General features: G+C 46.3%; 1 protein-coding gene across 1 annotated transcript; it reads left to right on the top strand.

Moving 5' to 3' along the window:
• The first annotated feature begins 72,897 nt into the window (after positions 1–72,897).
• On the top strand, positions 72,898–287,057 carry CADPS (calcium dependent secretion activator). The gene is given in 30 exon segments (XM_068408648.1): positions 72,898–73,040; positions 73,042–73,273; positions 116,706–116,819; positions 121,250–121,582; positions 149,994–150,074; positions 154,348–154,584; positions 156,878–156,999; positions 173,798–173,909; positions 178,147–178,286; positions 180,117–180,183; positions 188,456–188,564; positions 189,672–189,884; positions 201,016–201,152; positions 206,492–206,679; positions 216,917–217,018; positions 217,952–218,015; positions 218,774–218,897; positions 222,246–222,263; positions 231,644–231,750; positions 232,991–232,999; positions 237,566–237,722; positions 238,721–238,862; positions 248,830–248,985; positions 251,716–251,863; positions 257,349–257,423; positions 258,471–258,554; positions 263,179–263,211; positions 266,308–266,415; positions 284,980–285,084; positions 286,809–287,057. Coding segments are annotated over 30 exon segments (3,840 nt in total). The 3' UTR covers positions 286,989–287,057.
• Positions 287,058–288,358: the final 1,301 nt, after the last annotated feature.

The raw sequence follows: 288,358 nt of genomic DNA, 5'->3' as shown, positions 1-288,358 counted from the left end.
TTTGCAGAAGCAAAAAAGAAAAGCAGAGTTGCCATCCTCTCAGAGCACAACGCAGACATGCTGAGAAGGAGCGTGTACTTCTCTGGTGCTCAGCAGGAGTTAAGTGTGTTCGAGGTCCATGTCAAAATCTACCTCCCCTTGCACAGTGAGAGCCAAGTGCCCGATGCCCTGGCTCTCCAGGTCCAGCAAGAAGGAGAGGGAGGGAGGTACCCATCACCTCCTCACCCTGCTGCTGGCAGCATCGCCTGGGGACCTGATGTCCGAGGACACCAAAAGCTGCAGAGCTGCCTTCTGCCTGCTCGGGGCAGAAATCCCGGAGAGCCTCTATGGGAGAGAGATCGCTCTGAGACAAGCACAGAGGAAACAACATTAATTTAAACAGAAAATTAAATTAAACAGAAAATTTGAAATGAGGGAGATTGTTGGCTGTCTCACCAGGAAATTACTGTCCCTTAATGTAGTTAAGTAGCCAGGCCCCAGGGCAGTGGGGCGGATCATCCTGGGTGCCCAGAGCACAAGGAGGTTTGTAAAGGGGGTGCTGAGGATGGGTCCAAGCACTTGTGAAGGGGTAATGTAAGCAGGCACATTTGGACAGTGAACTATTGAATGCTTAGGGGTGGCAGACACCTCCAAACCATCAGATCTGCCTCCTTCTGTTCATTTGCTGGAGACTGGTGGGAGAGGGCTGATGTTCCAGCATCAGCAGGTGACAGTCCCTGCACAGCCCCAGAGGCCCTGATGTATGCAGTCCCCTCTGTCCTGGGGCAGAGTTGGCATCTCCCCACAACCCTCCTCGAGCCTGGATGCAGTCAGGGTTGTTTCTGAGCCTCGAGGAGAGGCTTCAGACACATCTAAAATTGGGATGGCTTCCCCTCTGCAAACATGTCTCAGCAGTGCCCGGTCCTCACTGTCTTTGCAATCAGGTCCCCTCCCTGGAGCCTGCTCAGACTGGCACTTTCAGGGTGATCGGCCGGTGGTCAATGAGTGCACCTTCTCCTGTGTCATCTCTCCAGAGAAGGGGCTGCACAAAGAGCTTTTCTCAGCCCAGAAAGGGAAGGAGCTAGCACAAGGCAGCACTTTGCACTAGCGCTTTGCCAGGTTCATCCTCCTTCATCTCCCCATGGGCGGGAAGCGACACCAAACCCAAATCTCATACTGACCCTCTCTGCAGGTGAGGGTCCCTCCGACTCTCCAGCTCTTCAGCAGTTTTAGCTTTGAAATGACACAATGGAGCATGGCTGCTGCAAGAAAAGCTCTTTCCTCACTCCTTCCTGGGAAGACGGAAAAAGTTGAAGGCAATAGAGAGAGGGCATGATAAAGGGCCCTGAGTGGAAATAACCAAAAAGAGAAATAAATGGGTGTCCTGGTTTGGCCTAAACCAGGACAATTTTTCTTTCAGTTATTTTTACTTTCAGCTAAGTCCCTTCTAAGTAACTGCACTTTCTGAAAGTAACTGCATGTTTTGCAGAGTGTCTGCTTCCAGGACTGATAATGTTCGAAGTTTGTAGTTATCACTGAGGCACCGGTAGGGATGTTATGCAGAAAGGCCCTTGCTGTACTTATTCTTAGAGAAACCAAGGTCACTGCTAAATTCCTCACTGTTTACGAGTGAAGAGACGAAGGGGAGTCGCACCTGCAGGGAGGAGCGGACAGGGCAGGTGACCCAAAATCAACCAACGAAGGTATTCCATCCCATACACATCATTCTCAGTATAAAGCGGAGGGATCATGAGGGTCTCGGCCTGCTGGTTTTTTTGGGAGGCCTTTACCTGCTTGGGCTGCTTCTGCTGCTTCGGGCTGCTTCTGTGGCTTGAGCCTTTGGCCAGTGTCCAAGGAGGACTCTGTCTGTTTTCCCGCTGCCCCCGATCCCAATCCGGGCATCCCTGAATCCAGCTCTTGACCGTCGCTGGGCCCAGCCTGGGCCTTCCCGGGGCCTGCCCTGCAGTGCTGGGGGTGACGTGGCCGACATCGGGGGAGCTCGATCTTGGGTTTGTATATATTTGATTATTCCAACATTATTATTATACTCTTTTTCATTATTATAGTTTATTAAAACTGTTTTAACTTTCCAACCTGTAAGTCTCTCCCTTTTCCCTTTCCCTTCGAGGAGGGGGAGGGTTAACAGAGAGCGTCTGCCACAGGTTTAATAGCCAGCCCGGCTTTAAACCGTGACAGTGGGTATAAAAAAGGAGATAGATTTGTTCATCCAATCTCACAGCACAGCCTGAGCTCAGAAATTCTCCAAGGACAGACTGGATTATGATAACCCTCAGGAACATGGAATAAAGTGTATAATTGAAAACAGCATCATCTTCATCACAGTTAGAGAACAGAGCAAAGTTAACTCAGCTGGTAAAAATATCAGCTAAAATATCTCCTCCTTTTCATCCGTAGGTCGATGTTTAATGCATAATTCCTATTAGAAATGGCAGGTAAGTTGGAAAAGGTCTTCTGGCAGGTTCCAAGCTTTCTATAACATTTGAACATTTTTCACCAGTTTAGAGCTGTGTTCATATTTATGCTAATAATTCCTCTTAAATACCAATTTAAACACAAATTCCTGAAGCTGAAATCGGTTAGATATTTCTGTAGATGAGTGCTGAAGATCTGAGAACTCGCATCGCACTTGTTGTAGTATGAGAAATAGCAGCAACATAATAATACTCACTGCTTAGTAAACATAATGAAAATGAGCAGAGACCATTGAATACTTAATACAGCTCCTCTGGAAGTGTTAAAGACTGCCTTAAAACTGTGGGTAAGGAGGTGAGGGCTTGGCAGCTTCTTTTAAACGAGGTAAAACAGAAGATGTTAAATTATGCATTTCAAGATCCAGATAAGTCAGTGAAAACATCTTCAAAAAAAACCTTAATTGTCAAGATTCCCTGTTTGCTGCCTTCTGCCTATACGCAGACAAAATACATCTTCATCCCAGCCTTATGTTTGGTGGAAATTTGGATTTATCATACCTTTTGCTGAGTTCATGTTGGAAGGCAATTAGTGAAAGAGCTTGAGCAGAGGCCATCAATATTGCTCTGCTTGATTAAAAAACCCATCTGGAGCTGGCAGTGAAGTAGCCTGCTATTGGCAGGGGTTATTTAGTGCATCACTGTTCCTCTGCAAAACTCTGCGTTTCATCCCTTACCACAGGGTGAGATCCCTGTGGGCGGAAACCTGGGAGATGGTTTAAAAAGTGAATATGAAATGGTGTGAGACAGTGACACTTGTCAAAGAGATCAGCCCTAGAGGCTGCTGGCTCCCTGGATTTTGGTACAACAGATCCAAACCAGAGGCTTCAGCACCAACTGGGGTTTAGCTCATCGTTTACTCCTTTATCTGCTTATCATGATGATCAAGGGTGAAGTACGTGCATCTCCTGTGTTGCAACCCCAGCGGTCTAAGGATGTAAACAGGATAAGACCTGTGGGGAGAGGTAACAGCCTGGTTTACGTCATCTCTAATAGCTGGAAAAAGGGGCAACACGAGCTCTCTTTCAGCTCTGAAATCCTACCAATGTAGGGCTGTGTGGGCTGAGCACTGCAAAGAGAACAAAGAAAGGTAGAAACAAAACCTACCTTAAATGAGCCTTTATTCCCACGTTGTTCCTTTAGTGGGTCCAGTTTGTCTTTGGAGCTAAATCTTCAACCCAGAAGAAAGGGCTGCAGGTCTGAAAGCATGCCTTCTTGTTCCTGCTGGACCAGCTGCTCCAGTAAAAGTGTTCCCTCTCTTTACTGGCTTTCTCTTCATCACAGTTTTGCATGTATGCAGAAATCAGTCTAAAATCTCTTGCCTCATTCCTCTCAATGGGAATTTCATACCTGGTCAAAGGGAAGTTGAGTCATGCATGAGGCACATGGGAATTCCTTGCTTATGGCTAGAGAACAGAGGCACAGACTGGCCAGGAGTTTTGCTCAGCGTTATGTACTGGGACTAGGGCAAGGCTGGGAATTGAATGTATTTTCCCAGATCCTACCATTGGGATTTATGCACACCATCCTCAAGTGGATTGTAGCTCTCACTAGTAATTTGGTATGTTGTATGTTCATCCCCTCTGGTCTCTCTTCTTCCTGTTGTAGCTGTGGAAGAAAAGCCACAGTGAAACTTCCCTGGATGCAATTTGTAACACCAGTTTATGAGCATGACATGAGACTGGGGGATCACTTGAGCTCTACGTTTCCCAGCCAAAGCAGGTAGTGTAGATGTGGTGGTGGTCAGCATTTTAAAAGGTCAGTCAAGAGCCAAAGGTCTATTTCTCCTGTCAAGGGGCTATTAGTGACTGAGGAGGTCTATAGTTGAGGAGAAGGAGGAAAAAAGGGGGAAAATGAGATGAAGTAAAGAAGTTGGACACAGTGGAAGCAGTCTCGTCAGTACTGGTTTTAGATACATTTCCCATTTTCATTCAAAACAATGGTTTCCAAAGAAAGCTGCTCCCAGGAGTGGAGCCCTTTAAAGCTGAAATGCTTTATCTTGGGTGAATCACTGAGTCATTAACAAAGGAAACCAGCTTGATTGCTTATTTTTAAACCTGCTTTTCTCAGACTCCTCTGGAAGTGGAATTTCACAGCTCCGGCAGCCCAGCCTTTGCTCTCTTCCTGCAGCCACCTGCCTAGCAGAGCTGTGGAGCAGCACCTCGATCACCTTCCTCTGCTCAGACGCTCAAAGGCCTGCATTACCATTCACAGCAATATATGGGCTATTTTTCACCAGTGCTAGGCCATTATTAAGTCCTTTCCAGCTCGAGGCTGGTACATTTTCTTTCAAGGTTCAGAACGTGAAGATAAAGAACTGTGGAAAAACCCTCCTTCAATCACTGCTGGGACAAAACCCTTGGATTTGTTCAAATACTTGGACACAGATTTAGCTCTGGCATAACAGGGCATGGCTGCTGTTCAAGTCACTCTGTTTGGATGCAGGATGCTATCAGTCCTAACGACTTCAGGCTCAACTCTGCTTCTTTCATTGGCCAGTGGGGTGGAACTGGAAGGACAGATGTGTCTGCTGTGTGTTATTAGTTGTCGCAGTCCTTCCCTCTATTATTACCTGTACATTAATGTGATTTTTAATGGGCAGTATTTTAATGTGCATAATACTTCAGACTGTCCTGTAAACCTGTCGGAGACTGCAAGAGCTGAGAGAGTGTCCTGCAAATTAAAGAGACTATTTTCTTTCCAGGACATCTCTAACTGACCATAAGCCACTTCCTGCTCACTTTCTATGTCCCTTGGCCATTTTAAGCTCAAATATCTTAATAAAGGCTTGGGATTTCAGGTAATTCTTGTGTGCAGCAGAAGTGAAAGTCCTTGAGATGTCCTGGCACAAATGCTGGTCCCCGTGCCCAGCGCCAGAAGGGATTCTGTCTCCAGCTATCGCTTCTTTGTGAATGTGATGGAACATGGTGTTGTGTCGTTGCAAGAATGCTCTTCTCAAATGCAATTTTTAGTTTTATTCATCTCTCAATCTATAGCACAGGGAGCCATAAAGGGTCATGCTGCAGCTTGGAGCTTGTGCCCAGAGGAAGAGTATCACTGTCATCCTTCTGCTATCACCCTTCTCCTTAGTGTTTATTTTCACTAAGCGTTGATAAAGAGAAAAGAATCCCAGTGCCACAGAACAACTGACTTTACAGAGCACCTTGGTCTTGTAAAGAAGCAGGAGAAGCAGATGTAGAGCCTGATACGCAGTGACTGCACTTCTGTGTTCCTGTATTTGTGTGCTGGTTTGGATTGGACCTTCGGCTGTGTTGGGAGAGGAGTTAAATGCTTCCACGTTGTGAAACCTGCAGAGGTGGGATGGCTCAGCCAGACACGCTGGTGTGGAAATCAAAGCCTGATCCCACGAGACCGTCTCCTCAGGAAGGGAGTGGAACACATGCACTGCAAGGGCCGTTTAATAACAGATCTGAGATGACAGTGCAGGATGTCATGTGGAGGGATCTTCTGCACTGGAGAATCATGGAAAGAGAACTGGCTAAGCTTTTTCCCCACCATCTGTTATTAAAGCATCTCAGTTTTGCCAAGATCCTTCAGTTATCTGCAGAAGCCTCCTCACAGTGCTGCTTTTCTCCCCTTGAGGGTGCCGAGGATCCTGCAGGGCTTAAAATCTGTCTGGACCCTTCCACTTTTGCTCAAGATCATTCAAAAAATGCTACAATAAGAGCTTTTTACCAAGCCAGGGCATTAGTCTTGCCGCTCAAGGACACTGAAACACAGCACGTCCTGTGTCACAGGTGAGGGCACTCAGATGCTGAGGGAATGCAAAACATGATTTAAAAAAAATAGATTTGAGTGAACATTTTAACTGGAAATATTACCTGGAAAATAAACATTTGTTCTTCACCTTTAATCAATTTTTAAAGGAATAAAAGAACCCCCAGGTCATTGGGTCCTGTACATCCCATGTTGGTTTGTGAGCTCAGATGTCAAATCATTTCCCTGGATCAGATGTCACCTTGCCTGGCAATGCTATGGTGAAACAAAACAGCTGAAGGAAGGATGTTATTGTTAGACCATATTCATGTAATTTTTAGCCCTAGATAGAAATAAGTCTGTTGTTATTTTTTACCTTTGTGGGTCAGGCCAAGTTCATCCCACGTAGGAAGACCGTTACAGGCAAATCTATTAAAAATTATTTTCACCTGAAGATTAGCACTTTAAGACACAGATAATCAATATGTTAGAGGTTGGGAGAATCAGGGAGCATACTGTTAATAGAAATTGAACTCTTCCTTCAAACTACCAGAAAGGAAGTACCTGGGTAATTTTCCCCCAAAATTTCCTATGATCCCATCAGCTCCCACTTTCATTTTTCCTTAGTTTTCATTGACTCTTTCCATGCTTTTCATTAGCGACAGGTGTTCCACCCTTCACAGACCCCACCAGAGTTTGTTAACAGACACTGAGGTACAAACATGCAGAAATGCAGAACATGTAAAGTGCATCACAAAACCTCTCTGGATCAGACTCTCGCCAGTGGTTTCAGTGGAGCGATGCCACCTCCCACCAGACAGGAATATGACGCTGCGTAACTTTTTCTTCTCCTAAGAAAATACACCTAAATAACACTGTAATGCAATAAGGTTGAATGCTAGAATATGCAAAAAAGGGAAAATTACTGAAACCCAAGTGGACTGGTTGCCAGGATGGTATTACAGAGCTAGCAATGGAAACAGCTTCATTGAGTATACTTATGACCAAAATCAACTGAAAGGCATTGGTCACGCTGGATTTTAATTAGTCTAATGGCCATGCCTAAAATGCAGTCAGATTTATCAACTAGAAATTCCTTTAGCTGTCCTTATTTTGTGAAGCACTAATGCTAGAAGACCATTCCAAAAAAAAAAGACATTACTCATACAGTATATGTCATTTAAATATAGAAATTTCTTCAGGTCTCAACTACACAGAAATTAGTAAGATAATTTCAGAAATATTATTTGACAAATTTATTTTTATTAAAATATTTTTTTTCAAGATCAACAAGCTGCTTAGGCCATATTGCACTTGCAGAAGTGAGGGCATCCTTTTTCCAAACCCCTGGGAACATTCCCAGGACTATTTGCAGGGAGAGTGAACTTGCCTTTTCCTTTCAAGGGTCATTGACTTTGTCTCATTTTCTTTATTTGTTTATTTTATAAGGCACAGTTCCTCCCTCTAGCTCTATTGATGTTTATTATTTTCAAATCAATGTGGTATCTATCCATACCACCCATACTGATAACAAAAATTTTTATTCCTTAATACAATAAGGTTTTTTCTCTACCAGGTTACCTTTTTGCTTGTGTTACATGTCAATCATAGTCAGGGAGATGTGATAGAAAGTGCCATAAATTAATGAAGAGCACTAACCAGATTCAGTTCTGGGTGAAGGCCCCCAAATGCCACCTTTAGACTAGATGCTGGTGCTGGGGCTTGGCAAGATGCTCTGCATTTGAAGACCTCATCTAGCATGGCTTCAGCAGCTGAACCTGTGCACGTGGCAATCGCTGGGGACACTGGTCAGGTTTTCAGCTCTGAAGAAAATCCTGAGATTTGTTTTCATTCCAAATGGAAAAAAAAAACAAAACCCAGAATTTTCCTGCAAACATATTTTTTGTTTTTATTTGTTTTGGGAACATGGGAGTGTTTCTTTTCACTACTGCTGGATCCTGTAGTTCTGATACAGCACTAACTTTTATTTCAATACCATGAGAACAGCTATAGTCTAGTACTTAATCTATTATTACACTTAATATTCTACTATATCAAAGTCCAGGTGAAAGAGCTTCGAGCTATTATGAAACAAAGTATTGTGACACAATAAAGAAATGAGTAAGTCAAAATGATTCACTTCAGATTTCAAAAACTTCATCCAAAGCCACTCTTTAAAAGAGTGGTTCTAAGGCAGAAACCCACTACTTTGGAAATGTTGTTTATTAGCTTGTTATATATTAGCATAAAATCACAGCCTTCTTTTGCAAGTACAGCCTAGAGGAAGGGAGCTGCATTTCCCAAACTCTTTGGCTGTGTAATGGAGGTGAGATGACTTGGAAAATAATAATGAGGTTTAATCTAATTGAAAAGACTTTCTTTACCTTTGGAAAGGTTCAGGTCCCAGCTCAGCCGATGACCTTCAAGATCTATGGTGGAAAGTCCAACAGCACTGGCGATCATTACATAAATTATCCTCCTTGAATGCAGAATAATCACTGCAGTTAATACAGTTCACTAGTTAAATTTACTTTATTGTATTTCACACAGCCCTATTTACACTTTAAGACCCAATTTGTTCCTGTCTATTAGAATACATATAGATTTTTCTCAGTTTTAGCATGCTGCAGAGCCTCTTGCAGGAGTATTTGCATCTGAGAGCAAGCCCAGCTGCCCTGGAAGATATTCTGTATGGCTGGACCTGAAGGACTGAATTTTATAGTAGCTAATAAAAGCCAGAACAACATGAAAAATGGCATGTAAAGAGCCAGCAGCCAGTCTAGGCACTGATGGTTCATTTTCTAAGCATTTGTGTAAGGGATTCATTAAACATTTCAATATTCCAGAGGAGGATAAGGGGTGATTCCCAGGTTTTGAACTCCTAAAAGTGATGCAGTGCTGTGAACAGGGGTGCATTAAAAGACAGTGACTTTCAAGATGTAATTTGGGGGAGCGCTTTCATATGCTGTGCCTGTTCACTGTCATTAATTATTAACATTGCCCTCAAATGAGAGATTTTGGAACTGAAACATATTAAAAAATTCAAGGTTTTTAATCCCAAATCAGTTCAAAACAGAAGTAATTTTTTAGAAATAAATAAGTAAACTTAGCCTAAATCTTATCCAAATTCTTAAAGCCAAGACTACATTTTCTCCAATAAATAGCATATAATTTACTTCTATTCTCATTTTGTTCCCAGTCAACTTGACGATTAAATGTTTGGAAATACCATTAAGATCGTCAAGGAACAGCATCCACCTATGACAGATTCTTTTGACGTAATAAAGATGGGGAAGCAAAAACACTGAGATACTGTCCCCGCCTACAGAGAGTTTGTTGATTGCCAGTGAAACACGGAAACCATTGCCATGCTTCCTTCCCGGTTTTGCTAGAATTTTAGCATTTTGCATGCAGCAAAGGTTATTTTTTGGATAATGATCTTACTCGTTGAAATAACTATTTAAATCTCTGTACAAGGTGCTTTTCAGAGGGATAAAACTATGAATGTGAAACTTCCAGCTGAAAAGAACTGGAGGGAAATAAAATAGGGGAAAAGATGGCATTTTGTCCATTTTAAAAATACAAAGTTTTTGGAAATGTAAAGCGTCTTGTCTCAACGCTTTCAAGCTGCTATCAGACTCTTCATTTGAAACAATAGCTTTTTTTTCTTTTAAAATTTGACCCGAATTTTTAATGAAAGAAAATCATTAAACTGTTTACTGTGAACCAGAGCTTTTAATTCCAAACCAAATAAAAAGTTTCAGGTGTACTCAAACATTTTTTTTTCTTTAATTGTTTCATCTAATGGTTATTATTCTCATTTTGGTTAAACCTGAATTACTTTGCCCATGGGAAGAAGAATGCATTAGTCTCCCATTTCCACCTGCAGGGTTTCAGAGAGGGCACATGGCAATTGCACTTGCCCTATGAGGGAAAAGATGTGACAACGATTTAAAACTAGAGATCTGCCTGAGAATAACAGAGACAACAGACCACATTGCAGCAAACATTACTAGTCCCTCCACTTTTCTTTTATTAGCTGTTTAATCCTGTGACTATTAGTAGCGGTGCAATGACATCTCTTTTTTAATTCCTTAATTTTCAGCAGCTAAGGTTCCTCGAGGTACCCTTGGGACTGGGGCTGTGTTGGACCTGTGCCCCTTCCCTGGCAGTCCTTTACACCGGGTCCTGGTGTCCGGCCAGCCCCACGCCATGGATGCTCGCTAAGTCAAGTTGGGCAGAAGTCGTCATGCACCATGCAAAGGTAGAAATAATAGGTGAAATACAGATATTGGGATATATGTAACTGATTGACATTTATATATCAGCATATGGCACCAAGTTCTTCTTTAGAATATAATAACAGCCTCACTTGACTATACTGGAAGAGATACTTGCATACTTAAGGGCAGTATTCAGCAACACATCACAGTTTCTATGGAAATACATGTTTTTATTTGCTTGGTATCCAAAATATAATGGCAGACATTTCAAAAGCCACACCAGAGGCTTGGTACTATATATGGCACCATGACTACATAATCCCATGCCCTGTGGAAAGCTTTGTTGTGTGATATAAGGGTTCACTGGTGTTCACCAGTTAATTTGGCTTCAGGGAAGCACAGAAGACTAACGAGCCCCTGGATAGCTGAATGCTTACAGTTGGTATTACACGGCTGTTCCTTTTCCTAAAATGTAAAGATTTACATTTGTACATAAATTCTACTCAAAATTGGCTTGCAATATTGCTAATAAAACATGATGATCCTTGCCACAAGTTATCTACAATTTTAACATGATAAGATATGGAAAATGAGAAAAAAAAGTGAGGAAGAAAGATGACCAGAAAAAAAGAGAAGAGACAATGATGTTTTATCTGATAAACAAATTTCATGGTCAAGTTATCCATGGATATTGCACCTCAGGAAAAAACTTATTGTTGTGTGCAACTCAGATCTCTGTATAGAGTGACATTGGCAATGACCAAGGCAAAATTCCTTTTGAAATCCACAGCACTAACATGGATTTAAAATAATCCTGTTGCAATGCACAAAAGATGGCAATTCATTTCCAGCATCAGCAAAGCAACTCAGCTTGCTAGAGTGTATAAAAACATCTGTGTGGGGACAACCCGCAGAAGCTACTTTGGTAAATGAAAATGGAACTGAAAAAAAAGAAATATTCTCGCCATAAAAATAAATCCCATGTGGGAAGCTGCATTGACAGAAAAAAACAAAATTGTCACAGATGACTCTTCCGCACTATCAACGCTAAAAAACACTTGAAAAGAGGAAACCTCAGCTCAGCTCCTGACTCTTCTCTGGAAATAGCAACAGTAAATTTTAATCTCAGTGCTGATTGCATGGGAGAAAGCAAAAATAAGAACTCTTCTCGAAGCTGTTAGAAAACTTGGAAAAGCAACAAGGTTTCGTCATCAGTTCTAGACTTTCTACCTCCATCAGCGTGCAGGTTAGACCCTGAGAGCTGCCACTTCTGCTGAGCTGCCTATTCCTAGGGACAGACCAAGAAATAAGGGTGACGATAACCTCTGTGATGTGCCCCAAGCAGGACTGAACCTTGAATGTCCCATCTGAGCTGGAAAAGCGAATTCGACATGGAAAAATTGGCAACTTTTCATTCATAGACATTGCAAGCGAAATTATTAGGTGACTTTGATTGATAGTCAAAATTGCACTCCACATTTTTTACTGGTTTTGGGGGGGATTGATCATTTCACACAACCTGATACTGCGAGCAGACTCATTACCTTGTTTGAAACACTGTTGGTTGCAGGGCAACAGGTTGTCCCAGGGCTTGCCATGGCATCCTTCCCAAAGAAGACAGTTTCACAAATATCATGCCAAATATTTTTAGGGTTTCCCTTCCTATCAGCTGTCAGTTACATCACACCACCGTGTGTTACAGTTCGAAGCAGGAGTGGCCCATGCGTCCCCTTCTCTCCCACCCATGTAAAGCAGCCCCCTGTGGCACTGCCTAAAACATAGCAACTTGCTGCAAAAATCATTCTGAATATCAAGTAACTCTGAGAAAAATCCCTTCCCAGATGAGAGAAAAAAGCAAAAAAGAGAAGGGGTTTGGATAACCTCAGGGGGTCTTGTGTGGGCTTTCTCACACCCATCGCTGCGATGGAGAGTGTTCCCATACCAGTCTTGATCCTGCAAATTTCTGCTACAGTTCTGGGGATGAACTACTCACATGATTGAGAACATGTGAAAGTTTTAAAAATAAATCCCTGTGTACGTGTGCTGATAACACTTAAAATATGTCCCCAGAGCTTTACCTGGACAAAGTCTGAACAAGGCACCATGTGGTAACAAGGTAATGACCACTCTGGTCTCCATTTCTGCATCCTTAGTCTGTGTGACCAGCCGTGTCCAGAATACAGCAGCGTGCATCAGGCCCCAGTACTACAAAGCTTCCGAGAACATTTCACTCTAAGCAGACACTTAAATCTTACATTAGTATCAGCGGGACATAGACAGCTGCTTAAACACTTTATTGAACAGGAATAGACTTAAGCAGGCACTTACATGCTTTGCTCCATCAAGACATAAACTAGCTCTGAAACAAATCGATGAATTTTCCCTTTCTATATGCACATGCATAAAACATGCACCCGAGCTGAACGCTAAATCAGAGTATACTTTCTCCCCTGGTCTAAGTAAATTCTTGTTTGCTCCAGACTCAGTTCCTGCCACATATTTTTCATTTCGGCTCTACTAACAGGCACAGCAGGCACAGCTTCGGTGTTTTTAACGAAGTTATTCTGATGGGCACAATGGATCACATTCAGCATGCGGCACATAGAGAAATAGGTATGGAGGGCCCATTAACAATGACAATGCCAGTTTGCCATAGCAAGTCTAATAAAATAACACAGGTGGAGAAATTAGAATCATTAATCTGTCTCTAGATCCAGACTTTTACCAATCTGAAAAGGAAGGTCTCCGAATTATGAAATTTTCAGAAGTGCACCTAGCTAATAACAATAAATTAGCTCTTCCCCACCTGCTTTTCAGCCCAGCTGTCTGATGGGTATACACAGAGGCACCTACTAGCTTTGCTGTGGCTGAGGCTTTGTCAGCATTACCATTATTAAATCCTGTTTTCAGAGTTTTATAACTTGCCTGTGAAAATTTACTCCAGGCTCAGAGTTGACATTTAAAGTGTCAGCTAAGAAGAGATTAATTCTTGAAGTGTGTTTTTGAATGTGTATGGCTGTTTTTTTTTAAAGTTGCATGGAAATAAAGGGAATTGGAAGTTGACAGGTTGGGATGATTTTCCAAGTAATATTTTCAGCCCCCTGGGGAATCTTCTAGTTTTGTTTTTATTTAAGGCATAGACTTTGTTCTCACTCCCCAAGGGCTTGACCAAAACCAGCTCATTCACTTCAGATGAGCCATTCTGGGGGAGTAGAAACTGACCTGACATGCCAGATTTCAAGAGGGAATCACTCCACATGCGCTGTTAGCTTAATCTTCTTACCCAGCAAAGCCCATGCAGAGGATGCTCCATGCAACTAGCAGGGATCATATGGCTCCAGTACATACTGCCCACCTCCATCCATGGCAGGAGGGAGATGAGAGCCCTATGGGCAGCAGAAGGCAGGTCAAAGCCACCCAGAAGGTTTGTATCAGGCATCTGCATTCTCACAAGGACAGAGGAGCAAAGAGCACCTATGTGCAAACCAGTCTCCTTGCACTGGCGGCGTGAGCAGCCTCCGCTCCCAACCTGAGACCTAACCCTGTTAAGCACGTGTGTGAATACTGCTTACCATGGTTGTCAGGTCCCTGGCTGCACTTTTGCTCTCCCAAAAGTGTAAAATCAAGGGTCTCAAATACAATTGCTTACAAAGTGCCAGCAATTAATATTTCTGATGTCTGCAGGAAGGACCTTTAAGCATCCAGTTGATCCTACGTGCTCTAAGAGGACTTTTTCCTGTACATCGCTAACAAAGCCCAGGTGGTCAGACACTGCTCCTGCTGCCACAAGTGGTTTATATATTGGTGCCCTTAAATCAAGGAGAAGGATCCTCTGCAAACTGTGCAGCTTCATAAGACCTTGATGCTGATGCAGCACCTCAGTGAGACACTGGGACACTGCTCCTAGTGACTGCAGCAAGACCAAGGTTTCATCCCTCCCTTGCTCACTGATACCATCCTCTGTCTTTCGCTGTCCTTGTGATGCAGCCTGGACTCTCGTGATATGCTTGCTGGGTGTATATCTGCATTCCAAAATTACCTTCCTGTCTCAAATTCTTCTCTAATAGTTCTCCTTGATGTGAATTTAAATACACCCTGTAGCTGCTCTTTATGAGAAGCCCCCTTGCCTCCCAGACTAGTGTACTCATTGTGTGTCTTAGAGTTGCTCAGGAAGGAACTAATTTAGCCAAGGCCAATCTAAATGACAAACTAAGTTTTTCTCTAGTGGGCATTTAAACTTTTAAAAAAGCAGAATGATTGTAAAGACAGTTTAGAGCCAAGCGTCTGGCAGGCGTTGTGTTTGTCACTAGGGAGACAAGGGCCATCAATCTAACTAAATTGCTGTGTCTATATGAAATACTTGGCAGTAATCAGGCAGTGGAAAAAAACAGAAAACAAGCACAAATTGTAGGCTTTGCACCCCTCAGCCTTGCAGGAGCGAAAATGAGAAATTTCTTGTTGAGCCTTTCCCTCTGCCATTTTGGGCTGGGCACTGCTGGTACAGTCTGACCCTTGCTGGCCACCCCGGCAGCAGCGGGAGCCTGCACGGAGGCAAGGAGCATCGCTCCCGACCAGCAGCTGCAAGAGAGCCAGGAGGGACCTTTCCAGAGCCTGCCAGGGACGGCATTGCTTGGTAGAGCTTCCTGCCCTAACGAATGGGGAGACAAGGGCAATGCAGGAGGCAGGACTGAGGAGCTGATCCAGGTTTCCCAAGCTGCAGCCACAAATAACTCCCCAACTGCGTGTCTTCAAGGTCCTGGGAAATCAGCAGCTCTCTTCTCCCTCTTCCAAGTGATCCTTCTTTGTGAAACATGCTGGACCAAACCGCCAGCTGTTTCCAGCCAAAGTAACTTCAGCGATGCTCCTCTCCTGCCCGTCCTTGGCAGAGGCTCAGGAACGCTTGCACACGATGGTGAGCATGGTGTGCTCACAAGTCATGCGATGATTGTGAGCGTTAGGCGTTTAAATGCCCCTGCCTGATAACAGAAACACCCCTCTTCCCCAAACAGTGCTATCGTCAGCCTGATTAAACCCGCTGTTTTACATTTGCCCAATACCTCCCTCTGCCAAGCTGGGCTGGGTGAGTGGACCAGCTCACAGCAGATGTTTTTGCAAAATGCCCCTGTGCTGGGGAGCAGGCACCCAGGGCACCCAGGCACCCTTTGGCCACACCAGAGACAGTCACACACTTTGGCAAAGCCTGTTTGTAACAAGGTTTTCCTACGTCCCTTTCAGTAATTCAGTGCTAGACTATTTTGCAATGGCAATGTACTCACTCTGTTCCTATTTACTGCTCAGCCAGCTCCCAGCAGGGCCAGAGCAGTCCTGTCTCTGATGCGGAGTGGCTGTGGAGTCCTGTGGGAGTCTGCTATGCTGAGTCGCCCTCCAAATTAGGTTTTATTGATGGCTTGTGGAGTAAGGTTCCTGACTGCTTTTGCCTCCTATTCCCTTGCATTGCTGAATATTAGAACTCAATTTCATTTCAGGCAAGCTTGCTCAGCTTCTGCACATTTGCTTTCTCTTTTCTCCTTGTCCCAAGTACTCAGGGTGATTAGATTAGGATTGCTTTGAGTATTATTCAGAGAAACCCAGTCTTTGTCCAGCCTCCTGCTGTATGTCCCATCCCTATCCTCTCCCTCAAACTGCCAATCTGATTTGTAAAGTGATATCAATAGTTTCCTCATACCATTTTTGTCTTACTTTGTAAATCATATTCCCTTTGTGGCACACTGTCAAGCGCTTCCCTGAAATCATGATAGATGATGTCCTCTACCACATACTTATCTAGCAATGCCCCAATGTACTCAGAGAATTCAAACACATTTGTCAGGCAGAAGCCTTCCCGCATGAATGTACCAGTCACTCAGAAAGTCCTGGTGATATCTGCTCCAATCTTGGAGGGCATCAATTCTGCTGCAGATTTGCTCTGGTTTTGGTGTCTGTTATGTATCATTTAATGGGGCTCCATTCTTCAGATGGTGAGGAAACAAACCAGGAGAGATTCTTGGAGGGCCAGAATTCTTTAAAAAAGAAAATAAGGACAAACCCCCAGGTGCCAAATGCTGCTTTTCCTGTTCCCAGCAGAGACAAATTACCATTCCTCTCACCCCAACTGTCCTTTTCATCTAGAAGACTAGTATGTGAACATCTCACCAGCTTTAGTGGCAATGTGTTCCGCAGAAAAGTGTGCAACTGCTGCAATCAGGAAATGTCAGCAATTCATTGTGGAAAGGCACATCTTTGGGTGGACAAGGCCCCTGCAGTGCTCTGGGATGGACCTCAGCCCCTCTGGATGTCCTGATGCCAAGGAGCCCCATAGGAGACCAGCAGGGAAGTGGTTAAGAAAAAGCATCTCCAAGATGACAAGCAGCAGAGCTGGAAAACCTCAAAAGCCCTGCAATATGTAGGCTGGCATATGTTGGCTCCTCATATGGTTGGTTAGGTTACACTGTGAGTGATGATGCATTTGCATGTAGAAGTCATTGTAGACATTAGAAGTGCCATCTGTATCCTCATGTGACAACCGTCCCTTGTCAGAGCCCATCCCACATGTACTTCCTGAAACTACCCATGTCACTTATGTAGTTGCTGCTCCCTGGAAACACTTACCCTAACTGTTCTGGAAATCTGAGCAGAAATTTAGTCCTGCAGTGTTTTTCTGCTCCTTTTCACTCTTAGAGGATGGAGATTTGACCCACTTGCAAATATCATAATTTGGATCCAGTATATTGCAAATCTTGAAGTATATTAAAAAATAACTTCCAGTGCCCCATTTCCTATCTGCCAGGCCCACTTTCATTTCATCAGCAGGTGGATTTAGTTGATTAGGTAGAACGAGGTCAAAGAAAATCAAAGCAGCATAGTCAGTGCAGCTTCCTTGGAGACCTCCGCTGATGCTTAGTAGGAGACAGGATTGCACCAATTCCTCCAGAGAGGGGAATTGCAGCGACTTCCCTCCCAGCTGTGGGAGCAGGGCGCAGATATCTTGACTGAGGGATCTGTCCTCCAGGACGGCTTCTGGTGTTATACAGTTTCCTCAGCACCTCTCAGTGCAGGCTGTGCCTGCGGATAGATTGACCCCCTGGATATTCCTGAAGGACAAAAGATGGAAGGTTTGGTGCTTCACCTGTCTGATCAGTCCCGTTGTCTACTGCGAGCACAAGGCAGAAAAGACATATGGCAGTGCAGACCACACCGACTGCCTGTCACACCCAGGATTATTTTTATTTGAAAATACTGGCTGTCCACCCAGCTGGAAAAGGTGTGCTGCCAGCATCCATGGTGCTTATGGAAACTTCCCAAAGAAGCTCTCAGCATGCAGCTCAGCATGCCCGAAAGAGTATCAGACACATAGATCAGGTATACGTGGGACATGCCCAACCTGCAAGTTACCTATTTTTTTTTTATGTGTGTTTTGCCTGGAAGTCATTGCCCAAAAAAATGAAGACAAAAATAAGATGTGGCCTGGATTGGCTACACTAAGCCTAAAGGGAATTCCAGACCAAACCTGCCCTTGGTCTTGGTACCGATAACTGCTCCAAGGTCAGGGCCGAAAGGTAAGGCTGGCTTGTGAATGCAAAACCACCTGACGTTCTTTGATCATCACTGAATATTCCTTAGTGAGAGCTGTAAGGAGCAAAAAAGGAAAGTGCTTTCCCAGAGCGCTTCTCTGTGAACCCCCATGTGGGGCTCATGTGGGGACCAGCCCAAGGACAGCATCCCATGGGTGGGACACGGATGGATGCTCTGGCTCTGCTCCCTGCCAGCTCTCTCAGGAAGGCAGTTGAGCCCCCGCAGCTCAGACACTGCTGCTTGCTGCCCCCTGAAGTACTGCCTTCTCCTTGTGCTTCGCAGACAGACAAGGTGGGCGCAAATTAATGTATGGAACGGGTAGTTTCACATAGCTTCTGGGAGCAGTTGGTTTGGGAACAGAAGATTATTTTAATGACAGATTACAAATTGAATTTTAATGGCAAACAAATGGTGAGCTTTGTCACTGCATCAGCAGTCTCACAAACAGGTTCTTGACCCTATAAATAAATGCTGGTTGATCCTCTGCATTAAACCAGCTAATCACCGAGAAGCAACTCTGCATTTTATGCCCCTGCCCCATAGATATGCCCATTTTGGTGCACCATCTCCGTGGTGCATCTGGATGGATGTCACACTCCTGTGATGGACAGGGTATCCTCGGATCAGTGCATGTATCACTTAAGCTCTCGTCAAGTGACAGAAGCAATAAGAGCAATTAAACAAAGAGGTCTAATGGGAATTTTCATATTCTCTCTTCTAAATGATGATGGATGTCAGCAAAGGATATGTAGAAGATAATATTTGAATGAGCTCCCTATGCTGTGTCTATCATTATGAACAGTTTTGAGTTCGTGGAAAGTTTATGTCCTGGTTTCATGGGAGTAAAATTTATAGAATCACTTTTCTGTTACATTTTGTTTCAGTGTGTGGCCAGCTGTGGGATGGTGATCAAGGCCATTAGCAGTAAGCCAGGGCAGCTGCCCCAGGCTGGCCCACAGGTGTGTTCTATAACATCAATGTCAGGTTCACTATAAATGGGAAAGCTGCTGGGGAGGGGTGGGGCTTTTTGTTCTGTTCTTTCATCCTTGTCTTTGCCTTCCATGGAGCAACTTGTCACCACTCTGTGAGGTAAGCATAATTTTCTGTCTTTTTTTTATTAGTATTGATATTGGTTTCATTATTTTATTCAATCTGTTTAAATTTTAACCCACAAGTCTCCCTCCTTTTCCCAATTCCCTTTCTTTGTCAGGGAGGGGATATTGGGTGATAGAACAACTGCTTATTGTTTAGCCCTGGGTGCGGGCTGAACAGAGACAGTTTATGTGATGTAAATAACCACAGTACTTAGTGGGACCAATCAACAAGACCAAATATGTCTCCAACTTTTAATTAGTTGCAGTGAGAAGGTTTCATCTTCTCATCTTTCCATGTCTGACTGATTTCCTTTCCCCTGGTATCTGGCTCCGGTATTTACAACACAGGGAAAAGCAATATTAGGAAACAGTTTCATTACCTGTGTCCAGTGCAATACCAAGACTGGATTTTCAAAAGTACTTGTTGGCTCAGGTGGGCTCTTACTGAAATCATTTGGGTGTAGGGTTTTAAAATTGGACAGTTTTTACATAGAAAGTTATTTACGTCATCCTTGCCAAAAGACATTTGCTTCCATAAATTTGTGAAAGCTTACAAAACATCTTTTTATTTTAAGTCAGAGTTTGTAGCATGCGAAGTGATGTTATTCCACCTCTGGATCAAAGGCCTGAATAGACATCTTGGTGACATTGCAGTTACTGTCATCTCATTCTAGTGACCTTGTGAAAATCAAATGTAAAACTCCCTCTTTCCTCTAAGAAAAATTCTAGTTGGTGATTTTCTGATGGCTGAGAAACAACATAGTAAGGAGAAAAGCAAAGATGAGAACAAAAACCATGGACTCTAACAGAAGAAGATGGTGTGAAGTGACAAACGAAGTGTTTGACAGAACTGCAATGCACACCAGAAAGGTCATTATATGAGGAATTAGCCCACTTAAAGTCAATCGGATGGAAGAATCCCAAATTCCTATGGCTGAGTTTGGGGGTAGGGTAGCTTACATGAGCCTGTGAAGCTGCATATCGCCTTAATGACTGTATTTGTTCAGTAGAAATCTCAAGAGACTTGCTGAGGAGAGCTAATAAATTGCACCAAGACGTGTATAACTTAGCCATGTGTCAGATCAAAACAAAATGCAGCTTGGTTTTTATTTGCCCTTATCTTCACTTCAGTGATTCATCAAAAACCATCTAGACAGCTACAAAATATGAAACTTTAAACAATTTTTGCTGTCACTGCTGCCTTTAGCATAGAAAATTTAAAGCAAAGGTTAGTAATTCAGATGTGGTCAATGGCCTGCCTGGTACATAGTGCAGGGACCACCATATGCTGAGGTTCCCTGAGACAAGGTGTTTCCACTGGGACCTTTTTCCATTTCAGAAAAATACATCAAAGGTCATCATGCACAGGATTTGGGAGATCAAGGATAAGTCTGTCTGTCCAAGCCTAGGTGCCTAAAATACCTCTCATCTGGGGTTGTGGTCTGGGATGCTAGAGTGGGAGTCAGCATACATGAAAGAGCAATTTTTTCCAAGTGAAAAAAAAAAGGAGAAATAATGCTAAAGAAATAAATCCTAGATGAAGTTAACATTTTGGAAATAGCAGATTTCACTCAACATTGTCAGTCTCCTCTTTCATTCTTCTTCTCAGGACAATTACCATTCAACACCAAGCAAAGCTGTCATCCTTAATCTCCCAGCTCACTGTTTCCAAGTGTTCATCTCAGCCTACCGCCTCATCCCTCTTTCCATGTGGCTCCAAGCCATCAACAAGAAGTTTTCAACCAACTTCAGTGGTTTTCCATCACTTCCTTCATTGCTTATTGAACTCCAAAGCCTCCCCTACCCCCCTACAATTTTTCATTCAGGGAAACAATTTCTTCTGAAATGACTCACTCTGCAAATAACTTATTTGGTTTCTGCCATCCTGACTCAGCCATGCCACTGCAGTATGGCAATCACCAGCCCCTGGCAGGTAGTGATGGAGGGGTTTGTGCCACCTTCCCTGTGGTCCTTGAGATGGCTCTGGGCCTGCAATGTGAAGGGTGTTGCAGGCAGACCAGGGAACTCATCCCTCTTGCATGTCGCCAGAGTGTATTCTTCCTCAAGTACTTCTGTCCTTGTGACATATTATGACAATTTTATGCTGAATAGCAAGTGCACCAAGTTTAATATCCATTGAACAGCTCATAAAAATTTAAACAAAGTCATGAGCTGGTGGTGGGGCAGCTGTGGCTGGATTTAATACCTCAGCCCAAGAAAGCTGATTTGTAATTATCTGTCTAAAACACCCATATGGCTGGGTTTTCTACAGCAGCTGAACGTGCCACTGTTTCTGACATCTGCTCAGAGCACCTCTAACTCCTTGTTTTGGGCTGGCACCCCCATGTCATGAAAGCTGCTCCCAGCCCGCTGATGCTGAGAAAACCTCCTCAAGCCAATTTAAATCACTGAGACTAATGGGAAGCCAGCGCTGCCAGCGGAGAGCTGCAGGGAGACGCTGCTCAGTGGCAATGCCATTTCTGTCCTTTGCTGTGCTCAGGAGTGGGAAGCCAGGACACAGCTGGGGTGGCAGAGGCAGCAACCGCAGCAGGGACAGCCAGGGCTGCAGCGGGTGCACGGAGGCTGCCCCTGACTGATGGCCCTTCTGCAGCATCCTGAGGCCAATGCATGTCTGGTTGATCATCTGCTCTCCAGCAGAGACCAGATCCAGCCCCTAAGTAAACGCGACTAGCACTCAGGCACAGCTCTCGCTGCCTTATGGGAAACCAGCTCCTCTTAAAGCTGACATCTAGCCTCAGAGGCTTCAAGGCAGCAAAAAATCTTCTGAATCCATTTTAGCAAGTAATACTAGTCATATAGAAGGATATATTTTTAAAATTTCTTGGGTTTTTGTGCAAGGTCATGCTGTAGGTGTGTGCTTGGTGTGCTATAGTTATGTGCATTGTCTGCTGCAGGTGTGTGCCTGCTCATCATCTTTTAGGCCATCTCCTTGTAATCCCCTGGTAGTTCATGGTGGCAGGAGCAGTCTGTTCTCAGGGAAAGGCTCTTCCTGAGCTCCAAGCTGTGTCAGAGCAGGGATGGCGTGTGGGAGAAGTTCCCTTGAGACATGGACCTGTAAAACAGACGATGTTGGTTTTGCTGGCTCTGCAACTATCCGTGTTGATCAGTCACTATGCCTAGAGGATTGGAAAGGCAGACACACACACACACACACACACACACACACACACACACGTATCAGCTCAAAATGTCTCTTATCCGACAAAATCTGAGATGTACTACTAGTGTGATATAATAAGAGGAGGAAAGTGCTGAGGGCTGAAGGGGAAGGCAAGTTGGCCAAAAAAAATGTCATTTTCTTCTTCTCCTCTTTGACCCTGAGCAAGTCACTTGCTCTTTTGGCCTCCTCATCTGTACTATGGGGATGATATTTATTTAACAGCATTACCTTTAGCACCAGAGGGAAGGTGAATGGAAGATGTCCTAAAAACCCTATTTGATTTCTAGCAACTGTGAGGAAATGGTGGGTTTTTAGCTTTCCAGTTCTTGCAGAGATTTAAGAAGGAAAAAGCCAAGAGTTTGAAGAGGAACTCAGCTCAGCTTCCAGGGCTATAAGGAAACTTTTCTGCAGCCTATGAGGAGGTGAGCCTTGGAGGACTTCAACCCCAAATGCAGTGCTGTTTCTTTAATTTTTTTTTATGGGAAGTGCAATGATGTTACTTTTTCCAGATATTAGGAAGAGGCACTATATGGGCAAACAGAGAAGAGGAACATTTTCTGCAAGACCTCTCTGTAACAATACACCCTCTCAAGCTCTTTGGAAATCATCCAGGTCTCTCTCACCTTCATTTGCTTCACTACGTGAACCAAGGGGCTGTGAGGGGCTGTGCCTGCAGTGGGGGATGCCAAAGCACAGAGCAGAGCCGTACAGGGCTTGCTCTGCTCCCAGGCCTCTCCTCTCTCATCAGGACAGCTCGGAGGGTGTTATGGGCAGAACAGCAGAAGCAGCCCTGGGTTCCCCGAGCCCTGGTCCCAAAAGTAAACCTCCATCCCATTAGGGGAATTAATCCAGGAAATTGCCATTCCTATGCATTCCCCACTTCTGTTTTTCAGTTGCTCATGAGAAACACTCCATGGTCATACCTAAAATCTCAAAGGACATAGCTAACAAATTGGTTTTTTGACAGAGTAATGGGCTGGTCTTTAAGGTCTTAGTGATATTAAATGTGTTAACAGCAATATTCATAAAAGCCTTTAATCCCCCTTCACCTTGTGACATAAATCATAAGCACCTTTATGATAGGTCCTACTTCCTTTGTCTTTGGAAAGCACCAAAAAAATTTTAACAAGAACATGACTAATCATTTGCTAGTCACTTACCTCTTGACAAATTCCTAGTGACACTGCAAGAGTTATACACATTTGTGCCCCATGAATATCCCTGCTAAATAAGTCTTCTAAAGAATTATATTTCATTTTTATGAATGTATTATATAAGATTTGCATAGGGGAATAAAAACACATTCCTAACCGTCCATGAAGCAAGGAAGTTCAGTTGCAAATGTGCCACGTGGAAGAGAACACGGGAGGACAATGAAAAGAAGAAAGGAATTGCTCAAAGAGTCTGTTTTGCCTACTTATGTCTTCACAAGCTTCAGAAAACCGAGTCTGGTTTGACAGCAAGATATCTAAAGGAATATGGATGCTTAAATGACATGGATTTCAGGGGGATTTGAGTAGCTAAGGGCACAGGGAGCCCATGTCCCAAAGTGCACAGAGACCCCCTTGCACATCTGTGTGCACATGTGGCAGCACAGCCCCGTGGGTGTGCCCTGTCTGGCTGAGGGTCTGGCGGTGCCCCCTGAGCTCCCGGGCAGATGTGTCTTCTTGCTCCCGGGGCTCATGGGCTGCACAGCCCTGCAAGCAATGTGCGACTGCCACGGTGAGATGCATGAAGAACCATCGCAGACCTGTCCACCTTTTCACAAGCAAAAGTTGCAATCACAAAAGGTTATTTGTCTCATCCACCAAACAAATTTCATATCAAATCATCTTTGCCTGAGAAGGGCAAGGAGGAATAACATTTATTCTTTTGCTTTTGATGAGGGGAGACCACTGATTCCCTTAGGGTAACTTGCATCAGCAAAAAGGAGAGATGTCCAGTTGTTGATTCATTAATTTTTGTGTCATTTTTCCTATGTTAAACAGAATGTTTTCTTTGGAAGCTCTACTCTTTTTATACTGAATAATAGCTTAGCAGCACTGCATTCTTCCAAGGAAAGTGATATTGACAGCTCTATTTTAAGACTCAGACCAACAGGCTGGTAGGAGGCTATGAGCAAGGAAAACCTTTGTGGGGAAGTCAAACCACTGAGATGTACATTGCACTACTTGAACATGTCAGCTGGAATCAGAGAAGCCCAGGATTTTGGAGGGGTATTAATTAGATAGTCAATAATATTCTTTATGTTTTATGAAAACTACTATTTTAGTCTAACTTTGCAAGTGTGGTATTCTTTGCATGATGGTATGACAGGGAAGGAATGGCAGAGGGCAAACAAATTATTTTTTGTTTCTAATTAAACAAAAAGAAAGGCATGGGTCACTCAGAGTCCTGTATGCAGCTGGTACAAGCCCCATTGGTCACAACTTGACAGAGCGCACTTGGGGTCTTAGAACAAAAGAGAGTTGCTGTCACCCATGGGAGAAAGATCCTTACAGACCATTTCTGGACAATTCCACATGTATTTACAAAGATTCTGTAAATGTTCAGTTTTATTTCTAAATGTAGTGTTTGCATCTTGTACTCAAAGTTCCTTTAAATCTGACTGCAGAACTGAATACTTGCTGTGCATAATGACTTTGACTGCTTCCACCATGAAGCAAGGGTAAGTATCAGGAGCACTATTAAACAAAATTGTTTCCAGAATTGCTAGTTTAAATTTGTGATAAGCTACCAGAGCTGAAAAGATCATTTAAAAGAAACACACACACCTGACTTTTGCCAAGTCAGGTAATGAAATGAAAATTTTAAGAAGGGCAGCGTTCCCAAGGAGGGGTAGAAAAGAGTTCAGACCTTGCCTACAACTTAGGAAAGGAGGGAGGATGAAGGTGATGTTTCTCCACTGTTACACTGGAGAATACACCACTGCGATTGGGGTATAAAAGCTCTTTTAATGGAGCACTAATAAGATGGTCTGTAAAACTTCATGAAGAGCAGGATGATGGTGGTGGTGCCACTGCCTGGAGGCAGTGCTGGAGGTCGGTCGGAGATCCCTCAAACCCTGGAATTCAGAACTGGCCTCGCTCTGTCCTGCTGGCATTTAATCTTCTAGGTCCCCAACTGCTGCCCCATCCATTACTGCATCACCCGTCAACCAAACAGCCCGTGATGGCCACCAGCCGTCCTGCCTCCTGGCCTTTCTGCCTTTTTCTGCTGAAGCTGCAGTGGGCATTTCATCCCTGGGAATATTATGTCAGCTGAGTTATTCCCCAAGTTACCACAGGAAAGGTCAGCCGTGAACCAGCTCTCCCCCAGCACGGTCGCGGGATCTCTTGATCAAGTGCAGTACACTGCACATCATACACAGCGGCCAGTCACTTTGGGGTTATTTGCTGCCAAATGGCCGTGGTCTTGCAACTCAATTTAAAATAGGTTAAAAATTCATGTGTCCGCAGATGCTAAATGAGACAAACGATACAGATTTGACATGCCTGCGTGTTCCTGGCAGCGGCCTTTCTCTGTCAGATAGTGCTCATGGTGTCTCCAGCCACAAACCTTTTCATGCTTGCAGAAGTGTGGGTGGCAGTAGGTACATTTTGTTAATTTTTAATATATCCAAATTTTTATTTATGTTGCTTCTGGTGTTATCTTTTGCTAGCCAGCATGTCACAAGTGAAGAGATGGCACAGGCCAAATATTCTTCTTTAATGGGATGTGTGTGCTGCTGGATGAAATTCTGCTGTTCATATGATCAGTCTGGACATGCATTGCTCTTACAACTGACCACGCTTGGACACCCACGGAGCAGGTGAGAGAACAAGCAGAGACAGGGGCCGCTGTGATTTTGCCAATGTTCAGTTTTGGTTCCATCCCATTTCTCTGATGTTCAGTATCAAACCTTTCCCAATGAACATTTCATTTCGGTTGCTGTTTCTGCAACGTGCCTTTTGTTCCTCTCCTTCCATTTTCCCAGAAATCCTGCCCTCTTGTTTTTATCTGGAAGTGGATATTTTGGACATTGGTACATGAACATTACGGGCAGCACCCAGATCTCCCAGGTCCCATCCTTGCCTCATCCGAAGATCAGGCCAGTGCAAGCCCAGGCCCCCTCCCACCGCAGGGACCCCTCCTGCAGCTTGGCTCATAGCCTGAAGCATCCAGTTGGTTTGGGAAAGTAATTCTCCCCATTTCCAACCTAACTCTGATTGATTTTGAGTTTCTTCTACCACCAGTTAATAACATAAATCCAAAGATGTCTTCTCGTGGAAAGTAGTAAGAAAAGTTTGTAAAGCTTAGAGAAATAAACATCTGTTTAAGTAACTACAGACAGATTTCTCCTAAAATAAGGTCTCATAAGTGCTTGTTGGAAGCTCATTAGAGCCATTCCAGGCCATGCCAACTCCCACTGCTGTCAGGGAATGTCTTTTGGTGGACTTGAACAGGCACCAGAGACTCACATTGCTGCTGTTTGCATACTCAAATACAACGATACAAATATTGCCCAAGCAACAGCAAGGACAAACCTGCTCTGAGCAATACAGTGAATGGGAGCGGGGTTTCCATTTTCCCATTTTCTGTTCTGGGGGAGGCAGGGTTATGGCCAGGCTGACAAGGTGCTCGGAGCCATTCGGTGATTGGGGAGTTCACAAAGTTTTTTTGAAAATAATCAATTTTAAGCAATTCCTTTGGCGCTTTGCATCCCAAGTTAGTAAGAAAGGACGCTTGCCTGCCGCTGTGGCAGTCGAACCGATCACTTGCTCTCATTTTGGTTATGAAAAAGCCGGGTCAGAGAACTTGAGCTTGGGAACAGCAAGTATTGCCAAGTCATTCTGCTGTCTCTAGATCTCTCCTCCCCTTGCATGCAGTATTTTTTAAAAGCGGGGATTACAGGGTAGTTCTAGAGCTAATTCAAATAATTATTGAAATGCACATCAAGACAAGTTGATGATCAAAGTGGAACAAGTGCAGTCATATAAAGGGAGCATCTAAATGCAGTATGATAAGGGCAGTTATCCCCGACCTATTTAAAGTTTCTGGCCTTGGGCAGCAAAGCTTCAGAAGAAATGAAATGCATAACAATACCCAAATGAGATTCACCTCTGCGATGTTAAATATGCTTCAGAGCTGGAATTATATTTATTTTAATTCTAGTATAATCACATTATCTCAAGTGTATAGTATATTGAAAAGAAAAAACACCCCACCAACTTTATTATACATCCCAGCAGCGCATGTTAGGATAAAATCTACATATAAATAGATATGAATTATTGCATTACTGATCTTTCTCTGAATTTTATCTTTTCTACCTTACTCTTGAGACACAACAACTTGTGAATATCTTGCATTTCCTGGATAGCCCTGAAGATTAACACCCCAGTTCAGATGAAAGGAAAAAATAAGTAGAAGGATAATGTAAAATTCAGCCCAACAGTGTGAATGCTCTGGATCTGAGAGTCTGCAAGTGGGGCTTCTGCCTCTCCCAGCAGCTGTGGCATCCTCAGAACTGGCAATACAACAAGCAGCACAGTGACCTTTCCATGCAAAGAGTTAGAGGGATATTTTTAAAAACTGATGTCTAAATGTTAGATCTTAAACTGCTGCGTAGGCATCTGAATGCTAAATAATAATAAAGGATGCAAACAGCAATAAGCAGAGCAGATTTTCCCCAGCTGACTGATTACAGCCCCAAAGATCAGCGCATGTAAATACTGTATACTCATCGCTGTAGATATTTTAGCATGTGGCTACGTGATTATCAGAGGTCCATGGCTCCAGTCTAAATGTCAAACAGATCTGGGGCATTTGTACATCATCCACAATGCATAAGTCAAGGTCCTTAAAGTGACGGTGCTTAAAATATATATTCAGTATAAACTAAAGGGTAGTTTGCATGCATGCTATGTTGTGTTATACCCTCTGCTTGGGACCCTGGCACATCACACCTTACCCCACAGCTTCTGAGATACAGTAACTGCTGGTGTGCTCTTAGCTCAAAGAAGATGTGAGATAAAAAGGCATTATTGTAACCTCTGTGAAAGAGGTCTAACACTGACTCACCAAAACTGTATTTTAAATTACACGTTTTTGGAAGTCTTGTCATGCTCCAGCTAAGTGCCCCAAAACAGAGCAGGCACTTACTCAGAACTGGATAATCCGCAATATTAAATAAGATTTAGGGAAATCACCTCCCCACGGGCTGCACTGTACTCATCCCACTGATGACGAAGAGCTCACAGCAGCAGAATGACGTCTGCTCCCGGCGCTGAGTTTCTGATCCGGCTACGTCCCTCGGCGGGGCATGGATGAGTTGCTCCCTGTTTCACCAATGGAATGGGCATTTCTTTACGCACAGGTGATGCTCAGACAACTGGGTATATTTACTCGCCTCTTCACTCCTGGCTCAGCATGGGGCTTGAGACACACAGTGAGAGAAGCTTTTTTTCTTTGTAGACGTCCTACTGGCCAGTGTAGGAGAAATCTTGTTTGAGTTTTCATATCTGATTTTCCAAATTTCAGATTCAAGTTAGAGCTGAGCATGAATTACGTGTTTTGATTATACACATATTCTCTGGAAATAGTAGGTCTTCACAAATGAAACTGTTCATGGGAATGGACTAATTTTGCTAGATTCCTTAGCTCAAAAATAGAGGAAAAAGTCTCTGAAAATGTCCAAATGTTTTGGCAGTGATGTTTATCATGTAGTGCACAATCCTGCTCTTCATCTTCCAAGTGATATTAATGTCAACTGTGAAGCTAGTTATAGAGATAAAAATGTTACTAATGGTTGATATGGAGATGGAGTGCTTTCAATAATCTAAATTAATAACCAAAATAGTTTGCCTAGTTTCACCCTCAATTGTGTCCAGATTTTGACATTTAGTCCCAAGGTTTGCAATTATATATATATAAAAAAAAAGATAAAAATTTATGTAAATATATAAAAATATATATCTATATATTTATTTTTATATGTTATATATAAATATATATAAATTTATATATAAATATATAAATATATGGTTTTATATATATATGCGTGTGCTTGTGTGCATGCATGTGTGTGTAAACATATATATATATATATATAAAAAAGTGCTTGTTGAGCAGATGCAGTCTCCTGAAGAAACACCTGGATGCACATCAGGATCCTGCTACCATGTCCACATCTTACAGGGCGCAGCTTTAAAGACAAGGTGACAATTGCCACTGTGCACCCCCATGGAGCTGCTCCTGTTCGGAGTAGAAGGGAGGTGGGCTCCAGGCTGGGACTGGCACACACAGCTCCCAGACATTTAACACCGAGCAGACAGTCGCTGGGGTATGTGCAGGAAATAAAATGGTGCTGAAACAATGCATTTGTGTTAAATAAAAATGCCAGCACTTAATGAGCCTCATCTTCTTCTGTGAGATAGGAGCGGAGGAACAGGAGCAGTGTGTTTATCATGCTGAAGGCATTGCAGGCTTTGACAGGAATGGAAATGAGAGGAAGGGAGGAAAAAGGATGGAGGTAGGGGAACAATATTCAGAACAAGGAACAGCTTGCCAGCTTTCTCCGAGGGTAGCAGAGGAAGAGAGAGATTTTCATTAATGGATAACTGGCATCCCTCTACTTTTCAATTTTAACAAACCTTCTAATGATAATTACAGACTTTCCGTATTTATAGAGACCCAGTGTGTGTGTAGACAATGGCGTCATCTACCAACTCCTTTCTTCTGCCGCTATACAAATTCAGCCATTATCTTTCATGCCCTTCATTAAAATATGAAAGGAGATAAGCAATATATAGCTATGTCATTTCCCAGTAGTAAGAGGGGAGGATCAGAATTAACTCTGGCTAAGGAGAGCCAAAAGAAAATCCAAAGAAAGAGTTCGAAAGAAAGGTAGGCAGAGCTGTGCTCGCACAAATTCCTGCTGTCAGCACTGGCTAATGCTTACAGGAATGATCAAAGGTGGAAAAAAAATGAGAGCAGACTATAAAACCACAAGGTTAATGCTCCAGAGGAGGAGACACACGGCCCACAGGAGTCTCGTCTGCACTGGCCATGCCCAGCCAGGCAGAATGCCCATATAATCCTCTTCCTTGGTGGTCTTCAAAAAAACAAACACCTTGGTGGGATAAAAATCTGGATATTTTAAACCTCCTCTACTCCACAGAATTAGACAAGTGCCTCCTGTTTGGATTTATGGAGTAAGAAGGGCCACAAATTCCAGATTTCAGCCCAAAGGGCCATAGCAGATAACACACATAGCACTCGCCTGAGCCAAAGCATGCTTTGGAGAAGTGCACGTTTCTGGTTGTATCTAAACTAATTTTGAATTTTCATTAAAAGAGAATTAAAAAACCACTTTTTCCCCCCATTCTTATATAATTTCCTTTAGTGACTTGCTATTGGTGAGATTAAAAAAAAAGCTTAAGAAAACTGATTTTAAGGAATTTCTCCCAACAACTGGCATCCTCATGTGCTTTCAGATGCCACAGTCTCACAAAATTCGTAAGATTCATAGAGCAAAAGGTCTTATGCCTGAAATGTCTGTCAGTCTTGTATCTCTGCCACCATATCAGAAAATTTTCTGTGGATCCTGTACATTCTCTCCAAAGCTCAGGCTCCTGGCTGCTTCAGGGTTGTAAACCAGAGCAGTCATCATTAAAAGACACTTTAATATTGGCTGTAATTTTTATACTGCAAAAAGCATTTGGATAATCAATTTGCATTAAAATAAGTCATCCAAAATATGGCACCTGCATCCTCGGAGCTGTATGGGATATTCACTGCAGCTGATGAGTACTGCGACGAACATGTCTGGGGAGGTCATCCCTATTCTTGGCTACCCTAAGGGCCCACTGGCATTTTTCGTGTGCTTTTATTTTTTTACTGTCCTGTTACAAAACCATAACCCCCTCTTTGCTCCACCCAGCCAGAGCACATCTTCGTGTCCTCCCATTTCTGTTTACCTAAAGCAGTTTCCGCCCTTTCCAAAGCATAAATCATGGTCCTGGGGAGAAGGCACACAAAAAAAGTCACCACTGCATTTGAAACATCGAATACTTTTCTTACTTTGTAAAATCTGTGAAAATAAAGGGAAATAGTTTACCATCAGCTTTCTATGTGCTTATAGACCCTCTATAGTATTTTTCAGTAGCAGGGAAGGCTCAGAGGCATTTTCTCTGAGCCTTCTGTATAAATTCATACAGTTGACTTCCTATAGCATTGAAATTGCTTTTCTAGCTCTGAAGTGTAAATATTTTCATGTTCCATGACTGATCCTAGCCATGTATGGCTGTTTCTTTCGGAGTGCTGAATATTTATTGCTGGTACCTTGGGAAGAAGATGCAGCGAGTGATGAGAATAACCCCTTTGCTGGGGGGAGAATGGGAGCCAGAGGGAAAACTGCTCTGTTTTGCTGAAGAGCCTCTAGATTCTGATGGCAATAAATCCACTGCAGCAGAGACGAGGCAGAGCCTCGCATCCTCCAAAAGTGCTCTAGAGGTTGCTTTGAAGTCAGTCATCGTGTGCCACTCTCCAGTGACATCGTTTGTCACCTAGATAACAAGGTTATCTAATGATAGTGCTTTTATTGATGTTTCTAATGGTCACAGAAGAGGACATTTGGTGGCAATTCTTCAAGAATCGGTTAAAAATAGCAACAGTGCTACAAGGGTAAGCAAGAAGGCTGTAAGGGACCTTACAGGGAATTGCTAATCCACGGCTGCAGTTTCATTTCTCAGGCTTTGGTGACTGAAATGTTCCCTTCTCGTGACTTTATAAACACCATCACAGTGAAAGACTTGATGTTCAATTTAAGGAAGTTATGGGACAAGGGGAAACCTACGCTTTAGAAATGACAGTGTATTTTCTCCTTTCTGCAAAATCATAAGCACTTCCAGAATAATTTTTCTGTTAAATTTTGCCTTTCTCAAAAGCGATGAGTGCTTCCAAGCTAGCTGGCATTTCCATTTTCATTTAGCGTTTGTCCACTTTGTCATTCTTTGGTTTGCATTTTAATAACATTACCAGAGGAGGCTATTTAAAATGAAAACTAACTCATGTTCTTTCTTCTCTAGGATAAAAGCATTAAAGGAACCCGAGCACAAAAAGTGAATGTGTTATTAGGGGTTGACATTTCTGAGCAGTGAATAATGATCATTGTGGCTGTGGCTTACTGTTGTCAGAGGAAAGCCATAGTTCACTACTGCCATAGTCCAAAATTTCATGACCCCATGGAGCACTCTGCAAATGTGTATTGCTGTTTGTTGTCTTGTCCATAGGGTGAAGGGGTGCCTTCATTTGCTCCTTGGCTTCCTCCACCCCTGCGATGGCACCTGTGGCAGATATGGAGCAGAGCACTGTGGGGAAGCTGGACACCAGATGCAAAGGCAGGTATGCCTGTTCGAATGCCCAGTTCATGTTACAATTATTGCTTGATGACTTTGTTTTATACTAATTTAAAAACGTGAAACACTATGTGTTCTGTAGTGGTTTTGTACAGTGATGCACTGCAGTACCCTGGACTCGGAGCAGAGGTCTGGATAACAGGGAATTGCCTAATGTGGAGTGAATATAAATGCTCACATGGCCCAAAAAAAGCAGAACTTTTTTCAAGGGCATGAATATGTCACAGTGAAACACTGCTCCTGAGACTGCTGGGGCAAGCAGAGGCAAAAGCAGTTATTTCCCTCTCTGTGTTGCTGGTCTGACTCTGAAAAACCTCAGGCATGAGATTTCAGCCTTTGCTTTCCGCTTCCTCCATGCCAGCCACAAGAGCCCTTGGGCAGCAGGCTGGATGCCGTGGCTCTAGCAAACCCTGCCAGCTCCCCGGCAGCACCGCTCGTCTCCTCCGGTGGGGCTGGGGGGCTTAGCCCCAGGAGCTCCACACACCATCGCCCTCTCGGCTGCCTCAGCCCTGCCAAAAATAACATTTCGTCTCAGAAAAGCAGCAATGAGTGACATTTCCTCCGGTAATGAGACCCACTGCAGGATGAAAAACACCCTTCATCCTCCCTATCCCCTGCATCATTATTTTTAATTGCTAAATGATTTCATTTTTTCCTATATATTTTTCTTCCTTTGCTCCTTTGTGCCTGGCGCCGGGCTGTTGAACTGTAATGTTACACAACCATCGCCCACCGTCTGCCTCGGGGAGGCTCACCGTAACCCAGATGTGTCACATGAAAGGAGAAGTTGGGCTTATGACAGTCGGAAATGCTTTTGCCTACTTCTTAAAAAAAACCCTTCCCAGCTTCAGCCTAATAGTAGAGCTCAGAGTAATCCCTGAGCAGGGCTCTGAGTTGCTGAATGAAAAGGATGCTTGTTGCTCTTTTATGTTGCTTTTCAAACAGGATTTGGGTAATTAGGAAGAAAGTTGAAAACTACAGCGCTTGGAAGACTGAAGCATCACACACACCCCCCCCAGTGCCAGTCACCAGGACTTGATCAGTTAAATTGCTCCAAGTCATTGATCTAAACTGATTTTGGTTGGGCTCTCCCCACAAAGTCCCTATCAAAACACCCGCAGGGCTAAGTCCATCTTTTCCCATGCAAGGGAGAGCTCTGCTTATGCCACTGAGTACAGCAACCCATGCCTGTGTCCAAAGCAAACTAGAAATAATACTAAGACAATACTAGTAATTCTGACATGTATATCCCAAGGCGTTTGGCGATTCAGGCATTAGAGATGTAGTACAATGAATGATCCAGGAAGAAATAATCCTTGAAGTGTAATGTGTAAGTAGAAGAAACATCAGAATAAATTGCCACAAGAGTGAATAAAATTAAAAGTCAGACCCAAACTTATTTGAAATCAATGAGTCTTCTCACTGACTCAGTGAATAGGTTTTGAATCAGACTGTAAATGAACCTCTGTGGCAATCTTGATGGATATCAAAAAGAAGTCTGCTAATGAGAATATTAGAAGAAAAATAAATCCAAGTTGAAAATATCTTCCTGTGATTAATGCCTCTGTATAATGCCACTGTATAATGCAAGCGAGTATTTTTGCTGTTTAGTAAGTCTTTGGCATAGTTAAAGGTACAGAAGACTTTTAAGGAATTTATATTATGACCAGTTCCAGCTCCGCATCTCACTGTAAGTTATTTCTCACCCTAAATAATGACTTCTGATCCTGTTAGCCCAGGAGTATGGACAGTCCATACCCTTAGGGCAGATCTCCTTAAAAAGTAAATAAAACCCAAATAAGGTCTGTCTCTATTATGTGGAAGGGAAATTTGTGCATGCACAACAAAACCTCCTCGTTTAAATGACCATGCATCGTACTATAATTCAGGTCATATTCAGGTCTGTTAGCTGGTGACATTTGCAGTGCAGATGATAAGAATGACTGGCAATTATTTCTTTTCCATAATTGGATTACCAGCAAATATATTCTTTCGGCTTCTTGTTTTCTGATATCATAATCAGTAGTGTCACTGGGAATTTGCATGCACAGAAACACTTTCATCTCCATTCAGTTTCTTGAACAGAAAAAATTCCTTGAGCTTCTCAAGCTGCCAGTAAGCAGGAGATCTTTAGATGTGGCCTCCAATTTATTCCCCTGCAAAAAGTAATTCGCAGTCTTATTGCTCCCTCTGTTTCCTAAGGATCAAGGCAAGGATGCCAGAGCTGACAGGGAGAGAGGAAAGCCCTGAAGCCACCAGGCACAAAAGTGAAGCACACATTATGCCTGTGGTCTGACATCTTGCAAGCATCCGTCTTTCAGTCCATTATGAAATTCTTCCACTTCACTTTACTCTCAGGAACAGGGAACATGGAGCACATGTCAAAAATGGATGAGAACTTGATTTCCACCATGGCATGGGATTCCAGGGGCAACCCTACAGGCCTGTGATTTTAACAGATACTTTGGGGAGGTGAGATGACCCTCCCTCAAGCTTTTCAGCCTCTGGCTTGGCACTTGGCTACTCCAACAAGAGAAAGAAAAAATACCAGTGTATAAAATGTGCCTGTCAGTAACATTTATATTCCTAGAAGAGGGTTTCAAGAAGAATTTGAGAGTAAATTGGCTGGAATCATCCTCAAATTCTGTGGTATTGGCACACACTATGACATGTCATAGCTGACCTGACCCACAGGTACTGAAGCCTCTCCAGAGCTTTGCCATTCATTTCAGAATGAGGATGATGAGAAGCAAAGCAGGATGAGTCCCACTCCCTCGCCACAGCCCTGACTCATGCACTTGGCTCCCTCAGCCAGGATGGAGAGGTGCTGCACAAAGAGTATGGCTTTTTACATGGAATTTAGTCTTTGATTTAGCTGGAGGCAAGAGAGGTTTTGACATTCCTGGGCTAGGGTCTTTTCGTGGGACACGGGGTGAGTGTTCAACACGAGGCTCTGATGCATGGTCAAGTCAGCCAGGCTCCGCAGGGTATGGCACATCAGCCCTCCACACAGGCTTCATCTGAGGCAATTTACCTCCCATTTTCAGAGGGCTGAGGGGGTCTGTGTGAACACCGACAGGAACCCATGTCACCTGCTGTAATCGAGTGCCTCTGGCAGCGAGAGGCTGGTGCTGGTGGTCCCAGCAAGACCAAAGACGGGCGAGATGGTAACTCATCGGGAAGGCAGGATGCCTGTGAGCACCGGCGCTGCAAGGGGCTCTCCAACCACTGCACCACATCTAGGACTCAGTCCAGGATCTCCAGGAATCAGAAAAACAGCCAGACATGTTTGTGAAACGTTATCTGACACTCCCTGGCAATAATTCAGCAGTGTCCCCTTCACTCTGCACCATCACTTCTGAAGGACTCTCTTTTTACTCCTTGAAAAGCTAGAAAACTGCATTTCATCATGTCACTAGGGAGTTCAAGGAAAGCTGGTGTATTAATTAGACTTCCCTGCAGTTTAATCAATCATTGCTCCAGGCTTGGGATGGAAATATGGCAATTAATCTTTTTTCCCCTTCTTTTATTTCATCAAAAGATAACGATTTGAGTATAGCTTGTTAGCAGGAGAATAATCTTGCACTCAATTACCACAATTATTACCTTTATTTATGGCTTTACAATGTACCCCGCAAGTGAGTGCACAGTCTGTACAACAAAACAAGCAGTGTGATTAGGCCAGCTAAGGAAGGGCTGGGATCAAATATCAACTTTAATTCTAGTCTTATAACCAAAGCTATGTGAGTGAAGGGAGAAGACAGTGCCATTTGACTTTAACACTGAGACAATTCATGACTTATTGCAGTCTCATCGAGTCTACTTATTGGTTTTTTTAAATCAGAGTAGTGTTAAACAAAAACCTTTGTCCAGCAAAAAATGAGGAAAGACCCCAAGCCACACGGTGAGATATTGGCTAATGCATATACTTAATCACCATTCTTGCAACTTCAGCCCTGTGGGAAGCCCTTTACGTCCATATGGATTTCATGGGGGGTTTTTACATTCTTCATTCCCATTTTCTCTGGGGAGCTGCTGTTGGGCAATCTTCTCCACAACGGTCATAAGGACTGCTGCGTCTGGAGTGCTCTGGGAAGGGCTAAAGACTGTGGTAAAGTTTTACATGTCTCCTTAACTTATGGAGAAGAGAGGAGCTCGGCTGGCCCCACGCCAGCTCTGCCGTACGCCAAGGCCGTGATGGATCTGCAGCCACACGCAAAGTTCAGTAGCTAGTTTATTCGTGCTGCCATGCTAATGCATTGTCTTGACACCACCACAATATGCTTGAAATTACTTCTATGGAAAAAGCAGAGTGACTGATAATTCCAAGGAGGAATTATTTTAGGTTTGGCACCTTCAGTCTATGCAATTTCCAGCTGCTCAGCAGATTAATATTTTGCATTTTAACCTCTACATCCATCTTGAGATACCATTGTATCCAAAAGAAAATGCTTTGAAAGAAATTGCAGATCTACGGTGGGTGAAAGACTTTAAATAATGTAAAGATCTTAAAGAAAAGAGTTCATTATGTAGGTTTAAAACTGTTCATTTATTTGTAACCAGGCCCTTAAAGAAAAATCTGTCAAAGTACACCCAAATATATCACTTCCTGAGTAGCCCTAACAGTGGAGGGGTTTTGTTTCAATATTGCATCAAGAAAGCAATCTCGAGCAACCAATGAAGCATTTTTTGCAACAAGATTCCTAAGTACTCTCAACAAATTGAAATTAGAAAAGGAAAACTACTGATGAAAAATGAGAAATATAAGTATTGTAATGCATAATTCGTATTTGCTTTTACTTTTTGAGGCATTGGTTATGTCTGGGATAAACAGCATATTTCAGCTATTTATTTACAACGTAAACATTTACAAACTGGAAGCCTATGAATCAGGCTGTTGTTACTGCTTTGTCTTTAACATCTGATTACTTGAAGTGATGTTTTGCTCTAGGTATGAAGCAAAGCTGAGGTCTGTATTCTACCAGTCTGCCTGTTCATCCGCCTGCTCTCAGCCTTCACTGGAGCACCCATTTCTTTTGTAGGAAAAGGTCCAACTCACCCTACATCTCTGGAAGCTGTGACAAAATTGCTGTAATGTGAGTATTTCCCTGGTGGCCCTGTGCCCTTGTCCACATACAGTTCGGTGAGTTTGGGGCCACATCAAGGGATGTGCGGTCACTGGCTTATAACACATCTATTCAGTCTAATACAACTTTGTGTTAAAGACACCAAAAAATGGGTCAGAACCTGTTTCCTGCCATGAATTTCTGAAAGTGTCTGGTCTGGCAAAATGTCAGAACTTGGATACAGGTAACAGATGCTGAGAATGGTGAATAAATGTGGTGATCCTGCCGCAGCGTGCAGGATTTGGGACAGACCCAAGGCTGGGGTAGGTCAGGCAGTGGCCTCGGTGGCCCCACGCTCCCCAGGGAGCACAGCTCCGAAAGCTCCCAGCTCTAGAGACAGCACAGGTTGGGTTCTAATAGTTTGTAATTTATTTCTAATTTTGTTACCACAAGAATCCATTAGTTGTGCGTTAGGTTACCGGATATCTTTGCAATACTGTCATTTATTAGGTACTTCTCTGGATTAATATTTATTGTTATTGCTGTGTTTATTATCATTCTAACGGTTATTGATACTGTTGTGCTTATTTTGTGTAGCATGAACTTTAGCATATTAGCATCTGGGGTTGGACTAGGCAAGGTCTAGCATGAAACAACTGTGAGCTGCAGGTTTTTCAAATGCTGCCTGCCCCGTGCTTTGCCTTTCAGGGTCTCAGTGCGGGGATGAGAAAGTCCTGCCCTAAGGTCAGCTCGTGGCAGCTAGGATGTGGCCATCAGGAGGCACCGAGAGGGATTTCCCTCTGCTGCAATCTCTGCCCAGGGTCCACAGAGAAAAGTATCTAATTCTGCATGGATGCTGAGCCCCAGGGTGGCTAAAGGGCATCCTCAGACTATCCCTGGATCAGGCTCCTTTGAAAGAGCTCGCCAGCATTTAGCTAGTTCAGCAGCCAAAATGCAGCGCAGAGATGGCCATTCGTGGTTGCATTATTCAGAGCAACCCTATTCCCACCTGCCCATGGACAACTGAACTGCAATACATCGCACCCGGGTTGCTGATCAATTAGCTCCCCATAATTGATTCTTGGCTCTTCTCCTTAGTGCTGTTTCAGCCAAACCTGCTGCAGAGCCCAAGATGCTGAAATAAATGAAGTCTGGCCGCTGACGTGGTGGCGTGTCGCAGCTCGGCGGCCACAGCTGGGAACAGACCCCGCTGAACAGGACTTCTACCTTTTTTTTACTTTCACTTACTCAGCAAGAGGAAAGGTTATCAGCCTTGGCTCGGCCCTGCACTCCTCGTTGTCTGCAGCCATGGCTCAGCCCAATTTCTGAGCATCCCCAGCTGCCAGCGAATTCCAGCTCGAGCAGGGTCAGTGCCTGAGACAGAAGCAGGGACCAAGTTACGATGGGGGTGAGCACATGGGTGCCTCACCCAGGGTGCACCCCGTGACCGGCCACAACACACAGGGTGCCCAGCAACAGTGATGGAGAACAGGTTTAGGAAACAGGTTAAAGCGTTCAACATGTTTGTTTATGTCTTAGGCTACAAGGTCCCTCACTTGTGTGTGGCTTTTTCTGTATCTAGAGTTAGCTTAAATTATGAGATCTCGTTCTGAGCTTGGCACTTTTATCTGACATCTTATTGCAAGATTTTGCTGGTTTTTCCCTGTAAGAAGGAACATCACCTAGGAATCCTCCACTGTGGATCCCAGATTAATTGCAACGGCTATTGCTACATCCTAACTAACAGCAAACTAAGCCATGAGCCCACCACGTCAGTATCTCACTTAAATACCACTTTTGTCAGTCCTGCTTGAGGCTTGCCTTGACTGGTTTGGATTTTTTTTTGGTATAAAAAAAATATCAACAATAGGGAAATCCCAGAAAAAAACATATGAAGTCAATTCATCGAGGAGATGTTAAGTCCATAACAGCAACTTTCTGCCTTAACTATTCCCTAATGTGGAAGGCTTGTGTCTTCTGATATATCCTGATGTCAGCTATCAAGGCAACACACTACAGAAAATTCCTTGTTACCTTGTATGTCTGTATCTTATAAAAATTTAGAAATATCTGTATTCTTAATTGTCCTACAGGAAAAGTTGAGAGGATGATATTTAATAAACACTGAGTCCTTATTACAACCCATCAACATCAAGGAAAGTCCTGCCTGCAAGAGGAAAGGATGAAATCACTCCCTAGTCTTAAATTACAAAAAATGTGTTTGATAACTTTTTACTACAATGGTTTTCTGGTATTCACTGCTATAAATCATCTTGACAGTGTCGCTCAAACTTATTGAAAGCTAGGTCAAGCAAATCATATTCAACTAGCAAATTAAATTTCCTTATGAGGAGATTGACAGAACTGAGCTCTGCCAGAGCTTGCTTTTGTGCTCTTTGCTGGCTTCTTTGGATGGCCACGGGCTGTCAACTGGGGGAGCAGTCACCAGACACTTCGGTGGGTTTTTCTTTTTATTTTTTTCCACAATGATGCATAAGATAAAAAAAAACTTGAAAAACTTCAGGTCAGAACATGAGGTGGGAGTCCTCACCTTTCTAGCACAGTCACTGTTCAGGCAAAATGTTCTGTTTTCCTTGGTTTTATGACTAAAGCAAACAAAACGTTGAGATACTAGCCTATCTCATTCCCAGTATGAACAACCTCTTTAGAGAGTTTATGGATTTCCATGAGCTGTGAGTTTCACAGGAGGTTTAATGTTCTTCTATGCATTTTTCAAAAGCTGTAATTTAAAAATTTTGAAGAACAAATGCCCAGTACTGTGTAATTATGAGACCAAGTGACCTGGGTCTCCCAGCCTATACCCCCAACCCCAGCTGCACGTCCTGAGGATGCCACTGGAGAAGATTACTCTTAAATGACACAGGGCTTCACAACGTGGTATTTCCTGAATGCTTTTCTGGCAGTGAGATAAGGACAGGGCTGACAAGCACGTGGCTGGTCTTTGGCAGCATCCTTGCCTCTTGGGAAGAGGTCAGTGCCTTATCCACGCTTCTGCTCCTGGACCATTGTTTTCTGCCCCTTGCAGACTCAGGCACGTGCTAGCGAGGTTGGTTATCTAGGGCTTATGCTCAGACATGTGTGCCATTTGTACTGTATTTGTATCTTCCCTGGGATCGATACAGGGAAGAATAAATAGATCTGTCAGTTAATTTCAGAGTGGAAAACATTTTGTTCCAGCATCTTTACTTCCTTAAGGCGGTTGGAATGGTGAAGGTATATTATTTTTTTACTCAGTGCTTGGGGTTACAAGACAAATTAAAATAACAGTGTGTTCCAAATGAGATTGCAATATATGTACTGGGTTTCTTTCGTCTGGCTTCTTTGACTGGGATATTAAATTGAATTGACTAGTCACATACTTCACAGGGCAGTGAATTATTCAAAGGAAAGCTTGAATTACAGTTAATTTAGCCTCCTGCAAACCCCAGTTAAACTGTCGTTTTCATGGGCTGTGACTCAGGGTCTGGAGAGCTGCAGCTTTGGATCTTCTGCGCTGGATGTCTACAATGTTCAGCGCTTGGGGGTCTGGGGCTTCTGCAGGGACGAGCACCTGATGCGCAGCTGAGATGGGATATTCCCAAAGGGCGTACAACGGAGGGTTAGCCTGCCTCGCAGAAGGATGCAGATACTGGGTCTGGCTAGAGTTTAGCTGAATAAAATGTCCCAAATAATATCTTGTGTACTAACATGCTCTCAGTGCTTGCAGAAGTAATGAGAACTGGAGTTAAAAGTAGCAGATGCTCAGCTCTGCTGAAAATTAAAGAGACTTTATCCTCCGCCCAGACAGTCCAGTGCAAAACAGCTCCTTGCTGTAGCAGAGACAGATTTCAGTCTTTTTAGAGAAGGCCAAACCATTCCTGCTCCGCACTTGATACATCCCACTCCAGCTTTCCCCTGCACCGTTGGTGTTGCTAGACCCTCCGTTTCTGTTGTGTACATAAGAAAGCAAAAAATAAAGCAGTCGATTTTTGCAGCTCCAATTTTAGCAGTCTTTTCACAGTTACTATTGTGCCAGAATTCCACATGACACAAAGAAATGTAGTAGGTCAGCAGCTTGAAAATAAAGTCTAATTTTATATTTAGGGAAGTTATATAAGCGTTTGCTAATTAAGAAAAGTGTTTGCCTATCATTCGCCCAGAAGAGAAAAACACACACGGTACTTGAAAGGTCCCTTAAAGTTAAAACTCAAATTGCTCAGAATTGCCCTTTCCATAAAAGATTTCTAAGAAATTTTCACAGGCCACATCAATATTTAAAAATAAAATCAAGTGTTGTGTTTGAAAACATAGTGAGAAATGTGTTGGGTTTTAAGTAGCACGAGATGATAATATTAGCACCTCTGCTAACAAAATCTCTGAAGCACTTGAAAGGACCCAATTAAATTAACAGGGACTTTTTGTTTTCTGCTTTTCATGCTGTAAAAGTAATTTGGCTGTCCCTGGCTGGTGATTTCAATGGAGCTGAACCAGTAACCAATTTGCCAGCAAGAGAGAGGCAGTAAAAATTTTAAAAGGCCTCCGGTTTTCACTCTACATGAATAATTAGTGGAATTGCTTTTGGAAAATAAGCTAAATTCTGTGATGCATCTTCAGTCAATGGGGAAAACACTGTTCATGACAGCAACATATCTGCTCCTGGCTGGAGGGGGGAGTACCAGACTTTACGTTTCTCAGCGTGGCAGGATTGGAAAGATGTGAGTCAGAAATCTCCTTTTCCTCATGAGAGATCAACCCAGGCAGAGCGAGAGGGACGATCGCAGGATGATGGAGCAGAGTAAGCAGGGAACTGCACTTGTGTACACAGTGGTGGTGCGGATGCTGTGGCAAGCAGCAGTTGTCATTACACTTAATAGTAAAAGTGAATGTATAGATTATAAAGAACCAGCTGCTAGTTTATGAATGATTAATCAATCAATTTTACAGACTGCCAGAGTATAACAACTTAAAAACTTCTTTAAAATCACAGTTAATAGTTACCTATATTGCATCCTATTGATGGGCTTTAACAACCATCGATACCACACGCTCGTTGCCTGGCTGTGCTTTCAGCTACAGGATTTACCTTTGAGCTACAGGGTAAGTAACATTCCCAGTGAGACAGCTTTCATCCGATATTACTATCTGCTTTAACTGGAGATCTTCATTAGCTTTCTGCTCATCACAAAATATTGGCGGAGGTTGCTGAACACTTTCTTTTGAAATGGCCCTGCTGAAGCAGCACAGGTTGCCATTCTAGTTCAATAATTTTTGTTGCTTGCAGTCTTGGCTGAGCAAACACATTGCTCTCCTCCTCCGGTTGTACCACCGCTATCGTTAGGGACTTCCAAACCCTTGCACCACTACTGACAAATCTGGCCACCTTCACATGTTTTATAGGCTTTTTTCTTTCCTCGAGGTTTCTGGGTTCACTTAATTAATCATCTTTGTTCCAGTTCATTCTGCTTGATAATTAAGTCCATTTATTCTAACCAGCTTTCTTCAAACACGGAGAATTCGTACACATGAAGGATACCTCTCAGCAGTGAGGAAAAGAAGCCGCTGAGTGCTTTGGCCACATTACCAGAAGTGAAAAATGTCACTTTTGATTGGCTTGCAGATACCCTTTGGGAGTCATCAACTATGTAAGAACTGTTAAAATAGTGAACAAAATTCTTTTCAGACCTTCATTTTGACTAACTCAAATCTTTTGTTTAGGTGAGTTTACTAGAAGTAACTGACATTATTATTATACCTTCACTTTCTTCAGAGAAAAAAACTACCTTTCCCAGAGCATTCTGAATTTTCTCATCCCTCCAGTCTGCTTGGCCTTTTCTTCTCCAAGAGATCCTCAGTCTCTGCCACCTTATGTCTGTGGAGCTGATTTCCCCTCCCAGAGCTTGGTGGTCACAAACCTATCTATCTGCCTTCCTGAGGCTAATTCTGAAAATGAAATTTTCACAACAAACTGCTCACAATAAACAAACCTCAGTATCTAAAAGGATATCACTGTTAACTCTCTCCTGTTGCCCTGTTACCGCTATCAGAGTCCAACTACAATTTTATGGGGACCCTTCTCTAATGCAACTCTTCTCTATGTTTTAACTGGCTGGAGAGAGCTTTAAAATGAGTATGAGCTATAGCTAATCCTCCCCTAAGGTCTCCAGCCCTACTGCGGCACTCCTCATTTGAATGCACCCTGCGTCCATCACTTAATTTCCTAACCAGATGAAGCACAATGGTTTCTGGCCCGCCTGGCTCTGGAGCTCTCATTACAATAGCAGCCTGGGTATTAAAAAAAGACAAATACCTCTGAGATCCTTGTCAGTCTAATACGTTCTTACTAGAACTAATAAAACACACATAGTTTAATAGATGAAGACTTACTCATTCTCTGAAAAATATCTTGGTGGGAGTGATGATGAAACTATTCACATTCTCTCATTTTGTGCTTAGCGTTATTTGTGTAGCTATGAATCACCTCCGCCGCTGAACAGGGGCCGGGGAACGCCGGTAAGGCTCCTGCAGGCAAAGACTTCAACTGAATTTGTAGAAGGTTCTCTGTGGTTTATGGTTTTCTGGGAAGTATTTGTATTGCTGTCGTTTTTACTGATGCTGAGTACGTGGGGAACTTGAGCGACAACAGGCATCATATCAGGTCTGCGAAAGTGAACTTTAATCCATGCTTCCCACTGATGACAAAAAGAATTTATGAAGAAGACCTCTGATTTATAGTGAGCAATTCTGTCCTTGGGAAAGTGGAGAATTAATAATACTCAGAGCAATTACACAGATTTAAACCAGTGGTGATATAAATCAATGGACAGGGCTGCATATTCTGAAGACACCCTGCCTGTTCCGCCTGCAGCAGTAAAGAGGGGGAGATGTGAAGGGCAAGAGCAGGTCAGATAGCTTCCAGCTAGCAGCCACAGCTAAATCTAGTAGGGTTTGTGAATCAGAGCAGGTTTGTGACTTAAACCCTACAGGAATACCACCAGCAGCTGGGCTGTGGAAAGTGAGTCTGCATTCCTCATCCCTTGCCCTGCGTAGCCTGGCAGATTAGCCTACAATTAGGACTAAGATGTGTCCTAAGACGTGACATCAGCCCGTGATGGGGAAAAGAAGCAGGCTAGGAAGTAACTCAAATATTTTCTTCTGCAAATCATCTTTCTTTTTTCCAAAAAATTTTTTATTTCCTCCTTGACATTTTCCCTCTTTTCTCCCTCCCTTCCTTCCTTCCTTTTTCCTGTTTTAATATTGTTCATTAAATACATATAAAATCCTGCTCTTCATAAATGACTTAACGCATCTTCATACAATTGTAACATTTTTTTAACCTTGAAGATGAAGAGTTCATGTTCTGTGCCTTGTAGTGCTTTATAATGACAAGCTGGCTCTGTGAATCTGTGGGCCATAGAGTAAAACTGAAGTAAAACCCCCTTGTAATCAGGAAATTACACCCAGTGAAAGGATCATTGTTTAGCAGCCGTTAAGTAAATTACACATTATAGTTTGTGGGTTTTCTGTAGAACAGGTTAGCTTCCAGGATCCCCATGCACACAGGGAATGCCAGCAGGCACACAAAGCAGGGTGCCACGGTGCCAGCCTAACGACACAGCAGGGATGTGTTTTTGCTGGGTGTTAATTAGGGAGCGTGAGGCCAGCCCCGCCATGCTGAGCTCCAGGACACGCCACAGACACACCACGCTTGGTGCCGCTGCGTTACAGTGATGACGTGGTAGAGGAACAAGCACTTTGCTCCAATCCAGCTGTGCGCAGAGAGGCTTTGGCTTTGTGAGAAGCCAGAAGGAAGCTGGTCTGCTCTCCCAGCAGCGCTCAGCCCCAGCTCCCAGCGCACTGTGCACCTCATGGATTGTCCTTCACCCTCTCAAGCCTGATCCATCAGACCTCGGGAGCACAGTCTTGCCTGTAGTGAGATGCAGAGTATGTCCAGACACTGTGAGGACAAGTGCCCCGTGTTGGGCACCGGCCACTCCTCAGTTGGAGCACATGGGAGGATAGAAGGGACATAGAAGAGGACACCTGCAGCCCTTTAGGGAAGCTAAGTTTACATTCAGGTATTTTAATAATAAAAATATTTTATTATGCAATATGCTTAAATTTTGATTTATGAAGCTCTTGCTTCATAAATCTCATCACTACATTTTCATCTCATCACTTCTTTTACCTCTTTCATAATTCAGGCTTTCATCTCACACTCCTCCAGGAAATGTTTGTTTTTAAAACAGGGAAAACTCTTTATAAAGAATTCTGCCTCCACGTCTCTGACTCTTACCTGTAACTGATATAAATTAGGTATAATTAGACATTAAAAAGTCAACACATTAAGCTTCTTAATTAATTATGATTTGCCTATTGAGTTAATGTCCTTGTAAATTATTCTGGAGGAGATGTGATTGCCTTTTCCAGACATAATTGCGTTGTTTATCCTATAGAGGCTTTCCATAGTGTTCTGTAAATCCAAAGGTACTTGTTAATTGTAATAACGGCCCATGCACAAAGCAGTCATTTGCATTGTCCTTTTCTGCTCACAGTTTCCAGATCCACAGGCAATTTATAAAATCCCACAAACTGTCCATTTACATCTCATATTTTTTTTCTCTAAAAATCTAACTACAAATATCTTAAAATCAGGTATGTAGACTTCTGTATCATATGCCATAACTAATACCCTTTGTATCTCACATTTTTAGATGCAGTATCTAGGCTCCCATGTTTTCATAACTCAGGCCATAGGCTAGATAAGTTATATTACAGCTACCTGTAGATGTCTAAAAGCAGTGCTACTGAATTGTAAGCTATTTCCCAAGGCCACGGGAAATAAACAGGCCTGATTATATCCTTCCAGGGGACAGCAACATTCCCTGTGAGCATACACACATCACTCATCTATGAAGACTACTAATTAACAGGGCACATATTGCTGCTACCTGATACTGCACAGGGTTTTGCAATGAGTGATTAACTTTAAATAGCTTGATAATCAACTACAAATTAGAAATGGGTGAGACTGGGATGTTGTAATCATTAAAAGATCAGGCAGCCTCCCTTTCTAGTCCATTTGCTAGAGACAGGTGCCCTGGTGGTCTTCTCCTGTGGCTGACCATGCTATGCTCACAGGAGGGTGGGTCAAGGAACAGGCCAAGGAGACAGCACTCAAGAAGGCATGAGGGAACTGTCTCTGTCCATTATGAATCCCCATTTGGTGTTCTCCGTCTCCCCATGCTGGGCTGCAGAAACTGCATATCTATCATGGCTCACATAGGAGTGGGTTCCTTTGCCAAGCTACCGAGAGATTCATTCTCCCAACTCTTGAGAGGTGGATTTGGTTCGCTCCTGAAGGCCAGCAACTGTCAGGTGTGTGCACCACCATGGTCTGGGACCATGCAGGGCCTGATGGCAGGGCTCCTGGTGCTGCTTAGTGGGAGGCTCTGCTCCAACCCAGTTGCTTTTTCCACATGGGAATTCACATACAGTTGGGTTGAACACTAGGGAGTACATTTGCTTTAATCACGCTGTTCAGATGTCTTTGTTTGGTGGGTCTTTGAATACCTCTTGGGGAAGGAAGCTCCCACCTGTACTTGCCTTGCTGAATCAGGTGGTGGAGGCAAATTCAGGTGATTGCTTTCCCATAAACTAGGCTCCACCTCAAAAGCAGGGCATGATGGTAGTATCATAGCATTGATCTGGTGGAGTGGAAGGGCTGTAGTAATATCTGTTAGCATTTGAGGTTCTCTCTGCATTCTTTGTTATGCTTTTTGTTTCTCTTTTGTTCTTTTAAGAATACATGGTTCTGTGATGAGAAACTACAAAATTTCTCATTGAAATTCTATTTATTCCACCTTTTACCCTCCCCATTTCCAAGACTGGGCAGGTCTGCTGAACCCTTTGCTTCTTCCAGCTGATCTCTTCTGCCTCTCCAGTGCTGCCTTAGCAGGAAAATCCTCCTCCTCACATCCTCCTCCTCTTTTCTTGCAATGTTCAGAAACCGTAGTCGTGGGCAGAAGGACTCACTGTGCTGAGGTTCATGGGCACTTTCTGTAGTCTGAGTTGTTTCTGAAACTAATTAGCTCATCAGCTCTTCTTGAGAAGATTTGTTAAGTGCCTGCTTCAATAAAACAAACAGCAAAAGATTTGAACTTTTAGAGAGATGTCAAATTGAGGTTCAAGCTCAGGTAACTCCCCTCCTGCAGTTTGGCAACCCCCCACTGCTGCAGATCAGCACTTCTTCTGGTACCTGCCTTGTCTCAAATTGCTGTGTAAGACATGCAAATGTTATTTGCCTTTCTGCTGTCAGCTCTTTTCTCCACATCATTTACTACTTCAAATAACGCTTTGAAAAAGGAACTCTGATGTATGTTTTCAGATGAAAAATGACAATCCTTGGGTAACCCATTTGAGCACACTGACAGGAAAGCTGTAATTTCAGGATGGCATCTTTCCCTCTACAGTCATGAGATTTATTGCAGATGAATGGAACAACTGAGAAGTAATTTCTTAGTCACAAGTTTCAATAGATATGCAAGGAAATGCGTTGATAGTCCATCGAGGAGCTACATTAGACATAATTTGTGCAAGTGCTCTCGTAGCAGTGTATCATCTACCTTCCTCGTAGCACAAAATGATACCTTCACAAGTGTTTTTTTTCCAGAAAATCTCAATTAGTTATTTTTATTTTGTTTTGGTTTTGTAAGATCTATTTGTTTTACTTTTTAAGTTAAACTACTGTGTTCAGAAGCAGGTTTTTAGGCTGTGTGTATCTACATGCCTTTAGGTACAACTATAGACACCCCTGTGCAAAGGAGAGAATGCGATTTCTGCTGTGTTTCTGCAGCAGGGCATTCAGGGGAAATCAGAGAACTGGAAATAAAGCCTAAACATGGAAAGTCATCATGAGCATAGGTGTGCACATGAGGGCTGTTGTGCAGCAAAACCAACCAGCAGCAAGTGTGGTGGCAGATCTCCATTTGACCTTGAGGATTTCCCTAATTTTTCATCTGCCCCTAAGTCCTTTCAAATAAATGGAAAGAAGCCTTTGACAAAGAAGTTGTGCCCAAAGCCTACGCAGCTTTTTGGCTGTTTAAAAAGATAGATTGTCTCTTAAGAGGCCATGATTAACCAGGTGATTTTATTGAAGAGCTGATTGTCATAGAGAGAAAACTCTGGCACACAGGACACAATGGAAGTGCTGGCAGCCTGTGAACGTGGTGCCATTTATGCCAGAGTTACGATAAACACTCTGAAAAGCACTTCCAGTTACTTTAAATTACTTTATTCTCTGCATCCCGAACTCTGATCACTTGCAAATTGAAGTGCTCTTAAAAACTTTAAGTAGTCCATTAATTTTAAATTGCTCTGAACTGTACAAGCCCAGAAACCCAAAGCACTCTTGAAAATCTGAAGCGCTACAATTACTTTGAGTCACTCCAAAAAACGTGGGTTCAAAATCCATTTCATGTGTTTATTTTTTCACGTTCATATTTCCCCTTGCAGTGCAACAAACAGAGAAGAGACACAACATCTTCAGCCCACTAAGAAAAAAAACATCATTTGAAGAACAAGTCTTCACCCAAATTGTTCAAATATAAAAGGAGCAACTTTGAAAAAATTCAGTAATACACAAGGATTGCCAGAAAACGTGTGTGCCTTCACACACTCAAATGCAGGCAGACATATGCTATGTTGTTTCCCTGTTACTGATGACTTCATTAAATTCTTGAAGAGGCTGGTGCTGCTTCCTTGTGCCTGTCAGCAGCACCCTGGGCTGGCTGTTCCACCGGTGCAATATCTGATTGCAAAGCTCCTCGGGGGCTGCTGGGCACTACCCGCTGCCTGTGAGCATAGAAACCTTTCTGATTACTGCCTGGATTGACAATAATCTTCATCACTGAAAAACAGCACTGAGATTCTGATAAATATTTCAATAAACCCTATATGAAAATGAAGGCAGGGTTGATAAGAGCCTGAAGTTATTGGCAGGATATGTTGCCTCACTGACTTCAGCACTGCTATTCCCACACACAAGTGTCTGCCTGGTAGTTTTACTGAGAGACTTGTGATGTGATGGTATAACTCTAATGTTTCCCACTCTTGGCTATTGCACAATCCTAACACACCACTGGCACAGCCTCCTGCTGAGGCTGAGATACTTTATCTCCATTCCCATTGCATCCCTGACGAGGGAGCCCAGTCAGCTTGAGCCCCCAGACTGACACCGAGCTGCTCTGGGTTAATGTTGCCGTAGCTCCCACCAAATCCTGGTGCTTAGGCTGTGTCTGGGCCAGATCACCCCAGCACTCACACCCATCACCAGGGTGATCCCCACAAATGTTCAGACTCAACTGAGCGTATGTATTTCTATGCATTTCTTTATGTTATGAACCTTTTATACTGTTGATCAAATATGTAAAATATTGTCTTTCCTTACACATTTCCTGCTCTGCTCTCAGAATCGGAACAAAACTGTGGTTTACTGGATCCTGCCTGACTTCTGCGCAGGTTTCCTCTTCTCAGCATCTTCTACTGGAGACAAAGGACACAGCGTGTGGTACTGACAGTCTCTGAGTGTCGGCCACCAGCCATGACAGGCAGGTTTTGGATTCAGTGAGCAAAATGTCACCCCATTTAATTGCAATGTTGCTATGGACAAGGCACTTAAATGTAAATGAGCTCCAAAGAACATCTGTGACAGGTTCCTGACATATGCTGTGAGCCTCTTCCTGCAAGTGGGGGAATACAGGAAGCTGAATGAGGAGATGGATGCAGTTCCATCCTGCCTGGCTTCGTGTCCATGGCTGGACTGCATAAAAACCAGGGCAGGGGACTTGCTTTTTTGATGCAGATTTTCTGAAGTCACAAAACAAAAAGGAAACCTTCAGAACACCAAACCAGGCTTTCACATCCCAGTGAACCCAGTGCCACCTCCAACCCACCTGGTACCAGATATGTGGGTAGAGTTTTTTCTGCAAAGTGTATTCCCCACCTCCATGGCCAGGGCACTTGGGCATGGGGTAGAGAAGGGCAGAGGGCATCTTGAGACCAGCTTTGGTTTGCTGCTTTGGAGAAGGAGGAGGAGTGGAAGGTGCTCTCCTGTTGTTACCGGAAAATAGTGACGAAGAAAACTCTCTAAATCAAATGATAGTTTGGAAAGCCGACACTGGTTTATTGCAGCACTGGGTGCATGGGGGATCTCTCCTCCTAACGTGCACACCTAGGGACAAAAGCACACTCATTATATACATTATAGAAAAATGAATATTCATACGATTCCAAGAAAAGCCTATCTATTCCAAGAAACCTTATGCATATGTTAATATATTATGTAATTGTCCTTGCACATGTGTACTAAATTGGGGATGGGGTCTTGGGTGGGCTCTGGGGCTCTCTAATGGTCGTAATCTCCCGTAGTTGTGCTGTCTGCTGTATGACCCCACTTCTGCGCAAGCGTGGTTGCTGCCTTTCCGTTGACACATGCATGTGGTTCCAAGGAGAAGATATTGTTCCGATTCTTACAGGATTTATCCCTTCTCCTGGCGTAAGGGCTATGAATCAAGTCATTTAAGACACTACAAAGATGTTGCTCGCAGTCTTGTTTATCTTTGGCCCTTCTTTGTAATTAGTGAGGAATTTAACAGAGACCTTGGATTCTCTGAGACTAAGCGCAAGCAAGAATTAGTGACGACTATAACACTGTGTTATCAGTCCCAGAAGCAAACCCTGTCTTCAAAACATGCAGTTAGCTTCAGAACGTACTGTTATTTTAGCTGAAAGGAAAATTGCTGAAAGGAAAGTTGATTCTGTCTAAAGGTTACACAGAGCAGGCCTTTTAGGGCCTACTTCGAGGCTTACTTTTATTAAACCGTCTGGTATCACTGTGACACTTGTAGTCACAGGGGGTAATAAAATGAGCTTGCATTAACTGAAGTACTGGAGAAGGCAAGCTCAAAGGTGGATGTGATGCCTTGCGCTCCTGTGTTTCCTGCTCACGCCGCCCTCACCCATTCACTCAGCAGTGGGAGGCAGCAGTGCTGCCCTCCCCAGGGAACATGGCATTGCAGGAGGGCGTGGGGCCCTGCTCTCCTCTCGGCCCCAGGTGCTGAGACTCCTCACCTCACTTGGCTTCTAGATCATGGAAGCTGAAGCAACACTTGTTCATGTACAAATGCTCAGCAGCAGAAAGCTTTCCACAAGAGAGAAGAGCAGCATCGAAAGCAGAAGTTAGTTTTGAGATGAGAACCTCAAGAGATTGGCCAGTGCACGGGGCTGGCTGCTGGGCTGGCTGGGAACTATATATATCTCTTATTACTTACGTATCAGGCCACCCCCAGACCAGAGCTGGGACTCTGTTTGAGACTCTCTGCTGTTCATATTGGGCCCCTGGGCTGGTCCAGCAGAGCAGAGCCAGGTGTTTTCCGCCATCCCTGGGGGAGCCATGAGCTCCCCCACAAACTCCTGCTTCATTAGCGCAGCAAGGGCGATGTTCAGGAGGATCCCGCGGACGAGCTGCTTTCAGCTAATGTCTAATCAAAAGGAAACACCCTTTTGGCAAGGCGTGGGAGGCGCAGCACAGCACTGTGCTTCACTGGGGACAAGTCGCACTGTGATCTTCAGCTGCTGGAGGAGACTTAGGGATGACTAACATGTAATAAAGCAGCACACCAGGTTTGGCCCCCTGGTAAAGTCTTTGATTTCAGTGGCAGCCACTGACAGATGAAACTAGGAAATGCTTCACGTGTTCAGATAAAGCCCTCTGAATACTATCATAAATAGAAACTTAAAATAGACTTCTCCTTGCAAAGACAATGAGATATAATAGCTGTGCAGGAAAGCTTTTGGGGATCTCTAAGTCATTTGTTTTGCGTTTGTTTTCCCAGAATTTTTTAAAGTAATATTTCTCACAAAATAAATAATTCAACATCTTTTAAAAATATAAATAAAATCTCTGATCATTACTTCCAAGAAACAGTATCAAATATTTAGGTTTTCCTCCTTTCTATAGTAACTATTTCTGTCACAGGACTGTGGCCTCCCGTGTGGCTGAGCAGTGCGATGCTTTCATCTCCAGTCAAAACAACCATCAAATACTTTTGCAACCCTCCCTGTCATGGGGAAGTCTGCTGTTTAAAGCTCTCTCTACTTTTAGGCTCCGATCTCTCTGCTATGTTCAGCCAGGGAAAAAAAAATATTTAGCAATTGGAAAAGCAATTTTCCATCTCTCCAGGGAGATTTTCACTTTGGGAGCTCAGCACCCTCGGTTGCCTTTGGCAAGCCCTAGTTCCACAAATACATCAAGGTCTGACTTGGAGCCCATGTGCCTTGCAGTGTCGCCATGACTGTATCAGGGGGAGGATGCGCTGTCAGAGGACTCATTGCTGGGGCACCCTGCATGGGACGTCCCGTAGCCAGGAGGTTTGCTCGGAGGGACTAGTGGCACGAGGAGCACAGCACATTCCCAGTGGGTAAAAACAAAGGCAGCCGGGTTGGTACAACTTTTTGATCGTTACTCCCTCCTTATTAATGCCATGTAATCAGTCAGTCCACAAGTGATTAATAATGGCTCTAATTGCCTTTCTTCTCCACTGTCCTGCTGGCAGATGCATCTGCACAGACCTGCCTTTACCAAAATCCACACGTATGCTCCAAGACCGTCAGCGTGTCTCTTCTGCAGGGGTCTCATCCCCTTGCTGCCCAGCTCTGTGCTGGCACCCTGTTTTCTTTCAGAGCTCTATGTTGATGCTAAGGACTGATTTGGTTTATTTGTCAGTGACGGTACAGGTTGATTTATTCCTTAATTTAATTTTAATTAACAGGCCCTCACCCCAAAAGGCTATTTGCTGGTATGAAAGCTGTGTGTATGCATTAGAAATGCAATAAACACCTGCACTTGAGCATTTTTGCTCCCAAAAGAAGCAACCAAGTGAAGATGGGTTAGTTTCCTGCGCAGCACTCGGCAGCACAAGAAGGCAGAAAGCACGAGCAATGCAGCTGTGGTGTGGTACCGCAGCCACCGCAGTGAGATGGCCTCCCAGCTTGGCTAGGGATCGAGATGCAGCAGCTCCAGCGCTGCTTCTCTGCAATGGGAAGGACCAGCACTGCTGCTTTTCCTACTGAATTTAAATCTAAGGAGTCCAGCAGACATTATGGGGTGATTTAATCTGCCAGAGCTCAAATGCTCGTTCTGGCCACCCCAGCAAATCAGGTTAAAATTGGGCATCTCAAAGCTGCTGCCTGACACATGAACGTAGCAGACCACCTCGGGTATTTTGGTGTGGCTTTGAAGAGTAGCAAAAAGACAGGGGAGAAAAAGGCTGAGGAAGACTTTTAAACTATGATTAACATGTTCAAGCCAAGAAACAGCTTGCCGACATCACCTCAGTTATATGAGGGGTGATCTTCTGCCTTCAGGATAGGTCTGTGACATCCAGACCTTCACGAGAACTGAGCTCAGGATACTTGTTTTTTACCAGCTCTTCACAGCTCTCAACAGCTGAAAAGATTTGAAGAAATACATGAAGACATGGATCCAGAGGGTACTTTGTAAATATTTTGTGTTCCCAAAGGAGCGATGTGCCATGTTGGTGTGGAGAGCAGGCTGTTCACCTTGTCCGTACCAGCAGTGTATCACCAGGTGAACTGCAGCTGAGCTTTGGGTGCCCAGCTCCCCCAGCAAGGATCTGCAGTTAGTGATCCAAAGGCCATGCAAAATGAGCTGCTTGGATGCAAATGCATCCTAAAGCACTTTAGCCATCATCAGCTACTAGAAAGAAAATTAACCCCAATTCCATCATTACTGCATGGAAGCCAAATGACTGAAAAATCATTACATGTGCCAGCTCTTAAGTGATGTGTGATGAGGTGCTTCAGCAGTTGATCATGGAAGAGATGAAACCACTCTATGAAACAGAGCGGAAGGGGGAAGACAGAAGAATCTGCCTACACCAAACTGAGCCCTCTCCAAGAGATGAGACACTGGTTTTGTTGCACTGAAGGAACCGCTGAAAAAGAAAACCAGAGATCTCGGTTCAAGACGTAGAGTCCTGATAGCAGTGGCTGCAATCTCCAGCTGTGCCATCGCTCTAACAAAACATCCTGGTTTTCACTGCAAAGCCTGATGAAAACATTTCTACTGCGAGCGGATCCACCTCAGCACTTAGGACCCTGCTGCAGAGGCCAGCTGCCCTCCCGCTGCACAGTGTTTTAGAAGCTATTGTATCAGGATCCCCTCCCTGTATTATCCCTTTAACCATTTTAAACCTAATTACCAATCCTCAGACCGAAATCTCTCTCTCAAAGGCCATTCTCCAGGGCACAGCTCCACCACATCCCCATTCTTGCCAAGCACAAGTGCCACAATCTCTCTCAGTGCATGACCTTACCTACAGCTAAAAGAAAATGTGTGTGGTTTCATCACATTCAGCTAAGCAGGAGATCTGCCCCTGCATCAGGGACCTCTTCTCTTCACTGCTGGCCCCAGCACGAGTCAGCGACCAGCCAGATCTGACAGGATTTCATGTGTTTTTTTCCAGATAACCAGTAAAACACTGCTTGGCTCAGGACCACAGAGTGCTTTCTGTGGAGAACCCACTTGAAACATGCCCACATCAACTGGTCTTTGACAGGTAATTCTTTTAGCTTGTATTTAATTCACTTTGTGTGCTATGTTGATTTTGTACTGAACTGGCTTCTTGAACATTACATTGTGGGATACCAAGTCAAATATTTTACAGAAGCTTAAATCAACACTATTTCCTTTATTAAGCTAAATTGTAATCTCATTATAAGAAAAAATCCAGTTAGTTTTAGAAGATCTATTCCTCATCAGCTCCTGTTGATGGGCATTAATGATATTATCCCTTCCTATTTTTTAATTTCTGCAGTTGTTTCTCATTGTCTGGGATCCATTATCTCCCCAGGATCCAAGCTCAGCAGGCCTATCAAGATCCGAATCATTCAACTTTCCCTTCAATAGCAGCTTTTCTTCTCCTGCTGTAATTTTGCCAATACTCCGTGATCTCTGCAAAAACAGCATTAGCAGTCCAGAAAAACCAGTAAGTTCTCTTCAAAATACTTCTATGCCAATTGTTTAGACTGCTGATTTGAAGATGCTCAGCTGTCGGAACTGTTGCTTGCTACCCCCTGAACTTCTGCTGTTATGCAAATTGTTGTATCATCATCATCTGATGGGAATGCATCATTTGTGGTTGTTTTTCTCCCCAGGTTCAGAACAGGAATATTTGTTCATTAAAAACATTTGCCTTTCTGCATAATTATTGCCATTTCTTTAATTTCAATTTGGTAACAGTCCAAAGACATTGTTTGGCTTATCTTCATCCCTAATATATTTTAAAGACTTTTTCTTACTGCTCTTTTCTCTGTAGCTGCAGCCTCTCTCTTGTATTCTTTCCCTTCCCTTATCTAATTTATCCAGTTTCTAATTTCCAAATTACACTAATCACAACTTTCCCCTTTTCTGTTTGTTTTCTATTTAGATGCAAACATTGCTCCTTTCATAGTTTCTCTGAGACTCGTCCGATTTCTGTAACCATCTCAGGGATCCGTTGCTAGCGGAGGGACTGGGGCTTTCAGAGGCTTTGGTTGCAGTAGCCTACACAGGTATTTCTGTATTTTCTGAGTTCTGTTTCACAGGATTTGCGTTTTGCTCAGAGTGTTTAAAAGAAATTGCATCAATTTTCTTCACACTGCGCAGTCTGAATCTTAAAAAAATAGTAGTTTGGGGTATGAATAAATGGAGAATAACATGTTGTATTCCTGAGAAGTTTTAGCCTTCCAGGATATGGCTACCCACTTTGATAACTGCTTGTTCCACACAGGAGCCAAATAAGTAGTTATCCACTAATTTATGTCACTAAACTGTAATTATTTTCTAGGAACACTCTTGTGCAAGGCTCTGTATAAATACAAACTATAAAAATAGCCCCCGTGCTAGGAATTGCAGTTCAAATGGCATAGAAAGTAGTGCCATATGAATGAACATAGGATCACGGTGGGCCTTATCTATCCATAGTTAGCCATCAGGTCAGGTTGATATTAGATAAAACACAATCACTTCACAAGTATCGACTCTGCTCACAGTAAAATTATTATAGAAAGTCACATATTTACTTCAGGAAAAAAAAACCCAGAGCCTGTGTTAAGTTTACTTTAGCACTAAATACAAAAAAGCATTCTATTAAAGCAGAGCCTTGCTAGCATCTTCCTCTTCTTGTACGCCAGTCCATGCATTTCCCAAGCATTGATCTTCTCGGGAATGTTGCTCTTCTCTATTTACACCAAAACCTTTCATATGGCCAACCATAGCTTGCTCTGCAGACAGTAGTGTTGAGTGTGCTCTCTGCAGTGACCGATTGCCAGGTGAAGGGATGCTCACAGTACGCCAGGGTCAGGGAAGAAGCCACATTGCCAAAGCACATGGCAGTATGTGCACCTGCAGCATTAAGGTCCTTCCCAACAGGCTCTTATAGGAAGACATTTGTTGGACATTTTGCATTCTCAAGATGATATCTGGATCTAAAATCTTCTTCTCTAAAGGGAAGAAGTAACTGAACAGCATCTCCAGGAGCCCACTCACAACGATGACCTCTACGTACACAGCAAAATTGATTAAATGTACACTTACTTCCCTGCAGCTTCAGCAAGGCCAGTAGGTCAATCACATTAATATCAGATATTCTGTTTTATTGGAGATTTCTTGCAGAAATAAATGTCAGCGTGGCTGCAGTCCAGAAATGTAAAGATTCACTGGAGAAGTCAAACATAAATAGATCACATCTTGCGGTTTGACAAAGCTTTTTCCATTGATATTTCTCCCTAGGCACCTCAAGCTATGGATGCAATATAGGATGTGCTCTGTGATTAGGAGAAATGTTTTGTCAGATAAAGTGTCTTAGCACAACACAGAAGCAAGTGAAATGCAGTGACTTTTGGGATGCAATACATCTCCCCTGACACTGGAGACATTATTATAAACATCTCTGTCTCCATTAGTGGCATGGGCTCCTTTCATAGCTAAGGAGACAAATCAAGACTGCTAAGGCAGGAGCTATCAGACACATTTAAGACACGTATCATAAAAGGAGATGGACCATAGTCTGAAAGTGCCTGTTGTGCTGCGGTCTCTGTGAAAGATGGTCCTTGTTCGTAAGGAACCAGCAGTTTCAGTGATAGATGGCTGGGAGGGTGCTTTGCAGCAGAGCTAATGTGACGGTTGTGGCCCATCAGCCCTTCCATTCTTTCTTCTTTTGCAGACTCCTGTCTGCAGTTCAGTCTTCTGCTTCCTCCATCGCTTCCCTGCCCTGAAACAGCCCCTGTGCTGTGATCAGTGTCACTCCAGTTTTGCCATCATGAGCATGTGGGCTGGAGACCTGGAAGCAGGAGAGCTTGGAGATTTCTGCTCTGCTTTATTGCCCCAAAACAGCCCGTGAGCTCAGCTTCCATACTGGCTGCAAAACCCAAAACCTCCAGGAGATTTTGGAGTTTTCAGAGTGGTATATTAAGGACACACCACACATTCAAACGCATAACTTCAAATACCATGGTGTTATAGAATAAGGTGGAAATTAAAGGGAAAGAAAAGGTGAGTGCTTCAGTGGTCCTGTCCTCTCCTGCCCCAGAATTGCACATGCAGTGTGACACTGAGTCTGTGCAACCCATCAAAAAACTCAAGTACCTGTTGACACCAGTGAAATGACTAAGACACGAAGCTACTAGCACAGGGGTGTTTGTATGACTGGCAACTGCTCACTAAATTTCATGTTTTGTTCACTCATATTCATCCTTGTCAGGTTAAATTAGGTTTCAAAATGTTTTAAATATGTTGGACAAATTCAGTATATCATTAAGGGAAGATTCATTATCTACGTAGCATTATTAAACTTATACCCTTTTTAGCACCAGTTTTTTGTAAGTTAATTACCCAAAGCTTTTCTGCACCAAGAACACTAATGAAACTTCTAACGGGCTGCAATCAAGCAATTTTTTGTTAATATAGAGAAGTGCTTGGATTTATGTTCAAAGGCGAAAAATGAAGACTAGTGCCAGATCTTTGAAGAATATATGTTGTATTTGCATTTTCAGAGGCTGGCTCATTCCTTGATTACTTGATTGCTCTTACAGATGGGGTGAATATGGCTGTACAAAGGCAGCGGCTTGCCAAGGCCCCCGCAGTACCCGTAAATCACAGGCAGCTGCTATTGCTTTTTTTTTCCCTGCAGGTCTCAGAAATGTTTGTGGTCTCAGCTGTTTCCATGAGTGGTCGAGTGCCACGTTGCCATTTTGAGCATTGTCCTGTGTCCAGTCCCGAGCAGCTAAGCTGGCTGGCAAGGCACGGCCAGGCGAGGCACGGCCAGCTGCGTTCAGGGGAATTTGTGGGCAAAAAGAGAAAATATTAAAAGATGCAGGCAAAAATAGAGAAATTACAAGAAAAATGTCCCAGCACTGTTCTTGGGCCAGAGCAAAGCAGAAATGGGAGAAGCTGTCAGAGTAGAGTACAAGACAACAAGTGTTTCAAAAAGAAAATTAACAACAAAGACCATAAATATCAGCACTACGGGGAATGTATTGCAGTTCCCTGTGAGGGAAATGGTGGCTCCCACCTTTGTCATGGCCACCTGGAGAGTGCCAGCATTGACATGCTCACCCCATCTCCCAACATGCTGCACATCCCAGTGGGCACCGATCCCCTGTGCATCAGCCCAAAAGCGGGGTGCGGGAGCACATGTAACAGTAAATCTCCATAAACACTGGGAATGGTGAAGTTTTGGAGTCTTCCCTCAAAAAACACCCTCCCATGGGGTGTCAGGAAGGGCTTCTCGGGAAGCTTGGTGCTCCCTGCCCTCTCTGTCTGTCGGGACGATGCTCTGCTGATGGGACCAGGAGCAGCAGCTCCTCGGCCGTGAATTACCATGGGTAATTAGATAGCAAGAGGCAGTCCGCTTATGGATGCTGTGATATATGCTCTGAGAGGGCCTCATACACTACAGCAATATTTACCTAGTCACCCACTTTCTATTTCAGAGGGAAAAAGGGCAGCAAACATCAAGGAAACTGGCCTTGTGAGAGCTTTCTCTCTCACACATCTACAACTAAGACTTTTAAGAGATGAGGGACAGTAGGAAGGCAAGAAATAAACATGACACATTTACTGGTTTATATATTTTCAGAGAGAGCCACATGCTACCTCAAATGTAGGGAAAATTATACAAAAGAAAGGTGTATTTGCAGTGCTGTAGTGCTTCATATAAAACAGTGGAAGGAAGCCAGGCAAGCATTCAAGGATCAGTCTTGAGCTGAGCATCTGTGGTACCTCAGTATAATTTATTGCCTCTTAAGAGGTGGCTTGACCGGAGCCTACACAAGTCTATGCAGAGGGAGTATATGATGCTGCCTAACAGAAAATGGTGCAATGAAATGCAAGCCAAACCCAGACAAAAAGCTGAAAAGATGGCACAAACTGTTTGATAGAGGCAATATTTAATAAGCCTATATAGACATGCCAGAGTCCCCCACACTGCAGGGCTTTGAATCAGGACTGGGGATCCTGAACGAAGGCACTGCTGAAGTGCAGATGTTCAATCAGTTCAATTACTGGGGGAGATTCAGGTTTGGAAGCTGCAGGCAGCCTTGAAAATCCATTGTCATCACTTCTGGCCAAAACCCATTGACTGTATCCTTCAATTTCAGCCCAGGCAGTGTCATCGCAGGGCAGGGAAGGTTGGGCATCTTCGTCCCCCTCCGCAGGGAGGTGTCCCTGCCTACCTTCCCCTGCTTTGCTGATCACACAGGAGCAGGTACAAGCCTGGTACCTCCTATGTAATGGTGGAGCAGCCCTCTGGGGCTCATCCTTACCGTCTGTGATGATGGATACACTCCTGCACTTGCAGGATGGCACCGAACGGAGGTGGGATCCTGCAGGGAAAAGGCACAGCAGAAAGCCTGCTCAGGGACAGCTTCCCTGGGTGACACAAGTGCTGTCTCCTGCTGTGACTGGGGAGTCTGCAGGCAGTTTTTTGTAGTTATGATTGTTCCCAGTGAAGAGCTCCTTACCTCCCTCTGCCCTTCAAGCTGCAGGGTTTAGCTGATATTACCCTTTTCCCAGCTGTTTGAAATCCAGCAAGCAATGCTGCTTTGCTTCTCCCCTATGCCATTGCTGGCCTCCTTGGGGGTATTTTGGCTGTTTTCCCATCTGAAGATGTGTTTGGAAACCTGGATGAGTCCAGGGAGCAAATTGCCTCTTTCCTTCTCATCACAAATACCACTAGAGTTATTGAGCTTGGTAGTTATTTCCATCTCCACGTACTCGTGGTAAAACACTGCCCTGCCCTCGGCAGGAGTGCCAGCCCTCCTGTGGCTGGTCCTCATTAGCATGAGCTGGTGCTTGTGGTTTTCACATTGTGTTGTTGCCAGCCCTGCTTCCACAAATGCTCACAGAGGCTAGCTGGCCCTCGGCGTGCTGGCAGGGCACCGAGCAGAGGCTGCTGTGCACACAGCAGACATGGCATGGGCAGCACTGTGAGTGTACAGCACGGCACACGTACCACACGGTGTGTGCACAACATAGTGCAATATGCAGCATGCAGTATAACGGTATACGTAAAGCATGGTGCACGTACAGCACGATGCACAGACAGCACCGAGTACGTACAGCACAGTGCATGTATGGCACAGTGCCCAAGATCGCAAGCCTCCATCAGGTCCCTCTGGAGCCTGGTGGGGTGACAACTGAGGGGCTCTGAAGGAGCTGAACTCCCCAGCAGATGCAGTCCTGATGGCTCTGACAGAGCCAGGCTGCCCTGGGCAGCTGGGTGTCTCTCCACCTCGCTCCCAGCCCATCCGAGGACCACGTTACCTTCTTCATCCTTAGCCCCCAGTCTCACCGTAATGACATGGGGCTGACTGGAGCTGTTTTCTTCTACCCACGCAGCCCGAAGAGCTGCCAGGGAGGCATATAGACTTGGTCCCTCTGCTCTACACACAGTAAAACGACTGCAGTAAATCAGCTTGCCAAAGATTATGCCAGTGAGGCCAATAAAGCAACGAGTGTTCAAACAGTGTTTCAGCCCTGCTCTTCAAAACCTGTTGTTTAGAAGAAAAAAAGCTCTGTCTTGATCAGCACAATCCTGTCAGAGAAATGAAGCCTGGCTCTGCAAAACTGCTCAAGTTTAGGACTTGTTCTAAAGATGTGTGATTGACTGATACACGGGGGCAAAGAGGGTCCAGGTGGAGAAGCTCCCACCAAGGCTGACGGGGAGCTGGTGGGTGTCCTGGAAACCCAGTGCCTGTGTGGCTGCAAGCTGGGATGCCCTTGTACCCACAGCATGTGCAGCCCTTGAGGCAATGCCAGATGGGGAGAGACGCATTAGCCCTGGGAGATCAGGGTTGCTGTCCCTGTTTGATACCAGGGCTTTGCTGGTGTCACAGAGAAGCTGCTGCAAACCGCCTGCTGAAATAGGATTTTTCTGGAGGACGAGCCATGCCTTGGCTGAGGGTGGTGGTAGAAGTAACTCAGCAAGTCTGCAATCTAAATAATTATGTACTATGACACTGATTACCTGTTGCAGCTTGACTTGCTGTTAAACAGGATCTTTTCTGTTTCTGTGTAATATCTCTGCCAATGGTGGTCAGTTCAGAGCATTGCCCAAGATCAAGGCAGTAAGATGCTCCTGTGAATCACAGAAACCACGATACAGGAGAATTATTTTTATTAAGCGATCTGATCATTCTTATAATTGATTTAAAATTTAAAACTAGTAGCGTCTTAGGAACATTACAAAGAACACAATCTTTTTAAGTAATAGGCTGAGGCAGTTCTATAGCAATTTTACAGCTATATTATCCTCTTAACCACCACTTACATATAGAAATATCCGTTTTTGTGTATATATATACAGTGCTTGATACCACGCCAGGATCAAGTTCCTTAGTGAAGGAGAAAATTTTGCATCTAACCTGAAAGATACTGCTTGCAACGAAAATACTTGGGGTGTAATGGGAAATGCGAATGCTGCACAAACACTTGGAAGAGATCCAAACTGACACTTTTAAAACCTACATCAAACCTCCCTGTTCTGTTGCTGCTGCTGTGTGATATCATGTACAGAGATGTCAAATTGCTTAGAAGGCTGAAATCTGTGCAACTCAGCACCTTTCCCATCAGAAAATTAGAGAATCAAAGTGTAATCAAACTATTAGAGGAGGTTTCCATGGTGTAAAGAGGCATATTTCTCTGCATTAATACGCTTTTAAGGGACAAATTCACCCAGCAGTTGCTTTACCAGCTTGTGAAATGTGCAGCATGAGCACAGCCAACACACACAGCGGTACAGACCCAGACCTCTCGCTGCTCAGGAAAATCGCATTCTCTGTGCAAACTTCAGGAGCTTTATCAGTGTATAATTTTACCAGGGCTGTATTTGGACTGTATTCCTCTGCAAGCCTGGATCAGCTGCATCTCATTTGGGTGAGCACATCCCCGACTCAGGGTGGGTGGTTGCAAAAGGGTATTTTATAAGACAGAGCTTTCTTGTTTGCTTGGCCTCGAAAGGCTGGCTGCCTGGAGCAAATGGAGAGGAAAAAGCCAAGCATTGCTCTTCACTGACTTTCCAAAGTTGACCCAAGTCCCCTGAACACAGTAGCCCCCACCAGTGAAACCACAGCTACGGGCTTCTTCGGATTTACATTATAATGCCCTGAGGCTGCGTTTCTAACTCATCCATAAAAACGTGCTTGTAGCTGAGACATTGAACTATCTAGGTGACTCAAAGCGAAAGGCTTGAAGCCGAGTTTCTTTTTTTTTGTTTGGTCCAGCTGAAGTCTTCATTTTGTCGTCAAACGTGGCAAGGGATTGGCTAAAAGCAGCTTTCAACGTCTTTAAATTGATGGGAGCCTAAAACTTTCCGAGTGGATCTCTTCAGGAATTTCACAGGGAGCCTGGCTGTGGTGTTGCCCACATGAATAACTAATGAATGATCGTTTGGAGTGGTCAAAGAGGAATTCCTTTGAGAAAACTCAACCAAATTCAGGAATTCCTGAACAACTCGGGAGGGGACCCAAGGACTCTCCTCCTGATGGGCCTTGGTGTGTCAAGATGCTCACCATCATTTCCAAAATAACCATAGGAGAAACAGCCCCTTTCCAGGTGTGTGAGCTTTCAGTTTGAGTAAATCCCCCACCCCCCACCTCTGCAAACTCTTTTGCTCTTGCCAACCATGGCCAAGCTCCTGGATGGGACGCTCAACAGGCTGGATGTTATTTGCAGTCTGTCTGATGGCAAAGTCCTTATGAGCAGCATCGAATCTGCTTGCCAAATATGAGCCTGTCCTTTGCTGAATTAATAGCAGAGAAATTTCAAAGTGCTGCGAGCCGTGGCCGTGCCACGGGCGAGGACGCTCCGCAGCACCCGAGTGGTATCGCTGGGAAGCGTGCAAGCAGCTGGCTGGTATTTGTGTCAAATTGTTGATATGTAAGCAGGGAGCATGCTGTGCATTTAAATCACTTTCACACTAAATTTGGAAGAGAAATCATTAAATATTTATTCCGTGCCTAAAATACTGCTCGAGCGTCCTACTTACTGATATTACATATTAATTCACATAGATTTTGCAGTACTGATAATGCGTTTATTTTAAAATGGTGCCTCTGAGGCATTCATTGTGATTGGGCTCTTTAATAAAAAGTGAGATTCGTGGCCCCAGAGGAATCCCATCTAGTCACTTATGTAAACTTGAGGAAGTGGCTCATGCAAACGGAAATTCAAGGGTTCATAATTACCATGAAAAAAGCACTAGCTGGAAGTTTTTAGTGATCTCTTGAAGACCAGTAAAATCAGCCCTTCCAGAATAAAGACACTTCAAAGCCTAGTAGAAATTAGGAGTTACTTCCTTAGCAGTGGGAGTACTGTACATTCAGAGAAGCAATCACTCAGCCAGAGCATAATTGCTACAAATCGATTGCTGCCTTCTCCAGGTGCTTTCCTGAAATGTGAGGACCAGTTGATAAACTACCACAAGAAACTTAAAAAATAAGTAAATAGGTGCACCTTGACTTGCAGTGACCCCAGGGATGGCAATCGGGCACTGAATGGCAGCAGCAATCCAGCCCAGGTTTTGTAGGAGCCCTGTGCATGCTGGAATAGATCAGCCACAATTATTTCCAGGCTCTGGGCTAGCAGAGTAGGGTGCATTTAATAAAGCTCCCGTGGCCCTCCTATCTGCAATAAGCCTCAGTCATTTTTTAATTATAGACGCCTTGAAAGCTGGGAGCCAGCGCTGACTGGGCAGCAAAATATTGCTACTATCCTCTCAACAGGGTTTGGAAAAGGATTTCGGTGCTGAACCTGACACGAATGTGATGCTGCCAGTCTGGGCAGAAAGCGGAGATAAACAGCTCGCTTGTGGATTTTGCTGAGTAGCTGCAGACATCAAGTCTGCCCTCTTTCAGGGCCTGCTGGGTCAGGCTAATTTGGTGTTATTTATTTTAACACCTGGTGTAATACACCCTAGGAAGAGGTTGCAAAGACCGGAGCCAGTGCTGGGGCCAAGCACCTCCGACTCCCCGGATCGCTGGTGGCGAGCGGGCTCTGCCCAAGCCCAGGGGAGAGCAGCGGGGCAGGGGGCCCAGGGCATGCAGCATGTTTCCCACCATGCTGTGGTTAAATTTCCCCACCTCCTGCCCTGTGTTATCAAAGAAAAAAGGTGATTCAACCTCTCCTCCTCTGCCCCTGCCCTGACGTGCCTCTCATCGTGCATCACCCCTTGTCTCCCTGCAGCGTTCACTCTCTAAGTGCCTTGGAGGAATAGCAGGTGCCTGGGAGAAGCATATCAGGTGGATCATCACAAGCATCAGCCCCAAGGCACAGAAGCCACCAAAGCCCATGTGCTGGCTGCATCCTTCCCGCAGGACTGCGGGAGGCAGAGGGCTGGGGAGCAGCGGCATTGCCTACAGAGGCCACGGCTGCTTCAAGCCCAGCCACCAGCACCCCACACGCAACGGCAGCCATGGCACATCTAAATCCAGTTACAGGGTGAATAAGCACTCCTACCCCAGCACACGCGGCTATTTCTGACCCTGGAGCCTGGCTACAGTGGGAGCTCTCATTTCCCTGCAGATGCTAATCAGGTCTGGAGAGCAGCAGCCGGCACCTGCAAGGCGGGGAGAGGCAAGGGAAAACGACAGCTTGATAGACTTTTTTGAGAGACTGACTTGCTTTCCCAAAGCATCTTCAAACACACTGCCCAGAAATAGATCAGGAGGTGACCTCATTGCAAGCCCCAGTTTCCCGGCGGCACAGGGCGCTCCATCTCTCCTGGCACGAGGGCTCTGCTGTTCCCAAGCAGGCAGCTGCCGCCAAGCAGGACACAGATAACTGGTCCCACTACGGAGGAGAGACTGACCCTCAACCAACTGGAAGCTGCCCTCTGAGAGGGCAGTTTGCTGAAGAAAGGAAACTTTCTTGCCCCGGTTGTAACTCTGGGAACCCTGTGCTGTAAATACTCTGTGCGCAGAGCAGGGAGGAGGCTGAGCAAATGCTACAGCACTGGTAAGAGAAATGCTGAGCTGCAGCAGTGGCATCCCGGCTCTTGCACTGTCCACAGCCGCAGTGGCTGGGTCTCCCGCTGTGACTCCCTTCCCCGTCCCACTCTTTCCTGATGCCGAGGGGTTAAGCAAGGCAGCAGCCTTCCCTGGCCCCTGCTTTGCTCCTGGCGCAGCCTTGATGCAGCCAGGATCCCAGTGTAAATATGAGCTGGGCGTGCGTGAGGGGGTGAAAAGAGCACCGTTTTAAGCCGTTCTGTTTGGAAGACCCAGCAATCTATATAATGCTGTTACCAAGAAACGAGGATTGTTTTCTGTGCTATTTTAGGAGACCGTGAAACAAGCGGAGCCTAGGACACACCAGGATTTCTATTTCCCCCTCTGTAAATTAGTGTTATTACCACGCGGCAGTGTTTCACAGCGGCACTCTGCCGCCGCAGACCGGACTCTATTCACGCCTAAAAGAAAAAGCACGTTGCTCTAACCTGCCCACTTGCATGCTCTCGTTATCCAGTGTCATAACTGCTGCTCTTTAATTGGCCAAGCTGCAAGGTGCAAACTGTCCGGCCCCTCACAGTGAGCGTCCAAGGACTTCACAGCGAGTCCTCAGGAGAAGGTACCATTTACTCACCTCTACTTGTTGCCCAGCCTAAGCAAGGCTGGCCCTCTGCAGCTCCTCTGCTTCCTCTTTCAGTTGCTGCTGAAATTTCTCACTTTTATGAACTGGAAGATATTTTTAAGTAGACTCTTTGCTACGTACTTTGTCTCTTTTTTCCCCTTCCCATGTCACCTGCTACTGTACAAAATTCAGACTTGTATTTCAAAATTGCTTTTCCAAAACAAGAGGTACAGCTGAGCAAACACTTATTTCATGTTTTGACGGCACGTTGCCAAAGGGCCGGGGTTGCGGTGAGTAACAGCCGGAAGAACAAACGATCACAGATGTTGGACTCCTATAGAGCAGCGGCCAGCAGGCACCGTGTGGTTCCCAGGCGGGTGGCACCAGGCAGCACCATGCCCACCACTCCACCATCCGAAACCAGGAGCTGCTCTGCTCGTCCAGTCGGTCTCAAAGGAAGGATGGATCCCAGCTGCGGCTCCTGCACACCCCTCCAGCATTTTCAGGTCCATACCCACCATACCACAGGCATAAGGCAGATCATCCCTGGCTCATTCAACCAACACCAGCCGAGCTGGGCTAGGGACAGGAGCTAGCGGGTGCGGTACGTGACCGGCAGGGAGAAGCAGTGAGTGCCCCAGCAGCCTTCAGGCTCACCTTGCTTCCCAGATCTCATGTTCAGTGCAAGCAACTTTCTGTGGTCACGAGGGATCTCAGTGGAGGCTAAACAGCACTAGACATGCACTTTACTCTCTCTTTTCCCGTCTTGAACATCTCCGTGACTCGCTGCCATCGCTGCACATAGATTTTACAAAGGCGCTAATTGCTTCCAGCTTTCATAAATATTCCGGTTTAGGCCTTTAACCAGGATTAATAAAAAGAGCGCGGGCTGGTTTGTTTTTCATGCAAATGTGAGCCTCCCTGGGGGAGCTGTTCAGTTAAGCTCTCCCAAATGGCTGCTTTAAATGGAGTTTGCTCTTCCTGAGGGTTTCTTCCCAACCGTTGGGTCCTGCCAGCCTTCTAGCAAAGGCAGTGCCGCGGCACCCGGTGCTGCGTACACAGGCGCTCTCTTTCCAAAGCCAGGGCCGTAGCTTCAGCTCTGCTTTTCTTTACAGTCATTTCCACAAATCATTATCTACACTGATTTCCCCCCTCTAATGGGAATAAATGGAGAGCAATACGAATGCTACAGCAGTGATTTTTTCGAATATCAGCAGGTTCTTCCCTATGACACTGTACAAAATGGAAACAAATCTGAAACATTTCACAAAATACTTGTAATATTCTTCAACCATCGCTGCTTCCAGTATCTGAGGCCACTTGAGATCTCCTTTACGCAGCTGCAGTGGCTCCAGCCAGGAGAGGCGAGATGTGTCGTGCTGTCTGCGGGGATGGCGCAGGCGCTGCCGGGCGGGTGTGTGTTTACTGCTCCCTGTTTGTCGTGTAAACACGAGCAAGCGCGGAGGTCCACTATTCCCGCACAGTGTGCATTGCCTCTTACCAGAACCCGCAAGAGAGCTGGCAATGCAGGCGCTTTGGCTCTCATTAGGTAATTATTCTGGAAAGAGTTTTAGAAGAAGCAATTAATTCGTGATGCTGGGAACAAATAGGTAGGGGCAGATATTTTGAAACCTCCTGGAGCCTGCTCCAAAGTGATAAGCTAGAAAGGGCCATGGACTTTGCAGCTATGTTGCATCTTAAAAACAAGCTGCCCAACATTACGTGTCCTTTTAACCCAAAGAGCCTTAGTTTTAGTGTCCTGAGCAAACAGCAATATACACCAATATAATATCAAAAATGACTTAGCTAATGCTCTCATTTGTCTACATTTACCCACTCATTATGGGTAATTACACAATTACCCACCATGAAATACTACCTCTGGAAGTTACGCACACATAATTTTCATGATTGCTCCACTCGTGCTGCTTCCCTTCCTGCACAACGCCGGACAGTCATGCCTGTTGCCTGGCTGCTTTGCTGGCTCATCCAGCCACGATTCAGGTCATCTTTCTAGATGCAAAATTCAGGGTTCACATGCCGTTCATGATTTTAACAGGACAATATTCCTTGGGATGTTTCTACACCGTGGAAGCCCTTGGCTGCTGCAAAAAGTGCCACAAAGATGGGTGCAGGGAGGGTAACACTGAAAGCTTTTGAAAATCCTACTCCTCCTGGTGTCACCAGAGTGGATCTTTCCTGCAGCTGGAGATGCTGTAAAAGCGCTGCTTTGCAGTAGGATGCAAACTTTTGTAAGTGGGAGATGTTTTAGAGTGAGGTGGATACACTCTCTGGACAAAAATGGCATTTGGAAACAGAAAGCAAAGAGGCCTGGGACTTTTTGACTTTGTTCTTGCCTTTATTCAGGAAAAAGCATTAACGTTGTAACTGTATGTTCAGACATAACTGAGAAGACATGGTTGTGTGAATTAAGGAACGAGAAACCGTCAATCACTCTGAGGGCGATGTGTCCCTGCTTCTCTGGACCAGCAGCACTTCCAGATGAACCTTCACTAATCCTTGCCTGGATGTCTAGTCAGGCCCTTTCAAGCATATCCAATTTCAAAGTTCTCCAGTGAGCAAAATCTCACCCACTGAAGGATAAATATAATTCTGAAAACTCCTAAAGAAGAACACTTTTTTTTTTGGTGGTTGTATGTATCTATTTTGCATCAATTAATTTAAGAAATCTTTTCTGACAATCTGTCAGAAAAGTCAATCTGTCTCTATAGATAGATACGCAATGTCTGTGATGTTCCTACCAGCAAAAGTTACTTCTGTCATCACCAGCTGCTTTCCTCCAGTGAATCCACCTCTGCAGAGTTATCTGTAGCACTTCCAACCACCTAAACAGTTCAGAGCAATCACCACTGAAAGAAAACCATTCGTAAAAAATGGTCCAGTTTTCCTCTGGTCATCTTAGAGAGTTTCATTGCTATCATGTCTGGGACAGGGGAGATGGAGAGCTGCAGCTTTTGAACATCTACCTCATCAACTATGAGGGAGAGCACCCGCAGCCTCACATCGCAGAAAGAAATCTCTCTGTTCTCCAGTACAATAAACAGTATTTCTTTCTTGAAAACCCCAAAGAAAAAGGCTTCTCCTCTGTTGTGGGATTACCTATAGATAATACCACTACAGGCACTGATACAATTGATTCTGTTTTTTCTGCCTTTGCTGTTGGCACAACTGGACTCAGGGCAATGAGTTTTTCTGACGGATAATATGAAGATTGCATAAATTTTTAAAACCTAAAAAGACTTTAAAAAATAAGAGAACTTTGCCAAGGAAGAGATCTTTGAGATGTTCCCATCACCCCTGTGGTAGTCATCCTTGTGTTAATCACATTAGGACACATGTGCCAGGCAAAATGGCACTTGGGGATGCTGTATGACCTGTTCCCATCACAAGGGACTGGCAGCACAAGTAGATGACATGTCCTGTCAGTCCTTTCCCAGACTGATGGGAAGATGCAAAAGCATAGGAAAATGCCCTGTGCTGCCAGCCATCCTTGCCATCCTGCTCTGCAGCCAGCACTGCCGCTTGCACAGCGAGCTGCTTGCTAGCACCAGCACCGCACACTCCGGTCATGTTGTTTGTCCCTGAATGCCAGCTGGGCTGTGGGTTGTCCTGGTATGATGCTGGGGTGGCTTGTGCCGGCTTTTGTCAGCCCGCGGGTTGGATCAACAGTCCTGGCAGCAGCTCCTGAGAAACTGGGCAATAAAGGACCACTTCTAGAGGTGGTCTCGGGGGACAGCAGTAGCTGTGTGGCTGTTCCGGTTTTAGACATCGCCAGTCTGATGTGCAGTATTTATTTGACTTGCTGACTGTGCTGTTGCAGAAAATGCAGCGTTGCTTTCCAAGAGCTGGCAATGAGTGATGCAAACAAGAAGGGTGTGAAGGTGAAACAGGGCTGGGGCTGTATTTGCCTGGTGTGTCGGTGCATGTCAGCACCTGGCACTTGTGTGAGCCTATCCACACCCTGCGGGGTCCAGGGCAGCCGGCACCCTTGCAGGGGGAGAGGGCTCGGGGCTGTGCAAAGGGCAGCGGTTGTGCCTTGCAGAGCTCACCCTGACGTCCTGGGCAGGACACCCTCCTGGGAGCTGGTCTCAAGAAGATTGAGCCACGGATGTTCCCATGCGGTGTCAGGGGTGCGAGGCTCCAAATCCCAGCCTTTTGAAACAGGATTCCCGACGGGGAGCACAGGGAAAACTTTGCTTGCAAGAACTTGAGAATTTTGCTCTTCCCTGCAGAGAGCTCAGCATCCCCAGGATTTCCCGCACCACGGGCAGGACACACACCACAGCATGCATAGCCACATGGCTGCAGCTGGCCACTGGCCCTCCTTGTGCTGCCAGTGTCTCCGTGGGAGAAGGGGCTCCTGCAGCAGTGCCAGTGAGCCCGGCCAGCGAGTGTGGCTGTTCCTGCCTGCAGCCCTGTGGGGTGTGCGGAGTGGCACAGCTCCAGCAGGTAAGGCCAACAGAAACAGGGAAAGCCATTTTTCCCCCTCTGCACACATTTTTCAGCTGCTTCTTGTGGCTTTTGGAAATGCAGGGTCCTCAAGTCTTTCCAGACTCATCTGGACACTGAGCTTTTAATTAGAAGCAGGCAAGGAGCTCAGAAAGCCCAGCTGATGTGAAAATCCTGGAACACGTGGTCTGAAGCAGCACCCGCCTCCCCTCCCGGGAGCTAATCTCACAGCCCAACACCAGGAATCGATGTTTACCTATTCTCCCAAAAAGTGAAACAAACATTTATTAACATGTATAACAGGAGACAGGTATTTTGACATTTACAAAAGAAGCACTGCTAATTGAGCAGAAAAAAAACAAACCTTGAAAACACCCATCCACAACAAATACACCCATACGCACAAATGAAGTCTCAATCAGATCTGAAAGTCACTGAAAATTAAAATATTGAACACACACGCACGATGTCTTCACTGATTCATCCCCCAGAGCTGCTCCTGAACTCCTTGGCTCGATCCAGGTAATCTTCAAAGCAGAACACCACGGTATCACTACACATGTAACAATTAGTGACTCGGGTGAAATATTTATTAGCAGTGTTGCTCTTCAATTAAGAATTTTAGCTGCGTTGAGGTGAAAGAAGAGCTGCTTGGTGGAGAGCAAACTTGCTGAGAGCCTCAGGTCTGCAGGGGTGCGTGTGGCTCATGGGGCTGTGGGGACACTGAGAGACAGCGGTGTCTGTGGGGACACGGCGGGCACAGTGATATCTCTGTGTGGCGTTGGGGACACCAAGTACACAGCAGTGTCTGTGTGGAGCCGTGGGGACACCAAGGACACAGCAGTGTCTGTGTGGGGCCGTGGGGACACCAAGGACACAGCGGTGTCTGTGTGGGGCCGTGGGGCCACCAAGGACACAGCGGTGTCTGTGTGGGGCCGTGGGGACAGCAAGGACACAGCAGTCTGTGTGGGGCTGTGGGGACAGCAAGGACACAGCAGTCTGTGTGGGGCTGTGGGGCTATTGAGAGACAGAGGTGTCTGTGGAGCCACCACGGGCACAGTGATATCTCTGTGTGGCTGCGGGGACACCGAGGACACAACGGCGCCTGTGGGGACACCAAGCACACAGCGGTGTCTGTGTGGGGCCGTGGGGACACCGAGGACCCAGCGGTGTCTGTGGGGACACCGAGGACCCAGCGCAGCCCCGCCGGCAGCACACTCGGCCCCCGGCCGCCGACTCGACGCCCCTCGGCCCCCCTCGGCGCCCACCATGGCGCCCCCCGGGCATGCGCGGCGCGGCCGCTCTCGCGCGCGCTCTCCGCCTCGCCCCCCGCCGTGCAGCACCGCGGCCAGCGCCCGCGCGCAGGGGGCGGGGCGGGGCGGGGCGAGGGCGGGGCGGCGCGGGGGCGCGCGCGGGCGCGGCGGCGAGCGGAGCCGGAGCGGAGCCGGGCAGAGCCGCGCCGAGCGGAGCCCGCGCAGCCCAGAGCCGGCCCGGCCCCGGCCGAGCCCAGCCGCTGCCGCCGCGATGCTGGACCCGTCGTCCAGCGAGGAGGAGTCGGAGGAGCTGGTGGAGGAGGAGAGCGGGAAGGAGCCGCTGGCGCCCGCCGCGGCGCGGCTCTCGCCCAGCCGCCCCGGCGAGGGCCCGGGAGGCGGCGGCGGCGGTGCCGGCGGTGGGCAGCGGCGGGGGGCTGCAGCCGGGCGGGCGCGGCGGCGGCGCGGCGCGGCCCGCCAGCCCCAGCCCCTCGGTGGCCAGCGAGAAGGAGAAGGACGAGCTGGAGCGGCTGCAGCGGGAGGAGGAGGAGAGGAAGAGGAAGCTGCAGCTCTACGTCTTCGTCATGCGCTGCATCGCCTACCCCTTCAACGCCAAGCAGCCCACCGACATGGCCCGCCGGCAGCAGAAGGTACCGCCGCTCGGGCTGCCAGGCCCTGCCTGCACGGCTGGGCCCGGCCTGCCCTGCCCGCACCCTGCCCGCGCCCCCGTCACCCACCCCTGCCTGCCCTGCCCTCTTTTCCCCGGCAGCAACCTTCCTGCCTGCCTGCCCCCAGCCCACTCCCTGACTGCCCTTCTGCCCCTGCTTACCTACCCCCCTACATGCTCCCCTGAACACCCTCCTGCTCACACCCCTGCCTGCCCCCACCTCCATCCCACTCCCCAGCAGCCCCATGCAGGCGCTGCCCAGGCCTGCAGCTGTCCGGGCACCCCAAGGGCGATCCCGGCACAGGGCACCTTGAGCCCACACGGGTGGGGTTTGCTGGCAGCATCCCTGTCCCCGGGCGTGGCGAAGCCTCCTGCACGGAGCTGGTGTGTTGACATATGACATTGCTCCTAGTTACGCAACATCGGGATTCGGGAAGTTTGGGATGTTGGCCATCGAAAGGTTGTTGAGAAGAGAGAAATGGGTTATATTGCTGGAAAACACCCGGTGCGTGCCTTTGCGTCCCACAAAGGGACTCGGCAGCTCCATGCTCGCTGCAAAGTTTGCTTAACTGGGAGTGCTGGCACTGAGTTGGGGAGTTACCAAGTCTCATTTCAACTTCTTGCAAGTGTTTATGCACGGCAAGCTCCCCGACGCTGGCTTCCTGGCAAAACGTGGCAGCAGAGCTTTGCGATGAAGCCACTGCCACAATCCTGACTCTTCCTCCCCACGTGCGTCACCGCGGCAGGGCTGTGTGCTGCTCCAGGCAGATGCTGGGCAGGAGCACTTCATCTGGGCTCTCCATCCCGAGGAGCCGTCTTGGAGCTTGTTTCTCTGCCGAGGCATGAGCTCACGGGCCAGGGCAGAAATTAAGTTTGTCCGGGATGCGGACACGGGCAACTTTCAGTTAAATGCAGCCAACTTTTTCCCTGTGGCAGCCGGAGTTAGGTCTGTGATGAGAGGTAGCTCTCTGGAACAGCTGGCTGATTTTTTTTTCCCCATTTTCAGTTGAATTTCTTAGACTGCAGTTTTAGCCTTGATACCATTGTGTGTTCACAAATGACCTTTCCAAATCAGGCAGGTTCCTGGATGTATTGATGCAAACGACATTCAGTTCTGCTACACCACAGGACTATTATTAGTCATTGCAACATGCGGAGGTAGGAAAGTGTATCCGTACTGCATGCAGTTTAAAGGCAATATAGGACAATCTGGTGTGGCTGGAAGGTTGAATGATCAGCTTTTGTTTGCTGAGCAAAGTGCGTAGCTGAAGATACAGCTAGGTTTGGAGGATTTTTAATATATAATTTTGCCTACAACCCTTTTTTAGCAGACTGGGGATTTTCGAAGTTGTCTTGGCTTTTGTTTCCTGTGCAACTTCTTTGCGTTAGAAAATGATGATGGAATTTAAGAAATTGCTGGCTTTGCAGAAATTAAAACAAAAAAACAAGCCCTGCAACTGTTTCTCACATAAAGTGAATTGAGACTGAAAAGGAGTTTTTCCAAAGGAGCAGGCAGTGTCTTGGCAGTCCGGAGAAGGGCGGCTGGGAAGAAGGGCGATTCATAGTCCCTGAAATCAAAATACTGCACTGTGAAGGGACAGAAAGAAGGGAGGGAAAGAGAAAAGTGGGGACATAAAGTGCAGGTGAAACAAAGAAATGAAGAGTAATGAGAAAAATGATGAATTGGCAGCAGTATGCGAGGGAATGGGGAAGTGACACGGGATCTTGGGAGGAAAGAATCTGTGAGATGAGTAACGTAGGGAAATGCGTATGGCTTATTTAGACAAATAGCTAAAATAGGTGTGTCTCCGAGGCTTACTGTCTCCCCTCAAACTTAGCAGTGAGATGGAACTGGGAAAGCTAAATTTAACTTGACAGCACATGTCAAATTGAATTCACCCTTTTAAAGGTGGATTCATTCTGGGTTTTTGTCTTTTGTATATCCCTATATTCAGTTGTCATGCAGGTTCCTGGGAGTAAATCCTTGCCCTTTTTCCTTAGCCAAGACTCCAGTTAAAGTCAGTTAAAGGACTGCCAGAGCCCAGAGTTTGTTGCTGGACTCCGTGTGCTCCTCTGCTTTCCTCACGCTTCCCTCTGGGAAAGCCCACCCTTCCTTCTCTGGCTCGAGGGGACCAGAGGGTGAAGTTGTGGGACTCGTTCTCTGTTGGGCACTGAGCTTCTGTCATGGTGGCTCTGCCGGGTTGAATGGTCTCTGTGGGGACTTTGTGCCTTGGTGGGCCTTCGGTAATGATGGAAATACCAGATGCTTCAAGACTCACCAGGGTGGAGCAAATGCATTTTGCTCCTTAGGGGAAAGGTGGGAGAAACCCAGGTTTTGGTCCTGCTCTGATGGGAGCTGTTGCCTCAGTTTCCTCATCAGCAGAGGGAGGATAAACTGCTTCCTTCTCCATGTTCCATTTGCCTCTCCACCCTCGCAGCCTGCCGCTTGCGAGGGAAGGGGTTCATCCTGGGAGAAATGGGAATCAGAAATGGGGCAGGATGCCTGGGAGCCCGGTTGGGGCTCTGCAGAGGCAGGGACACCGCAGCTCCCCATGGGAGGCGTGGGGACCAGCCAGGCTTCACATGAGGCTGCTCAGACCCCACACTGGCATCAGGGAGGTGCCGAGCAGCCACCGCAGAGGTGCTTTGGTGGAGCTGTGCAGCAGCGAGGGCTCGTGACCTGTCCCCAGCCCCACTCAGCAGGTCCTGCCCGACGCTGGAGGGAGGAGGAGGATGAAGTCTGGCTTCACCTGGCCCCCACAGCTCTCCCCTGTAGTACAGGAGATGCTGCCACCCCTGAGCACGCCCAAGCAGGGCAACTGTGGCTTTGCAGGTGAGGCCGTTGCCCTGCAGAGCAGTTGCCTGGATGGGTTACCTGATAAGAGCCAGCGCATCTCCAGGGGAGGACCACAGGGCCTGAGATGGGCTGCATTGCATCCAGCCCCTGCCAAGCTCCGAGCACCTGGGCTGCTTCTGTAGCTTCACCTTCTTTGCAATTTTCTCAGAAAATAAAGCGATTGATTTTGTTGCAGTCGCAGCACTGAAGTCCTTGTCTGGGCTGAAGATCCCCGCAGTGCCTTGCTCGAGGTGTGTAGCCCTCCCTCCTTGATCCTGCAGCACTGCTGTATCAGAGCTGGCCGGTCCCCTGAGCACCAGGGGCTGCATGTTACGGCGGTGTAACCACAGGCACCGTGGGTACCGGTTCTGTACCAGCACGCCTGTGTGTAGTGCTCGGGGGGCTGGAAGATGCAACCTGGTGTTTTACAGCACTTGTGAACCACCTTGGAATAAAGAAAAGTGGGTACTTAAGGCACTGGTGTAACAGAAAGATAATTAGATGTAGGTTGATAAATTGTAATGTATATGAGAGTGAAGGGAGCAGTGGAGATGTGTGAATGGACGACATAGCCGGGTATATACGGCAAGTAGGCATGACAGTGTTGCTTGTTTACACCAGTAACAGAATCTGTTTCAGGTTTCAAGATGAATTCAAGCAAATGCCACTCAGAGCTGGTATTTTTCTGGTCCTGACACCCCAGAAATTTCAACATCAGAGTAAAAATGATTTTTTAGATCAGTGTGTTCAAGCCTACACCTCTGCTTCGGGTTTATCTTGATGTTTATGTGGTAAGGCTTCACTTGAGTAGCTACACATCTGTGATGTCTACCTGTAAGCTCTTTTATTTGCATCTCACTAGCATTGTTTCCTAAGGAGGAAAAAAAAAAAGGGCTTATTAGATACCTGCCTGTGCTGTCTTACTTCCTGCTTGGATTTCTTTTTAAGCCGTTACTGAATTCCAGGCACATTTGACAAGCAGACAGGTCTGCAAGATACTTGTCCCTTAAAGCTTGGTGAAAACAGCGAGATCTGTATTTATCTTCTACCCCAGGTGGGAGGAAGGTGGCAGTGTATGGGCAGCCCTTACTGGACACTGGGGAATCTGAGCAAAAGACCTACGGAGTGTGCAGCCGGGGAGGAAAAGCTCCTGTCGGAGCTCGCACCTTGCTGGACACCGAAGGCTCCAGCCTCGTGATGCAGCTCAGGAGGAAGGCGGCTTTACCAGCTCTGTTGCTCTCAGAACAACATGTTTTAGTACCGCAGATGACACGTAGCTTAGTAATTGCTTGCCTGGGATGTATTTAGTCTTTTCTCTAGCTCACGCTGACTTGTTGGAAGTAGAGTTGAGACAACCATACATGCCCTGTGCCTCCCCCACTTGAGCCCAACTCTCTGAAGCCTTTGGGAGGAGAGCTCAGCCGGCGGCCTGGGGAAGTTAGGCAGCACGTATGCCTCTGTAGTGATGCAGATCAAGCACCCTTGAATGTGGATTATACCTCTTGCTAAATACCTCCAAAGCACGGCAGCCAAAAGGCATAGTGCAACCCAGGAATCAGTGTTTGCTCATTCAAAATAGCATAAACTGGGAGATCTTCTCCAGATTATCACCAGCCCCTTGAAAACAGTTGTTGGGAAAGGGGCAGCAGGAAGAACTCATTAGGAGATAAAATGTGGAGAACACTTTAGGGCAGGCATCACTGCAGTTGTGGTTGCCATCACCTGTTTGCCATCACTGTTTTTCCTCCCCTCAGAAGGAGGGAGCAGGCAGGTGGCACATGGGAGAGTAAATCAGTTCCCAGCAGGATAAATGTGGGATGAAAAAAGTTGCAGCTTAGTTACAGATTACCGGAGCTACTCCTGGGAGAAGTGGCTTGTGATTTGGGTCCTTGTGTAAGCCTGTGGGATGACGTCGGGTGCATTAGTGAAATTCTCTGTCAAATTCAGCAAAGCACTTAAGCTTGTGCTTTGCTGAATGGTGATTGATTTAAGTGTTGTGCTTAACGCAGAACAGGTGTGAGGCATCAGAAACTCTGTTAAATTGGTTACCATGCATCTTAAAATATCAGATTTCTGCCATTTTGGCATGCATGCAGATGCTACAACAGTTAGGAGTAGTAAAGCTAGTGCAGCCTTCCAAATAATAACATATTTCTTCACTATCATGGGTTGGGTTGTTACTCTCATGCCATATTTACACAAGTTCTCTTTTAATACCACCAACATGTTGTTCTTCTGGGACAGACCGTGACTCAAGTGGTGTTGAGACTTGTTTTAGCAGCTTTCTGCCAGAGCAACTGTGATTTTATGGTCAGATTCTGCCCTGCTGACCCCAGGAAGCCCTTGGAGGTGTGGTATTCTCAGCTCTGTAGGAGAGGAGAGGTAAAGATGATGCTCTGCTTGTTTTCTGTCTGTCCCTTGGTTGCTCTCTAGGGCTGTTTAAGGAGATGCAAGGTCCAGGCAGGTCTCAAGCGTGAGCTGGGCCCCATGCACAGCTCTGGAGTGGCAGCAGAGCTCAACACCATCTAGTAGGGCTTGCGAGATGATTATCAGAGCTATGCCCATAGAAGCCTAGAAGAGTAGTTGGTGGCTGCCTTCACTGCCACCATCAGATGAGAGCTGTGCGTGTGGCTGGGCTCTCAGCTAGGGCTGTTCTGGGGTCAGCTCTGTGCCAGCCCTGAAGTGAAGGTGAGCCTGCTGCTTGGAGAGCATTGCTGTGGGGAGGGAGGTCTGGCACGTCTGAGGTGTGGTGTTCCTTAGCAGTGTGGAGTGCAGAATGTAAGCGTTGAGCTCAAATGGTCTGCAGTCTGCAGAAAATGGTTATTTTCAGTTAAAACGCTAATCACTTATTTTGCCAGTGCCTTATCTTAATTTAATTCTACCAGATATTAAATTTTTGTCATACTTTGGCTATTTATACACTTACAGCTTATTGGATTGGGAAGCAGGTAATTAAATAGGCTGTGAGCTTGGTCTTTGGCTGTTGTAAAACTTCACAGCCCCTGATCCATAGCCTGGTGATTCAGTTATTGTGGGTGGCACCTCTCGGGCCAGAGATGTTGTGAACTAGGAGTGGAGAAGACTCACCAGATGGTGCAGCTCCAACCCCTGCTAAAGCCTGTTGTTTCAGAAAGGTGTTATTTATGGCGTTGCTTTCCATAGTCTAGACGCTCGCCCTGAAGCACTTTGCCTTTTGCACAACTTGTAATTCCTCCTGCTGAATGACGACTCACTCGGTCTCTGTTCACCTAAGTGGGAAGCGGTCAGCAAGTCATTTCCCTGTGTAATTTTTTGTTAGCTGGAGCAGTATTTAATTTGTTTTTAGTAGGGTTTAGCAGTAAGAGCCCAGCCATCACAACAGTGCTACTAGCAGTGAATGCATACAAACCCCTTACAGCAGCTGCTAGTGCTTTAGTCCAGCGGGGTACAACATAAACATCCTATTTCTATTTAATTCTGTAAACCTGATTAATATGTTAAAACCGGTCAATATAGTATAATCAATAAAGCTGTTGCTTGGTTGGTGTCGACGTGAATTCAGCCAGTGGCTTCAGCAGCGCCAGGGTTTCACCCATAAAGAGATCTCTAAGAACAATGTATATTTTAGTATCTTTAAAAACTAAGACTAATTAAACCAGTAGAGTTCCCTTAAAAGCAGATGAGGGCACCTCCCCTGGCAGTGAGCAGATCCTCTCTGTTTGTCACCCAGGAGAATGAGTGGCTCGTCAGAGGTGGCATTAGATGGGTCGCCCTCGAAGTTCTTGCCTTCCTGGAAACAGAGCAGGGTGAGGTGCAAGGGAAGGTGACACCTCGCTCCCTAGTTCTCAGAGAGCGTAGTGCAGGCACAGGAGGACAAGCAGAGCTTGTCTCCTTGTCTTGGCTGCTCCACATGGCAAGTGTCACCACTGGCTCCCAGTGGGTCATAATTAGGCCACCCTTCTGACCTTGTAGGGCATGCTTTGAGGGCCAGCAGCAGGGTCCAGCAGTGTCTTCATGAGGGTGGGAGAGGGAAGATGCAAGAGATGGCGGGTTCCTGGGGAGTTTCCCTGTGTCGTTACCTTGGAGGTACTGCAAAAAATACATGGAGCATCCTAACCTGGCGCTTGCTGTGGAACAAGTTATTTGTGGGCACACAATACTTGGGGTGCTTTGACTGGGTTTTCTTCTGGATTGGGTGGGCATCATTCTTAAAACCGGACATAAGTGCAGTTGCAGAGTGTTTGATGTGAACATGTGAAATTGTTGTTTGAAAAGGTGCTTTTAGTGATAATATTTGGTATCGTTTGTCTGTGATTCAGGCTGGTAGTCAGATGTTTTCTAGAGTTTAAACACTTGAGTCAAAATGTCGTGCAAATGTTTGTTCAGCTTGGGATAAGCAATGCCATGTTTGTAGTTATCATAGTTCAAAACCTGTCTGTCTACCTCACAGTAAGGTTGGGAGCTTGAACTTCTAGTAGTGTGAGGTATGTAACGACCCTTGTGAGGGGACATCTCAGAAGGTGGGGTTGGAAAACTGCCATGACACACAACTTGATGACTTGGGCCATACAACTCAATGGGTTGACCCATGTGCTTCAGGACAGTTGTGTGACCGTCACCACTCAAGTGCTGAGCACCTACCCAAAGGATTTTTTTTTTTAACACTTGTGCTTCAGTGTTCATCTTTGGGGACTGGAGATGTGGTGCGCAGATCTTGAAGGAACCCCCAACACACAGAGTTCCCCACCGCCGTATCACAGGGAGCAGCTCCTTGCTTTCCTTGGAGACACTTGGAGAGGGGCAGTGTATTTGTCTCTTTCGGGAGGGATGTGAGTGTGCGTGCATGAGGGTTGTTTTGGAGCCTTGGGAGTCACAGCTGACATACAGGCTCCATCTGGGAACAGGAGGGGACAAGCTGCCTGGCTGGTGGCACCCGGGTAAGATAAAGGGACTTGGGTTTGATATTTGGCTGTCAGAGGGAACATAAACTGGTGCTCCTGAATACAGCACCATGCTCACTGCAGTGAGATATGATGTTAGTTCAACAAGGAAGCAGATTTGGGGTCAAAAGCTTAATTTTTTTCCTCCTATATAGAGAATGCATTTTTCTGTACATGACCTCACTGTCCCTTCTACCACCCATCTCATTTCCAGCTGGTGCTTTGCTTGGAAACAAACTCTTATCCCAAGGAGAGATTTGGGGGAGCCCTGTCCAGCCAGTTGGCCAAATAAACCAAAATATGGCAATGGCACTTGGGGAAGAGCTGGCCTTGGCATGTGGCTGGTGCTGGTGGCTGTGGAAGGGAGAAGCTCCTCCATGAGCACCCTGCCATACGCAGCCTGTGTGCCACTCAGCGCTCCCCTCAGATGTCCCTGTCTGATGGGTGGGGGCCGGGAAGGAGACGGGGGGTTCGGGCGTTGTGTTTTAGGCACAGAAAATATTGGATGACTGGGGAGCAATTAAGTGAAGCTGTTCGGAAGATCTGTTGGGACTGCTGTTGGTGCTGACAGGGGCTGGCTGTTGCAAGAAGGGGGTTTCACTTTGCCTGGTGTGCTCTGGGGAGGGTCAGCTGCTCTCACACCTCAGCAGCAGAGGATGTAGGCAGCTGGGAGGTGATGCGGCCATCACGCAAGCAGAACGTCAAGCAAGAGGCAAATTTCCTCCAAGCTGTCAAATATCCTTCCCTGATTCAGCAAGAGGGCACAGATGCTTTGCGTATTGCACATGCCAAGTTTGCCCTTATTGCCTACACCCCTCGGTTTCCCCTCCCTCCCAACAGACCGCTCCCACCCTGCTCACAGCCAGGGACGACACTCATCGTTGCCTCGGAAGGAAGCTAATGGGGTGACGCAGCAGGAGCCAGCTGCTTTGCTACCTGCATGGTGACAATGCAAGGATGAAGGAAGGACACAGCCAGCTCTCCTTCAGCCCCGGGCGAGGCTGCGTGACCCGCCAGTGGTGCATGCTGCGAAACCCAGCGCTGCGCCTCCCACCCCCGGCACCGCAGACCACCCTCTGCCAGCGAGGCTCCAGGCAGAAGCCATCTGCTGCTGTTATCTGGGGACGTGCAGCTGCCTGAGCTGCACGGGGTTGGTTTTTGGTGCGTAGCCAAGAGCTAGCTGGAGTTAGGACTGCAGAGACTTTGTGTGTGCTCAGACATTCACGAGGGCAGAGCAGCTCCCGAGCGTGAATCGATGCCGACGCTCTGCGGTGGGAAGGAGCGGGGAGCTGGGAAGGGCACCAGGGCTGGCCAAGGGAGTTTGGAGCTGGGAAGTGACAGCTTTGCTCCCTCCCTTTCTCATGCTTCAGTCTGCAAATTTCCCCCTCCAGAAGGATATCTGTGAAGGAGCCGGGGCAGGGAGGAGGTTTGCTCACAGCTCTGAGGTGCAGCTGCGTTTTCCTTTTCCATCTCCCGTTTGCAGCAGACATGGCCTGGGGCTGTGCACGGATGGTGGGGAATGGTACTTCTCTAGCCTCTAGCTGTCTCGAGAGAGAACTGATGTCCTCAAAAAACTCAAGTTGATCATGCAGTGATGGTTTATGTCGGCCAGGGATTGCCTGGTACGATTTCTGCTCGTTGGTGGGTTCCCTGGACTTCAGGGGTGCCTTCTGCTCTTAAAGATATTGATCGTGATGCTGCAAAGACCCTTCCCCTACCTTCAGCCAGGATCTCGTGGGTTTTATCTGCTCTTAGGGTTCCTTATTCCCCAAGACCCCTCGCAGCATGTTCCCCCCGGCCTGAGCCACGTGCAGGGAGAGCACTTCGCAGCAGTCGGTGTGCTTGCTCCAGCCGAGCTGGCGTAGGGAGGGAAGGCTGGGCAGGGGATGCCGTCAGAGAGCTTGCTCCTTAATTAGCAAGATAGCTACTTGCGCTGGCTACCGTTAGCCTGTACGGCCAAGACACGGGCATCCCCAGAAGGGATGCCCAGGGGAGAGGGTTATGTGTCTGCGGGGCAGTCGTGCTCCTCGCTGCGGAGCAGAGCGAGCACACCTGAGGCACAGGTAGGAAACAGAAGGACCGTGCAGGTGGCAGCCTGAGGAGCATGCTCAAGTGGGTTTGGCATTTGAATTCCACTTTGAAATATCTCTTTTTGCTTGCTGTTAAGTGCTGTTATAGGTGCATGTGTGCACATGCTCATGGAAGGGTTATGGGCTGAGCAGGGCAGGATCTCTGTGGGTGCTGGAGAGCAGCGTGCTTAGGGAGCCTCTCTATCAACAGTGGGAGCCATTGAACTGCCCAGACACCAGTGCCATGCACGTTGCTGGCTGGTATAAAATGGATGTTTCTTTCTAAGGCTACTTCACTTCTCTGCTGCTGAACTTTTGTTTGGAGTTCCTCAAGCTCAGACCTCGGAAGCCTCCATTGTAAAGCTCCTGCTTGGTGCATATTTCGTGCAGAAGGATGGGTGTGATAGAAAGTCTTCCTGTAATCTCATCTCTCTCTAAACTCTCTTCTCTCAGCTTCTGTCTCACACCAGAATATTCCTGTCTGTGCTGAAGTCACCCCAAAAGTGAATCAGAATCTGCTGAGCGGGACAGTCTTCCACCACCTATTTATAGTGTGTGCAATTACCCTCCACGCATCTTGGAACTCTAATTGCCTTTTTATTGCTGTTTAGCAGTGTGTTAAAGGTTTTTGAATGCTCGTGCCTTGTTTTCTCATTAGCTCTATTTATTCCTCCTTTGGCTCCCTTCCTCAGCCTCATCAAATTTAGCATCTTCTCCTTGCCTTCGGGGCCTTGGGCAGCTCTGCCACTTCTTACTCATGCTCCCGTGTCCTTTCTCATGTTGCTGCTCCAGATGCCCTGTGTTCCCCAGTCTCGCTCCGACGTGCTGTCGAGGCCCATCTCCTGGAAGGGGCTCTGCGATGCGGTCCCTTTGCTGGGCAGGATGGCTCGGGCAAGACACCTTGGTGTCTCCTAAGGCAGCTGCCTTGCGTCAGGCAGGGCTGGTTAGCGTGGCGAGGCTGCCCTGGCAATTAGGCAGGTACGCGATCCAGGAGTGGGGAGCAATGGTCAAGAGGGACTGGGGGTTGGTAAGCAAGGTGGGAGACAGGCGCTGTGGCCTGGGGTCCCCTGCATAGATTTGTTTTGCCAGGGTGGCCCAGGAGCAGCGGTCCCCGCGTGGCATGGCCCTCTCTAAAGCCACAGCATGTTGGACTGGGGGCATGTAGAACTGATATCACTGAGATTACTTTTTTTAATGCTTTGTGTGTATCCTGTACCTGCTTTCACCTATCTACTCTCTCTGATGGCCACGACAATGTGGACTTTGTGCTTGTACAGCGCCTGGCACCCTGCGTGGGTGACCGGGAGCAAGCAGTAGCCTGAGTTTGTCTCATGTAGTCCCTGAGTGCAAAGTCCTTTTTGATGTTATTTGCTTTATGTTTTAGCCTTGTTGTGTGGCATTTCCATAGCTAAAATTAATTTAATTATCCCCTGAGGTGCTTGCTTGCTCACAGTTGTCCAGGACTTTATTGCCCTCCTCTTGTGTATTGAGGAGCCCACACAACTCTGAATCATCAGGAAATGTAATCACGGTTCTTAATGTTTGTTCTTCCAAGTCCGTGATATATACAATAAATGAAACTGGTCTTAATACCAATCTGTGCCTCCCATTTCAGCACCTGTTATGTCCAAAACACTGCCTCGCTGCATACAGCCCCACCACTCAATACTAACAGCGTTTGTATTGGCCAGAGAGATTAATATTTTATGTAAAATTGTATCAAAAGCTTTCTCACCCTGTAGGTAATTTATGGCCAGAACTTACCCCCAGCAGCCTGAGCACATCTGCTAAACGTGGTGTCAGCTCGGCGAGGACTTGGTGACCGGGCTAAGTAGCTTGCGGCACTATGCAGGTCGTGGGCTCTGGGCAGGTGAGAGTGCTGCCTGCCTGCCCCCCTGCCTGCCCCCCTGCCTGCCCCCCTGCCTGCCCCCCTGCCTGCAGCCTGGGTCGCCTGCAACCCGCCGGTACTCACAACGCGGGCTGTGCAGTGCTGCCCCAGGCTGGCATCCTCACTGGTGGTGGGCTCCAGCCAAGTGTGGGGGTTCATTAATCACAGAGAAAACCACTGAACTGAAACGGGGACCAGAGCTCCCTGGTCTCAGAGGGGGTTTGCCGATTCAGGTTCCTTGTGCTCCGGGGCGAAAGCGGAGGCAGAGCTCGGCAGTTTGGGGGCTGGCAGGGGGCTTAGGTTTGGGCTGGATTTTGGGCAGGCTCAGCTCCCTGCTCGCTCCTGCACAAGCTCGTACAATTCTCCAGATCTTTCTCAAGCTGCCATCAATAAAAAGGTGATGACAATATTCCTCTTTCCTCCATAGAGTGCTGGAAGACAGTGAGATCTGATGAGATGCTGAGTTAATTGCCTAGCGCAGGATGTGCAGGTCCGTGTGAGCACTAGGGCTGGGCCCGTGAGAGTGGCCGTGCTGCAGCTCAGACACACATGGACACTGAGCATCCACGGGCTGCCCCTTCTGTGACTTGCTGTGTCCTCCGGGCAGCCCCTGCAGCCAATCCCTCTTATAAGAAGACAGTTAATAGTCCTGCATAATTCATGCTTACAAGTTGCACGCACTTGATGATAAAAGGAGACGATGTTTACGCACGTGGGGCTTCATATAGATCTTAACAACTCTGTGCACAATAGCCGTGCACCCTTTCCCCCTCCCTGGTTGCGTTGGGAAGGTGGGCAGCAGGCTGCCCGGTGCTGCCGTACGCAGGGGGTGCATGGCTTGCCTGCAGCTCACTCCTCTGTCGTCTCCCGAGCTTGTCCCGGGTGCTGCCATCCTTCAGGGGGGTGCAGCAGGGACAGTTGCACTGTACTGCAGAAGCAGGAGAGGAAAATCTTCAGCCTTACTGCTCCACTTTTCGCTTTCCTTTTAATGCTGTCAAAACCCAGCTCCGGTGTGAAAGGCAGGCAGCCTGGAGCGCTGAGCCGGGCGCTGCGCTGCCGGGGGGCTGCGAGGCGAGGCTCTGCCCCGGCCGGGCGCTCTCCGCGTGTGCTCCGGCTGCCCTTGCTCAGGGCGCTCTCGGAGCAAACCACGGCCGAGTCCCAGGCTTCCAGCTGTTTGTCCCGTGGTGATGGCTGAGGCTTGCAGGGACAAACAAAGTGGGACCACCAAGGGAGGGGCTTTTAAACTACCGAACAGCTCAGCTGCCCCCGTTAAAGCCCACGTGAGCAGGAGAAGAGTAAGACCCCCGATTCTTTCCTACCAGCCGAACGCCCGAGATCCAGTGGCCAGCAAGAAGCAGCTGGCTTGCTCTTTCTGTGCCCTTTCGTTTGATCACCGCAGGTCTGGGCGGGAGTTACAGCTGCTCCAGCAGTGTGGCAGATCGTCTCCATTTATCTTGCGGTGTTACACCTCGGTGATGTCAGATGGTCTCTTTACGTTGCGTATATATTCAGACTAAGCAAATCGCAGTGGTTTTTTCCATGAAAATTTAATGATGAAAGATGACACTATAAGTGATTTTTTTCTTTTTTAACCAATTGTTTCATTTGCTGTATAACCCTTACGCTAATGGTAATAATCTTTCCTTGCTGTGGCTCAGGAGAACAGATGTGCCTTTTGAATTTATTTTTTTTTTTATCTAGAAAGAATCTTCTGGGGTTTTTTACGGCTCTGATTACTGGCTTTGCAATGCTGTGACCTATGTTCAAGGTGAAACTTGTGATAAATATTTGCTTTAGGGAGGGAGGCACAACCGTGTTTTTGAGAGGATTAAGGCCTGTCAGGCAGCAACCCTCATTTCAATCAGACGTCAAAATGCAAATCGTCCAGGCTTCAGAGTATGTCAAGGTGAGAGCAGAAAGGACTTTAATCCATTCTGAGATAAAGTGGAAATCCCTGTGAGCTTTGGTTGTTCTTGGTCAATTATGCTGGCTAGGAATGGTGTTGGGCTAAGCCAAAGCTGTGCAGGAAAACCCTTCAATGATATTTTTGTCATGCAATAAAAGGCTTGCTGGCTACATGTGGTACTTGCTCGCTGAAAGGACTATCATCCCTCAAATGACAGAAAAACGACTCTGAATGTTGCAGCTGTAATGATGGCTCCCCTGACTTTAATAGCTTGGTGGTTATTTATTCATCTTTACATGGGGTGTTAGCAGATAAGTGGTGCGTGTGCCGGGCTGTGGCATGCCTGACACAGGAGCACAGACCGTGCTTTTGGGTTAGCACCTCTACATCACGTCTGGGGGACATGTGGGGGCACGGTCTCCCCTCCACCCTGCCTGCATCCCCCCTGGGGAGCCCCAGCCAGAAGTCGCTGAGCATCAGCATCACTAAATAGCAGGACTGGGGGTTTTCCCCATGACGCTGGTGCCTTTGGGAGAATGAGAGCACAGTTTGCCAAAGCAGAAAGGAGCATGTTAGCCACAGGACTTCAGGGGCTAGAGGGAGGAATTGCTCGCACGGATGGTCGGCATGGAGCCGGTAGGTGCTTGGGAGGCTTTTCTTCCCTTTGCTGGCTTTGAAAGGGTGAATGACAGGGCTTGGGTGGTAGGAAGGCTCTGAAATATTTTCATTCTCTCTGCTTGAAGAGATAAGTTAGAGCTTCAGAAAATGTAAGGTACATGAAAGATGATGTTTCTACTCTCCAGTCTTTTTCCTTTTCCTATATCTGCTTCTCCTGGCTTCTCAGGAAACATTAATGAAAAAACTGAGGATGAGAACCAGCAAAAAACCAACTTGTTCCTGTTGAAACCACGTGTACAAGGTCATAGCTTTTTATGTAGTAAATCTCACGGGACTTGAAAAATGTCCTTGGTGTCGTCTTGTGCAATTTATTAGGGGTGTTTATGGAGTCACAGCACTACTTTGCACCAGAGATGGCAACTAAACGCTATGGTTGTACATCATGCCGCTTTTTGTAACCAGCTTGGATGACTAAGATTTACAGATACAAGGCTCATAAGCTCATTGAAAGAATAACAAAAATGTGAATTATGCAGCTATTTTCATAGCAAAACACTTAATTATGGTTGCATGTCGACTTTGCACTAGCGAAACTGCTGTAGACAGAGAAGTTCTGTAAATGTCCGTGTTCTTGTGAGCTGAACCTTGCCTGAAGGGCATTTGCAGGCACCCCACATCACCCTCTTCCTGAGGGAGCTGAGCAGCTGGTGGCTGGCTGGTGTCCCCCAGCCCCACAGACCTGGGCATCACAGGTGTGGGAGCTGTAGGGAGTCGGGGACCGAGACGAGGTTGGAAGGGCTGGAAACGGGGAGGCAGAGGCAAAGGGACAACCTTCTGCATCACATGGGCTGCTGCTGAATCACTGTTTACACTGTTTCTGTACCTGCTGACTCGATGTGTGGAAATAGGGTACCTCTATTTTTAGTTCTTACCGTGTGCACTCATGCACACGCGCGCTGGAATTAGACTTCCTGTGATGGGAGCAGTTTCTTGCCTACACGGGGAAAGTATTTCAGAGTTGTGGCACGGTAACAATTCCTGATTTCTTTCCTTCCTAACATCATCCGCACAAGGAGAGAGTAGGGGAGAGCTGCCTGCTTGGTGTAGTAGTAAAGTAGCGTGGGATGGACCAGAGCTGCCTCTCCCCTCGGTGCCATCCGGCTGCAGTCCTGCCCCACTGCCTTTCTGGCACCAGAATTGCAGAGGCCAAACTTTATTCCATATCCTGCTGGCTTCCTTTACCCTCTCCTTTAGAGCTGATTTGGTACCTAAATATGATCTATCAACTATTGCAGCGGGACCAGGCTGTTTTGGTTTGTTGCTGTCAGTTTTTACTCATCTATGATTTCCTTTGCCCTTCGAATTTATGCTGATGGAGCAATATCAAGCTCTATCAGCAGAGGAGTAGATCCCAAGATGAAACCAGCATATTTGTGTTGGCAGGAGTTGTGTGTTGGCTGTTACCTGCTGCTACAGTTAATTGTGTTGTGAAAACAGGCGCTGCTTTTGCATACGAGCTGGGACATTGAGGTGAGGTAAAGCGGTGACTCGTCAGTGGCAAAAAAATCACATCGTTTTCACTGAGGCCAGGATCTCATTTACTTTGTTAACGCTGCACGGAGAAGGAGTGCAAACATGGTTGCTGGTGGAATATTCCAGTGAAGACAAGGCTTTCTCATCCTGGTGTATTGGGATTGACAATGGCATTTTGGGAAGAGCAGAAATGAAAAGTAAGTGCTCTGCTTTTAAATGGCTTTGTCATCTGCGTGGCAGCAGCTCTGTGGCACTGTCTGTCCTCAGCTGCTGAGACTTCAGAACCCGGCTGGGATTCCCTGGAGCAGATGAGATTATTTGACTTAATGCGTCTTCTAAATAATATCACTCTGCCCTCCCTGGTGTCTTTCTGGTGCGTGGGGTGCTGGTCCCTGCCACCAGAAAGCCTGGGAGAGGATGCTGCTGCTCAAATGAGTGGAATGGTGTGTACAGTGATAGCAAACTGTGCTGTGTCCCGTATGTACAGGGAGCGTGATGAAAGGCTCGTCAGGATTCCTGCCTTAAAAACCCTGTATCCAAAACCTTAATGCCGTATTTGCATCCCTGACGTTCGCCCGACTGCCCTCTGGGGTTTGCTTTCAGGAGGAGGTGGCAGGGGAGACCCTGCTGCTCTCGAATGCTGGGCAAGGTTTGGCATTGGCTGGTGGGCATCGTGGCTTTGACCCCGAGGTCTCTGTGGCTTTGGTTTCTGGACAGTCTGGTTGGTTGATAAACTGCTGTCTCCCAGCAGGTCTCACGTCCTCCACCTCTCACAGCAGACCCTGCAGCAATCTTGCTTTCCTTACCCGGCTTGTTCAGAGAGTTAATATCCAGAGACTAGCATTGCCTCCAAATTCAGATCTGTTTCTCAAATAACCATTTAACAGTGCTGTGAGATTTTGGGCTGGCCAGAGAGAATGACTTAGTCATTCTGGTACTCGCTCTGGGCCAGTGATGCCTGATGTCTTTTGGCTCCTTTGCTGCCCTTCGTCATTGCTGTGTCTTGGCACCTGCACCCCAGAGAGCGCGATGTCCTTGTGAAACCCTTGCTGGGCAAGTTCCTCCCCTTGTCTTGGGGATATCAGGAGTGAAGCAGTCACTTGTATCAGTGCAGAATCGTTTTCTGCCTCTCGAGCTGTGCAGAGAGCTGCTGTGTGTTCGATCCCTGCGGAGGGACATCACCAGTCTGTGCTGGAAACCTCCCATGGCAAAAGGGAGGAGCAAGGGAAGAAGGGAGCTGAGGAGAGGTGGGAGGAAGGTGCTCGTGTTGAAGTAGAAATACCGTTTGCTTCTACTTCACCTGCCTGCAAAGAGACAAGGAGGGCCTCCAGGCTGTGCCAGGACACTTTCCCCAGCAGCTGGAAATAAGGTAGAGCGAGAGATCGGTGCATCCCAGGGATGGGATAGTGCTCCCCAAGGGTACAGGGGATACCGGGTGGGAACCCACCTGCATCCTTGGCCCAGGCATTGGAGTGCGGTGCCTTGTACCCCAATGCCCTTGGTGCTGAGATGCCAGCTCGCAGGGACGTGTTCTTCCCCTGTGGTTCCCTCCTTTCTTAGAGAGCACCAGTGATCTTATTAATATCTCCTTAGATGAGCAAGCTTAGAGGGCTATTACTAAGTTTGTATTGAAAAGCTTGTTTGTTAAGTGGGTTTTCCTAAGCTTTTTAGAAACGGATCCACAATACCTCTGTGTTTTAGGGGGAGAAACACTGAAGGTTTGGGCACTTAATATCCTTTTTTCTGGACCCCAAACTGAGATGCAAATCTTTTCTCTCCAAAGATGTTTGAAGCCAAGCATCATGAGGCTGAAAGTGTGTGCAAGGAGCCCCAGCTGCCCCTGAGCCTTTGGTCTACAGGATTATTCAGGGATTTACAAATTAGAAAGGTGCTGAAACCAGTTGCCTTGAGCTTCAGTGGAGAAGTATTTGATGGTATGTGATATTTTGCAGATAACTTCCTAGGCACCATCCTACATCAGTGGTACTTTTCCATCACCGATGCTATCGGTGGCCAGAGCTCTCTGCTTGGCTTATAGCCATCCTCTTATTTAAGGCACAGAGAAACCAAGGCAAGGGGAAGAAAGGCCGAGCACAAGCTGTGCAGGGACGGTGATCCCAAATCTCTTTCCCTGCCGTGCCCGGGAAGATGCCAGTGGCTGTGCTGGGGATGCTCCGGTGCTCGACGTGGGGTACGTGACGTCTCGTCAGACACCTGCGCAGAGGTCGATGCCTTGTTATAGCAAATCCATGTGTCTGGCTTGCCTTTTGCTCTCTAATTGCTGCCTCCTTGCTTCCTATCTGCATCCAGTAAGCAAGCTGTCGTGATAGTTAATTACTCTTCTGGGTTGAGTGCTGTATTATAGTCTGTTCTGTCAATGCTAATTGTTTTATAGAAATATGAAGTACCACTTTCCCTTCCCTCCAAGGACTTTGAGATGCAATGTGGGCTTTAATGATATCATTTGCTCTTCTGTCCAGCTTAAGCAGGAAAACACGATCTCCCATTTGCAACGGGCACTTAGGGTTATCTTTTGGAGAGCCGCGAGCGCTCTGCTTTTGGGGTCCGTTCCTGTGCCTTTCCAGTAAGGCTCTTTCGCTGCCCTGGTACCTTGCCAGTGGTGTGTATTTATAACTAATCAATCACAACCCAAGACCAGAGTGATGATTATCGTTTGTCCTGGTGAATCCAGGCAATCCTTCCTTACACCGTTCCCATCTTGGGTTGTGTTCCTTCTTCTTGCTTTTCAGCCTTTGGTTTAATAAATAGATTGTGCAAAAGAATAAGTAAATAAGAAGAGGTTGTAGGTGGGCGACTCCTGAGAGCGCACACGGTGGCATGTAAGGATATCACATAAGGAAAATGCCCCTTCTCATGCATGAAAAATGTCAGCCCTTGGCCTTCAAAGGTATCTCCACTTGCGTGTGCTGGCTCCGCTGGTCAAGGTGGGCATCCACAGGTGATGGTTCTTTGTGGGGAGATTTATAATTTTTGGATGTGTTTTTACTGCTCTGGAGTAAATACCAGATAAACCCGCATTCATTCATAATTAAAGAAAGGTAAATTAAAATGTGCCCTGCGTGTGTTCAGCTTCAGGTTACACAGTGTGTTCATAGTGACTGATGTTCTGGGGCTGTGCGCTGGTTCTCTTTGCCTCGCTGGAGGTTTTGCTGTTAGCTTTTGTCATTAGCAGTATTGCGCAGAGCAGGATGAGCTCCCAGGTGAGCACCTGAGATCTGTGCTAGTTGTTGTGAAGAGATGACGTAGGGAAGCAGGGCAGGGCTTGGTACCTGGCTGTGGGAAAGGCCCTGGCGCTGGGATGCTCTAGACCTGATGCTGACTGCTTTGCGTACCCACAACTTCCCGTAGAAGTCTCAAAAATGAGATACGGGTATGTCTGAGGTGCTGGTGTGATTTTAATGGAGAAGGTGAGGGTTTGGTGGCAGAAGGATGGTTGGCAGAGTCACAGTCCCTGGTGGGGCAGGGAGGATGAGAGGTGTCTTAGCCCTTCACCATGCAGCACCTCCTGCTTGGCACGTGCCTCTGCATTTCTTGACGCAGCTGTGGGTGCACATCTTGGCACTTAAATCAGGGCTTCATCTGCTCGCGGCTGGTTACACCAGGCAAAAGGAGGTGGGCTGTGCAGGAGGAGGGCTGGACACAAGGGTTGACGGTATTCCTCTGTCTTCCCAGGGGATTCGTGGAGCAGAACTTAGGCTTGCCTTCAGAAAATAGTCCAGCTTCTGTTGCTAGCAAGACTTCCAGTGGCAAGTACAGGAGGGCAAGCAGCTGTGGAGGTATTGCAGACCCACAGGGCCAGAAACACTCTGAGACTGAGAGCTGGCAGGCAGGAGTGCTGATCCACGAGTTGAACGGTGCCAAATGACTACTCCCACCAGCGCGCCAGGGTGCTGGACGTCCTCGGTGCATCTTTGTCAGGCTGAGGAATCTTTGTTGTAAGTCTGAAACTGCTGTACACAGGGTGAGATTACGTGGCCATCAATGCAAGCCTGGGAGGTGACACAGCTTTTTCTCTGGAGGAGGGTTTTTTTTCATATCGTGTGGGATTTATAAACAAAACTTACTCCAGTATGGGCTGAACCTTTCCTTTAGTCCATTAAAATACAGGGTGGGGGGGAAATTACCTTTTTAGACTTGGTCTCTGTCCTTTTTATTTGTGTTGAGGGCTGGGTGTTTTTGTGACCAGAGATTTGTCATTCGCTTTGGAGTTCCCGTACAAGGACTTCCCATCCCAGCTGAGCACTCTTGGTGACTTCTCTGCTATTTTCCTCTGCAAGCACTCAGCAAAGGGTGATGTACTGCTGCTGTCACCTGCAAAAAGTCCTGTTCCATGACCTTAAAATGCATCCCAACTTCAAACCTGCTCTGTCAGGGGCTTGAGAAAGCCTGTGCTGGTGTCCTTGCTGTCCTGTCACCCAGGCTTGTTGAAGGCTGCATGTAAATTGGTCTCTGAAAACAGTTTTCTGATCTCAGCCACAAATCTGATTATGGTTACATTAGGGAATGGAAGCATGAGAAGCTGGGTCGTTGCTTTAAATTTTATCATTAAAGGTCAAGTTCAGTTGATTTTTTAATCCTTTGCCAGCAGCAGCCTCCTATCTCGTACACCTGCAGCATCATGTGTGTCTACCAAGGCATAGGCAGGAGCTTAGAGATCAGGCACCAGCAAGGCCAGGCTTGCTTCTGTGACTTTTCTGGGGACAAGGGGGAGGAATGTCTCGGCTCCTAGTTTGCTTTAACATGAGAGCCTGGAGCCACTGTTGCTCAGTGGGACCCAGGGCTGCTGCTTTGTGCCCGCCATCAGTGGGATGCTGGGGAGCCCCAGCGCTGTGCGCAGCCCTGTCCTAGGTGGGAGCGATGGCACCTCGCTGTTTGGGACCAGCACCTGGAAGCCCCTGGCAAAACACCCACAGGCTTCAGTGGGAGCGGGGCCGGCATCCAGGCTGTGCCCGCTCGGGGCCTGCGGCACGAGGACGTGTGTTTTGGGAGGGTGCAGAGTGCTTCAAAGGGGAGAGGGGCTCCTGCGCTCGGCCCCGGGGATGTGCAGCGCCTCAGGATGCCACCAACGATACTGTCGGCTTAATATTCATCTCCTGCGTCTGCAAATCTTGGCGTGAGCTGCAGATTCTTCTGTTAGTATTTTGGGGCTATTTCCTTCAGTTCCTTATTAAAATGCACGTGTTTTTCCTCATTTAAAGAGATCATCTGTATCAAAAACCTAATGATCACAATACCTGGCTTCCTTTTCCCCAACAAAGATGACAGCAGTGATACAAATCATTATGTTTGCTGATTGTAAAATTGCTACCTTCAGGCACATCTTTATTTTAGGGTTGGATTTTTTGGCTGCTACAATTTACAAGAGAAAGACAGTTGGAAATTTTCTCCTTTAATACGTAGTTTTCACAGCTCTCAAGTCTCTTTATCAAGTCAAGCTGCTTTGGCTGCCAGGCAGGAAAGAGCAGAAGATGAAAGTGCCTTTTTTTTTTTTAATATGCAGCTGTGCATATAAGTATGTTGTGGCTTTCCTGAGGTAAGGTAAAGTCATAAAGATTTCCTGGTGGGCTTTTGCATTGCTTGGCTATTGTGGTCCTTGCTGCAGCAGACAATGAATATTCTTTCCTCTGGACTTTTTGCTTGTCTGTTTTAAGCCCCAGTCACCTTCCTGTGGTTCCTGGCGTGGTCGTTGTGGGACTGTGGACCTCCCCAGCACCGAGCTGCAGCAGCTCCGACACGGCTGGCACGTGCAGGGTCCTGCTGAGAATGTGGATTTTAGTTGCTAGGTTTTGGAGTGAAATCTCAACAGGATTTTAATGCAGCATCATATGGAAACACTAAGGATTGTTTCGAGTTTTTTTTTTTAATTTTAAGGTTTTCTTTTTTTCCTTCCCACCTACGTGGGGAGATGTAAATGCCTGTCTGGGAAAATCAGGAGCTGCAGAGAGTGTCAGAAACGCCACCACCATCTGCCCACCTCCCAAACAGCCGAGGTCTGCGCTTGGTGAATGACGACAGTGGGCCCCATCAAGGGTATGGCTTGTATTTAATTCTGCATTACAATCCCTTTAATCTAGGATTATATCCAGTTGTTTTCTTCATGCAGAGTGTGTGCTGTCGGATAAAAGCAATAGCAGCTGGGAGGAGAAAACCGGCTTTGAGCAGGGGCCGAAAACCTTGAGTATCTACAGATGCTTTTGTCACAGGAATGAACCTAACTCACAAAAAAAAAAAGTCCAGGCAGGTGAAGGGGCTGACAGGACCCTCCAGATCTAACAGATGAAGACCCTGGGAGGGCAACTGGTTGCAAATGAAATGGTAATTGCTTTCCCCTCACTGAACAAAATCTTCTCTGAGGCGATTACACAGATTAAAGCTTCCCACTGCAACGTACCCGAACAAATATAGCCTGCGCCTCTCGCGGGGGCCGCGGCGGAGCAGCGTCGGGCTGCGGGGTGCCTCGTGCGAGGTATGGCGGGGTAGCTGGAGTCAAGAGCAGAAATCCTCTAAAAATAGGACTGGAAGGACCTCAGGCTATCTGATCATCTTCCTCCCTTGAAGCAGGATTGAGTGTGCCCAGGTTGTTCTTGGTGGCGTTTGTCTGACTGGTCCTGCCAGGGATGCGGGGACATGGGCTCCTCCCATGCATCTGCATCCTTACTGGGACAGGGCTTCTCCCCAGTATCCAGCCTGGCTTCATTGCTGTAACCCATACCTTTAATTTCTTGTTGTGGACACAGGGAATGAATTATTTTCTTCGTTGCAGCAGATTTTTCCGCCTCTCCCTTCCCGAGGGAGCTTTGCGGTTCCCACAGCTCTTCCCCAGGCTCACACTTCTTTGCTTGCTCCTGCTCCCCTTCTCGGGTGCTCCTGGGTGGTCAGTGCCAGCCGGGGTACCCCTTCCCTGCTACACCACAATACACCTCCCTTTGCCTGTGCTTAGCCATAGTCCTCCCCACCGGCAGCTGAATAGCACTGGGCAAGTGACTTAATGCACCCCCAGCTGTGCACTTTGTGTGTTAAGTTAAACCATTGCCCTCAATAACGGGTACATTTTGCCAACTTGATAATTGGTAGTAGATGCTCCTTTGACCTAGGTGCAAGGAAGACTTTGCCATGCCTACACAAATTGTTTTCCTTGCTTATCACAGCATGATTTAACTAGCTGGTGTTGTTAGTGTTCTTTGATTAGGTTCTGTGCTATATAATTCCAAGTACAGTGTGTGCATGGTAGTTGCATAACACAAATTAAAAATCTCTGAAGAACAGGAGTCATGCATGTGAGAGTCACAGGGATCCTTTTCCACTCTAATTAGCTCCTTTCCAGAAGAAACGAAAAAAGCATTCAAAAATGCAGCTCACTTCAGTGTGTAGTAAAAGATAATGCGTTGTGTGGGCTTGGACAGTGCCACATGACGGAGCGTCATGCTGGGTGGTACAAAGCTGTGTCTCTTCCCTGCAGCAGTTTGCTGCCATGAAGAGTCTGGCTTTTCTAAGGTCGATGGCAAACCTGATGTGGGCAAGCGCAGCTACGGTGGGAGGGGGGTGCCCTCTCCCTCCCCTGCACCCAACTTGTCCAGACCCTGTCGGCGTGAGCTTGAGCTCACAGCGCTCAGCATCAGTCCGTGCCCAAGGGGCGCAGCCTCGTGTCCTTGTCACAGCCCTGTGAAGGGGACTGCTCCTGGCTTTCACGGATTATCATGTGAAATTATTTGAGTTATGAGCACCCTGGGGCACGGGCTGGTGGGGTTTTTCTTTACTTCCATTCTGCACTGAGTGGTACAGGGAGGGCATGAGAGTCTGGTTATCGGCAGCAAAAATAAACCTCGGAGCTGACCTGGGTGAGAACAGGACAAGGCAGGTCCCTGGGAAGCACACGCTGCTGCGGGGGCATTTGCAACCAAAGGGGTTTGAGTGAGCTGTAGGGGAGCACTCAGCAGTGCTTTGGATCGTGAAGGTGATCTCAGCACCAGCACCTCCTATCAAACGAATCAGCAGGAAAGAAGTATTTCTCTGGCTCAGGGCAAGTTAGTTTAATTAAAGGTCTGTTGCTCTTGCCAGCAGTTCAGGCAGAATTTGATGTAGACAGCTAAGTTGGTTGCTTAAATGATGTAATGTTGTCATGCCTGCTTTTCCTCGAGTCTAAATTTCTGTGGCATAAGTAACAGGATGAAATGATCTGTTGCTGTCTGCAGAGAGCTGATGAGAAATGAATGGTGGAGGTGATGGGGAGGCACTTCAAACTGGCAGGGGATCTGCTGCAAGACCTGATGGTTTTGCTGTAAATTGCAAGGGCCAAGGATGTGCCAGCGACTCGCCTCCTATGGCACGCTCGATAAACGGCCACCACAGGCTCAGCACCTGCTTATTATACTGGTTTGAAGAAAGTAACCTTTTCATAGAGTTTATCCACTCTCAAAGGACTGTGGTTTGTATCTGGCTTTTTCTCTAAAGAATAAAAATCTGTACATATATCTTGGGGATGAATTTTCTCTAGGCTTTTGTGTATCCAAAAGCCTCAGTGACTCGAAGTGATGGTTGTAACGATGGACTTTTCCTTCTGTCTGAACTGCTGGACCATAATGGGGGATGTAAAGTAGTACGTTTAAAGTGGGATTTGTTGCTGTAAAGGTGCAATGATTGTATAATTGCTGTCTGCTAAAAACCAATGAAAATAAGAGCAACTATCTTTCCCTTGGTATAATGAATTTACAAGGCAAAAATAACACTGAAGTATCATTCTGAGACAGAAGTAGGCCCAGCTGAACCCCAGGCTCTTGATGTGGTGCTGTGTTTGAACAAGGGTTATTAACTTTTTCAATCAAAATCTCTGTTTCGGAGATCCTGAGCTTCGAGGGGTCTGAAAACCACAGGGGTGGCTGTAGGATGCAGAAACCCGAGTGAGTAGGTTGCACAACAAGAACTGTACAGGTTACTCCCAAGAAGATGTTTATGTGCATTTAGGTAGGAAGCAGTAATACTTCTTTCTGGTTGCTTGTTACAGAGCTGTGCAAGTGAAGCTAGATATAGCCAAAAAACCCCCAAATCACCACCTCCTGATTTTGAGCCCGTGTCCTTCCATACCTGTAGTTTTCCCATGGACCATCTTATGTTTCATATTATATTGTCTTCTGATTCTAAGCCCTTGGTTTTCCATACCTATACTTTTCTCATGAACTATCTTATGTTTCCACTGGGGATAGAGATGCAGCCTCTGTGCCCCATCCCAAGGACCTTGGCGGTTGTTGGCAATAGCTGTTCGTGGAGTAGCTGCAAGAAACGCTGCGGTGGCCACCGGGTTCCTTCAAGCTTGCTCCCAAGGACTGTAACCGATCACCACGTGGGTGCTGGACCGGAGGGTAGGCTTATGGCATCGCTGACACCTTGCTGGCAGTCTGCACTGCCAGCTCCTACTCCCTATCCCAGCTGGGATCCAGCCCTTCTTTGGAGCCTGTTAAACCTGAGTCCTGGCTGTTTTCTCATGCTCGCAGCTGCTGTCATTTCTGTGGTACAGCTGCTGGGACTGACTTAATGCAGTTCTGTACTTATCAAAGGCGATCGTCGAGATTGGAGGCTTTTTGGCTGCTTGGCTGCTGCTTCTGTCAGGAGTTCCTATTAACACTAATGGAAATCACGCTCTGGCATCAGCAGCACAACACCCCCTGCGCCGTGCTCTGCTGTCTGACAGCGTGGTGCTGCAGGATTTGCAGGAATGGGATCGTGGAGGTAATTCGTTCTGCGTCACACAGAGATTTTACTGTGAGCGGTCTTGCTGTCACTTCATACGTGCTGTGCCAGCTTAATGTTCTGCTGTTTTCTTTCTTGGGAAGAGCCCGTAAAGCTAAAGAGCATGGTGGGGGTTAGTGCTGGTTCTGCAGGCACCAAGCGTAAGGGAAGAAAAGTCTTACTACTTGTGAACTCCAGCCTTTGACGCAGTGCTCCAGAGGTTTCTCTGTGGCCCTCCGTAGCTACAGGGAACATCGGTCTCCCTTCAGCAGCACAGCAGCAGCCCCCGAGCAGGGAAAGGCTGTGTCGCCCACCCGAATGTCAGCCCGTAGGCACCAGGATTTGTGCACAGGCTTAGCAGAGAGCTCAGCCCCCAGACCAATTCAGAAGTCTCCTTGGTCTTCCAAACAGGCTGGTGGGTGCCTTGCTCTTACTGGCTCGTGTTGGCCAGACTCTGGGTTGCTCAAGATAAGCATCTTCATTCTATCATGCACTTGCTGCATATGTCTGTTTGCTGTTAGCCTGCAATGTGGCAAAGGCATCTATCTTTCTGTGTTGTTTTTTTTTTCTGATGCTATCTTCAGTTTCTTTGCTTCTCCGTTGTATCTGGATGAATTGGGATTCATTTTGCTGGCTTAAATTACATTTCTGTGAAAATCATCTAAGGAATGAATCACAAAGCTCAACAAAATAGTGCATGGTTTGAAAGGAGTGGTCGCAGTGTAGAAGATTAAAGGAAATTTAAAAATTCTTTTTGCCCCCTAAATTTAAGAGGATCTTAAGTGTACCTCAGGAGACAGGATGGGAGAGAGAAGTGAAATTGCAAAGAAGACAGACACATGTCAACCAGAAAGAGTGACCTGAGCCCAGTAGTTCTGCATTTGGGCTTGGGGAGCTTTGCCAGGGGGTACATGCTCCTGACGAAGACTTTGACTTTTGAGTCGTTGAGGGGAAAAGTATCTTCTCCAGGACTGGAGCTTGCTCGTTTGCTTCCCAATGGCCAGTGATGATAAAGTTCTCAGGTGACTTCCGTTTCCAGCTTCCCTGGCTTTTCTTTCCGAGATTTCCCGTGGGGGGAAATCTGTTGCTGATTTTTGTTTGCCATGGCATGCATAATCTCCAGCTTTCCAAGCCCACAGCCGGGGTTTTGGATGGAACCTGGCAGCTCTCTCTGCTGCGTGGGTCAAGCCAAGCGCTGAAGCCTGGCTGGGAATGAGTTGGAGGTGGAACAAAGTTTCACACCAGTTTGTCCGTCTCTTGTCAGTGTGGGCAGGATACTTGCCCACTCAAGTGACTGCAGTCTCTGAAGTTTGGAAACTGCAGACAAGGACTGGCTGAATGGCAAAACAATGCTGGCATCCCTGAGAAAAGCTCTGCCAGTGTGAAACCGCTGCTGCACTGAGGGGTATGGGCTTGGTCGTGATGCTTCGCTGGCACTTTCCTTCTGTGCACACCCCAGCCTTGCCTGGCTTTCTGGACAAAACCTGCTTGGTCACAGCTCAGCTTGGTCCCCTCTTCTTTATGGGGTTTTGAGGCCGTGTCAGAGGAGCTGCATGAGCTAGTGAAGCTGGTGCGGTGTTTTTGGCAGTGCCTGCCTTCACCTACGTGTCCTGAGGGCTCCCTGCTCCCTTCCCATCCCGCAGGGGAAGCTGGCCGCCCTTGTCCCGGGGAGAGGCGGGGGGCGAAGGCATTTGTCTTCGAGACAACCATCACTCAGGGCCGCCTCCTCCGAGCAGGCTGCGTGGGCCACTTCTGCAATATGTCTCCAGGCCACGTGCCTGGGGAGAGGCAATGGTGTCCTGTGCTGGTGCCTGCCCATCGGTCAGCACTGGGAGCGCAGCTCCGAGCTCCTCTCGTTCAGATGTTTTCAGGCATTTTCAGGTAAAAGACTGGATTCCCAAATCCTCAGTTCTGCAGCTTTTATTTAAGTAATACTTAAGATTAATATTTTTCTTCCAATTTCGACGGGTAACAGTTATCTCTAATTCTTTGGCGTAGGCTGAGGCTTCTAATAGGAACGTTTGAGTTACAAAAAAAAAAAAGCAATCCATGCTGTGGGCTGAGGTGAGCTGGAGTCGCTGGGACTGTGTGTGCCTGTACGGTACAGCGTGGGATCTGTTTGGTGGGATCAGAGCACACGGGGTCCTGTGGTCCAGCTGCCACCGAGCTCTGGGCTCTGCCACCTGCACAGACCTGCTTCCAGGACGTAGCCTGTTCCTCGTGCTTTCTGGGAGGAGGAAAACGAGAGTAGTGTTTCAATGCACTGTGCTCATTTTGGGAGCTTATTTTCCCACTTTTTGTGGTTTTGCCTCTTACGGTTCCAGTGACCTCTTCCAGGGCTCCTGGGAGCAGAAGTGAAGCTCCAGGATGCAGAATGCTGTAGGCAAATCCGAGCACAGCTGCCTTTTACAAAGAATAATTTGATTTTTGTCTTTTCCTCTTTCTGTATGCCCACGTGTTTTCTGCTCCTACAAACACTCCTCTGAAATTATATGCTTCAAATCTGCAGTAGCTGTGTTGCTTTTTGTGGGGGTTTCAACTTGTTCTCTCAATGTGCAGACAAACTCATTACCAGATGTAGTAACAGGCAGTTCTTCCCTCCTGCCCTTTAGGACTGTGCTCGGCTACCTCTGTGCACAGCCTGCTCTCCTCCCTCCTCCTGGGCTTTTTCAGCCAGCAATAAGGTGGCACAAGAGATGTAAGAAATCTGTATTTTAGGCTTGGACAACATATTCTGGGGGTGTGCTGAAGAGGGTATTTGCTCCATCTGTTACATCCCCTTCTGCTGCAGGTCACTGCTCTTGCAGCATCAGCTTGCATTTCTCCTCGTCCACATGCACGTAACCTGCAGCAAGCGAGGAGCTGAGACAGCTCATCTGATGGGAAGGGGATGGCAGGGGCAGTAACCCTCCCAGCAGAAATGCCCAGAGCTCATCACTCAAAGCCTTTAAAAATATCCTCCTTCAAGCCCAAAGAAGAAAAATGACTCTCTCTTCTTTTTGAGAGAGTCTTCAATATACTGCACTGCACAGGAATCCTTAAAACAGCTTTCCTAGCTTTCAAGGAGAGAGTTTTTCATGTGTAGTCATGTGTTTTTGGAAAGGTTCTTTGCGTAGGGCCATATACATCTCTTGTGTTTAAAACTGCCAGACCTTAGGTAGTTAATATATAACAGTGGTACCAAACTTGCTTATTCTGGCTTTATTAGAAAAGCTGGATGTTTCAAACTAGTATCTCTCACCTTTGCCCAAAAAAGGCACTACAGGCCATCAAAGGCACAAAAAAAGGCTTCATTTATGGTTTTATTACTTCCAGCTTACCAGTACTGTCTCTGTCCCCAGGCTGGGTTGCAGACAGGTGCTGGGGAGGCAGGTTGGACCGGCCCCGATTTGGCTGCATTTGCTCTCTGTGCCAGGGAGCCAGTGTGAGATAGATAGTTTTGCAGTTGGGTCCTGGTGCATGGGGCGGGATGGCTGGTGCTGGGTCACAGCAAGCAGGTTTGGGGGGTGTTATTTAGCTCTAATTAAACTTGGCAGGAGGTGAAAGGCAACACAACCAGCATGCCAGCTAGAGGGATGGTCACTCTGGGAGCTAGGATGTCCCTCTTGCCCCTGCCAGATGCCTTCAGGGATGGTTTCAAGCACATGTTGGTTATGGCATTGCTGCTTCTGCTCTACCGATGGGTTTTGCCGTGGGGAAGGTCCTGGTGCCAAGGTATGTGCGGCCAGGACACCTCGCCCTGGAGGTACCTGTCCTTGCACCGGTTCCCTGGCAGATCTTCTTGTGTTGCCAGGCTCAAACCTATCACTGCAAACTCCAGAATCCTTCAGCCAGCAAATGGCCTTTCTCTTATCTTAAAAACCATTACCGAACGCCGCGCCTAATTTCACACAAGCAGCTGATTGTCCTCTTTGCAGATGCCAGCGCGGGACCTGCGCATGCTGCACGCACGCTGTGTGCACCGTAGTGAACGCGGTTTCCCTGGCTACGTTTCATTTATATTTACAGCCCATAGCTGAGAGAAGGCCACTGCTTACTCCAGCTTCCCCTGATGAGTAAATGTGCTCTGAGCCTGGAAATCTGAGCACTTGCTTGAGGTAAACAAGCCTCCGGGGGTATGTCCCCATGGAGCTCTCACCCCATTTCTGTGATGCCTCAGAAAATTTGCAAGATTTGCCGCTTTCGTTTTTCAGCCTCCTGCTATAAACCGGGTCCAAAGACTAGGGCTGTGTAAAAAAAAAAAAATTGGGTAATTCTAACCATGCCATTCCTTAAAATAAATAATGATAGATCACCCCAGGTGAACAGTGTTATTGCAAATAATGTTCCTTGAGGTCTTTGAAGGAGCAGACATTCGTTCTCAGCTCTTTCAGGTACATCCCAGCCACCATGCAGAGGTGCATTCCCATGTCTCCGCGTGACAGTGGAGATGGAAAGTTGAAACTGTTTTCTTGCAGTAGTTTGCTGCCTCAGAACAAACTACCTTCTACCAAACTTTTTTTTCCAGCTCCAAACAACATGGCCTTGCAAAATCTGAGATTACTCACTTTAGCAGGAAATGTGAGGAGGAGGAGGTGCACTACAGTTTCACACCTTTCCTCTTGTTTTTCCATCTAGAAACAAGTTCTGTTCTGGCTTGACTGATTGATTGAACCTTTTTCAAGTGCTGTCTGAAGGAGACAGCTTATCTTTTACTGGATCAGAGATGTGTTTGGCTCTTAAACAGATTTTCTTTAAAATCTGGGGTGTTTTCTTTCTTTCTGTTTGTTTCCTGGAAATCATAACACATGCACAGAATAAGGGAAAATTTCAAACACGACAAGTTGTGCTTAGCCAGAGCCCCGGCATGTAATAGGTCAGATCTCTTGGTGGGCTGCTTTGAAAATGTGCTTTCTTTGGAAAAGAAATATCACTCAGGCCTGTGTGTGCCTCCTTTTCCACCCCACCAGCCCGGTTTCAGGTTGGCTTGGACAGCAGCCCTCCATTCTGGGGGGGTGGGTAGTTTGCCCAGCTCTCGGCGAGGGGTGGTGGGTACGTGTGGGATGCCCATGGCAGGGCTCACCATTTCAGCCTTGTCTGCCTGGAAGCTTCTCTCCATTTCTTGCTATCGTGTTCAATCCCATCAAAGATATTCCCTCCCCTGCTAACTTTACCAGGCTGAAAACGGCACTTTCACAGAGGCTAGGACACAGCAGGAGTCCTTGAGTCTCTGTTCATTTGTACGTCTCTTCTGATCAATAAGAACTGTTTTTAAAATAGCTTGTGACATGGAGAAGAGTCAGAGTTTAATGATGAAAATGGTACAAAAATAACTCCAGTGTGGTGGATGTACTTTTTTTTTTTTTTATTAAAGAGACGACTGTTTTTTTTTGTTTGGAGATCTGAAGTGTTGGTAGGAGATCTTTAGTTCTGGTTGTTTAATGTTTTCAAGTCAGCATAAGCCACTGTATACATTAACCAGGAAGAATTATTAGCTTCTGCAGTATGTAAGGTCTGCCTGGAGTGGGAACATAGAGCTGAAAATAGTTCAAATAGTGATTTAAAAGTGTCTCTCTAAAAGTAGCTTGCTTTTCTTGGGTAGCCCACCATCCTAGTCTGAGAGGCTCTCAGTCTTTTCATGTGTGTAGCCACTTCTGGAGAGAAGTGAAGTGCTGTGATTCTCCTTTCACAAATGAGAGACGAGGCACAAAAGCAGCAGGCAACTGGGCTGTTGGAGAGCAAGGACTTGCCTGGGACCTGGGACGCTGCCCTCCTCTATGGGGGACCCACCAGCATGAACCAACTTACATTCCCACCCCGTCCTGCACCCACTTTTGGACTCAGTTGATGGATATTTAGCTGTCCTTAGGTTGTGCCAGGAATCTCCTTATGGTCTTCAGTCCAAACACTGGATATACCAAGCCTTGCCTGGCCCCTAAGGTAGTCTAAGAACAGAGAAGCTTGTGTAGCATCGGCAGCAATATGGGTTACTGATCTTCAGAGCGACTGTACTGTCCAAATAACACTGACCAGGGTGGTGGAGAGAGGTTGTCCACTGTTAGTTACTCCTCAGGAGAGGCTGGCACAGTCTCTCTGGTCAAAGAAGCTCTGGCCACATGGGTCAGCTGAGTAAAACCCTTCCCTTTTATACAATGCTTTCTTTTGGGCACCTGGGCATCATTTGTGAATGTACCTTTGTAGTGCTTGTAGGAGATTTTGCACAAAACTTTTTTATTATTAAATAAATAGAGTATCAGCTATTTATGGCAGATGATTGAACTGAGAGATTTTACATGCCTGTCTTGGTGATAGAGCTGGAGGCACAGGGCTTTGCAGCCTCCGGTCAGTAGATATGCAGCATCCGTACCCCAAACTGACTGTTTTACTTTCCTTGTCAGTAAGACTGTAAAACATCTGAGTTCTGGAATTTGTCCTCAGCATATTCTGAAAGAAATACAAATCCTAGTAGGTCCAGAGACCAGCCTGTCCCTGACTTTTCCAAGGGACATGGCATGGGTGACTCGTGGGAGATGACCTGCGACGTTCTCCAGCTCCACACCATGCCCTTCCACTGTGCAGCACACCGTGGTCGTGAAGCATGAAAGTACGCGAGGTGATGGCTCAGAAGCTGTGTCACGTCAACACTCGCAAGCTTCAGGAGTTTTAACTCCAAAGGAAAAAGAGAAGAAGTAAAAATATTACTTTCCAAGACTGCCTGTAAAAGGCTCAAGAGGAGAAGGAAGATCTTCCCTTGATCCTTTTTCCTGGGCTAAGTTTTCTTGGAGGTCTCAGAGCAGCAAGGGACTGTACCTACTGCACATACTGCACTGTTGGAGTAAAAGGTCAGGCCAAGCCATTTCTGTTGCGTTTGCAGAGAGCTCCTATGCCAGTCAAAGCAAACATGACTTGACCTGCACCTCTGACCAAGGCCCTTGCTGGCAGGATTTTCCAGAGGAGGCTGTGTGAGTGGTTGTGTTAGCGGCCCTCGAGGCTTGGCGTTAACCAGAGGGTGACTGGGACTTGGGGAGAGCAAAGAAGGTGTTTGGGCTGGAGAGAGGAGGAGAAGAGAAACCAGCTGCAGAGTCCAGCCTGGAGGAGACCTCAGGGGAGCAAAGGGATTTGTCTCCTGCCTTTAGGGCACCCAGAGGGGCACCCGGTGTTGGGGGGCTTTACACGTTGCTCTGCATATCCTAGACAGCCTCCATTCTATTTGCCTCTTGGTTTTGTTTGCTAGCTGTGTTTCTGCTAGTATTTTTATGGGTTTGTTTTTTCCTGTTGTATTAACAGAGCAGCTATGCTTTTACCACAGACAGGATGATGCTGAGCTTTCTGCTGAAAGCTGCTGGATCACGATGATGTGTTTTACCCAGCAGAGCTCACCAGGCGAGGCTCCTGTCACAGCAGAAGTCACCAGGGAGGTTTCTTAGAGCAGCAATTGCCCCTCAGCCCATGCTCAGTCACTGGCCTAGTATTTCATCATTGCTGTTTCTTGCTTGTATTTTGTGCTGGCTTCTCCGTTCTTCTGAGATCAAAGTCATATTTTTATTAATCAGTAAAAAAATAGGGGCATTTATCTGTTTGATTATACACAGAAAAATACCCAGCAGGGCTAGCTTAGTCTGTTGGATGTATTGCAAACTCACTCTGCTAATGGCTTGCTTAGGTGAAATAAGATCAAAGTTGGGAGAAGTTCCAAGTTTTCTGTGCTCTTGTCAGGTGGCTCCATCTTGGGGTTATTTGCTTGCACACCAGCTGCAGAGGAGGGACCAGGCAGGAGAAGGAAACTTTCAGGCAGGGGCAGAAGTTCCTGAAGGTGTCAGAGCTGCTTTTTCCAATAAGGGTGGTTGATCTTAATGGAAAAGGGGACCCTTTGCAGGGGGGAGATAGAGGGTTGGCATGTGAGCATTGTCTGGACACACCTGGTACGAACAGAGGTAGCACGTGAAGCAGGCAGTGGCAAGGTATCTTTTGATGTGTCTACATCTGGGCTTGCCCTGTGGTGGCAGGTTGCAGAAGGAAGGGATAGCTTGGAAAGCAGCAGGGAGAAGGTTGTCATGGCGAAGGCCCAGTCCCAAATCCTGGCTTTGCTTTCCTCTTTTAGCATTGTGCATCACTGTGTTTCAGAAAGTAGGAGCAGCCATAACAACATTTTAGGTCTTTCATGTATGTCAAAGCAGCGTGCCTAGCTGGCAGAGTGAATCGTAGAAAAGAAATGCACTCGGGGTTTGAGAGGACAAGAAAGAGCATCCATGTGTTTCAAAGAGAGCGACTCAGAGCCTGTGCTTTGTCTCTTCTGATAAACCTGCTACTGGATGTAGTCTGGGGCAGCAGAAGGCAGAGATCTGCTCTGCTTGATCTGGAGGCTCTGTGCCTGCAACTGGCCTAACCAAAGGGATTGATGTTTTGCCTTCCCATTACTTACCCAGCAATACTTGAGCCTCTTTAAACAAGAAATGTTCCATCAAGTGCCAAAATCATTTATCACTCACTGTTCGTGCTGCAAAGCTGCTGGATTTTGCTTGTGATAATGGAGGTAGCGAGAGGTCCTGGCAAGGATGGGAGCTGATGCTGTGGTAAGGCACTGCCTGGGTGGTGGCTCTGTGGCTGGGCAGAGGAGGGGGCTTCCTTCCTCTGCAGGCAGCTCTGGTGGGTTTTCTCACCAATTCTGTCATGTTGCTGAAGCAGACATTTACCGTTAGGTCAGGAAATATTATTCTTGTATTGTCGGGCTGCTTGAGTGAGAGGTTGGTTCAGGCTCTGAGCTGCAAAGTAGGTGCTGGGCTGGTGTGTAAGGACCCAGGGGCTGTTTGCATTGCTTGTGCTCAAATCCAGCCTGATTTCTGAGCGTGGTGCAGGTGGGTACGTAGGAGTGTTGCTCCTTGGAGGGTCCCCATTGCTCTGACCCATCCCCAACATTGCAGGTGGGCTGAGCAGGCAGGGAATGAGCTGCTGCAGGCAGAAGGGGTTGTGTGTGCCCTTCGCTGCCCCGTGCGTGTAAACCCAGGCATGGTGATGGCACAGTCGTTTTCTCAGCAGCAAATAAACTGGGCACCTCTTCTGATAGAGGAGAAGGTGGCACGAGGGTTGGTGGCCAGGGATGTGACCGGTGCTTTTCTTGTTTGCCTTCTGCAAGGATGAACATGGCTGGAGAGAGGGTGGGCAGTGTGTGTGCACCAGGGCCTGTAAATCATGGACAGAGCGGGGAGGCAACAAATCAAGCACCCACGAGGAGGGAATTGTATAGACAGCAGTAAATCAGTGGGTGTGTGCACAGTGATCCACGTACGGTCAGGCTGTAAGGGAAAAGGACATGTTGGCTCAGTATCCCTGGGAAGATGTATTGTGGCTATCGGAAGCCAAAGCACAAGGAGCTCTCTCTGGTGACTAATATTAAACTTCTCCGAAACAACCAGAAAATACACTGTTAGGCAGCTGGGAAAAGCTCCCCGAGACTGGCAGTTAGTACTGGTCGCTTACATTAACAGCGAAGGGCCAGCGACGTTCAGCCGTTTGCAGAGCAGCCGTGTCTGCCCAGGAGAGTTTGCAATTAAACCCCCAAATGCTGGGGATGTGGGTCACCCCCTGTGTGGCCCTCTCTCCCACTGCAGGGAAGGCAGCATCAGCGCAGGGAGAACCTGATGCCTTTTCCCAGTGCAAAATAACCTGTTGAGTTTTTCCCTAGTCTCGTGCCCATTGCTGGGGCTTCTGACCTCTCCCCTGAGGCCAGCGCTGAGCTGCTCCAGCCCCCCACACCTCCCTCCCTCCCTTCCACATGGCTCATGTCGTGGCTGTTTTCTGACTGTGGAAGCAGTGATGATGAGGGATGCTCATGCGGTTGGTTTGGCTTTTTCTAAATCGCCTGGTGCTGAGGAGTAATAAAACATTTATTAGATGTTACAAAACCAAACCCAGAACAACAGCACGATGAGCAGTTAAATATTCCTCCTCAGAGTGGTACCTGAACAGTGGCTGCCCTAAGGAGGGAGAGCTCTGTGCTGCTCTTGGTTGTGTGCTGTAAGCTGGTCTCTCTAGACAGAAGACAGAGGTGCATCCCCTGGGAATTACCTGCAGTCCCCAGCTGAACCGATTCCTGCGAGACATGGGTGATAGTGATGGGCTGAGGCATCAGGGACCAGCATGCAGCACCGCGGTGCATCCTCACGTCCCGGCTGCAGGGCAGACCCTTCCCGCGGGATGCGCTGGGTGCAAGGGCACCCTGAGCCATCAGTGCACTGAAACACCCAGTCCTTGATCAGGGGTGTGGCAATAAAGGGGTGCCTTCCACTTGAGAACCTCCTTCTACAGAGTTCAATCTGACTGCTATTCGAGGAGCTGTCACATTGATGGATATGGCTTTATTAGCTGATTTGAGTACACACACAGCTGTGGATGGGTTATTCTGTAGCCTGTCACTGACAAATCAGCAGTTAGCCTTAAAGCATTTGGCAATCTATAATCTAGGATGGCCTCTCCTTGCAAATCTTCTGTTGGATACGGTAATGCCATAGTGAAATGTAGGTTGCAAGGGACTTCTGGAGGTCTCTGGTCCAATTCCCCTGCTCAAGGCAGGGCTCCTTCCCAAACCAGATCACGTTCATACAGTCAGGTTGTGAAAATTTGCAAGGCTGGAGATGCCACAGCCTCTCTGGACCCGTCTCGGTGCTGGACCACCCTCACTGCAACATTATGCAAGACTTCTTATAAATCCTTATGAAACTCTCCTTTCTGCTAGCTTTCAAGGCATGTTGTCTGTGGCTCTTGGACATGTTGATGTGCATCATACAAATCTTGGAAAGACAACTGTCCTGTGGGTGCAAGTCATCTTGTTTTCTTCACACATGCAGATTTGAAAGTTCACTTTAAAAGAGTGAAAATCTGCAGAAGTTGTTGTAGTTCTTCAAAGTTCAAAGCACGTAAATCTGAGACTCTGCTTTCACAGAATCACAGAATCACAGAATGTTAGGGATTGGAAGGGACCTCGAAAGATCATCTAGTCCAATCCCCCTGCCGGGGCAGGATTGCCTAGACCATATCACACAGGAACGCGTCCAGGCGGGTTTTGAATGTCTCCAGAGAAGGAGACTCCACAACCTCTCTGGGCAGCCTGTTCCAGTGTTCAGTCACCCTTACAGTAAAGAAGTTTTTCCTCAAATTTAAGTGGAACCTCCTGTGCTCCAGCTTGCACCCATTGCCCCTTGTCCTGTCAAGGGATGTCACTGAGAAGAGCCTGGCTCCATCCTCTTGACACTTGCCCTTTACATATTTATAAACATTAATGAGGTCACCCCTCAATCTCCTCTAAGCTAAAGAGACCCAGCTCCCTCAGCCTCTCCTCATAAGGGAGATGTTCCACCCCCTTAATCATCTTCGTGGCTCTGCGCTGGACTCTCTCTAGCAGTTCCCTGTCCTTCTTGAACTGAGGGGCCCAGAACTGGACACAATATTCCAGATGCGGCCTCACCAGGGCAGAGTAGAGGGGGAGGAGAACCTCTCTCGACCTGCTGACCACACCCCTTCTAATCCACCCCAGGATGCCATTGGCCTTCTTGGCCACAAGGGCACACTGCTGGCTCATGGTCATCCTGTTGTCCACTAGGACCCCCAGGTCCCTTTCCCCTACGCTGCTCTCCAACAGCTCTGTCCCCAACTTGTACTGGTACATGGGGTTGTTCTTGCCCAGATGCAGGACTCTACACTTGCCCTTGTTATATTTCATTAAATTTCTCCCCGCCCAACTCTCCAGCCTGTCCAGGTCTCTCTGAATGGCTGCGCAGCCTTCCGGCACATCAGCCACTCCTCCCAGTTTTGTGTCATCAGCGAACTTGCTGACAGCACACTCTAATCCCTCATCCAAGTCATTAATGAATATATTGAATAGAACTGGTCCCAGAACCGACCCTTGCGGAACTCCGCTAGACACAGACCTCCAACTGGACTCTGTCCCGCTGACCACTACTCTCTGGCTTCTTTCCTTCAGCCAGTTCACAATCCACCTCACTACCCGATCATCCAGACCACACTTCCTCAGTTTAGCTGCGAGGATGCTGTGGGAGACAGTGTCAAACGCTTTACTGAAATCGAGATAGACCACATCCACAGCTTTACCATCATCTATCCACCGGGTAACATCCTCATAAAAGGCTATCAAGTTGGTTGAGCAAGACTTCCCGTTGGTGAAGCCATGTTGACTGCCCCTAATGATCCCCCTATCCTTGATGTGCCTAGAGACAGCACCAAGAACAAGTTACTCCATCACCTTTCCGGGGATGGAGGTGAGGCTGACCGGTCTATAGTTACCCGGGTCCTCCTTCCTGCCCTTTTTGAAGACTGGAGTGACATTCGCTTTCCTCCAGTCCTCAGGCACCTCTCCTGTTGCCCATGACTTAGCAAAGATGATGGAGAGTGGCCTAGCAATGACTTCCGCCAGCTCCCTCAGCACCCGCGGATGCATCCCATCAGGGCCCATGGATTTATGGACATCCAGGTTGCTTAATTGGTCCCTGACCCAGCCCTCATCAACCAAGACAGATTCCTCCTCTATCCTGACTTCTTCTGAGGCCGCAGGGGTCCAGGGCTCCTCAGGACAGCTTCCAACAGTATAGACAGAGGCAAAGAAGGCATTCAGTAACTCCGCCTTCTTTTATCCTCTGTCTCCAGGACCCCCACCTCATTCATCAGTGGGCCTACATTGCCTCTAGTGTTGGCTTTACCTGCAATGTATTTGAAGAAGCCCTTTCTGTTGTCCTTGACCTCTCTTGCAAGGTTTAATTCCAAGGAGGCCTTAGCTTTCCTAGTTGCCTCCCTACATCCTCTGACAACAGACTTATATTCCTCCCAAGTGGCCAGCCCCTCCTTCCACGATCTGTACACCTTCTTCTTCCACTTGAGTTTGCCCAGCAGTTCCCTGTTCAACAATGCAGGTCTCCTGGTACCCTTCCTTGACTTCCTACCTGTTGGGATGCTCTGATCTTGAGCTCGGAAGAAGCAGTCCTTGAACGCTAACCAACTATCTTGGGCCCCCTTACCTTCTTACCTTCTAGTACCTTTGAGCCCGTCCATGATACAGCGTGGGGTACAAAACCCAAATCCAGCTAATGTTGTATTACTGTGTAACGTAGGCCCTAAGCAGTGAGCTGTACGGCTGTACTTACTGCTGCGTGCTCAGACACAGCAAAGCATTTTGGAGAGAGGATGGGTTAGAGAGGCACGTTGCTGTGTATAGCTTTTTTCAGGGAACTTTTCTTTGGCAAACAGCTCCTCTTGCAATGCTTGTGCTCCCCCGATGTAGGCGAAGGAGGCTGGAGATGATGCGCAGAGATGGTGCCAGCTGTTCACTGGCTGGAACAACTCTGGAGAAGGTACCATGGCTCCGTGCATTCAGGTTTGTGTTTGTCTCTGAGCCAGATGGAATATGTGCAAAAATAACACGTGGCAAGAAAGCTGCTGGTGAGCGTTTGTCCCGAGGAGGCTGATGTGCTGTTTGCTGAGATCTGCATCAAGCAAATGCAAGAAATTGCCTCTGTGATTTGCTTGTGACCATGGTGGGGACATGGCACATGCCAGAGATTGTTCCACCCCATTTCTGAGGTCACTAGATTGTGCTGGGCATGCAGTTTCTCTTAAAAAAACAAAAAAGTTAGACTAAGAAGGTAGGAAGCATTGGGATGCCCAGATGTAGTCGCTGGTGAGCTCTTCCCCATAATGTAGTCCATTATGGAGGAGACCTCTGCCAAGCTTGTTATAAAAAGCCATGCAATCCACTAGGGATGCCAGCCCAAAGCTCCATGAGTACCCTGCCTGGTACCTGTGCCAGGAGTTCATCATCACTGACTCAGTTAATTACATTTTTAATATGCATGTGTAGGTTTGGCAACTTAAGTACTCACATGCTGAAAGGAGGTTGTACCGAGGTGGGGGTTGGTCTCTTCTTCCAAGTAACATGTGATAGGACAAGAGGAAACGGCCTCAAGTTGTGCCAGGGGAGGTTTAGGTTTGATATTAGGAAAAAATTCTTCATGGAAAGGGTTATCAAGCAGTGGAACAGGCTGCCCAGGGGAGTGATGGAGTCACCATCCCTGGAGGTGTTTAAAAGCCATGTAGATGTGGTGCTTAGGGACATGGTTTAGTGCTGGGCTTGGCAGTGTTAGGTTAACTGTTGGACTTGATGATCTTAAAGGTCCTTTCCAACCAAAATGATTCTGTGATTCTATGCTTTAGACAGATAAAGGATGTGAAACACTCTACTGCATAAACACACCACAATATTAACTTGGGAGAGTTCGCGTGGGTCCAGAGTCACTGTATGCAAGCAGGGTGTTCTGCGATCTCTGTCGAATGCAGGAATGACTTATTTCTTTAATGGCTGTCACACACTGAAAGCAGTTGTGGGGAAAAGCAGTGAGGATTGGGAAAGCGAGGGAAGGTAGATAGAATAAACCTCTTCCATCCACCACAGTACTCCTGCTTACTCCCAGCTCTCCACCTCTCTCCTGTGCGACGGCACCTGGGTTTGTCTTTGCATCAGGGGCAATGAGGCTCTACCCCCCACCAGCCTCCCACCCGCAGGGCTTGCAACCCAACAGGTTTTCACCTCCTGCCGTAGCTGGTGCGAAGGCTGTGATATTGCACTGATGTGCTTCGAAGGGGGAGTAATTCTGTTGTTTTCCGCTATTTGTAAGCACACTATGGAAGGTAACTAAGTGAGAAGTGGTTTGTGTTGGCCCCTTAGTGGCCTCACTGGTGCTGCGGTAGCTGTTGGCTTGCTTTATATGGATTTCTAGCTCATCACTGGTGCCTCTAATAGCAAGAGATAAAATAGCACCCTTACCTTTAAAGCACTTCAGCTTCCAGGTGAGTGTTCAGGGCCCGTGGATGGGTTGGTGACATTGCTTGGCCCTGCTCGAAGGCTTTATAGGTGACATTGGGGCTGAAGCTGCTCCCCTGCCCCGGTCCAGGCTCTGCCGGGGAGCTGCTGCCTCCTGGCTGCCCATGGGACGCTGCCGGGGTTCGGCGGTGACCGGGAGGGGAAGAGGCATCAAATGGGAGGTGGAGCGTGGTGGGCAGGTCTCATTGACCTGCAGGTCTGGTCCCCTCCTCTCCTTTGCTGCTGCTGGCTTTCTGCACCAGGTGTCTGCTGCTGTGCTGCAGGAGCTAATTTTAATCTGAAAGCGGTTTAATTTTGGCTCAGATTGACTGCTTTCTTGATAACGTCCCTACCAGTGGCACGGACACAGATTAATACACCAGTGCTGCTTCATAGTCTGGAGGGGGTGGAAGACCGAGGGTCCTGTTAGCCGAGGACTGGGCCATGCTGGAGCCTGGTGTGATCAGAGAGGATCTCCTTTTCCTTGGGCGGGGAAAATACTTGCATAGAGCTTGGGGGCGAGGAGGAGGCGACTGGCATTCCAGAGAGACCAATCTGATGGTTCATTTCCACAGCCCCCACGAGCTGACGTGTGAGCTGCGTATTGGGAGTTCCTGGGAATTTCAAGGAGCATCATTAGTTCTGAAGGTAGCCCCTTCAGTACTGGGGAAGGAGCATAAAATATTGCTGCTAGGTGGCATTATAGGAATTGAACGAGCAAGGACTTCTGGAGGTTGTCCTAAGAAATAACCTGGAAAAAAAAATGCCGTGCACATTGTTAAAATCCCAAATGAAAAGTGTCTTACCCCAGAGTATCTGTGCTATTAGTATGTCTGTCTTTGTGCCTCAACACCCTGATTTCAATGTTACCTGTAGCTTTCCTGTTTCTTTTCATGGTTTCTTATGGCCTCTATTGCTTCATCGTTTCTGCCTGATGATCACAATTGTTGCTAATACAAAATCATCAATATATTTAATTAACATCCTGCTTTTCTCTTCTTCCAGATAATTAAATGCTTAATAAAAACAGACCTAGCGCCTTCCCACAGGTGTCTCCCACTTGATCACTACATTGTCTCTGGCTCCTCTTATCACTGACCCAGTTTTCTTTTCAATTCCATCAGGAGCTTCCATCAGCTCAGATAATTTTGGAGCCTCTTGTATGTCTGATGCTGTGCGTATTGCCCCATATTGCTACTGGCAAACACCACAAGGGTCTTAGGTGCCTGGCATGGCAGATAGGTTCTTATAGCCAAAAATTAGATCTTCCCAGCCTTAAAGCCTGGAGCTTTTGGCAGTGCTTGTCCACAGGGCTCATTGCAGATGGTGACCGAGGCTGAGGTGGGTCAGGTTAGAGGGACGGTCCTTGCTCCAGCCCTGTGATGCTGAGCCTTCTTGCATGTGTGGGACCCTGTGAAGTGTGGGCTGCTGTTTTGGGGGTGGGAATGACCCGTCTTTCCAGCACCCACAGGGATGGCAAAGGCTGTTTCATGTTTTCTGAAGCAGAGCGTATTGAGTCTTGCTTTATGTCACTTTGATGAACACCTCTCCATAAGCACCGGGATAAACTAATCCCAGATTATCACATCAAATTACTATTGCTCACTAACCCTCCTCAGTGTGATGTTGCAGAATTAATTACCAGTATTCATGATGTTAGTTACTGCAGTCCCTAAACACCCTGCATGGCGCATCATCTATATCTAAGGATATTTATCATTGCATTTTCCAAGTGGTCCCTCTCCTGCTTTTTATCACTAGCTGTGTTTACCAGGCCTCGTTATGCTCTAGTTGTTGGATCGCTGTAGTTTTGGATACTTTATTCAAAGCCATTTAGACACAGTGATTAATTTTATTTTTCCTTTCCATTCTAATGGGCTGTTCTCTTCCGCTGGCACACAAGGGAGAAAAAAACCCTCATCTCTAGACCTTTTGGTCATTAGTAAATAATTGTCCTAATTCTTACTGCTGTCTTTTCCCTTTAAGTTTGAAGTTGTCATGTATACATCTTGTTTTCTTACTTCTCTTTTGTCTAAATTAATTCTTATCGTCAAGTCTGAAGTAGCCGTGTGGTAAACCAGGCACAACTACAGTTAAATGCCTGCAGCACTTCAGCATGAGCGTTATCTGTGTCTTAAGATGTTGTACTGGCATTGCTGGTACATGACTTATGTCCCTGCTGTGACTTTTACTCTATTACAAGCTGAAGAGGTGGGGGTTTCTAGCTATATCTGTCTTTAAACTGACAGATAAATTGGCAAAATAATGTCATGTTATCTTAACAAGGCTGGAACAAACCCTTGTAAACTTTCTATTGATGTCATTGTGCCAAAATTAGAGCTGTCTTGTAAGTTATATGAGCTATATGCTGGGCAGAGACTGTTCTGAGCAGCAAAGAGACAGCAGAGAAAGTCCTTGCTTGGGCAAGGAGAACAGGTTTGCCCTTGTATGATCTCTTGGCATTAAATGGCATTCTTTCAGCACTGGTCCTGACTCGTGTTTTATATGTGACAAGCCAAAAGGAATGAGCAAGGAATAAAAAAAAAAAAAACACAAACAAAAAAAAACAAAAACAAAAACAAATGAGGAAGGACCAAGGCCCCAGAGTGCTGATGAGTGCCGTCTTCAACAGCCAGCTTGCAAGGCTTTCTGTTTGGTGATGAGACCTCATCTTCTGAAGGGGAGGAGAGGCCAAATGGGGAAGAGGTTGCACTGAAACAGTCTCTTCCAAGCATGCACACAGCAGTTTGCTTTTGACTTAGGTATACCTGAAGCGGGAAAAGTCTTGTGTGCGTTTTGTGGCAGCAGAGTTGTTTAGAAATGATGTTCAGAGTCATTTTAGGTGCTCATGATGCTTAGATGAACTTGCCAGGGTGAAGAGTGCATGTGTGTGTGTACCCATGCGTGGCTGATTCCTCTTCTATTCCTGCTGTCCCCAAAGGAGAGCAGAAGTGCACATCATAAGCACCCTGATAAGATATTGCAGAAGAAATAGTGTTTTTTTTTTCCTCATGCATAAACCTTTCTTGACTAATTTTCTCCTTTTGATATGTTTTGCAGATAAGTAAGCAGCAGCTCCAGACAATCAAAGATCGTTTCCAGGCCTTTCTCAATGGAGAAACCCAGATTGTGGCAGATGAAGCATTTATAAACGCTGTCCAGAGCTACTACGAGGTAAGGAGAGACAATACAGTATTCATATGAATCCTTGTTCTCACCCCTATTCACAGGCAGTGTTGAATTCTAAACTAATGGATTGTCCTTTCTCAAACAGCACAAAACAAAGCCAAGTGCAAGGCTGCTTCTGTCTGATGTCTGGTACCTCACAAGGTTTGTGAGGTTCAGGGTTTGACCATGCAACAACGTGGCAACTGTGGCAACCCCTACACCATGGTGTATCCTATAGCTTGATTATGGGGAAGATCGCCCTTCCTTTAAGCTGAAAAATATCTTCCTGATACTTTTAAACAGGGAAGATGGCACAATATAAAATAGATGTTACATGCTTCCTATGAAAAATACCAAGAGAAAACTGGACAGCACGTTCAATTCTTGCTGAAGCTTTTCAGCAAGAGTCTCATCTTTTCTCTTTGGTATGACAAGTGCTGCAAAGCAAAGGGGGAGGGAGGAGGATGTGCATCTACAAAACTAGATGATACCAAAGAAAGTGAAGCATCATTCATAATTGTGCAAAAGAATAATTATGCATGTCTGTCTTTTTGCATCTCTTTGTTTGCAGCCCTTAATGCTGCCTTTCATATCTTTTCTCAGAAGGAAAGATCTTCTGTTTTTGAAGGAAAGCAGTGCCTGTGATTTGTATGAGGAGTGTTGCTTATTTTTTTGCTAGCCTTTCTGCAAACCATTTCTCTTTCTCCCTAGAGCTATTCTGTCATAAAAGGTGAAGATTTTGAATTGCCTACATAAAATATTTCTCTGGAAATGGAATCTAAGAGGGGACCAAAATCAGATACTAAAACTGAAGAGAATTTTAGCTCTATAAAAAATGGCAGCAGCTGCTTCTGTGTAAGGAAAGCACAAATTATGTCTGGATTAACTCTATTAAACCAGCCTAGTAGTTACTCCTCCATCATGCTCTGTACAGGAAGGAAGCTGAGAGTAATTTACATCTCTTATCAGAAAAGAAATTGCCAAGGGATCTTCAGTTTATCACAGCTTCACTGAACAGATGCTCTCAGAGAAAGTTTTCAAGATGGCGTGAGCTGCATTTTAGGATGTAAGAGCAGCATAATCTGTTCAGATAAGGCTATTGGGCAGAAGAAGGAAACTGCTTAAAGACAGGCAAAATACATCCCTGTTTCACTGGTGGGTCTGGCTGAAAGTGTGTCCTGAACCACTCCAGAAGTCCTGTGCTGTATAATTACCCCAAGTGATCAAATTTGGGAAGAGCAGTTGATCAGCACTAGATGTCTGCAAACCCTGTGTCTTCAGTTCAGCTGGACACTCCACTGGCTCTGTCCTACTTAAAACAGGCCACAAGAAGCATAACGCATCGCTCTGTGTCCTTTAATGCAACTTTCTTTTTCTTCTGTTGGTCTCCTTTAATTTACTGCCGTGTACTCCCAGCTTCTGTGCAGCTGTAGCGTGGCTGCATGTGTCTTCCTTGGCACCATCTGCGGTGGCACAAGGCCCCCTCTCAGTGCAGCGTTCCCTGCCGACGGCGCTCCTTCCTCCCTTCTCTGCAGAGACGTGCCCGCCCTTGGCCAGGCCGTGGTGCGATCACAGCAGATCCTGCTTATCTCAGCTCCTGCAAATCTCAGAGTTTTGTGCAATTAACTGTCCCTTGGATGGATACTATCTAGAAATCGGCGTTTAGGCACTGACTTATAAAGCTGCATGATGGCTTGGAAAATACTAAAACTTGATTTTTTGCTCAGCTGAAACTGAACATCTCTGTGCAGGATGTGGCTGGTGTTTCTAAGGGGTTCACTTGCTATCAGTGCAGAATAGGATCATTACCTGGGGAATGATTTTTTTTTTTTTCTGGAGAAAGAGGTAAAGGTGCCATGGTAGGTCAGGGATGCGTTTGCTCTTGCCATGGACGTGTTTGCATGGCCACATTCTGCTGTTAAGTCTGCCATCAAGGGGTAAGCGTGTAATTGCCAGCCTTAGACTGGTTCACAGGCTGCTATCAAATTAAAAGATTGAATGAGCTGAGCAGGCTCCACTGCTGGTCTGCAAAGCCCCGCTGTGCCTGCAGGAATGCTGCAGATCCATGTGTGCAAGATGGGCCCAGCACGCTCCAACAGACACTCCGGGAGAGCCTTTACTCTAATGATTAAAGCTTCATCTGTCAACCAACACTTTATGCATCCGTCCCTTCAGTGGGTGTTATGGAAATGCTTTGTTAAACCCATTTCCACTTTGCTGTGGGCAGATAGAGCCAGGACCATGCGTGACCTGGGGAGCTTATCTGTGGACGTGACAGGAGGTGCCTGGCCCAGCCCATGGAGGCCGGTTCCCTTCTGCGTGTACCGTTGTATGCACCCACGCTAGGATTTTGCTCCAGCAATTCTTGACTCTTGGCAATCCCACTAGGCAGTCTTACAGCTGGGCAATTCAGCTGGTATTTTCTAAAAAAAGCAGCTCGCTCTGCAGGACAGAACACCTCTTTTATTTTTTTTATCTTCCTATTTCACAGTCTTTTTTTCTGCTGCTTTGTGTCCGACTGGCGCCTGCCTCCCCCCTGCCAGCCGCAGCCCTCCTTTCCTCTGCTGGCTGCTGCTCTGCGCCTGGGGAGGATAAATTGGGGCTGAGGGGGGACGGGGAGTCACAGCACTGTCACCCCTCCGACGGGGCTGAGGGTCACGGACAGCAGCAGCCGCCGGTGCTGGCGGGTGTGGGAAGTTGTTAGCGCTGTCGCACAGGGTCAGGCCAAAGGCGCCTGGAGTGAATGATGAGAGAGGGGACGTGGAAGCTGAGGATGCCACAGCAGAGCCGTTTGCTGTGACCTCCCACCATTTCCAGCAGTCAGTGTGCTGGGGACTTCCTCAGCCGCATCAGGAGCTTGGATTTTGATAGTTCTCACCTATTACTTGAAAGCACCCGCACACACTTGGGGTGTTATCACTCATATTTAAGCCATTCAAGGAAACGAAGTGTGTGCTGGTATCGTTTCAGTGTGGACTGAAGAGGCTGCTGGTGGCATCCTGCCTGTCTCGTCTGCAGGGAGCACTCCCCAGCGCAGTGATGTCGGAAGGAAACAGCCCAGCTCTTCCTTAGCAGCATTTCTGGGCTGGTCCTGGAGCAAAACCCACTACCGACAGATGCCTGTGCCATCAAGCATCTGGGAACATGGAGTTCCCATGTTGCTGAGTGGTATAAAGAAAATCTACCATGTCCTTAGATCATCCTCAAGCTCTTTAATTATTGAGAGCTGACAGATACACCCCTGTGCTGGCACAGCCTCGCCCCAGCCTGCTGCATTCATCTGTTCTCAGCCTCATTAATAAAACCACAGTTCTTGCTGGGCATCAATTGCTCTCCTGTGTTCAGGGCTTGGGAGAGGACAGCCAACACAATATCCCCCCCCTCTCTCTCCCTTCAGCTCTGCATTGCTCCCATGGTATCTCCTGGTCTGCGGGGGTCTGTTACATTTTGACCCTTCCGCTGCTCTTGCAGTGGGAAGAGCATCTTCATCAAGCACCTTCTCGCTCCCTCCTGCTGTCAGTGTCCTGCACCTTGCAGGCTGTTCTCTCTGCAGAGCCTTCGAGGCAGCCTCAAGCCATGCTGAACTGTCCTGTGCTACTTCAGGAGAGCTGGAGCAGGAAGGGATTTGGTCTCGTCCACCCCTGGCCTTGCCACTGGCTGCGTGCCTTTGAATGATCCGACTTGCCTTGGTGTTCACCTGTCAGTTTGCAGAGATCAGGCCATTTATTCTTGTCCTTTCCTGGGACATTTTAACTGCACTCTTCCAGTGCTGGCTGCCCAGGTTGGAAAGATGAGGGTATGGGAGAAGTGGTGACAAATGTGTTATTTAACTGAAGGTATCATTGAATTAATTAATACAATGCCATTCCTGTCATCTTGTGATGGTGCAGCAGGGCAGTCTGCAAAGACCTCCGGCATAGTAGCTTGACGTAAGCCTGGTCCTTGCACTGGTCGGAGGTTTCCTACGGGCCTGGCTACCAGGGTAAATGCAATGCAATGCTGCTGACTGACTTGGGTGGGGTGACTGGGCTCCCTCTAACAGGGCAGAATTGGGTGAATGTAGTTGTGCAATGACTTCCTTATTAAAACATGTGCTAGAGCAAAATACAATCTTGCTTTCCCAAAGGGCATTTGTGTATCTGGTGAGGTGTGACCACAATATTGCATAAAGTCCTAATTGCATCAAAATGTTCCATTTTAGCAGATGCAAAGCAGAAGCTTCACCTGATTTCATTACCCTTCCCAAAGTACAGCTGAAACCTCTGTCCATCTAGCAACACGTGGTTGCTGAGCAAGGAGCTGGAAAGTGTCCTGGCAGCCTGTTAGCGGGCTTCCCAGCAGCGAAACAACATTTTGTGGTGCTTAAGGGGGAATTATTTTTTTTTTTTTTTTTTTTTTTTTAACTGATACAAGTTGAAGTCACCCCTTTTTTGCAGGTATTCCTGAAAAGCGACCGGGTTGCTAGGATGGTGCAGAGCGGAGGGTGCTCAGCGAATGACTCCCGGGAGGTCTTCAAGAAGCACATTGAGAAGAGAGTGCGCAGCCTGCCAGAAATTGATGGCCTCAGCAAGGAGACGGTCCTGAGCTCTTGGATGGCAAAGTTTGATGCTATTTACCGTGGGGAAGAGGATCCCCGCAAGCAGCAGGCCAGGATGACGGCGAGCGCTGCCTCGGAGCTCATCCTCAGCAAGGAGCAGCTCTACGAGATGTTCCAGAACATTTTGGGGATCAAGAAATTTGAGCATCAGCTTCTGTACAACGCGTGTCAGGTAAGGTCCTTCTCCCAGGCTGGGTGGGAGTGGAAGAGGGTTTCTTGGGGGAAGGGTTGCCAATGGGAAACATTGCTGTTACGAACTGGAAACTTTGTGTCTGACCAGGCTGGTTTTGAGAGAACTTCCACGGGGAAATGAGGTTTTGGTTCATGGTGGGACTTTTGCACTGCCGGTTATGTTCTGGCTGTCCAGTCGGGCTTCCTCCTCCTGCTTGTGCTTGTTTTCTCATGCTTGGTTGTTTAGGGTTTTCTGCAGATGTTTCAGAAGGTCTTTGTATAAGGTTTTCTTTCCTGAAATCCCGTAGGATTGCTGAGATGGGAAATTTCTGTTCCTTCAGCTCAGTGTCTGGATGAGCAGGTCTTTGATGGTGCCTAAGTGGGCCGTTTTGCTGTGACTTGCTTGTCTTTCTGCTGTCACATCACCAATCTAAATGACAGAAGTACGTTCTTGCATCTTGCAGTAACCTTATTAGCACTGGAAGCTCAGCTGCCCCCGGGGTGGATGTCTTATGCAAACTCGCTTATTGAGGTTGTACGGGTTCTCCTTAAGCAGAGGGAGCCTCTGTCACCCCTGCGTGCCTGGGGTGGAAGGAGAGAGCGTCCCAAACCCCCATGACCTTGGAGTGGCTCTGCTTGCACTATGAGTTCCCAGATAGATTAAAACCTTTTCCATTCCTCTCTTCCCCCGCCGCCCCAGTAAGAGCCAGTTCCCCAGAGGTGCGGAGCTGGGGCTCTGCAGTGCTGCTTGCCTTTCCAGCAGCTCTCGCTGAGGGCTGTCGGTGGCTGTCCAGGCTGTCAGTGACCCAGATTACAGTCCCCTGCTATCGGATATAAATATCACAGGCAGGATAAAGGATGTCAGAGTCACAGGGAGGGTAAGGTAATGCTGTGGAAAGTTTTCGGAGGAGGAGGAGACCTCAATCTCTTCCCCGTAATTCAGGGGTTCAGCTTCTTATTGGAATTAATACATTCAAGACCAATTCTGTCTGTCGTCCGTCTAGACATTTCCAATTCTTTTCAAGACGTAGAAAATGATGTTTGATCTGTTTTTTCTCCTGTAAAGAGCTTAATTATCTTGCATTTGTTCTTCTTCATCTCAGACCTCTATGGCAGAGTGGGGAGAGGATAATGAATGTTCCTGAGTAAGGCGTCTTCATGGCAAAAAGGCAACAGCAAGGACTGCATCGGTCCTCATAAACTGTGTTTACAAACCAGATTTTGTGCCTCCATTCCCTGATAGAGAACTTCTTTAAAATGAAAACTGTCATATTTTCGGTGATACGTTGAGAACTGAGTCAGTTCTGCAGTTGTGTTTTTTAACTTAAACCCACTCAAGCACTGGGTCTCTCATCCTCCCTTGACCTGTGCACAGCTAAGGAACTAGGGTGGTTTTGTGTGAGCGCGTGTGTGATCCTGCCCTGTTGTTCTGTGGTTCGCAGGGATGCAGAAAACAGTATTTAATCATGGCTGCCCTGCTTTGTGGGTGATATCTGCCTGTGAGAGCCTTTCTGGCTGACACCATGAACCCCGTGGCTGCTCCCTGCAAACTGCCCTGTTGCATCGAGCAGCCTGTTCCCTGCGGTAGGTCCTAGCTTTACTCTGGAAGTGAAGGATTTAATTTTGGGTCTTTTCTAATACTCAGAGACACCAAACCTGTAATTTAAGCTTTTAGAGGAAGACATAATTTCTGTTGAAAGAGAGTATTAGCATGGGAGTTACTCTATTTTTAATACCTGAATAGTGAGGATTAGCTATGCAGAAGGGAAAGCCCTTTATACAAGGCACGGCTCAGAAAGCTGCAAGGCCAGCAGTTGTTATTTTCCTGGGGTACAATGTGAGTGGTTACGGTGCCGTGGTGCTGGCGCGGAGGGGTAGGAGCCTGCATCGCAGGGAGCAGAGGTGGGAGCAGGTCACTGCTGCTCCATCTCCCCTTAGGCGCTGCAGCAGTGAGCAGGGAACTGCAGGCTTTGCTGTGGGGACCCTTGTTTGGATGCTGCCTGTGGTCACATCATCTGGGCTGTACCAGAGGGAGCTCTGGAGCTCTCCAGCCACCGGCAGCCCTTAGGAGAGCAGCAGCAGCTGCTCTGCACTTCGGTCTTGCCGTGAAGCACCAAAATTGCTGTTAGCCACTACTCCTTCCCGCAGGGTCCCAGCCATCGCTTGCAGCCAGTCTGTTGTAGGGTATACGTAAAACCTGTCAACCTAAAAATGTTTTTGTTTGCATAGCTTGTGTGGGGAGTTGCCAGCACAAGTCGAAGGTGCACACCACTTGGCTGGCGTGTGTTCTGCAGCAAAGAACAGATTTTCCCTCCTAAACTTTAGCAGCAAATTATTTCCTACTGCAACTCCACAAGCTCTTGGTGTTCGCACAGGGCGGATTTCAAAGCCACAACAGCAGCTGGGTGCCTGATTGCTCCAGGCTGGAGATGCAAGTCAAGCCCTTGGCACTGCCCTTCGTGGCTTGCAAACCCTCCCGTGTTGTAACCTCTTGGACTGTGCTAAGCTGCTCCACACCGGCGGCATGTCTGATGTGAATTCTGACACCAGTCAGGGAGCCAGAGGCACCTGCCAACATTATAGCGCTAAAACCAGAGGAGAGAGGAGAATCGCGTGTGCAGGGCTGCAGCAGCCCAGGTGGGCGCTGGGCGGGGGGACCCGGGCAGCTGGAGGGGAGGAGTGGGTCCTGCTCTGCGTGCACCGATGTGCTGCGGCCGTGGCAGGGCTGGGATGTGCTTCTGCAGGACTTCCAGCTGCTCACGCTCTCCCCACCATTTTGCATTTTCATAAATTTTCATTTGCCACATCTGTCTCTGTTTGACAAGCCATCTTCTGCGAACACCTCTGCTCTGCCAGCCCATCCTGAAATCAGCAGCGAGCTCCCTTCCCGTGTGAGCACCTCTCAGCCTGCACCTGCAGCCGTCCTTGCAGCACAGAGCACACCCGTTGAGCTTTGTGGCACTGCCCCGTAACCCCTAAAAATGGTCATTTATTTCCATCGTGCTGCCTTGTTTCAGTCAGCCTATGCAGGGCTCCTTTGCCTCCCTGGGAAGGCACACTGACTGTTGCTCTGGCTCTTGCCTCATCAGAGTTAATTGGAAGTACAACTTAAATCTTTTTCTTAATAATTTGATTGAAGCTTCTGTCGCCTGTTTTGTAAGAACAAAATATTTTATATATTCTGTTTGTGAATAAGCTTTAAGTAAAAGGAAAACACTGTCTGGCGTTTCCCTGGATGTGCTGAAATTATAATATTCCCACAAACGCCGTGTGGGCTCAACTTGCGCACGTGTGGGTGATTAACACGTTTGCTTTCCTCCCTCGGGCAGCTCCTGCCGGAGCCCACCACAGACCCTGGCTTGCCATGGTGCCAGCCCCAGGCTGTGCACTGAGACCAAGCAAACCATGGTTTGGCGCGGTATAAGCTACGCTTATTTCTGACCTATGCTTGTCTGCGTGCATGGGAAGCATTGGGAAACGGAGCCTTTCCCCCGGCAGGCTGTCTGAGTGCCGTTGCTCTTTCTGGAGCAGCAGCGTGAGGCTGTTAATGCAGTTTATCAGTCAGTCACCTGTGCTTAGAAAAGCAACGCACATCAGCTTCTCCCATCACTCTAATCGGCTGGGAGCAGAGAGGCCGGCTGCTCTGACGTGCTCTCCCTTGCTTCGGTGTGCAGGGTGAAACTGTCCCAGGGGCTGTGCAAGGAGGGAAGGGGTCAGAAGAGTTAGCCTAATTGTTGTTCTCCTAAAGCATGAGCAGGAATGGTGCTGAGAGCCCCAAACACTTGCTTCAACTTCTCCTGCCATCTGGAAGAAGGTGCTTTTCTCTCTGTGGCCTCCTGTTACAGCGTACTCAGTAATTGCATAATGATTACATCACTGGGACTGTGTTTTCATTCAATTCTGAAATAATATTTTGTTTGTGCAGAAGGAGGATGATTTCTAAAGGTTTTTTTTTTTTTTAATACAATATCCCCAGGTGATATGAGATAAGTGTGTTCTTAATGTGATAATGGTGATATAGCAGGATCTGAGATAGCAAAAGCAATTGATGCAGTTGGAAAGGCTTTTAGGAAACAGAGATGGGAAGTGGTGGTGTAGCAGAATGGCTGTGGAGGTAACGGTGGTGTTAAGCACAACCTCTGACTAGAACATTTTAAATAATACACAGAGGCTTAAGTTTTTTGCATAACACATGCCATGTGTTTCTGCTCCACTGGAGTCAGCGTGGGAACTGAGTGTCTCCAGCTCCAGCAGCGAGCTCTTCTGTGTTAGAGGCATTGTGGAGGGAGAAGGGTGTTTGAATCTGGGCTTTCTGGTCCAGAAGCCATTGGCAAGGCTTGGATTTAGCTCCGCTGCTTTGTAATTAACCCGTGACTGTGGAAGAGTCGTACAGGAGCTATTTTCTGTAAGTGTTGGGCAGTCCCAAACGTGGGTCTTTGCTGCAGTCGGCGTTTCCTTGGGCATGAGCCCTGTATCTCCCACTGACCTTCATGACAGCTGAACTGCAGCAGCATCTCTGAAAATCAGGCTGTAGTGTTCTCCTCGTCTTGTTCTTCCCCAGCTGCAGGGCAGTGATTTACTTTTCTATCTCAAGCTGTGTTTGAAAGTCATTTTTAGCTACAGTGAGAAAAGAAGCAGCTGGTACAGTGCTGTTGAGTCAATCCAGTGGCAGTAGCTGATGTCCAGACCAAATCTGTGATGAGCTGCACGCTTCCATCCTCCCGCTTCAGAGGAAGCGCAGGACTCTGGACTGTCCCTGCAAGGACTGTCTGAATTCACAGGCTTCACAATCAGACTTTCTCTTCTTTCCTGGGCCTGAAGTGTCCCATACACTGTGGCATTCCTGATAAATGTGCAAAATACCTGTGCTAAGCTTCCAATTTCATCTAATTCCCTTAGGTATTAGATTTGAAAAAATATAGCTAGATATATGCCTGTCAAACTTGCTGAGTAATACGTAGTAATACATGGTCGTGGTTTTTCAGCATCTATTCCTGTCCATCCAGGTAGAAGGTAAAACATCAGAGACGCAGGCATGTGTGGATGGGCTGCAACACAGACCAAGTCCCATCGCTGTCTGGTGGCTATTTCACATAAAGGCATGAAAGCCTCTAATCAGTGCAATTGGCATTGTTTCATTAGGTTTTGGGGACCTGTGATTTTAGCTAGGAAATATTTCAACCCATATTTTGCTGACCAGAGCTGGCTTAAAACTAGAATTCACTGTTTTGACATTTATTTTTGCAGCTGCATTAGGACACTATATCCAAAGGCTGACATGTCTCACGAAGCAGAAAGCTCCCCCGCCAAAAAAATTGGTTTCAGAAGTGTTAGCAGGTATTTAGGATTTCTGCCCTGAATCAAATGTTTGAATTTAGCTCAATTCAGTATTACAGATGATTTGCTGAGGTCGTGTCTCGCCTTCTGCCCCTCTCTCATCTCTTCAGTTCAGGTGGTTTTCCCAAACTTTGTTTCTTGACTCACTGCGGTGCTTTGAGCCCGTTGCAGAGATGCTGTGGTGGTACTTGGAAGATGCAGCCCAAGCTGGAGCGGAAACAAGTAAGGACAGAAACTCCTGTGAGGCACGGTAACAGCTCAGACGGGGAGATGAAGGTTAAGGTGACCTTAGAATAAATGTTTGGTTTGTGTGTATCCTTCCCAAGCCAAGTATTTCCTTTAGCTTGTCATGATAACACATTCCCAGCCGTGCCTTGCAATGAGAATTGAGCCCAGTGTCATTGCGCACAGCGTGGAGTCACCTGTCTGTGCACATCTCTGCGTCCCTTCAGTTCAGAGATACAGGGATTTGGTATCAGATCACTCCCTTCTGCTCCCTATCCATTGTTTTTGAAGAACATAAAGCAATTCCTTTCTATGTTAGCTTCATCTTGAAGCTCAACACCTATGAAATGGCTGTCTGCAGTTCTGGGCATTTGAGCACTGACGCTGGCCATAGTGACCCCTCCAAAAGGGCAGGAGGTTTGCCTCGGCCCCAGAGCCCCTGCAAACAGACCTTCACGGGGGCAGTGGTGGCGAGCTGGGGCTGCTGCACGGCTGCAGGCAAGGACCAGCGAGCCTCCACGGGCTCCTCTCTCCAGGGCTTCATACCTGGATGCTGTGGACAAGCAGCAGCTTTGGCCAGCACTGGTATCCCCTTGCAAATCCCCAGGGCATCAGCCAGATCCCTTGGCTTTTTTTCCCCTCTTTTACTTCTTTAAAATACCTTTTGGTCACTGCCTATTTCCACACTCTGAGCCTTATCCCTCCCCGCTTAAAACAAAGCCACCACCAATAAAAATGGGTTAAGGTGGTTTTGAGATGATCAAAAGCCTCAAAATCCATAAAGCATCATACTCTCTTTTCAGTAATTCAGTATTTATTTCCATGGAAACGGCAATGGCAGCCTGGAGCCTTCTGCAGGGTTGTAATTACTCCTGTAGCAGCCAGTGGCAGCCGCAGCGTGCCTGTCAGGGCTCGAGCATCTCCCAAAGACAGCACTGATTTAATGCCCAACGGGAAACTGGAAAAGGAAAAAGCGTTGAGAAGTGAATGAAATTTTCCCCTTCATAATAACACGATGTAGATACACGTGGTCCTTTGGGGGGCGCGGAGGGGAGGATTTGCCCTTCTTTGTTGGCTCAGGGTGAGGTATTTTGAAGAATGACGTTGGCATGAGAAAGGAGAGAGGCCAAGAGGGATGGGGTGAGGGTAATGTCTGGCTCGACTGGCAGCCACCCTCTTTGGGAGAGGTTTGCTGATGGAGGTCACCCAGGAGGTACAGAGCAGTCCCCTACAGTGACCCTACAGGTGATGCATCATTTAGTGTCTTTATAATTAAGAGTAGGAGAGGTGGTTGAGATGGGACATCTGTCTGCTCTAGCATCTGACACCCGGTCTCCTCCAGCATCCAACAGAGAGCTGCGGGGAAGGGCTTAGCTGGTTGGAGGGGGATGTGGAGGCGAGCGGGGTGGCCCTGCCAGCCTGGCAGTGTGCCACAGTGCTGCTGCCTTTTGGGGAGGAAAATGCAGTGATTGCTCTCTGCCAGGGTGGGACCCGCTCCCCCGAGCTGTTGGCACCATGTGTCTGATCTGCACACACGTATGGACCTACGTGTGCATCCATTAGCTGTAGGATCAGCTTATGTTCTGTGCTGTAATGGACTTAGAGAGCAATCTTGGCCCCTGTAATTAAATTTAAAGCAAATTAGCTCTTCTATTAGACAAAATAAATCTGATGTAGCCTAATGCTGTATTTTCTAGCTATGGCTGATCAATCGCTCCTGCAAAGAGCAGGCAAATGCTGCTGAGCAGATGGTCTTGGCTGAGGCATGGTCAATTAAACTAATTAAAGATGCTTTCATTTAATCAGAGGGTGTTTTAACCCTGTTAGCTGCCAGTTGGGGATGTGCGTTTTCATGCACTAGGAACTTTGAGTTCTGACCCTACTATGGATATCTTCTGGTTTTAGTCCCTTTGCAGAACCCAGGCTAGAGCATGCACCCAAAGAGCAGATGTTTAGCAGAGAAATTATAATGTCATGCAACAATAGTTAAGACTTGCAGAGGAAAAGTTGTTTTATTAGACTGAAGAAGTCTTCTGCACTGAATCCTTCCCACGCTACCTCCTGCCAGCCTTCCCTCCGGGTTTAGGGGTGTGGGTGCCTCTCCGCAGCCTAGCCAAATGTCACTTGTTCCACCAAAACAAGCGGTGGCTTGTTATGGTGTATTATTTAAGGGACAGAAAATGGTGTCAGCATCCAGACAGGTTCTGGAGTGGAGGAGCAACTTCTTATTTCTGCTCTCTGCTGCCATGCAAAACGTTTTGGCTGCTGGAGCCCCTCCGCCACAGGGTTCTGGAGATGGATTTAATTCCTGATTTGCTGCGGAAGTCCACGGGGACTCCTCTGAGCCAAAGCCCTGTTTTAGTTTGCTTAATAGAGCACTCAGTTGTTAATTGTCACAACTGGGCGCCCTTGCTGTTTCCTGTCCCTCCCTTCCGATCTGCTCCCCTGCCCTCACTGTAAGGGGTGACACCACTTGCCAGCGAGGCAAGTGTGACCAAGAGAGCTCGTTAGTCTAATGGAAAAGCATGAAAAATTATCTCAAGAAGCAGCAGTAGAGAAGACTAACGCATCCAGACCATTAGTGATCCTTTGCTGGGCAGCACCGAGGGGCTGCAGCACGCCGGGACCAGCGGTCCTCTGCATTTCCAGCAGCTTGTACAAATTAAATTAGAAACAGTTGTGCTTCATCCAGAGGCCACATGGGCAACTCCGCGCATCAGGCCAGATCTGCTCCAGCAATATTGATCCCTGCAGGTACGTTAGGGCTAAAGTCAGGATGATTTTCAAGATGTTCATCCTCTGTGAAATGGTTTCTATTCCTCTGTTTAGCGAGGGGTTTTTGTGGTGCAATATCAGCTGAACGCTCTTCGTTGTCTGTGTGAACTGATTAATTTCCACATTTTAAGGTTTAAATTACCATCAAGGTATCTCTTCAGTTTTATTGTTGTTTCAATTGGCCCATGAATACTTTTCATCACCTGCATTCATGCTGCAAAGGAATGCACAAAAAAATAACCATGGTTACCTTATAAAATATCAATGACTTGACATTTTCAATCTACCTTAACCCCTCTATTTAGGGACTGCTAATTCTCTTATTTCACTGAAAATCTAGTTGTTGGCATGACTTCCCTGCTGCTTAGTCAATTTTTTTTTCCCCATCAGATCAGGAGCCTTGTTTCAAATGGATGTTAATTAATACAGTTCCGTTTCCCTACCACCACCTTGCATTTTGGAAAGAATAAGCTGAGCGGTGAATTCCTGGCTCTAGGAAGGAGCACTAGGGGAAAAGTATGAAGGATTGAAGTAGCTGATGATGTGCTGATCTGCTGGTGCTGCCATTTGCAAACTAGCAGAGGTCTCTGGGAAGGAAAACACTTTGGCCCTGAGATTATTAACTGGGAGAGCTGTTGTGGTGTCTGTTGCCTCTGCAAGTGCCTGGCTGCTTCCACGTCTGAGCTTTATTATAGGAATAGATCAGAGGAGGGTTGGGAAGATGGACTGTTCCTGGTATAGCTGTGCAGAGGGAGATGCTGAAGCAGTGGGAAAGGTTTTGCAGGAGCTACAGAAGTAGGAAAAGCTCTTGAGCATCATTAAATGTGACAACATTCGGGAATTACAGCTTGAAACCATTTCAGTGGAGAGGAGATTTGGAATGGCACAAAGCAGAAAACCCAGTGGTGTTCACTTTGAACTGGCAGAGAGGAGACTACTGATAGAAATGGTGGAGCAAGTGGAGAAAAAGTTGTTGAATTCAGGGAAACCACTTTGCACTGGAAAACCCAACAATCTTATGGGGCACATTGCCACTGTGCATGGTGGCCCAGCCTCAAAACACATGGTGGGTCTGCCCAAGGAGAAGCCGAGCCAAACATTGTCCATCACAGCGGGGTGGTAGTCAAATGTGATACATAAAATCAGCTCTTTGTTGCTGATCTCCCAAAAAGCAACCTAAAATGTAACTGAGAAGGGTTGGAGGACAGATTCTGAGTTGGGCTTCCATGTGGTCTCGTTTCCAGAGGTGGGATTCAACTCTCAAAATGCCATGTTTATTTTGAGCAATCTTTTGCTGCCCTAACCCTGAATTCAGTGCAAGCCATCATAAGTAAAAAAACAGTTCCTCAGCATGTCCTGTGTTCTGTTAGGAAAGAAAAATGTCGCTCCTCCTCTTTGTCTTTCCCTCAACCAGAGATGGCAAGCAGGAGACGTGACGAAGAACTGACCCCATTGGCCCCCTTTGGAGAAAGTAATCTTGTTTTTCCTTTGAGCAGCATTTGTTCCCTGCAGTACATGTTCCTGTCAATCAGCCCAGGAGGCCCTGGGAGACAGAAGGGGTGTTATCCAGACCTCTGTCTCTTGAAGCAAGGAACTGCTAACTGCAAAAGAACCCATATGTGATGCTTATCTTGAGGAAGGCTGGAATACATAATAAGACATAACTGGTGCATGACCCTGCACTATGCTAATGCCTCTCTTTCTCTTCCTTTTAACTGGAAATACAATGCAGCCGATAGAATTTAATTTTGCATGTAGGTCTTTAAATCTAATTTGAATTCCACATGAAAGCCTCAGTGCTTTGCAGCACTTCAGCCCTCACTCACGTATTTTATCGCTGAAATCCTGTGGCTTTCCTGGGGACCTTTCAGTGCCTGTCATCTCACAAGCAAAATGGAAAGATACCGTAGTAGTTGCCCACAGCAGGGGTTATACTTGGTCATGCTGGAGGCTTGTGCCAGACCTCCAGGGTCTTCGTTTCAACCAGCAGTGTCTTGTTGGAGAACCGGGACTGGTTTTCACTGAGCTGTGCCAGCCTAATATTACACGCTACTCTTTCCGTTTTCTTTTCATCATCTTAGATAGAGAGATTATTCTTGTGACATACGTCATCCACTAAGCGAATATTTTGAAAGTTCTGTATTAATATTTTACTGAGTTTTCTCTAATCTTATTTCTGAAAGACGTGGTTTCTCCAAGGCTGCTTCTACCCGTATTATGTTCAGTATTCCAGAAAAGACAAGGTTTTTTTTAAAAAAAAGTTGTTATTCACCAGTCCTTTCCTCTACTCCCTACATTTCGTTCTTCAGACTACCAGTGTTTCTGTGTTACTTGACAAACACTTCATGCCACAGCTTAGGATGTGATAGACAGTGTCATTTTAATTCAGAAGAAACTCTGGGAGTCAGGTGGATCAGACCATGGAAAGTGCTGCATGAATATAAAATACAGCTGGGTTAATCTTCCAGTTTGCCTCTAAAAAAAGTACCAAAATAAAAAGAGAATAGGTATATTTCTTAAGCGAAATGAGGTGCCAAGAATTTTCTTCAAAAGGATATCAAAGTAGGCAAATATTTGTTCCCACTGAGCTGACTATAAATTGGGCAATGATCAACAAACTAGATTTCATGCATTTCAAAGTCTCAATCTCAATATCCCAGACTACAGGGAATGCAACTTATGTAAGCTGTTCCTTGCCTCTATTTCAGTGCTGAGTTTTCGTTTTCAATATACTATGGTTTTTCTGGAACATCTGATTCTACTCATGTTTTGTGAGAAATTACAGTGCAAGTTCAGTAGGGAACTGGATGCAAGACAGCTTCAAATACAGCCTCTCATGTATTTAGAAGGCAGCTATAATAGCTTAAAGTAGTATATTTGTCTCTTATTTGTTCTCGACACCAGTCATTCATCCTGCTGATATTCCTGCCAGTTTGCTGGCGAGTTTGTGTTGTGCAACATTGGTGAAATGAGCTGCAGGCATGTGTTCGGCTGCCATTACCAGGAGCCTTGCGTGCCCGCGTGCAGAGCAGAAACCAGGACTGATAAAATAGCTGGAAAACAAAGATGTGGTTTCATGGAGAAATTACTGACATGATAATTTTATTAAATCAGGTGAGGCCTGTTACGTTTGAGAATGCCATTTGCCAAACGCAGCATTTTATTTGATGTTTGAAAATCACATTAAAACCCAGCGCTCTTTATTTATGGTGCAGGGTGTTATATCAGCAACAGTTCCTCAGCGCTGTACCTGCTGTCTTGTGGCTTGGAGTCTCGTTCCCTACCTTCCCTCCCGATGCATATGCAAATTCCCAAAAATGTACAATATCAAGCATCCATTCTCACTCACTTTCTGACTCAGTTCTTCATTCACCTTTCTGCTTGTGCATTTTCTCTTTACTTGGCCTTTTTCTCCCTAACATTTTGGCTGGGAACATTTGTGCTCAGATGGCTAAGTAGCAATTGAAGGTAAATGAGCTGAAGGGAGCTGTGGCTGCCACTGTCTAAATGATTCCCAAATAACTTTGTGGAGGAGAGTGTCTGTCAGGTCAGACGAGAGCAGCATGGTTTGGATCTACTTTGGAGTCAGAGAGGTTAGATTAATAGAAGGGCAACGCACTCTAAATACTGGCTTATATGCTATCAAAGATCCATAATAAAAATTGCAGTGACCACTCGTGAGTATGCAGCAGCAGTATGTGGGAAAGGGTCTGTTTCAAACTCTGTGTTTCCCATGAACATCTGCAGCATTCGTGATGAGGTCTGCGTGATTTCTTCGAGGTTGGTACAACAGCTTTCCTCTGGGACATCCCCACTGACAGTGTGGTCCTTAGCAAAGCGAGAGGAGAAAACCACCTGCCCGATGGTTTGGCTGATCGATGTGCTGCTGTTCTCCACCAGCACCTCCTGGTCCCTGGCAGGAGGTGACTCTGCTCCTTTCCCATGCATCACTTTTGCCAGCCATGTAACTCCTGATCTTCTTTATTACCACTTAACGTAGGCACTTGTTCAGGGTCATTGCTTGGTCAATCTGTTCCGCCTTTATGTATGGTGATTGCAAAACAGCTGAGGACGTCTGGCAGCCAGTAGAAGTTTTATTTCTGTGGATGAAAACAGCCAAAGATACATTCAAGGAGATAACTGGGATCATTAAACTTTCCTATTGTAATGCCAGTTGCAGTTTCATCCATTGTATGTCTAAAACCATAAGCAGCATCAATGAACAACAACAAAAAAAAAATCTATTTCTATCCCAAATATACCAGCAGAAACACGGTCATTGTAATGTCAGAGTACGGGCCAGATCTGAGCATCGTTATTAGTGATCTTGGGAAGACCTGGTCTGCTTTGAAATAAGGGTGATTTTCTGCATGATAACAAAACACATTTTGTTCAGGCCAGATCAGTGGTTGTCACTGTCACACGAGGCACCATGTGAACCACTGCAAATCAGTAACTCACCCTAATTTCTGGGAGATCTGGTGTCTCATTCTGTCTCATCTGCAGTCAGGGTAGCGATAGATACACAAGATGATTTAGGGAAGGGCAGCACAGGACGCAAGGGCAGAGAAGCACATCTGTCTCCCTAAGGCTTCATGCCATACCAACATGCCACAGAAGAAGGGAATCTCTCTCCACTGTTGCGTGAAATTACTGGATGCCAGACATCGATCAAAAGTAAATTGCTCCTGTTCAAAGATGGAGAGTTCATAAGAATCATTAATAACAAAACTCCTTCTGTGCAGAGGCTGCTGGGGAGGGGTGCTGGTGAGCAGAGGAAAAGAAAAATGGGTCAAATGAAGTCCTGCTGGAAAAGGAGTAAATGCCTATTGATAGCATTAAATCAGACGTGACTGGAAATCATAGGGACAAACTCTGTTGGACATGAATTGGCCCATCCCCAGCATGATCCCTGCAGAAGGGCAGAGCAGTGATGGTACCGCAGCTAATAGCAAGTAAAACTAAAAAAATTGCATTGGAAAGGTCTTGGGAGTCACGTGGAAGGATAAGGAAGGACTAATAGTTTGGGTTACCTGGGAAAACGGTCCCAAGTATTTTGATCTGTTTGCAAATGTGTTGGAGCAATCTTTGACCGTGCGTGTACGAGTGCAGTAAAACTGTGGGATCAAAAGCTGTCGGCTGCGCTTCTGATAGTCAGGGCTGGAAGGACTGGGCAAAGGTTGTGATGGCCTTTCTCTCTCCTGAAGGATACACCGGATATTTTTCTGTCGGATAAGCTTGAGTTTGAATGGAGGGTACGGCCTTAACATAGCAACTGTAGGCGGAATTGTACTAGGGGTACACAGGAGATTGCACGGGAAGGGGCTAGTAGTTCATCTTGGGCTGGGAGCCCATCAGCCTCACATGGCTGGACAGGTTTTGAACACTGTGAAAGTATCAGTGTTACTGCTGAATATAGAATCAAAATAGTTCAGTTATTTAACTGAACTTTGTCTAGGCTGGTTATTTCATTTTAGCCTGCAGCAAAGTTGTGGTGGGCTCTGAGAAGGAGCCCTGCAGCCAGGCAGATAGGAGCTGTTCCCTGGTCACCTGCAGCCAAAAGCCTTTGCTGTGGAGATACCCGGGTGAGGAAGCGGGATGGGGACGCACAGAGCGCTCAGTGCTGTGTGGTGGGGCAGGTGAGGTGATGGCAGATGAGGGGACACAGCTTTGCTAGATGAAGTTTGTTACAAATTCCCATCTGCTCGGAAGCAGAAGCTATACAGTTTGTGCTGTGCAAGTAATTATTTGTTATACGTTTTTAAACATGAAATCTAGTCCAAACGGCAAATATTTGTAGTGTGTGTCATTGTGCAGTTAAGAAAGCTGCCAGCAGCATGAAGCTGAATAACTCTGCGTGATGACTGGGGCAGTGACGGGAGGTGATTACCTTCTCTTCAGCACCAGCCTTGCAAACCAGCTATCGCATGAGGTGTCCCCTGCACTGGTTTTGGAGGGCGCCTGTGAAGAAGATGGTTCAGGAGGAGCGGTGGCAGGTTTGTGCCAGGTTTCTGTTTGTCCTGCTGACGGTGGCAGTGGGCACGGGGAGGTGGTTTGCTAACGCAGCCAGGCACTCTGCGAGCCGGATTGCAGGTGGGCATCGTCTTTGCTGCCTCCGCTGCCGCACCGGCACTTGTTCTCGCCTGCTGGGTGAACAGGATTAGCTGGAGAGGAAAAATAAATAAAATTAAAGAGAAGGATTTTCTGCTTTGCCCGTTTTCCCCTCCCCACACTTAGGTACTCGTCCCCTCTTCAGCTGTTCTGCTAGCACAAGGCAGCATCTCGCAGAGCCGGCTGCTCTCTCACCTGCTCCATTCATTTTACCTGCTATGGAAAGCGCACATCTGGCACAGCTGGGAGGTGTTCGGCCGGGTGTGAAAATGGCTCTGGAGAAGACGGGAGAGGATTGCTCATTTTCTCCCGGTGGAATAGGGAAGAGGCAATCTCACATCTCTGTGTTTTCAGCAAACGTGTCCTGCGGAGTGAGCCTGCATGTGGTTTGTAACGTAGGCAGGTTTGGGATGAATGGAGCATTTTTCAGATTTTCGAGGAACTGGTTGAGTTGTTTCAGCAATATTTTACCCTCCACTCTAAACCCCATCCCCAAAAGAGTGAGTGAATGGATTTGAGATGGATCTAAGCATTTTAGAAACAGAACAGCTTAGGTTGTTTAGATTGCAGAAAATGTAGTAAGGAAAACCGTACGAAAATGAATGCTTATTGAGGGGATGGGATCTGTTGTGGGTTTTACTCAGCCTGTAAACCAAATGATTCAGTTATTCCCTCAGCTTTCATGACAGATTACAATGTCATCCTCGGCTGATTCCCTTGCATCTGCGCAGCAGCACAGGCAGGTATCAGAGCATTTCCCAGCTGTGCCAGTTCCCAGCAAGAGCTCTCTCGCTCTCCTCCACCTCCCATAACAGCTCACAGCATTGGGGCCATCAGTCCCTTCGGAAGCTGCTTTTTCCTGTTGCCTCTCCCTGTAACTGCAGGTGGAGGAAGGGACGGCCGCAGAGGGAGCTGCCTTTCTGCGTGGGTATGCAGCCAGGGAGCAATCTGACCCTGCGGGTGGTTGCACACATCGTTTTTTCCAGTGCCCTGAGTACTGTTTTCCTCTCCTTGATTTCCATAGATCCTCTTTAACAAGCTACTCAATTAATAATAATTAGAACAGAGGGGAAGAGTTTCAGCTGTAGGTTCCATACGTGTATGTTCCTGTGGTTTTATAGCCAGTAGCATCTGATGCTGCCTTCATTTGATGTAACAGGGTGGCTCTAGCAGCACAATTTTGACCTAGTTACAGAGCAGAATGCAAAAAAACTGAATCCCATGAGAATGCTTCAGGCATTGGTTTTCTCTTTAATCTCTTCATTGGTGTTTTTTCTTAATTTCTAAAAAGAACCACAACTGGTGTCTGAGATGGGCAGGTACCGATGCTGCGGACCTGCAGTCGTGGTTGCACTCAGGCTCACAGTTGGATTCCAGCTGCATGTTCCACACTCTTGCATGTCCTTTCTGCGTATGAAGTGCCTTGCCCTTGGTAGAAGCTTACAGGGAAGACTGAGGGTAGGATACAGATGAAATGGGATCAGAGAGCAGGTTATCACCTTATTTTTGCAATGCACTGCCATTCAGAAAGCACCAAGGGACCTCAACAATAGCAGAGACTATAATGCCGTACTCTCAGAGTGTCCAATGTATTTTGCTAACTCTGTAAGCAAAAGCCTTCTGCCCTGGTAACAATTTCAAAGGAAAGAGGTCATGCCTTGCTGAATGTAGTTCGAAATAAACCCCATTTCCTCAAAAAGCAGGACATGAAAGTGCTCCTTGGAGAGGAGCTGTCTGGAAGAGTTACCTTGCAGCTACAGCAAGGCCTGACCCACCACCCAACCCGTATCCCATCCTTAAATCGATCATCTTTAGTTCATGAAACTGTGCTGTGGAGGACTGTGCCATCTCCCCTGGCACCCCAGCCCTCTCCTTTGCCTTCCCTCCTGGGGTGGGCTGCACCTCTGGGGCTTGGGGCTGGTGGGTGCTTCTCCTGCATCTCCAGCTGTGTTGTATGGCATGTGCCATGGCTGAGGTAGTCCAGCCTGGGTTGGGATGAAAGTGTTGAACAACTAGTGTTTTATTTGGCTTTAAATGCAAAGAATAATCAGTAAAACAGTGTGCAAAACAGCTCTCCACCCTATGGGGATGGAAGGGCTTTGCCTGGAGGCTCCATCTGTACTGAGCTCTAGGGGAAGATAACTAAGAAGCAGTGGATGAAGCCTGGAGGGGGACTGGGGGAAGCTAGTGGTGCTTTCATGAGCACAGTGCAAGACTCTCAGGGTGTCACTGAAGGCTTTTCTGCCTTGGTCCCCCCATACGCAAGACGTTGGGGTCTGTGTCACACACAGTGTCTGCGAACGAGCTCTGTGGGGTTGCAGACAGTGTTTTTAAACGCTCAGCAGCGAGCTGCCTCCATTCGCCATCTCACGGTGGTGGCTGCCTGGGGCTGAGGTGCACAGGGCAGCCTGTGCAGCCTCCGGCAGGCGGTGGTGGACAGACGGACACCCCGTCCCTCCGCTCCGGCCAGAGCAGGCTGTGGGCAAACAGCTCTCCTGCACCCACCAGGACAGCGGAGCCGCTCGGTATATTAATATCCCACATGGCTGTTAATGACGGGGGACGTGACTGACTGCCTTTTTCTGTTGCTGCTGTATTATCTCTATTTAAATCAGCTTCCATTAACTGCAGTTATATTTAATGCTGTCTGTCTACACGGCTGAATTTTTAGATTGTTAATTTTCAATTGCAAATGGCTTAATTATGTCTGACTCTTTATAAATATTTGTAATGTGAGGTAATATTTTCTATTACGTGTGGTACACATTCTGGAAAAAACTAACTGTTCTCGCTGCCGTGCACCGGGTCTGGTGGGAGCCGCCGAAGCCTTGGTGCTCTCTTATCTAAAGGCCATTGCCTTTTACAGCTGATGTGTCAGAAATCAAGGTCTGTAGCCAGCGCTGTCTGTGTGTTACGCTCGGGAAAGCCATTAGGATTCGTTTGGCTCCCTGACAAGAAGAAAAGAAAACGTTTGTTGTCTGCAGCGTGATAACACGGCGAAGACTGGGCTCTCGTGACACTGCATGTATGTGTTATTGCTGTGCTCCTGGAGCCCACTCTGAACATCGATATAAGATGGGGGAGGGAGATGGCTTTCAGCCTGGGAAGGGTTTTAAACTCTACCATTTTCAGGAACTTTGAACCCCAGGGCCCCAAAAGCTTGTCCTTGTTCTCACAGGGGGACGCCTGCTGCCCATCCTCCCTGGCAGAGCTGCATGCAGTGTGTGCCCAGCAGACACAGATATTCATCTTGGTGGGTCTCCTGCAGGGTTTATGCAGTGAGGGGTAAAAGGCTGAACATCTCAGCTGTGCACCTGCCTGGCTCTCAGCTGCAGCTCCTCCCTTCACGGACGCGCGCTCACTCAGCCCACGGAGGGGTGTCGGGCTCGGCCAGGCACACGCAGAGCCCAGGCTCGGGGTGGGACGGTGCAGTGCCCAGTCTGTGTCCCAGCTTCACTGCTGTCACGGTTTGAGTGGGTTAGGGTAAAGCTGGTGCAGGCCTGAGAGCAGCAGAGTTGTGCTCCCCAGGCTGCCGTGCGAAGGGAGGTGGGGTGTCCTGCTGATTTGCAGGAGCTGCTGCTTCCAGACTGAAGCATCTTCTGTAGTTATTGTAGTATCTGTACACATAAATTATTGATCTTACGTTGAACATGGACACATAACAGCATTTTCCATAGTGCTTAGATGGCTTGCTGGGCTGACCGTACTCACCGGTAAGGTAACGAGGATGGCGTACGCCATGGGAGGACTTGTCCCATCTACTAAGGTCTCCCCCCATGCGATACCTTGTGCTGAACTCCTGCTCTCACCTTACGGACTAGCTGCTTTTAAAAGCATCCCGTTTTTGATCCCTGTGTTGTTTCTTCATAGCTATGCCTCTCACTGCTTTTCTGTGTCTACTTCAATTTTTCTTGCATCCTTGATCTTAATGCTGGTTCCAGAGCATCTCGCAAGGGTATTGTGCAGGGTTAAATCCCACACGACAGCTTGTGGCTCCAAGTGGCCCTTCTCAGAGGTGCTGTACATCCATTTTGTGCCACTGGTTCTTCAGGGGCAGAATAGGTCCTGTCTGAGGGGATCAGGCAGTAAAAGAGGTGGTGGGTATTCCCACTTAGTGGAGCCAGGATTCCAATCCCTATTCCTCGCAGGTCTTTTTCACATTGTTGAATGCTAATTATTTAAAAAAGAGGTGGCTTTTCTGAAATGCAGTGATAAATTAGATAGGATTGTCATGGCTGAGGGTATTACTTCTGGTTAAAACTAGGAAATTCCTCTCGAGGTAAATTTCTCCGAGACCTTTGAATGACTCGGAGCACAACTGGCAGGGTACTGTTCTAAGAAAGGTGAGGAGTTGACCTTTAATTAGCATAATATAGTAATTTAGCATAATAATAATAATGATTACTTATTAATCATTAATAATTGTTGTTGTTATGTGTTGGCCAAAGGGACTTTCAGATGTGATGTTTCTGCTCCGGATTTTGATAAGTTGATACCAATTAGTGGAGTGTTAGGTGCAACCCGGAGGGACTGACAATAACCAGGTCTGCCATGGAGAGCAGTTCCCTTCCAGTCCTCCACTGCTGTAGGAAGGGGGTCTAATGGTGGCCTGTACAGAGGTTTCTGGAGAAGCATGGTCCTAGCCACAGGCAGGACCAGCAACTTCAGCTCCCTTAGGATGCCGTCCACTGAGAACATGTAGCGACCTCTTCGCATGCTGAGGATTTGCTGCCTAAAGGCTTAATTCTCCTAATGCTTTCTCCCTGAGAAAGTTTGCTGCATCAAACCAGTGTGAAACATATCAGCCTGTTCAGGAGAACAGTCTCTTTAGGTCTCTGGCTGTGATAATCTAAATTTCACGAATACCAAAATGAACTGTAATGGGCAGCGCTGCAATTTTTGCTATCTTAGTCCTTGAAAAAGTGGGAGCTGTAACCTTCCCTCTACGTTTCCTCTTCTTTTCTGCTGATACCCAGTTCTTTGGCATAAAAGGGAACCAAAGCCTTGCTCTTCGTGGCCAAAGGCTCTGCTTTGCCAGTTCTTTGCTCAGAGATTCTGCAGAAAAGCATCTATTGCTGTGCTACTGCAAGAACCAGTGTTGCAATTCAAACTCCAAGGTATGCACTGACGTACCACGAGTATTTATTTTGAAGAACAGCCATCCAATTTCAAGCTACACCTCTGTGGCAGGCAAGTTTCTTTCTGAATGTGGTTTTTCTTTCCATTTTATGTTAGCTATTTTTAATGAATAAAAGTGATCGTCATTCACATGATGATCTGTAGCTTCTGTTATCTACGTGTTCACCTGTATCATCATCCCTACCAAGCATGGTGCTGGTTGCAGCAGAGGAACTTGAGTCTCTGTTTTACCACCTTATCTGAGCCCCTGAAGTATATCTGACTTTGTGTCAACATGGAGGCCACCTAGGGAATTTTAAATCCATAGCTCAGGCCTGATCCTCGAGCCATCATCAGAACTGGGAACGAAGCACGCTCATCCGGGGAGCCAGCTAGACAAAGACCTCCATGGGGAGGGCTGCATGGTGGGGTCAGGGAACCCAACACCTCCGGGTCGAAAGGGCTTCTCCCTGCAGGAGCAGCACTCCTCTCAGGATACCTTCTCATGCCCAAATATTCACCTCTGCCAAGCATCAGCAAGAGGAGGTTTTGACTTGAAATGTGTAAATATGCTGTGACTGTGTGAAGCCCATCAGAAGCTGCCTCCTAATGTTTGTGGAAGGCTTTCAGATGCCACGGCCATGGAGGCCAGTCAAAAATCCCTCAGTGTGATGGTGACAGAGCAAGAAAAATCTGAGTTCCCTGCTTGAATCAACAGGAATTGAGACCTCAACACCAAAGACATTTCAGCACAGCGGGGGAGAAACTTTTAAAGGTGGCGTGGATTTCTGTGCAAGAGCCTTGCCCCAGCCCTGCCTGTTGCATAGACACCGTTGGAGATGTTCCCACGTCTTTAATCCTGCTGAGTGACTGCATACTGCAGCTTTGCTGGAGCAAGTTGCTTTAGTTCCAAAGGCCAAAGCCCATTGCAAGTTGTATGACAATCATATTTATCATTAAGCTTTTAATCAAAAGATGAGGTTTTAAGGATATGTGGATCTTTCTTCCATGTTGTTTGGGATGAGTTAATTGCAGCTAATTCTAGCTGTAAAAATTACTTGGAACTGAATAATAGTTTGTTGTTGTGTGTGGTTCTCTTCTTGCTAAGTGATGTGAAATTCAGCATGTGCCAAGCTGTAAGGAAACACAACCAAGCTAAATGCAGTGATCTACCTCGGGCTGCATCAACCAGCCAGAGCTCCAGTTTCTTTCGTGGTGCCGTAGCTCAGCATATGCTGCCCACATCCCTTCAAGGGTCCTTATGCAATGCCATAAGAAGAGGGTATTAAGGCATGCTCAGAGGTCAGAGCCTCAGGACAGCTTAGTTTTTAAGCCCTTTCAGTGGAGTACACTTCGCACGGATGATCTTGCAGAGGGATTTGTGGGGTTCAGAAGTTCTCTGGCCACGGATGGAAAGGACGTGCCTTTCGCATGGAAGTGCTCTGCCATCCCTTTTCTTAACAGCTTGCAAAACATTTGCAAAGGCAGGCAGTGCTTTTTCTTCCCTCCCTGTTTTGCTGAATCTGGTTTTTCAGTTACTTTCATTTATCATTGCTCATAAATCTGGCGGTATCTTTGCATAACCTGTTGGAAAGCTGCGTGCTGGGTTTGCTTGTCTCAGCTTTCCTCAGCCCCGCGGCGCAGCCTTACAGAGCTGCAAGGGGTACGGTGGTGGGCGGATGGGTAACTGAGATGGTGCAGGGGTATGTCCACTTCTCCTACACAGGATCCGTGCTGAGCACCTGCCTGCCCTTGCCACGCCACCGGCACGTGCTGGTCGATTCATCAGCGCTCTGCAGATGAGCAGCGGGTACCCACGGGTGCTGCTGCTGGAGCAAGGAGGGTGTGAGAAACCTCTGCCTGTGCGTGCCACCAGTGCTCCTCTAAAGTGTGTTGGAAATCCGCTTGTGGGATAAACAGCTATCCAAAAGGCAGTGTTTAGGCTGGAGGTAGTTGAGGGTGGATCTCTCGCCTGGTGAGGCAGGCGCAGTCCCAGCATCTGCCTGCGGATTTAATGGGCAAGAGTCTGCGCGGCCCAGGTGTCTGCTGAAGCACAGAGATTTATTGCAGTGGTGTAAGATCCTCGCTCGGGCGAGGAGGGGCCGCTCTACATCCCAGGGAGTATTTTCACCGACGAGTCTAGTGCAACCCTAAAGTTTGTGAACCGTGAAATAAGATTTCTCTTAGAGAGGGAAGCGTCGCGTCAGCCCTTACTGAGTTATCCAAGTCCTTTCTGCTGTTTTAAATCACCCCTCCAGGACCCTCTGACTTCTCTCTTACGGCAGCAGCAGTTCATTAGATAACCCAGGAGCTTACTGGGATAACAGGAGTGGGCACCCATCTGCAGCAAACGACTGACAACATGCAGACACAGTTGGAAGCAACTGAATTCCTGCAGCAGGGCCAGTTTTACCTACACAGGAGCAAACTGGTGTGGGCTCTTCTCTAGGAGAGAGGGTTTGTCACCTTTCGGGGTGCTGGAGCCCTGGGGCTGTGTGAGGAGCTGGGGGACGATGGGAGGGAAAAAGAAAATTTTGGTAAGGTAATAGGTACAGATGGTAATTCCTTGAATTTAGGGGAATTTTACATTGTGCTGGAAATATTCTGTGTGACTGTGAGCCTAAAAGACTGATCTGGGGAAGTCTGACTGGCCAGAGGAGAGGTGGCCTGAGCATCCTTGTCGTGCAGGGGCACCGGGGGAGCAGTGCTCCTGGGACACATGGGGATGGCACCGCGTTGCAGTGTGGAGAGCGGGTGGAGAGGACGTGTCCTGCTGGCTCTCTCCAGCTCTTCCAAAATCTTCTCTTGAACCACAACAGCTACTGAATCCACAGTGGGGATGTGCTGGTGCTGCTGGGTTTGCTGACACAGGGAGGTGCGTAACGTGGGGAAGCTGTCCTTGCTGCCTCTTCCTCGCTCCCATTTTGGATCCCAAGGCAGCCGGCGGTCCTTGGGTTGCAATTTGCTGCTCAGTGGATGAGCATGTTGCCAAAGGCATTAGTGACTTACCCTGCCGAGGCAGCTTAGCATCCTTCCCGTTCCCAATTTAAAAGGGAGGTCAGCATCCCACCTGTGGCTGAGGGAGGGGGCGTTCAGATCCTCCTCTGCTTTCTGCTTCAGAGATGTGGGCAGAGGTCGGGGCCTCGAGTGCCAGGCTGCCTCCCTCGCTCAGCCCTTGGCCGCTCGTAGAGAAATGTATTTGCTGTTAGTGGGAAAAGGATGCTACAGGTCAGCCCGTGACCGTGGCACGGAGTGTGTCGTAGGAAGCCGTGTGTGGTTCATGGTGCCACTCTGTCCAGTTTAATGTTGCCTTGTTTTCTGGAGCAGTGATTTTCTGATAAGAAACCGAGGGCTTCCATTCAATGAGTCACTTTGGGGGCCGTGTGTTTCTTTCAGCTAGAGCACAATGGGGTGCCACTGCCACGAGTTGTGAGTACGGCTGCACTGATAGGTTAATTATTATTTGATGGGGGCTTATGAATTTTTCAGTATTTTCTCTCATTGTGCATCACAAAGCGAAACCACCTTTTATGAGACAAAGATCTCTCCTAAAGCCCTACATCAAAGCTGAAAAATTGTCACCCATATTGTGATCTTGTTCGGCCTCCCCATGCGGCATGTTTGCTTTGAAATACTTAATCAACCGTTTGCTGAGCTACACAGCTCCCAGTGTGTCAAGGGATGAGCGCCTTGAAACTTTCTCTTTGAGGCTTTTGGCACCTATAACCATACATGACACGGGTATTTGGCTGCATTAATTATTTTGGGAGGACTTAAGCCAGGCTTAGGAAGGACAGGAGTGGGTCATGGCTTTTATCCTTGTCCTCCACCCAGGGAAAATCATTCACAAAGTGGGATTTTCAGACCCCTAAGCTGTACAGTGGTGTGCTGGACACAGGGACGGAGAAAATTCAAGTTGGAGACCACTGAGAGTGCCCCCAGCCAAGGCAGTCCCTGCTCTGTGCCTGCCTTCAGCTGCGCAGGAGGGATCGCCCGTCCCTGGGTGCCAATGCTGCCGCAGGGCAAAACCAACACAGGCACTGGCTGCGGATTTGATGGAGCCCTGGACTAAAAGCTCTCATTTCCAGAAGGTGAAGGACCAGGTTTGTTTCCATTCCCAAAGCAGTGCCAAGCTGGTTGCTGCAGCTCAGCGTTTGCATTGCCGGGGCATTTAAAATGTGGTTTTCCAGAACTCTGTTGCAAACGACTTCTCTGCAGGAGCGTGCGGCACGGGAAGGCAGCTGGATTCACCACCATGTCGTAACCTTTCTCAAAGAGAGGGGAGATACTTCAGACAGACTCTAGTTATGCTTCAGGAAGGGGGATGTTGTGACACTTGCTGGGAAGCAGGGATCAGCATGAGCAGTGACTGGCAGGGAGGGATTAAACTGTTAAATGGTCCCAGCGGTTTCCGGCTGGGGCTGACGGCATTTATACCAACACTACCTGTCACGTCCACGGTGTAAATGCCAGGCTGATCTTAGAAAGTTGTACCTGTGTGTTGCATCCTCTCATTACAAATCCTTGCAGTTTACAATGTTATTTCCAACAGTGCTGAGCTCAGAGCGTGGATATAAATCCCGTGTCATGTTTAACTTGCCCGTGTCCCCATCAATACACGTTTGGTGGCACGGCTGGATCCCCTCTCCTCTTACCCATGGGCTGAGTGCTGCGTACAGCGTGTCACTTGTGCATCGTCCCCAGGCTGGGCGGCCTAGCCCCGGCTGCAGCCCTCTCACTGTGGCCGATGGCCCAAGGGCTGTACCCTGCTCGGTCCCCAGGCAGGAGGGTTGATTTGAGGTGTTAAACTGTGCAAAATGGCTTTGAGCGTCGTGAAGAAGGGAAGAGGAGGGCAGCCTGCGCCACTCTGGCATTGTCATGGTTTGGCTTCAAGCTGTCATAAACTGAAGGTGGAGCTTTAAATATACAACACATTAACTCCAAAAACACAGGAGTTTGAAGTCTCTGTTAACACCGTTAATGTCCCTGAACTGCCTCCGGCGTTCTCTGGGGTCAGTGGAGGTGAGCCTGGGCTCCTGGCGTTAAAAACAACAAGGCTCAAGTTGGGTGATACGCGGGAGGTCTCTGACACACCAACCAAACAGCTTAGGCGTGGATTTGGTAGGTGCCTATGTGTCTTATTGCAGATCTCATGACTTAATTCGGTTTGGTTTTTTGCCTCTGCCTTTCAAAGGTGTAGTGAGATTATATTCCATCCCTCTGGGTTAACATCAGGAAAAGTCTCACAGTGAATTTGTTCCAGGGTTGTGGAAGCAAAAGGTTTCTTCTGGAGACCAGTGACTGGTTCTTACTGGGATTAATACTGTCAAAATTGCATGCTGAACATTTTTAACCTCTTTCTTTCATTTGCCTAGTGCCCATTGAAAATTATCCTTTATTAGCAGCCTGTATGTAAAAAACCTGTCTTCTGCAAGATCTTTTTCTTGCAATTGAGTGGTCACCAGGGGTTAAAGGAGGCACATGCCCTGCAGTGCCTTCAGCGACGGGCTGGCTGCGGTGCTGTGAAATTTTGGGTTCCACTCAGAATCTGATCTACATAATTTTATTTTATTTTTATTGTTTTGCTTTAGCAACTGTTACACCACTGTAGATAACCTCTGCAGGGCAAGCAGAGAGAACTAATGTCATCTGCGGGTAGACATATGAAAACATCTAATTTACCAGCAGGCAGTTGGGTAATGATCAGTTGAGAATTGCAAATTATGTACGTCATATATTTGTGGCATGCTGCTGAAGAAAAGCCCAGTGCATATGACAAATCGTATATATACTGAAATTTATAATGCTTTTCATATTTAATTGACTGGGGCAACCTTATGATTTATATCTTTGCTTTATTCATAGCACACCCATAACATAGTCATAATGCAGAACGAAACTGATTCGATTTCTCCTTGACTTTGTAAATCATTTATATATGTGGCTGTCAAGTATTTGAATATAAAGTGGGCATACATACGGCAGAAAATAAATCGCTGATTCTCTAGTTAAGAAATTGAGTTTTAATGATATTAGGATCTGTGTTTCCTTACTTGGATGCTTGGTCTTGCTTAGATAGCATGCCTTATATTTGCCCCTTGCCTTATTTCACAAGCAAAGTGTATTTTATGGGCACCAGCATTACTCTCTTAATGGCCCTGGATAGTGTGATGACTGTGTAAAAGGTCCTCGACTTGCTTTGATGGTAGCAGGAGACTTTACCAGGCTGAGGTGCAGTAAGTGACTGAGCTGTTGGGCTGCTACTCTTAGTCCCAAGAGGTGTGCTTGGATGTGCCAGGAGGACACGCGGGGACACGGCAGGCAGGGGCTGCCTCGTTAGTACCGTTCTGTAGATAACAAGAAGAAAGTGTTATGTTGTCTACAACAGACTGTGATTGCTTTCCCAAAGATCAGTTTTGCCATGGAGCTATCATTCAGGGTCATTGAAAACACAGCCTGGAAAGCTTTTTTTATTTCCTTGAAATACCGGATTACCTGGTGTGGCATCACTAATTAACCTTGGGAAGCACAGCCCTGAAAAGCAATACCTTACCCACTCGACCACAGCCAAGGAGGCTGCCTAGGGTGCTTGTTGCCTCCTAAGAAAAATAATCTTCTGCAGTCAGATCTTTCCTTGACATGGTTTTTGACACCTGTAGCATCACTGGAAAAGATCTGCAAAATCAAGATAGTGCAGAAAGTGTGAGGCAGGTTGCTGGCTCATTATCACACTGCAAAAACAGCTCTTCTCCACAGCAGCACCCTTGATTTCTATATTTAGTGTGAGAGTTATTTTGGGTAGTGTGTGATTAACCTCAATTACTGTAGCTCAGATGGAATTCAAATAATGCCCCCTCTTTCAGACTTGCGAAGAAATGGGAGTCTGGGACTGTACATTTCCTACCTTTAACGAGGCAGCTCTGAGAGATGCTTGCACATTGGTGGAGGTCAGTTGTGTGGTGCATTCATTCATGGAGAAATCAATGGGGGCAGCTGATCCCAAAAGGTGCTGGTGGGCCATGGCTCTGTGTTGGTTTTGGAATCAGGAATATAAAGGTGAACGCAAGCAGGTTATGTGGTGCAGCTGGCGTGAATGACACCCGGGTGGCCACAGCAGAGATTACTGAAGCTTCAGTGGATCTGTATCATGGTCAGGACACTTTGTAGTTTTCCTGCTTGATTAAATCTGTAACGGAGGCTTTCACAAACTAATCAAAAATATACTTTCCCTCAATCTCTGCCGTGATGAACGTTGGCTCTCTGGAAAATCGTCAGTGGTGAAGCAATACGCAAATACACACCGCACACGTGCAGATCTACACAAGCGTGTGCAAGAGAGGGGAGGTGCAGGATGTGCAGGCAGACGGCTGAGAAGATGCCATGGCAAGCGGCATGTTTGGGGGGAAAGTGGCGTATTTTAGCCCATTTGGGGAGTGCTAACGGACAAGCTTGTTGTTCGTCAGGCTGAGAATTGAAACTTTTGTCATCGCTGTAGCTCTCCAGACTGCACTGCACCAGCTGAGCCCTTCTTCTGCCAAGCAGATTGTCTCCAGAGGAGGATAAAACCCAGGGAGGTGGTTAGCGCAACCTCAAGCCAGTGTACAAAACTCATTTATGTGTAGCAGTTGGTGGGAGGGCTAACGTACGGCGGCTTGTGGCAATTGGGTTTGCTGGTAGCCAGAAGAGGCTGATACTTTGCAAAGGAAGACAGCGTTTCGGTGGAGGAGCCAGCCCTCCCATCTGAAGTCATGTTTGCATGAAGAGGTGAACCAAAATCGTGAGGTTTTGTAGCAGGCTGAGCTTGGGTTTGTGCCTTGTGGGTGGAGCGGTGCCGTGGCTACCCCGCTGCCGCATGCTTCTAGCCTTGTGCCATGGCCAAAATGACCCCAAAGGAATCTGAAGAGTGGTTAGAGTCTGGAAAGCAGCTATAAAATTGCCACCTCCTTACAGCAGCTATCGATGACTTTGGGGGCTAGTTTGATTTTGTGCTTTTTTGTTGTTTTGTAATTTATGTCAGTGTATTCCCACTAAAATAACAGATCTGCCCCGAGTCTTACCAATGGGAAACTGCTCGCAGCAGTCATTGTGTCTCTTCCACATGCGCTGTAATTGTTTGCTTAACTGGTAGAAGCAACATTTTATCCTCAGAAGACATTTCGGGGCCAGGCAGACACTGAACCACAGGGCTGTGGGCAGTGTTTTGCAAAAAACAAACAAACAAACAAAAAAAAACATAAAAAGAGGTATCTGCTGAAGGCTGCAGGAAAACCGATTGCACGAATCAGGTGGTAGCACAGGGATGCAGCAATATGACGGGAAAGGGAAAGAAAATAAGCAAATGCTGTTGCTGTGCACTTCTGCTGAGCCGCCTTCTGTGTTTGTCTGGGTGGCAGGCAGGGGCAGGGGGTGTTTGGCTTGGTGATCTGGAGCTGCCGTGTGTCCTGTCCCATCACAGCGGGGCTATGGCTTCCCAAGCACCAGCAAAGTGACAGCCTTCTGGAGGGCACCCCGTTTTCTGGGGTTCAGATAGTCACCGTCAAGGCTTGCTGCCAGACTGGCTCACAGGGCAACATGGGTGTAAGACCTGGGGGTGAGGACGCTCAGCCCCGGGAGGCAGCTGGTCAAAAAAGGGTCTGCACAGTCCCCTGGTCATGTCCATCTTGGGACCTGGTGAGCATTCTGTGCATCCTTTGTGAGGGGCTCTGTCCCAAAGCCTGTCACTGCTCCCTCTGTGCTGTACTTCATTGCTAATGTAATACAGATGGTCAGCCTGAAGAACTGAGCTGCTTGTGAAGGTGCTGCATCGGTTAATTTTTCACCTTGATTTGCTTTTTGTTTTTATGCAGCTGGACAACCCAGATGAGCAAGCAGCACAGATCAGACGTGAGTTAGATGGACGTCTTCAAATGGCAGAGCAAATTGCCAAGGTAAAAAAAAAAAGTCTTCTGTATTAACGAGCTCTTCATATAGAAGCATGTAAGTAGTTTGATGCAGCCCCAGATCTTGTCCTTCCCTCACAGGTTTCTTCTCCCAGTAATCACCAGTTAAAAATGAGCAGATTTTTAACTACAAACAAAACAACAAGTACAGATGAAGCTGTTGTGATGTGCGTTTCTTGGAATGTCCTGATGAGCTGGGACAGCTTATATTCCTGCAAAATCCCTTACAAATCCTCAGCGGTGGGGAAGAAATTGTCCTGAAGTGCTCCAGTTAGATCTGCAAGTTCACGTCCGAGCCCTCTTTGTCAAACTCACATGCTAGGCCATGAAGTGGGTGATGGCGTGTAAAAAGGAGCCAGGAGTTGCCCTAACAGGGTTTGTGCCATTCGCCAGGCTGCTGGGAGCCACAGTTCCCTGCCCACAGGTGGCTGCTGCCTCAGTGAAGGTACTTCAGATGCGCTATCCCAAGCATGTTCATGCTTTGCATGACAGCAGTCAGGCTAGTGTTGCACTGAGTGGACATCGCTGCTGTCCGGAGCAGCAGACACGGGACCTCAAAACAGTTTTCATAACTAAGCACTCAGCTAAACTCCCCAGAGACCCTTCTGTAAGGAGACATCTCCCTAGGAGCAAATCACACCCTCACACAGTGCAGATTTACGTGGCCTCTGATGGACCATAGATAGGGAGAAACCCTGACATCAGTACGGCTGAGATTTTATCCTTGCCTCTAATCAGATGCTCTGAGTCACAGATAAAGCCCTAATGGGGCTGAAGTCATTGGGATTGATCTATCAGGCTGATCTTGATAATGAAGAAACCATTACTAGAAGGGAAAGAAAAAGGTCTAATCAGAGAGACGTAGCTCGGTCTAGGGACCTGCCTTTCAGCAGCAGTCCTCCTGGCCCTGAGCTGTGCCAGGTGGTGGGAAGGTAATATCAGAGCTGAGATCCCTGGGTGCGAAAAGCAGAGTGCGTTCATGTATGGTCAGGCGTTAGCAAGGATGCCCGTAACACCTGCACAGTTACTCCTCACTAACGCTTCTGTTAAACAGCTGTTGCTGTTGGTCTTTGGGGAGGTAGGATCTGATTTTCCCCACTTCGCTGGTAAAAGTAGTAACGTGGCCAAGGACTACGTGGCCAAGCGATGGCGCAGCAAAGCAGTAAACTCACTGCAGCTCCTTTGTTCGGCATTTGGCCCTTTGCCATTTTATTGTCAAGAAAACCTATGGTCTTTTTTATTTTTATTTATGAGCCCCTGTGCGGAGCGCTGCCTGCTGCGGTTCTGAGATGGGTAGCCAGGCACTGGGTGCCAGAATGAGAATGCCTGGTTTTGTTGTTTCATTTTCTCTTTATGGCATGTGGGACAACACTATACATGGTTCAGTAGCAGCTAGCAGAGGCTGCAGCTTCATGAATTATTTTTTGCAAACGAGAATTTGCCATTTCCATTCCTCCCCCAAGGATGCTGAAAACAAACCGTGCCACTGCTGGCCCTGCGAGAGACAGTCAGGGGAGAGTCCTCAATGCAACCTGACATTTCCCTGTGCGGAATTCAACCTTCCAAACACAGATGTGCAGCGTGGAGGGTGGTTTAGAGTAAAAGTGACTTACCTGTGATCCAGTTGGCAGGTATTGATATTTAATCTCCTTCACATAACTGCTGCAGGCCTTCTCTCCAGAATGTCAGATCCCACCAGCACCTGCCTATGAGAAACCTTGTTCTTTCAGACCCATGAATACCATCTTCTGGAGGCATCCAAATAACCTTTTGAATCGTTCTCTGTATCCTCCTTTCTGGGCAAGGCTGCTTTCCCTCTAGCATAGGGCAGGTTCACAATTCAGCTCAATGAAAGGATAGCATTTCCAATTTTATCTCCAGTTTGCAGCTTTTAAGGCAGATTTGCTGCACAGGGAGACTTACTGTGCTTGTGAAACCAGCCTCGAGGTGCCCGTCTTGGAGATTCCATGCTAAAGGCAAATTAATGCCTCATTAATAAATTTAAAAAATCACACTACGACATTTATACTTCAGAGACAATGAAGGCTGTGGAGTCTAACAGGACCTGGGATCACAGTGCTGCAGGACTGGTGGCTCTGAAAGCCCTCATGTGACCCCGAACAAGTCACCATGCATGCCAGCTTTCCTCAGTGACCAGGTCCTGCCTCTGGATACCAGGGCACAGCTCTGGGTCTTTTTACCTCCTCGTGTGCCCAGGAGAGTGCAGCTCAGCACAACGCCAGTGCAGCATTAGGCAGAGTCCCCCAGAGCCTGACTCTATCAAAGCACATAAGCCCAGCCTTGGAGCCAACCAGCTTGAGGATCACACTCAAAGTCAAGCAAATGTTTCAAAGCTGAATCTGGACAGGCTTTTCACTCTGTGTGTTGTACTTTTCCAGCAGCTAAATGAGAGCAGCATTACAGCTGAGAGCTTAGTGATGCCAAGGCAGAGGTATATTTTTATCTGCAGTAGCAACTGCTCTGTTGTCCTGTGGTGCCTTTCCCCCCACCCGGTCACCTGGCCTCAAGAGCAAGGATGAGCACGTGTAGGGGCAACTAAATGAGACCTTGTGATGACACCAGAGCAAGATGTCCATCTGGAGCTGGACCCACCCTGCTCCAGCTTGCTGGACTGGCCATTCCTCACAGTCTCTTAACTGTCCCCATCTGTGGTCCTCTCCCTACTCCAAATACATCTGGAGGTGACTAACACCTGTTCTTGCTGCTGTCTGCATCTCTTGATTGTATCTTCCTCCAGACTTCCCCCAGCTCCATCTCCAATCTGATGGGTAACTTGGGACCGCACCTGCACCTCTGCATTTCCATCATCAGACCCAGTCCCGGTTAAATTGTTATGTGTCACTTCAAACTACCTGGTTTTAGCCTTGGTATGAGAAGTTGCTGGTGGCACACAGTGAAATGTCTCAGTCCTTGCTGCACTTCTGAAGAGGTTTGTGGGGGCAGTGCCAAAATTGCAGTCCCTGGAGAGATGGATAGCAGCAGGGTGAAAGAGCAATAATGTTTGAACATCATTGCTTCAGCAGTAGTTCTCAAAATCTACAAAACAGTTGTGTTTTTTTTCCTGGGAATGGCTTGCAACTTATATAATGCATAGACAATAAACCAGACTGATTAGGTAGTTTATCTTATGCCGGGTCTGATTTACATGAGGGAATTGCTTCCCAAGATTGAGACTGGAAACAGAAGACTATATTTTAACTGCTTGGTGCGAGTGCTGCTGTGAGCTGTGCTTGTAACGGGTAAGCTGTTGAGGACTGATGCAAAAACTAGTGCAGTGGAGTGCTTTTTCAGCAGCCTGATGACAGTCTTCTAGAAGAAACATGACCTTGTTTTCTTTTCTAACATACAATTTACAAACTGCTTTTTACAATATTATGAATTGCCACTAAGATACTTTGCACGTCTGCCTCAAGTTCCCTGTCTGCAGGTGCTGCCTTGCATGGTCTCTCATAACCCACTGAGAGATGTTCAAATCCTGAGCAGATTCGGGGCGTGGGCAGAGTTGTTGGAAGGTGTAGGGCTCAGGCCAGCGATCCTAATGGAGCTAGAGCATGGGCAGCAGTTCAAAGCTGGGAACACCTGTTGGGGAACATCATGTTTTGCTCTCACCTTTGGTTTTAATGTTTAAACATCCTGTGTACAACAAGCAACACTGGAGGGTCTCACGGTGAAAGGTTGTCTTGTTGGAGGCAGACACGGGCCCTGGCAAGTAGTGGAAAGGGTGTTTTACCCCTTCTTCCAGCTGGGACCACACATTCCTGCCCACACATTGCTGATTTTCCCTCCTTGGGCTCCTTTCACACCTAGAAAACTAATGGAGCAACTGCTTAGAAGTATATTAAGAAGAGCTGGCACATTTGGGAGACTGGAAAACAAGTCCCTAACTGTCAGCATCCTTTGAATAGTTAGGAAACTGCTGTCAGTCACAAAGTTCAGCTGAGATCTGGCCTGGAGTGTTTGTGATTGTGAATACATATATATGAAGAAGGCCATTTGCAGATAGAAAAGTCGATGAAACGCAAGTGCGTGCAAGTAAAGTTGGATAAGTACCAAGTAGTAATTCTATGGGAAGCTAACAATAACGTTTCTACATTACCCAGGGGGAAGCTGTAATTTTTCATCTGGTTTGTGGGAGTTCCCTGCACGCAAACCTCTCTGCAGATGCTCCTGGGGGATGCTCCCAGTGCAACAAGTGGTTTTGCTTGTCACAGCCATTCATTCTGTTGTTTTTGTTTCCAAGGAGCGCAAGTTTCCGAAGTTTGTGTCCAAAGAAATGGAAAACATGTACATTGAGGAGCTGAAGTCGTCTGTCAATCTCCTGATGGCAAACTTGGAGAGCATGCCTGTGTCTAAAGGAGGCTCCGAGTTCAAGCTGCAGAAGCTGAAACGCAGTCACAACACCTCAATAATTGACATGGGAGAAGAGAACGAGAATCAGCTTTCCAAGTCAGACGTTGTGTTGTCGTTCTCCCTGGAGGTAAGCTGCACACACGTGACAGTGTGCGGAGTTCCTGGGAGTAAAAATCACAGCAGCCGACTGCTGCTCAGTTAAGTTAGGTGGAGAGAGGTCAGTGGAAATCACTTTCTGATCTCCATGAGGAACAGATCCTCTATGAGTTACCGGAAGCTTTGCCTGTGGTCAGACGCTGTGTCCATTCTGGTCTCACCATCTTGTTGGAAGAAGCTGTGTGAGATAAACCGTCTGGCATTTCCTGCTGATGTATATCAGATGGCTCAGAAATCTGCATCATTAACTGACCTCTTTATGCGGCTTGTTACTGAGTGTACCCCAGTAACCCTGAGCCTGTATTGTCCCTGAAACCAGTACAATAATGCAACACCATAGACGTCAGCGTGTTTAATTATTGCCAGTTAGAGGTGTCACTGTATTTCCCTGCAAGCCTTGCTTCCTTTTTGGAGAATTGTTAAAAATTCCTTGGGTTTGAATGCCCCCAACAGACTGGCTTGCAGTTTGTGTGGAAATAGTGTGCTTTGCTGGCTTGCTCTTTGCTTTGTGTTGAGCACTGACTTTCTGCTCAGCATCTGTCGAGCAGTTTGTCTGTACAGCCCAGGGGAAGGCAGGGTGCTGCAGGGACACGCCATTGCCTCTGACACAGGCTCTCGCAGTCCTGGAAGCAGTGTTGCTGCAGTAGCTGTTTTCAGCCAACTTAATTGTTCTGTGCAAACATATTTGCGGTCTAGGTAAGACATTTACTCTGAGGAGTCACCAGCACACCCATACAGAATTGTTGTTTTCTGTCAGTGAGTGGGTTTATGTTACATTGTAAAAACAACTACCAGGATAAGGTCAAAAATGTAGGATGCAGAAAAATCAGAAAATTCTATTTTTGTGTAGTTTCCTGTTTATTTCTCTTCCTAAGGAGTCTCTTGTTATATATATCATGCCAACGCAAAACTTAATGACGCTGGTTGTCCTGTCTCAGAGTTTAACTCATTAGATGCCTGAAACCATCTTTATAATATTCATTTCAGTCTTATTTAAAAATAGGGCTATGAACCCAGAGACGGTGCCTTCAACAGCGGCATCAAATAAAGCCTGACTTCTAAGAGTTCCCATACAGAGGAGCAGGGAACTATCACAAAGGAGTAGACCTCTCTGTTGCAAAAGCCTGTGCAGTGTGTATAGCTGTGCATAAAGGGACTCGCCCTTACCACGGGATGTCTCAAACGCTTTGCTCCAGCTGAACCCCATCCAGTGGGAAGCAGAAGCTCAGTGAAGCACTGACTGCGGGAGCTGGCAGGTCTGTGCACTCCTCTGTGCACAGAACTCTTGCTGCAAGAGAGCTTTTACCGAAAATGTGTGCTCATCAGAGAGTCTGCGGAGCTCTGTGTGCCAGGCAGGGGATCCTCAGTGCCAGGACAGATCAGAAGACCTGAGGAGAGACATTTTAAACCCCTGTGTATATACTGCATAGATAGCTGTAATAAAACCCGAACAGAAACTCCCACAGCGTTTCTTGTAGAAATGTTTAAGGTACGTGGTTAACAGGATTGATCACCTTTAAAATAAAGGAGAAGGTAATTACCTGCAAGAAACTTAGATGATGATTTCTTAATAAGAAAGATTTCTTATAAGAAAGATGGAGAAATATTTTTTACCAGGGGCTGTAGTGACAGGACAAGGGGCAATGGTTTTAAACTGAAAGGATAAATTTAGATTGCATATAAGGAAGAAAATGTTTACAATGAGTGTGGTGAGACACTGGAACATGTTGCCCAGAGCAGCTGTGGATGCCCCCTCCCTGGCAGTGTTCAAGGCCAGGTTGGATGGGGCTCTGAGCAACATGATCTAGTGAAAGATGTCCCTGCCCGTGGCAGCAGGGTTGGACTAGATGATCTTCAAACGTCAAACCCAAACCATTCTATGATTAATCTTGAAAACAGGCTTTTGGCACAAGCTGAGTAACTGTGTGGTTTTTTTCTGGATTTCACATATTAAGGCACTTCTAGGTGGGGCAGGACCATGTCTATGAGGCCACCTCCTGAAGCTTGGTACAGCCCTGGGCACCCAAGAGTTTCAACAAGCCCATGTGCAGTCAGAGGGAGACCTCCCGGTCTCCATACAGACCTTGCTGGCTGCTGTGGTCCCTGCTCAGCCTGGGCAGCACCACTGTCCCTGCCCACCTGCCACCATGAACATCCAGCAGCGCATGGAGGACCCCAGCGCTGGATGATGCCACGGGTTCAGCAGCCAGAGCGAGGTCTGAAGGATGCTGCTCCTCTTACACTCCTCTTTCTTTGCCCAACAGGTTGTCATCATGGAGGTGCAGGGTCTGAAGTCGCTGGCCCCCAACCGCATTGTGTACTGCACCATGGAAGTCGAAGGTGGGGAGAAACTGCAGACTGACCAGGCTGAAGCCTCAAAGCCAACGTAAGTCTTGCTTTGCCTTTTGCTCTCTCCACCATGCTCTCCTCTGTCCTGTCTCTGCGCTGCTGACCCTCTGCAGATAGCTCTGACTCCTATATGGTGAGGCCAGAAGGGACTCTGAGAAGCCAAGGAGAAGCACGGCCTTCCGTCTATGCAGAGTGTCATCCTGTGACTAAGAATGGCACGTAAGTCCTGACTAGGAAAAAAGTGTTAATGACAGGCTTATGTCTCTTGTAGCCGTAGAGACATAAATTTGTGTGTAAGTACTTTGCTAAATAGGGATGGAGTTAAGCATGTGCTTAGATAAATACTTGCCTGAGTGTCCATCTGAACTGGTACCATCAGGTGTAGGTACATAATCTTGTCCTCACTGTTAAGGTTTAAGCGGTCCTACAAGAAAGGGACACAGCCGGCAGGGACACACTCTGGCAGCCACAGCCAGAGGCAGGAGAAAGGAGCTGGGGAAAGCTTCAAGTCACTCAGTTAAAGCTTTATCTGAGGCCACTCTGCCCTGGTCCAGTTCAAGGGCAGAGTCTTGTTCTGTCCTCTTTGACGTGGTCCCCAAATCCCTGGCCTTGGCCCCATACTTGGCTTTTTTGTCTTCCCCAGACGTTGTTATAAGCCTGCTAGTAGTGATTGATCTTTGTTAATTTGGAAGGAGAAAATGATGAATGGTTTATTTCCTTTCCAATTTGTGGGATTAGTTAGCTTGAAACTCTATCTGTATGGATTTGAGACAGTTTTCCCCTGGTTCACTGCGGAGATTTCACACTTAAATGAAATTCTCAATGCGCATCCTCACAGTGGAGAATTGCCAAGGTGATATGAAGCCACCTCCGGCGATGGGGAGCAGTGCAGGAGGGGCTGCTGTTGGGATATTCCCTCTCTGTCCCCATATCCCATTCCCTCTGAGTCACCGGCCCCCAGTGGCGTTTCACCAGGAGCTTCCCAAGCTCGAGGAAGGAAAGCCAAAAGCACCCGACTGCGTTACATGCGAGTGCACAAGCACTGCAGGCAACTGGTTCAAGACCAGCTGATGCAGGGAGGAGGAGAGGCCAGCAGAGCCGAAGGCAGGGCTGCCTTCCCTCCGTGGCTGTCCTTCCGTGGAGGCGCAGAAACTGCTGATGCCTTGTGCCCTGCGCTGTACTGGAGGAGCAGGGATCTGCAGTAAGCGATTTAAAAACAATATTCCCAATCAGGGAGAGTGCTGCAGCCTGGCTTACTTTTCAAAACGCTTCGAAATCTGCTTCAGAGAAGGAAGTAGGAGAGCTGTGCTTGGAAGAAAATTTCCATAAGAACCTGCAGTTGTCAGACCTATTTTAGGTAATTTTATTGCTTCAGTGGAAAAAGTTGGGCTCTATTTAGGGGAAGTTACTACTACTCTTATTGAAAAGCACACTTCTGCTGTGTGACATGTGCTTGTTTAGCTTGGTCTGTTCATCCCACTTCTGCTCAGAGGGTCTGTCCTTCCCTACACAAGCCTTCTTGCTGTCAGCCATAGGACCATTTATACAAGTGTTGTTTTGAAAATAAGGGCTGCAGGAGTGAGCTCTTTAATTGAGTGGGTCTTTTTATCATAATGAAATGTACAGTGTCTGGGCATGAAGCCATCAGCCCTCAGGAAAATTCAGCCAACGCTGAATGCTGCAGCTTGATACGAGTTATGCAAGTCCATCACACTCATCCTCTCTCTGCACTGGCTTTCTGTAGAGGTGCGAGTCAGGCTTGAAGTCTTCTGGGTTGCTCCAGCACTTGGGCTACTAGCTATGGAAATGCCTTAGGAGAGGAGTAGGTTTTACAGTTGCATTCCTTGAGGGTCCTGGGACTTTTTACTTCCAAAACCAATGACCACCCAAGCTGCGGCTCTAGAATAACCTTCCACAGAAAAGAGAGACCATTACAGAAAGCTTGTCCTTTTTTCCTCTCTGCATTAGAAGTGCTGCTTTCACCTTGCTTCCCCTCCCAGACACAACAGCCCAGACAGGAAAAACCAAAGCCCTGTGAAAGCAATTTAGTGCGCTTACATTCTCCTCTTCAGAAGAGAAGGAAAGAGAGAATGAACCAGATGTGACTTGTTTGTTGTGTTGCTTAGTACAAGACCTGAAGGCCCTCAGGTACTCTGGTGATGAGGGCAGTGACAGAAACAGCTCAGAGAAGTCCTTGGAGCATTTTTGAGCTATGCTGCCTTGCAGACAAAAGACCCGTGGTCAGCCAAAAGAGCCTTCTGGAGTGTCTCGTTAGATGCTGATGTCACTCTCACTGAGGTCATTCACGCCTTGCTTGCCTGTGTACTTTTTATCATAAGCCAAACACTCATTGATAAAGGAACCAGATCAGCAAAAGCATGCTGGACTGCTCTCCAGGGCAGCTTGCTCCTCAGGTGTCCCAGGTTTTGTGTGCTTTGGCAGGGGACGCTGCCTGGCCTGGGGGTGAGGAGCACGCGGGGATTTTGAGCCTCAGCAATATGAAGGCATAAATACTGAAGCAGGCTACCCCTGTACATCCCAAAACTTTTATATCTCAGAGGCTCAAAAAATAGAAATGCAGGTTAAGTGCCTGTACTCAGAAGATGGGGTGAATACAGTTCTGGAAACAGGCAGTATTTTCTCGGATTAAACTGTAATTCTTCAAATTGCCTGGAATACAGTTTTGCCATCATCTGGAGGCTCTACAGGCTACAAAAAACTAAATTTCTCATACACATAGAGGAAAAAAAAACATTTGAACGGTAAGATTCACTGGAAGACTTCCATTTTTTACCACAGCCCTGTGTCCTGGGGAGGTAGAGAGTGTCCTAGGGCTACACGACCTTGTAGGACATCTTTCTACCTAAGATTGTCTCATGGAGTTGTTCTCTGGATTCTCACGTGTCCTTGCAACGCCAGCCCTCAGCTAAAACCCCAGGTCACAGCACACCGGTGGCAGTGGCTGCTCTTTAGCTCAGTGCCGTGCCAGGGGTGCTGACCTGGACTCTGCACCTCTAATGCAAAAAAAGGCAATTTCCCAGCCAGGGAAGGATTTCCAAAAGCAGTGGTCTAGGTCTGTGAGAGATTCCCCTTTTGTCTGCCCTGGTGCAAAACCAGCAGGTTTTGAGAATAAGATGTTTGAAAGCATCAGTGACTTTGGAGCTCGAATCCTGTTTGTAGCTCTTGCAAGAAGCAGGGCAGCAGCAGGATTAGCGGCGATGCGTACCAGGCGAGCAGATGAGTCGTGTGCGAGGAGTGTGGCTCTCGGGACAGCAGTAAATACTGGTCTTCTATTTCTTCTCAGGCTCTGTGTTGGACTCCTGACATTTTAAGCCCAGTCCCTTCATATGAGGATTATCTGCCTCAGCGCGGGTACAGAGGATGGCACAGTACTAGAGAAGGCCAGACCTGAAATAGGAAGGGTTATTTCAGATCAGGCTTGCAGTGTATTATTAGTAGTGCTTTTAATAAATTGTGTAAGAAAAAGCCTTTGTATTATGCCCTAACCCGCAGATGCCTCTACAACATATCCCAAATCCCAGGGCGAGCAGGATTTTACTGCTTTTCATGCTGGAATTATGTTCTTGCAAATCTTTGAGGGTTTTATACCCCCCTCCTCTTCCCTGCACGTTGTCCTGATGCCTGCCCTCTGCAAAGCAGGGAGGGTGAGGTGGCTCTGCACGTCTGGACACTGCCCTTCCAGGAGCTGTGTTAGCAATGGTGCTGTTTGCACAGCCTGAGAACAAGGTTGCCCGAGGGGTCTGGGAATAACACAAAAGGTCCAGCCACAACACCCCTGTCCTACAGTCTCTAAAGAGGCTGCTGGGTATATTTAAACAGTGACCTGTGCTTGTAGCAGTGCTCGTGGGCTGTACCCGTGATTCATCTTCCTATCGTACCACCTTTCTCTGATGTGAGCAGAACAAAAGAAAACAAAAAAGACCCAAACAACAGCAAGGTCCCACGAGCCTCATAAATAAATGCTGTATATTCACCTGGACATATTTCATCATGCAGCTAAGTCTCGTTCTCCCCTGGCTCACAGTAGTGAGAATCAGGGGCATTGAACTCAACTGAACCATTTGGGTTAAAAACAGTAAGTAACCGATGGGGGGAGAATCTGGCCGACCTGTCTGGGCATTTTGGCACGCCCAAGAAGGGACAGAGGTGTGGGCTGCTCCTCTGACTCTGGAAGTGGCTTCGTTTGGAGGTTATATGTCCCCCTTTGCAGAGCAGCCTCTTCAGGACTAGTGTAAGAGTCATGCAGTAGCTTGGAGTATGAGGTGTGAGGATGGAGCTTATTATTTTTGAAGGAGAAAAGATCACTATTGCCTTTTTTTTTCCCTCTGCAGTTTTCTTAAGCATGGGCTGTGGGGCAGTGCTGGAGAGAGGACACTCAACAGGTCTCATCTGACTCCATGTCACTTCTTGTGTTGTTTGTCGTGACCAAGAGCTTGGGCCTTGTGCCCTCTCCAGAAATTCACTGTTGATAAAGTAATGTCTTTGGTAAACTTTTAAACCTCTCCGTCTCCGTTCCCTTAGCCACTGTGCTCGGAGACAAGGGTGCCCTGTTTTATCTTTGTGCACGGTCCTGATGCTGCTCCCTGATTTGCTCTCAAGGTGCTCTGACGGCTCAGCTGCTTATCTCTGCTGCGACAGCCTGCCCTTGCTGGGATCCTCACACCAAACATCCAGGCTTATCGCTCAGCCAGGATCTTAGTTTCCAGTTGATGTGCTGCATCCATCAGAGCCCGCTGTCTGACTGTGAAGAGGTACAGGGACTCCACAGCATCCTTCCTCAGCGCCGTTCGGTCACCGGCTCCTTCTGGGAGCTGGGCACGGAGCAGCAAAGGGAGAAGCCCTGTGGGAAGGGAGGCTGGCGAGCAGGGATGCCCACTCTCTCTTTGCAGAGGGGAAAATTGAGTTTCCTCATTCAGGAATCCCCTTCCTCAGGCCCTGGAGTTTGAAGTGATGCTCAGTGGTTTTGCACAGAGTACGAGCGTGATAAGAGCATTTGGTTGCAGTCAGTGTTTTGCTGCCACAGTTAGTTGGGAGACGCTGTGAACACTTCCCTGTGGTAAAATGAGAAAGGTCCTTTTGAGATGAGCTTGCACGTCTAAATTACAAATAAATATTCCATATGCTGTAGAACTAATTTAACTCCGCTAAACTAAAGAGGTTTATACTGATGTGAGTGGGAGCAGAGTTTAGCCCATAATTCACGTTGTGTATCCCTCAGGACAGCTGTTGGTGCCGTGCCTGGTAGGTCGCTCCCAGACACGTGTGGTTCTGCAGTCCAGGAGGTTGGCCAGAGCCAGTGGCATTGCTGTCCTGGCTGCTGTGACAGCCCCATGGGCTCTGCAGACAGGCAGGAGAATCACCTGCCTTAGACTTCCCGGCATCGCTGGGGTGCTCTGAGCCTGTGCTACACTTGGAGCTGTTGCTGTGGTGCAGAGGTATCACACCATGGCAAAGCTCAGGCAGAACCTGCGTGGTGACACGGTTTTAAGCAGTCATTCATATCTAGGTTTTCATGCCTAGCTAAGCCCTATGTAAGCAAAATTCATGATGCTGGGTAAAAAACAAAGGAAAAGGAAATTTTAGGAGATAGCTGCTTTTTTTTCCTTTTTTTTTTCTCCTCCCTGTTCTAGTTTGCTTCAGCATTAAATATAAGCTGCCTTAATTACCCAAACTGATTGGCTTGCCTTTCCAGTTGCATGATTTCATTTCACAGCTGTGCAGATGTTTACAGCTCTTTTTCCTCAGGAAACCTCCAGGAGCCTTATGAATGTGTCAAAGTAGGTGACTGAGCCCTGGGTACAGGTAACATGGGGCACCGTCACTTCTGAGATACAGCCCTTGTCCCTGGGGTGAGGGTCTGAGCAGAGGGTCAGTCTGCCCCAAGGCACCTGCTGGGGAAATGTCTTCCAGGAGAGATCTTTGGCTTTGCTCTATGCAATTATGGTGCGGATGCTCTGAGCCTGTGATGCTACCAGGCTAAGAGATGGCAATGACAGGGACAGGAACTTCAGGGGAGTTGCTTTTAGCCCCTCTGTCTAGGGCTGAAGGGTACAAAGTGGAATCCAAATCCCCTACACAAGATTCCTTACAGCTATTTAGCGTGTCTAGGAGCCAGTTTTCCGATGAGACCGTGCATGGCTTTGCACCTGAAGGGTTCTGCTGGTAGTTCAGTTTGACCTGCTCTTCAAACCCCCTTTTGTGCGTGTGGTAGTATTTCCATAATGCTCCTGAGATTTATGCTATGACGTTCCCCTTTTTGAAAGTGGAGGCTGTAGACAAATCGTTAAGCGCAGCAAAAAATGCACTAAAAAGTTATTACCCAGGTGCAAGCGTGTGATCTATTACGGGAAGTCTTTACGCAAGTGGTTTAGTGACCTTTTTAATGAGAAATTCAGAACCTCTTCTAATGCTTCCTCGTAGCTGCTTTGCAGGAGTGGTTCTTACACAGTTCAGCTGCTGCCCCAGGGACCACAGGGGGACAAAAAATCTGCTTTAGATTAAGCAGCTGAGTTTTTCCTGAGAACAAAGGCAAGGCTCCATAGGGATTTCCTTATGCCAAGTATCACACAGACAGCCGCACTGCCATGGTGCAGCTTCCTGGACAGCAGTGCAATAGTCTGCTGGGACCGCAGATGGTGATCCCAGGTATGGTCCTGCTCCCAAAGGTCTCATGTGCAGTCCCTCCTCTCTCCTGTTCTATAAGTGTTACACCAGAAACTGTGTTGAAGAATAATGAAGGCTTGTTTCTATGGACTTGCCTCTTGTAGTTGGGTTCTCTGGTATCAAGTAAGTGCAAGCTCTGGCTGTGTTTTCCCTGACCTTTAGAGCATACATAGCATTGGTTTCACATAGATTCTCCGGTGTCTAGTAAGGGTTGAGCTCGTGCACCTTCTCTTTCACAAATGAATGTCTCTTCTTGCAAGCTGTCTAATTTCTTGAGTGTTCCTGTGCACTTGGGAATTACGTATTCCTGTGATAGCGCATACATTCAAATGTAACTATTCCAGAAGGTGTGATGATGCCCAAGGCAATTCTCATCGACACCCGTCTGCTTCATCACTCCTATGCATGCAACCTTAAGATGGGGTAGTAAAGACATTGAAATGAGATTGGGATTCAGTGATCTGAAATAGTGCTAAATTAAGAGGAGGAGTGCAAAACAAAAGTCCTGGGATACATTCAGTCTTCTTGTTTAATACCCGTGGTTAATGTTTTTAAAAAAATTAAGCTGTGCCTTAGTGCAAGTTCTGCACATCACTTGCTCAGTGAAAGGCAGGGGATGAGACATGTGCAAAGGGCCCAGTTGTTGGTTTATTTATTAAGTGCTGTGTACAAGTAGAGCACATTATTATTTAATGAGGGGTACTGCTATTGCTGGTTGCAAAGCAGCGTAGGGAGATAGAGAGCATGCGTTAAAGAATTGGTACTGTGCCTACTGCTGCCTGGACAGAGCTCTGGAAGAGGGAATGGTTTAATGGGAAGGCCAACCTTGACAGTGATTTCTCAACGTTTTTGTTGTCCTTTCTGTGAAACGAAGGTAGAGAAGCCCGTTGCATCTGTGAACATCCTAGGTCTCCCAATGAACAGCAGCACTATGTGTGAAAGCACTTAAAAGAGAGCTATGTACTGTTGTCACTACATGGGCAAAGAGAACAAGGCATGCTTATGGAGAGAGGAGCTTGCAAACATGGCCGGAGTGCAGAGAGACGTGGCAGTGTTTTCTTGAACCCCTTCCAGAGCAACTCCAAGGTGTTTCAGATTGAGAAAGTCCGTGAAAGGCAGGAGGAGACTGGGCACAGGAGTGTCTTACCCAGCTCACTGGTTTTTCACACCTTTGCCAAAAGGCCTTGTAGGCAAATAAAGCCAAGAATGTCTGCAGCAACTCCTACTCTACAGCTTAGAGGAGGTGAGGAGGGGGATCCCAGCAGCTACGCAGCCACTGTAGCTGGAGGATCCCTCAGGATGTGGGAAGAGGGCTCACCAGCCCTTGATGGTGGTTGCTGAAGGAAGGAAGAAGCCCTGCAAGTCAGGGATGGCTGAGCCCTGCGATCATTGTCATGCCAGAGAAGCAAAGTGCACATCTAGGGACGGATCTCCCACAGAAACGAAGGACATGGTGTTAGTGTGTTTGCTCTAGCTCTTCTCAGTGGCTGTGTGTCCCTGGGCCAGTGGCTGGCTCAGTCCTTACTTTGGGTTTCCTATCCATGAAACTAGGGCAATTCTTCTGTTTCACAGCAGAGAAAATGCTCGTGACCGAGATGGACATCATCTGCTAGAAGCGTGCACTTGTCCCCACTGACCCCGGAGATGCCAGGATGACTTTGCTTCTAGCCATCAGAAGTTAGGCAAGCCAAACCCCATCCCAAGTGTCTGGCTGGATCTGGGCTTCCCATCCTGGGTCCTGGCTTAGAAGAATATAGGACAGCAAAAATGTGAGTGGTGGCACAACAAGAAATGGTCTCAGACCTCTTGTTCCTCTCTTTAGCTGATTTTGGAAGGGTACCTTGAGCCATTTGCTGCTCTGTTTAGATTTAGGAAATATTTCGCTGCTTTCCTCTGCTGAATTTTATAAAGGACGGTCTGGACTATGTTGGCACAAAAGCAGTTACGTGTATTTTCAGGCAGAGGGTTTCTCTCTCCTTTTCCATGGTCTGTGCTTGTGAGACACCAAGTTTCTGTGAGGCATGGCCTTGGTAAGTCTAAATCATAACCAGGCCTTAACTAGCTGCAGGGCTCCCCTTTGCAGTTGTGTTTTCTTCCAGGGTGATAAGCTTTGGTAGAAGTGATTGACCACATCTGAGTGAAACAGTTGTTCTGTGAGATGAGCAGCTCTGTGGGTGGTTCAGTGGAGCATCTTTGGCCAAAGGAAACTGGTTCACATGTGCGTGGCCTTGCAGTCACCTTATACACAAAGTGGTAACAACTGAGAGAGTAAATGCACGCAGACCCATTTCATGAATGAAACTCTTAACTCATGCTTTATCCAAAGCAGATACACTGATAAAACACATCCAGTAGGCAGCCCTTGTAAAAGCAATTATTCTTTCAGTTCAGACCTCCCCGTAAAAGGTTGCTGGGCTTACATTTCCATTTCCTCCTGCTGAGCTTTTCTCCTCTAATTGTAATATCATAGCATTAAGCGAGAGCACGGGGCATTTGAAAAGCAGTCGTCATTTAAATCACACTAAGTAATCAGGCTACTTATTTTCCCTGTTAATACCCTGAAGATTGTGGTGAATAGCATTGCCATAAATTCTTGTCCAACCCAGCTGCCGGATTTCTGCAGTGAAGCACAGCCTGGAGTGTGCAGGTCCTGGGCCGGGTACAGGCATGGCAGAGGGACATCTCTGGGGCAGGAATGCCATCTCGTGGCCGTAAATCGCTATGATGGGATTAAATCCATCTCCCATCCCTTCTTACAGCTTCCCCATAACACTTCCCCTGTGTATCAGCTCTGCTCAGGAAACAGAAATCAAGCTCTGTGTGTTCTGTATAGCAAAGATCATCCTTTTTTTGGGTTCCTAAAGCTGTGCTGTCGGCCTCAGCGGCTCCTCTTGGCTCTGGTGCCCTGGCAGCCGAGTGACATGGTGCTGGCATGGGAACAGGGTCTGCGGGGACTGCTTGTGAGCCACAAGCAGATCAAGAGCAAACCTTCACAGGCTTTGCTTTGCTGCAGTCTCCGTCAGCTTTACCCCGTTCCTTCTGCACCTTGCACACTCAGACGCAGATGTGATGCTCCCCCAGCCATATTTCTCTCAGCCGGCAGCCGGAGTGTTGCCGTAGCCAGTTGGAAGATGTGGGAGTTGCAGCTCCTGGAGGGAGAGATGGTGCCTTTTATCAGCTGTCTGGGACTGCTGGCTGCATGATGTTAAACAAGATGGTGTCTGCGTACACGACACTTACATCGTGTCTCAGAGCCGTGGAAAGAAAAAATGGACCGTCCATGAAATGCTGGAGGCTGGAAGACATCCTTAGCTGCTGCTGGGAGGAGCCCAGTCCTTAGGGACGTGCTGTCTCTGCTCGCCTCTTGCATAGTGCTTTCTGCAGTGGTGTTTTTGGCTAAATGAACACCCTTTTGGTAAGCAGAATAATCACTGATGATGTTTTTTTAGTGGAGGGAGTATGCTTGGCTGGAATTAGGATGTCACAGGGAAATAATGGACTCACTCAGAGAGCCTTTGAGTCATCCCATCAGAGCAGACATCAGTGCCCCGTGAAGAGACATGGCCTCGCTACAGCTGTCACCTGTGCAGTAGCTGCATCGGTGGAAGCAGGTTTTACCACCGCCACTAAGTCTGCACAGGAAAGTCTGCGAGGAATCAAATCTGTTTGTGCTGTCACTCCCACTTCAACTCAGCTTCCTCTGAGGGGATGGGACTGAAAGGCTGTTCTGTCAGCAGAAAGGGAGGAGAGGAAACAAATGTGAATAAAAATAGGCCGCGTTGTCACTCTGTGTCTGATCGCTTTGGTTATCCTGTTCTGAAGGTGAGTAAACACGTGGATCTCTTACTGTGGGGGGAATCCCAGAGGAGGCTCAGCAGCTCTTGGGAATCAAGCCATGTTATGGATGCAAACCAGTCTCAATCCGTTCCTGCAGGCAGAGGGAAAGGGTACCTTTCTTAGCACCTGAATTGTATTTCCTAGCCCAGGACATTTTTGCACAGGCAGAAACATAGAAGGTTCTCTGCATCTGTATATATCCTTTGAGATTTTCATTTCAGATCTCTTTTGTGCACCTGCAGCAGTCACCTCCAGCACTGCACTTCAGCAGTGGAAAGACAGGGGTGCTTTTAGGGCAGGCTTTATTTCATCTGTTTGCTGCTTCTCTAACTTTGTTTTTCCCAGTGCTTGAGCTTTGGGCATACACAATTTATGGCCCAAGTTTTAAGACTGTTTCCTGGAAGGATCTCTTCTGGGAGGGGAGGAGTGAACTGAAGAAAGAAAACCGTCATTTGTTAGGCAGGATTTCTGGAAGAACTAAATCAAGGCTGTACATAGCATTTCAGTCTCCCAGCAATGAAGCAGGGTTGGACCTCTCCATCGTCAGAGCGGGATCCGGCTCCAGCAGGCACCACGGCTGGGCACTGCGGTAAGCCGAGAAACCGAGGCTGGATTAAGAGCATCACACGGCACAAGGTGAAGCAGTGACCCAGCAAAAGGTGACTTTGTTGACACGTATCTCCTTAAAAAACAGGCAGTGTCTATCGCGCTGCTGTCTGTGCCGCTCTCTTGATGAGCTTCCCTTCGCCAGCGCTTTGGAGACCGAACTACAAATACACTGGGAGGGACACAGACACGCTGGTGTGGGTGCCAGGAGAGAAGAGGTGAGGGATGTGGATGAAGAGAAGTGCATGAAGCACAACCCTTTCCTGCCTGCACTGGCAGCGCACAAGGGAGGCAGCCGGACCAGCCGGTCGCTGCATTCCCACCAGATCCCGTTCTGGCAGCAGAGGACAGCAAGTGAGGTTACGCTGGCCTTGCAAATTTTGTCCCAGGCATGGTCGTGTGTATTAAAGGCCTTTCAGACAGACTGCCCTGCCTCCGTGCACAACCAGTGGGCTGCTGCAGGGGGGTGGGTGGTGCTGGGTGCTGGTTTAGGTGGCCGTGCCCCTGCGGGGATGGAGGCAGCTGCACGCCGTGTTCTGCCTTCCCAAGGACGTGCTCCTGGCCCGGGAGGGAACAGGCACTGCTGCCCATTCGGTTACATTTGCAAAACGATACTGAGCAGGTGACTCAATAAACTAGTGCAAATCTGGCCAACATGCAGGAATATTATTCTGCAAGACTTTTACTTAAGCAGTAAACTTGTGGGAACAAGGCAGAAGGGCAGCATCTCCCGCAGAGAGGGGCCGTGTCCCAGGACACTGCTGTGTACATGGAGCATAACACAGACCTGGAGTGAACCCACTGAGGGAAGAGCATAGCTCTCCTTTAATACACATTTTTACTTTTATTTTCTGCTTTTTTTCGTGTTTGTTGCATGCAAGCTGGCAAGCAAATCTGTTTCAATAAATAGGTCTGAAGAGGGAGAAAAGATGTCCTCTGGCAGTTTTGAAGCCCATGAAAACTGGTCATAGATCATGTTTAAATGTCAGCCCTGTCAAAAGCACGTCACTCTCCAGCTGCTCCCATGTTAGCCTACTGACAGGCCGAGCTGGTTAGCAGGGCTCATTCGCAGCCCAGCAATATAATTAAGTTGTGCTTGTTCATTATTTATAGCAATCACAGGCATCGATATTCTGGGCAGGTCAAGTTACAGGAGCAGTGATGGAAGAAGGGTTACTTTTTCAAATCAGACAGGGGCTAAGCAGACTTGCTGGGGACCACAGTACATGAATGAAAGAATTTAGTGCATTCTCCTGGGTATTAACATGTATGTTCACTTTCGGGAAGGTCACGGGTACTAAAGTTTCACTTAAGAGGAACTTACAAGAGGTGAATAAAAATGATTAAGTCAAAGTCTCTCAAGGACAGCTGACAAAATTGTAGGTTAGGCCACGTAAGTGGGATATCACTTACGTGAACAGCTGGCTATGTGAGGAGACTCAGGGATCTTACTTGTTTTGTCCCATGAGTTGGGAAGGGCTGAGTAGCATCAACCTGAAGGTTTGCCAGAAGATCACCAACGTGTTGCTTGAAACAGCTGATATAGCAGCTTGGTCTGAGCAGCCTGGCACTTGGATCGGCCATGGTAATGCTTTCCCTCCATATGCCAAGCAGGACAGCGCCCATGAGAGCTCCCAAATGCTCCTGAAATCCGACAGGTAAGCCCATCCTTCAAGTGCTCCGTGTTGGACAAGACCACGGAGGTAGTGAGAGACAAGGCTGACCTTCCTCCCTTGCCATCTAGTTGTGCCCTCTGGATAAGTGTCATTTTATGTGTCATTTAGAAAAAAATCTCAGCACTTTAGGCTGTTTGGTTAGTAACTGATGGCACCTCTAGGTGATTCCCTGTTCCTAAAGCTTGCACGCAGATTCTACAGCAATGATCTCTGTATTTTGCTTGTAAAAGGTAAAACAAGGGTCAGCATTTGTCAAGTTAGCACCTGGGGCATATCTCACCCTCCAGCTCTTTGCAGCCAGAGGAGTTTAGCTACTCATCTTGAGTTTGATGCCTAACTAGAAACCCTGGAGATGCAAAGTAGATCCTAGTGATATCACTGGAACAGCACAGATGCTGTAAATGGGGCAATAATTCTAGCAAAGCCCTTATGCATGGCAGAATTTCTTGGCCAGCTCCAGGCTTTGGGATACGCTAGGCAATAAGAAGTGCTGGGCTGAGGGTTTCAGGTGGGATTCGGACAGTTAATATGGTCCTAACTGAGAAAGTACTGTCAAGTTTTTTCTGCTTGTGTACTTCTTTTCTGTGGCATGCATGCACGTGTGTGTGTGTATATATATCTATCTATCTATCTCCTTTTGGCCAGAATGACATTATTTGTCCTCATTTGCAGATGTATTATTGCTTTGAAGTGTCAGCATGAGCTCTGTGATATGGGGACAATATAGCATGGCTACTTCATGAGAAGATTTGTCTAGAATGGGTCCCAAGGCACTTTCTCAGCAAATAAGCTCCTGCAGCGATAACCTGCTTCATTATTAAATGTGGAAATGAAACAATTACATTGTTAGTCCCTCAGAAGACCCTAATAGCTAACTACTGTCCAGAGCTAATTTTCTGAACAATAATTTAATACACAGCACAGATAAACTGCGTACTTAGGTTGAATACAAATGATGTTTCAGTGACATGAATTATGGCCTTATGCTGAGCATCACTATGGCAACTAATGACATCACCACAGGCTTCAACCTGCACAAAACTCAACTCTGAGGGTCTCTATTTGTTGACGCGGATCTTTTCAGGGCTTTTAGAGGTATGAACATGTAAGCACCACAGTGTTGTCGAGGGTTTGCTGTGTATATTTATTGTCATTTGGAACATTTATTCCCTTTGTGGTTGATGTTGTTCTCATGAAGGAAACCTAATGAAAATTACTGTTTGTATTTGGTTAGTAACATTTGTTGATAACATATGGTCTGGGAATGCTTCAGCAAATAGGAGCTTTTTAATAGTAAACAGAGATGTGAGTTCTCTAAAGCAGATGCTGTCAAAATACACAGTGTAAGGTTGGATAGTTTCTTACTTTTTCCTCTTATACCCAAAGCAAGATTATCTTCCTGCTGATGGCAACACAGGTTTTTTTGAGAGAAAACATAACCTGTGACATGAAGCTGCAATTAGAAAATTAGGTTGTTTCTTGGTTCTGATGTCTAAAACGTTTATTAGGTAGCTCACACATTAAAAAGATATAATATTGAGGATCTGACTGGATCTGTAGTGCTGTACATAATTTATGCCAAACCCCTGCTCCCTGGCACTGGTGGCAGTTTGATGCATCGTCATAAAAGATGAAACATGTGGAACAGTGACACCGGGAGAGAAAACTTCAGAGCAAAGCTGATGGAGAAACTGAGTTCATTAACCAGCTCCGCGCTGAACACGCTCATCGGCTAAGCTCAGTTGGGCAAGATTTGCTCAGAGGAGAGCAAAGTGTAGAACCATACTCCTTGGGCACAGGAAGGAGTAAATTATTTTTCCTGATAACTTTCCAAATGCAAAACCTGCTGTTTGGTATTTATGTTTGAAGAACATGTAGTCACTGGACCACATGTCCTCTGAGTCATTTCAAGGGAACTGCCCTTCTTCAGCAGAGGACCTAGTTTGAGGACAGTGTAAAATGAGAAAGTGTCATTAATAGCATGAGGGTGAATAGAAGTGGTTAGTGAGATATGGTATAATCTCTCAGCTGACTTGCGGTATTCTAGGTTGCAGCGTGTGTTCCATCACATCACTTGGAGGCGTTGCTCATGGCACGCTCTTGGTTTCTTCTAGTTTACCGAAAGCACCTTGTCCGTGATTATTCTTCAAGCTCGCTTGTACGCTTTGCGTGAGTTTTGAAGTGTGATGAATTTTCAGGGTCTCTGGGAAAGACACCTAAATCTAGCTCACAATGAATTATAAAAAAATACAAAGAAAGAGAACAAAAAAAAAAAGAAAAAAGAGCATTTTTTATCTGCTAGTTTCATATTGGGCCTCTGCATGATCGGATGTTTGGGAGCATCCTCCTTGCAGTGGTGCACCATCTGCCCTTCATCTTTGGCTGAGCTCTTCCCTGCTAACAAGGGCAAGTGCAGTTTTTAGGAGTGCTTTGCTTAGCTCTGTTTGGAAGTTTCTGTCTGACTTTATTTTATTAAGTTTCTAACTTTCTAAGCTGCAGAAACAAATCTTGAAACACAGCTGTGAAGTCTCAAACATAAAAGCATCATGACTTTTTACCCCTTAGTGTAGAGAGTGTTTTCTTCTCTTCTTTGCTACTTTCAAAATTGTTTAAAGCTTAAAAATAGGGGTTAGTTCAAGTTCCACTTAATTTTTGTTCTGTGACTCTCTTCAGTCTGTGCTTGTTTGCCAGAGGAGAATGTTTTCCTGTCTCAAAAACCTTAGCACAGGTGAGTAGTTTGACGTGCTGGTGTGGGTGGCACCACTTATGGAGGCTCTTCCTGAGCCTATTTGAAAAGCCATGGCCCTTAGCATATTGAACAGACTCAGTGTTTAACAGGTTTCTTTTCCCTATGATCTCTCTAAATCAAAGCTGACTGCTGTGTAAGGTCTGGGTATCTTTAAGAGAACCCCACGAGGATGCTCGCCAGCGCAGCTCAGGTGAGCCCTCACGGGTGTCACCAGGCAGCGGCTCCAGCTGCAGGACACTGCTCGCTGGGATGGGAACAGGGCACAGGAGGAAAGTCCCTGAAGCAGAGTGCAGTGAGCTATGGCCAGACTGGGGCTCTGTCCTCAAAGCTTCCCCGAGTGTCCAGACTGAGAGAGGAAACCTCTAGCGTGATGAGTTAGGCCCATCACCAGACCTCCCTCTGACGGGCTGCAGGGCTGCTGTTCCCACACTCAGCTATGGGGTGGGATCCCCTTGTAAGACTTAAAATGGCAAGTTTGGCCATAGATGTTGGCAGACTGGCTGGAACGAGTTCACATTCTCTGCATGCTCGGGCAGCTTGTGATTGCAGGAGCTTGGAGATGTCATCTAGAAACGTGCATATCTAGAGAGGGTTTTCATACTGTGGGTCATTCAGCCTCCATAGTGCTGCTTTCCAAGCCATGGAACCAGCCAAGGGATGACTCTTGGAGTACAAATAGTAGATGATGGTCTCGGTTCATTGCATAGTTGGAGAGGTGGCCACTTCCTGACCACTGCTGTCCCATCCCCAAGGAGCTGGTGTCCTGCACAGCAAACTAGGCTTACTCCAGATGTAATAGCTTGAACTTAAACCTGGGCTGGGACTCAGAAGAGGACCCAGGTTAAATTGGGGTTTTTTCAGGGAAAGCAAACCTCACTATCAACCTGGAAAGTAGAGGTTAATTAGCCAACAGAAGAGCAGAGACATGAGCAATTACAGATGTCCTAGGTGCAGATGTCCTTGATCCTCAAATTCTGTTGGAACTATACAGGCTGTTGCTGCAGGAGACATTGTTCTTTCTAAATAAAAAAGTTCTCTTAAATTTAGTTTCATGCTGCTCCCAAATACTCTTTTTTGTTTTTTCCCGGAAGAACCATCATGGGTTTTCCAAACATCTGTCCCACATTTCCCTAAGAAGATAATTAATGCCCTCATCACTCAGGCAGCCCAGCCGATTCAGCTTGTGCCAGACAGGACATTTTTGGTTAACCGTTGCGTGCCCAAGGTGTGGTGCTGCTGACCTGCCGGTGGAGCTGAACATGTCTCTGTCCTTGTTTTCACAGCTGGGGCACCCAAGGAGACTTCACGACAACACATGCGCTTCCTGCAGTGAAGGTGAAGCTGTTCACGGAGAGCACGGGAGTGCTGGCTCTGGAGGACAAAGAACTTGGGAGGGTAAGGAGATTTTGAGTTTAATAGTGTTTCCTTCTGGCCCTGCTTTTCTAGAGAAATCTCTCCTGCACGGAAATATCTTTGGAGCACAACATGCTCTGCTTTTTTGCCAAGCTTCAGGAGCCAGGGGGAAAAGCAAGCTCTCCACTGCTGGAAAGGAGTGCATCTCGCATGCTGTCTTTGTTGTGAGTTTTTAATGGCAGCATTTCAGCTGGCTGTGCCTGCGCTCAGCAAAGGCAGAGGATCTTGTATGCGATGTTGGCAGTCCGGAAAGCCTTAGAAGCTGCTTACGGAAATGGACATTCCTGAGGCAGAAAAGGGGATTATGCTGAAGCAAAAAGAGAGGATTTAAGTTTGGCAAGAGAATGTTAAGCTGCTCTCGTATCTGCTGAGCAGCCGGTGCATGGTTTGAACATTTAAAAGCACTGACTGCAGTACTCACTGCAAAGGGCTTGAAACCCTGGCTTCCCCTGGGGATTGTGGCTGAACTGGTGGCTTCAGTGGGGCAAGACTGGGAAGTGAAACGTGGGGCTTCATTGCTCCCATCAATGGTGTTAATAGCAAAGAGCTCAGATTCCCAAGGTACTGGCCACAGAGGTGACCTTCTCACCCCATCCCTACCCCTCACCTGTGGTCCCTAAACCAGCACCCTGGGACTGGTGGCCCTCCATTGCTGCAGCCCACAGCTCCAGACTATCTGTGGATGGCACTTTTCTGCGGCTTTGGGACATTTCAGTTAGTCTCCATGGATTTTTTTGCAGCTGTATGATTTGTGTAGGCCCCAGGCAAAATCCTTGCCATCCCTTCCTCAGATCTCAGTGTGAGATTTGCATGGTGAAGACCCCATGAAAACCAGTTCAGGGTAAGAGAGGCTGCACCTTACACACGGGCTTGGCATCTCCTGTGTCACGGCTCAGCATGGCCTGAGTGATCTCCAGGAGGAGCCTGGGCTCTGTCTGCCCGGCTCTGCAGCACACCTTGCTCTCCGCCTTGTCTACGTGGCTATGGCCAAGAAAGCCACTGATCCTGTGGCATGCCCAACTACAGTATTTCCAATTACAGACTAACCTGTTGGGATCTTTCTTACTAACTCCATGGCTGCTTGTGCCTTGACACAGGAGAGTCTGTGTCCATACAACAAAGTTTTTCCTAATTAATGTGGTTTTGTATTCATCCTATTCATACAAGTGCCAAATGTTCTTTCAGGTCCTGGTGAGCTGTTGATTTAATTTATATCTTTATGGTGGAGAGAGCTGCATGTGATTTTGTCTCATGTAATTTATGTTCATTTTCACATTCATGTAACATCCTTTGTTCTTTCACTTGAGAGAAAGAAAAGCAAAGCTACCCCTTCTTTTCTCCTCTCAGTCTTCTCTTCAAAGAGAGTCACAGCCCCTTTGGACATTCCTCATCCACACCTTGATCCTTCCTTTCTCCCTGTCTTCCTCCTTTTTTGACAAAGAGGATGACCCCACCAGGCTGCAGCACTTGGGCTGAAGACCTACAGTTGCTTTGCTGCACAGCATCATAATATTTTCAGGATTATTTTCAAAACTTTGTTCTTCAAACAGCCCGGCACTCCTGCCTTTATCCGCTGCAGCATGCTGAGCAGAGCTTTTCACCCCGCCGGCCGTGATGCCATTCAGAGCTTTTTGCCCTGAGTGGTTACACTCGCTGTAGACCCGCTTGCTTTGTACGTCTTGTTTCCAAGGGCAGCCATGAGCGGTGCTGACTTTGCTGGTCTCGGGAAGCAATTAGCTGTGCATGTTGTTCTGAGAAAGATGTCAGGCCCCAAAGCAACCCCTCTTGCCCTGAAATGTTGATGAGCCAGCCCCGCCAATGTGCTTAAATTCCTGGTCCAGTGGGAATCCATCCCTCAGCTCTGAGCTTGTGCCGGCCAAAGGACATGGGCCAGCAGCAGTGAGCACAGGGAGCCGGGCGGTGATTTCCCCTGGCTGGTGGCCACCAGCGCTTTCAGTCAGTTGAACTTCAAAGGGATGCTCGGTGTGCTCAGAGCGGCCGAGAGATGACACGTGTCTGCTCAGGCTGCATCAGGACTTCTTTTTTAATGAAATAATGAAACCGGGAGCGTGTTAAGCCCCTGGTTTAGCTGTTGAAGTGGGCATGAACCTGTCTGCAAGGAGAGAGGAGGGAAGCAGGTTTTATACACAAAAACACCCATGCTCAGCCGCCCTTTGAGAAGCAGCTTTGTGCTCTGCCAGGCATGTACAATGCCCACTTTCTATTGCGAGCGTTAAATTGGCAACCAGCCGGCACTCCTCATTTCACCACTTGTATCGAAGGGAGAGCTGGAAAATGCTCCCAAGCCCTGAACTGCTGGATGGGCAGCTGAAGGCATGGGAATACATCCTGGCCCTATTGAAGCTGGTGGCAGGGCTCCCATGGATTTCAGCCGTGCCAAGACTTCATCTACTGAGAGCAAGGTGGGGAAGAGCCATGAATTGCAACAACACTGAGCAAAGTTTATGCACCTTTTGATGAAAAAGATTTAGAAATCAAACTAGAGAGCATCCCAAACACCCTGAGTGGCCGCTGCCTTGCCAAGAGATGAGGTTTAGTGCAAGTCTGTGTGCTTGCATGACCTGCCTTGCAGTGGGGGACCTTGGATGCTGCTCAGAGTTTGAGTCTATCTGTGTTACAGACAACATCCCACATGGAGGACTCGCTTATCATCTTCAGGATTTGCTTAAATGTGTTTTTTTCCAAGAGTGATGCATTAGAGACTGATGTTACTCAGTTATCTATATAACTAATAGCAGCTTCAGATTCCTGCCAGAGAAAGCATTAGTCTAATTCAATAAAAGAAGTGATAAATAATGTTGATGAATAAGGGTGAAGTCGAGAATCTACTGATATTAGCCTCAATCTTTGGAGGAGGCAATAAAATAATTTTTTAAATCATTCAGCAGAGGGTAACAGCATCACGCATATTTTGATGGAAAATAGCCCCTAGGTTGTTGACTCAGCAGTAAAGTCGAAGAGCAGAGGAATACAAGATTATAGTCGTGGCTGGAGTTTGGCAGGAGCATGGATTAAGCGTGAGTGGGGAATGAGTGATGGAAGCACAGCAAATAATGAGCGTGAATGCTGCCATTTGTAAACTAATTTGCATGTGTAAAGGTTAATGGATTTAAAGGATATTCATCTCGCTACAGGACAGTGGAGACTTAAATGAATTTGTGCAGTTAAAAAGTCACCTCTGAGAGTGAAAGCATCAGAAGAGGAATGGGCGTAGGAGGGAGGGGGTTAAGCCACCTCAGAGGACACATATCGAAACACCAGGAGAAAATGGTGGATGTGGTGTAGTTCTGGGAGAATACGCTGTGGCTCACTGTCTGAGGGAGCTGTCTGCTTTGTAGGGGTGATGGGTGAGTGGGAAAAGCACAGCTATGATCAGAAAAGATGACTCGTCCCTTGGAGCCTTTCAGTTTCTTTGATGAGCCAAGCGCCGCTTCCATTGGTGTTCATCTGCACAGCTCCACTGCAGTCATGGGTGTTGCACTGATTTACCCCAGCTGGAGACTGTCCCATCATTTCCTTGCTGCATGAAATGGAAGCGGAGAGTCCTGCAGCCACTGGTGCCATGACATGGGATGCACGTTTTATCTGCTATCGTAGTGCAGTCAGACACACCAGCCTATCTAAAACGTTGCCTCGTGCATCCAGTCTCAATAGTAAGCAAAAAATCAAACCAGCTTCCCCACAACCTGATAGTAGCGATAGATTTTAGGTAGAGCTTTATGAGCCCTTGAAACAGCACACCTCACATGGGGAGTGTCAGGAGGGCTGGAGGTTGACTGAGTTGTACGAGGCTGAAAGTGGGAGATTGCAGTGGGCAACGTCAGCAAAAAACTTGTTGCTGGTTTGCTAATCACAGCAGTCGACCATCAGGCCTAGACTGATTTACCTGGACGGTTGCAAGTTCGTTTACCACGGTCTTTCCTTAAATGATGGGAACTGATAATGCGGTTTTGTTCTGCTCAACCCCATGAGCCAATGGCATGGTAGATAGAGGAGCCAAAGAATATATGAACTAATCTCAAAATAATAAGCTGTACTTTAAAAAAATCAATAAAAAGACATCCTCACTGATGTGAACAGAAATTTCCAGACTGACTTTTAGGGGAAAAGTAACTCATCTGATGTGCTTTTGGTCCCCATTAAAACCCATTTTGTGAATGATTTTTCCCTTTAACCTTGTTGATTTTCACACTTGCAGGTTGTTCTCCACCCTACTCCCAATAGCCCGAAGCAATCAGAGTGGCATAAAATGACTGTTTCCAAAAACTGCCCGGATCAAGACCTGAAGATCAAGCTTGCCGTGCGAATGGATAAGCCTCAAAACATGAAGCACTCTGGGTAAATGCTTATCTCAGTCTGAACTCAATTTGTTTTGAATGTGCGTTAGAAAAATTTTCTTTTTTAAGATTCTGGAAGAGAAACACTTTTTCTCAAGCTCACAGGTCAAAAGAAAGATAAATATAAAAGTGGCATTAGTTCAGTCAGTTATAATGCACTTTCCATATTCTTAGCATAGCCTTTTTAATGCATGTCAGCCAAACAGTTTAAATTTTAAACAGTATTCCTCAGGAAATTGCTAGGCTATTTTTTCTTCTGTAAGGAAATAATAGGTGAACTGCCTGACTCTCTTATTGAGAATGGTATATTTTCCTAAGTTATTCTCTGTTTCCCTGTATTGACTTTTCAGAACAAAAAGCACAGTGCACCTTCCACTTGAAATAAACTCCAGCGTGATCGTCATTAGTTATACAGAGATACACAGCACAATTAAATAGCAGTTGCCTGGAGCAGGCAGTTGCCTGGAGTAGGACTAATGATCTGGAAGGTTAAAAGGGAAACCTCTCCTCTCCAGACATGAGTGTCAAAGGATCTGGGGCCAGGGGGATCCCTGACCGCCACCCCTGGCTTCCACCTTCGTGCCGTGCAATTACAAATTAGATCATCCTTGGGAAGATCTAGCTAATGCCATTGACAAGGCTTTCCTCTGTTTGCTCTTCAGAGCTGAGGATGTGATAAAAAATAGAAACTCTCCAGGAAAGTCACTGTTTTGATTAACTCTTTCTCCAGTATGTTTTTGGTGCTATAAAAGTGACTTTGTTTCATTTTTATTTTCATAGTGTTTTGATAGATTCAATCCGTTATTAGATAGTTTGGATCACTCATCTTTTTTTTAATTCCTCCTTCTCCTGTCTTCTCTGCTCATGAAATCAGAGCCAATAGCCACATATGAAGTTTAATTTTTCCACCATGATCACAGACACCAAAATCAAGAAAGGACAGTTCACCTGTCATGCTCTTGTTTACATTCTCCAAGAGTATGTTGGATCTCTTCTGGCATAAGGAACCACTAGCATAACCAAAAAGGGATTGTTTTTCTATGTATTGAGCCAGAACTAAAGTAATTATAATGATACATAAAGCATATTAATGCTGAATAACATCCTTGTGTTTATTATTAGTCTGGTGCTGCCACTATTTTTGCCAGTGTTTGTGTTACAGTGTCACAGCGGCCACTTCATCACAGAGATTAAATACTAATTTTGCCATTAATTTTAAAAATTAATTTTTCCTTTGTAGAAAACAGTAAATTCAATCCTCCTTAGCAATTATTCAGTTTGCTTGAATATCTGTAGCCAAGGGATTTCTAGGAATTCATCTCAAGCTGTTCAGCAAAGAGACCTGGTTTAGTCAGTCCAGTGGATACTGGGATCTGGGGCACTGGTTTTGATGTAGTAAGTATCCCTCTGTTTGACAGCTCCCCTCAGCCAAATGGTTTTGTGAGTAAGACTTAAAGCAACAACACTTGGGGTTTCTGTCTCTTAATTCTTCCATTGTAAATGTATTCTTCACGCATCCAACCATGCTGTAGCTATTCACTGGCATTAAAGGGCTTCTAAATTCTGAGCGAGCTGTGAAAGATGAAGAGGAAGAGAGAATTAATACTGTTTAACATTAAGACTCTGGGAGCTTTTTGTGTCGCTTTCTTTACAGGTTATTTGTTCAGGCTAGAAATAAACACATTCATGAATGCTGCTGAGCTTGAGAGTCTTGTAATTACTCCTGCTTGCACATTAACTTCAGCTTCTAGGTGTAAAGAAAACATACTGAAAAGCAAGAGAATGACATGTAGTCACTTGTGTACTGAACTCACCTATCCTTTTCTCCTAGATATTTGTGGGCCATTGGTAAAAATGTTTGGAAGAGATGGAAGAAACGATTCTTTGTCCTGGTCCAGGTAACAGATTTAACTAGAAGTGATCTTAAATCACAACACGAAATATTTAAGTCTTTCCTCTGGCCGTTTTCAGTGCTGTGTAATTGATGCTGAGCTATGGTTCTGCATAGGGTGGCTCTTAAGTCATGGATTTTTTTTTAAACATATACATCTTCTCAAGGACATCCCAGTTGCAGACCTCTAGCCATGAGTTTCCTGATGCACGTGAATGCTTGGTGAAATGGAGAACCAGTTTTAGTGAGGAATTAATGAGACGAGGAGGAAGCTCTTGTCTGTCGTGGCTGGAGGTACTTGGGTGCAAATTCTTCCTTTTGAGCCTCCAGGTAAAGTCTGAAGTCCATTGAAATCTATAGAAGTTTCATCACTGGCTGTGTCAGCGTCAGTATATCGTTCTTGACATTTATCTTGCCTTCACGTTCATTACTGCCTCTCATTGTCTAGAGCTCTCATTGATCATTTTGCAATGTCTTTCTTCCTTTTTCCCTTTTTTCTTTCTTTCACTTTCTGCTCTTCCAGTTTCAGTAGACCTGTATATTTGACCATGGTTAAGAATTTCAAGGAAACAGTCAGATGTCCTCTGTGACCTAAAGGGATGTGGTCAGTACTTGGTGTGTTAGATCTTCCCTCGCCTTCCCAAGGGCAGCTGAAATCACTGCATTGGCCACAGTGTGGGGCCCCAGTTTGAGCAGCTCCATCTTCACACCAACCTGATAAAGCCACAGAGTCCTCTTGGGTCCATTCTCCCTCCCTCCTCTCTGGGTTCCCCAGGGTATGTTATCTCCAAGTATGAGAAATAAAATCTTTGTGCAGGGTGCTGCGGTGAAAGCAACACAGAGGTGCCTGACGGAATAAGATAGGATCCAACTGACATCTTCTGCCAGTGCACATCCAAAGTGATCAAGTCAGAGGGTGAAATCCTACTGCTGATGAAGCAGATGGCAGGTCTGTCACAGAGGGACTGGGATTTCACCCATGTGTAAGAACTGAGATGGTGTAAACCAGGTGCACCAGGCTCCACGTGTTGGATGGAGCATACTTGTGTGCTGGCTTTCCTGTGCTGGTAAGGAGAGGAGTCCACGTGGTCCATCTTCCACTTTACACAGCTGGCTTCTCTGCTCCTAGATTACCTAGTGTAAACTGGTTAGTTTGTTTTGAGTTAATTATTACTCCAAGTTCAACTGTCTCAGTAGGAAGCTTAATTACATTCCCCATTTGTCCATCACTGCTGGCTTCCACAGCGCTGAACTGTGTGGCAGATAAGAAAATCCATCTTGGGGAGGTAAAAGGGATTTACGATGTGCATGACCCATGTAAGCAGGAGCCCATTTGGAGAGACCAGTTGAGTGCCTAGTCCAATAACCGATATGATCAGCAGTGACAGTTTTAAGTGCTCATTTTGTACTCCAAATGGGGTCAAAATGCCTCTATCTGCCCAAGCAGTGTATTTAGATTTAGGTAAAGGTGATGGATTTAGTATCTGTGTGTGACCTAGAATGTGATCCATTCCTAGAGGCATCTGGTTTGCAAATGCACCCTCCATACAGGGACTGGCCAGGTCCCTGGTGCATGGCACCTCACAGGGGAACCCGGCATCTTGCAGAGCTGGACCACTGGAGGTAAATCCCAAACTGTCTCCTGGATAAGAGGCAGCAGAGGCCATAATGAAGGAAAGGCTTTTTGGGAACATTATGCAGTTACCTTGTTCTTGGGCAGGGATTCAGGTATTGCTTTTCTCTGTATGTTTCCTTTATTATGTTCTGAAATGAAGTTAAAAGTGCTATGGCAGTCTGTGATCACCTGTAGAGCAGCTAGTATTGCTTTTCCCCAAGAGCTGGTTCATTCGTATTAGACCAAGTTCTCAGTCTCCTTTTCCCTGTGAACAGGGATTCTCCAAAGCAGAGAATTCTCTTTCCTAAAATAGCTTCTCCCGTGAGTAATCCATTGATACTCTTGTGTGTGAGGGTTTGCAGGTTTGGACATGGATTCCCATATCTTTCTCAAGGAGCCTTTCTTCTGGCCTCTCTGTGTGGTTGCAGTCACTTCTCTAGTTCTCAGTTGCTATATATTCCTCAGCTTGCTGTGGAATTGAAGCTCTCAAAGTTATTCCATGTTTTCTCATGTTACTAGGTCTGTATTCGTCAGTTGGCATATAAGAGCAGAATTTGGCCAGAAAAGCAATTCATTTGAATAAGATGAGCAGACTTTTGCCCCCAGAGAGTCTCTGTAGCCCACCTCAGAAATTCCAGCTGCCACTGCAGCTTCTCTGTTATGTTACCGTTTGCTCAACATTTGGTGCAATGTAAAGTGTTCTGCCGTACATCAAATATAAACAAGAAACACTCTCTATGCAGTCCCTCAGATGTAGTTTGAGCATATTGAACATGTCAGCAGGCAATAAAGATGGAATAAAAATACTTTGCTGTCCGTATGTTTGTCATTTGCTTTTCATGCAATGCAAAGGATGGGTGCTGGTACGAACAGGGATTGGCAGCAAAGGTGTTGATGTCCAGGATGCTCTGAACTCTGCTAAACTGCAGGCAGAGAATAACCCCCACAGGAAGGTGACCTGGCTCAGTTACATAAAGAATGGACGAGGAGCAGCCCCTGTTTCAGGAGCTCACTTGTCCGCACCAGGCTCCTGCTTGTACCAGAGCTGAGAGATGGAGTCCAAAGCATAAAGTCCCTTTGGGATATAGTGGTCTGGTCAGTCCGTGACACTGCCAAGAGGGCAAAGCTGTAGATTTGGATGAATAACTAAACATATCCTTTCTGATCCCGTGTCTCTGTCCCTTACCTGTAGCATCTTCCACTGCAGCTCTGTCTCCTCTCTTGTCCCTTGCAGAATAACCTCCTGCTCCTGGTCCTGTGCCCTCTCCTGCCCCTCTTTCCCCATTTCAGATGGACGCAGCCTCAGGTCCTTCACTGCTATTGTGTGGTACCGCTCTGCCTCCTGGTACCAGCAGTTAAGAAATTCATGGTAATAAATACTCAGACTCTTCATAAGCATCTAAACAAGGCACAAAGGTGCCAAACTGCCTGGGCGGCACCAAGGAGGAAGGTGTTGATGGCAGTTTGTCTCTTTTGTGTCAGCGATGCCTCGCCAGTATGAACAGAGGCTTTGTGCACGTATGTAGAAAAAGGAGCTCTGCAGGGAGCATTTCCACTGCTGCTTGGCTTGTGTAAGACCTGGAGAGAAGGGAAAGGAGCAATAAGTGCCTTGTAATTTGGGTGGAATAATCCCTCGCACCTTCTGTGTCTGTGTAGCTGCGAGGGTTGTAAGGAGTGGAGATTATTTGTTTGGGTGTAGTGGGTGAGAGCGGTTCCTTTGTGCTGTTTCTAGAACTGGGCCTCACCTCTCCGTCACTGACATTGCTGGGTGGACTTGATTCAGCCCCTCAAGGAAGGTGCATGGCATGGCGTGGCTGGCAGAGCTGGTACGTGTGCTCCTCCAGCATGCACCCGTGCGTTAAGAGGGGATAGTTTTCTCTTTCGAATGAATCGCAGTCCTCTCTGCATGCTGCCCACCCTTCTCGTAGACACCCTTTGAGATGAGCAGCAGAAGAGCAGAATACTGATTAGATGTAAATTACATGGCAGAGACTCGTTACTTGCCTAATTTTAAATCCTGAGATATGCAGCGTGAAAGTGATGGCAGAATATGGCCCTGAGCTTGGATGGAAATGGTCCGCAGCATCACAAGTGAGGAAAATGCTTCGTAAAGGCAACAGTAACGCCAGTGGCAGTGGTAAGCGAAAGCAATGGAGTGATTTAGGGCAAAGTTGTCAGTGACTGGTTAGGAAAGAAAATGTACATCCACCACAGATGTTATAAGTGTTTCCTAAGTGGTTCTACCAGCTGCCTGAGCACAGCATACACATTTCAGCCAGTTTGCCAGTTAGACCCTTGATCGTGGGATTTTTGATAGCTGACAGAGCTTGTATTAATTCTTTGCAAGGTCTAATGTGCTGTACTGGCAACAACACTGATGTTGGTTCTGGTGGGTTTGCTGGCTTTGCAATAGGAAATTTCTTATAATGATCCTTAAGGGCAAGTGAATTAATTATGTTGAGATTTCAGACTGAATCTGTTCTTCTCTTGTCATAACCCCATTTCTGTGCTATGGCAGCATATGGGAAGTAACACTCCATGGTACCTGGATGACATGTCTGCTGAGTAGCTTGAAGCAGTTTTCGGCTGATTGTGTCTGATGGTGTTTGCAGAATGTTTTTGGAAGCAGATCAACTCTCTGCAGATTAAAACCAGTTGCAGTGTCTATGCCTGGATCTATTGTTCTAGTGACAGACTCCCTGAACTCATTATAATTTAGACTAACAGTGACAGTTCCTGCTTTTAGCAAAACTCAGCTAACTCGGGATAAAATGAAATTAAGTAAGTGTTCAGTAACTCTGCATAACCAATAGAATTTGAAAATAATTCAGCCAAATTGCAGTATACCACACCAGCAGTCCTAGCCTGTGGTCCTCAAGTCAAGGCAAATGACCCGTAGCTGGTCCCCATAATCATATTAAATCATATTTTCAGTTAGACCCTCGCTGAGAACTGGGCATAGGTGGTGATTCTTGAGAAACCTTGAGTGTTGCTGATAAATACAAAATGTTTGGGAACTGCGGGTTAAACAGATGCCACAGCTCGTTACATGTGGCCATGGCAGGTCCTGCGTGTCCCGTCCGTACTCACGTGGGCTGGCTTCCCATCACACAGCCCTGCCCCAGGAGAGCACATGCACACCTCCTGCTTGAAGGAAGACGTTAGGACAACTGCTACGTGCAATTGTTTAGGGCTGAATGGACATGCCGAGATGTGAAAACTGTTGTTTTCACATTTGTTTCTTTAAGCTAGATCGTTTCCTCTGCTCATTTGTGTCAGGAAAGGGCTCGGGAGGCAACATACAGCTGCAACCAGAGGACAAGAGTCTCCCATCAAAGTGGAAAGCTGTATTACAGCTGGCAGTATCTTAGCACAGTTTCTCTCCCTTGGGACAAAATGCATGCTGTTAATCTAGGAAAGGTCCATTTAAGAATTTAACCCAAGTTGGGCGGTGTGATGTCAACAGTGAGAAAGGGGGAGGTGGATGGCTGAGCTCGGAGTGTGAGGGACGACAATTAACAGGTTTGAGCAGGATCCCAGGGAAAGCGGTGCTTGCTAAAGCAGGAGTCTGGTAGAAAAACAAGGACGACGTCAGGACTGGTTAATACATATGTACTGTATTTATTAATCAGTCGGATTATATAGCTGGTGACAGAATATGGTTGAGTGCCAAGAAAGTCAGATCTAATTTAGCAGCCTGGGAATAGTGAACTTTGGCATTTGTCTCCTGCTGTCTGCTTTCCCTTTCCTGAATTTCTTTGTCTTTTCCTCTTTTTTTCATCACTTTCTTTTCCTTCTGTTCTTTTGTCTCAAATTATTTGTCAAAGCATTTTCCCTTTTTGTGTAATGAAGCAGCCAGGGCAGCCTTGGATTATTTCCCTTCTTTTAGTTTCGCTCAGTTCAGCTTCCTTAGATGCTCCTTTCCTGGCCCTCATCGAGTCCCTGGATGAAATCCCAGCTGCTTTGAGAGTTTGTCCCTCACTGGGCAGAGATTTCTCCTCTGTCTTCCTTCAGTTTCCTCTCTGTATCTGTGTTTTTTCCAATTACTCAAACCATTCATCTTGCCCATCCCATCTGCTCGCTCGCTTTCATACTCAGCTATGGTTCAGTGTGAACTCAGCAGGCTGTAAGATTAATTTCTGCTGTTAACTGTTTCACTTGTCTGGCCACTTCTAAGCTTCTACAGAAAGCAGGCTCTGTAAAGCACAATATTTTTAGAGGACTGATGAAAGGCAAGCTGCAAGCTCCACTTGACCCTACAGGGCTGTTCAGCAGTGGAGCATGATCGTGACATACGGAGCTTTCTAGAATCTTGTTTTGTCAGGTTTTGCTTTACCGCTGCTACACTGCAGTGGTAGCCAGGGTGTCAGCTTCTTTCTGACCCCAAGCAGTAAATGCTTTAGGCAGCAGGATAGGACAGCCATGTTGCTATACCCGTCCCTGAAGTCCGTAGCTGGAGTTGATTAGGTGCAGGCGCTCTGCACGGCACCGTTGGCACCTTTTCCAGAGGCCATCGATAGCTCTCCCCTCCCTCCAGCCTCATCCTAGCTTGCCTCGTGCCAGCAAGCTCCTGGGCAATCCTGAGCTTGGGCTTCAGACCTGAGCTGTGTGAGTGGAGAAGGAGCAGGATGTGAACCCAGATGAGCCCTGGCTCATCGCACGTTATAGGATGACCTCTAGGTTTCTCTTAGAGATCTCTTCTGATAATGATGTAGGGCAGCTTCTTCCAAGGGAATCATGTAAATACTAACAGGAGAGACCAATCTGCTTTGCGTCTATCCCAGGATGGCTCCATGGGAGCCTACTCTCTACATCTGTCTTTTATAACATTTAACAGGAGAGGTGTAAGCTCTGAATTGCCTGCGTGTGTTTCCATACGTTAGTGTTGTGTTGGTATGGCTGGCTTATTGATAGGGATGAAGAATGTTTTCTGGGACCAAAGGTGAGAGGAATTATTTGTACATGAAGAAGAGCCTGAAATACAGACCTCATGTTCAGGGTTAGAGAATAGGAAACTGAACTACTGAATGAATTTTACCTGTTGCTACAGAGTATACACGAGAGGAAAAAAAATTAGTTGTATTAATGTTTTCAATCAATGTCAGCGTAGTTTAGCACTGAGTCATTTCAGGAATTAAATTTACCACGCAGTCGCTGAAGTTCAGGCTGTCTAACACAGAGAAACCAAATCCTCCCTGCTCAGATGAAATCTCTGGGATCTTACTGTAAATAAAGCCCATTCAGGAGCATCTCCAGGAGATGGCAGCAATATACTGCACGTCCCCCTGAACGAGCGCTGCAGGAGTCCTCTGAATGGTGTGCGGTGGGGCACGAGATTGTTTTTAACATTTCTTCGTGTTAATCTTTTTAGTTTTTGTGTTGCGGGTACGATGGTACGCATTCAAAGTTCATAGCAGAGAATATGCACCGGTGTGTTCCTGCTATTGGTCTGTTACTTGTCAATCTTCCGTCAGTGCTGGTGGTTTTAAGGAGGATGCAAGATGCTTAAAGCATCACTTTTAGTCTTACTCCCACAAATGTGTTAATGATAGGGTTTATTCTTAGGTGGCTTTTGGAGCTGTTCCTGGAGGAAGGCAGGGTGCAGGCAGGGCTGAGAGCAGGCTGGCAGCTAGCAGAGCCCATAGAGGGCAGCAAGAAACCGAGCGCCGGCTGGGAGACGCTACGCCAATAGACGGGGCCCCTGACTTAAATAAATGACATTTTATTAGCGATAGATGCCACTAAAATAGGTGCTGTGTGTGTATTTGTAGCTGAGCCATTTGTCTGGAGTTTGGAGGCAAAATCCCCCAGCCCAGCCGCTTGTCCATCTTTCAGGATCTCTCCCGACTTCCCAAAAATGATGAGCACGATCCATCGCCACCCACCAGAGTTTTAAAGTTTCCTCCAGAGGTCAAGAAAATGTCCAGACGAATAAAATTACGTCAGGCGTCCAGGATGTGACACAACCTTAACAAAGTCATTTGAAATCATTTGACAGTAAATTTCCCCGTGAGTTCCTAGCCTGGAGCACGGAGAATCCTCTCCTCTCCTCCCTGGACGAGCTTCTCGCCGACCCTCCCGATCGCAGCACGCCGAGTACGCGCGGGGCCTTGATGCGGCCTGATGGCCTCCTAAAGGCGATTCGGGAGCCTGGCAGAGCCCCCGCAGCTGAGTCGGCTTCCGTCAAGAGCTTGACATTGAATGTGTCGTGTCATGCAGATGGTACCTCAGAGGAGTGAGAGCTGCCATTTACAGCACTGATGACAACAACTGCCGAGATCAGTGGGATCTTAAGATTGCTTTAATATGACTGGCACCTAGCAGTTTAGCTCACATTGTTTGTGACAGGGTGTCACTCTTGCACTTGTCTAGGGATGAATGATAGAGGGTTTTAAAGCGTGGAGCTTCCTCTTTTGGGGGAAATTAAACCGCTGTATGTACTGATGCGGGGAATTAGATGCCTGCCGCAGCAGGGTGCGTTCAGAGAAAGCTTTGCAAAAGCCTGGTAAAAAGTTTAGTCTGTCTTGTATGGGCAATGACCGTCAAAATTACCCCACCGCCCCCAGTCCCTGTAAACACACCGTCAGCGTACGGCATTTGTAAGCGCTTTGGATTGCCTTGTTGTGATCACCCGGTGCCATCTTAGCTTTGTGATTTTCTTCAGGTTAGTCAATATACATTTGCTATGTGCAGCTACCGGGAGAAAAAAGCTGAACCTCAAGAGCTGCTGCAGCTCGACGGATACACTGTGGACTACACCGACCCGCAGCCAGGTACGGGGCCGGCAGCTTGCTGCTGCGCCCGCGGGTGCTCGTGCTCGCCGCGCTGCGTACGGCTCCCCAGCGGGAGTCCTCGCTCCGTCCCCCTGCTTGCAGCTGGACTGTGATCAGCATTATTCTAAATACGTTTGTGTTTATATTGATCATTAGCTATGCATGACTTTGCAATAAATAGATCTAAGGAATCGAGCTAGGAGTTGCACCAAAGGAGGGGAAAACTTGTCTCTTCTGAGGAGCCTGGGTGAATTGGATGCTTAAATCCCAATGAAATTTGATTGTAAACTGAATGCTCAAATTGAGTAATGATCGTAACCTGTCCCTTCAGATTATATTCCCTAAATAAAAGGTTAGCAGCTATGCCTGTCTTTATTGTAGAAAATATTTATGGGACCAACCCAGCATTTTTGCCTGCCCCATTTTCTCTCTGGATGGATGTGAGGGAGTGGAAGGGGCAAGGACAGAAAGCCCCCTGGTACCTGGAGGTACCTGTTGACTGGTGAGACCTTCTACAAGTGGACGAGCACCACATTTATTTCAGTGGGGCAACACATTGAGCGTGGTGATCCTCACCGTGCCCTGGATAATGGTATCCCCAGAGGAGATGAAGAAAGACGCTGTAGGCTGGTTGCAGGACGTTGATTCCAGGTTCATTCTCATGTTAGGGAGACGGTGCTGAATCAGGGCAAAGGCAGAAATAAGCACATCACCCAAGCAGCTTTTGTGCAGTGTGAGCGCTGGTGCACTCGGTCTAATGGGAGACCTCCCATCACAGCCCCTCAAAACCCATTTTTAATGGGGCTGCAGTGGCGCAATTCACACGGGACCTGTCACAGACGGGGCTGTAGGTGAGAGGCGCAGTTAATCCGAGTGTGTTGGGACATGTTTTAGTAATTGTGGTGGAGTGTGCTACCTGGGGACCTGGTGGGCTGTCTTGCAGGTGAGTTTGGTGCAGGGATGGGGATGGAGCTCAGCCAGGACCCGGGGGCAGCGAGGGGCTGGCTGAGGGGACACCCAGCGCAGTGGTGGGGTGGGAGGCTGGGGGAGATCCCCTGGCTGGCCTCAAAGTCTGTGAAACTCCGTTGTCGCTTCTTCTCCTGCCAGGTTTGGAGGGCGGCAGAGCATTCTTCAACGCTGTGAAGGAAGGAGACACGGTGATTTTTGCAAGTGACGATGAGCAGGACCGTATCCTGTGGGTCCAAGCCATGTACCGAGCCACCGGCCAGTCTCACAAACCTGTGCCGCCTACCCAAGTGCAAAAACTAAATGCTAAAGGAGGAAATGTACCCCAGCTAGACGCCCCAATCTCTCAATTTTGTAAGTAAATAAGTTCTCCTAGAGAGCAGAAGTCTTTGATGGAAAGATTTTCTGCACTGATGTAAATCAATATTCGCACATGTGTTTCTGACTCCAAAATTAATTTTTTGTCATTATCATTAAGCTGCTTTTTACATCAGTGGATCCAGAAGCAGTTAACCTGTGTGGTTAGCGCAGCCAAGCCCAAGAAACAAAATTCCTTGGGGAACTTGTCAATGAGTATTTTAAAGTGCAATACTTGATGGAGGAGAAACTGGGATCTGAGAGCCTCAGACCGAGCTTGCTTTCAGCAGACACGCGTTTACCCCCACACAATAAACTGCACACCCAGACCAGAGCGATTCATTAGCGCCATTAGCTGTCTATCAAATGCGTCACGTGCTCAGAACTACAGGTGCAAATCTTGCAAGTATGAAATGCACACACAAAAAGAGGTCTCCTGTTGAATATTCAACTGTAGGAAAACATATGGTATTTTTAACAGGTTGCTTTGCAGGCCAGTTAGATGTGAATTTAAAGCAATCATCTTTTAAGTCGTAGCTATGCTGCATGTCCTGTGCAGTTATACCCAGTTGCTTAATTTGAAATTTAGAGCAATTTCTTTTGTCTTGCAAATGTAATTTGATTATAAGCCAGACGAATGCCTCCTCACTTATTTTTCTTGGAGGTCTTGATCACACGTCTGGAGCCCCTTTGTTATGTAATGTATGGCAGTTCGTGCTAGTTTCAGCAAAATTTAAGAATTAGTATCATTAAATATAAGTAAAATAATGAAAAGTGGTAAATATTAGCAAATTCTTCTAATTAAGTCAGATTGTAACACTTCAAATAGTCTTTGTAAAGCTGTTATGGAGTATTTTGTTGTAAGGAACTCAGAAAATCTGCCCCTTAATTATCAATATCATTTGACCGTCTTTTATATTGGTTTAATTTCTTCGTGTCAGTATTTATAGAAAATAGCAATGCAAGACATACAGCTGTACGATCAATGTTACAGCAGAAAACCCCTGCTTGCTGCCTTTTTTTTGTGTCCTCCACATGCCTGCATATTTTGGACTCCCTTCTGCCTTGCATTGCTGCTGCTGTGAGCGAGACATAGCATGATGCCGCGTGGTAAACACATAGTCAGTATTTTCATTTCAGTGACCCTCATCCTCCTCATCCCAGTCAGGTCACTGTCTTTGGGGGTGTAAGGTGTAAAGGATTTGGGTCGGGAAGGAAGGACACACCTCAGAAAGCCCAGATGGGAGGTAGGAATTGGGCTCTTGCAATGGGAAGTTTACTGGCTGTGATTAGCATCTAGACCTGGCGGAAACGTGCTGACCTGAGAGCACTCCCAGGGGCTGTTTGTCCCTCTGCCCAGGTTTTTGGATATCCCAGGCACAGTCCTTCTATGGCTGCTTTTTTACATGCTAAAAGCCTTCAAAGCAGAGCAAGGGAGAGAGGCAGAGGGATGCTACTTGTGGCTCCCTCCCCTGACAAGTGATGCTGAAGGATGCGATGTGCTGTGGTTGGTGCAAAGAGGATGCGCTCTTCCTTGTCCCAGCATCATCCCAACGGATTAGGATGAGGACAGTGAGAGAACATCAAACTGGGGAAGCAACTTTCCTTCCAGGCTTCTCCCATCCCTGCAGACATCAGGCCTGGAGGATTTTTCTGCTGGGTAAATTCCTGATGTTCACAGAGTTTCACTTTGCCAGACCAATATGTGGGATCAGGTGAAGGGTGCCTTTCCCAGACACGTTCTAATTGCATGACAGCAGCTGTAGCAAAGTCTGCCAGGAGTTTGGAAAGAGAAAGGGGATGCCTGGGGCCGTGGACCTTCAGGTGTGCTGTCACCATGCCTCATGCTGTGTGCATGGGGAGAGCTGAACCCCCCTGCTTAGGTTACCCGGGGTGGAGAAGGGGCAGCTGGCTTGTCCTAGTCCTTGCCAGGGAGCAGCGAAGTCGGTGATGGAGCCCAGGAGTCCTCTCTACACCTAACCACAGCCCAGCATGTCCACTGGAGACTTGTGCTGCTTGTGGTCCTGCAGACCTCTGTCAGCCTGACTGTGCTCAAAGCTGTAGAAACACCACAGGTTTGACCTTGCTTTTTCCATCTTGCTTGCCTGCCAGGAGGCAGGGATCCTTCATCCTCACTTCTGGTGAAAACAGTTGAGATTTCACCTCCTGGCCACCCCCAGGGCGTTTGAGGGGGTCAGGATCTGACCTCAGTTTCTCTCACTTGTTCTCATGACAATACCAGCTCCAAATCTGGATCATTCAGCCTCTTTTATGCCACCACCCTCTTTCCATCATGTCTTCCCCATCAGCTGGGTGGCCTCAGGCTCCCCTTTTTGCTGCAGGCACTGGGAAACTCTTTTGGTCGTGTTGTGCCAAAGCATGGAAGGGGGAGATGAGTCAGCTCCTCGACCTGATGATGCCTTGCTACTTCAGCATCCTCTGGGCTAGGTGAATAGTGCGTTTTGTCCTCAGTCTTCCTCCTCCTCCCTTGGATCTAGATTCTTGTGAAAGCTCTTAGTGCACAGGACATTCATCCTGCAAGAGGAGGAGGGCAGCACACCATAGTACACCTTCATCTCAACAGCAAGGGCTACTCATTTGTCATGTTTCACCGTTTGTACGTGGGAATGCTCATTGCAAAAGTCATCAGGCGCAGCAGTTAAATAATAAGAAGCAGCAGTGAGTCATTCATGCCACACATGATGGCTTGTTGGGAGTCTTAAATGCACAAATACATATCTCAGCTCCTTCAGTCTTAAAATTCAAACATATCAAGTATTGCATTTTTAAAAGGGTCTTGGTTTGTTGTTGGTTTTTTTGTGGCTTGGGTTTTTTTTTTTGCCTGCAGAAAGGTAAGGACTTTTGCGAGACATTTTATTCTTGTACATTGATCTTTATATCTGTCATATATTTTGTGCTTATTAGAGGCTATGGCGAATGAGGATATGCAAAGAAGTAAATGTTAAGCCATTTGACGAGTAACTGTTGTTATAACTTTCGTGTTGTAGCGGTCCGAGATGGCACATGCGCATGCATGCACATGCAGAGAAAATCCAGCCCTCCGCTCCTGTGATGGAGCTGTCTGTTAAAGAGAAACTTGAGAACATATTTTGCTGTTGGAGAAACTTGGGAGAAATAATGAATTCATTTGGTTCCCACCTCTTTTGACTTAGTAAACACGAACTTCGAGCAGCACTCAAATTCTCATCCAGAGTTCAACAGAAGCACTTGACTAGGAAGTAAACAGACAGCTCCAAACCAGGGTGGAGTTTATTTTATTTGCAATTTAAATACTTAAAAAAAAATAGATCCTGCTATTCATTAATTTTTGTATGACTCTACAACCCCTTTTATGTGGGTGAACAATATCTGTTAGAGTGAAAAGTTTTGCTTTTTTTGTTTTGCTACAATTTAAAAGAAAAACTCCATTCACGCAAAGCTGTGCTTTTCTCCAATGTTCGCATTATAAGAGAAAAAACCCAAAACTGTTCTTGTTTACTGTTGAAATCATGCACAGTATTATAGTCAATAATGCTGCCAATACATATTACACCTTTTGGCAATATTTAAGCTTCATAAAAGTGGTCACTTGTCTGAAAGCACCAATCTTTGTTCGTTCTGTGTTACTGATGCATCAAACAAAATTCCCAAACATGCTCAACATTCTTTTTTTTTTTTAAATCCTTTTCTTTTTAACATGAAAGATTGGTCCGTACTTGTTTTACGTATCACTTGTGGTTATATTTCATTTTTTCATGTCTGTTTATATTTAATGACTGTTAATCACACCATATACAAAGAGCTGGTTGTTTTGAGAATTTGTAATGATTTGTTCCCCCATAATAAGTAGCCAGGTTTATTGAGCTGCTTAAGAAATTTCCAGCTGTAAGTGGTTTTTTTTTGGGGTTGATTTAATTTTCTTTCATTTTCTTTTTCATTCTTTGCTTGAACCCAAATATTTAGCTGCTAGGTTAGGGCTCCTGTCTGCTTTCCTGAGCCTTGTTGCTAGTCTTTATGTTATTCTGGTTTGTTCCTTCTTACCCTGCTAACTTCTAGCTGGACTCAAGGGTAAGTGCTTCCCTGTAGCTAGCACAGCTCAGATAATCAGACTAGATTATCTGACATATGCAATGTGCTTTTTTTTTTCTCTCTTAAATCTTTCTCATGTTTAGATTTTGTAGTACAAACTTGCCATGTTATTTTCCTGAATTGAGGCTTGAAATGTAAGTTTCCATACTGAAATTAGGATGCATGTGATGTTTGCATAATTGCCTTCTCTCCCTGGCTTTCACATTGGCATCAAGTGATCCTCTTAGTAAAGCCAATCATTAACATTTCTATTTTTCATTCCAAGATGTAAATATTAATTAACATCACAATAAAACTGTAAATAGTACCTTCTTTTGTTTCATGGAATTTACATCTAGTTGACTGCTTCCTGCCTGAAAACAGATCATTTTGCACTCTGACAATATCCTTTCTCTCCGTGCCGATGATTAGCTTGGTGCAGCGCACCAGTGTGCGGGGCTAACCACGGACACCTCAAAGCCTAGAAAGGTAGGGCAGGAGGCCCAGAGAGAACTAGACGAGGTGCAGGACTCCACAGGAGACCCCCCAGAAAAACCCTCCACACACACCTTGTGAAAACAAGCCTGAGTCATCGAGGGTTGGCAGTTCCCTGTCCTGTAAACTCAGATTTCAGCAGCAAGCGGCAGCTCTCTGGGTCACCCTGGCTTTGGAGATGATGACCACTCCGGCTTAAATACATTAGTCACGGAGGGGTGCTGCTGTTCCCCCAAATTATCGTAAATTAATGTTTTAGCATGGGTCTCAATCACCAATCAAAGCAATGCTTGGCAAAGAATAAGACAGGGGAATTGTTATTTTACCTTTTCCCACTGGAATACCTACTTTGAAAAAGACAAAATCCCAAACTTGTGCTGTAAAACAGCTTCTCCTTAGTCTTTGTTCAGTCTGAAATACACCCAGTACAAATCCTTTATTGGTGTTAAAAGCTGCTTCTCTAATACCTGGTGCGTGCCTGCGTTCCTTAGGAGGGAATAGCATCAGTGGGTCATGAGAGCTGGCAAATATGTATCTGGAGTATCTGAATGCAATTATGAGAAGGAACAGGCGGTGTCATCCCTCCTGGCCATCAAACAAGACTCCTTTTTTTCTTCTTCCTCCTTTTGTTTCTTTTTTCTTCTTTTTTTTTCTGTGTGTGAGTATGTGCGTGTCTGTATAAACATACCCCTGGGTAGCAGGCAGAATTCCTTCTCAGCAGACACTTTCTTTTTTCTTTCTCTTTTTTGTTTTCTAAATGTTTGGATTTCCAAAGAGGATTCTTATCAGACTTTTTACAGAAAAAAAAAAAAGTTTAATTTGATGGAAATACAGAATTTTGCCACTTTGAAAGAAAGAAAGAAAGAGTGAATGAATGAATGAACTTGGGTCTGGCAACATTACATGTATTTGCACTACAATGCATTGCTATCCTATTAGATTATTAGTTTTGTGCTTTAATTGCTTTATTTTTTTTTAGATAGTTAGAGATATCATGAGAACGCTGCTGTGTCTTCTGTATTGTCAACTTGCAGATGCTTCATTGCAGGAATGCAGAATTAAAATGTGAATTCAGTTCTCACATAACTTGCATGAATTTAAAACTAGCCTGTAAATCACTTCTACGTGCTTTAAGAAGCATGAGACTCTAGCTTACATAATACAAATTCACAGGTTTCTGCAGTCATCCAATTCAAAATATTTTTAAATAGTTATAAAAATGCTGTGAAACAATGTTTTATATTATAAATAGCTGTTCTAAAACTGTGTTTTTAACTTGCCACACAAGGAATTATGTAAGTGTATACTACAAATTCTTATTCATTTAACTACCAACCATTAGATAACTTAGATTTCAATTCAGTGCCTCGTGTGTCTGGTGATTTACAGGAACATTCATAATCGTTTCTTAAAATTGTACCTCGAGCAGAAAATAATTTGTTTGCAGCAGAGGAAAAGCCATAAAACACAGGAATAAACAGCCAATTAAATGTAAAGCTGTCTTCTAACATGGAATAATATGAAGGAAAAAAAAAAAAAAGAGCTCTTAGCTGTCCAGCTGAGAGGGGGGTCCAGCCTGCTGCAGCGGCCACAGCTCGCAGCGAGGAGGGGGTTTGCAGAGCCCCCGACACACACACACACACACACACGCACACACACACATCACCTTTCAGGGGTGGCGATGCTGCAGCGCACGGCGAGGAGGGGACTTGGTAAGTCACCAGCCGGCACTGCCAGCAGCTCGCTCACAAACAACAGCCTGGCATTTTCAGTTCTGCTATGTTTTTTTTTCCCCCCCTGCCCCAAAACCCAGTATTTGCTAGTAAAGCCTCTCGCTCTGCACAGCCGGACAGAACGAGGTTTCTAGGCGCTTCCCCATGGTATTTCTTTACTGAGTCGCAGGCCAAGCGTGTCCGTCGGCTCTGCTCAACCAGCGAGGGCAGGAGGGGACCCTGCCGCCCCTCAGAGCGTGCGGCCGGGCGCGGTGGGCATGGTGGGCACGCTGCCGTGCATTGCCGGCGAGCACCACACAGGCTGGAAAACTTCTCCCGCCTTGCCCGGCCAGGCCAGCGAAGAGTTTTCTAGAAATATCTGTAAATGAATAGCTGCCATCAATCATTGTCATTCCTTTATTTCATGTCTCCTGATGAGGTTGACTAGTGTCATTGTTTGTTACTGTCCAAACCACATCTTCATTCTTGTAATGTCAAGCAGATATGACAAGCACACATTTTCCAGATGAGTAAGATACAAAGTCACCTTTTAATTTACAGTTGTTTGATTTTTTTTTGTTTGTTGCTTTTGTTTGTTTTGTTTTGTTTTTTTAATAAGCAAACGTGTTGTGAAATTTACTGGCTGTTCAGTTGCCTTTGGTACTAAAACAAAGTCACTCATTAATGAAAAGAAATAAATCTGGAGTAAGAAATTCTTACAATAAAATGGCTACCTAAAGCCTTTTATAACAAGAATTCTTTTATGGAGCTTGTCCCCCGCTATTAACTTCACCGCTCTCAGAGCAAAATCTGCCAAAATTATTGCTGGAGCAAAAGAAATGCAGAGGGCAGGGAAATACATTTAAAAAAAAAAAAAAAGAATGAGAGCTTTGACTGTTTTGTCTTTTCCTTTTTAAATAACAGCTAGATAAAGAGAAATACAGCCCTCAGAGGACCAAATGGTGGGACAGCCCTTTGGTTTCCATGATTATTGTTGTTGTTGTTGTTGAAATCTTTGTGTTCCCGACACTGGCAGACTTTTAAGACTCTGATTTCAAACACTTGTAGGGAGTGAGTGTGTGACAGGGGGCTAGTTAATGGAGTCAGTATAAAATGCAAACTGGATAAAAATGAACAAAATAAACCTGGCAGTATTAAAAAAAAAAAAAAAGAGACCGTAATGTCAGTGGCCAAGTGGAATATAAAAGGCCAGAGTCTGCAGTTCTCCAGAAGAAAGGTTCGTGGGGTCTGTGCTGCCAATTTACCTCCGCTGGCAGCCTCCCTCCCGAGACCACCATCAAACACCTTTCAGCTGCAGTTGTGTGCAGCTTGTCTAAATATGTAAGATAACTTTTGTGGGCCTGCAGCAGCATTTTTGGCTGGGGCCCTGAACAAAGAAGCACCAGCGAGCTTGGCATGGCACCTTGGGAAGGGATTGTAAATTACTGGAGCATCATATAACTTTCTTTCTTTGGTTTCTACTTTCTTTTTAGCTAGAATAACAGAGCAGGGTCAAAAAAGCAACCATATTTGACTGAAACAATTAATTTAAAGTACTTGCAAGCGAGCTGTACAGTTTGGGTGTGAATATTAGCCATTCTCATTTTGTACTTTGTTTAAAAACTCATTCAAACTGTACAAGCCATTTTGAAAGAGGATAGATTATATACAAAACTTACTTCAGATGTTGGTGTTATTTAAAATCACACAGATCAGCCGTCTGGAGCAGAGGACCAATATATTTAGATCTGTCCTATTCTTTTTGTATTGCCTAGGAAGTTTAATGCTTTCGGTACACTTTGACTCCTAAGTTTCATTTTTAAAAGTGACTCCATTGGAAAAATCAAAATGTAAAAACAAATTGCAAGTTGCATGGCATGTTTATTTTCTGTTAATTAAGGGAAGGTGACTTTAGTGTAGGATTGTCCTTTTTAATCTGCTCCTAGTTATTCTTAAGAATTTTAAGCATCAAGCCCAGGGCAGATATTCCATTTAAGAGAAATACATGTGTGTATTACCATTCTCCAAAGACATCTCCAGTTCACCCCATGCCAGCTTTATCCCCTGGGTGGGCAATGTGCACCCACCAGCCCCGCAGCTCTGCTGATGCAAAGAGATCTGATCATGCCAGAACTGCGGTGCTGGGTGGCTGCACAGAGCTGTGGCTGGTCATCTGCCTTCCCAGGGCCAAAAACCACATTCTAAACCACCAGCTGAGCAGAAGTCATGAGGCTCACACTTTTTTTGGTCACTTGAGCTCATGCAGTGCCATGTCTGATGCCTCTCTCTTCGGGTGGTTGTTCTGAGATGGTGAGATTTGGGGCAAATGGGCTTTTGAGCAACGGGCGTTGCTTTGCAGTGATTAATGAAAGTAAAATTGCCCCCGACTATGGACAGTTGTGAAGGCCGTGTCAGTTCTCAGTGCTTGGCAGGGAGCCGTCTGTGCCCCCTGCCTTGGGCAGGAGATCTTAAAAAGCCCAGGACAGACCCTCAGCTCCATCGTAACCAGCAGAGCCTTGGCTGGTTCACACCAGCCGAAGGTCCACTCTGTGCCCACCTTGTTCAGAAAACATAAAGTGGTAAAAAGCTTATTAGTTTAGAGTAAAAAATATTAATTTCCAACATGCTTTCTAGCACATCTGCTCAAAAAAGTTCACCAGCTAAAGGGCTAGAGGACTCTTCAAATTTCCAGCTGATTTACTCAGCTCTCAGAGCCTCGTTGGCTGAGCGGGAGGATTGACAGTGTATCAGGGCTTCTAATTGAAAAGTAATAAAATCTCTGAGCGAAGCTGGCAAAGGAAGGCCTCCAGCCAATTTGTCAGCTTGCAGTCAACTCAGAGGAGCCGGGCAGAGCAGCAAGGCATTAAAAATAGTCTGATAATATCTGTTAAAACATTTTGCATGCACTAGGGATGGAATCGAAAACAGCACAGGCAGACTCTGGGAGTGAACTCAATCAAATCAATCTTGGCCCAGAGGGACGGAGACGATGGGGCAGAAAGCTGTCAGACAGGAGCAGGCCCGTGCCGTGAGCCCCAGGACTGGGCGGGCTTCACATCCCGCGCCCAGGGATGCTGCAGAGGTGTGGTGGAGGTGATGCGCTCGACGGGGAGGTTGTCCCTGTACCCCGAGCCAGCCCTCGTGCTGCCACATCACTCGGCACCGGCAGTGGCTTCTTCTGTCCCCGTGTTGAATGCATGGAGACGCTGGTTGAGGGGGGGACTTGGGACAGGGAGAGAGGCAGGGGGGAGGCAGCAGGACACGGTGCACGGGGAAGAACAGGGGAGCGGACCCTCAAAAATTAACCAGCTGTAGGAAAAAAAAAAATCAGCGTTTATTCAGCAGGGTTTTAATGAGGAAAATTGCCAGCTACTGCTGAATTAAGTATTGCTAGCAGCTAATTGAAATGTTACATGTTTTGATTTGTCTGATTTCTTTCCAGTGGGTGATGTTATTTATATAGTTTGTATATAGCTAATGACAGACTATACAGAAAATGTAAAGATTGCTTCCAATGATCAGTCATATCTGAGAGCACAGACATGAACGAGGTATTTAGGAAGTCATGCCATCCTTCACAGCTTAATATTAAACAGTAAAACATATATAAAAGAACACTATCTCATTATCATTTAAAGCTCTTTTTATTCTTTTTTTTTTATTTTTCTTTCTTAATTAAGGATTTTTGTTTTTCCTGGTAAAGAGGGATTTTGTTTTAAAACAAATACAGTTACCATATACTGCTATTGCAGAAAACTGCGTTTTTCGTGTCCTTTCAGCCACGTTGTTTCAAGGCCACCCAGTTCCCCCAGGAGGCTATAAACAGGGGAAGGATTTAAATCCTATTCTCTTTGTCGGGGATTTGGCAAGAACCCATATAGTAGGAAGCTGAGCACAGACAAAACCGAGTGAAAGGTGTCCCTTAATTCCCCGGCCACTGGTAGAACAAAGCCTGCTCCCAGCAGGGTCCTGGCTGGCCGCACCCAGGCCAGCTTGGCGGCTTCATTTCAACTGCTGAATTCGGTGTATTTTTAGTTAACCATGTTGAGATTAATTAATTAGCCCCTAGGAGTTAGTGCCCGTAAACGTCACCCAAGGCAGAGAAGTGTGAATACGTTGAGGCTGTTAAATCACCCAAAACTGGCATCTCGTGATCCAGGCAGGGGAAATTCAGCCCCTCCGTCAGATGACGGGCAGCTCCGCCGCACTGTCGGGTTATTGCCTCAGTGACAACGAATTACATATCACTTTAACTTCTTAGCAGTGCTTTAAAGAGCATGTTTTTATTTCGGAGAGGTAGCGTTTGAAGATGCCATTAGGAAAAAAACTGCCATGGGAAGGCAAACATTGGCATTTGGATAAAGAGCAATGTAAGTGGTTTGATACCTAGAAAACCTAGTAAATATATAGAGACAAATGCTACGGCTGTAACTTCTTTAGAATGGCAGAATCTATTATAATTAACTGCAACTAACTAAATAGGAGCTAATTTACTTCTCTGAGCCAAAATTCTGTTAACTCATAGCGTATTGTAAGATACAGAGTAAGTTCTTGGGTTTGAGTTCTGGTTTTAAGTACAGAATAAATGCACTATAACGAGCCGTTGACAAGATGTTAATTCTAAAATCTTTTGCCTAAATGCAATAAGATAGTCCATAACTGATGCAAGTTGACAATGGGAGGTGAAAAGTGTACTGTGTAGCCTGCAAAGAGAAAAGTTAATGGCAATGCAGGGAAGAGGAGATATTTAGCTTTCATGCTTCGTACTGTATATTTTTTTCTGTTGTATTTGTCAACTAAAATGTCTTACATCTCTCTAAATGGTGTCTTTCTCTATATGTATAAATGAACAGATGCAGATAGAGCTCAAAAGCATGGCATGGATGAATTTATCTCTTCCAATCCCTGTAACTTTGACCACGCTTCACTCTTTGAGATGGTTCAGCGCCTCACTTTGGACCACAGACTTAATGATTCCTATTCTTGTCTGGCAAGTATATTCTTTGGTCTCTAGTGATATAAACGTCAAGCAGCAAAGTCAAAGCTAGTGCGAGTGGGGGCTAATCCCCCTGTTGCTGGAAGATTGACTTCTGTTTATACCAGGTTTGAATTTGGCACAGAGGTATTTTCTTTTGAGAGGCTACCTGCAGTGAACTGACTGCCGTTCTTCTCCAGTTGCACTGTCTTTACCATTTCTGTTTGCAATGCTTAAAATGTTTCTTCCTGCAAAGACAAATGCCAGTGTGGGGATGAGAAGTAGAGAGCAGTGTTTTGCAGCCTTCCAGAGTCTTCTGGATGAAAGAACAGGGGAAAGATGACGGTCTGGTACCACCTCCCATGTCAATGGAGTCCCACCAGGACTAACTGTGGCCCAGCTTTGTGTGTCTTTGTGAGCAGGGATCCCAAGCAGGTAACAGGTGGGACAAGGTGAATAACTGCAGTGATGCTGCAGTCTGTCCACGCTCCTGTAGTCGCATGCCCATCCTGATTATTCTCATGAGCACAGGTTGCAGCTCTCAGCCCACTGCTGTGTAACATGGTCTGTAGGACAGTGGCACTGAGGTGCTCCAGGACATCTAGTAGCCTTTGGCTGGGTGCAGTGCTTGGGGGCTCATAGGTAATGTGAGGATTTAAATGACAAATAACCTTTAACAATACAAAATGAACAGTTAATTTTTAGTGGTTTCGGTGGCAAGGATGTAGAGGCTCTTAGGTTTTGAGAAAACAACAGGATGAAGCCTTTCTAGAGGAGCTTGAAATGCTGGTCCTGTCCTGAACATGGCATGGGACAGATCCTGACCTGCCACGCTCCTCGTGTTGCACAGAAACCTCCACACTGGGGTGTCATCGTGGGCTTCTGAAGCAGAAGGACCATCCCGTGCCAATAGCCTTCACCTTTTGCCAGCTGTGCAGTCTCTGGAGGTGGGGCTCTTGAGTAGCTTGCCGTTAAAAGCAGCAACCTGGGAACACAACTGAGCAGTTGGCAGTAAGGCTGTCAGTCTCAAACCCTGTCCTCCAGGTCCCCTGCCACCATGGTGCTCCTCTCACCTGCTCTGCGCCTTGCACCGCACGCAAGGGCTGAGCTCCTCGGAAAGGCTAAGATCCAGTAAATGCCACTAGCAGTAGTAAGTTGTCACCTTCCTGATGACTGGCAGGGCTGGGAGGAACGGTTGTGGACATCCCCTGAGGTAAGGAAGGGGTGGGGGAAAGCTGCAGCGTGCCCTTTACCCGCAGATACCCAAGTGGTACGAGTAGGCTTGGTGGGAGCATTGTCAGACCTGCAGCAGGTTTCTCACCAGTTCCATCGAGGTCTTTGCTCTGGCAGGCAGTGAACTTGGCATGCAGCTTCTGCTCCCCACGCATGGCTGACCCTAGGAAGACCATCCCCATCCATGCATGTCTGACAGGTTGGCTTGCAGCTGGTTTGTCTCTGTGCAGCCTCAGGCCTGGTGAGAGAGCTGTGACCGTTGAATTAAATTCATGGAGAGGTGCAAGGCCATCACTAAAAATGATTAATAATGTTTCTCTTCAAGAAATCCACCAGCCACACTCTGCTTGTTATCGAGATGTTTAGGCCCTTGCTAGAAGCTACCGGAGTGGTGGAGCTCCCATCAGCACCAAGACTTGTGTCTCTTCGGAGCGGAGCATCGCCAATTAACCATCTTCTTTCAAATCACCTATTGCAGACCGTTACAAAGAAGTGAATAATGGCCTGTGTTCACCTACACTTGAATTTCACATGCTTCTTTACGTATTTTACTATGGTTTTGTCCTGATTATGGTGTAAAAAAAACAGACTGACCTCAAAATTTAAGTTCAACTGCAAAGAGCTCCCATTGCTCTTGCTAAGTCTTTGCGATGTTGGTGATGATACCACTGTGCTGGCTTGCCTGGAGGAGCTGTGAGCCTGTGGTAAGACTGCTCTGTCCACTCTGTGTGCTGCTGGGCAATTGTTATTCTCCCTACAGGACGTTCACATGCAAGGTCCCACAGAGTTTTGCCTCATCACACCTCTTCTTGTTTTAAAAAGTGGACATGAAGGTGCCAAGAAGACTTACCCAGGCACAGTGGCTTACCCTGACACAGAGGATAACCCAGCGTCGCCTCCTTTCCATGGGACCAGGTTAAACAACATTATTGTGAGCCCACTCACTGGCTGAGCCAGGCATCCCTATGAAAACAAATAGGCTGACTGACTCATCTTAGCTGTGGCAGAAGTGATGTTTGCTGGCAGAGAGCACTGTGCTGGGGAAGGGAAAGAGCATTGTCTGCATCACTTGCTGAGGGCTCCTGCCCATCGTCCACAAACCGGTAGCACAGTCGCATTCGTAGAATCATAGAAGCATAGAATCGTTTTGGTTGGAAAGGACCTTTACGATCATAAAGTCCAACCGTTAACCATTCACAGCTCTCTGTGGACTTTTGGGAAGAGTATGCAGCTCTTCCAGCTTTGTATGGACCCCCCACACACGTGGGTCTTCGTTCCTTTCTGCTTGGACATGTGCATTATTTCTGAGATGGCCCTTCAACTCTTGCCAAGACTTCCCAACCTACTGCCGGCATCTGGCTCACGCAGCAGGGTCCCTGCTGGAGCTGTATTGCCCATGATGTGTCAGCGTTCGTGGGATTCACGTCATACAGCACAGCATGTGCTGAGGAAAGGGGGTCTTCCAGAGTGCCCAGCTTAGCTGAGATGATGTGAAGAAGTCAGATTAAAAGGTCCATGAAGCAAGCTACTAAAATGAAATTGTTTTGTGTTACCTATGGTAGCTGAGAAAATTCAGCTACTGAAAAGTGGAAATTTTCCGTCAAAAACACTGGTTTTCACAAAAGCTGCATTTACCATTAGAAAAATTGCCAGTGATTCACCAACCCCGATCAAGCCTTGCGTTACCCAGCTTCAAAGCTCCCGTTGCGCTCTCCACTGGTGCCTGGGACACATGTCCCCTTCTCGATGCAGTTCAGCTTGTTGAACATGGTCAGTTGAGCTCCCTGTGCTCTACAGCCATCCTCCAGTGTCCCATCTAGGTTTCCTCATGCCTCTGAAAACCATCTGGGAGACCACACTGAGCTACACCTAGCTGCGTTGGAGTGAGACACTCGTTGTGTCACCACTCTCAGCTGTGTATGCCAGACTGGCTGGTTGTCAGCTGGTTGCGCCAGGCAAATCTGGATCTGCCTGAAGATGTGGGGGATTTCTCTGAATATCACCTTTCATCACACCTTAGTTTTTTTCTGGGACTGTGGGGAGCAGCATTTGCTGCTCCTTTGGGGCCCCAGTCAGCAGCAGGATTTTTATTTCATACCTCTGCTGTGCACAAGGAGACCACCTGGTCCTCCTGGGCTCTAGATCTCTCCACCCGTAGTCTGCTTGCCCGTGCTTTCATGAGGTATCATGGTATGAGGCTCATCACTGAACCTCTGAGCTTCTGCTCAGGCTTCCACTCAGCAAGCCATGGCAGCGATCTTGAGTGGTTGCCCCCATCCCTCCTGTCTGCCTGAGGACCAGCACTTCTCAGAGCCTGTTGCAGGGAAGCAATGTGGGGTGCACTTTGTCGCTGGATCCAGCCTCCTGCTTCTTTCACCCCAAACTCTGGGCTTGATACCTGGCTGCAGTGAAATCAGTGCCAGCCTTCCCTCTGGTATCAGTACAGCCAAGATTTCACCCCACTGGGAGAACTGAGTCCTTTGTGTGTATTAGGTGAATATAACAATTTCAGCTGCATTTCTACCCCAGTAACCAGATGCACACGCCTTCCTATCGCAGAGCAGTTACGGCATTTCTACATTTTTACCATGCCTGGTCGCCGGAGACTTGTATGAAGAGGGGCAAAGAGAAGAGAGAGTCCGAGGATGTAACAAACGAGCAACGTAAAGAAATCCAGAATCAGGCATAATACCACCAACCAAAAAGCAAACAAAAATACCGTTAAAAGCGGTGAAGGCAAATATACCCCTCCCAAAAAATAGCCTTCCAGAGTGCCGTCCCATCTGCATTGTTCTGCAGCTTCGTTTCGAAATGTGCACTTCTAGTGATCCCAGCACTGTAGCTACTCCCTATTTCTATCATTTTCCCCTCATTATTTTAATTCTTTTCCCAATCTGTTTTGGAGTTGGCCCAATAAGGATGAGCAAATCCTTCTCTATGTCTTTGAGCTCTTAATTGATATTTCTTCAACTCTTTTCAAAGCAGCTATTTTGGCATCTAGAAAAGATTTGGTGTCATCTGAGTGGTAGAAAATATATTTTAATCTTTCACAGCAGTGTTGTTTCTAAGATGTAGCATTTGGGGTAACAGATGGGGTGGCAGAGAAGTTGCCTATAGGGGCAGTGCTCTGCCTCAACTACTCTCCCGCCCGCTGCAGGAACTTTTCAATTAAACGATGAAAGATTTTGCAGCTTGATGCATTCCAGAGCTGCGTCTTAGCAATTGTTTAGCACCCAAATTTCCATGTAAATATTGACAGTTTTGCAGCATTTTGAAAAGCAATCTACAAGGATATTCTTGTTCTCGCTAGTGCCTTCCCCGAAGGCAGAGGCGCGCTCCGCTTCGGCTGTCCCGGGACGTTCCCCGGTGCCGTCCCCTCGCGGGGAAGGGCATCCTCCTCAGTAGCACGGACGTTGCACCACAGGCTGTGTGTCACCAGGCCCTCAGGACTGACAGACAGGAATAGCCTGAGGTTTCTGGATGTGTAAAGAAAACGGTGCTCGTGAGCAGAGCTTCCCTTTGCTTCGATGCCGAGGAGGTGGGCGATGGCAGAGCACGTCGCCAGCGGTACACAATAAGGACGATGGGAAGTGTCCCCTTCTGATACTGCAGAGCTGCCTTCCTCTGTCTGCAGGACGTTCCTACCTGCCAGATGCAAGAGAAGTCATTATTCAGTGTAATCCCCCACGCTCTCCCCCAGACCAGTCTTCTTGCTCCTGCCGAATGTACAACCCCATCCCCGAAATGAGATTACTGTTTCACGCTGTTTAAATACCCAAACCTTTGTCATCTCTTAAAGGTGTAAGTCTTTTTTTTTTCTTTTTTTTTCTCTTTTTGTTAGGCACTGACAGGAACTGGCCTAACTTTTCAGTATTTTTAATGACATTTCCCTTTAATGGTAGCGTAATATGTTTTTGTTAACAGTTGCACTGAGTATATGCTGTGTTTGGGTGATGATATACAGACTGTATTGTTTAAGAGTGACCTCTCTGCTTTTTCCTTAACGTAGCCTTAGGTTTGTCTTTCTTTTATTAGAACAGTTGACCACTACACCTCCAAATCTGATAGCCTTTGTATTTAATAACTTATATTTAAAATCAAGTCTCTTTATTTCTAAACAGGGCTGGTTTAGTCCTGGCCAGGTCTTTGTGCTAGATGAGTATTGTGCACGTAATGGAGTGAGAGGCTGTCACAGACATCTCTGCTACCTCAGAGATTTGCTAGAGCGCGCAGAAAACGGAGCTATGATTGACCCCACCTTACTTCACTACAGCTTTGCCTTTTGTGCATCACATGTTCATGGCAACAGGTAAGGAATTCTTCTTGGCTAGCAGCTCCCTGCCAGCAAGGGATGACTTTGTCAAATATAGGTGTCTTTGGATAACGTGCAACAGTCCCCAATTTGTTTTCGCAGTGGATGTTTGGCAGCAGCGCTTCTAGTGGCACAGTCGCTTTGTTTGTTTGTTTCGTTTCTTGTTTAATGTAAGCACTAAAAATGCACGTAAAGGATCCAGGAATGAGGGTTTTTAACTTTCTTACCCAGGCACCTGCTAGATGCTGTTCTGGACAAGATAGAGTTGAAATACATGTGACTGTCACGGGTTGAATAACTAGAAGTAAACGATACGCTGTGCTGGTTTAATTGCTGTGCGAGAGGATCTGACAAGTTGCAGCAGTGAAATTTTCAGCAGTATCAAACTTCAGTGTTCAGAAGGGCTTTAAGCCCTCGGGCACCCATTTAAAGTCCTTGTGACATCAGTTCAGAAATTGCTTAGACATAACTGAAAATTTTCTCTTGCTGCTGTTGCAAAGCAGTTTCAATTTCAGAAGTAGCCCATTCCTTTCTCTCAAATATGGCAAACCTTTGATGGGAGGAACTGGAGCTATGCTTTTTCCTTTACTGTTTATTTTGTTGACAGCTGTAGCATCTATTGCAGCTTCTTTTCTCTCCTTTTTTTTCTGTTAAGTTGCATTCTATACTTTGAGATATCGCTCTCTGCATATGCTGCTGAAGAAAGGAATGTTATAAAATAATTACGTGTTTTTATAAACCCTCTGGTAAATACCATCCCCAATTATGACACACATTGCCCAGGTTTCACGTTGCAAGGCTGCCGCTTGCTTTTGCAGTTACTTTCATACACCTTGTCATGGAAACCGAGTTTTTGCTTCCTTAATTTCCTTTTTAGTTCTGACTTTCCTTTGCTCGTTCATTCCTTCTTTGCCAATTGTCAGTTGATTTCAGTTGTTCCCTTTCAGTTTAGTTTCCTTTTGTTTTATTTTGAGTTGTTTCATGCTTTCTTCTTGTTTCTTTCACTTTTGCTGCTGGCCTTGCCCCCCAATGTTTCAATCACTCCCCAAAGCCAACGTATGGCAGAATTACTTGGTGGGTCCCAGCCAAGTGCAGACGGCGAGGGGGGCAAAGTGTCTCATGCCCCTGCCGCTGAAGCGGAGACAAAAAAGGATTCCAAAAAGGAGTCCAAAAAAAGGAAAGATTCCAAATCCCAGCCGAATCCAGAGCCGAAAAGGTAAGCGAAAGCGCGCAGTGCACAGAAGCGTGTTGTAGAGGGCGTGGGGCTCCTCGGTCACTGAGCACACTGGGCAGGTTGCGTCCCTGCGGCACGGGGAGACCCGCCACCACACTGGCATTCGGGTCGTACGCTCTCCTGGAGTTGGATGTCATTTGGGCACCCAAGTCCTGTAGCGGGTCAGGGCCTTGGGTTTTTTAGGCATGTGTTTAGGAGATGGCTCACACAGCGTGTAGGGGATGAGACTGGGCAGGGGAAACTGGCTGCCCCCATTGCCCCTCTTCCGTAGGCAGGGCTTATCCTGGCAGGAGGCTGTTGTGGGGACAGCACCTGTTTCAAAGCCCGTTCGGCCCACAACAGAGAGGAGGTTGGATGGCAATTGTGGCTACCCCATATACCTCTTCACAGGATCCAGCATAGCCGGAGCTGGACCCTTCTCTTCATCAGGGTCGGTGGCAGGAGGTATCTGACGGTACTGGCCAAGGTGACACCCCGCCATTCCCTCCCCATGGGGCTGGAGAGTTGTGGGCTCAGGAAAATGTCTTGCTTTAAAACCCGTGTGGTGTGTAGACCCCAGTCCCGTGCCAATTCGGCTGCCCAGGGCTGTGTGTGGCTGCTGTGCCATGCCAGGAGGCTGCTGGGCACTGCCAAAGGGGCAGGTCGGCTGCGGCCAGGCTGTGCGAGTCATTCATTTAAAATATTCCAAGAAAGGAACGAGATGTTTTGCTATGACTTAGCTGTCTTTAGTGGATGGTTGACTTCACATCGAAAGGCAGAAGGTTCATATTCCTTCTTGGTCGCTGCTGTCTCTCTGTTGCTTGGGGATCGCAGGAGCTGCAAGGCTGCGGCATAGCACTGTCTCACACGGGGCAGGCTCCATGTAATGCCCAGGATCCAGAGGAGTTTGGGACGGAGGCTGCGGGGTGCTGTTTCTGGCCTCTGCTATCAGGACATCACAAAAAGGGACCACAGGGGGTCTGAGAGAAAACGTGACTGTATCTTTGGTGTCTACTATCAGAAATCTGAATATCTGAGCATAAGAGTCACGATTCCTTTTCAGAAAGCTGTTTAGGCCGCGTGCATCATGCATTTGTGAGCTGGCTGGCAGAGAGCGACAAAAGCCAATATTTACCCGTGCAGTCTGTACTGGCAATTGGGACGTGTGTAAAGCCGGGTTCGCGTTAGCGATGTCCCTTCCTCCCACCTGCCACAGCCATACGTTGCTCATTGCCTTAGGGCTGGCCATGCTCTCCCCGGGAAGCCTATAGCTCATGGTAGAGCTGAAAACTTTCCATGTAAGATTTGCCGAGGCGGGAGCACGCCTGCCCTGGGACTCGGCACGGCATCCAACGGAGCATCTTAGAGCAGCCTTGCAGTGCGTTGTTATTGGTATGCATGGCGGCCTGGGAAAGATTCAAGTTATGAGACGTTTTTGTGTTTAACAAAGGCTTCTTTTTCTGTCGAATCTGTGGAAGTGTCAATTTTCTTTATAAAAGGAAGTTCCTTCACTTTTAGACAGTAAAAAAAACCCGAATGGGTGGTTTAGCTTTCCGCAGAATGAGGTTGACTGTCAGTCAGAATATGCCACCCAGTAATGAAGCTGGAGCAGGGAGCTAGTTCCACGTGGCTATCAATCTCCTGTATCAGCGGCAGACAGTGATGGAGCTGAGGTGGGCTGTCTGTTTGCATCGTGTTCGCATAAGGTCAGGCAGCGAGACAACAGTCGCTCGCAGTCAGCGGGGAAGTGCGGGCAGGCTGCGGTGCGGGTGCTGAAGACAGCCTGGAGGTCAAGGCTGACAGGATGACAGACGTCAGCACGGGGACGACGCCTCCTCGCCTGTCCGGCTCCTGCCTCGGTGGCACAGCCACCGCACCACAGCCGGGACGGGAGCAGGACGGCTGCTGGTGGAAACGCACCTCCAGCTCGGCGCTGGCCCTGCAGCCGCAGGTGAAATGGTCAAAATGTGATTTGGGGGATATTTTGGAGCCCTGTTGCTTTATATGTCAGAGTTTAGTTTCCCCCCCTGCTCTCTTGTGCTCATGTAGCTTGTTCAGACCCCTGAAAACCTGACATATTCTCTCCAAACCAAGGCTTTAAATCACTGCTATTTGCATGACAATCCCCTTAACTTTCCTGTTAATTTCATCATTTTCCAAGTAAAAGTGGAGTTAAATGTAAATTGCTTGTCCTAAGTCTCACCGTACCTGAATACGTAAGGTGCGGGCTGTCAGCAAAGCAGGGACCAGCCAAAGATTGCTGAATGGTTTGCTGTTACCCAGGTGCTTGCTCTTCACTAAGGCTGAGGAGCTCCAGGCTTTTTCACTGTTGTGGTCACTAGTGAGTTGATCACAGGGTTTTGTCCACCAGGTATCACTGGATGCCTTTTGTAAAGTCCTACCATTATGAAAGATGATGTGATTTCTGATGTGTTTAGCTATGTGATGGGTAAGAAAGGCATAGCATTATTCACACATCCGACAACACGTGCTGTGTGTTTACTGATGCCTGTCTGCTTTTGGTACCACCACTATAGTACTGAGGCTGTTGCTTTTCTTTATCAATAGTCCTCCAAAAAACTAGGGAAGGCAAGAAGCAGGAATGGTTTTGAGAAGACATCATGATTTTGGGTAAAATTATGAAAGGTCTTACATGATCGACCAGGTCTTTCCCTGCCTTCTGTTTCCATATTTGCCGCTGTCCTCACGTTGGAGGGCTGTGTCAGTTCTGCCAGCGTTGTTTGGCACACAGAGAAGTGATGTGTTAGAGGAGCCTCGCTGCTCCCTGTGCTCACGGGAGAAGTCTTGTGGAGCAGAAAGTTGAGCTCAGCTTTCCTAGGCCCAAAGCGAGTACCTAAACCTTGAGCAGTGGTTCCTGCCCCTTTCAAAGGAGTGGCTTTCAGGAGTGACCTTGGTTTCGCATGTGCCTTTTTTGGATTTAGTCATGTAATAACTTTCTTTTTAAATGTTAAAGTTGGCTTGCTAATCCCAAACTTTTAAAAATAAGACTAAAATATTGATTGTGTGCATGCTGCGTATTAGAAGACACTAAGCTTACCAAAATCAGGATGGCAGACTGAATCCCCTCCACTCTAATAACGACTGAACAGCATCATTCTCTGCGGGTTGTTCAATGACTATTTATCCAACGTCCAACCAGCTGCAAGTCCCTCAATTAATTAATTTGGTGTATCAGTGATTTGCCCTTTCCTCTGTAAGCTGTATTTTGCAGCATCAAACTTGTTTTCAAGAAGCAGCTCTTTTATTAGCTAACATTAGCATTAGCTTTCGTTAGTTTTTTACAACTAAGCCAACAGAAATTATGTTATTGTCATAAACCTTGAGGAATTGAAAAGTCTGCATAACATATTTGTAAGTTTTTCCATTGTATTCTAATTACGTATCTGGATGCTTCACGTAAAGGCAAGATTTCCGTACAGCTAGTTAAAAAAAAACAGAACAGGGCATTTTTGGTCCCTTAAAAGAGGTAGTAAATATATGAACGCTTCATCAGAGTATCTTCACATGCTTCCCTAGTACTTTGTGTTTAGGTCCCATGTCTCGTTCAGATGCGTAGCCCTGGCTGTGGTAAGGCAGGTTAAAATCTGGCAGTGCGTAATGCCATAACCTTTTGTTAGGTGCCAGCTCCGTGTCCCGACCAGCCCCGTGATAAGCCCACTGTGACATGGCGTGCGTTACGGCTGTCTGTCGGATAGGATCCGGCGTCTGTGCTGAAGGGCAGTGGGTTGCCAGCCACCAGCAGACACCCAGCTCTGTGCGGCAGGCTGACGTGATGCGTTACAATGGGTGTAGGATGGCAGTGCTCAGAAACTATCCGGTTCAGCCGCGGTACGTCAGGGGTGCAGATCGCATGTGAGGAGTGATGCGCCGTGACTTGGCTTCGGTGCTGCGGCGTGGAGGAGAGCCCAAGCGAAATGAAGGCAGGAGTTGGGAGGATGAAATGGCTCCCATGCTCCACAGCATCTCGAGCGGGCGGCTAGGGCAGCGCCCAGGAGAGCGGGCGGAGGGCTGGGCTGAACAAAGGGCTTTCAACCGGCATTTCATGCACGGTGTGAATTCCCAGAAGAAAGGGGAGTCGGGGAAAATCGATGTTTGCTGAATAAGGGTTTTTTTTTTCAAGGGGTCTAAACAGGTGGGCTCTTTCAGGTCAGATTTGCTGGGGGAGATGGAGGAGGCAGGAGGCAGGCAGCTGTGGTCCTGCCCACGTCCCCAGAGCCCGTCCCCTGCAACCGGTGGGACTCCGCGCAGGCAAGTCTTCCTGCGAGGGATCCTTTGAAAGCCTATCCTGACACATGCCGTCCAAGGCACTAATCATCGATGTTTACTCTATAGCTCATATGTGCTGCACCTGGCAACCAGCAAGGGAGCTGAAGGCAGCACGTGTTTTATATTTGAGTTGTTACTTTAAAAATCAAATTATTTGCATCAGTTTTTGACATTGTTTTTTTTCTCCTTGGCTCTGTATGCCAGGGCTCACAGTGCGTGCAAAGATCTGTTTGCTACGTGTAAGCAATATTTTCCCCAGTAAAAAAAAAAGTGTAGACAAGTTAAACATAAAAGGTGTAAAAGATGATATGTCTTTTCATTTATAAGCCGCCATGGTATTTCATACAGGCTTATGTCAAAGAGATTAACCCACTGGAGCTATACTGTATATTTATAATTGCATACAAATGCATGCTATTGCTTCATATATTGGTCTTTGTTAAAAATCATTTTGATATATTTGTTTTAGCAGCATAACTAGCCCTGGGGGCACCGGGTATAATTAGAAAAGGGCATGGGGGGAGGCGGGGCTTGTAGAATAAAGCAGTGGCCTTAGGATCACAGATCCTAATTATAATTTATAATTAACCCCAGAATTTGCACAAACCATCTAAGCTAAACAAGGACTATCATTTTTGCTGTTTAAATTGCAACCCCTTTTTTTAATTTCACCACCTGCTTTGTTGATGTTGTTGTTTTCGTCACTTAAAACTTAAAAATGAGGGGGGATTAGGAAAGCGACATTTAAAACTTTTCATATGAAATATTTACAGTGGGAATTTAGTAGTTTAGAGCCAACATAGTGAATCTGCAGCAGAAGGAGTGATCTGAAACTTGTTTACTTATAATTAAAATTTTCCTTATTTATTTTTCTTGCCTTTTTTGCCCTTCTGCTTTCCTCTCTGCCCACAACTTCTGCCGTACACCTCAAGTGTCCGTGAGCAGGAGCTGTAGAGTATCAGATGAAATTGTGTCTCCACACAGATGGAGACATTTGTGTTGTTTGTTGACCCAAATTCATAGACCCAGACCATTTTGTCTCTCGTGTATCTGTATGTACCATGTATGTACCATGTACATGCAGAACTTTTTTTCACCCTTTTACTCTCTTCTCATTCCCCATCACTGCTTCAGTTTAATAACGACGTGGTTGTGGGTTGCATGTGAGAACATCCATTTCCTGCAGCTGCATTTTAGCCAGCCTTGCTGCACAAATGCTGCTCGCTGGAGGAGTCGGTGCTTCAGTCCATGAGATCAAATAGCAAATATCAAAGTTGAGCTGGAGACCTTTGCTGAAAACAAAATTGCTGATAAGCATCAGAACGAGCTGGTGCAACTTGAGCTTCTCCTGGGGATTTTTTTTCATCCCTGTCAGCCATGTATTAGAATTGTCTAGAGCACAGAAGTGAATCTTAAATTATAGCGATGCTGAGCTATATACCCTTTGTGTTCTTGCAAAAGGGAAAATAAATATGTTCCCTCAAAAAGATTACATTTTCAAAGTATACTTGAGTTGAATATTTAATTAGGTTTCAAAATTATCAAGCTAATAAATTAAGTGCAAGGCGTTTGGTAGTGTTTTTCTAGTTCTATGTATATCCTGCATTTGTCACTAATTAATGAGTTCCTAATGTTTCAGCTTCTGGGAAGATGAGCAACAAAGATTAACATAACTAGTAAATCCGAAGATGTGCAGCTGGGTTATAGTATTTGAAATTTGACAAAAACATCGGAAGTATTATTATTTGTGACATGGCTCAAGATGGGGGATTGTGAGGAAAGCAAAGATGACAGAACTGGTGCTAACCACTGTGACAACAACTTGAAAAGCAGCCGACATGACATCTTTCCTATCATGCTGCCGAAAATGTCAACTTTGTGAAGGACAGTGAGAAAATGGTTTGCCGAAAAATTGAAAGGTAGATTCAAGAGATGCTCATCATGTCAGATGCAATATAGTCCACAGCTGGGTGAGAAAGGGAGTCCTTGCCGTGGTGATGGCTCTCGGTTGGCAGGCCCTTCCAGACATCCACGCTGCTCCAAAAATGGCTACAGCTGACCTGTAGATTGTCTCGAGTTTGCAGTAGCATGATACGCAAGAGCGGCGTGCCTTTACACCATGCGGCAGGCCCTGTGTGGAGGGAGCGGTGGCTGGAGCCACTGGGTTAGGTGTCCTCCTGGCTCACAAAGACCCCGAGAAAGGCGAAGACCAGGGAGTGACCACGGGTTAAGCCTATGTGGTCTACGTGCACCTTGGTGGTTGGATTGGCATCCCTTGGAGCGTTGTGACTTGTGCGAGAGCCGCGTTGGCCAGAGGCTGGTTCTCCAGAGCCCACCTTTCATCTTCGTGTGGGTCAGCGTTTTCAAAGCGATGCTTCCAGAGCCAACACTGCCCAGCTGGGACATGACTGATGCTGTCACGTCAGCACGTTGTGGGTGTCCAACATGAGTCCTTATGTGGTGAGCACTAAATAACCAGTTCTGGCAAAACCGAAGCCCTTTGAGTACAGTGAGAAACTGCAGTTCGTGCAAAAGGGCTGCAACCCAACCTGAGCTGTCAGAGCCTGCCATTAAATCTCACCGGTTGAGGTTATTGACCCAGCAAAGGGTAACATAACTTTCAGACCATTTCCAGTCCATCAGCAAATCACTGCCAGGGCAGGCGGCTTTTCCTGCCTCGTTTGTCAGCGCTGATACAATTAACCTAGTGACACTCTGTGAGCTGTTATGGGTACGGGGAGGAACTGAATACCAAAAGTCAAATGAGGGCTTCAAGCCTGCCCCTTAATGTACGGCATTTGTTGAGGTCTGTCTTGAGTTATCTGCTCTTCTGCTTGGGAGCAAAGCAGGTTCTGCGAGGTTCACAGCATGACAAAAGGCATGAACATCTCTGAATATTAAATATTTTATGGAACTTTGGAATAAAAATATATTAAGCGTGTTCAGACATTAATCTTTGCTCAATATCTAATTTGGTTTTTTTTGTGGCTTGCTCATTTCTTCAAAATAACTAGTCCTAATTAGGTACTAATGAGACCAGATCCATACTTCCAAAACTGTTTATGAAATGTGTTCCCCAGCTGAGACATTTTATCCAAGTTTCAGCCTAAATCTTTTTTCCTTTTTTTTTCCTTAATACACAACTGAATTTGGCAAATAATCAAGTAAAGATTTCCGATTAAATGCTGTTTAAATTTAAATACATCCCCTGGTATTCAAGTCTTTTTCTGTGTCCATGTTGCAAGTTTTGTTTAATGTATATTTAGCTTTAAAATTTTGCAGTAAATATCATGTAAGGTTTGCTGGTTCCTCTTCTGAAATATTTTAATGGTTTATTCACCTATGTTGGAATATCAGAGTTCGCATTTGTGATATTAAGAGCTTGCTTAAATGCAGGGTCAAGGAGAAGTGATTGTACAGATTTTATAGCTTTTAATTTTTTATAGGTTGGTTGTTTTTTTTTTTTTTAAGTTTAAGGCCTTTGATTCTTTAAGAGGAAAATAAAGCCAACCAATTAACCCCTGACAGGAGGTTCATTAGAAGCTTTGTAATCCCTTGCCAAGTCTTTTGTATAGCCAAACCAGTCTAGAACAGCGGATTTATGCAGCTTAAGCCGAACACTGGAGGAGGCCTTTAAGTAAGAACATTTGTTCAGTTTTAAGACGTCTTACATTACCTAAAGAGCGCCTGTGCCAGCGGAGCTGCCCAGGAGCACACAAATCCGTAGGCTTTGGGGAGCGGTGCCGTCGGTCGTCTGCCCGTCCGGTTCCTTTGGTGGGTGGATTAGACTCGCTCTCTCCTCTCGCCCGGGGTTCTGCGTTATTTTGCCATGTGGGTGTGGGGGAGAAGGAGGGGATTGCTGCTTTCGGCTCTCAGATGGGTTGGCATCAGCAGAGGTGCGGGGTGAAAGAGCCACGGGGACCAGCGCATCATCCAGCCCCGGGAGAGCTTCATTGGGGCTCGCCTGCACACCGTGCTCTGTGAGAGATGAGAAATACCCCGAGGCAGCAGGACCTGGGTGTCTCGCAACGCGCTCCTGTGCACTCCTGAGATACAAGAGTGTCATACAGAGTCCGAGAAAATCTTTCATAAATCGTATCGGAGTGTTAATTTTTATAAATTAAAATTAAATGGCTGAAAAGGCATTGCATTTTCAAATACAAAATGCATGTCGCTCTCTAGGCACATTTCAGCAGAATATATTGAAGATGGTTTACTTCAAGAAATCACTGTAATAGGGTGATTCAGCGGTTATGAAGGAGGGCAGAATTTTATATTCTGTTTGTATATATGCCTGTTGTCAATATTCTTTTATCCTGTGAACAGTGTTAAATTAGCAGCTGAATTTTTCTGCAGAAATTAAGTCCCTATTTTGCTAGCAGTGGGCCCGATCCTGCAGTGAGAGCTGGCATTGCGCTCCCTGTCATATGCCTGTATTTAAAAGGGGATTCTGCTTTTTCCAACTTCTCTATCACAGGAAAAAATAAGGAGGGAGGGGGGTTTCCACATCTAGATTATCACTCTGAGACAGGATATTTCTTTATTTGTTTATTTCTGATACCTCGGCCGTGGTGCTGCCACGACCACCTGTGTCTCGACGTGGCACATCCTCTGTCCTGGGGTCTCGTAGTTGGTGACATCCCTTTCCGAGAGGACAGCATGCTGTGTGCGGTGGGGACGGGTTACCAGGGTGGCGAGGTGGAGTCCAAGTCATTTGTGGCATTTCTCCTCCAGGCCTGATGGGATAGGAACTGTGACCGTAGACGAGAAAGAGCGTTTCGAAGAGATCAAGGAGCGGCTTCGTTTGCTTCTGGAGAATCAGATCACGCATTTTAGGTAAAGGCAGAGAGCCCAGGCTGAATGCGAGAGGACTGATTTCCTCCCAGCTCCCTCCTATAAGCAGCAAAGCCAAAAGGCAGGTTTTGAATGCATACGGGAATTTTGCATAAGTGGCACAGACCTACGCAGGGCAGTGAAGCTTGCACTGTAGCATGTTTGTAGCTGGAGAGTGATTTTAAATATATAACCTTTAAAGGGTGTTTCAAACTATCTTGCTCCCATAGGCATGGTCATGCTGTGGATTTTTTGTGAAATTTAAGACCAAAAAAAAATCCTTTGTCCTCTCATTTCTCTGGTCCCCTCTGCTCAATTATTACCCATTTATTTTCCCTCCTCTCTGGTGTTCAGACAGGCAGGGCTTTCTGCCTGCTGTCACGGTGTAGGAAGGATGGATGCTGCCCCCACAAAAAGGGATGAACTGCCCCCTGCGCGCCAGCCGGGTCCTGAGCGGGCGGTGCACGTTTGCCGGCAGACGGGTGATGTGCATCCGCGCGCAGAGTCCCCGCGTGAGCCCCGTGGAGCTGCCACTCGCCGGGGACGGTGGCTGCTTCAGCCTGTTACCTACAGCCCGGTGCATCAACGGGTCTCCGGCTGGAAGGAAATGTCCTTTCCAGAGGGGCTTTTTTTTTTCCATTTTTACAAGATGATGATATTTAACTCTCTCCTAGGAGAGCTAAAAACTCTTCAGGTGACACCCAGATTTAATAAGCTGCTAAAACTATCAGCTTCTTACTCCCCCTTATTCTGTTTTGCTGCCTTAGTGTCCACACCATTAAACTCTGTTGGAAAGTAACCCTGTAGAAAGACTGCTCATTCTGGGCAGAAGGACTAGAGAATTGCTTGGGCGTATTTAGGAAAGCATCTTTGTAGCTCTGCAAAGGCTTGTTCATATGCACCTACCCTGACGTTAACGTGATGTGGTTTTTCTAGGTACTGCTTTCCATTTGGCCGTCCGGAAGGTGCACTAAAAGCTACTCTATCGCTGCTGGAAAGGGTAAGCGTAAGAATAACAGAGAGTAACTAAAATTACCTGTATTCATGTATCTTACCATCCAGAAGAGCCTGAGGAACTGTTGCTTTTGTGCAGGATGTGTAATTAATTATACTTAATACTGAAATGTGGGGTTTTAGGTGGGGTTGTTGTCTCTCCTGGTCCAGCTCAGAGGCCAGTGTGTAGCCTGGCCACTAAAGGCAGCACAGCCTACGTTTGTGCTGATAGTTAAGGGTGGAGGATCTCGCTGGCAAGTATCTACGCTGCAAACCCTTGTAAACGATGCCTGGCTGCTGTCCGGTGAAATTTCCATCTCGAGGCAGGCTCGTTCCCCCTGGGTGTAGGAAACCTGCTCACCATCATCCTCCCCATCCCTATTTCTGCCTTCCTGCTGCTCCAACATCTTACCCCGGCTAACCCATGGTATGGCCAACCCCAGACCTAAACCCAAGTCAATCAGCAGAGCCCAGGAAGGGCGTAATGTTGCTTGGCACTGGGCAAGTTGTGATAGATCTTAATGTCATGCCCTAAAAAATCAGAAGCACAGATTTCAGGGCATGCCATAGGGTATAGATACAGAAGGGGAGTAATACAACAGAGGTAGGTCCCACATCTCAAGCTGGCCAAGGTGACCTTGTCTATTGTACATATACCCCGAGAGCCACGCAGCTCTAGTGTAGGAATGGATGTATGTGCTGGGCTTGGAGAAAAGCAGTTCTGTGTGCCCGATGCCACAACAAATCAGATTTTCTTGTGTCAAGGTTCTGATGAAAGACATAGTTACTCCGGTCCCTCAAGAGGAGGTAAAAACAGTCATCCGTAAATGCTTGGAGCAAGCAGCTCTAGTCAATTATACTCGACTATCAGAGTATGCCAAAATTGAAGGTAAGGCTCTTTCTTTGTGAAATTACAATTTTGTTATATTTCTAGGTGGCAACTGTGGCTGGGAGCTATTTAAAAGAAGTGCATTTGCTATTTATTCGCTTGTCAATAAAACTGATGTGATTCTGAATCATTTTTGTGGTGTTGGCTTTGGAAGCAGTTAAGAATGGAAGCTATACAAAACGTTTCTTTTTCTGGAAAAGAGAGAAGAAACAGTTAAAAGGAACTGTAGCTTTTTTTTTTGATCGTTAGTGCATTTGGCCAGTGGTGTAGTATTCAGACTCATGTTGTGGTTTTAAAAAACGAATCGAGAAATACTTGGGATGTCATCTTTGCAGCTGAAGGTATAGTGCAGCTAATTGCTTGTGACAGTGGAGTTCAGGAAACAAATGAAAAATAAGAAGCTGAAAAACTGTTTAATCTATGCTTAATCATTTGTAGCCAATTTAAAATGTCTTTTTTCTGGGAGTGTTTTACTGTCTTTGCAGTTTGTATAGCAGTCATTGATCAGTGATCCCATACTTGCATCAGATTTCTTTCTTGTCACTCTAAATCCGGCATAGCTGATATTATTAACCTTTTAAGTTATGAGAGAATAATAACCAGTAACCAGAGACACATGTAGCCATCAAAAAGACATTTTAAAGCTTGCTAGAGGATACGTGTTAGCTGAAGCTCTATGATCCAGTCGTTCTTTACATGTTAATGAGTTTATGTTGGTACCTTGTTGGCTGCTATTCCCAACTTGAAACTCCTACCCAACTTTATCCTAGTTCCCAATTGCTTAAACCTGTATGTTCCAGATGAATGGTATGTTCTGCTCTAGACTTTGGGTTTCTGTCATGTGTGATGTGAAGCTTTCCCACAGCTGAAATTATTGTTGTATGCCTCTGGGACAATATTGAGAGGAAAAAAAAAAACAACCCCAAAACTCCCTCTGATTTGCTCTTAGTTCTTGTTTACATGAAAAATTGGGTTATTATATGACAAATTGTCCAGGTTCTGTACATGACATGTCCTCTCTTTTTCCTTTTTTTTTTTCTGTCTAACGATGCAAATTGTGTACCAGTGGTAATGAATTCATTGCTATGCATCCAGTGAGAAACACTTAAGAATTGGGCACTAAAAGGATGTTTATCAACTCTTGACTTGGTAATGAGTGACAAAAATAGAGAAGGAACGAAGGTTTCATAAGCACTGTATTATCAGGCAATTTATCGAAGTACTCAACTTCACAGGATATTTTAATTGGTGTATTCTGTAAAATGCAATGTTTAAATATACTTGACGAGGATGGAGAAGGACTGAGAATCAAAAGCAGCTTTTCTGTTGATGGATGCTTCTACCCAGGGCTGGCTCCCTTAGGTTCTCTGTGTAAATATCACTAACTCTTTGGTAAGATTTGCTCTCTTCTTTCAGATAAATCTATGCAAAAACAAACTTTATGATCTGTAAGTAAAAATGCATTCATTTCCAAAGTAGAACAGTTAGTGTGTACTTTTCCTTTTGTGCCTCAATTCTTCTTGGTTGTGTTAATTATCTGCCCTCTTTTTTGCACTGTGACTTTTAGGTCTGGGAATACTTTGAAGCAACAAACCTTTTTTTTTTTTCCAGCTACCTTTTCAGAGAAATAGTTCATTCCACACTACCTGCTCTCTTCTGCTTTTCTCCTCCTTTATCCGTGATTGGCCACAGCCACTTTTTGATACTATCTCTATAAAAGTGGTTGTAACACCAATTTCCAAGCATGCTGGGATTGTTAATTTGAACAACCCAACATCCGCCAGCTGCATGCATCAGGTTTTCTCTCATGAGCATAGTCCACTACGTGTTCAAATACTTCCTTAGAAGGGCAAGTAACAAATTGACTTTGGTGAGATGCGTTCCTGTGCACTATACATGACTTTGAAATCTTGCTTTTGAAAGCTGACATTTGAATAGCCATGCTTTTAGGGGAGTTTTGTCAGAGATGCAAAACCAGATCAGTGGCAGCAGTGCTTGAGGCTATGCTTATGAAGAAATACCTGTGAAAGCCTTAGATACTGAAGGCTGAAATCCTTAGTATCTCGGAGCCTTAAACCAGTGAAATTCTATTTCCCTCTATTCATGATGTTTTGATCATTATATTCTTGCAAACAGTTCAGAGCAAACCTCTGGAGGCATGGTCACAGCCTCTCTTGTGACTCATGGGCATGCTGAATGGTTAATCCAGTAGATCTCCAATTTTAACCCACCTTTTTTTTTTTTCCTTTTTTTTTTTTAATTTCTTCCTTTTATCCTGTGTGTATCCCAAAATACTCTACGGCTACTTTCCTTTTAACCTAATATAAAGTTTTCCTCTGACCTATAGCCTATAACCTCTTTACCTCTGACCTAAGCCTCTTGCATGCCCAAATCCTCTTTTATAGGGAAAAAGAGAGAAATGTATGAGCATCCTGTCTTCTGCTTGGCCTCTCAAGTGATGGATTTAACCATTCGTGAGTACCTACCACCCTCCTCTCCATGCTGTCCTCACTCTTTCTGTTTTCATTACCTCGAGACAGTCCAGATCCAAACCAACTCACTCTCCTTGCTTCAAGTCTTTTAGCATTGGCTTGTCTGTTGCTTCTGTCTGTGAAACCCAGTGTGAGAAGTCCAGTCACTTTTTATCAGCCTAAACCAGGTTAGACGATTAACCCATCTGTTTGTGATAAACTCAGATCGTCTGTAAGTTTTTTCAGTTCTTCTTTATGTCCGTGACCTGAATGCATTTTTACTTTGCTTCTGTGTAACCCCAATTTGTATAAGTGCTTGTCACTGGTACACAATCAAAAGGTAGCAGCTACATCGGGGAGAAGTGAGCTAGGGGTCAGATAAAGGACACTTGGAAAAAGCCGTCCCTTTGCCTGCATATAAGATCTTTACCCAACCCTGTGTATAAGATCGTATAAGGCTGTCCTTTCTCTGTACATCAGATCTTACATGTCTCCTGTCTGTTAACTCTCGAGCGGAAGGATGCGCTGTACTTGCTCTTCTCCTCGATTTTTTTACTGGTTTCTTTGCACCGAGCTCTGGAGGGGACATCCCAGCCCCGCTGTCACTTGGAGATCCCCTCTGTGTCCTCAGAGCTCGCCCTCTCTGGTTTTCTATTTGTGCAGCAGCGTTTTCTTTCACCTCCGTGAAAGGAGCTTCTTTTGGTAACCCCATGCTTTGGGGGGAGGCGGGGGGGCGAGACGGGACGACTTTTCTTCTTTTCAAATGTCATATATCACACATAACTGGGGGGCTGTGCGGTCCACTTGCTCATTAATCCTGCATATCTGTTCTTGTTTCTCTCTTTTCTCTCCTTGTTGCTTTCTCTCTTTCATATAGAGAATCAAAAGGACGCAGGTGAACAATTGTATATGCATTATCAATTGCTAGGACTGTTGAGTTATATTTATTTTGTTTTCTTTTTTCATAGCTCCTTAAGATATGTACTCCTTCAGGCTGAAAACGGAGATGCATTAATACTTAAGGAGTTAATTTGTGCTGTCTACATAATCTCCTTTTCCTCCTTCCTTAGAATAGAGTGTAGATTAGAAATACCTTATAGAAATACAGTATCTTCTTAGAAGACAGTTTTAGAGGAGAATCTAGCCTTTGTAGAGAGAAAGTTTCTTGTTCCAAAAGAACCGCAGCTCATTTTTGATGAAAAAATGTTGGTGATTTGGCCATTAATTTAACACACCTAACAAGCACATTTATAACTAAACTAACGTTCATTTTTGGTTTTCATATCTTCTGTTTTATGCCCTGATGGGAGGACTGGGTTTTTAATTTATTTTTTTTTTCTATTTTTTTGTGAATGTGTAACAAACGATCCGGTGGGACAGAAGTCATGTTTGTCTCTTGTTTATAACCTGTGGTGACGTGTAACAAGGTGAAGGCTCAGCTCAAGCGCCCATCCCTTCAGCAGGGATGGCGGAGCTCTGCAGCCCCTGGTCTCGTTTCTGTTGTATCCCAAAGTCCTAGTTCGAAAGTCCTTGAAACCTGAATTGTTCATTTCTTTTTGTGAGTAGATTGTTCTGTTTTGTGGAAAAAAAAAAAAAGGATCAGGTTGATTTCAGCTCTGTTTGCAAAGGGAAATTGCTTTTAGAAAGCAGTACAAGAGGCTGGGCCAGGTTCTGCCCTGGCTTCCCCAGGCCTCTGCAGCTCAAATTTGGCCCGTGATCTAGAACTATTGTATGACAGTAAAATTAATTTTGAATAGCAATAAATATTTAGAAAATGAATAATTTTTCCTTATGGCTATGAGAGGTGCAAATAAACAAATAGTAAATAAAACAATCCCAGCTATTCCCATTAACTACAGCAGATTAAAGTGAGCGCAGGCTGTTGTGCATTGAGCACAATAAATGCACCATCGCGCTTGTTGGCAACAGCTCATCACGTGCTTACAGTTTAGAAATTCAGAAGGAAGTTTCCGTGGCCCAGCTCGTTTAAAAAGAAAACTCCTTCTTCTTAATGCTTGGAGGGAGTGAAAGGACGCAGGGAGTTGTGACTCCGCTGCTTGGTGCCCACAAATCTCCTGTTGTCTGAAATGAAAAACTTTTGGGCAAGGTCAGCAGGACTCAACTTGAAACCCGTTCCTCAGCTTCAGTGGAGTCAAAAGTGACTGGGTTTTGGCCTGACTGTTTATTTATTTTGCCAGAAGCAAGAATAAAAATAAGATACAGAAAACAACTTCTTAAACACACAAATGTCACCCTTTGGTGTCCTTCTTTCTGAAAAGTGTGTAGTCTCTTGCCTTGCTTTAAAAATATTGATTGGAAATAGAACATTAAACAGAACACTAAACAGAACACTACACTAGAACAATTAAAGGTGAATGACTTGCTTTAATTATTAATCAGACAAAACTGCTAACAGATTAATAAGTGCAACCTTTTAATAAGTCTTCATCTGCTTATTTATATAGGTTGTGAATCCATCATTCCTTTAGAAAGGAATAACTTCTCCATCCCTTTTAAGCCCAGGATTTGTGAGATGTGCTGCACTGTGTTGGAGTGCCATGGCACTGAGGGATCCCACACTTTGCGCTGCTGGAGTTGGGTACAGGCAGCTTTAGGGTGCCAGCCAAGGCGAGAGCTGTCAGTTTGACAATTGATTGTGTTTAGTATAGACTTTTTTTTAGTTTTCTGACTGAGCATTTCTCATATTGTGATTTGGGTTTGGTCTCTGTAAAGAGAGGCTTCTCGTGGTACTGCTGAGTTGATGCACAGAGATGAGAAGTGCAGGAGACATGGGGATGGAGGCAGCTCTCGCCTCGCTGCTCGGTGCCGGGGCGGCAGGGCAATGGGGCACGGAGTGCAAGCGGAAAGTAACCGGAGAGCAGATGGACCCACTGAAGTCCTATTGCTCTGTCACCAAGGGAAATCAGCTACTCTTGGGCTATCCAAAAATGCCAGGTTTTTGCTTGTCCCGCAGCCTCCCCAGCCCCTGTCCAGGGAAGCAGGGCTCTCACCATGCTGCATCGCTGGCACGCACCATCCTCCCCAGACGTGTCCCTCCCGGCCAGGCTGGCGGGGAAGCCTGACTGCCCTCAAAAACGCAGTCAGTGGTGGTGCTGGGGTGGGTGCAAAGTCGAAGCCCAGTCAGCGCGGGGTCAGTGCTGCCCACGGAGGAGCAGGGGACAGCCACGGTGCCTGGGCAGAGGCAGCCACCTCTCAGGTGCCTGCGTCAGGCTGGGGACCCGGGTGCACCCGTGGGAAAGGGACCGAGCGCGGCGGCTTCGGCTGCGTCAGCCTCAGCTGGCACCGGCCGTGGAGCATCTTGCACATAGCACTCGCCCCAGCAGGCATGGAGAGCATCCTCAGCCGAGGAAGCGGGTGCAGGAGAGGTCGGGTTTTGACTAGAGCAATACAGCAGGTTGTTAAGAAGCAGTGGTAATTTTCAAGGCATTCGTTCTGGCCCTTGCCACTGTCCCCATGCTCACTCTACATCACTCGCCTTCCCTATTTCAGGATCTCAGCCTGGGAAGCTCTGTGCACATATCCGTAACTCTCAGCGAGTGTGCTGGAGGATTAGGAGCTGAGCTGCTTGTTGATTAACCTGGTCCCAGCCAAGGAGAGGTCCTGTGTGATTTGTCAGCCCAGCCACTTGCTCGGCAATCACTCCCAGCATTTGTGATAAACCACAAAGCTCAAAAAGAAAATAAAATTACATTCCCCAAATAAATACGGATGCAGAATGTGTGAAAACATCAGTCTCTGTATGCAGGAGTGAGACAGAAGTCGTTAATAAATCATGCACTCTAAGTCAGGCACGACTACAACCTGTATTTGTGTGCTGCTGAACTGCTGTATTATTTGTTCTCTTCCTTGAAATGGCATTCGGTTGTTTAACGAAGAACCATTACGCAGCTTTCGAGATTTCCTCTTGCCCTTTCAAAGGCAGTATTTAAAGCAGTATCAAAGTTATTGCAAGAGCTTCAGAAATCACAAAGATCTGCATTGTGCTGTTATCTTTGTACAAGTCTGTTACCAACTGCAGAGCAACTCACTGCCTGAGGCATGAGATATAGTTCAGATGTGCAAAAATTCCTCACTAGGCTGAATAAATCATCAGAACGTCAGGAGATCAGTTCCCCTTACAGTATGTTGGGTTTTGAGAGCTGAATTAGAGTCTCTTTCTGCATTGAAAAAAAGATTTCTGTGACTTTTTCTTACTTTTAAGGTAACACATCTTATTTTGAAAGAAAAAATTATATCATCATTGAAATCCCTTTCAGATACACACAAATTCATTTAACGAATATAGTAAAAGGCTGCTTTGCCTCATCCTCATGCTAAGTCCATTATTCTTTATAGTTATCTTGAGAACAGCAGCTCTTCTTATCATTTTCATGATTGGCTCGCAAATGAACACACACATAACACAGACCAAGGCAGGGGTCGTATATTTTTAATTATTACAAGGAAATAATTGAGTCAGTGGCTACACTTTTTAAAAATATGAGAAGTCAACAATACTCTTCTCCTATTGCAAGTGTAGTTCTCACAGTTGCTGATGTGTTAGTAGCCCATCTAGCAGAAATCATGATGCTGAGTGAGAAATTTGTGGCTTGAAAATCTTCCAGAGTCACACACAATGAATTGTATGCAAAATACATACCCAAAGTAGCACAGATTTTTTAATATAGCTGTTATAATCATTGCAAGCTCAACCCCAGAATTTGCCAAGTAATTCTAATTTCTGCGAGTATTTTATTTGTAAGTATCATGCAGAAGCGTAAAAACCTTTGGCAGAAGTTTGTCCAGGAAAGCACTTTGTCAGGTTGTTAGTGAGGAAGAAGCTGCTCGTGCCTCTGAGTTCAGTGACGGAGGTGTTTAAATCTTACCCGTTTGACACACGTGAGCAATGAATACAAGAGCATTTCTGATGCTAAACTGGCTGCAGCGAGGGATTAGAGAGGAAAAGGACAGGGAAGAAAGAAAAGCCAAAGTGAAACAAAAGCTGCCACACACGCTGCAGCTGATCACTGGCAAGTGCCGTAAAACCCACCCAGCCTTACACATCGCCCTCGCTCCGAGTAGGAGCAGAGACACCCATGAAAGGGACCTCACGTATCATCTCCGAGCCCTGGACCGAGAGGCACGTAAAGTCCAGCATCTCACAGGGCGTTGCAGTCATGGCCCCATTTGTATTTAAATTTGAGGATGAAATTAATTGCTTTCTTTAGCCAGACCTTAATCTTTTAAATTTTCTTGCAATGAGGAGGTGACAAAGAAAAGCGTGGGTCAGGGCTAACGAGGTGTTCAGTGCCCCGAGGAAGGGAGAGAGCTCCTCCTCTCCTCTCCTTCGGCTCCAGGTGGTTTTGCAGTCATCGTGCAAGAGCCCTGGATTTAGGTCTGAAAAAAATAAATGAGCAAAAGAACTGAATATTTCTGTGGATTGGGCCAGATCAGAATTACATCAAGAGCTGATTGCTTAACCTGCTGTGTTCCCTTGTGGACGCTTGTTTTCAAGAGCCGGTGGCGGCGGGGCGATGCCAGGAGCAAGGGTAAGGTGCTGGGAGGGATCTCTCGCCCTCCCAGAGGAGTGAAAGCCACCCCGGGGCACTGTGCTGACAACTGCACAGCGGGAGCCTCCTCCAAGCTGTTCTGTACACGCAGCACCAGCGATTCGTGAAGTCCTGATGCTGCTGCATCTCTTGCTTCTTCTATTTTTTGAAGGGCAGCTGTTGGCGATGCAGGGGCTGGACTCACATTTAAGGGTGCTGGAGGGTCGCCGCGCTGTGAGGTGCAGTGAGATGCAGTTCTGGGATGTGATTTTCCCCTGGCTTTGATGCTCTTAGGAGGAGCTCTCTCTCTTTGACTCTCCCAACTTTGGAGCCCAATGGACGCCCCTGGGTGACGAGGGGTTCCCATCATGCCATTGCCAGATGCGGGTGGGAGGAGATGTGCAGTCCCCTCTCCCCACGGTCCCTTCCCATGTGTGGACCTTGACACAAACTGCTTTCCATAGTGGTGGGCAGTAAAATATTCTACCTACATCTACGTGTTGAGCTCAGGAGCCATCAGTGAGCAGCCAAATTGAATGCTTCCTTATGTTTTAAATTAGAGTGAAAGTCATTAGGCCAGTGCCCAAAAAGCAGTTATTTTTGTCAGCTGAGGCTGAGAGGTTTGTTTCTGGGGACAAAGCCACCCTTGGTAAACATTGAACAAGGATCAGGATGACTCCAGAGACGAACAAATAGATTTGCTTTTCCTGTTATCAGAAAACAACAACAACAAAAAAAGCCAGAAACCCGTAGCTTGAATCTAAGAGTCTGAATTAAATCATTACACAGCTTAAAAGACTAAAAATATGTGTGCGCACACGTGCGCGTTGTATGTGTGTTTATGTACGTATGTATATCTATCTCTATGTAAGAAGAGGGGAGCCAACCTAACTCATACTCTTTAACTGTTTACTCGAATATTCTTTATTATACTTTGATAAGTGTTATAATTCTGTGAGAATTAAAAGCAATCAGAAATCTACTTTGCACAAGCCAGCCAATTTTTTTTCCTCCCCTGGAAAATGCAAGCAAAATGGCAAGGACTTTTGGCAATAGAATGTCCAGATAAATATGCCAGATTCCTTGCAAATGGCGTTATTAAAAATAGTCACAATGCTGCTAAAAACTGTTATTAAATGGAATAGAAACTATTGTGTTAATATATTCACAGTATATCATTTATTCTCTTGAGTGTATGTAAAAGGAAAGGCTATTTTCTTTGAATTTTTCCTATGCTGATATTGTAAACTATATGACAGATGGGTCAAGTCCTGATTGCAGTATTCTAACATTTGGAATAGCAAGTAACATATTTGATAGAGCTGGCAAGTTTTTATATATGATTCAACCCAGAATATAAAAGCCACTAGAATTCCAAGTTGAAAATAATTAAATGAGCTGGAAACGATCAGGAACCACACATTTTTAAGTGACAGATTTTTTTACATGTTTAAATTGCACAAGAATATTTTATAGCTCCCTTTAACCAACAGTGACGTTTAATTCTGAAATGTGTAATTGATATTTGCAAAGCAATTAATTCCTGTGGCTCATTATTCTATTGCTAAATGTACCTAAGCACTGGGGCACTGACTTAAAGTGATCTTTTTTAGTTCACCTTTTCTCGGTTCCAGAATTTTTACTGAATTACCCTATTTCAGTCTCCTCACGTGGCTGCATGAAGTGCAGTTTCATACTTGCATTGAATTTTTAGCTTTCTGATTGCACCGTACCATAGGATGTTCGAATCTGCTGACTTCTAGAATATGTGTTTTTAAATGGTGTCATGACCGTGTAATACTTCAAGTACCGATGAGCAAAAACCCAGCAGCTTATTCCATTTGTATTTGATCATTTCTGCTTATGTTCCTTTCAAAATTTCCATCTTTTTGTCACTGTTTATGAAGTCATTTGTCTCTTTACTTTTGGCGTCTCTCTCTGTCATGCACAAGCAGCCCGTCCGTCCAAGCCTAAGCCACCGGCTGGGCCACCATCCTCTCCTCAAACGCAGACTAACATGATAAATCATATGCTCAAAGGCACGGCCAAACAGCCGCCAAGTACTGTAATAGTCTTTCTTCCTTTTATTCAGTGGTTTTCTAGTCTAGCAGTTGCTTGTGTAGTAGTAGAAAGCTAGTCCTCGTGCAGCTTTATACAAAATACCTAGCGCGATGTGGTAGGTTTTAGAGATTTAGAGGTAGCGTTTATTTCAAAATGTCCACATTTTTTTGTCTAGCAATGTCTGACATATGCAACATTTTCAAATATCAACGTCAGCACAAAATAACATTGTTGTTGCATAACATTTTGCATGAAAACTATAAATATGTATGAGCTTTACATGATGTTGGATGAAATGTTTGATAAGTATATCGTATACGTTTCATGTAACTGTCAGTGCTCCAGCTATCTTAGCAGAATATTCTGATGTATAGTAACTTAACCAGGGAAATATTTAAAATAAGAAGAAAAAAAATTAAGATTGACATCTGCTGGCTGCCAAAGTTGTATAAGCATCAATATTTTCTTTAAAGACAGCATCTCTGAGCAGTTGTTCTTATTAACACTTTTGTCTTTTAGTTGTATTTGAGAGCAGATCAGTGTTGCAAATGGGAATGGGCCTGATGCTGCTCTGATCAATGGAAGAGCTTCCCCTTGGCTTCGGAGGTGCAGAAACAACCAGAGCTTACTAAGGGACTTGTCTCTGGACTCCTTTTGCTCAAAAGGAAGAGATTGCTCCTTCTTGTAGCCAGTGAGAAAGAATGAGGAGTTAACCAGCAGTTCTCCAATTTCAGTATTTGCCCAATAAATTATATTAAGGGAAACCTGGATTTTTTTTGTTTCCAGTGATACAAGAAATGAAAGGGAAAAAGGAGAAGAAACCCCCAAGGCCCCTATCCGTGGCATAAATCAGCAGAAATGTAGAGTTCATTTTCATGGTGCTTTACCATGTTGCATTTTTCAGCCGAGCTGAGCACCTGCAATGGCAGACTTCAGCTGACCGGGTTGCTGAGCTCCTCTGAAAACCAGCCCATGTACCCTCACGTGACCGCTCAAATGTGACCGTTCTGAAAAATATGGCTTTCTTTTCCGTGGGAAATTTGTTACCTGTAAACAGGTATTCGGGGAAAACTAGGAGCGGGCAAGATTTTGAGGGGTAGAATTAAGTCCTCGAAGCTCGTGGAGCCTTCAGAAAGGCAGGGATTTCTCCCCGGGTGACCCAGTAGAGCAGAGCAGTGCCGTCTGCATGCAACGACAAGTTCCCAGCAGTAGAGAAGACCTGAACACGAGCAAAAAGCAAAGTGCGTGCAGAAGGCTGGAGCAAGGTGCCCAGCCAGCCCCTTGCACGTCGGCATGGCCCAAGCTGCTGGCTTTGCTGGGCTCCTTTGGAAATCCCAGGGTGGTTGCTAGTAACGGCGCTTCAATGTGTGCACTGCTGGCATTTGGCTGTGTTGGGCACGTACGGTCTGTTGTACACTGCTAATTGCAGCAGGTCAGTTTGGCTAGTTGGTTTTGTTTTTTTTGGTACTTCACCCATTTATGAAGTCTCCAGCTTTGATATCATGGAGAGGCCAAAATATCTGTCAGTGCAGAGGTATGAACTGGCTGGTGTAGGTACCGAAGTGCGATGCTGTTCTTTGCCATACCTACACTAGAGAGCCGGGACTGGAACCCAGTGGTTAACCGGAGTGACATGTCTGTAGTTAACGTGGTGATGTGCTGCAGCGTAGGTGGATCCCCAGGGAGCAGGTCTCCTGCTCTGCTTCTCCTCAGGGTAACCATCGCAGGGAGGTTTTGCACACCTCGGGGAAGTGAGCTGCAGTATCAGCTCACAGAAACCTCCTTGGTTGCACTCAGACAGCTCTGTCGTTCAATGAAAATGTGATTAGTTTATTTTTCTCTATATTATTTCTAGTTAAATACTCTAAATGTTCCAGATTGTTACCACCTCAGATGTTTAATATGTTATTAATAATATAAATTACCTAGAAGAATATAATATTCTTTTTAAAAGTATTCCAAAAATGCTGCAAAATAGCTCAATATAGCTGAACACCAAGCTCCAGGATTTAAACTCTTTGGTTTGTTTGCGGGGTTTTTGCTGTAAATTTGCGTCTCTTTTCCCATATAAATCTTAACCTATGAACGCCTTAGTGGGATTTTCCACCTTCCACTCCCTCCGGCATGCGTAACTCCTTGACCTTTGTGGAGTTAAATCCTGGAGCAAGGCAGACCTGCAATTTTTGCTTTCAGTAGCAGGTGACATTTAAATTACTCAAGTGTGACAATTTATTACAAGTACAGACAGATTTGTTTCAATTGATCTTCTGAAAAGAATTTTAAAATAATATAGACATGATTTCTATAATAGCATCATCTACATCGAAGGATACATGTTGTTCGTATATTAGCGGCCAGATGCTGTCTTTAGGGAATGCGATGTTCTTATTTGAGCTAATAAAGTGCCACCATCTCACCATAAAGCAAAACAACTCTGACAGTATTGTGAAATTTGGAGCTGGAGCACTGTATTTTCATAGTATAATAACGAATGTGGCTTTCTGGTTTGCTCAGTACTAATTATATAAGCATTTAACATATGCATGAAAAGATCTTTAAAGCTGTAGAATATTACAGGATTTTTTTTCTTAAACCTCTAAAATAACTTATTGTACATCTAGCTTTTCATCCTGCCTTCCTTTTAACTCGAGTTCTTGTACTACAGAAAATGTAGGCCGGTTAGTCACACCAGCTAAAAAGTTAGAAGATACAATACGTCTGGCAGAATTGGTAATCGAAGTCCTACAGCAAAACGAAGAACACCATGCGGAGGTGAGCAGCGGTGCCCTGCGAGGTCGTGTCCCCCAGGACTTCGGCAGGCTCCAGTGCCTTGCTGGGACCTTTGTATATTTGTGCGATGTCTTCCTGACCGGTGCTGGGTTATCTTCTTTAAAAGCCAAAAGTATTCTTAAATGATGGTGCTCGGGTGCACTGAAGGCAAAGTGCAGTTCAGGAAGATGGCTTTTGCAGAGGGGAGGGAGGGCTGAAGGAGAAATTAATGAAGTTCTGCTCTCCTCCACGTCAGTCTGCAGCCTTCCGTACAGCGCCAGCAGGAGCCGAATCTGGCCAGATATATTCACCACCAACTACATACAAGAGCAAGCCTGCCCACTTCTCAGAAAGGTCCTATTTCCAAATAATGTCGTGTGTTTGTTGCCTGTTGTCAGGGTCCCTGCAGCCGCTTACTGCTCCTGCTGTCCAGAGCTGGAGCAAGGAGAATCACCGCAAAACAAAACAATTGTTTGGCCCTTTCTGAGCGTTCAGGTTGTTTCCAGGGGTTTCCCTGGGCCCCTGTGGGACATGATTAACTCACCTCGTTTCCTGTTGGCCTCTTCTGCCTTGGCTTATTGGGAATACCTCAGTTACTAGTCACAGAGGTTAGGATGAATTATTCTCATTATTTGGGTCATCTAAGGCCTAGTAAAACTACTCTTAGCTCTTCAAAGCACTTTTAACGAAAAGGTTCATGTTTTAAAACCACTGAAACCATGTCATAGTCAAATATAGGCTAGAAAATCATGAGGCTTGGTCCTGGAAACACTTGACCCTGCAGGCAGCTGACATTGCTGGCTGTGGTCCCACTCTCAGCACATCGGGACGTTTCTGCCCGAGCAAGTGACGTTGCGTACCCGTGTAAGTATTTGCAGGATTGAGCCCTGAGTTCTCTATAAATCTGATGCTCTTGGATACGTATTGAAAAGTTAATCATTTTAACATTCAGAGTGAACAGTAATTGTTTATGACTGTAGGTAACGTAACACTCATTCACTATTTTCTCTTTTCCTTCCCATTGATATATATATATATATACTCACTATAATCTGCGTTAAGAGCATTTGATAAATAATTTCACAATCACCTAAATATCATTCCAGTGTATATTAAATCTGCAGTATAATTTAACTTATTGATAAGACACAACAATCCACAACACCCAACTAATGCCTGACTGCATATTTAAATTTCCTCCCTGTTTTTCTACTGTTCATTCAATCTTGGATGATCCTGGCAGGGGAAAGAGGTATGTGACCAAACCGAATGAAACGAGTCACTCCCGTCATATTGCGTGCATGCCCTCTCAGTGCCATGTTTCCTTCTGGGATTTTACCCGGGTTGCCCTCGCTTCCCTTAACTTTGACCGAGGAATGTAACAGCAACTTCGAGTCGGCTGCTCGCGGAGCTGGTAGCCTGACACAGGAGGGTAAATGTGGCATAGCAGTCTGGTCCATGCATGTAGCAATGGGTATATTTTACGAGCGCTGCAGTTACATCCCGACACAACCCTACCTGCCTGGACTCTCTCCTCAGCCTGTTGTTACCTCTGTTGTTTTGCATTCACCCGACCTTTAGTACACTGTGGCGGAGATGGACTCAGTACTACACGAGTGCCTAGAATGGTAGTGGTCTTCCTCTGGTTTTGTCTGTATGTGCCTTGTACTGGATATACAGTATTTATATGTAGAGAGAGAATATACGGGGTGAAGAGTGACATAAACTTCATTTTTACATAAAGCGAGAGCGTGCTCGAGAGCGCTGCGCTTGCGCACGAGCTGCGGTAACCTGTCCGAGGATAACGGGTGCTTTATTCACAGAATCACAGAATCGATCAGGTTGGAAGAGACCTCTGGGATCATCGAGTCCAACCGTTGCCCTGACACCACCATGTCAACTAGACCATGACACTAAGTGCCATGTCCAGTCTTTTCTTAAACACGTACAGAGATGGTGACTCCACCACCTCCCTGGGCGATTCCACTCATCGCCAGCGCAGGCTGGGGGTACAACTGGCCGGCAAGGAGCTGTTTTTAAAATGCAAGTTATTTTGCAAAGAGTAGACTTCCAAAGGGAGCGGTTACAGGGCCGGTCGCGTTCAGCCAGCCACGCCGCCCAGATCCTCACCAGGAGGAATGCTCAAAACTGTTCTGCAGCATCTTTTGTGTCACAAGGTTTTTTATTAGAGGCAGAAGGTTAATGCCAACACGGGTAGGAGGCATCCTGGTCCTTTGTTCTGAACGGTGACCTGGAGGGGTGAAATTCATCTCTCTCCAGAAGGCCGGCACTCAGTCGGTACGTTACCGAATCCCTGTCCTGAGGGTGGCTGTGGCATTTCAGCAGTGTACAGGCAGTTGGCCAGCTCTCCACACACTTGAATTGCACCCAAAGGAAGAGAGAGAAGAGGCTGGGTGGTGTATCACGGATTTTTTATTATGCTTTGCAGCCACGTTATGCTCTCACTGCACAATGAGAATTGCTGAGGTATTGCACATTTTTTTTTTTCAAATTTTTCCAGGTGAGGTTTTTTTGACATGTTGTCCATTCACCTGGAGAAGGTTCGACCTGCAAGGGGTGGCTCTTCAGCCTGCTTTGGGTGTCCAGCAGAAAATTAAATTTCACCGCTTACTGAAGAAATGCCTTAATTTACCGAAAGCCAACAGTTTTTGCCATTAAAACGTGCCCCTTTTTTCCCCGCATGGACATCCAGGCAGACTCCCTAACGGGAACCCAGAAAGTAGTACTCAGGATGTGGAAAATGTTCGAAAACCATTACAACAGAAGTACATGTCTAGTCAGTTGGGTTTGTCTTACCCGTAAGAGAGAAGCAAGCCAGCGCAGGCAGAAATGCAGCAGAAGCCATGTGCCTACGTCTGTAACCTGTGAGAGCAGGACGTCTCTGTCATTGTGTCATCTCTCCTATCAGATGTCTCCCACCTCCCTTTCCCTTCCTCTGGATGACTGATGACAAATGCCAGAGACGATGGCGTTCACCTATTTTTAAACTTGTGTTTTCTCTCTCTATGTATACGTATGTGTATATGTATATATGTATTTTAACTCCTTGAAGTCATACATATATACATGTGTATCCATGTGTAAAATATACAATAATAGGTGTGTTTGGCTAGAAAGCACACTTTTTTTTCCCCTTTACATTGTGTTTTAAGCAAAGCAGGTAAGTAGATGGTAAATAAATGAAATGTTACCATCTTGAAGGAGATTTTCAAAGACTGGTGTTAATGCTCCCACCACAGGAAGGTCCTGCTCACTGAAACTAGGGAGGAGGAGATTGAGGATCCTGACATAAGTTAGAAACTTACGGAGCTAAAATTTGACTTTTCCAGCAAAAGGGAAACTGACTGGTTTGGGCAGATTTTTTTTCCACAAATGATCACATGCTTTTCTTCATAATTTCTCTTAAAAATAGCTTTTTTTTTTCCTTTTTCATGGAAGCAGGTTTTTGTTGCAGGACTCTGAAGTGTTTATGTTGGGATTTGTTGCAGAAGATATTCTTTGGCCTCACCTCTTTTCCCTCCCCGCAAAATGCCCATTGCCGTTGGTCCTTCGTAGCCATCGCTCTTTGCCCGCAGACCTGTGGGCAGTATCCGATGGGGACACAGCATGGCAGGCTCTTGCCAGGCAGAGGCACAGCCAGAGAAACCACGTCAGTGCAAGGACAGCCCGGCATCCTCCTTGAAAACCACAGATGAGCGCTGCTGATTTTAAGAGGACCCTCCACAGCCCCATTGCTCAGCATCTGCTCGTTTCCCACCTGCGCTTTGGGGAGAAGGTTTGAGCGGGCATCGGGAGCAGACCTGGGTCTGGACGTTTTTGGTTCCTGCGTGGTTTCGCAGCGGTTCGACGTCTCCTGATGCAGCACTCCCAGGCGTCTGGCCACACGCTCAGTCTTACGCCAGCACCAAACATGGGAGGAAGAGCTGCAGAGCGTTGCCACGCGTGCTCAGCCCTCAGGGCTCACTCGCCTCAGCTTCAGCTTTTCCAGAGTCACAACTCTGCAAATGCCCAGGGCCACCATTACCGCTGCCCCCGAGCTTTCCAAGCACCCCAGGGCAGATGTTGCTGCAGCGGTGCCCACCAGCTCCCTCTGCGTGCGTGGGGCTGGGGCAGTTAGCAGATGAAGGAGCCCAGTGTAGCCACCTTGTCCCCACGCCATGACCACAGGGACACTGTAACCTGCTGGTGTTGCCACTCTGGGCACGGCATTTGCCAGCCTGCCTCTGGGCGCACCAAAGCCGTGCCTTCACCCCCATGACAGGGAAGGCCCAACACTAAGATTAGTTTGGGAGTTATTCAGTTGTTTTGGTTATTTTACATCTTGGATGTGCTCTGGGCACATAACACCCAGTGCCAGGTCCAGCCTATATAGGTCAACACCAGTTTTATATCAACTCATGGAATAATAGCAGGGCAATGTCAGTCTGCTTTATATTTTGGGGGAACAAAGGAGTCCCAAAACCCCCTGCCGATCTCACTGGCAGCTGAGAAGTCAGGCCAAAACAGGAAGAATTAAAAGGGCCCATGGCAGTGACCTGGTTTTGGGGCACTGCTCCCTCTCCGTGGCCGAGTGGACCAGCAGCTGGAGTTGTGCTCTGCACATCAGTGCAGTTCATCAGTGAATCAAAGCTGAACCCTGAAAAAGTGAAAGTCTGTTCTGCTTATTCATGTCTGCTAAAATCTGCAAAAAAATACCCCTCCCTGACTGGCAATTCCTCTTCAAACTGTTTCATCTATTCCCAGTCTTCTCCGTTCCATCTCCAGTCTTGTGCCCGTGCTAGAGGTTTCTTTTTCTTGCAAAATGCCAGAAAGCTGTTTCTTCGATCCTTTAAGTCCCTGAGTAATTTCCTTTCACTTCAAAATGACAGCACATGGTCCTAACGACAGCACTTCTCATCTTGCATGCTCCCAGCCAGAAGTGATTACTAAACACGCATGCATGCGTTCGCAGCATTCACATCTGAGCCATGTATGATGTGAATGTCATGTCAGAGAGCCCGTACAGCGAATTTTAAGGACCCATGTGCATGAGAATGAGTTACTTCACTGATATTTTTTGGGTTTCCAAGTTTAGATATATTTTTTTTCCTGCCTTTGTGGAAATACAGGCTTGCCGTAGATATTTTTTTTTTATCTTGGCATGTTGATAATAGAGCTTTGTAATCGGTTTCCTAATCAGTAGCATTATGAAGGTGGTAGTGTATTTCTGTGGATGGGTATAGCTAACTATGTAAAATGAACAGTGCTGTAATAACTTTTACTGGTGATGCTTGAAATATTTCTAAAGAAGAGTGTGAGTGATTTAGGATAGGTTTTAATGTCTTAAGCTCCTAGTTTTTCAAGACAAATAGAAGTAGTGAATCCAAATAAAATTTAAAATGTTGAAAAGTACAGCAGAAAACCCACAAGCACAGTGAAGAAGCTCCTAAATTTCTATACTTTAGAATAAGAATTAGTTGATTTTTTTCTGATATTTAGCGTAATGAAAGATGAATGAAGTCATTTATTGTAAATTGAACAGACAAAACCTTCTCTGCCATGTTAGAGCTGCGTGCCTTTATGGTGGAGCTCTGAATAGATCCTCTACAAGAAACCTTTGTATTAAAATAGCAGTGCCTAATTCCTGTGATTAGCACTGTCTGTGCAGACTAGCACTTTAAAGCACTGTTCTCTTTACAATAAAGGTAGTTTCCATGGGATGCACTTTTTTTTTTTGAGATATGTGGCCTAACATTTTTCCCTGTGTTTTATTAGAACTAATATACTTCTTTGTTATCTTTTTCTACCAACTCTGAAGGCCTTTGCTTGGTGGTCAGACTTAATGGTTGAGCACGCGGAGACCTTCCTGTCACTGTTTGCAGTGGATATGGATGCTGCGTTAGAGGTGCAACCCCCAGACACCTGGGACAGCTTTCCGCTCTTCCAGCTCCTAAACGATTCCCTCCGTAGTGACTGTATGTATTGTATTTCGATCATTTCTTTTTCAGTGGGCAGCTCAGGTTACTGATAACACTTTCAGCCTCTCCGTACTGCGCAGAGAACTGAGATGGGTAGAGATTTACAGTACATACTCTTTTAGCATCGGCTTGATTTTGTTCCATTTCCACTCAAAAAAAAGCACACAGACACCTCTTAAATCAAATGCCTCAGTCAAAGGTGAGAAGTTGAACTTCTGTTTTGCTTCATCTTCTCACGTCTCTTGGTACTGGCTGTCTGATAAGCAGGGAATTAGGTAGTCTGTCTCACTGTCATTAAATGTGTGTATTGTTTTATATGTGTGTACTGCATTTATCTAACATGGAGTAAAACAGTCCCTGCTTTAAAAGATTTTATTGAAGGGAGGAAAATATTAAAGTAAATGGAAGCAGGAGTAGTTCAGAAGAATGGTGCTTTGTGAAATAAGACTCTTCTCCAAAGCACATGGGCCAATGCCTTCAAAACCCGTGGTGATTCGGCACTGTCCCCAGTGGTCCTGCTGCTCCCCGGGAAGCTGGTGGCAGAATTGGCATTGCCCTCAGTTCAGTCCCAGACCAGGGCCTCGGTTACCTTTCTATGACCACGTGAAAAAGCCAGGGACTCATCCTCAGAGCAATTTCCAGCATCATGGTCGTGAGTAACCAAAGAAGAAATGACTGTCCTACCTGCTAAAGCCATAATGTTTGCTGTGCTGTATTTCTTAAATCCATTTTATTCACAGGAAGTAATAATGTATTTGTAAGTTTGACATTAATGGAAAAAAAGATTTGTTGTCTGTTTATTTGTTTGGAGTAAGAAGCCATTCCTGCTGTCTTTGTCATGAGCATTGGTGCCTGATGCCAGCTCCTGTTATGTTCTTGAAGTTTCTTCCTGTTCGCTGACAAATTCGTTTGTGTAATGAAGTGCCACACTGTGGTTTGTTACAGAGCTTTTAGTAACAGTAGTGTCTTACTATACTTTTATTTATCTATTCTAGATAATTTGTGCAATGGAAAATTCCACAAACACCTCCAAGACCTGTTTGCTCCACTTGTTGTTAGATATGTCGATCTGATGGAGTCCTCAATTGCACAGTCAATTCACAGGGGCTTTGAGCGGGAGTCATGGGAACCAGTAAAGTAAGGAAACCTCCTTTGATACAATCGGAATTTGGGTGCAAATGGATGGAGATTCATACAGAGATGAATTAGCAAACGTTAGACTGGACATGCAGAAAGTGCTTTAGATTTTCTAGTTTAATGCTAAAAATAGAAGGCCTGATCTCTTCAGGGTTTTCAAGTTAATGAGGGAAATGGTATTTGCTTTTTGAAATACATTGCTGCCTCAGTTTGAACCGTGTGCCTTTGGACATGGAAGCATGAATATGTGAAAACCTTCCTAGCTGGCATGGCTTTTTGGATCCCATTCTAAAAGGCCTTTTCCAATGCTGCTTTTGAACTCCAATAGCTCCTTTTCAGAACAAAAAACCTCGCTTCACTGTGTTCAGTCCAGCCCTATAACCTGTGTGAGTCATTGCTGTACTTATTCTTCCAAATACTCATTTTTTCCACCCACCCCATGGAGGGATAGTGCAGCATTGTGCTTCTCGCACCAGCCCCATGACTGATGGCTGCACGTGTCCCCGTGTCCCAGGGCAGCTCTGCCGCATCCCAGCTCCTTTGCCTGTAGGATTAGGCATGCAGAAACCATAGCGAAACACGGGTGAGATGATTCAAGCAGAATGAGTTATTAAATTTGGAGAACTAGGAATTTATCAGCAAGAAATTAGTAGCCTGAGAGAAACCCAAATTGAACTCAGGAGCTGGTGAATGATAAAAATGTGACATGTGCTTTGGATTACTGTTGTTATTTCACAGGTTTTGAAGCATTGCTGAACCCTGTCATGCTTGCTCTAAAAAGCCAAGTCAGATCCTACAAAGGAAAAGAACTGACTTTTCCTTCTAATGAAGGTCTTAAAAGAGAAAGATTGACCCTTTGCAAACAACATGAGTCTGGCAGTGCCTCAGACAGGGGACTGGGACCAGGTGACCTCTGGAGAGACTATTTTCCCTGCTTCTTTTGTGATTCTCTAGGGAAAGCTAAGTGGCACTGCGCTCTCAGAGGTTGCTGTATGAAAGAACGTGTGGTCTTTCAGGGCTTTTCACACCAAATATGTTCCGTTTACAAGGAAAAGAGATTTTGTTCGGCAGCCAGCCTCCCATATGCAACCTGGAGTCTGAGTACCCAGGTTTTTTCCTTTCTTGTGCATCCTTAGCATCCATAAGGATTCTGCCTGCCAAATCTCAGGTCTTTTCTTGACACCTGATCATCCCCTCTGTTTTGAGTGGGGTTAAGCTGCTGGCATTCAGGAGTCTCTCTCACTTTCCATTTGCTGTCTTTGGTCTGCAGGCTAACAGGATTAAAAATCCTAAAAAATCTTGTTTCAAATAAGCAGATGTGACCCAGAAAGCATACAAGAAATAGATCTTTCGAGTAGGAGAATGCCATTTTTACAGCCACTCCTTCAAGCAGAACTGCACTTTGAAGTTAACATTGGCTTTAGTTTCAGAGCTCTGCTTTGGTAATGAATATGTTTGTATTTCTTTGTCTGTTACAAAACGGAGGCAGTTAACTCTGTGTACCTGTCCGCCTCAGTCAAGCAGTCAATAAGCAATTCATTCTCCTTTTTTCTTTTTGTCAGAAGCTGACATCATTTTGGCTTTTAATGACTTTAGTGGCTGAACTATAGATGTCCATAAGTACTTGGCTGTGGTACTTGCCTGTCAAAATCCTTTGTCCCTGACTATGCCATTATCTATCGTTTTCATGTTATCTTTGATAGCTATAATAGATCTTTTCTTGGTTCTCTTGTAATGGTTATTCCCTTCTGGAGTTCCAGTTACAGAGTGTTTCAGTTTCAAGTGAAAGCCCAGGATGGACTATCTATCTTACAGACTTGGGTATTTAAAAGATTTCTTCCAGCAGGGAAGTGGGTGATTTCACAAGAAGCTTATGTCCATCTGGTGAAAAGATGCACTCCGTGTGGGGTTTTTTTTTTCACTAGTTGTTATTTTGTTCTTGTGTCTCGCACACAAAAGTGTGAGTTGCAAATGCTGGCTTAACGCAATGTGACCCGGCAAAGGCAGGTACCAGCAAGCGCACAGAGGGTGGCACATACAGTGTAAGAGGAAAGAGGGGCGTCATTCCTAGGATCTTATGACAGTTTGGATGTTCTGTTCTGAAGTAAATGTTAAGGCATCTTCATCTTTTGCCTCCTGGGCAGACCACCTGCTCCTCTTTGTCTGATCGACAGTGAACTTGCAGAAAAACTCAGGTCAGAGACTTGTTTGATTTGCCCTCCTATATCTACTGCCTTCTCCCCCACATGTCCGTACTGCAGCACAGTTGAGTTTTTGGCCATTGATTCTCAAACAGTTTGGACCAGCCAATTCCCATCCAAGTCATGGCCTTCCATTGCCGCCTCTCCAGCAGAGCTTTTTGGGAATTGGGAACACTGCAGTATGTTTTTGCATGGCTTTCCTCTGCTTTGAAGAAAGGCCTTCAGATTGGCCAGAAAAGGTGGATCGTCGTGGCTGTCCGTTCCACTGAGCTTACTGTTCTCCTACTTTGGATCTCTGCAGTGAATTGTGAGAAGGGAATCTCATTGTCTCCTGTCAACCAAGAAATTATTCCACAGCACAGAGTCTTTTGAAAGGGTTTCTCTATGCTCGTTCTTGCAGTCAAGGCTGAAATATGTAGCCCTCCATAACCTGACCAGATGGCAGTTTGCAAGCATGTATTTCTTCTATTTTCATTGCTGAATACTCTGCACCTTATGCTACGAGGAGTTAGGTATAGAAATCACAGTGAGAGAGATAATGTGAAGTACTGAAAACATGGAGGGGAAAAGCATCGATGTAATGTGCTCATGAGGGCTATGTAATCTGCCTCTGCAGAGCTGTTGAATTTGCAGGGGGTCTGTGCCCTATAGCTAGAGCAGCTGGTGTGCTTGTATGAATACACGCAGAGAAACGCGGAACACTTGTCCTTCGCACAGTCATCCAAATACGGAGGATACCGAGTAGGTCTGTTCTCTGGCGAGTTGAGAGGTCTTGGAAAAGTAGGGTTTGCAATGGTTTTTTTTTCTCATGCTAGCTTCTCAGAGAATGCTGATTTATCTTGCAGCCAGCAGACATGTATGTGTGTGTGTGCGTCTCTCTGTGTGTGTCTGTGTTGAAAGAGCTTTTTGAGCAAATGCTAAAGCCGGTGCGATGACAACCGATTTCAATCGCTTGACTAGGACGTTACTCATTGACCTATGGCTGTCTCTTCCGCACTGTAGTCCTGGCTTTAGCATCTATTAATTGCTCACTAACCCTTTGCAAACGATTTATAAGTGTATCATTAATATAAATGTAATAAATAGAACAGTACGATTATACTAATCATTTTATAAGGTTGTACTACTACAAAATGCTAGTGAAAAATGTTTCCCCTTAAAAGAAGCACCGTTGTAGTGAAAATGAGTATTTTTGTTACTATTCTGGGTGTCAGTCAGAGGAAGAGCACAGATTTGACTGCCTACTTCACTATCAAGCTCTTTGCTTCACATCAAGGCTTTTGTGAAAAGATTTGCTCTTGAGCATTTGCTCAGCCTAGGCAGTAAGGTTGTAAGTATTTATAGTGATGGAAGAGACAGCCGTTTGCGTCTTCCATCACTAAATCATTTCAGGCATCCCGTAGGAACTGAGTGTTTAAGTATGGACAAGGTTCTCATTTAGCTCTGTTCTGAAACCAGGAGACAACTCAGTAAAAATACTGTGATTTTTCTGCCCTCCTTCCAGTACTAGGGCAACGCTACAGGAGCAGCCCCTGTGCGATTGGACTTGTTTTCTTTGATCGGTGCTGCAGTACAGTGTGAGCGTTGGGATGTTGTCCAGGGGTATATTGCCAGTCTGTTTGCACTGAGAATTTCCCAGCAGACAGTACAGGTGAAAGCCATTTACACAACTACCAGACACAAATGGGGGTGAATCAGAAGAAGCCAAGAAAACGAGCAGTACGGCTCCAGAGAATGCGTCTTTTATTAAACGCATCAGGATCCAGTTCTGAAGCTGAGTCGTCTTAAATCAGACAGCCTTCATCTTGTTGATGCAAATGCCCACATTCCCTGCCTGATGGCTGAGGATATATTTAGCCATCTATATTAAATAGGCATGGCTGGCTTCTCGAAACAGTTTCTCATCTTGGACCTGTAGTTTTATGGTCTGAGCAACTGCAGGCTGGAACATTTGTTGGTAATATTAATCATTTTTTACAGGTCTCACTGCAACTGTTAGTCAGATAATTAGATTGGTTGAACCTGCAAAACTGTGCATGTCAATTCAGGAGAATATTTTTAAAATTAGTTACTGTATGTTAACATAATATACTCCATTATTTTGCTGTTTTGTTTTGTTTTAAGAGTACTAACTTATTCTTGCAACATATCCTTGCACCAGCAAAATAATGTGTTGTATAAAAGAAATATGTTTCCGTGTGAATATAGTATACTGTTTACTCTAGAAGTCATATTTTATTAATACAGTGTTTTTATTAATATAACACTGTCACTTCTTGAATTTTAATATTAAAACCAAAGGTCCTCTGATTTATGTATTTACCATCTGGCTAAGTTATTTAAGTTGCTTTTCCTTATACATTTATATGTTGTCCACCTCTTGCTATTTCTTTATTTATTCCATATCAGTATCTAACCACATGCACTGCCATTTCTGAAGATTTAACACTCTCTCAATCACTATGGAGTCTGTGTCTCATTCAATAATCATATCATCTTAATAGCAGATACAGTATGAATGGAAACAATGGACAGCTTTGTTATGTTAGTAAATTCTCATATCTGCTTACTGCCTAATGAAGAGAACAAGCAGATAGCGTGAAGTCAAATCTACTAAGAATCATAGAAACAAAAGAAAACAAGTACATACTTCTTTTTTTCACAAGAAAAAGATTTTGGATTGTGGTTTTCCTCCCTAACAAGGGATTTTATTCACAAAAGGAGAATGAGGATAAAGTCTCTTCCCTAATACTTGCCACCAGTGACAAGCTGAGCTCTTGCAGAGATGTGGTTCAAATCTTCTGTTGCGTTAGGAAACATTTATTCAGTAGAACCAGCTCAAATCCATTACTTTGGGTTTTGATTTATAAAACTTTCAGTAAGAAATGGAGTTCAAAATATGACTCAAGGAAGTTGCTAAGATTTTAATATGCCTTGAAAGACGTAGTGTATAATTTGATAGTTTTCCAAGAGTCCAGATAATGCTGCCTGTACAGTAACTCATTAATCCAGGGGAATGAGAGAGACCTCCAAAGGTGGCATGTCCTGAGAGCAGGGAAGTTTGAAGCTGTGTCCATGCGCATCAATAGAAAAGCTTTCAGTAGCTTCAGCAGTGCAGGGTGAAGCTGAAATCCTGAAGTCCTGATTCCATTTTCACTGAGGCCAAATAAAGATCCGGTGAAAAGAGTGTCAAAGCATCTGGTTTTGTCCCTCAAATGGGACTGTAAAATCATCTATGGATTGTGTCCCAGTGTGCCATACAGCATTACTGGATTAAGGCTGAAACAAGATATACTTCTGAAGCTGGCTTCTTTTCTGTGAGCCAGGAAACATGGGAGTTGGGTAACTGAGTTCTGTCTTTTGCCGATTCCCAAATCCTGTGACATTTTTATTTTGCATGTAAAATGTAACTGTGATGAGATACTCATTAAAACAGAACTAGACCTATTATAACATCTAGAGACGCAGCACACTAGAATACGTCAGGGTGTTTTGCAAGCTTTGGGCATGCGGCGCTGTTACAGCACACGTTGTTTCAGGAGCGTACGTGGCATTAAGATAATACACTAGCCCACTTTTAAAAGATCTCTCTTTGCTTGACAGTTGCAGGTCTGAAATATTTATCGAACTGATGATGCCCAAGTATACATGCTTCATAAACTAACCTTTGGATGACTTAATCACCCCATGGCACATTTCCAGCCAAGAAACATTCACATACTAGTCCTGGATTTATAAAGTGCAGTTCATTCACAGTGCACATACATAGAGCTGGGCAACCTGCAGGACCCATTTTCTCAGCACCCAGGAATGCAAGTGAAGATCAGGGCATGAGTCTTCACTGAGGAAGAACCTTGTGGTTGATAGTTTCATTGCTCCAGATTAGCATGTCTTTGTTATTTGCAGAGTATAAGATAAACAGTGTGAAATCCTGACCCCAGTGAATTTGGTGGCAAGAAAAACACATATGGACTTCTGCAGGGCTGGAATTTCAAACTTTCTCTTTATTATTTTGAATCCCAGTTCCCTAGCAGATCTCTTAGTTTAGCTCTTTCATCCAACCTAACTGTGATTGTAAGAACTGAGACCCAGTTCCTTATGAGAGAGATTTTTCTGAGGAAAGGCTGCTCTCTGCACTTCGAAATGGTATCAGGACTTGAAGGTGGAGTTATTTTCTGTGGGTGTTTGAGTACTCTGTTAATTTGCTACTTTGTGATTCTTCTTCTTTTCATTCTGTTTTTTTTCAAGTAACTTGCTTTTTATCGCAGACTGCAAACCCAGTACCCTTAAGCTTCCATACTCATGCTTCTTTCTGAAATGTTTTGCTTTAGTTTTTTAACTGTCGTCGTGCTGTGAACTTTGCGGATTTGTTTATGAGTGTCACGTGCTTCTGCTACATCTGCATTGTCACTGTTATGGTATTTTTTTCTTTCTGTCTGTTTCTTCCACAGGAGTTTAACAAGTAATCTGCCCAATGTGAATCTACCAAATGTGAATCTCCCTAAAGTACCAAATCTACCAGTTAACATCCCACTAGGCATCCCACAAATGCCTAGCTTTTCTGCACCGTCATGGATGGCTGCTATTTATGATTCTGAGTGTGTATTCAGTTCAAATTAGATCTCATTTAAATTTAAAGTAATCTTGGCATGGATATGTATTGTTTGTTTCTGTGCATTATATAAAACTTTAAAGAGTGATACAGTTAATTAGATGTTTTCTGAATGAGACACTAGTGAATTTCTGGCATGTGTGTTTTGAGGCATTTTTTGTATAAATCTTGAAAATTTGTCTTAACTCCCAGTGAGAGTTTGAGCAAGTATCTTGCTTTACAAAATAGCTGTCAACAATGGGACATGGTCTGAACAACATACGAACCACAGAGCTTATAATGCGACATTATGTGTCTCAGCAAAGAGTTTTGTCCAAAAGAGACGAACCAATTTCAATGCCTGTCTACCAATTTCTGTGGACCAGATGTAGATCTAAAAGTGAATTTTATTTAATGCAAGCTCTGCATTTCCCAGATGATAAATTTTGTCTTGACTTTAACGAAGTTAAACGAAGTTTAACAAACGAAGTTTAACAAAGAGGAACACCCTGCAACAGTTTTTATTCATCTTGGGGGAGGCCCCAGAGAGCAATTAAAGCTCCATAGCCATCATTACAGCCTGAATAATGCCATGACCAACTAAAGAAAGATATTTTCAACATGAGCTTTATATTATGGCCTGGAAAATCAGGCACGGTGTCAAAGCAGTCGATCTGTAGGAGCCTTGTGCTCTGTGCTCCCAGCTCCCTGTCCGAGTGTCCCAGGGTGCACGGATGGAGCTCAGGGGGGACATACTGCAAATCTTGAGCACAGATTAGGCAAGTTCTGTTCTTAGAACAGATTTCCCTTAAAAGTCCCAGCCACCAAGCAGTGTGGAGGGTGGTACACAGTGGGCTCAATCCAAACCTCAGTGTTTGAGGTAGCTCATCTCCCAAGATGTCCTAGCACAGGAACCGGGATCTTGCCGGTTCTCCTTCTAAATTCCTAGAGGGTTATTTAGGGTTGGCATGGAGTGGTCTCAGCCAGCGCTGTGCGGATGTGTTTCTTTTCCCCTACCTTCTCACTTAAAACTGAAGAAGCCCCCCAAGACTACCCCTGCCACTGTTACTGAAACACCCTCGATTACATCTACACCTGGAGTCCACCAAAATGCCTCTGTCATTAGCCTTGCACAGGCTGTATTGCAGAGCAGTTGTAATGAACTAGAGGTAAAACAAACACTGATGTTTGATATTTTAATAGATTTTTAAAGCTTTTAAAATACTAGCACTTTTTTTATGTTTCAAAGCTATACAACTCATATTCATGCTAAGATAGCTATATTAAAGGCTAGCTTAGGCAGTTATCTGTAAAGAGTACTTGAAAGTTTTAATCTTTCTCTGTGCATGCTTTGTGCTATTGCCCTTGAAAAGATAAGAATCATGTCATGACAGAAAATTGGGTAATACCTCTGAAAACGCTTGAGCATCAATGGTTTATTGCAAGCTACCTGCGTGATTAGAGTAATTGTGGTGCTCACAAGCAAAGTATTAACAGTGCATCTTGGAAATGAATATGCTATATTGTTTACTTGCATGGAGCCCTAATCAAAAGTAAGAAAAAGACCAAGAATAATACTTTTAAAATTTTGAAACCAAATGGATGTCATAATGTTGCTGTAGTGAATAACAATTATTGTATTTGTACGTATTTAATTATTTAAAACAAAAAATCATGCAGTTCCAAAACTGGGTTTAGACTGTTAAAGCTTATTTATACCCAAGCACAGGTTTGAACCAGGTGAAATGAAAAACTGGTGGTAGATGAGCACTTGAGCCTGTTGTACAAACTGGTCCTCTGGTTAAAGGAAATGCCTGATTCTTTATCTTTTCATCTTCCTGGTTTCCTCTTACTCACCCTTCCCCTCCATCAAGGACATGTTACCTGTTGCTTAGTGTCAGATACGTTTCTCCTACAACCAAGATGATTCATCCTTTATCTCGTTGACTCTGTTAGCACAGGACCCCGCAGGACCCCTCTAGCATGTTGGGACTATGGTTCTCACCTTGCAGTAGCCGTGTATGCATTAGCTCCGGTCTCCTCTAGCATTAACTCAATGCAGCTGGCATCTGTCACGATAGAAACACCCTCCCTCACCTGTTTCTATAGATGATGTCAGCACAAGTGGTAATGCATGGTGTGTTAAATATCTTATAAATTACCGTGTTAGCATTAGTGGTATGCGAGGAGGGGGTTGAAACTCTTGAAGCTCCCTTGGCTATTGTTTTGAAAAAAAAAAAAGTGAGGGAGAAGGAGAGAGGGAGCAGAAAGGGTTATGGATGCATAAATTTCTCTGAACAAACAGAGCGCAATCCAGATCTGTATTTTTATACTGTAAGTGGAGGTTTGAGATATAATTATACTGTGAAAAGAGCCGGTGGAGCTACATACTGCAGGACCAAAGACTTCCATCTGGGCAGGGGTGTGGGTACGAGAGTATACGCTTGGGAGAGAAATTCAGAGTTTTGTGACAGACCAAAGATGTTGCAAAATAATTAAAAAGAAAAAAAAAAAGAAATTTGTTGGCCGATAGATGCCTTTGCAAGAGGCAGATCTGTGAAAAGGTGCAGCAGTCAATCCTGCCAAAACTCCTGGATATGAGATGTCTAGAGCCCTTAGCTCAATTGATTTACCCTGATTTTTTTTCAGCTGTTCAAGAGATAAAGCGTGTCCTCGCTCACCACTTGTTAGCACTGTCCCTTACCTGGAAACGGGGGCCTCACTGGGGGGGACAAGGCAAACTCAAGGTATAATTCGGAGGGGGGAGAATTGCATGAAACCCTAAATCTTAATAACTGCATACAGTCTAGTATGGCAGTTATTACTGATTGAGGATTTTCTACCACAATTTCGAGCCTTAATTCTTAATAATCACATACGTTAATGTGGTTATTAACTAAGGCTGATTTTTACCATACACACATTCTTCCTGTTAATATGTGTAACTCATAACGTTGTCTTACTCATCTGGTCTGGAAAGTTTTGTGGGTTATGACAGCAAGGTAGATTAGGCAACTGTATGGTAAAACTCAAAATCCTGATGGTGGAGATTGCCAGCGTTGTCCTGTGTATGAAACTACTGTCTGCTCTACACTTGTTGCAGGAATGGTCTCCACATCAGGTTACAAAGAGCCTGATGCCACTTATGACTTTTGTTCTCATTTTGCCCTGCCAGCAATGGATCAGGCACCTCAGAAGATCTGTTCTGGAAACTTGATGCCCTACAGACCTTCATTCGGGATTTGCACTGGCCTGAGGAGGAGTTTGGAAAACACTTAGAGCAACGCTTGAAGCTCATGGCGAGTGACATGATCGAGTCCTGCGTGAAGAGGTACGTGCCCATGAGCGAACTAGTCGCATTTCTCCCTATTGCTGTGAATTGTGGATTCTCCCAAGCAAGCACTTCTCTGTTGAGGCTCTAGAGAGTGCATATTCAAAATAAGGCAATAAATCACCCATTCTTTCAAGCTTTATAGGCAGCTACTTATTTTTGGTGCCGCACATGAGGCCAAGTCTTTGTAAATGCAGTTTGGTGTCGGCAGGGTTGAGTACTGAAGGAATAGCCCTAAGTAAGATCCCAGCACCCACCTAAAAAAACACAGATCCATGAAAAAACAAGCTAAAAAGTGATCCCAGAAAGGGGGTATTGTGTAGCTTGGCACACAGGCTTCACATCTGCCATTGATAGAGAAAAGCTGTTGCATCATCAGACACATTATAGGTTATTCACCTGCAGATCTTCCAAAACAGAGAGGTTTCCTTAAAAAACTTTTAAACGTACAGGCAGTCGTCATTCTGAAAGCAAAATGTTAAGGCTAAATTTCCAACCTTTCCACGGTCATTTATGTCCATTTGGCATCAAAGGTGATTAGGCAGCCTTTGCATTCCATTGTGCAGAATTTAATAGACAAAGAGATGAACCAAAGGAAAAATGGGTGCCAAATACAGCTGGTACATGCTAATATTAGCTGCAATGTGTGATGTGGCTGTTCTGTACCACAATTGCCTGGCCACTCTGCAAGTGTGAGCGTGGCATTTATTGTTCGCATGTTCCTCACAGTCTGGATGTGCAACGTCCCCGTAGGAGAAGGCACGTTCGGTCCCTGAGATGTAGGCAGGAAACTTGCCTGCTGGAAGGCAGACAGCTCGAGGCTTGCTCCCCAGTGCATTTTAAGTGCGATGAGATGGTTGCGATGTCTTTGGCATTGAGCAAGTCCCCCTTTATTGCAGCAGCTCCTCTTTGGTCCTTTGGCTGGCACGATGCTGAGCTTCAGTTGTCGTCCTGTTGTCAGACCACTCTTTAGGAGCAAACCCAGTGCTGGAGCTCCACTCAGCATCACCAGCAAAACACTTGTTTTCTCTTTTTTTTTTTTTTTTTAATTGGAACCGAGGCACCTTTGCTACACCTGCAGTGCAGTTATAGCTGCGATGATCTATAGAAGTTAGACCAGGTTAGCTCAGCTGAGATAACTGGGAAAAAATAAGCAAGTTTCCAGGTACGTCTGAAGAAGGGCTTGTGTGCCTGAAAGCTGGGGTTTTTTTCCCAACTGCTTCAACCTTTCTACAAATATGTTGCCCCTCTGTAAAAACCTGGCCCAGCTTGTAATGGTATGGCTATATATAATGGTTCTGAGCATAAGAAAGTAGGAACATGCTCATCTCTGCAAGGAGATGGAAAATCCCAGTCGCTTTGGGTCCTTTCAGTAATTATCAAGATTCTAGTCCCCGAGTCCAGGCTAAATCTGGCACTGGTAATTAAATCAGTTCAAATGCCACTGCTGATGTAAACCAATATGCTGCCTTCCCTATTTATATCACCTGCAAACAGGGCCTGGCTAAGGTTTCTTTAGCAATTTCAGTTTGACACAACATTTTTCTTCGCGTCTGTCTCTGAACTGTTGAATACCACGGAGGAGCCACCCCGCCTTCCGCACTTGGTTGTATTTTGGTGCTGTCAGGAAAGCATCCCTTGCAAGGAAGGCCTGTTTCACTAATAAATCTGGGCAGGAGGACCCATGTACCAGCTCAGATCTCATCCCAAGAGCGGGAGTTTCACATTTGTAAATGAGTTTTCATTTGCATAACCCTTGGGGGATCTTTCAAGATCAGAGTTATTCCTGAGCTGCAGCTGATATTATTTGTTATTTCTAAATTGAAGCTCCTATGTTAATTTGTTGGCAGAATCTGTCTGATGTGATAATTGTTCTGTGTTAGGTTAGATTAGTGAAGTACCTCAGGAATCTGCGGAGGGGCTGCAAAGAAAGGTAAGGAGGTGCCCACCGTACTGCAGGTATCCTCCACGTTAGAGCCACAAGTGCCTTGGTATTTTAAAATATGGTACGGGATCAAATCCTGTAGTCTTTGGCTCAACAAAGCTCTTGGTGTAACATGGTTTGTAACTGCCAGGGCTGTCACATTCGAGCTCAGTGAAATCTCAGGAGAGGAGAGAGGTGCGGGCTCGTGCGATGCCTGTGCGTGTGTTCACACGTGCACGGCTGTGCTCGTGCATGTTTTGCAGACGTGTTCTGGTGCATATGTGTGCTTCAGGGAAAATGAACTTATGAGACAATTAGGAACTTTCAGCAAGCAAATACAATCCTGTAGACTTAAAAATGCTGTGATCTGGCAATGTCCTTTCAGTCAAGCGATGAACGAGTTTCTGTATTTTGTAGTTGATATCATGGAGCAATAGGAGCTTCCTTTAATGCATCAGGTTTGCTATTTTCCTGTGGTTATAAATCAGCTAATGCAACCAAATTATAGGTGTACATTGACACTGCTGCTTGTAACATTATCACACTGTTTATCAAGCATGAGAAAGTCATAGTTTCCCTGAAACCGTTGCACACTTTATAAATAGTGTGTATTCTGGAAAGTGGGTTTCTTTTTAAACTGGAATATCATTTTTAGTAAAAGCACATTTGTAACAATTGCACTATAACACTCCTAGCAGCGTTCAGCTTTCTGGTTTGTTGAACTCTTCTCAGTATTGTTTCACATTATTATTATCTTCAGTATGTGTGAAAGCAACTGAAATGTCTTTTTCTCTTTTCCTTAACAGAACCAGGATTGCATTTGAAGTAAAGCTGCAAAAAACCAGCCGATCAACAGATTTCAGAGTCCCTCAGTCAATATGCACCATGTTTAATGTCATGGTGGATGCCAAAGCTCAGTCAACAAAGCTTTGCAGTATGGAAATGGGCCAAGAGGTAAAAAACGCAGGTTCTTCCTTTCACAGCTTTTAAAGGCAATGTCATGAAATTTCTTATCATCTCCTGTGTGCTAGTTTCAGAGGCGTTATATCAGTCGTGGATTTAGCCTTCCATATAGTGCACAGCTGAATATGCAGGGGGTTGCTCTCAAATAAATCTAATGAATATAAACATTTAAAATCCTTGTCACTTAGGATTGACTTTTTGCAAGGACTGTGGTATGCATAAGATGTCTCTGAAGCTTGGTTGATGCATGATGACCATATATATTGAGTCATTAACTGCACCTTGGAGCCAGGTGTCAGCAACACACTTTCTGTATATGGCTCTTTCCTGTAGACAAACATAAGGAAAACAGAATTGCCAAGTTGTTGCTGTGGTGCTTGTAAGGAAAAAAAAACACAAAACACCAAAATAGATAACTTCCAAAAGTAGACTGAAATTCCAGCTGCTGTGACTTCCTTGAGTATTGGTCATCACGCTTGATGACCCTGGATTTCCAGGTTCTTAATGACTCAAGTTTCCAAACAACAAACCTGTTTTAATTAATTGCTGATATTTTTTTTCTTCTGAAGCCATAGATCTATGAATTAGAAAGACATGGTAAATTGGACTAGATTAAATGCATCATAATGATCATTTTGCTACAGTGGCTTCAAGCCAAATTAAATATTCATACACCAGTCTAGAATAAATTCACCAATACTGTTTGGCTCTCCTATCCTGCTGCTTGTCAGCATTTTCTAGATAAGCCCTTTCACTGCAACTTTCCATGGTCAGATTTTGCAGTGAATCATTGCAAGTTGTTCTTTTTTTTTCAGTTGTTTATCTCACCCTGTTCCTCTGAGAGGACTTGCTCCAAAGGCCACTGGATGCAGCAGGAGTTCTTGCCCTGACATCAGTAGTGTTTGGAGCAGGCCCAACTGTTCTTTTTATTTTTCTTATACATGTTTTGGTTATGACATTTTATTTGTGACAGTCGCCTTGCAAGAGAGGTTTCATACTGCCCATCATCAGGGTCTTCCTTCATCCTCCAGGTCAGCTGAGGCAGATCTTGAGTGGACTTTTGTTGTCCAAGCCTAGACATGAACTCCTCTACCATTTTCTGTTCCATATTCATACCCATTTATCTCCCCAAATCCCTCAGCCTGCAGCTGCTGCAACATCTGCCCTGGCAGTGCCCCATCAGCCAGGAAGGGCCATGGTTGCGATGCTCCTCACTGCAAACCAGGATCAAACCCTTGTGCATTATACGAGCACAGTCCCTGGGGACAGGGACATTTTGGAGATCAAGCAGACTCTGATATCATTACAGAACAAGCTCATTGCATTCATAAATCTGCCAGGTTAAGTATTCAGATGGCATGAGACTGATAACATCAGCTGCGTCTGGATATAGTGTGGCCAGGCACTCACTGCAGCTTTCCATGCTAACTTGCGATGCTCTGTGCTCGCCACAGTTTCCTCCATGTTCTGACCATCAGTCACGTTGCACATTTGGCCTGAGTCAAACTGCAGGTGAGAGGGGAGCGGGCAGCAGCGCAGTTGTTTCTCCGCTGTCCTCAGCTGCAGCGGGGATTAGCTCTGCAAATCTGCCTGTGCCGCTTCAAGAAGGTGTTTGGTACGGCAGCTCGGAGACAGCCTAGCTCCTGTGGCAAGCAGCAGTTGCTGGGGCATGAGGTTTTTAACAGATAGCTGAACTAATAGACCTGTAAAGCAAATGTAAATTATCGGCGCATAAGTTACCGTTTAGGGCTGCAGAATTTTGTACACCCTCCCTTTTTCTTTTCTTCCTTTTAATGAGTGTTCCTACCTCCCCCTCCATTCGCTTGTGCCACTCCATGTTTCAGCTACCTCCACCTTCTCTTCTTGAAGTTGTCTAAACCTGTGCGCTGAGATGGTCATGCTGGGGGGTAAAGGTTAAGACACAGATCTGTTGTTACAGCCCGAGGGGAGGACAAAATGCCACCCCTCCCCTTCCCATCCCCGGTGGAAATTATGAGAAACTGGGTTTCGAGCCTATGTCTTCCCCCTTAATTCGGGGAGCTGGGTCTGAGTCCCTCTGTCCCCCCATCCCTGGTGTGTGGCAGCCGCATGGCTCAGCCAGGGCTGCCTGGAGGGACGGACAGGGAGGGAGGGACAGACACAACGTGCTGTCGGGACCCTCCGTCAGTGCCGCAGCTGCCGCGTGGCTCCTAAAACATCTGGTCCCTTTGCAGACAGTTCAAAAGCAGCAAAAAGGGCTCACGTTGCCCACCGTGTTTGCCCAGAGAACTGGAGAAGACATCTTTATTAGGAACAACCACTGATTTTTCTGACAGTCCGAGCTGTACGTGGGCAGAGACTCTCTCGACACATTATTTGACCTCGCTCCTGCAGTTTCCCTCCCACCCCAAGACCACCTTCAGTTGCACTCACTTTAACAGATACTTGAATGCATTTTGTGAGCATTACCCTGTGAAACAAACACCCATCATTTAATTTCCATTTCCTTGTCTCTAAAGGCAGCTGTTAAAACATTTGGTAAACATACTTTACCATCTTAAATATTTATTTTTCCTCTGAATTTTTAATACATCTAAGGGGATAAATGTATGTATTAAATGTTTCTCAGTTGGTCTAGTATGTTTCTATTTAATATCTAAGGTCAGATGGTCCTTAGAGAAATACAACGTACACACAATCTGTTACATGACAAGGCAAGATACTCATCACATAAAGTCAAGTTGAATCATTGTAGTGCACTGATTATGGATTGTAATAATTGAGCTAATAGAAAGCTGCGATGAACTCGATCGAAAGCAGGAGCTACGCTGGGTAAAGCAAACCAGTTATGCGATCTTTAACCTTGAGCGTTTTCATCAGAAATGTGGAAGGAGCTGTTAGAAACGCTGGTTTACGAGCCAGGCGTCTGTGAAAGCAGCAGCCGGCAGCCGTTTTCCAAACCACCACCTTCTCCGATCCCGTCCTGGCCGGGGCTCGAGCTGCGGTTTTATTCCATCAGGGCTCTTACTTGCTTTTAAAACAAGCTTTTAATTGAAAATGCATCATTCAGTGCGTTTCACAGCGTACTGTTTTGCATGTACATGTTTTGCATGTAGCCATTTTTGAGTTAAAACCCATGATTTACCCAACGAAAGCAGTTAGCGAAATCCTTGGTTGCAAGGTCTTCCATGCACACAGAAAATGCAGCAGCAGAAGGGAAACATCATGGAGAGGACACCCCCAATATATGCACAACTCCTTCTTCATCTCCCTTCGGAGGTCCTGGCTGTGTCTGCTGAGGACATCAGCAGGTCCTACATGTACCCAGCTGTTACAGGTCCCCGTCAGCCTGCAGCTGCATCTTCAGCTGTGCTGGGAACGGCCAGGTCAACCCTGAGAGCTGATAAGCCTTAACTCTGCATTAAACAGATTGGTCGTAACTATGATTGCTCTAAGGGACTCGTATATGTCTTGACCTGCAGAGCAGGACAAGGAAATGGGAACTGCAAATTCAAAGATCACTTGCTTGTTCGTGTGTGTTTTTTTCCTCTGGGTGGGCCCGGCAGATCGCAGCGTGTGGTGTGGCAGTGCCAGCCTGTCCTCCCGCGTGGGTGAGGCTCTGAGTGGCCCCAGCCGGGACTTTGGCCAGGACGTGCTGCACTGTGCACCCCTGCCCTGCCCTGCCTACCCTACCTCGGCAGCGGGACTCATCCCTCGGGCGCATCCATCCCTGGCAAAGGGTCTGCAGCTGCCCCGACGCTGAACCCTGCCTGTCAACAGCTGGTTGCCACCTTCTTCAGAGTGAAATAAAACCATGAGACTGTCAGCAGTTAGGTACCGTCCGGTCCCTTCCCCCCATTTTACTGCCTGCAAATACTACAGGTAGGGATCTCTGATACTGCAGTGAAAGGAGGTTTTGATCACGTTTCATTTTCCATTGCTTGTCGTTTCTGTGCATGATGCTGCTGTTCTCATATGTCCCTTTCTTTTAAAGGTTTTGGTTTATTTATTGTTTATCTTCATATGTTCTTTTTCCTGTCTTTTGCACTTTCCTCTTTATTTCTGTCCCCAATCATCTGAAAAGTTTGCTAAAGAGTGGGTAAGTGTGCCCTACTTTTATTTTCTTTTTTTCCAAATTCCTGTGTTAATATGTTACTGTCATAGAAAAAAATCCCCAAACTGTAGAGCAGTTCAGAGACTACCAGTCAGACACTGAGACCAACATCTAGCATTTGTAAAGCCCTCGCAGTCTTCCTTCCCAAAGTCTGATTAGTATTTAAAGCAGATTTGTCTCTTTCAATGTGATTTGATGTTAACATTTTAAAACAATATTAATGCCAAGTGGTAATGAATATAGTGACTAGCACCAGTGCTTGAAATGTTTGACTGAAAAATCAAATGTTTTGTGTTGGAAGGCAGTCATAATCAGTATTTTCTCAGTCCATTGAAAATAAGAATATACTGTATGTTTTCACTAATTAAATCTTGTATTGGAAACAGGTCTTTTCTAAATTAGTGGAAGACTGTATTTTAGTACCTATTCTAGCCATATTGCAGCTGATTGCATCAGAGCTCCCAAGTTAAGCGAGGTTTGGCATGTGCAGAAATTGGGTTGAAGACTCAGAAGCGCTGACGCTGCGGGCGCTGGCGTTGGTCAGCCGGCTCTGATCATGCCGCGGGATCTGCTGACACCCAGGGCTCGGGGCTGCGCTGCCTGCTGGCTTTTGCATGGGACAAAAAGGCTCATCGTGGTCTGTTGAGGGGTTTTAAGTTTATCTTATAGTCCCTGAGCAAGGGACTTAGTTTGAACCATGTGCCTGCTGAAGCCGGTGTGTAACGTGTTCACGTGCTTTGCTGCAGCAGATGGGAAGTGCATGGCATCATCTCCTGTGGTTCAACCCACTGCAAACTCCCCTGGTGCAGCAAATCACAGAATCAGTTAGGTTGGAAAAGGCCTTTAGGATCATCAAGTCCAACCGTTAACCTAACACTGCCAAGTCCACCTCCCCACTCCCCTGCCGAGGGCTGTGTTGTTTGCAGTGCCCCAGCAAGGGCTGCCCGTTTCCCTCCGGCTACAGGCATATCTCATTGACCTGCGTGATCCACGTGCAAAATGTGCAAAATGAACAGGATAATGCCCTGAAGCAGAAGGACTTCAGGGTCTCTGGGAGCACTGGGTGCTGGTGCTCTGGGGCATGGCAAAGCCTCCACTCTAACGTGCGCGTGTGGCTCCCGGAGCTGCGGGCACACAGAAGAGGGCAGGGTTTGCCCATGCTTCACAAACTGATGTAAGATTCTCCTGAATTCAAGGTCTCTCCTATAAATGTAAGTAATCACTGGCCACTATAGTGGAGCACAGGGTAATATGCTGCATAATTCTTTGGTTTAATTCTACTGCATATTGTGGTTTACCAAGAGAAGAGGCTGACAACCATAGAGCTCTTGCATGTGATCAATGCTAATGTTTTCCTCCTCCTCTCCTTTTATTTTTCTTTAGCACCAGTACCATTCAAAAATAGATGAACTAATTGAGGAAACCGTCAAAGAAATGATCACACTCCTGGTGGCAAAGGTAACCTTCAGCTTCAGGTGAAGTGATTCACTGTTAACATTGCGTTTTTAATACGTGCATTTCCATTAAAAAGTGACACATTAAGATGTTGAATTGGCTTCTTGTTTCTCACAGGTAAGATCATACATCTCCCAGTCCTTTCATGGTGACTCTGATGATTAGGAGCTGTGTGAGATGTAATACGCTTCTAGCAGGATTGCCGTGCTGGGCCAGAAGTGGTTTTAAGGAATGGGTGTTATGTTGATGGGGTAACCCCCCGTGGTCAGCATCACCCCACGGCACTGCGGGTAGCTGCAGTCAGGGGGTAGCACCGCTAAATGCTGCTGCGTAGACGTTGGGGTGGCACGCAGAGGTGGTCACCGCTCCTACGCATGAGGTTGTGCGGACAAAATAACTCGTCTTGTGCAAGATCACCATATGCTCTTCTAAGAAATGAATTTAGAGGTGACAGTAGTGAGAAATACATTCCAAAATGTCAAGTTTAATTGTTTGGAAGTTGTTTTTCATCAGAGTCGGCTCCTCTAGCTCAGCTGCCAGCTCTGGTTGTGTAGGTCTGGTGTGCTGCGCTAACGCAGAGGGGAATTGGTGCGCAGGGAGAAAGATGGTGGGGTGTGTTTTCCTTTACTTTCAAACTTTCTGAGAACAAGTCATCCCTATTATACAGTGGAGACCTTTAAACATAATCCGCCAACATATGCCGGTTCAATTCTTCTGCAAGAATACCCAGCTAGCTGCCTGCCTGACGCTGTACTGGGAGCAAGGACCACCAGCTTCCCCGTCCGGAGAGGCTGTGCTGGCTTCCCCGTGCGCTGCACCCACCTCCTGTCCCCAGCATCACCCATGACACTGAGGGGTGATTCCCACCCAGCGAGACGTAGCACCCGAAAGGCAATGCTCCTTTCTGCCCGCTCCCCGTCCCGCTGTGCTCGGGGACAGGTTGTGCATTTGGCAATGCTGAGAGCTCCACTGACGTCTTTGAACCTGATGCTGATTTTTACACCCTTGTTCAATCATTAAAAATAATTGCAGTATTTTTTGTCTTCGTAGTTTGTCACCATTTTGGAAGGAGTCTTGGCCAAACTGTCTAGATACGATGAAGGAACTTTGTTTTCTTCTTTCCTGTCATTTACTGTAAGTACAGACAATATTTTCCTTTCTTCTTTTTTTTTTTTTTTAATTTTCCCTGAGTTGTGATCTCCTGCTCTCCCAGGACTAGGTCAGCTACATAATAATTCTGCCATTCTGTGATGTTTGAAAAACAAAATAAGGGAGATTTAAGGAGTGCCTTTGTGTTACTAAAACAGAACAAGGTGGGGGAAATGCCATGAGGTTACGCAGCACAAGGTGCCTCTCATGACACATTTCTCCCTAACGTTGCAGAACCAATCCACAGCTCATCCCATTCCATGTTTCCTAGAAAAGTACAGGACAAGAACAATATCCGTGCAAGACTGGCCTCAGTACCCACAAGGGTTTAGCAACCTGAGCTGTATTCCAGAAAAGCATTGTGACAGCTTCTTAGGACAAACCCAGAGCAGCTGATTTTCAAAGGTCTTCTGAAAATGCATGCCAGAAAATTTACAAGAGTGTCTGTTTGCTTCTCTTAGCTCAGCTCACAGACTGGTGTGCACCCAAATGCATGTGTCTGGGCTTGCTTGGGAAGCCACAGTAACATTTTCACCCACCGGCCCCTCTGCCCACGTGCACAGCCTGTCCTGTGCTCGCTTGTTCATGGAGACTGGGCAGGAGGCAGAAGGCACTGCTCTGCAAACTGGGAAGGCTGTCCAAAATCTCTTTCAGGAGTTGTCTTAGCTACTCGTAATTGTCTGTTCTTTGCTACTCTTGGGCCCTTTTTGATGAGCTTGAGGCAGTTTTGTAGGATCCGTTAGGAAACAGGAATGGTAAGAATGGATGTAGGAAAGCTCACCAGCTGAGCCAAGAAACTCTGCTCACGGGCAGCTGTGGGCACACGCAGTCTGGCAGCTTAGCTAAACCGCCATGAGGTTTAAACTAAGCATCACAACTTTTCAGGTGTGCTGGAGACACTTTGTTCTTCAAAGAAGGAGGGGAAGGGAGGGTGTTCCCACTCATGGCCCTGCAGCGCAGCTCTTCTCCCAGGATAACCCCTGCGTGGTTACAGCCCCGGGGCTGTGCTCGCCCTGCTCGGGGGCTGCAGGATGTGGATACCTTCCCTCATTCCAGTGCTGCTGAAGGTTAGGAGATGCTCACATGCCAGCAGCAGAGGATGTGGAGGCGGCAGCTTTTCAGGCATCGGAAGTACCAGCATCAGCCCGGGTAGACAGTGTAATGTGCAGCCCTTCCTTCTCCGTCAATCCAAGCTGTTCCTCGGTTAATGCTGTGCTGCTCCCACCACATCCTACTGTTTACGCTGCCGAGTGGTGCTCCCTTTGTCTGCTGAGCGAAGCCCCTGGCCACGCTTGGGCTCTGGGCACCCGTGAGGAGGCAGCACGAAGGTGCATGGGGTCAAGCATCTTCACTCTGCTGCTCCTCGGACACTGACTGGCAATTAACTGCCCCAGCAGCAGCCAAACGGTCTGTCCCGCTCCGGCGGCCCTGCAGCCTTTGAGCCCAGCTTCACAGCTTCAGTTTCCCGAGTTTCCAGACGGGAAGGTTTGTGCATCCAAATAGTTACTGTGCGTGATGTGTGCCTGTCCCCCAGGAAGGTGCTGAGCCCTTGGCCCCAGCAAGAAGGCTGGGCGCGCTGCAGAGGAGCAGGATTGTCCCTTTCTGGGCAAGGGACATTTCTCGCTTTGGCCCACTTGTTTACTGGGAGCCACTGGGCAGCAGCAGCTGCAAGAGGAGGCTGAGGAACAGCCCCGACCCCTTGGGCACTGGGCTTAAAAAGGCTCCCTTCCCTGCAGTAGTAATGGGATTTGCTGTGTTTAGTCTTTGCAATGATAAATAGAGAAACTCTCTCTTGTTACAGCATGCTTGCACCACCTCCCACGTTTTCCCTGTCTGAACAAATACAACAAAGCGTGATGGTCCAAGCGCTGAGCTCTAGAAAGCATTAGTATCCCACCCCCTTCCACCGACTTCTTTCGTCGCGTGTTTTCCAGGCGCTCTGCAAGTGACATGTAATCGGGGGTCTTGTGACAGACAGTTTTATCACCTAGTAGGATATCCTCATTTCCAATTCTTGCCTCGAAATTCAAGATAAAATTAATGCATCTGTTGTCCTAATAAATTCTCACTAGCCACTTCTCCTTGCAGAGTACTTTGAGAGGAAAATACCCTTCTAAATTTGGCCAGACTTCGTTTTTTTTTCTGTTTGTTGCTACATTTAAGTGCATCTTGGCGGCAGCAGCCCAGGCCCTGGCTGGGCGTCTGCATGTGCAGATCCACCGAGTCACAGGAATGACAGCTGCTAAAATTCCCTTTAATCTGGATGGCCTCTGTAGGTGGAGAATTACACCTACGGTAATTAAAACTAAAGACTGCATGTTGCCCGAGGGAGACAGAAGTAAAAGATCTTATTTTTGTTCTGCGCAAAATTTGTATGGTAAACTGAGACGTTTCATGGCAAAGTCACATACTTTGTGAAAAACGGCAGCCTAGTAAAAATCACACAACATCCGGCAGTTTGGAAATTTCACTATAAATGTAGCCAAATCGGAGTTTAAAGAAAAACAAGTAATTATTCTGATTAAAGGGGAGTGGGCAGGAGAAGCAGCTCAGTTTTTTTGTGTGTGGAGGGGGGAGATCGCAGGAAGCCGACTGAGTTATTCTTGTCGCCTCTTGGCTTTGGGGAAGAAGGCAGCTTGAGACGGCGGCGCTAAGCTGGACCTAAGAGTGCTAAATCCACGCTCAGACTGCAGGTTTCCTGGCGTGCCGCCGCATTACTTCATGCCCTGTGTGATGTTTGAAGGTACAGGTGCATGGCACGGTGCAGCCCTGAGCACGGACCCGGGCTTCAGTTCTGCGGGCTGTCGAGGCACGTCGTTTTCCGAGCTTTCCTCCTGGTTGTGTAGCTTTGCTGCTCGGAAAACGAGCTTGTTTGGAGAGGGCTCGGGTGGCCCTGCCTGCGGCGGCTCCACGCCGGCGTGGGTGTGCCGTGCCCGCTTGCTGCCGTTGGCCGGGCTCCGGCTGCCTTCGCGCGCGGGGGCTGGAGCTCCTCCGCTCCCGCTTGGCAGCAGCAAGGCATCGCGCTTCGCTGCCTCCCGAGAAAGTTGTCAGGATAAATGCAGGGGAAGGGCGAGGTGTGCAGACGGCCAGCTGGGAACTGGGATACCTGGAGGAGAGACGAGCATTCGCTCTTCTCTGGGAGCGAGGGCCCGGTGCTGGTTTTGCTCCCTCCTTTGTAAACTCCTGTGCTGGGACATGCCCCGTCCCCCGCCAGCCCCTCGGAGAGCCAGGCCTGGGTCGCATGGCAGCAGCTGGCACTCAGCACCCTCCTCCTGCCCTTCCCTCTGTTCTTGCCCCTCGGCTCGGCAGCCCGGGCACTGCCAATACTTGCAGCGTTCACCTCGGCAATTACCACCAGTCTGGTCTTTTGTATCGCCTCATTGTGCTTAATTATGCACCCCCCACACACACCATATGAGTGCTTCCACCCACTCTCACATTCTGTCTCACACATACATTCATTCTCTCATTCGGGACATATAATTTATTCATCCCAAGATGCAACTGTGTGCGTGTTATATTTAGGCTGTTTTAATGGTAGCTTTAGAAATATTTAAAAGCAGGTGAGGTTTTACACCCAAACAAAGATGGCCGGCAACACTTACCCCAATTAAAAGCAGAAGCGTTGTGGAAAATCCCAGCCGTACTCTTTCTAGACATGGTGCCTTATGCTACAGTGGGAAAAAGGTCTCTCTGGCCAGCTGGGCACTGCTTAGTTGGAAAAGTTGGCCCTGACGTCGGGGGCCACCCCACCTCCCGTGCCAGGCGATGTGCACCCTGCTGCGTGGCAAACCAGAGACAAAATAAATTTGGGGTCTTGCAGCCCCCACCAGCTTGTGAGGACACCGCAGAATGCAGCGTCCACCCTCTGATACCCTCCCTCAAATAATATCTTTTGAAAGGGGGGTAAAAATAAAAGGAAACTGATGTAGCTGTTCATAGTCTGGGAAGCAGAAAAGCTTTGGGACACTTCTCTTGTGGCACGGCGTGAGCACGGTCTGTGAGCTCCTGCCAGCATCAGGGCCAGCAAAAAGGGGGAAAATAATGTCCCAGGCTGCAGCCTGCAAAGCTGGGGGAAGCACGCCAGGGCTAGGGGCAGGGGTCAAAATTAGGGTCCTTTGGATGCTTTCTTGTGGCCGCCTTGGTGCAGGTGCCTGCCAGCCTCGCCACGCCATCGTGCCCCAGCTGCCAGGGGAGCTCCCACGGTCCCCAGGATGCGGCTCCCGATGGGAGAGACACGCGCTGCCTTCGCAGACACGTGGCATCGGGCGGAGAATGAGGCCCCCGAAGAAAATAACAATGTCTACTTACGAACCCCATCTTCCCCCGCTCGCTGAAGTAGAAGAGGAGAAGCACAACTCCCACACTATCATCTGTTGCTATTAGAGCTTTAGCAGCAGTAAAGTTACTCTCCAAAACAACAACAAAAAAAATACTGCCCTTGCCTATTCTTTTAGACAGGACACGTAGTTTTTATCACCTTTTTCCCCCCACTCAGCGTTATGTTGTCCCAAGTCTTGGCTGGAGAAGCTCTTACAGGTGTTTAAAGAAACAGCAAAGACCTGAGAACGTACTGATGGTGTAAACTCTCTTCTTGTTCCTTTTACAGGTGAAGGCCGCTTCCAAATACGTGGATGTACCCGTAAGCACAATTTAAACAACTTCTGTCATAGTAATTTGCTTTGTGCTTTGGTTTATGGCATGTGTAGCAACCCACGTTATGCCAAGGCTGAACCATGGGCCTTCACACTTCTAACATTTGAACTGGAAAGAATATTTCCATGACGTTAATAATGGGCCGTTACCCTCTTATGGAGACCTACGAGGCTGTTTAGGCAATAATTTGCAGATGGTGTCAAAAAGGTACCATATTTATGCAATTGGCTTGAATCACATTTGAAAAAAAAAGGGAGCAGTGCATTCTGTTCATTCTTCATTTGGACTTGTACAAATACAGTATAATTTCCAAACAAAAAGGTCCAGACATGTTAGAACTGAGCCAACACACATCTAACACATTAGCTAATCTATTTTATTTTTGTTCTTCTAATGGCTGGTTTATTTTACTCTTTTGGAAAATGACTTTTTTATTACTTTGGGGAAACAGCGATGAGCTAGCAACATGTGTTTGGGAAATTGTTAATGAAAATAATTTTTTTCCGTTTTTCTTTAATTGGTATAGGAAAACTGTACATCGTCTCTTCTAATTAGACCTTGATTCATAAGGAAGAGAGCCCTTAACATTCTTAGACAGAGCACTTAACTTGCCAGAAATTTACATTTAAATTGAGTTGAAGTGTAATATATGAATGTTGGCTGAAATAAGGGGTTACTGTAACATTTACAGGCAGAAAGATCCTGAGCAATTACAAATGAAAAAAAGAGGAGATCTTAATATACCACACCAGTTCGTGCATCCAGTTAGACTGGGCAGTGTAAATCAAGAATAACTCAGTTGAGTTTGATGACCTGTATGTATAACGTATATATGTACATTTAATGCAGATGCGATTGCTCTGCATGCTCTCACATGACAACATGATGAATTTATCAGACATCTTGATCCGCATCATCTGCGTTCGGTGGTTTCATCCCTTTAGCCCAAAAGAAGCCTTTCCTACCAAATTGCCATATCTTTAGCCCAGCGTGAGGAAGATAAAAACTCTTGAACAGAAAGAGATCTTGCTTCGTTTAAAATATCCCAATGGAGAGATCAGCATCGTGTTGTCTTGGAATAATAGAAACAAGATATTGAGAGCATCAGAATTCATTTCTAGCCCTAGAAAATGTGAAGATCCATCCGTTGAAACTCCTAGTCATTTGAGTGTGTCTTAAATATTTAGTCATCAGGAATTCAAGCACAGAACAGTTATTTTAAGTAACTTTTAGGGCAAAGCGTGGCCTTCTCTGAGGCCTCTATGTTCATGCAAAGTAAAGCATCTCTAGGGAAGCAATCTTGTTAAAATGCTGTGTAACCGTTTTAAGCTTTTCCAAAAACATCTTCTCGTTGTACATGGGAGACCTTTGGGAGGTCCTCAGCACTGCGGCCACGTGGGAGGAGCAGGGTCTGTTCCCATCCTCGGAGCCAGTTGGACGCTCTGGTTCTTGTGTAAAAGAGAGCAGAAATCATTCCTCTGGGTTATTTTTTCCCCCCAGAAATGAAGCCACCTTCCAATGGCTTCCTTGACAGCCCCAAAATTTTTGGTGAAATCAACCACCAGCCCCGCACAGCTCCCAGACCTTGGCGGGAGGATGCCCCATGGTCCATGAGCCACTGCCTTTCTCAGGGGAAGGAGAAAGAAAAACATGTTTTGTTAGAGGCTCCTCTTCTAGAGCACAGAGGGGAAATCCTGGTGTTGAACAGAAACCATCAGTTAAATCTAATTCCACAAATGCTGTTGCAATTGTCTGGGTACAAACCAATCCGTTTCATGCCACCTTGAAATGGGCACGATCGGTGTGCTGAAAATTGCTTGAAAGTGTAACACTTGACTACTGCCACATTTGTGTTGTCCTCATTGTTTTTCAAATTAATACCTTGTCATTGTTGCAGTAGGTGTTAAGAAATGTTACTGGCTTCCCAAGGGCCAAGCACTGGCCCTTTGCTTGATAATTGTTTGCTTTGTGTTAAAAAACTCCCTTCCTACTGCTTTCCAAACTGTCCTCATTTTCACCCTGGAAATTACACAGATGTGTTAACTAACTTCAATTTACAGCGGCTGACAATCGTATCTTGCAGAGAAATGATACTCTGTGATCTGAGGTAAATCACAGTAATGGAAACTAATGACACTAGTTATTAGCAAACTTACAATGTGCCATGGAAATTTAAGGTTTTGTGGCAGCTCTTGTAATGACTTGTGTTACAGTATTTTAATGGGTTTCCTTTGAGGTGAGTTTGTTCCAATATATCAAGCAATGTGGACTCAAACAAGATTTTTTTTAAGTATTTTCCTTTCCACCTGCCTCAGTTCCCATTTTCTTTAAAGAAATGCTCTTACCCCAAAATCTTGCACGCTCGTAGGTTGCTGTTTAAAATCAGTTAAACGCTGCAGAGAGCTGTAGAGATGTGACAGCACAGGGAGGCTTCCTGCAGTTTAGCAGCAGCTTAAACGTTCATGTAGACATACATTCCCTGACTTACCATTTACCCAGTTTATTCTTAAGAGCAGCACTACATGTGAGCTAAAGTCAGGGGTCTAAACGGAAAAAGAAAGGTGATTTTTGGCATGCCTTCTGCAACTCCAGCTGCTTACTGCTCACATCCTCACACCGCAGAAGAAGAACCAAGAGCCCAGCTCTGGCTCTTAGCTTTCTACCTTCAGAAACCAGAGGGCTTGCATAGAGAAGATGACCCAAGAGAACAACGGATCCCAGCCCGGCTTGCTCGTTCACTCATTAGGTCAACAGCACCAAAGGTAGCAAGACAACTTCCCAGCATTGGTATGTTGAGGAAGAGCTTTATTCCTCTGACCGGCTTCGCTCTAGGCAAAAGAAGAGAAAGAGCAAGTGTGTTTGCATGATCTTGTGCTGCACACAAAGCTGGGCAAAGCAATTGGACTCGGTGGCCATCAGGTAAGGAAAGGGCAAACTGCAGGAGGACAGCAAGAGATGGAGGAGAAGGAAAGGCAGCGACAAGGCTACAGAGAGGAGCTGCCCCCCTGCGCCACTATTCATGTTTCTCTCTCTCTCTCTCTCTCTCTCTCTCTCTCTCTCTCTTCTTCTCTCCCCCATGCAGAAGCCGGGGATGGATGTTGCTGATGCCTATGTGACATTTGTCCGCCACTCTCAGGATGTCCTGCGTGATAAGGTCAATGAGGAGATGTATATAGAAAGGTTATTTGATGTAAGTAAATGCCTTCTCCTCCTTGGACAACAAGCAGGAGAGACCCAAAATGTGACAAAATAAGACAGGAGGATAAGTCACATTTTGAGAAAATTCATTGGTTATAGCTTTAAAAAATAAATAAATCTTTTCCTTTCTTTCTGACTAAGGCTCGTATCTACTCTCTGCCTGCTTTAAACCTCTACTCTAGTCTACTGTGTCTTGGTCTGTCTGTGCGTGGATTTTAAGGGAATGGCATCTTCTAAGAGAGCCCTTTACTATGTTTAAGCTTGTGGAAAATCTCTCTGTAACACAACATCTTGGTCATTGTTCTCACTGTAAAATTTGAGCCGGGTTTTCAGCAGATGCGCTTGCTAAGGGCTATCTCTTCCACACATTTTGCAGTGCGTTTCATTGACAAGCACTCCAAAACTGACAGTGAATTAAGTGTACTAAATTTTAATTTTAAAAGCTAACCAAAACAGAAGTGATGAGGTATAGACTTTCGTATTTCAGGAGGACCATGTTGTGGTGTCTGACACCACAGGTAAAGTTGAGACGTGGTCCCCTTGATGAAGATGGCATGGTAGGAGCCGACCCAGATGTTCAGAGCTGTTTTTCTGTTACACAAGATGAATTCATTGGACTGTAAGAGAACAGTGACCTGTGATGCCCATTTGTTTTGGATCTGGATGCATGTTAACTGATATCTCTGTTTCTGTTGCTCTTGTTGTGTTATAGCCTTTCTGTCCTTGTAGCTGTTCTATAGCGAAGGTTTTCTGTTGACAGCCAGCCTGTAGCATTAGTGTTTCAGTCTCCTTTAGGGTATTTGTCCATATATCGATTTCTGTTTGAAGCAGCTTCTGTTCCTACTTTCCTTCCTTTCATCTCTCAGCAGTGCCATTTCTCAGTCTCCCGGCTCTGGAACTGTAGCAACTTTCCTCGCTTTCTTTACTCGCTCGTTTGCTTCCTCAGTGTGCAGGGAAAGCTGCTTTTTTCCCCAACCAACCTCTTCCTTCACTCAATACCTCTCTTTCTGTGCATTACCTGTCCCTTAGAAACCTCTTCCACCTTTACAGTTCCCACTCTTTCTTTCCCCCGTACCTTATCGGATTAAAATGGAACTTATCTCTCATGTCAAATGTTTTATCACATTATATCAAGTGGCATGAATTAGAGTCAAATAATCTTACTGTGTACATCTACTAGCATGACCCATATCCACTGAGAATGCCTCATTCATGCACGGAGCACAGCAGTGCCTGCTCCGGGCGCTGCGCGTGCTCGCTCCGGGGAGAGTTTGCAGCACAGAGCACCAGACGCAAATCACCCATCAAGCAGGCATGGGGAGAAAAAACAAAACATAAAACAAAAGGCTGTCGCTTCCATCTGCAGCAGGCCTGCGAGTGCATTGCTCGTTTGTGTTGAAATTTATTCCATGAGCAGTTAAATTTCCAGAGCTCATCTGGACTGTTCTTTTCAATGCCCACACTGCCTTTTCCCTCATCCTTTCCCTATGATTCACAGTTGGTGTGTTTGTACCCTTTGGGCCATTATTTCCAATTTTTAAAAGGCTGTAATTAGCACAAATATTGGTTTCAGTTTGATCTGCTTGTACTTAGTTTTACCAAGCCATATTTTAAACAAATTAACAGTTGACATGAAAAAAAAAAAAAAAAGAGCAGCTACCTTGGTGGAAAGCAAAAAGCGCAAAACCTTTCTTTCCCTCCCTGCTTTCTGCAATTCTCCTTGGCGTGGAATAAAATAATTGAGAATAGGGTTTTTACATTGCTCTGCCTGTTTTGACCCACACCAGCTGCAGGCAGGAGCCGCAGCGTGCGGGAGTTGTTCCCATTCCCGTTCCCGTTCCCATTCCTGTTCCCCACGCTGGCAGGGCAGTGTGGGGACTCAATGCCGCTGGCATCATCGCGCGTGTCTCGTGTAGGTGAGTGTGTGCCCACAAGCGAAGCAAGCTGCGGGGCCCTTGGCTCCAAGGAGGGCAGGGGATGCACCGAGCCCCAGCCACCCAAAAATTGGAATTATGGTTTGAGCCGTCGTGTGTTGTCTTTGCCAGGCTGCAGTTGAGGAAGCAGGTTGCCCCTGAGGTCGGCTCTCAGCAGGGCTGAGGTGCTGCTGGCAGGTCAGTAGCAGCAGGGTGTATGAGTACGCAGGGGTCACCTGGGCCCAGACCCCTCTTAAATCGGTTCTGCATTCACCTACGTTTCGGTAAGGACAGGAGCAAGTGCTTGATCTCAGCCACAGTCCTGCAGCCCTTTACCCCCCTCACCTAATGCAGCGAAGCAGCGCGGCCACAGGGTCTTTGAGCTCCTTTGGTCTCTGCACCGATTTTCCAAGGACATTTTAGGTGCTAGCTACCTTCTTAATAAGAAAGAGAAGAGAAACAATCAAAAATGGTATTTATGATGCTGAATTAGACTTGGGCCTGGTTTTGCTCTCACTTCCCCCCGCACAGCAGAGGAGCAATCCTCTTAGCTGCAGAATTTCTCCAGGCAATGAGATCATTAACACTTTAGAGGCTAGCTCCTCCGCTGGCTTAGTGCAGGGATGCCGGCTTACCCCAGCCAAAAGCTTAGTCCAGTTTTAGGATGTTACATGTTAATATGTGCAGCAATGGCAGGTAAACAGCTTAAATCTGCATGCAGGCAGTTCCTCTGGTCTCAGTGGTGTCATGTTAGAGACACTCGCAAATCTAAGGCTAAATCCCCTTTCTGTGCAGTCGGGAAAAGGCTTCTTGTTTTTGCTGTGAGTAGTGGAAGAGCAGAGTTGCACAGAGCAAGGTTGCCTATTGCATGTTCGGTGGTGTTTGCAGCTCCCAGGATATTCCTAAGTCCCACATTCCTCCGCAGTCCTGCCCAATGCTTCCATTCCTTTCCCCTTTGTTTCCTCCCAGGAGCAGAGGCTGCAGAGTGCGTTAGGCCATCTCCCAATAGAAGCTGGTTTAATATGTCTTTTTTGGTATTTGCCATGATTTCTTAGCTCAGAAACCATCTCTCTTCCCCTGCATCGCGTGCCCTGCTCGCACCTGCAGAACAGGGCGATGGTCTTTGGGAAATACTGCTGTTTGTGGAAGATTATTGTAATATTTCTGTGTGGTCTGTGTGTTAATCCTCTTAATTCTGCAAATTAGTCAGGGTTTCTTCCCCCCCCGCCCTGAAACAGAGTCATCTTAATTTTAAAGATCTGTATTCTTGGGATCATTGAACGAACAGATTGATCGTGGAGTTCTGCTGGTAATCAAAACCTAACTAGCTTTTTGGCAGTGCTGTTTACTGCAGAGTAACGTGACTTATTTACTAGGCCTGGCTCACTAATTTGGTAACATTTAAAGCTAAAACACTGTAATAAGGCCCGTTGGTAGAGAGCAGTGGTAACAGGAGAGTTTCAGAATAGCGTGGTAGCACCCGCTCCCTGCATTCCTGCGCACGGCTGGGTGCGTTAGGATTTAAACCGCTGTGATGCTTTGCACGCAACGCAGAGGGATCACAAACTCGGTGTAGTGCCTGATGGAAAGTAAAATTTTATCACTTTTTCCCCAGGAAGGGGGCAGAGTTGACGTGCAGAATGCGACTGTTTATAGGAACGATGAGGCGGAGGCAGGCGAGTGTGTCTTAAATATGGGAAAATACCTTCAGAGTGACCTCGAGACAATCCTGCAAAATTCAGGTCACCTTTGGCTCGGGACACTCAGAATTTCATAGGATCGGAGTTTATACATCCGTAATTTTGCCTGAAGGCAGTGGGAGTTTTACTTGTAAGGGTTGTGCGCTTTGGTGAAAGTTATTTATACATGTGTGTATGTGTGTAAAGCTTTACATACACCCTTAGATACTCACAGTGTAAGTTTCAACCCATCAGAACATATGCGATCCAGAAAGTCTATGATTGACTAGTAGATAGTGCGAATGCCAACCTTTCTTCCTCATAAACTGGTAAACACTAATGTAAAACACAGTGAGAATATTTCCTCCCCAGCCACAGGCGAGTAGCACGTACACAAAAGGCTACTGAACGTTGAGTGAGCTCCCCGAGATCCTGCGAATTCCAGCATCCTGATGCAGTCCCTAAATAGCGCAGATGGCATTTTTCTCTCTGATGATTAATTCAATATCTTACCAAAAAAAAACAAAAACATGCTTTTGATATGAGAGATCAAAACACCAAGAGAAGCTCCTAAGATTGCAGGGACCTAAAAAAAACAATTAATTTATTTTTTTCCTCCTTGTACTTCTTGAAGACACCAGCCTGAGTAGAAGATAAGGATTAAAACAGATGTGCTTAGTGCTAGTTCATCTGCTTAAATCTAGCAGTCTCTGAGATCAGTGATTAAAAAGCCATCTCTAACTTTGATGAAATCCACTGCAATGGTAATACTGTGTCTCTGATCGCTGTCTTATGGGCCTCATGTCTGCCTAAACCGGACATAGAAAACATTTCACTGGAGATGATACATGGATTATATGGGTCAATTATACACTTAATCTGCCTTCTGCGGATTAAATGTGCATAGATTGACCCTGCATATTTGGCTTGTCCTTGGCAGTTATCAGATCAGGAAGGTTGCCTTTACCGAAAAGTCTGGTAAGACCTTAATCGCGCAGTGATACAGCCCGCTGGGGTGGCGGCAGGCACCGTGCTCCTTGCAGAAGGCAGCGTTACCACTTCACTGTCACTGTGTGTGTTTGGCTTCCTCGAAGGTCTGTGTCACAGCCGGGACACCAGACGGAGTATTTTCTCCTGAAAGGAGAAAGCGAGCCTGTTCGGCTCTGCAAGACGGAGGCGGGGTTTTTTATCTTGATGGCAGGGTGGGATCAGCAGGGTCAGGGAGGGCAATGGGGGAGACTGGGGGTTTGCTCTGCCCTGTGCCGTCCTCGGTGCAGAGGGACAGTAACTCCAGATCCTCTCTCAGCAGTGAAGGAGAAGCCGCGGCTCAACTGCTAGAGGAGCCAGCATCTCCTTCCCACCGCCCTCGGGCAGGCACGAGCCCTCGGCTGTGGCTCTAGCGCCAGGTCCCGTCTCTCAGGCTCAGCTCAGTTGGGTTTTTAGGAAGCCCCAGTGATACCCCAAGGCTGATGTTGCACTTGGTGGATTTTCGGTTGCCTTTGCCCAGCCCAGAGCCCAGCAGGAGCGCTGGGCCTGAGGACATAGCTCAGGACTGTCGCTGTATTTCCAAAGGCGGCCGCCCTCGCTGGTAACTGACTTCTGAATATCAGAGATACGGAGTAATAAGGATGCAGGGCACTGTGTGAGGCTCAGACTTTAGCAAAGTCCTTGTACAAATTTCCAGGAACCTGACTGAGCACTTCTCACTGGCTTACTGGAGGATCCACAGGCAGCTCAGCATATGTTTCAGTACCTGCTGGTCTGGAGCCCGGTATCACACCTGAGTATACAGAAAAAATGACAAAACACAGACTGACAGCTAGATCGGTTAGTTCAGCAAGTCCTCTGCAGACACTTAGGCATTGGCTTGTTTGTAAAATCAAAGCCTTTGCCTTCAGCAGGGTTACTCACTTGGATTTTGGCAGCTCCTTCAAGGCTTGCTTGCAGGATCGTGGCATTTCTTCCTAGAGTGGAAGCTTTGCATAGCACAATGAAATGCCATAAGAAAGCCCTTCTCAACCTCCCTTCGCCTTCCCCTCCTCGATCCCAAAAGCCTGGTCGTGAGTCAGTGGAGCTACTCACTGTGAGTTAGAATTACTCACAGGAGGACGGGTTGCAGGATCAGGGGAAGAACGGATATCAGACTGCGCGCCGGGCTCCCATCTCGTATCTGCTTGCAGCCGCGCTCACCACTTTCCCTTAGACAGACAACAACCTGTTTCCCTCCCACGCAGCTAGACTGCTCATTAGGGCACTAACTCTCTCCCACTCCCATCCTGATATGGCCTCCACTGAGCTATTTCTTCTGCATCGGTTTTTGCTTTTTTTTTTCCCCCCCCCTCTCCCCCTCTTCCTGAGTGAGTTGTGAAATGAAGACAATTAGGCAGATTGATCTCGAGGAAGTGCAGCTTGCTTTATTTCTCTCCGTGTATCTTTGGAGGAACTGGAGCAGCGCGGCTTTCCCTTCAGAGGCTGCCACAGCCCTTGGCTGGCTCGGCAGGGCTCGGACCCGGACCTGGAGTCAGTCCCACTGCAGGGACCTTTGCTGGGAAAAAAAAATTAAAATTGTGATGGCAATTGTCCGTGTATCTTCTAGGAAGGGACAAATTCTCTTTCTGAGGGGGCACAGCGTGCACCATCCTTCCACAGCCTCTTTTTCTTCCCACTTGCCTGCTCGGAGCCGTGCAGGAGCGGGGAGAGCAGCTTAGCACAGACATCCCTCCTCAGAGCCAACCCTTGTCCTTTTTTACTCCCATCCATGAGCTTCACGCGGCAGCAAGCATGCACTCGTGCGTGGCCTCCCGCCTCTCCTGCATTCCCCTTAGCAAGGTTTCTTTCCTGAAGTGCTCATTTAAGTAGGCTCCGTTTAATTTATTTTAGGGAGAGTCTTAATAAGTCCTAGATCTGTCACTGGATTTTACATGCTCGTAAGGGGGTTTTTCCCCTCCTAAATGTCTTTATCAGAACAGCTTTTCGTGTTCTAGTAGACATTTGGTTGAAGACAGTTAATTTGATTTCTTTTCCAGAGGAGATTTTCCATTAATCACTCTAAGAAGGCAGACTGATTGCTCCGTTACGTTAAGGTCAGCACAGGCTCGCTAACATCATCCACACAGTGCTTTTGAGCGTCGGCGATGTTTGTTTTAGGGCAGGCACTGAGTGAAAGATCATTTATTTCCTGGTAGACCTGTGTAGCCAAGGTAGGTTTTGGGGACGAGGTGCCATCGTGCTGTATGGCAGGCAGCGAGGCATCTTTGATCCAGAGAGAGCCTTTTTGCGAGCATCCTCCCTGCTCGCTGACCAGGAGCTGTCTGTGCACGTGTGTAACTGTGTGTGAGGTGCATAGCATGCTCTGAGCTGACGTTTAAGAGGCCTTAGCTAATTGGAGTTCCAATCTTGCGGGTTGTCAGGAAGGAGAGCCCGAAGGTGCTGGCGTTCCCCGTGAACCCCAGCCCACGCAGGTGCCAGCTGAGAGCAGGGTGTGCGAGGAGCGTGGGAAGGGCCGGGACGTCGCGGTGCACACAGACGTGTGGGGCTGACCCCCCCAGCCCCCCGGGACATCACGGTGCACACAGGCGTGTGGGGCTGACCCCCCGCCCGCCGGGACACGGCTGCCGTGGGGCTGAGCCCCCCTGCTGCCAGCGGCTTTGCTCCCTCCCTCCAGGCTGTGCAAAGGGCTTTGCCCAAAGAAACTCATGGTGCGCGCAGGGGTGAGCCAACAGCCCCTGCGCGGACAATGAAGAAGTGTCTGATTTCCAGCAGCGCCTTCAATCCCTCTTTTCCTTTTCTTCCCCTGCGATCCAGCCCCACACAATCGCTGCCGTTGCCCGCGCCAGCCAGCGGTGCGTGTGAGATTAGCCGTCCCAGGTCACTTAATTTCCCTTGATCTGCAGCTCTTTCCTTTCCCAGTGCTCCTTTAAACCTCGCCCTGGATGTACGATATCAGCATTCAAAAATGCTCAGCAGGACTCGGTCAGGGAGTGCGTTTTGTCCGGTGTGTAACCCCAGGAATGATACCAGGGAGCTGCTCTCTCCCGTTCTCAGGACCGAGATACCCAGGCAGCCTCTAGCTACTTTTTTTTGGAATTTGCAGGCTATAAAAGAGCCAGCTAAAGTCTATGGAGTCCCACTTTGTCACAGCTTTTGATTCAACTTAATAAATATAATTAAAGTATTCCATACCATGCATTATTGTATTGCACCTTATTGAGCAACTTTGCATCCAGTTGTACTGTCACTGCCTTGCACAAACAGGGCCCTGGGAGCGGGACAGAAAAAAGCAGCACTCTGTGTGGATGTTGTGTTTTACTAAGGTACTTTATACAGAAACTCAGATTTTAACATGTCAACTTCATTTCTTTTTTGAAAAACGGAAATAAGCAGGGAATATTTTGTAGGTTAAAAAAAGTATTTGAGAACAAGCATCCATACAGGAGTGGTTTTGTGTGTGTGTGTGCATGCGCCTTTATCTTTTTTAATGCAAAAGCTCTTTCATAGAGGAAAACAGGTCTGCAAAAATCCTGCAAAGCAGCAGTTTTTTGGGGTTTTATTTGACGGTTCCCAGCAAGCACTGTGCACTTTGCTGAGCTGTACTTACAGTGAAGGGAGAGAGTGCCCAGCACCCAGAGCCAACCTGATGGTGTACCCAGGGCCCCGTTAAGAGCTCGGTGCTCTGCGTGCAGGTGCGTGGGGTGCTGCGTACCAGCACACCCTGTATAGGCAGCGTCTTCCAGCTCAGGGATGCACGTAGCCAGGACGGGTTGCCCAGAAAGCAGCATTTTCTGCAGATATATAACATGGTGCCCAAGGATTGGGTCTGTCCCATCTCAAAGAGGACAGGAGGCACCTACTGAGGCTCTGAGCCTGCAAACCTTCAGGCGCCTGCCTTCGCTTAGGCGTGGGGTGTCCCTGGTTTGAGGACATAGTAAATAAGAGAGAAGTTAGAGGTGCCACGAGGACCAGTGTGAGTGACCTTCCTTCCTGGATCACTGTGAGCATCGGCCACTGCATCCCCGCATTGAGCTAACGTTGCAGTAGCTCTTTCAATGAGATCCTCCCCAGGGGAGAAAGCTCAGGGACACATTGGCATGTCCTGCTTGTGGCCCGTCACCTCTGCCAGGGATGTGAGTACGTGGCTTTTGCCTAGGCAGAGATTTTGTCGTCTGGCTAACAGAGTAGACTACCCTGACGTACAGCTTGGGAGCACCTCAGTAAGTGTAAGACATCACATCCCAGCAGCAGAGCTGTTCCTCCTCCGGCGAAGGAGCAGTACTGCCTGCAGGTCCCTCTCTGGCCCTGCCTGGCTGCGTACCTGCCGTGGGAAACCTTTGCTTGTGTGATGGGAGCGCAGGGATTGCCTGCAAAGGCACTGCCGGGCCGAGGAAACAAACCCTCACCCGCCGCGGTGCGTGAAGCTGCAGCTGCACAGAGCTCGTGTAGGTGTTAGCTGAGTTTGTGCGGCACTGAAAGCGGAGAGTGTTAGAGATGGTCTTCTTGGGCATCTTTATTTGCTGGGCACCTTGGCCCCACTGGCATGAGAGATATGGATCCTCCTTTTCCTCCCCAAAAAGGAAAAAAATTAAAAGCAGGGAGAAATTAGCAGCGAGGAGCGTGCGGGATGAGTTGTGGCCCTTTTGGCGAGCAGGGGATTTGTGCAATCCCACCAGCACACGCAGAAATTATACCCACACGGAGCCGGAGCCGCCTGGACGCGGGAGCCCCGCACCTCCCTCCCATTAACACCCGTGGCACCAACCTGCCGAGCCCCGTCGGGTCCGACTTCAAGCCAATTAAGGGTGAAGCGCCAGCCTGCGTGCACCCTGTTGCTGAGATCCCCAAACAGTGGGTGATCTCAGGTACCATATGTACTGCAAAAAGCGTGCGGCACTTCGATGCGCCTGGGTCTGCGTTTCAGCTTTCATTCTGAATTCTTTTCCCTGTTTGAAGGCAGAGCTCTTAGGCAATTCAAAGTTTTTTTGTGGTTTATTTTTGGGAAGAGAAAGTGTGGGGGGGGGAAAGATAATGTAATTCGGTGATGCCATTTGCATCCTAGACAGATGATGAGTCGCTCTGGCTAGCAGCTTAACCCTATTATGCAACGCTGGGACTGTGACTTTATTAAATAATGATACAAATTACTTTAATATCGAGCCCCTTTGACTTTGTAACTTCTTTGTATGGCTACATTGTCAGTGTGAATGAAATTTCATAGTTAAGGAATATAAAGTAGATTAAAAGGCATCCAGAAATCACAGCACTGGGGTGGATGTTGAAGAACACACTGCATGTACTGGCAGTGATAGCATTGTAGCGACACGAAAAATCCCAGGAAAAAACAGTGCAGCCATTTATTTCAGTAATAGCTCAGTGTGAGTGTGACCTGGGAGACTCCAGACAGATTCATGAGGTTGTGATAGAATAAAGTAATAAAATTTAAGAAAAAAAAATACCCAGGTTTTCAGGGGATTTTTATTAAATTTTTGGCGCTTTACTAGATCTCTAGAATTTAATGTAGCATTTAATAGAGAGGTTTAATTCGGCAAATGAGGGGCACATTGTGAGGACCGCGTGCCCGGGTGTGGGCAGAGCCCTGCCCAGCACGGCTGATGGAGGATTTGCTCTTTCGGGCGAGGTGCAGGCGTAGAGCCCAGAGTTTGGCAAAGAGTTCACGTATCCCAAACGCTTCCGATTTGTGCGCTCTCTTTCTGAACATACCAAGCCGAAGACCCTGCAGAGAAATTAAATCAGCACACTGCAATCTGTGACCAAAACTTAGCTTTATTTTGTGAAAGAGAAGACGCTTTCAGAAGTGTATGAATTGAGGGGGAATTACCCCTCTGATAGCAAACCGCGGGCTGCCTGTGCCCTCGCGGCGCTTTGCTGTTTTGCGCTCCGCAGAGCTACACCCAAAGACCTGCTTTTGATGTCTTTTGCGTATCTAACAAGAGTATGCGCGCTTAAAGAATTATGTGCGATAGAAAAGCTACCTAATGATCGGACAGTGTTGTTATCTGGCGTGTGGCAGCGTAGCAGGACGGTAACTATTTACTTACCCCTTGCGGATGATGTTCTGTTATTTTCTAGTCTTTGGCAATAGCACGACAGCATCTGATATATACAATATTGGTGTGTATCCAATTGTTTGTGAACATCCCAAGTTTTGAAACATGGTTGTGAGAGAGGAATATAAGCTTAAGCTTGAAAGGCTAAAAAGCAGAAAGCCCCACACATAACTGCTATTATGCACTTAATGAGGCAGGGTTTAAAAAAAAAAAAAATCAGCCACACAAGTTGGTTTTATCAAAGAAAATGTATAAATAACAACCAGCGATTCAAACTGCCTCACAAAGGGAAAAGCAGGGACGGGAAGCTAGCACTTCACTTGTGGCATTCAGATAATAGTATTTACTACACTAATCTTTTGGGCTTAGCAATTGACAATCAATATATTATTATCAACAAGCGTTAACGCAAACAAAAAGCTTCCATTTCTTTTTTAACCGTGTCCCTTAAGTCCCTTAAATTTAATTAAAACCGGACAGCTCTCCGTCTAGTACAAATTAGAGTTAAAATCATATTAAATATTTGTTCTACGGGAAAACAAAAGTGTCAGCTTGTGCTACCGGGTTTGGCTGCTTCCCCCCACCTCTTTTTTTTTTTTACACACAGAGGGGAAAAAAAAATACCAGCTACTCAAAGTTAAAATAAAGTCTCTCTCCCTCCCTCCCCGTCTCCCAAGACTACTGTCTATAACATGTTGTTCCTTATAGAAAGTGGGATATGGTGGCATTTGCTTGATTAACTTGCTCGACAAAAGTGACAGCTGCTGTGGGTGCATGTAGCTAAGCTGCACAGCGCAGTTCCGCCTTTGTACATCTGTCAGCAAAAAAGGAGGAATAAAGAGTGAAAAGAGACAAATTGGTCCCAAAAGGCAATCCATTCAACTCAGGAGGTTTGCTCTATTCAAGCACTCGCTGGGAATCTCAAGTGCTAGGTAGCTTATTCAATTTCATTCATTCTTTAGAATGAGCCCACAAGTGTTTAATTTCTTATTCTGTCGAATAAAAAAGGGGAGCTTTTTTTTTTATTGGAAGCATTAATTGTAAAACTAGCTGATCAATGCCCGTGATATTAACTCATTGCTTATTTTCTGGTTAGCTGTGTGCTCTTAGATCCACAGCCGCTAAACTTCATTTCTGTAACGTGGGCAATGTCACACCAATTTCTCTGCTGCTGGAAAACCCAGGCACTCACAGAGACGCAATACTCAGTCCCCTGAGCCTTGGCCTCTGCCAGGCTTGGGGGAACGGGCCAAATCCTTGGCAGGTGTAAATCGAAAGAGTCACTGTGTTATTATTGATGCCACCCGTGGCCACGGCCAGGACACAACCGAGCCAGATGCTCTTTGCCTGTGGGGCTGAGCCCCTGACCCCGCTGCAGGTTTGTCCCTCTGCGCTGGAGGAGGTTTTGTAGCTCAAGATGCTGAGCTGCCTTTGGATGGCTCTTCTGGTCCCCCAGCGAATGGCCAGGGAGGGGGAGCCCGTAAGCAGGGCACCGTGGCGTGATACCCAGCGCAGAGGATGGGTTATGTTGAGTAGTGAGAAGAAAAGTCGATGAACGTGTGGGATGGGGATGGCAAGTCTCCACTTGCCATCCAGAAAATGTATGCTTGCAGGGGAAAGATGTGCCTCTTCCTTCTTCGTCGTGTGGCAGAAGGTCCATCCTGGTCTCCTCATCAACACTGGGGACTGGAGCTACGTGTGCACCTGAGGGACCACGGCTCTGCATCTGCCTCGGCTGTGCCACGTCCTACCCCGGGGCTACCACCTTGTATCTTAGCTCAAGAGTTTCAGACACGCTTGTGTCACCAGGGCTCTGTCCCTGCTCCCAGCTCTGGGTCAGCCTTGGGGACAGCACGTCACCTTCTGCAGCAAAACAAAGCCCAGGTTTCCAAACCACGGCCTGAGAAACAGCCAGGGCTCAACTCTGGCTGCCCAGCCGAGACCTTGCTAGTCCCACCACCACTCTCATCCACATACAGCATCCTGGCTGAGCTGGCCTTTGGAGGAGGCTCTCAAACTGGGATCGTATATGTTGCCTTGTATGTTCAGGCTTGCTGGGAACATCTCTTTTTCTTTTTTTTTTTTTTTAAAGAAAAAAGTAGGAAACTGCACTGGCTGTAAGGGTCTGTGCTTCGTGCTTACTGTCTTCACCAAGTTTTTGTAATTGCAATGACCGCCTGGGACCAACAGCGGAAGAAGCATTGAGGGAAAGTGGAGAGGAACACCTTGGTGGCCACAGAAGACCAGAGGGATGAGAGTGGTCCTTCCATGACTGCTGTCGAGCAGCCTGGGCTTTGGTTTGCAGGCCTGCAGATAGCATCATGTGTACAAAGCTGGCGGTGTGTGCGTACAGGGCACGCCGTGAGCAAACGCAGGAGCACGGTCCCTTGGGCAGGCAGACTTGGCCAGGAGAAATCCTGCTTCCATGCACCGAGGAAGCCTTCATGCAACACTGGCAGCTGTGTGCGCAGATCTGGTCCTGGAAAGCACGGTCCTGAGCTGCTGTGGCTGCATCCCTCCTTCCCTGCGGAGACAACACCTGCCAAGGGGAGGTGGCTGCCATGAATGCATGTGACAACACCGAATACCGAATTTGATCTCGGAGCCACCCAGGACGGGGATGGACACGGCTCTGTCGGCTGTCACATACTGTCAGCAGTTGTAAATCAGCACAGCCCCGCTGTGCTTTCCACCAGCTGAGCTTCTGGCCCATTGGATGGGGACACACACACCACACACAAAGAGTCGGTAATTTTTTAATTCTTTTTTTTTTCCTCTGGCTGATGGAGTCCCTTTGAGAGAGGGGCTGTTGCCTGAGAGCAGGTTCAGTTTTCTTTTGGGAAATAAGACTCTCAGTCAGCACGTTCCTCTCTCCCTTCCCACCTCTGTGGTCCCTTCACTCCGCACTGGCCGGCTCAGGGATGCTGCAGAGGCAGACGCCCAGCACCCAGTCCCTCACCTTTGAAACACCTTGAATGCAAGGCTTCATTTCAAAGCTGCCTTTCAGCATTTCAAAATAAGTCCATGTCCCAGACAAAGAGAGGGAGCCAGCCAGCGTTCGGAGACTCCTTGTGCAATGTGTGTCACAGTTTTAAATAGATTTGCCCTGCTTGGATTGGTTCTGGTTGGAAAGTGAGTACTGAAATGAGAGGTCATAGGGGAGAGTTACTATGGTAATTGAGTAGTATCACCAGTAGTTTTGCTCTTATGAGCATTAAAGCACATAATAATAGACAAACAACAGTGGTTAAAGCAAGCAGGTAGGATTACTATGTTCTTTTGTCACAAGTATATAATGTCTTGTAGTCAGTTTTAAAGACTTCTCAACCCCCAAATCCACCCAGCAGTCACCTGCTGAGTAATTTTGTATGCCTAATCTCTAGCCCTTAACTACAAGCTTTCTGCTAATTTGAGGCAAATGGGTATTTTTGACACTAAATAGGGCAGTAAAGAATCCCTGACCTAGAAAAACTCCATTCCAAGGCACTGAGAGCAGAAAAATATTCTTTCAGCATCCTTGTGAGACCTTTGGAATGACATAAAATAGCTTTGACTAAACTGTGCTGCAGCCTTCGATTAATGGTTTGCAGAAACTTGCTGAACATCCCTACTACAACTTCCCCCATAAAACTTGTCACTTCAGATTGCCATCAGCCACCACAACAATAATCATTTCATGCCTATTGCTAATTGCAAGCACAGCTGAGGCTCAGCGGGGTGCTCTTGCACAGTCCCAGGCCTTTATACCAGCCTCAATCTGTTGTATGGCACTTGTTCACACACAAAAAAACTACCAGTAAAGGCAGAAAGAGGCAGAGTCACAGGTTCCTTGTAATCCCTCTGCTACCCTGCTGACAGCCCAGCCCTATAAGCATTCCTGGTTTTGTCCCACTCTTTACAAAAGCTGAAGTGACCTTAAGCTACTAGTATGTAAGCTTTTGAATGAAGAATACAGCTCCTTCAGGTGCCTTAAGAAGCAGTGTTGCATCTGGCTTACGAGATTCTGTTTGCAGCACCCCTGGGGTGAGCTGTGGCTTCCTGTAACATGTAAAATATGAGTGTGAACTCAAGGTTCATGGCAAGGAACAGGAGGTCATGCTTCCATTCAGCTCACACCAAAGAAGACGGGGGTTTGCAGATGTTCCTGGGTACGTGTAATGACACCACCTCCCGGAAAGCGCAGGAACCCAGCACAGGGCTTTTTTTTGATGAAATGTGCCACACTCAGTGTGTTACTTGCAGATTTATTCATATCAATTTTTGCAATTTATGTATTCAGAGACAAACTTGCTATTTCAGCAACTTATTGATCATGCTCTTGCATTCAAAAAAAAAAAAGGGGGGGGGGGGCGGGAACAAGGAAGCTTCTTGCTCGAGCTGGCTGGGGTGTTGGATGGGCAGCCATGGAAGCCCACCCCGGGCATGCTTCAGCTCCTCTAATGCCTGTCCAGGAGCATCCCAGCCAGCCCATGGCCCACCTCATCTACCCAGGCTAGCGCCCAGCCATGAGGGTCACTGTGAAAGAGAGGAGGGGAACAAACTAACCTGAAAGAGGGATTAAATTCTGGCTGTGCAAATATGGTATCTACTTGCTGTTACTGGGCTCTGATAGCATCCACGGAGCATCTCTTTGCATTTCCTCGGCTGTTAGCCAGGTCACACTGCGCAGCAGGTAGCGGGGGCCATGGCATGCCTCCACGGGAGCCCTCATCCCTTCCCTGCTGACATCCGGGTGGGTGCGTGGCATCCACCGTGCATCCACTGGGATGCACCCTCCGCAGCCGTTCCTCACCCTGTGCCCCCAGACGAAGTGCAAATTGTCTTCTGAGTGGTGGACAGAGACACTAGCTAGCATCGGTAATGTGCGTGTGCAGCAGCGAGATCTGTGGAGTTGAGGTCCATGGACCTCGGAGCATCCATGAGGTCTAATCATTCTTTACAACCAGGTGCTAGGAGTTTTGAGAAAATGTACCTATACCAGTCACTTCGGTGTGCCCATGCCACAGCTTAGCTGGCCCCGGAGCTCCAGAAAGATGCTTGAAATGTGTTGCAGCCCCATGGCAAGGCCCCAGAGTTCAGCATTTGGGCTGTGCCCTCTGCACCTTGTGTGTGGGGACAAGCTGCAGGACTGAAGCCCTCAAGGAGCCCCATGTCCCCGGCATGTGCCCCGCTGCTCTGCGGGGAACGGCAGACCCACTCGGGGGGAGCGAGGTGGCCGGTGTCCTGACAAGACCACGCTGCACTCTTTTGTCTGAAATCATCACGTTTCTGTTTCGGAGCATTTGGCTTTGTTGTTGTTTTTTTAATAATATAATCATATGCAAATGTTATCTTCTTTGGTAGGTTAGTCATGAATCAGAGGGCTTGTGCGCCTTGTAGCACATCAACACCAGTGATAGCTAAAGGGAACATTTAATTTATGGGCTAACTTATTTTTATGAATATGCAGGGCTTAAATTCAGCAGTTGGTGTGTGCTCTATGAAGTGACGTGACGGTTTTGTGTATCAAGATCAATGAATTAGACTTTGTCTTTTTCTCATAAAGCAGAAAGTCTTTGGAGTGACTTAGCTTTGAGAGAGAGCTCCTTTCATGCAGCCGAGCCATACGCCTGGCTGAGCCCTTGTCAGCCGGTGCTCAAGACGAGAGGGGTACGATGCAGATTCGTCTCAGAGGAGTCTGCGTGTCCCCAGGATCCAGTGTGTTGGAGTGCCTACCAGAAACACAGCAAAATGTTTAATTTAGCTAATCTGAAGGTCTCGCAGCACCAAAGTCACCTTGCTGATAACCTCCCAGCAAAGGTTATCATTCCTGTTTCGGATCCGTATAGCTGTGTAGGTGTGCGTGGCACGGGACAAACAGAAATGGCAGGACCTGCCCCTGCCAGGGACTTCTCTCATTTAGAGGTGACATAAGCAGCCGGCAGATCATTTTGTGGAAGATGAGCAGCAGCAGTGGAAGGGAGAGGGTGTGCATATGTAACATATGGTCACTTTGTTCCTTTGTGGGTCTCGATTTAAAGAGGTGGTGGAAGGAGGCGTTTGGGTGATCTGGGCACCCATGTGCCAGTGCAGCCCTGGGTCACAGCTAGTGTCACCTGAGAGCACGCTCATTTAAGCATGCTGATTGCAGAAAAGTAACATTACAAACATTAATGATTCCTCTCTGTTTTGCCCACATGGTATCTGAGCTTGACTCCTGTGACCGAGAGAGCTCCTGCTTGCCTGTCTCAATTAGCTTCATTCGCACTCTTAGTTCTTGCCAGGTCTCCGTCCTGGAGATGAAGGGCCAGCAGGAATCTCTGCCACAGTTTGCACAAGGTGTAAGCATCGAGCAAGAGACCACCACGCGCCATTTCTTGGGTGACTCTTCCATCCCTTTATTTCCTCCATTTTATTAAGAGGTGATGTAGAAATAGAAGTACAGGAACATCTTCAGGGAAGGGCAGGGAGGGAAAAACCCTTCCGCATGCAGCACGACTAGCCTCTGCTGCCTGCTCCTGGTGGAAGGTGGCAGCTCCTGGGTTTATTACCTTGCAGTTCAATAGTGTGTGTTGAGCCCACATTTTTGTGATGCTGGGCTGGTTTAGCTTGGGCTCATTTGTTTGCTTTGATCAGCCTTGTGCCAGCTTGTGGGTGCTTCAGGACAGTGGTGCCTGCGGGCCTCGGTGCTGCCAGCTACAGTGACTAGAGGGAAGGGGGCACGTTTCTGCATCAGAGACCCCCACCCCCGAAGGAAAAGAAGGTGCAGCGAAGGGCAGCAGTGATACCTGCGTTAGACTGATGAAAGGTTTTAGGCTAGTTGGGAGGGAGCTGAGTTTCAGACTAATCTGGATGGTGCTCGATCAGGGCTTTTATAAACTGGTCCAGTGAGGTTTTTGGTTTTGTATCTTTAACTGGTTGTAGATTAATTGCAGCTGGTCTGCAGGATAGGCTTAGATCTGTGTGTGTAAGGAAGATGATTGCAAGAGAAGGGTGTGACTGTGCATACAGAGGTGTGATAGGTTTCTGTCTGCAGACCACTTTGTAACGAACCGTTGTGCTGAGCACCGTGGGGAGGTGTTCGTGATCCCCCCCCACCGCCACAAGCCCTGCTTTGCCTTCTCTCGAGGGCTCGCTGCCCATCTGTGTGGTGTCAGACGTGCAATGCCAGCCCTGCGTGAGCAGGGCGCTGATCCACAGCCCACCCGAGACTTCCTGCACTGCAGGGCTGGCAGGCTGCTGCCACGCAGCTGCAAGCCTTTTTCACAGACAAGCGGCAAAATTTCAGCCCCTGGAGGGGCCCTGTGAGTTCAGCAGCTTGAAACAAGCTAATTTCTTTGCTGCTTTCCCATCTTTCATAATTCTGTGAGGGTGAAACCAAAGCTTTCCCGCACAGCACAGGTAGGCACCTGTAGGTGCTGACACCAGCATCCTCACCCGCAGCCAAACCTTGCCCTGCACGAGCCTCCCCTCCACTCGCCATGAGGTAACCAGACTCGCCCCGTGGCTGGTTATGATTGAATTTCAAGATGGTAAGTAGCTTGAGTATGGGTCTGACAGACTTAAAGGCAGGACTGTGCTCCTACTGATAGAGGGGAATGGGTTAAAAAAAATGGATTGGGCCAAACACACACCACTGCTGGCAAGTGCCATCAATGGCAAAATCAGATTACACAAACCTTGTGGGATTGCTGGTGGCCGTTACCTCCAAGTAGGCTTGTTGTTGCTATTAATTATTAAAATTTAAATCCTCATGCATGGAAATTCTGTGTAAAAGAGGGTGCCAGTCTCCCCTTCTAAGTCTGTCACATCCCAGGCTGGGTCGTGGGAAGGGTTGGTGCTGTGTGCTGGTGCAGGCTGTGTTATCCAGGGCACAGCACGCAGCCCTGACAGGGTTGCTGGAGAAGTCCTGTCTCTCTTGCAGCAATGGTACACCAGCTCGATGAATGTTGTCTGCACCTGGCTGACAGACCGCATGGACCTGCAGCTCCACATTTACCAACTGAAAACGCTCATTAGGATAGTAAAGGTAATCGTCCGATGTGGTTTTGATACCATCTTGCTGTTGGAAGGAGTGTATGTGTGTGTATGCATGCTGCATGTTCTCTTAGGCAAACTGTTGCCGGTAAATGAATTAAGCCATTCATTAAAATTCTTTAAATTTAAGATACTTATGGCATGTAGCTAAGGATAAACAGGAACTTGAAATGCATATAGATGCAAAATACAAGTATGCAACTAACAGCTTCCATGAAAAAAAGGTAAACTATTGCTCTGTGGCCCTACCTGTACTGGCAGCACACTAAAATCAGCCTTTTAGTGAACAAACCTGTTGATCACACCAATGAACTCCAGTGTTAAAATGGGTTAAATCAAACCAAAAGTTCTTAACAGTGTTTTACTAGAAACATTTAAGCCCAGCTATGGCTTGTGATTACCATCAGAATGCAAATGAGGATTGTTCTCCTAGTTAATTGAAGTTGTTTCTTTTACAATGGGTGTATGTAATCAACTGTAAGAGATCACAAAGGTGAGATAACATACCCTGAAAGTAACTTTTTTTTCCTTGAGTGCATGTGTATGTGTATATGTGTGTGCATGCGTGCCTTGGACTAATGATAATTATTTCAGTGTGAAATCGCAGTGGTTTACATAAAATAATAAGATCACAGAAGGCGGTAAATATATTTTTGATCATTTTAGGTTCTATCCAATGATTTTTGGTCTAGTATTTTATAATGTTTATGGTCTTGAGTGCAGTGAACACATTGAAGGAATGAATAAATTAAAACTGAAATGTATTAAATGTGCTTTTCGTAACTGAAAACAACAGGCACAGACAAATTATTTCTACTTGTCAGTAGAAGAAAAGCTTTCTTCCTTGTTCTTTATTTATACCAATATCACTTTCAGAAGCAGCTACAACAAATCCAAGGACTTTCTGAAATAGCAGAGCAGTAAATGTTTCCACGCAGAGCACAGAGTGGCATTAAATGAACTATGAGGCCAGAGTTCTAGCTCATGGAGTAAAGAAGTTTTCAAACATAAATTCAAATGAGCGATATTAATCGTAATAACGAAGGAAATGTAGCTAACCATGGAAATGCAACCTCAGTTTCAGAATTAGGTGAAGAAGAGAGATTTAAGAAACCCATGCCGTGTGCTTATGTTTATACATCAACAATTTTCCTGGTATCCTGGACTTATCTTATTTAATCCCAATACTGTAGGTAGGATTATTTAGTACAGAGCATTCCGGGAACGTGTAATCACGTCCGCGGTTACGGGCGATAAGCGTTCTGCCGCGTGAGGAAAAATAACTGACGTTGCAGGCAGAGGAATGCATCCAGAAGCAAGGAGAGTTAGTTGGAGCAGGGCCCCGTCTGTAGCTTCGATGTCTTTGTAGACCCCAACCTACCATGTGCAAAGCTCCCCTGCTCTGAAGCCTGCACGCAGCCACGCAGCCCTGCGGGTCCGGCGAAGGCAGGGCTGGAGTCGCAGAGCCGTAATTTGTTGCTCAAGGCACCCTAAAGGGCCCTCTGCCACGGCGAAGGGGCGGCCGGCAGAGACACCCCCACTGATGCCAAACGCCCGCGGGGCTGGGATGTCCCTGGCATCCCAGCCCCTTCCATTAGTGGCCCCAAGCCCCGGGCATGGGGACACAGGGCGACTCTTGTGGCGAGGCAGGGGAGCCAGTGTCGGCCCTGACCTCTGTGCTGTCTCCTCCTTCCTCCATGCCTCTCCCCGCTCTAGAAAACGTACCGGGATTTCCGATTGCAAGGTGTGCTGGACTCCACCTTAAACAGCAAAACCTACGAGACCATCCGGAACCGGCTGACAGTAGAGGAGGCCACGGCGTCGGTCAGCGAAGGCGGAGGGCTCCAGGGGATCACCATGAAGGACAGCGATGAGGAAGATGAAGAGGACGACTAGGGAAGCTGGCCCGGAGGACCGGCTGGGGGGTCGCCTGGTATCCGTGCATGTACCTCGTCCGTAACTCAGTTAGCCACATTAGGAATTTTTATTGTCAGCTCTAAATGCCCATGAGAAGTTTACCAATACAAATGCCATGTTAGCTGTGTGGTAATAAGATTAGCACCTCTCTCAGATTCATCGGTTTCCTAATTTCATATCTATATGTTCATAAGCAATATGGAGCACCATTGTTTAATACTGTTAATGGAAAAACTACATAGAAAACATGCTAGGTGTGTCCCTGTTATAATTAAAGTTTAAACAATGCTTCATTAATGTACTGTATATACATTGATGGTAAATTGTTGTGAAGATGAGTGAATCGAGTCCTTTCATTTCTTTGTTTCTCTTCTGTGGTTGCCAACTGCTTAAAATTAATAAAAAAAAAAAACAGCTTTGTTTTTAAAAGAAGAACGAGGCAATTACAAATGATTTTTTTTTGTTCTCTCTGTTCATTTAAAAACCAGAAAACAAACAAACCCAGACAGCCGTTTGAATCACTCTGCATCCTTGTTAATGTACCAGGCTCTTCCCTGCAATATGCAGTTAACTCCATAGAGGCTATATCCCAAAGGATTAGTCATTCTGATTGCCACCCCAGATTAATCCTATCATTATGGATATATCATGCCACATTACAAGTCCAAAGCAGTTGTTTTATGTTGACGTTTGCTCCTCTGTGTGTTACATTTTTGTTTAAATTTCAAATAACTGTGTATGTACAAAGACAACTTTATTTACAATCTTAGACTATACAAATGTGTTTATAATAATATATTGAATATTTATTTCAGTAGATTGTAACCATAATTTACAATTCCTGTTTCACAATGGTTTTTATATATGTCATGTACATTGCATTTTGACCAGTAACTGCATGTCCATCAGTTCCCCCCTCCAGAGCTTTTACTTTCTGTGTAAAATAGTGATCCATCTTGCTTTTTTTGCCTTATACAAGCCGACAGTTGTAAAAGTGTGAGAACTGTGGCTTCTCAATAAATAACTATTCAGATGTCCTAATAAAAAATTATGGAGTCTTTTTATGTCTGCCTTAGAAAAAAAAAATTACAAGCTGAGATGTAAGAGCCCCCATCTCTCAGAATAAAGGTATTTTCTTTTCTCATGGCTGTTTTTACAGTTTATTAATTAAGAAGATGGTTTCCTGATTTGCTCCCCAAGGTCAGGGTGGGACCAGAGTGTATATTCCCCAAGTAAAGGGCATTTCTGCTGTCACCTTCGCAGTTGTTTCCAGCATTATCTGCACTCTACACCCCATGATCTGTCTCTGGACCTCTAATTCACGGTCCGCCCGGGTACAGCCCCTGGTG

This window comes from Nyctibius grandis, chromosome 10 (assembly GCF_013368605.1).
Source record: "Nyctibius grandis isolate bNycGra1 chromosome 10, bNycGra1.pri, whole genome shotgun sequence".
Lineage (NCBI taxonomy): Eukaryota > Metazoa > Chordata > Aves > Nyctibiiformes > Nyctibiidae > Nyctibius > Nyctibius grandis.
This window is presented reverse-complemented; position numbering and strand designations above follow the sequence as displayed.